The sequence below is a fragment of the Dendrobates tinctorius genome, unplaced genomic scaffold, assembly GCF_039654945.1.
Source record: "Dendrobates tinctorius isolate UK_male_01 unplaced genomic scaffold, ASM3965494v1 ptg000063l, whole genome shotgun sequence".
In the NCBI taxonomy this organism is placed as follows: Eukaryota; Metazoa; Chordata; class Amphibia; order Anura; family Dendrobatidae; genus Dendrobates; species Dendrobates tinctorius.
The window spans coordinates 28,640,419-28,928,776 of NW_027361731.1; the positions used below are offsets into that span (position 1 = coordinate 28,640,419).

The 288,358-nt window shown below is 48.7% G+C and overlaps 3 protein-coding genes and 1 long non-coding RNA gene across 4 annotated transcripts; 3 read left to right on the forward strand and 1 right to left on the reverse strand.

Moving 5' to 3' along the window:
* Window positions 1-27,165: 27,165 nt before the first annotated feature.
* LOC141094054 (uncharacterized) lies at window positions 27,166-159,261 on the reverse strand. The gene is made up of 2 exons (XR_012233014.1): window positions 159,059-159,261; window positions 27,166-27,374 (listed from the first exon to the last, which is right to left on the reverse strand). It is a non-coding gene; the product is annotated as an uncharacterized lncRNA (long non-coding RNA).
* On the forward strand, window positions 29,791-33,730 carry RCVRN (recoverin). The gene is made up of 3 exons (XM_073580196.1): window positions 29,791-30,186; window positions 31,388-31,499; window positions 33,421-33,730. Exons 1-3 carry the CDS (start codon window positions 29,806-29,808, stop codon window positions 33,522-33,524), a joined length of 597 nt encoding a protein of 198 aa, XP_073436297.1. The 5' UTR covers window positions 29,791-29,805; the 3' UTR covers window positions 33,525-33,730.
* Window positions 153,905-156,646, forward strand: LOC141094053 (E3 ubiquitin/ISG15 ligase TRIM25-like). The gene has a single exon (XM_073579762.1). It carries the CDS (start codon window positions 154,187-154,189, stop codon window positions 155,789-155,791), a length of 1,605 nt encoding a protein of 534 aa, XP_073435863.1. The 5' UTR covers window positions 153,905-154,186; the 3' UTR covers window positions 155,792-156,646.
* A 33,146-nt stretch (window positions 159,262-192,407) lies between the features above and the next one.
* Window positions 192,408-194,929, forward strand: LOC141094055 (E3 ubiquitin/ISG15 ligase TRIM25-like). Its single transcript, XM_073579763.1, has one exon. The coding sequence runs from the start codon at window positions 192,423-192,425 to the stop codon at window positions 193,887-193,889; it is 1,467 nt and encodes a 488-aa protein (XP_073435864.1). The 5' UTR covers window positions 192,408-192,422; the 3' UTR covers window positions 193,890-194,929.
* The last annotated feature ends 93,429 nt before the right edge of the window (window positions 194,930-288,358 follow it).

The following is a 288,358-nucleotide window of genomic DNA, read 5'->3' on the forward strand; positions in this document are numbered from 1 at the left end:
ATAGTAGTTATATTCTTTTACATGGGGAGCAGTATTATAGTAGTTATATTCTTGTACATAGGGGGCAGTATTATAGTAGTTATATTCTTGTACATAGGAGCAGTATTACAGTAGGTATATTCTTGTACATAGGGGGCAGTATTATAGTAGTTATATTCTTGTACATAGGAGCAGTATTATAGTAGTTATATTCTTGTACATAGGAAGATGCAGTATTATAGTAGTTATATTCTTGTACATAGGAGCAGTATTATAGTAGTTATATTCTTGTACATAGGGGCAGTATTATAGTAGTTATATTCTTGTACATAGGGGGCAGTATTATAGTAGTTATATTCTTGTACATAGGAGCAGTTTTATAGTAGTTATATTCTTGTACATAGGAGGCAGTATTATAGTAGTTATATTCTTGTACATAGGAGCAGTAATATAGTAGTTATATTCTTGTACATAGGGGGCAGTATTATAGTAGTTATATTCTTGTACATAGGAGCAGTATTATAGTAGTTATATTCTTGAACATAGGAGCAGCATTATAGTAGTTATATTCTTGTACATAGGAGCAGTATTATAGTAGTTATATTCTTGTACATAAGGGCAGTATTATAGTAGTTATATTCTTTTACATGGGGAGCAGTATTATAGTAGTTATATTCTTGTACATAGGGGGCAGTATTATAGTAGTTATATTCTTGTACATAGGAGCAGTATTACAGTAGGTATATTCTTGTACATAGGGGGCAGTATTATAGTAGTTATATTCTTGTACATAGGAGCAGTATTATAGTAGTTATATTCTTGTACATAGGAAGATGCAGTATTATAGTAGTTATATTCTTGTACATAGGAGCAGTATTATAGTAGTTATATTCTTGTACATAGGGGCAGTATTATAGTAGTTATATTCTTGTACATAGGGGGCAGTATTATAGTAGTTATATTCTTGTATATAGGGGCAGTATTATAGTAGTTATATTCTTGTACATAGGAGCAGTATTATAGTAGTTGTATTCTTGTACATAGGAGCAGTATTATAGTAGTTGTATTCTTGTACATAGGAGCAGTATTATAGTAGTTGTATTCTTGTATATAGGGGCAGTATTATAGTAGTTATATTCTTGTACATAGGAGCAGTATTATAGTAGTTATATTCTTGTACATAGGAGCAGTATTATAGTAGTTATATTCTTGTACATAGGAGCAGTATTATAGTAGTTATATTCTTGTACATAGGGGCAGTATTATAGTAGTTATATTCTTGTACATAGGAGCAGTATTATAGTAGTTATATTCTTGTACATAGGAGCAGTATTATAGTAGTTATATTCTTGTACATAGGGAGCAGTATTATAGTAGTTATATTCTTGTACATAGGGGCAGTATTATAGTAGCTATATTCTTGTACATAGGAGCAGTATTATAGTAGTTATATTCTTGTACATAGGAGCAGTATTATAGTAGTTATATTCTTGTACATAGGGGCAGTATTATAGTAGTTATATTCTTGTACATAGGAGCAGTATTATAGTAGTTATATTCTTGTACATAGGAGCAGTATTATAGTAGTTATATTCTTGTACATAGGAGCAGTATTATAGTAGTTATATTCTTGTACATAGGAGCAGTATTATAGTAGTTATATTCTTGTACATAGGAGCAGTATTATAGTAGTTATATTCTTGTACATAGGGGGCAGTATTATAGTAGTTATATTCTTGTACATAGGGGTAGTATTATAGTAGTTATATTCTTGTACATAGGAGCAGTATTATAGTAGTTATATTCTTGTACATAGGGGCAGTATTATAGTAGTTGTATTCTTGTACATAGGAGCAGTATTATAGTAGTTATATTCTTGTACATAGGGGTAGTATTATAGTAGTTATATTCTTGTACATAGGAGCAGTATTATAGTAGTTATATTCTTGTACATAGGAGCAGTATTATAGTAGTTATATTCTTGTACATAGGAGCAGTATTATAGTAGTTGTATTCTTGTACATAGGAGCAGTATTATAGTAGTTGTATTCTTGTACATAGGAGCAGTATTATAGTAGTTGTATTCTTGTATATAGGGGCAGTATTATAGTAGTTATATTCTTGTACATAGGAGCAGTATTATAGTAGTTATATTCTTGTACATAGGGGCAGTATTATAGTAGTTATATTCTTGTACATAGGAGCAGTATTATAGTAGTTATATTCTTGTACATAGGGGCAGTATTATAGTAGTTATATTCTTGTACATAGGAGCAGTATTTTAGTAGTTATATTCTTGTACATAGGAGCAGTATTATAGTAGTTATATTCTTGTACATAGGGAGCAGTATTATAGTAGTTATATTCTTGTACATAGGGGCAGTATTATAGTAGCTATATTCTTGTACATAGGAGCAGTATTATAGTAGTTATATTCTTGTACATAGGAGCAGTATTATAGTAGTTATATTCTTGTACATAGGGGCAGTATTATAGTAGTTATATTCCTGTACATAGGGGCAGTATTATAGTAGTTATATTCTTGTACATAGGGAGCAGTATTATAGTAGTTATATTCTTGTACATAGGGGCAGTATTATAGTAGTTATATTCTTGTACATAGGGGCAGTATTATAGTAGTTATATTCTTGTACATAGGGGTAGTATTATAGTAGTTATATTCTTGTACATAGGAGCAGTATTATAGTAGTTATATTCTTGTACATGGGGGCAGTATTATAGTAGTTATATTCTTGTACATAGGGAGCAGTATTATAGTAGTTATATTCTTGTACATAGGGGCAGTATTATAGTAGTTATATTCTTGTACATAGGGGCAGTATTATAGTAGTTATATTCTTGTACATAGGGAGCAGTATTATAGTAGTTATATTCTTGTACATAGGGAGCAGTATTATAGTAGTTATATTCTTGTACATAGGGGCAGTATTATAGTAGTTATATTCTTGTACATAGGGGCAGTATTATAGTAGTTATATTCTTGTACATAGGGGCAGTATTATAGTAGTTATATTCTTGTACATAGGGGCAGTATTATAGTAGTTATATTCTTGTACATAGGGGCAGTATTATAGTAGTTATATTCTTGTACATAGGGGGCAGTATTATAGTAGTTATATTCTTGTACATAGGAGCAGTATTATAGTAGTTATATTCTTGTACATAGGAGCAGTATTATAGTAGTTATATTCTTGTACATAGGGGCAATTTTTATTGTAAAAACAAAACAAATACAAATAACATTCCTCCAATAATACAAAACTGAATTCACTAGGATTGTACATACATTCATTACATATCCAGTTTATACATATCAAATAAGGCTACTTTCACACATCAGGTTTTCGGCGTCAGGCGCGATCCGGCGTCGTGCCGGAATGCCGGATCCGGCAAATGTTTTGTAAAACCTGATGTGCCGGATCCGGTTTTCTGCCGGATCCGTCTTGTTCTTGACAGACAAAACCGGATCCGTCTCATCCGGTTCATCCGTTTTTCTATCCGTTTTTCAACGGATTACGCCGGATCTGGTTTTTAAAATTGACCCTTGTGGCCTTCCGAACGGGATTGGCTACTGGAAAACTATATATAGCATGTACCTACAGCCCTTCTTTGACAGGTTGTAGAGGAGAAAGTGCAGGTTGGAGAGAAGAGCAAGTTACTGGCGAAGATGGATGTTGTGATTGGAAATATTACCACTAGAAGTTCTGTGACGGTTTCAGTAATGAGGGACAATTTTGCACTATACTTTATGTCACCTCAAGGCAGAGTACACTGGCAGGATGACAGAGTGTGAAAGATTTGTGCCCTAAACTTGTGTACCTTCTGGACCAACAGTATATACCTTTGCCAACCAAAGTTGGCTATCTTGTCATGGTCTTACTATTTTTACCTTTAGGCCACAGGTGTGTACCTGGTTGTGTTTTATGCAAAGTATTTCACCTTTTAACAAAAGTTGTGTACATTGTTAGGAAATCACCAACAATAAACACAACTTTTCAGGTGAAATACTTTGCTTCAAACACAACCAGGAACACAACTGTGCCAAAAAGCTAAAATTTACCTACAGTTATATACCTGGTTTTGAATACCTTTTTACCTTTTAAATACCCTTTATTTAACCTTTTTTTTAAACATATTTCGCCGCAGAAAGAAATGACAGACAACCAGTGTAAACAATAATTTAACTTTTATTTAAAATATTTTTTTTTGTGTAAACTGTTTTTAAAGTTAAAAAAACTTTTTTAATAAAGGTTTGAAACCAACCAAATGGGCATTTTTATTACAAAAAAACATTATAACTCGGTGTAGTGTGGGGTGGAAATACTGCTGGAGGGGCTGCGGGACACTTCGACAATGGGAGTGTGGAGAGAGGACTGGGATCGTGGTGGGGAAGGAACAGTTAGAGGTGAAGGTGTGGAAAAAGCTACAGAATGGGTGGACATGTGGGAGGCAGAAGAGGTGGTGGGCGGTGGAGTGGAGGGTTGGGCAGGGACTGTAGGAGCAGATGATGTTGATGGAAAGTTGTATGGGGAAGGAGTTTGGTACGGGGAAGGAGTTTGGTACGGGGCAGGTTGCTGGAAGTGGGGAGATGTCTGGTACTGGGGAGGTTGCTGGTACTGGTGAGGTTGCTGGTACTGGGAAGGTTGCTGGTACTGGTGAGGTTGCTGGTATGTAATAGGAGGGGGAGGATGGAAAGTGGCTGGAGGGGGTGCAGATGTAATAGGAGGGGGAGGATGGAAAGTGGCTGGAGGGGGTGCAGATGTAATAGGAGGGGGAGGATGGAAAGTGGCTGGAGGGGGTGCAGGTGGAGGAACTACAGTGGTGGGAGGTGGAGGTTGGGAGGTAACCTGCTGTAGAGCACCGTGGCACGAATGCATTACATGCATCTGCTGGGTAGGAGATAGTGTTGCCATGCGCTCCACAACAGACCTGAAAAAGGTGTGGTTTGGCGAAGATCTTGCTTCTGAATGCATGGTTTGCAGAAGTGTCTTCACCTCCAGAATGCTGGAGTTGATCTGCTGAAAGCCTGCGGAGATTTGCTCTGACAAGACTTTTAGACAGTTCTGGAAAGATGCATTCAGATTCAAGAACTCTTGCGCATAACTCTTTTCCCGACCCCTCTGCCGCTGCCGCCCAGTACCCGCAGGTGTACTAGAGGTGGCAGGGGCAGAAGGGTGGGGTAAAGGGAAAGCGATCTCCTCACCAGCAGCTTCATGTAATGTAGGCGGCCACGATGCTCCTGTGCTGGTGGATGGGACAGATGGGTCGAATGTGTGGGAAGGCTGGGAAGGTGCAGATGTACCGGGGCGGTCGAAGTGTCCCTCGGTGCCGGTCTCCTCAGGGATCGCCTCAGAAGGGTCCAATCGTGCAGGCTCCCGAGTGCTGCTCACCGTGCTGTGGAATAAAGAGAAAAAAAAACAATTAAAATACTGACATGGTATGGCCCTGGCTGAAAAAAAAAAGTTACATCTAACATTTTTTTTCACATGTGGTGAGTAATATTTACCTTCTGGTGAGCATTGTATCCCGGAGGAACGACAGGGCTCGTGCGTACTTGTACTTGCTCCTGCGTCCTCCAGATCCACTCGGGGCCCGCATCTCTTTATTGAACTCCTTCTTGAAACGATCCCTCACAGACCGCCACCGATTCACAATTCTGTCCCCTGAAACGAGAAAGGACAAAGTGGTTAGTATACAACATCAGTGTTTCACAAACTCCAGTCCTCATGGTCCCCAGGGGTCATGTTTTCAGGATTTCCATAGTAAATAGAAATCCTGAACACATGATCCGTGGGGACCACGAGGACTGGAGTTCGGGAAACACTGGTTTACATCAAGCAACCGGTACTGTATATACTTACGCTCTTTAATCTGGGCCCGAGCTTCGAGGTCCTCCCAGCGGCCCACAAGGAGCGAACAGATTTCCTCCCAGAGTCGTCGGGTAACGATCAGGTCAGCGTGGCGGCGGTCAGCCATATTCCAGAGCGGCTCCCTTTCTCTGACGAGATCGATGAGGCGGTCCACATCAATCCCTCCATCCTCACCGTCAGAGTCGGGAGCACGCTGTGAAGGCTGTTAAAGAAAAAGACAAAAATAACATAATTAGCCTCCACAAAAGAAATGAAATAAAAAGTGCAAAAAAACAAAGCAAAAATATTTATACTTACACGCTGGTGACCGCCGCGTTGCTGTCGCCGACGACCCTGGGAGGCACTGTGAGGACCTCTTGGCCGAGCACCAGATTGGGAAGACTAGAGAAGAAAACAAAAAATGTTATGTCTTTGGATGTAGGCATTTGTTTGCTGTGTGTGGTCTGCAGAACATTGTTTTCTATGTGTTGTGTGTAGTGTGATGTTGTGTTTCTGCGTTTGATGCCAAAAACTTACCAATTGTGAGCCCACTCCAAGTGTCTGTCCACCCCTTCCTTCTTCTTCTGGGAGCTCCTCTTCATCTTGTGATTCCTGTTTTGAAATAAAAGTCAATGAATACACATATATTACAGAGATGATGGATTTTGGAAATAAAAACTTACCGTCAAACGCTGATGATGCGAGGGAGGGCTCCCAGAAGAAGATGTGCTGTCCTGTTGATGGCCAGACTCCATGGCTGTGGGTATTGCTGCTGCCAGTGATGCCATTTCTGCTGCTGCTGCTGCATCTCTTTGGCGGCTGTTGAATAAAGAGAAACAAAGGGCCAATGAATATCTTGATATTCCATGGCCCTAGTTTGGAGGAATGGGGGATTTGATAATTACCATCTCTCATCTGCTTCTGGACTCCCCTCCTCAGCATGTTCCCTTTGCTGCTCCATTTGGGGTGGTGGTGGTGGTGCTGATGGTGCTGCAGATGTCTGCTGCCTTCTCCTGGTTCTTGGCTTGGGTGGCATGTTGGGTGTGGCTGTGGGTCCCACTGTCTTGCTTTTATATATGTCTTGTGGGCAGAGCTACTGAGCATGCTCAGACCAAAAAAACCGGATCCGGCGCCTTGCGGCGCTCATAGGCTTTCATTGTGTGAAAAAGCCGGACGCGCCGGATCCGGGGTGTCCGGCTTTTTCGCCGGAGACAAAAAACGTTACAGTAGACGTTTTTTCCAGACGCCGGATCGCGACACATTGCCGGATCCGGCGAAAACCGGATGAAACGCATGGCCATCCGGCGCGATCCGGCGCAAATGCAAGTCAATGGGGGGGAAACCGGATCTGGCATTGCATTTCGCCGGATCCGGTTTCTGTCAAAAGCGCCGGATCGCGCCTGACGGCGAAAACCTGATGTGTGAAAGAGGCCTTAACTTAGAGTCCGTACTCCTAGTTTGAGGAGAGAAAAAAAAAAAAAAAAACACACTTTGCAAACAGAGCTCATCATGTTCCTACCCAGTGACTCATCCTTCACTATCTTAACATTTCCTAATTTCTCCTAATGATTTTCCCTTTGTGAGTTTGGACATTATCTGGTTGACAGCGTCACAGATCTGAGTCGGAGTTATTCTGTTCACCTCCGGTCTCCATCTCAGACTCTTCCCGAGTGCCCTCAGGTAAGGGCTTCCGCTTTGGCGGAGGACAGTCCTCTACGTCCCTATCACACTCTGCATCAATTCTTTTAAGATCATCTTCAAAATCGCCGTCAGACTCAGACAGAACATCAAACCTGTTAGATACGACCATTACACCTGCAGAACTCTGGAATTTCTTCCCGGCTCCTTGGCCAGTGTCATACCCCTCAGGTTTACGGGAGGCCTTGTCCTTTTTCTTCCTTTTCTGATTATTGCTATACTCCTCAGACACAGATGGTAGCACTGAAGTAATGCCTTCCTGTGACTGCTGCCCCTGAGGTACAACCTCCATACTCCCCTGTTCTCTCTCTGAACCCTGCTGCTCTGGTGTTAGCTGAGTAGACCCCTGGTGGACCTCTGGTCTGGTCAGTATTTCCCCTGACAGTAAAGCTGCCTCCTCCAGAATCTCTGCACCTGCCACCAAGTCCTCGTCAGGAAAGTCCTTACAGATATTGTGCCAGGCGTCTGGACAGTCCCTGTGAGGGTGACCGATCTTCCCACAGAGGTTGCACCTGATGTTCTGGCAGTCTGCAGCTAGATGGCCGACCTCCCCACACAGGCTGCACTTCACCACAGTACAGGTATTTGCCAGGTGACCTGCCTTGCCACATTTAAAGCACTTACGAGGCTGCCCAGGATAGAAACACACACCCCTCTCCCTCCCAATAAAGAAGGAGTTGGGTAAGTGGGCAGTGATGTTATTGCATTGGCGCAGTTTCACCAAAACCCGCCACCCTCCCGTCCAGATACCATCACTGTCTCTGCTTTTGGTGAGGTCCGAGACCAGGTCACAATGCCTCCGGAGCCACACCACAATGTCCTGCGGGGGAACAGACTCATTCCAGAAGATGACATTTACAGTGACAGTATCTGGCTTAGAGATAGGAATAAAGCTGAACTTACTCCAGCCCTCCGTGTCTCTAAACTTGGGGAAACTAGACCAGAATCTGTCCAGGTCAGACATGAGCTTAAAGCTGACATCATAGCCCTGCCTGTCTGGAAGATTAATCACTGCCAGGATGCTGACTGGCACAAACCCCATCTGGTGGCACAAGAGCTCCCTGACGACAAACCTCCTGTCCGGCAGATCCTCCTTGGCACCTCTGTGCCGGAAACGCACAACGTTTCTCCGTTTAAACGCCTGGCCTTTATAATTGGTACCAGAGGTAAAGGACGGAGCACCACGACTCCAGGCATTACTGGGGGGACCGTGCGGGGTCACATTGGGTTGACTGACGGGGTGAAGGTCTGCAGCAGGAGGGGCAGCCACACCTTGTGTGCTTGAAATTAAAGGGGGGAAATCACAGACATTATCATGCACATTGTTATCATCAGCATCAATGTCATTATCAGACTGTGCAGCGTCCACCAAAGATACTGTGCTCCCCCAAGCCCCCGACCCCCCAGATATAGTGCGGTTATCCCCAGCATCAGAGCCCTGCTGGCCACCATCAGTAATGACCGGCACATGTCCACCGCCCAACTGTTGTGCTTGGCATTCTGAGACTTGTAGTCCCTCTGCTGGAAAGTGCAGTCCATGCTGCTGCTTGGAATCTGCTGCAGGCTGCTGTGCTGGGCATTCTGAGACTTGTGGTACACCTGCTGGAATCTGCATAACATGCTGCTGCTTGGGGTCTGCCGCAGGCTGCTGCGGCTGCAGTATTTGACCCTTTTGGAAGCAGAAACTTGCAGGCTGCAGCACTGGCCGCACCGGCTTCTGGGGCCCACCTGGGACAATGTCTGAGCTGGAACCTGCAGAGTCCTGCTTGTGTGACATCAACAGTTCCTGGTTCCTATAAGTCTCTGCCAGGGGCCCCATCTTCTCTAGGACACAGTCCATGTCCGTCACCACTTTTGCCAGCTGTATGCCAAGCATGTTCAGAGTCTGATCACAAAAGGTGTGATCCCCACCAGGATTAGCAGCCTTTACATTATAGCCCATTTCTATTTGCTTCTGCAGCAAGTCTTTGTGCTGCTGTAACTCACCGAGCCTCTTGACCAGTCCTGGGATCTCCTCTGCGACCTGAAGCTCAGGTGCACATGGCGTCTCCTCCTGGGATCCTGCTTTCAGCAATGTCCCTGGATGCTTGAAACCAGACGTCTCCTTAACTTTCACCACCGCTGGTTTCGTGGTTCCAGGCTCCACAGCACTTTTACTGCTGCCACCTGACTGCGACCTTGTGCGCCCAGAGCTCGCCATGCTGGCCACCACATGCTTCTGCTGCAGGTTCTCCTGGAGCGTCTGTCTCTCCAGTGAGGTTCTCCTCTGTCTGCTGGGAGTCAGCTGCACACCTGAAGATGGTGATGGCACCTCCTGAGCTGCAGGCTGCTTTCCTCCATTCAGCTTCTCACCAGTAGATTTCTTTTGGATTTCTCCTAGTTGTCCTTCACTCTGTTTGCCTTGGCTGGCCGACTGCTTAATTGGAACTTTCTTACCCACAGCCATGGCTTTTCCTTGTTCCGTTACTTTTTGCACTTTCACAGCTTCATCTTTCTTGCTGCTGCTGCTACTTCCATTCTGAGCTTTCTTTCCCCAAGAAACAACTTTGGGACTTGCATCCGCCTTAGACACAACTTGAGCGTTACTTCCAAGTGTAGGCCTGGAAGCCTGGGCCTTGCTTGGGGAGTTACCCCCCCCAGGGTGGCCTCCCCCTGGGCTTGCTCCAGACATCAGGAGAGCTACAAACACACAACCTCACAGCTAGGAGGCAGTATTATAGTAGTTATATTCTTGTACATAGGAGCAGTATTATAGTAGTTATATTCTTGTACATAGGGGCAGTATTATAGTAGTTATATTCCTGTACATAGGGGGCAGTATTATAGTAGTTATATTCCTGTACATAGGGGCAGTATTATAGTAGTTATATTCCTGTACATAGGGAGCAGCATTATAGTAGTTATATTCTTGTACATAGGAGCAGTATTATAGTAGTTATATTCCTGTACATAGGGGGCAGTATTATAGTAGTTATATTCCTGTACATAGGGGCAGGATTATAGTAGTTATATTCCTGTACATAGGGAGCAGCATTATAGTAGTTATATTCTTGTACATAGGAGCAGTATTATAGTAGTTATATTCTTGTACATAGGAGCAGTATTATAGTAGTTATATTCTTGTACATAGGAGCAGTATTATAGTAGTTATATTCTTGTACATAGGGGCAGTATTATAGTAGTTATATTCCTGTACATAGGGGCAGTATTATAGTAGTTATATTCCTGTACATAGGGGCAGTATTATAGTAGTTATATTCTTGTACATAGGGGGCAGTATTATAGTAGCTATATTCTTGTACATAGGAGCAGTATTATAGTAGTTATATTCATGTACATAGGGGGCAGTATTATAGTAGTTATATTCTTGTACATAGGGGCAGTATTATAGTAGTTATATTCCTGTACATAGGGGCAGTATTATAGTAGTTATATTCTTGTACATAGGAGCAGTATTATAGTAGTTATATTCCTGTACATAGGGGCAGTATTATAGTAGTTATATTCCTGTACATAGGGGCAGTATTATAGTAGTTATATTCATGTACATAGGGGGCAGTATTATAGTAGTTATATTCTTGTACATAGGAGCAGTATTATAGTAGTTATATTCCTGTACATAGGGGCAGTATTATAGTAGTTATATTCTTGTACATAGGGGGCAGTATTATAGTAGTTATATTCTTGTACATAGGAGCAGTATTATAGTAGTTATATTCCTGTACATAGGGGCAGTATTATAGTAGTTATATTCCTGTACATAGGGGCAGTATTATAGTAGTTATATTCATGTACATAGGGGGCAGTATTATAGTAGTTATATTCTTGTACATAGGGGCAGTATTATAGTAGTTATATTCCTGTACATAGGGGCAGTATTATAGTAGTTATATTCCTGTACATAGGGAGCAGCATTATAGTAGTTATATTCTTGTACATAGGGGCAGTATTATAGTAGTTATATTCTTGTACATAGGGGGCAATTTTTATTGTATAAAACCCACAAATACAATTAAAATAAACAGAATTCTTCCTTAATACAAAACACAAATTCTCATGAATGCATCAGACAATAATTACAGAACTAAATTAATACATTAGGAATAAAGGTAACTTAGAGTTCACTCCTGTGGAAGGAAGAATATGAAATAAACACTTTTAGTAACACGATCATGTTATTATCCCACAGACACATTCCTCCATAGTTTCTCATTACTCTGACTTTTCTTTATCTCTATCGCTCTTATCCATCTGAGCTCGGACAGTATCTTTGTGGCTGCGGTGACGGGATGGAAGGGCTCGCTGTGGAGGGACACTCGGGTTCTCATGTGCCAGTGGTAAGACTTAATGGTGGTAATGATCAGGTACATTGTCCCCCTGTCGATGTTACCGTCAGTGGATGGGACTCCATAGATAATGTCAGGGTAATTCAGGGACAGCAGTCTGGGGATTTTCAGCTTGGTCGATACTTCCGTCCATATTTCCCTACCTCCCCAGCAATCACAAATAAAATGCTCCATGGTTTCCTCCTGCTGACAACCAAGGGGACAGTTCCGATCCAAAACACTTAAATATTTTAAGTTCCTCCTCACAAAGAGCTTCCCATGTAGCGACAGCCAAGCAATGTCAAAAAACTTTGCTGGAAGTCGCCTCCCGTTGAGGAATCGGAGACTGTCCTGAAGAGTCTTGGTGGCACAATCCCTTAGGGCCAGTGGAGAGTAGAAGAAAGTCCTACATATATGAGCACACAGATCTCTTCTCGTACTGCTCTCAATGTAGGACTTCTCCAGTCCCCACTTCCTGACACACTTCAGACCATATTCCAGATACTGGGGGAGGTGGTCACCTGTCCATCTCCTCCTCTTGAGACTGCCGCCTCGCACCCAAGATTCCGCAAAAGGCAATATCCAATACCTGATACTATTCGCCCACAGGGAGCTACTGTTTGAATCCATGCTCCCAAAATTTACTTTCAGAAACAAGGAGTCAAAGAAAACCCTTGGATTCAACATATCCAGCCCGCCCTCACTCCGCCGTAGGTACGTTATTCCCCCCTTTATCAGGTTCATCCTGTTCCCCCACAAGAGCTGGAAGAACAGGCTGAGGAGCCTCGCCGAGAAGGATTCTGGCAAAGGAAAAACGACAGAGACATACAAGAAGACGGGGACCAGGTAAGTCTTCAACATAGCAACCCTTTCTCTGTAAGTCAGCCTCCAGTTCTTCCATCGCTGAACCTTTGCATTTCCGGTCTCCAATTTTTCCTCCCAATTTAGGCTGGCATTATCTTCCCTCCCAAATTTAACCCCTAAGATCTTAATATGGGTGGAGGTCTTAACAAACTGCGGCAGATCAAAGTCTGGGTCAGATTGCAATGTCCACAGAGCTTGACTCTTCTCAAGGTTGACCAGAGACCCGGAGGCCCCTGAGTAACTTCTGATGGCCGCAGACAACATCTGCACCTCATGAGGATTAGATATCACCAGCGTCACATCATCCGCGTAGGCAACCACCTTCAGAGGCAAGCAGTGGGGGACCGGCACCCCAAGTTACACTCCTGCAGTGACCTCAAAAACGGGTCTATGGCAAAAACATACAGGAGTGGACTCAGCGGGCAGCCCTGTCTCACCCCCGCCTCAACTCCAAAAGTGCCACCCTGCCAACCATTAATCAGAGGAAAGCTCACCGCCTCTCTGTACAAAATCTTCAGCCAATCCTCAAATTGTCCTGGAATACCGTACTTTGACAAAATGGCCCACAGATAGTCATGATCAACTCTGTCAAAGGCTTTAGCCTGGTCCAGACTGACAACATATCTCCCACACCGCAGAGCTTTACATCTCTCAAACATCTCCCGTATCGAGATGACTGCTCCAGAGATGTTCCGCCCTTTTACCGTGCCAAACTGAGAGCCTACCAACAGTGCTGGGGACAAACAGACTAACCTAGAAAACAGGATCTTTGCCAGAATCTTCCTGTCAACATTCAAGAGGGCAATTGGCCTCCAGTTCTTGATGTCGCTCGGCTCCTTACCTTTAGACAGCAGAATTAATGAGGACACTCTCATGGATGGGGGCATCAGGTGATTTTCTAGACAATTTTTGTAAACATCCACAAGAATTGGAGCCAGGAGGTCTCTGAATTTCTTATAAAATTCTGCTGTTATACCATCCGGACCTGGTGCCTTCTTCAGATGTAACTTATCAATGGCCTCCTTAACCTCCTCCACCGTTAATTCTGCTGTCAAAGGAGAAAAGTCCAGATCATTAGTATCAGGCGCTGGAGTTGCCTCCAAGAACTGAGTCATTTTATGTTTATCCAAAGCCTTCCTCTGAAACAAGTCAGTATAATAAGATTTCACAACCCCCAGGATACCCTCCCGAGATTCCTGCAATACACCCTGGGAGTCAATGAGACCTGTGACCAATTTATTGGCCACCCGCTCCCGGCAATTCTCAAAGGGATCAGGTGCCCCTAAGACCCCATAATCCCGTTCAAGAACCAAGGAGGTATACCTGCTGTACTGATACTGCCTTATCTCAGATTTCAACCGGTCGATCTTCTCTTTGTTACCCCCGCCCTCCGAATAGAGTGACTCCAATTCTTTGCGCAGCCTTAGGTACTGGCTATACTTACTCCTGCCCTTCTTAACTGACAGTCTCTTCAAGAGGTATCTGATATCATCCTTGACGTCCTCCCACCAGTCGGCCATGTTGTCATAGAAGTCCACTCTCTGTAGATGACCCTGCAAAAGGGAGTGGACACAACTCTGGACAGAGACATCATGGAGGAGGCTAGAATTGAGTCTCCATAACCCCCTACCAACATCAGCTCGCTTAGTGGCCCCCAGGCAGAAATATAGGGCAAGATGGTCTGAGTATGGGACGACTCTCTCACTCATGGCACCAATCACTTCCATGGGACTTACAAAAGCCAGATCTATTCTACTGCTTCTATTGGAGCAGGAATAGGTTAATTTTGGCTTTCGTCCTCCCCGTTTAAAGACGTCACCTAATCCGGCCTGCAGGACTATGTTATTCAAGATCCTACCATCCCTCGTCACGGTTCTACCTGAGGAGCTGTCACCAGATGTCAGTATGGCATTAAAGTCCCCCGCCATTATCACTGGAAGAGAGGTGAACAGATAAGGCTTGACATCATTAAATAACTGTATCCTGTCAGTCACCGTCTGTGGCCCATAGATGTTAATAAGCCGGAGTCGCCTCCCATGGACAGTGACTTCCAGGACCAGACACCTTCCCATAACCACCTCCGTCATCCTGTGTACTGTCACATCCCTGGTGTTAAACAGAATGGCGACCCCGGCGTACGGCTCCACAGCCAGTGACCAAAAAGAGGGACCAGACCGCCATTCCCTCTCAGCCTCCCTCATGAGCCCCTGAGTCGTCAGCCGCGTCTCCTGCAGAAAGAGGACATCTGCGTCCAGGTATCGGAGATGGTCATAGACAGCGTGCCTCGTCCTCCTCACCTTAATGCTGTTCACATTACTGGATGTTATTTTTAATGAGAAATCTGCCATCACAATGCCACAACAGAGGAGCAGAGATGTTAAAGCCGCCATCATAAGTCTGGGTTACAGATGTTCTGACTACCACCGGTCTCCATGTCAGACTGTATCTCATTGTCAGCAGGTACGGGCTTCCGTTTTGTAGGGGGATGGTCCGCTACGTCCCTGTCATACTCAGTCTCTATTCTTTTTATCTCTTCCTCCAAATCCCCATCAGACTCAGACAAAACATCAAACTTATTGGACACGACCATCACACCTGCTGAACTCTGGACTTTTTTCCTGCCACCCTGGCTAGTGACATACTCCTCCTCAGGTTTACGGGAGGCCTTGTCCTTTTTTTTCCTTTTAACCTGATTACAGCCACTTTCTTCAGCTAGAGATGGTGATACTGAAGTGGTGGCTACATGTGGCTGCTGGACCTGAGGGACGACCTCCATGCTCCCCTCTGTGCAAAGCTGCTCTGATGTTACCTGAGCGGACCCCTGGTGGACCTCTGACCTGGTCAGTACTGTCCCTGACATTAAAGCCTCCTCCTCCTGAGCCTCTGTCCCTGTCACTAACTCCTCATCAGGAAGGAGCTTGCATATATTGTGCCAGGCATCTGGACAGTCCCTGTGAGGGTGGCCGATCTCCCCACAGAGGTTGCACTTGATGTTCTGGCAATCTGCCGCTAAGTGGCCGACTTCCCCGCACAGGCTGCACTTTACCACGGTACAGGTGTTTGCCAGGTGACCCACTTTACCACACTTAAAACACTTTCGTGGCTGCCCAGGGTAGAAGCAAACCCCCTTCTCCCTCCCGATAAAGAAGGAGTTGGGTAAGTGAGCCGTGATGTTGTTGTGCTGGCGCAGTTTCACCAGCACCTTCCATCCACCGGTCCATATACCGTCCTCATCCCTGTTTTTGGTGAGGTCGGAGACAAGGTCACAATGCCTCCGGAGCCACACCACAATGTCCTGCGGGGGAACAGCCTCATTCCAAAAGATGATATTAACCGTGGCGGTATCTGGCTTAGATATTGGAATGAAGCTGAACTTGTTCCAGCCATCAGCGTCCCTGAACTTGGGGAAATTGGCCCAGAATCTGTCCAGATCAGACATAAGCTTAAAGCTGATATCATAGCCCTGTCTGTCTGGCAGATTGATGACCGCCAAGATATTAACCGGCGCAAACCCCATCTGGCGGCACAGAAGCTCCCTGACCACCAGCCTCCTCTCCGGCAGATCCTCCTTGGCACCTCTGTGCCTGAACCGCACCACATTCCTCCTTTTGAAAGCCTGCCCAGTGTAATTGGCGCTGGAGGTAAAGGACGGAGCGCCGCGGCTCCAAACATTACTGGGAGGGACCTGTGGGGCCACACTGGGCTGACTGACAGGGCGAGGGTCTGCAGCGGAGGGGCCTGTTGCACCTTGTGTGCTGGAAACCAAAGGGGGGAAATCACAGACATTTTTCACATTTATATCAACATCATCATCAATCTCAATAGCGTCATCAGGATGCGCAATGTCCACCACAGTCTCTGTACCCCCTTCAGCCCCCAACCCCACATGAACAGTATCAATATCCCCAGAATTAGTGCTCTCCTGGACACCAACAGCAGATGCAGTCTCATGTCCACTGTCTTGCTGTTGTGCTGGGCATGCTGGGACTTGTGGTACCGCTGGGATCTGAGCCTCTTGCTCCTGCTTGGGGTCTGCCGCAGGTACTTGCTGCTGCTGGTGTAGTATCTGACCTCCTTAAAACAGAAGCTAGCGGGCTGCAACACCGGCCGTACCTGCTGCCGGGTCCCCCCTGGGACAATGTCTGTGCGGGAACCAGCAGAGTCCTGCGTGTAGGACCTAAACCGCTCCTGGTTCCTATATGTCTCTGCCAGGGGCCCCATCCTCGCCAGCACACAGTCTATGTCCCGCACCACAGTCGCCAGCTCTACCCCCAGTGCGTTCAGTCTCTGGTCATATACAGAGTGATCCGCAGGATTTGCAGCCTTCACCTTGTAAATGCAGTCAATTTCTATTTGCAGAAGATTCCTCTGCTGCTGCAACTCACCCATCCTCCTGACCAGTCCTGGTATCTCCTCTGCCAGCTGTAGCTCCGGGGCACGCGGCGGCTCCTTCTGGGGTCTTGCTTTAGGGGTTGACATGTTAGTTTTTAATGTCGCTGGTTTTGTGACTCCAGCCTCCGCAACACTTTTACCGCTGCCACCAGCCTGCAACCTCGTGCGTCCAGAGCTCGCCATGCTGGTCACCACATGTCCCAGCTGAAGGTTCTCCTGGAGTGTTTGCTTCTCCAGAGATGTCCGTCTCTGTCTGCCTGGAGTGAGCTGCACACCTGAAGCTGGTGATGGACTCTGCCTCACCTTCTGTGCAGCCACCTGCCCTCCAGCACTCAGGGTCTCAGCAGAAGATGCCTTCTGGGATTTCCTTCCAGGCTCTGGACACTGTTTGCCTTGACCGGCCGACTGTTTAACTGCACCATCCTTGCACACAGACAAAGCTTTCTCCTGTTTCTTTCCTGTGCTGAACTTCAACACAGGATCTTTCTCCATGCTGCTGGGACTTCCATTCTGAGGTTTATTTCCAGCAGAGGCTACTCTGGGATTTCCATCCACATGAGAAGGTTGGGAGTTTCCTCCCAGTGTAGGCCTGGAAGCCAGGGCCTTGCTTGGGGAGCTTCCCCGCCCAGGGTGGCCCCTCCCTGGGCTTGCTCCAGACATCAGGAGAACCACAGACACACAACCTCACAGCTAGGAGGCAGTATTATAGTAGTTATATTCTTGTACATAGGGGCAGTATTATAGTAGTTATATTCTTGTACATATGGAGCAGTATTATAATAGTTATATTCTTGTACATAGGAGCAGTATTATAGTAGTTATATACTTGTACATAGGGGGCAGTATTATAGTAGTTATATTCTTGTACATAGGGAGCAGTATTATAGTAGTTATAATCTTGTACATAGGGGCAGTATTATAGTAGTTATATTCTTGTACATAGGGTAAGTATTATAGTAGTTATATTCTTGTACGTAGGAGGCAGTATTATAGTAGTTATATTCTTGTGCATAGGGGGCAGTATTATAGTAGTTATATTCTTGTACATAGGGGCAGTATTATAGTAGTTATATTCTTGTACATAGGGGGCAGTATTATAGTAGTTATATTCTTGTACATAGGGGGCAGTATTATAGTAGTTATATTCTTGTACATGGGGGCAGTATTATAGTAGTTATATTCTTGTACATAGGGGCAGTATTATAGTAGTTATATTCTTGTACATAGGAGCAGTATTATAGTAGTTATGTTCTTGTACATAGGGGCAGTATTATAGTAGTTATATTCTTGCACATAGGGGGCAGTATTATAGTAGTTATATTCTTGTATATAGGAGAAGTATTATAGTAGCTATATTGTTGTACATAGGGGCAGTATTATAGTAGTTATATTCTGGTACATAGGGGGCAGTATTATAGTAGTTATAATCTTGTACATAGGGGCAGTATTATAGTAGTTATATTCTTGTACATAGGGTAAGTATTATAGTAGTTATATTCTTGTACATAGAGGGCAATATTATAGTAGTTATATTCTTGTACATAGGAGGCAGTATTATAGTAGTTATATTCTTGTACATAGGGGCAGTATTATAGTAGTTATGTTCTTGCACATAGGAGCAATATTATAGTAGTTATGTTCTTAGTATTATAGTAGTTATATTCTTGCACATAGGGGGCAGTATTATAGTAGTTATATTCTTGCACATAGGGGGCAGTATTATAGTAGTTATATTCTTGTACATAGGAGCAGTATTATAGTTGTTATGTTCTTGTACATAGGGGCAGTATTATAGTAGTTATATTCTTGTACATGGGAGCAGTATTATAGTAGTTATATTCCTGTACATAGGGGCAGTATTATAGTAGTTATATTCTTGTACATAGGGGGCAGTATTATAGTAGTTATATTCTTGTACATAGAGGGCAATATTATAGTAGTTATATTCTTGTACATAGGAGGCAGTATTATAGTAGTTATATTCTTGTACATAGGGGGCAGTATTGTAGTTATATTCTTGTACATGGGAGCAGTATTATAGTAGTTATATTCTTGTACATGGGAGCAGTATTATAGTAGTTATATTCTTGTACATAGGAGGCAGTATTATAGTAGTTATATACTTGTACATAGGAGGCAGTATTATAGTAGTTATATTCTTGTACATAGGGGGCAGTATTATAGTAGTTATATTCTTGTACATAGAGGGCAGTATTATTGTGGTTATATTCTTGAACATAGGGGGCAGTATTATAGTGGTTATATTCTTGTACATAGGAGCAGTATTATAGTAGTTATATTCTTGTACATAGGGGCAGTATTATAGTAGTTATGTTCTTGTACATAGGAGCAGTATTATAGTAGTTATGTTCTTAGTATTATAGTAGTTATATTCTTGCACATAGGGGGCAGTATTATAGTAGTTATAATCTTGTACATAGGGGCAGTATTATAGTAGTTATATTCTTGTACATAGGGTAAGTATTATAGTAGTTATATTCTTGTACGTAGGAGGCAGTATTATAGTAGTTATATTCTTGTACATAGGGGGCAGTATTATAGTAGTTATATTCTTTTACATAGGGGGCAGTATTATAGTAGCTATATTCTTTTACATAGGGGGCAGTATTATAGTAGCTATATTCTTGTACATACGGGCAGTATTATAGTAGTTATATTCTTGTACATGGGAGCAGTATTATAGTAGTTATATTCTTGTACAAAGGAGCAGTATTATAGTAGTTATATTCTTGTACATAGGGGCAGTATTATAGTAGTTATGTTCTTGTACATAGGAGCAGTATTATAGTAGTTATGTTCTTAGTATTATAGTAGTTATATTCTTGCACATAGGGGGCAGAATTATAGTAGTTATATTCTTGTACATAGGGGGCAGTATTATAGTAGTTATATTCTTGTACATAGGAGCAGTATTATAGTTGTTATGTTCTTGTACATAGGGGCAGTATTATAGTAGTTATATTCTTGTACATGGGAGCAGTATTATAGTAGTTATATTCTTATACATAGGGGCAGTATTATAGTAGTTATATTCTTGTACATAGGGGGCAGTATTATAGTAGTTATATTCTTGTACATAGAGGGCAATATTATAGTAGTTATATTCTTGTACATAGGAGGCAGTATTATAGTAGTTATATTCTTGTACATAGGGGGCAGTATTGTAGTTATATTCTTGTACATGGGAGCAGTATTATAGTAGTTATATTCTTGTACATGGGAGCAGTATTATAGTAGTTATATTCTTGTACATAGGGGCAGTATTATAGCAGTTATATTCTTGTACATAGGAGGCAGTATTATAGTAGTTACCGTATATTCGTGTACATAGGGGGCAGTATTATAGTTGTTATGTTCTTTTACATAGGGGGCAGTATTATAGTAGCTATATTCTTTTACATAGGGGCAGTATTATAGTAGCTATATTCTTGTACATACGGGCAGTATTATAGTAGTTATATTCTTGTACATGGGAGCAGTATTATAGTAGTTATATTCTTGTACATAGGAGCAGTATTATAGTAGTTATATTCTTGTACATAGGGGCAGTATTATAGTAGTTATGTTCTTGCACATAGGAGCAGTATTATAGTAGTTATGTCCTTAGTATTATAGTAGTTATATTCTTGTACATAGGGGGCAGTATTATAGTAGTTATATTCTTGTACATAGGAGCAGTATTATAGTTGTTATGTTCTTGTACATATGGGCAGTATTATAGTAGTTATATTCTTGTACATGGGAGCAGTATTATAGTAGTTATATTCCTGTACATAGGGGCAGTATTATAGTAGTTATATTCTTGTACATAGGGGGCAGTATTATAGTAGTTATATTCTTGTACATAGAGGGCAATATTATAGTAGTTATATTCTTGTACATAGGAGGCAGTATTATAGTAGTTATATTCTTGTACATAGGGGGCAGTATTATAGTAGGTATATTCTTGGACATAGGGGGCAGTATTATAGTAGTTACATTTTTGTACATAGGGGCAGTATTATAGTAGGTATATTCTTGTACATAGGGGGCAGTATTATAGTAGTTATACTCTTGTACATAGGGGCAGTTGTTGTGAGTTCATTTTTCCCTTCACTATTGAGGTCTGATGAACTCCCTCCTCTGGAGAAGGAAGGTAGTGAGGCTGATTATCAGACACCTGGGCAGCTAGATGATGACTGGGTGGCTGGAATTGATGACTGGATATAAGGCTGCCGACGCCCTTCTTCCTGGCTGGTGATTTTCCTGCTGGATTCTTGGAGACTAGTCTGATTCCTGCATCTCAAAGCTAAGTTTTTCTGCTCTGCTTTGTACTCTTATGTTTTGTTTTTTGTTTTGCCTTTTTTTTTTGGAGTTCTGCCATCCTCGGCCGGGGGTGAGCTGAATTCCATTTTTGTCTCTGATCTGTTGATCTTTTGCTCTGTCTTCAGAATATACCTGAGTGCTGATATAGTCTTTTGAAGCCTAGCTACTTCAGGGCCTGTTTTTCCTATCAGGCGGTTGGCTCATTTTGATAGGGTTTTTGCGGATGGCAGACAGCAGCTTTCCTATCCTGTCCTATGTAGTTAGCTTGGGCCCCATCATTTGCTCAACCTATCTTTCTATCTGTGTTAGTGTTTTCATCTTGCTTCACCGTCATTATATGTTGGTGGCTGCCTATTGCTTTGGGGTCTGCTCTGGGGCAGTTTAGTTTTTCCCCTTTCTGTCTTTAGGCTATCTAGTTCTCCGGCTGTGATCGAGGGGTCTAGGGCACCGTAGGAACCCCCCACGGCTACTGCTAGTTGTTGTGGATAGGTCCAGGGGTCTGCAATCCGATAGCTGCCAACCTCTCTGGTTTTTCTGGACTTAGCTGGTATTTTGTTTTTTCCTCCTTCGGTGACTCATCATAACAGGCAGTATTATAGTAGTTATATTCTTCTTACATAGGAGCAGTATTATAGTAGGTATATTCTTGTACATATGATCAGTATTATAGTAGGTATATTCTTGGACATAGGGGGCAGTATTATAGTAGTTACACTCTTGTACATAGGGGCAGTATTATAGTAGTTATATTCTTGTACATAGGAGCAGTATTATAGTAGTTATATTCTTGTACATAGGAGCAGTATTATAGTAGTTATATTCTTGTACATAGGGGCAGTATTATAGTAGTTATATTCTTGTACATAGGAGCAGTATTATAGTAGTTATATTCTTGTACATAGGGGGTAGTATTATAGTAGTTATATTCTTGTACATAGGGGGTAGTATTATAGTAGTTATATTCTTGTACATAGGGAATAGTATTATAGTAGTTATATTCTTGTACATAGGGGGCAGTATTATAGTAGTTATATTCTTGTACATAGAGGCAGTATTATAGTTATATTCTTGTACATAGGAGCAGTATTATAGTAGTTATATTCTTGTACATAGGGGGTAGTATTATAGTAGTTATATTCTTGTACATAGGGAATAGTATTATAGTAGTTATATTCTTGTACATAGGGGGCAGTATTATAGTAGTTATATTCTTGTACATAGAGGCAGTATTATAGTTATATTCTTGTACATAGGAGCAGTATTATAGTAGTTATATTCTTGTACATAGGGGGTAGTATTATAGTAGTTATATTCTTGTACATAGGGGGCAGTATTATAGTAGTTATATTCTTGTACATAGGGGGTAGTATTATAGTAGTTATATTCTTGTACATAGGGGGCAGTATTATAGTAGTTATATTCTTTTACATAGAGGCAGTATTATAGTTATATTCTTGTACATTGGAGCAGTATTATAGTAGTTATATTCTTGTACATAGGGGGCAGTATTATAGTAGTTATATTCTTGTACATAGGAGCAGTATTATAGAAGTTATATTCTTGTACATGGGGGTAGTATTATAGTAGTTATATTCTTGTACATGGGGGCAGTATTATAGTTGTTATATTCTTGTACATAGGGGCAGTATTATAGTAGTTATATTCTTGTACATAGGGGCAGTATTATAGTAGTTATATTTTTGTACATAGGAGCAGTGTTATAGTATTTATATTCTTGTGCATAGGGGCAGTATTATAGTAGTTATATTCTTGTACATGGGGGCAGTATTATAGTAGTTATATTCTTGGACATAGGGGGCAGTATTATAGTAGTTATAGTCTTGTACATAGTGGGCAGTATTATAGTAGTTATATTCTTATACATAGGGGCAGTATTATAGCAGTTATATTTTTGTACATGGGGGCAGTCTAATACTAGTTATATTCTTGTACATAGGAGCAGTATTATAGAAGTTATATTCTTGTACATAGGGGCAGTATTATAGTAGTTATACTCTTGTACATAGGGAGCAGTATTATAGTAGTTATATTCCTGTAGATAGGGGCAGTATTATAGTAGTTATATTCTTGTACATAGGAGCAGTGTTATAGTAGTTATATTCTTGTACATAGGAGCAATATTATATTAGTTATACTCTTGTACATAGGGGCAGTATTATAGTAGTTATATTCTTGTATGTAGGGGGCAGTATTATAGTAGTTATATTCTTGTACCTAGGGGGCAGTAATATAGTAGTTATATTCTTGTACATAGGGGGCAGTATTATAGTAGTTATATTCTTGTACATAGGGGCAGTATTATAGTAGTTATATTCTTGTACGTAGGGGGCAGTATTATAATAGTTATATTCTTGTACATAGGAGCAGTGTTATAGTAGTTATATTCTTGTACATAGGAGCAATATTATATTAGTTATACTCTTGTACATAGGGGCAGTATTATAGTAGTTATATTCTTCTTACATAGGAGCAGTATTATAGTAGGTATATTCTTGTACATAGGAGCAGTAATAAAGTAGGTATATTCTTGGACATAGGGGGCAGTATTATAGTAGTTACACTCTTGTACATAGGGGCAGTATTATCGTAGTTATATTCTTGTACATAGGAGCAGTATTATAGTAGTTATATTCTTGTACATAGGAGCAGTATTATAGTATTTATATTCTTGTGCATAGGGGCAGTATTATAGTAGTTATATTCTTGGACATAGGGGGCAGTATTATAGTAGTTATAGTCTTGTACATAGTGGGCAGTATTATAGTAGTTATATTCTTATACATAGGGGCAGTATTATAGCAGTTATAATCTTGTACATAGGGGGCAGTCTAATAGTAGTTATATTCTTGTACATAGGGGCAGTATTATAGTATTTATACTCTTGTACATAGGGAGAAGTATTATAGTAGTTATATTCTTGTAGATAGGGGCAGTATTATAGTAGTTATATTCTTGTATGTAGGGGGCAGTATTATAGTAGTTATATTCTTGTACACAGGGGGCAGTATTATAGTAGTTATATTCTTGTACATAGGGGGCAGTATTATAGTAGTTATATTCTTGTACATAGGGGCAGTATTATAGTAGTTATATTCTTGTACGTAGGGAGCAGTATTATAGTAGTTATATTCTTGTACGTAGGGGGCTGTATTATAATAGTTATATTCTTGTACATAGGAGCAGTATTATAGTAGTTATATTCTTGTATGTAGGGAGCAGTATTATAGTAGTTATATTCTTGTACATAGGGGGCAGTATTATAGTAGTTATATTCTTGTACATAGGAGGCAGTATTACAGTAGTTATATTCTTGTACATAGGAGGCAGTATTACAGTAGTTATATTCTTGTACATAGGGGCAGTATTATAGTAGTTATATTCTTGTACATAGGGAGCAGTATTATACTAGTTATATTCTTGTACATAGGGGCAGTACTATAGTGGTTATATTTTTTGACACGCACCATGTCACCGTTTTCGGCTTTCTGAATTGTGTTCCTTTCGATCGTCGCTCCCTATTACATATTCCTCCCATCCTCGTACAGGTATAGCGGTGATATCTGGCAGAATTAATTCGTAAATGGGTCATTTGACAGCTCAGCTTTGTCTGAGCGAATAGCCACGGTGTGCAGATGGCAGGTTAATCCCCCTAGCCTGCGGCTTATCACTTGTGCGCTGGAAGATGTTGTAATCTGATTATGCTCTAGGTTCTTGTGTGTGGATTTGATGGTCACTTTGCTTTTTGGGATGATGAGCGCCATCATTGTAATTACACCCAGTCTGCAGGTTACATATGGCGGAGGATCGCTGTGTAATATCCTCATCAGCATCATCCATAGACACAAAAACTATAATGCACACATACAGTCATGGCCAAAAGTTTTGAGAATGACACAAATATTAATTTTTACAAAGTCAACTGCTTCATTTTTTCTAATGGCAATTTGCATATACTCCAGAATGTTATAAAGAGTGATCAGCTTAACAGCAATTACTTGCAAAGTCAATATTTGCCTAGAAAATGAACTTTATCCCCCAAAACACATTTCAACATCATTGCAGCCCTGCCTTAAAAGGACCAGCTAACATCGTTTCAGTGATTGCTCCATTAACACAGGTGTGGGTGTTGATGAGGACAGGGCTGGAGATCAATCTGTCATGATTAAGTAAGAATGACACCACTGGACACTTTAAAAGGAGGCTGGTGCTTGGCATCATTGTTTCTCTTCTGTTAACCATGGTTATCTCTAAAGAAACACGTGCAGTCACTATTGCACTGCACAAAAATGGCCTAACAGGGAAGAGTATCGCAGCTAGAAAGATTGCACCTCAGTCAACAATCTATCGCATCATCAAGAACTTCAAGGAGAGAGGTTCCCTTGTTGCCAAAAAGGCTCCAGGGCGCCCAAGAAAGACCAGCAAGTGCCAGGACCGTCTCTTAAAAGTGTTTCAGCTGCGGGATCGGGCTACCAGCAGTGCAGAGCTTGCTCAGGAATGGCAGCAGGCAGGTGTGAGTGCATCTGCACGCACTGTGAGGCGGAGACTCTTGGAGCAAGGTCTGGTCTCAAGGAGGGCAGCAAAGAAGCCACTTCTCTCCAGGAAAAACATCATGGACAGATGAACTGATATTCTGCAAAAGGTACAGGGAGTGGACTGCTGAGGACAGGGGTCAAGTCATTTTCTCTGATAAATCCCCTTTTCGATTGTTTGGGACATCTGGAAAATGGCTTATTCGGAGAAGACCAGGTGAGCGCTACCACCAGTCTTGTCTCATGCCAACTGTCAAGCATCCTGAAACCATTCATGTGTGGGGTTGCTTCTCAGCCAAGGGAATGGGCTCTCTCTCAGTCTTGCCTAAAAACACAGCCATGAATAAAGAATGGTACCAGAATGTCCTCCAAGAGCAACTTCTCCCAACCGTCCAAGAGCAGTTTGGCGATCAACAATGCCTTTTTCAACATGATGGAGCACCTTGTCATGAAGCAAAGGTGATAACTAAATGGCTCAGGGAACAAAACATAGAGATTTTGGGACCATGGCCTGGAAACTCCCCAGATCTTAATCCCATTGAGAACTTGTGGTCAATCATCAAGAGACGGGTGGACAAACAAAAACCTTCAAATTCAGACAAAATAAAAGCATTAATTTTGCAAGAATGGACTGCTATCAGTCAGGATTTGATCCAGAAGTTGATTGAGAGCATGCCAGGGAGAATTGCTGAGGTCCTGAAGAAGAAGGGTCAACACTGCAAATACTGACTTGCTGCATTAACTCATTCTGTCAATATAACCTTTTGCTACTCATAATATGATTGCAATTATATTTCTGTATGTGATAAAAACATCTGACAAACACACATAAAAACCAGAGGGCAGCAGATCATGTGAAAATATAATATTTGTGTCATTCTCAAAACTTTTGGCCATGACTGTACACTAGTGAATAAATAATGGCGCCCTGCCCTGTAGGTCATATTCACATTGCATTGGCCATGTAGAAGTCAATTATTTTTTGTCCTTATCTCTTGCTGGGCTTGTGCTTCTACTCCGCATCCAATCTGAAGATGCTGATCTCCAAAGAGAGGGACAGAAAGCCGAGCATCAGATGGATGGTGGTCCATGTGAGACTTATTAGTTTCATGCTTGAGCTCTGCACCCAGCGAGGCTGTCAAGGTATAGACACGTAGTGGATTAATTATTCACACAGATTTATTTTTAGGCTGGAAGCTGAGTGGTGAGGAGTGCAGCTGTGGTGAGGAGCGCAGCTGTGGCTCACAGTATTTTAAATTGGGCAAGCTCTTGAATCCAGGCCAGGAATCTCCTCTTCGGCTGAAATCTTATGGGAGCAATGATGAGTTGGGCAGGCTTTTCATTACTTATTCTGGTACATTCTCTTCCTCCTACAATGTAAAACAAAAATTAGTTAGTAAAACATAGTTACGACAGATCACCAAATTAATTAGGTGTGAATCAAATGTGCCCCAAATACCAGTAAAAATAACATTTATTGTGCTATGAAGGCTCTATAGACACCTGATCCCGTAATTGGAGGGGTTAAAAATAAGAAATAGTATACTCATCCAGGCCCTTCACTTGTTCAGCCACCACAGCTACCAGTCCGATACTCTGCTGCCTTTGGCTCTGATTCCGGTCTTTCTGTCTTCAGTCGTTGACACCTTTGGTGTTGACCAGATCTCACACGACATCATGACATGTGACACCCCTCAACAACATGAATGTGGGGGGACACATAATTAATGATGGATGAGCAGTAAAATGCTTGGGCGCTCATTACTCGAATTGAGCAAATCATAATGCTCGTTTCGAGTAGCGAGAATAATGAAAGTCAATGGGAAACCTAAGTATTGACTCCAAAATAAAAAAAGAAGAAAAAAAAAATCTCTCACCGTATTTCCCTGTTGGTTTTAGCAATAAATTAATAAATAATAAAGAAATGACATGGTGACCCCCTTATTTTTACTAAGCAGCTAAGGCAAAGCAGACAGCTATGGGCTGATATTATCAGGCTGGTAAGGTCCATGGTTATTGGCCCCTCCCCAGCTTAAAAACACCAGCTGCCACAGGACATCGCAATAGAGGAGCCAATTCTGGGGCCCTATCTCAGCTCTTCCTCATTGCCCTGGTGCGGTGGCCATAAGGGTAATGAAATTTGTGCTGCTGATGTCACGAGTGTGTCATGTCCTCCTGGGAGATCTGGGATTAGAAGATCACTATGTATTATAAATTGAAGATCTTCCAGTTAGCCTGTGTGTTTGTGTCGCATATTAAATGGATTTGGTTTCCTTTGGTGCTGAAGAGGTTAACGAACATTTCTATTCTGGTCAGAAACTTGCAGCTCCATTTTCAGCTGCTTCTGATCTGGTCATTACCTCTCCCTATAAAACCTTTCTCTGTATTGCTAGTGAAAGCTTTGCTTCCATGATCCTTTCAGACGCTGTGCTGAATAGGAGTTTGTTGTTGCTACTGGAGACTGTTGCGTGTTGTTTTTGGGTGTATGCTTTCCCCATTGTCCTATTCCCATTTGGTTGGTATATTCCTATCCTTCCATGTATACCTTTTTACCTTTGGTGGGTGTTTGTATGTTTGTTACTTTCTGTTATCCATTTTTTTTGTCTTTTGTCTTGTTTATCTTACATTTCTTTCCCAGGCCTCATGGGGTCAGGGTCGGGGACAGATCAGGGTTTAACAGGAGCATAGTATGGTCAGAGACTCGGGCCTCTCTACCTTCAAGAGTACCCCCGAAACAGGGATAGTTGGGTTCTCAGTTTCAGGGACAGTTTGATGCCCTCCTTCATTACCAAAGACCGTCACAGCGTGACAGATGACAGCTGTGATTTGTCAAAAATCATAGCTGGTAACAACCTCTGGGGTTTGTAAAGGAGAGGTGTCTGTCAGCCACCCCCATTACTGACCCAGTAAGAAAAAGGGAATATACCACACAAAAAATTGTTTATTCACAAAAACACTCCCCGACAAATGCCCTTGCCCTCCCATTTATAAAAAAAAATGTCATGAAGTAGTCCAACGATCCCACAATGTCCCATGCCGTCTGAAGAGTTGTAACAATGCTCCATTGAATTCCGCAGCCGCCACTGCCGGGTACTCTGCTCTGTGACACCGGCCGGTTATGAACTGATGTGACATCAGTGATGTTAGTGAGGTTACATCTGTTCACAACCACTTGGGTCTCATGGAGCACCATGACCGGCAGTCTGCGTGACCTGGCGGAATCACTGTAGTATGTCGGGCTGCCACAGAGCGTAGACTGGCAGTCCGACGTACTACAACGACTGTGTCATGAATTCATGGACTTCACGAGATGCTGATACCACCTAACTGTGACCAGCTTCCCTACAGTACACCTATACAATTAATGTTGAGGTTGGTTGCGTTCACTTCACCATTGCTGGTGGCACCTAATCCATCCTCTTTAATTACATATATGGCAATAGACAGGTTGTTTATAGCAGTTAATATGGCATTACTCACTCTCCCAGGGAAGAAAAGCCTGTCGTAAAGTCAGATTCCCTCAATGGCTTCAGACTCAATAAACCATTATAGCCAAGGCATCTCACTTATTGACTTCATAGTATCATTAGTGGGTAAGACGCGTACCATGAGGTTAGACTGCTTTTTCAATTAAATTAATTGTAGTTCTGAAGCCACACCATTGTCTGCATGACGCTTAAACCGCAGTAATCCTATCAAGTCTTATCTGGATTTACAGGGAGGCAAATCTTCTACTCATTACCTCCTTGAGTTTTAGCGTTGTAGGACAATAGTAAAGTTCAAGATCCTTCTTCCTTCATTATGGGCAATAGCAAAAGTGGTGCCCTATCAAAGGAGATTCTGGAAGAACTTCAGTTGAACACCAAATTTACCCAGGAGGAGTTGAGTACATGGTATCAGTCCTTCCTGAAGGAGTGTCCAAGTGGAAGGATCTCCAAAACTCAGTTTGAAACTATCTACTCAAAGTTCTTTCCCGACGCTGATCCAAAAGCGTATGCCCAACACGTCTTCAGAAGCTTCGATGCCAACAACGACGGCACCTTGGACTTTAAGGAATATATGATCGCTCTTCATATGACCTCTTCTGGGAAGACTGACCAAAAATTAGAGTGGGCTTTCTCCTTATATGACGTGGACGGAAATGGGACCATCAATAAGCAAGAAGTTCTTGAAATCATAACGGTACGGTATTAATTAATCTCTTAGTACCATAAGAACACCTCCAGTTCGGTAGACCCCGAAGACCCAAAAATGTCAAATTAAGAAAATAAAGGGCCTGGAATGAGAATTGCTCAATATTTGGGGCTCATAGTATTGTAAGATCTTATGTGTTTAGAGTTAAATTAGCCAAAACGCATATCTGTCTAATTTGGTAAAATTTAATATTTTGGTAAAAAAAAAATTTAGAATTTTACATAGACTTTTGAAAAATGAAGATCTTCAAAATCGTGAAATAAAATGTTGAAGACAAATTTATAACAAATGTAAATTTTATAAATGTTAAGAAATAATTAAGGGTCCAAGTTACATAATCCTCTATTACAGTTAAGCAGAAATTTCGGGAACTCTTTGAGTTTTCTTTCTGACAGCTCTACGTCATTCTTTAACTTAGAGTTGTTTTATGAAAAACTCTTAAAATACTCAATATTAATTTATATAAAACAGTTCATTTGATTATTTTTTTAAAGGTTAATAGAAAATAAAAAAAATACTCAAAATTAATTTTTATTTATATGAAACAGTAAATTTGGCAAATTTTATTTTTCTTTTTTTACAATGTTATTTTTTCATAAAATGATTGGATGGCAGAGATTTATCGCTCATTAATTGTTCCTTAAGTTCATTGCTCATTTTGACAGACTTAATTAAAAAGGATAAAATATTAATGAATATTTATAGAAATAAAAAAAAATCAAATTTCTATAAATTAAAATAATAAAGAAATTACAAAATTCTTCCATTATTAATCAACTCTGATGTTTTAGTAAATGTTCATTACTTTGTTCTGAAGTACAAATGTATCTGTTAGATTGACGATCAATGCTAACGTTAGTTAACTTAACTGAGTTTATTTTTCGGCTTTGTGACATTTTTTATATTATTGATGTTGATCATATTATTTTATATTTTGTTTCTTTTTCATTTTATTTTTCTTTAGTTTCAAGTAAAACATAACTTCTATTCCGTATCCTATTTTTTATTTTAGTTTTTTAAATAAAAAAATACATTTTCATTTTTTCTTCACATAATTATCTTCTAAAAATAATCAAACAAGTTCTTGATTTTTAAGAGATCTTAAGAGTTTAACACAAACTTTTCAAAAACACTTTGGAATTTCCATGTTTAGAGAAAATTTTAAAAAATGTTTTGCTTTTTTTCTCAGGCAATATTCAAAATGATTACTGCTGAAGACCAAAAATGTCTACCGGATGATGAAAACACTCCGGACAGGAGAACCAATAAAATATGGGACTACTTTGGCAAAAAAGATGCTGGTAATTTTCACTTATATGTAGTCACATCCCATAGAAGCTCGTCACTTTTGAGGTCACGTGACACAATATTTTTTCAAGCTTTTATTCACTTGACTTATCTATGTTACAATCCATAAAGTCTATAGAAGTCTTAATTGTCCACAAACTGTTCAGAACATCCCAACCTACATTAAGGAGGTCAGTCATGAATGAACAAGGCTGCCTGGTGGGTTTCCCGATGGTAGACACAACCACAACATCCCATAACAGTGGGCATCTTCAATGTATGAGCCATCAAAGCTTCCTGGGCTTTGGCCATCAACAGTAGAGGTCAAAGGTCCATCGACAAGTAGACTTCCATTAGGTCACACCTCACTTTTCCATAATTGGCTGATTAGCTGGATCTTCCCGGAGTAGAGTTGACCACAAAAATCATCAATAGTTGTGGCAAGAAAATGGGATGTCCACCATTGGTATCCCACAGTGGATATTTCTCTAAAATGGTACCTTTTGTGTATCATCCAAAGAATTTCAATCTTGAACATTGGGCCTGTGGTTGACATTGCGTTTTAGTCTATGGTCAATGGCTCTGTTGAGACTTATATATGAAACTCTAGGATTTGGACATTTGTGCTATTGGGGTGGGCTCCAATATGTAGATGATTGAGTCTTAGAGTCTACCCCAAGTAGGTGGATGTGGCCAAAAAGGATTTCCGACAGAGCAGATGGTGACTGTTGGCATCATACAGTCAATGGACCGATTGGCTCAAACATTCGAATACCGTTTTCCAGGGTTTCACATGTAAGCTTCGATGGAACCACTGACAGTAGGCAATGTGAACCCAGCCTAAGGTTAACAGACCCATGAGGCAGGAGCATAGTGTGGGTGAGAAAGCCACTGGTCAGTTGCCCCGGGTGCCAAATTTTATGGTAGTGCAAAATGTCCACCTTCTTATCTGCCCCCATTGTCAAGTGAGCTTGGACTCTACTGCACTCGGCCAATTCTTATTGGAGTAGCGCAGTGAGTGTTTGGCAAGATGACAAATCTTTTAGTATAATTAAGTTCCCTTTATCATTTCTGTTGCTGCCTATGCAGAGCGCAGAAGTTGTTGACATCATCTCACCGATAATATTACAATTAATGGTCACCATCCAGTAAGAAAAATTGTTGGAAGAACTCATCCTATCTCTGGGATTTGGAAGCCTTCTGACCCGTATATTTCTGCTATGGGAGGGCATACATGTGGTTGCCACCCCTGTTGAAGTCTACTGGAGTTATGAAGAGCCAGTGACTCCATTGAATGTTAAGAGACAGTGATATATATGTTTCTTCACGTCTTGTCAGAAGCATAGGATCATCGAATAGACACCAATAACATGGCTGAACGTACCAAAGATGGTGGAGGGTACAAGGACATGTCTCACGTGTCCTCCCTATAGTCTGACCTCATCGTTCCATATCTTCTCTATAGGAAATCTCAAGATCCACCAATTGGATCTTCATATGTGAGGAATTGTCCCTTCTAGTGGTCTACAATGATGTTTGTAAATTAGGGATGAGATAATAAATTCGAGCCATCAGTATTCTATGGCCACCAGACAGGAGCCCAACAAATCACCTCCTACCTGCTGGAGTCCCAACGCCTCTTCTGATTTGTAGGCCTGATGAGACTTCATCGTTATGGAATGATCCAACATAACATTGTTCCAGGCCTACAAATCAGAAGCGGCACCTAGAATGTTAGCAGTTTGGAGCGCTGCCGTCCAGTGACCACAGAATACTGAGGTGGCTGCTGGAGCTACGAATGACTTCGCTCATGTCTATTCTTCACACTTTGTAGTAAGTTTGCAGTTTAATCTACTAGACCAGTTTGTTTGACCATTGGCTCTATCGGCCTTGTAGATGACCCATTCAGATCACCTGTGGATTTTCTATTTCCAGATAGAATCACGGAAGGAGAATTTATTCAGGGAATCATGAATAATAAAGAAATCCTGCGCCTGATCCAATATGAACCTCAAAAAGTCAAGGAAAAAATAAAATAACATAAATAGCGACCACTGAGCCCGAGTCCATCTCCGCATATCAAAGACTGTCTGCACCATCATGACCATGTCATCATGACCACCACTGAAAACAAGAAGACAGACTCATCTGACACACTTGTCCTTCTTAAACTTCTTGTACAACTTGTGTCCCGTGACGTTGAGTTCACTGGAACGTAATTAGGTCAATAAATAATCCATGGATTGTATCGGTAGTCTTCTTATGTTCTGAAGGTCACGCCATTAGCTTATTCTATGTGGACCATGGAACAGGACAGAAGGAAGATACTGGAGACATGAGCAAAAATGCAAACTCAAAACAATTCAAACATTTCCAAAAGTTAATTTTTTTAATTTACTTTTTTGTTTTGTTGAAGTCTTTTTCTTTTCTGTGTAGAAGTGAAAACACATGGGCTGTAGATTATTATTTTATTATTATTACTTTTATGATGCAAAATTAATAAAAACAATTCGAAAAAAGGAAAATCTAAATCTTAACATGGTGGATTCTTTTCCTCAAGTGCAAATTACTAAAAATGCACTGACATCCAAAGGAAAAGGAAAAACATGGCGGATTATTTTTAAGTACTAAAAATAAAGGAAAATAATCCTTAAAAAGGTTATGGAACAAAATTAGTATTTAATGGGGGAAAGGAAAAGAGAACCCTATAACATTATCTATTTCATGTTCATTTCTAATATAAAAACTTATATTATCCAAGTCATAATTAATTTCAGCCTTTTCTTAGCTCTAATAATTTTTGCTTCACAAATGTAAGAAGTACGATATTTTACTGCTCTTAACTCCCTTAGAGCCTGTGGGTGTAAGCCTTTAAAATGTGTTTAGAAAATCACCAACCATGATCTGTCTGTCCATTTCTAACAAAACTGTGGAATCCCAGCCTTTACTTAGCACTAATTTGTGCTTGATCTAGAGCAGCGGTTCCCAAATTCCAGTCCTCGTGGACTCCAACAGGTCATGTTTTCAGGATTTCCATAGTGTTACACATGTGAGAGAATTCCTGAAGCCTTGATGATGCTTCCATCACCTGTGAAATACTAAGGAAATCCTGAAAACATGACATGTTGGGGGCTGTGAGGACTGGAGTTTGGGAAACACTGATCTAGAGGAATCTTTAAAGTTACTGCAATAACCTCCCTTAGAACCTGTGGGTGTAAACTTTTAAAATGTGTAAAAAAAAAAAAGCACCACCCATAATCTGAGGTCTTTATTTCAGGTGTCTTATTACTGTGTCTGTTTCCTGTCCCTTTCTAACAAAACTGTGGAATTCAAGCCTTACCTTAGCACCAATTTGCTAAGTAACTAAGCTTCCTTAGAACCTGTAGGTGTATGCCAATATAACATGTAGCTTTCCCTACCTTTTTTTCTTAAAATATCTATACAATCTCCTAACTTAGGCAAGTTATTTTTCATACCCCACTTGACAGATTTCCTCATTAATGAATACAGATAAAATGGAAACATTCGGGAACTCGAAAACATCTTCAACCCCTTGAATCATTTAGTGTTTTTTTGTCTCTCTTTGACTTATGACTTTTTAGAACTCATATATTAACTCCGAATTGAATTTGCCTGGTTTGGACGCCTCTTCTGGCTTTCCCCAACAATGGACACCCATGATGGCAATTTTTTCAAATCAAGTTGGATCACGTGATCCATGATCATCATTTTTTAAGGAGGGGGTGAAAAAGTCGCCTGCAACTCGCTGAGCTCAGAGCCTGGAGCTCCACCAGAACCAGAGCAGAAGATAGAAGAAAGCTGAACCCTGAGGACACATTGTATCACTACATGAAATGCTGACTATATGGTATCTGAAGTGCACCACGACCTCGTCCCCCACCCTAATTATACTCTGTGCGATCCCCACTCCCTATTTAAGTCTTCACCCCTTTCTCTAGAATCTCTATAGGCCTGGTAGCTTTTCTGTATTGAATCTTACAGAAGAAGATCCGATGTGACGTCCCGGGATCACGGTGTGATGTTTCCCGACAGATTGGGGACAGTGGAAAAAGAACATTAATCATCTCCTCCCCCGATGTGAGACGCCGATCAATATCTCATGCACGGGAGAATGTTCTAGAACACTGCAAATATATATAAAAAGCTACAAGAGCATGATATAATGTGTCACCTGTAAGATCAATGCTCCCGTACCCTGAGTTTCAGTGCCAGTATCCTGTACCCCCAATGTCAGTGTAATTACCTTTACCCCCAGTGTCAGTGCCGGTATCCTGCACCCTGAGTGTCACTGCCAGTATCCTGTACCCTGAGAGTCATTGCCATTAACCTGTACCCCCAGTGTCAGTGCCAGTATCCTGTACCCCTAATGTCAGTGTCATTATCCTGTACCCCCAGTGTCAGTGTCATTATCCTGTACCCCCAGTGTCAGTGTCATTATCCTGTACCCCCAGTGTCAGTGTCATTATCCTGTACCCCCAGCATCAGTGTCATTATCTTGTACCCCCAGTGTCAGTGTCATTATCCTGTACCCCCAGTGTCAGTGTCATTATCCTGTACCCCGAGTGTCAGTGTCATTATCCTTATCCTGTACTACGAATGTCAGTGTCATTATCCTGTACCCCGAGTGTCATTACCCTGTACCTCGAGTGTCAGTGTCATTATCCTGTCCCCCTTTGTCATTATCCTGTACCCCGAGTGTCAGTGTCTTTATCCTGTACCCCGAGTGTCAGTGTCATTATCCTGTACCCCCAGTGTCAGTGTCATTACTGTGTACCCATAGTGTCAGTTTCATTATCCTGTACCCCGAGTGTCAGTGTCATTATCCTGTACCCCGAGTGTCAGTCATTATCCTGTACCCCGAGTGTCAGTGTCATTATCCTGTACCCCGAGTGTCATTGTCATTATCCTGTACCCCGAGTGTCAGTGTCATTATCCTGTACCCCGAGTGTCAGTGTCATTATCCTGTACCCCGAGTGTCAATGTCATTATCCTGTACCCCGAGTGTCAGTGTCATTATTCTGTACCCCGAGTGTCAGTTTCATTATCCTGTACCCCGAGTGTCAGTGTCATTATCCTGTACCCCGAGTGTCAGTGTCATTATTCTGTACCCCGAGTGTCATTACCCTGTACCTCGAGTGTCAGTGTCATTATCCTGTCCCCCTTTGTCATTATCCTGTACCCCGAGTGTCAGTGTCTTTATCCTGTACCCCGAGTGTCAGTGTCATTATCCTGTACCCCCAGTGTCAGTGTCATTACTGTGTACCCATAGTGTCAGTTTCATTATCCTGTACCCCGAGTGTCAGTGTCATTATCCTGTACCCCGAGTGTCAGTCATTATCCTGTACCCCGAGTGTCAGTGTCATTATCCTGTACCCCGAGTGTCATTGTCATTATCCTGTACCCCGAGTGTCAGTGTCATTATCCTGTACCCCGAGTGTCAGTGTCATTATCCTGTACCCCGAGTGTCAATGTCATTATCCTGTACCCCGAGTGTCAGTGTCATTATTCTGTACCCCGAGTGTCAGTTTCATTATCCTGTACCCCGAGTGTCAGTGTCATTATCCTGTACCCCGAGTGTCAGTGTCATTATCCTGTACCCCGAGTGTCAGTGTCATTATCCTGTACCCCGAGTGTCATTACCCTGTACCTCGAGTGTCAGTGTCATTATCCTGTCCCCCTTTGTCATTATCCTGTACCCCGAGTGTCAGTGTCTTTATCCTGTACCCCGAGTGTCAGTGTCATTATCCTGTACCCCCAGTGTCAGTGTCATTACTGTGTACCCATAGTGTCAGTTTCATTATCCTGTACCCCGAGTGTCAGTGTCATTATCCTGTACCCCGAGTGTCAGTCATTATCCTGTACCCCGAGTGTCAGTGTCATTATCCTGTACCCCGAGTGTCATTGTCATTATCCTGTACCCCGAGTGTCAGTGTCATTATCCTGTACCCCGAGTGTCAGTGTCATTATCCTGTACCCCGAGTGTCAATGTCATTATCCTGTACCCCGAGTGTCAGTGTCATTATTCTGTACCCCGAGTGTCAGTTTCATTATCCTGTACCCCGAGTGTCAGTGTCATTATCCTGTACCCCGAGTGTCAGTGTCATTATCCTGTACCCCGAGTGTCAGTGTCATTATTCTGTACCCCGAGTGTCAGTGTCATTATCCTGTACCCCGAGTGTCAGTGTCTTTAACCTGTACCCCGAGTGTCAGTGTCATTATTCTGTACCCCGAGTGTCAGTGTCATTATCCTGTACCCCGAGTGTCAGTTTCATTATCCTGTACCCCGAGTGTCATTGTCATTATCCTGTACCCCGAGTGTCAGTGTCATTATCCTGTACCCCGAGTGTCAGTGTCATTATTCTGTACCCTGAGTGTCAGTGTCATTATCCTGTACCCCGAGTGTCAGTGTCTTTAACCTGTACCCCGAGTGTCAGTGTCATTATCCTGTACCCCGAGTGTCAGTGTCATTATCCTGTACCCCGAGTGTCATTACCCTGTACCCCGAGTGTCAGTGTGATTATCCTGTACCGCGAGTGTCAGTGTCATTATCCTGCACCCCGAGTGTCAGTGTCATTATCCTGTACCCCCAGTGTCAGTGTCATTATCCTGTACCCCGAGTGTCAGTGTCATTATCCTTATCCTGTACTACGAATGTCAGTGTCATTATCCTGTACCCCGAGTGTCATTACCCTGTACCTCGAGTGTCAGTGTCATTATCCTGTCCCCCTTTGTCATTATCCTGTACCCCGAGTGTCAGTGTCTTTATCCTGTACCCCGAGTGTCAGTGTCATTATCCTGTACCCCCAGTGTCAGTGTCATTACTGTGTACCCATAGTGTCAGTTTCATTATCCTGTACCCCGAGTGTCAGTGTCATTATCCTGTACCCCGAGTGTCAGTCATTATCCTGTACCCCGAGTGTCAGTGTCATTATCCTGTACCCCGAGTGTCATTGTCATTATCCTGTACCCCGAGTGTCAGTGTCATTATCCTGTACCCCGAGTGTCAGTGTCATTATCCTGTACCCCGAGTGTCAATGTCATTATCCTGTACCCCGAGTGTCAGTGTCATTATTCTGTACCCCGAGTGTCAGTTTCATTATCCTGTACCCCGAGTGTCATTGTCATTATCCTGTACCCCGAGTGTCAGTGTCATTATCCTGTACCCCGAGTGTCAGTGTCATTATTCTGTACCCCGAGTGTCAGTGTCATTATCCTGTACCCCGAGTGTCAGTGTCTTTAACCTGTACCCCGAGTGTCAGTGTCATTATTCTGTACCCCGAGTGTCAGTGTCATTATCCTGTACCCCGAGTGTCAGTTTCATTATCCTGTACCCCGAGTGTCATTGTCATTATCCTGTACCCCGAGTGTCAGTGTCATTATCCTGTACCCCGAGTGTCAGTGTCATTATTCTGTACCCTGAGTGTCAGTGTCATTATCCTGTACCCCGAGTGTCAGTGTCTTTAACCTGTACCCCGAGTGTCAGTGTCATTATCCTGTACCCCGAGTGTCAGTGTCATTAACCTGTACCCCGATTGTCAGTGTCATTATCCTGTACCCCGAGTGTCAGTGACATTATCCTGTACCCCGAGTGTCAGTGTCATTATCCTGTACCCCGAGTGTCAGTGTCATTATCCTGTACCCCGAGGATCAGTGTCATTATCCTGTACCCCGAGTGTAACTATCATTATCCTGTACCCGGAGTGTCGGTGTCATTATCCTGTACCCCTAGTGTCAGTGTCATTACCCTGTACCCCGAGTATCAGTGTCATTATCCTGTATCCCGAGTGTCAGTGTCATTAACCTGTACCCCGATTGTCAGTGTCATTATCCTGTACCCCGAGTGTCAGTGTCATTTTCCTATACCCCGAGTGTCAGTGTCATCCTGTACCCCGAGTGTCAGTGTCATTATCCTGTACCCCGAGTGTCAGTGTCATTAACCTGTACCCCGATTGTCAGTGTCATTATCCTGTACCTCGAGTGTCAGTGTCCTTACCCTGTACCTCGAGTGTCAGTGCCATTACCCTGTACCTCGAGTGTCATAGTCTTTAACCTGTACCCCGAGTGTCAGTATCATTATTCTGTACCCCGAGTGTCATTGTCATTATCCTGTACCCCGAGTGTCAGTGTCATTATCCTGTACCCCGAGTGTCAGTGTCATTATCCTGTACCCCGAGTGTCAGTGTCATTCTCCTGTACCCCGAGTGTCACTGTCCTTACCCTGTACCCCGAGTGTCAGTGTCCTTACCCTGTATCCCGAGTGTCAGTGTCCTTACCCTGTACCCCGAGTGTCAGTGTCCTTACCCTGTACCCCGAGTGTCAGTGTCATTATCCTGTATCCCGAGTGTCAGTGTCATTATCCTGTACCCCGAGTGTCAGTGTCCTTACCCTGTACCCCGAGTGTCAGTGTCCTTACCCTGTACCCCGAGTATCAGTGTCCTTACCCTGTACCCCGAGTGTCAGTGTCCTAACCCTGTACCCCGAGTGTCAGTGTCATTATCCTGTACCCCGAGTGTCACTGTCATTCTCCTGTACACCGAGTGTCAGTGTCATTATCCTGTACTCCGAGTGTCAGTGTCCTTACCCTGTATCCCGAGTGTCAGTGTCATTATCCTGTACCCCGAGTGTCATTATCCTGTACCCCGAGTGTCAGTGTCATTATCCTGTACCTCGAGTGTCAGTGTCATTATCCTGTTCCCCCAGTGTCAGTGTCCTTACCCTGTACCCCGAGTGTCAGTGTCCTTACCCTGTACCCCGAGTGTCAGTGTCCTTATCCTGTACCCCGAGTGTCAGTGTCATTATCCTGTACCCCGAGTGTCAGTGTCATTATCCTGAACCCCGAGTGTCAGCGTCATTATCCTGTAACCTGATTGTCAGTGTCAGTATCCTGTACCCCGAGTGTCATTGTCATTACCCTGTACCCCGAGTGTCAGTGTCATTATCCGGTACCCCGAGTGTCAGTATCATTATACTGTACCCCCAGTGTCAGCATCATTACCCTGTACCCCGAGTGTCAGTGTCATTATCCTGTACCCCGAGTGTCAGCGTCATTATCCTGTACCCCGAGTGTCAGCGTCATTACCCTGTACCCCGAGTGTCAGTGTCATTATCCTGTACCCCAAGTGTCAGAGTCATTATCCTGTACCCCGAGTGTCAGCGTCATTACCCTGTACCCCGAGTGTCAGTGTCATTATCCTGTAACCCGATTGTCAGTGTCAGTATCCTGTACCCCGAGTGTCATTACCCTGTACCCCGAGTGTCAGTGTCATTACCCTGTACCGCGAGTGTCAGTGTCATTATCCTGTACCCTGAGTGTCAGTGTCATTACCCAGTACCCCGAGTGTCAGTGTCATTCTCCTGTACCCCGAGTGTCAGTGTCATTATCCTGTACCCCGAGTGTCAGTGTCCTTACCCTGTATCCCGAGTGTCAGTGTCCTTACCCTGTACCCCGAATGTCAGTGTCCTTACCCTGTACCCCGAGTGTCAGTGTCATTATCCTGTATCCCGAGTGTCAGTGTCCTTACCCTGTACCGCGAGTGTCAGTGTCATTACCCTGTACCCCGAGTGTCAGTGTCCTTACCCTGTACCCCGAGTGTAAGTGTCCTTACCCTGTACCCCGAGTGTCAGTGTCCTTACCCTGTACCCCGAGTGTCAGTGTCCTTACCCTGTACCCCGAGCGTCAGTGTCATTAACCTGTACCACGATTGTCAGTGTCATTATCCTGTACCCCTAGTGTCAGTGTCATTATCCTGTACCCCGAGTGTCAGTGTCATTATCCTGTACCCCGAGTGTCAGTGTCCTTACCCTGTACCTCGAGTGTCAGTGTCCTTACCCTGTACCTCGAGTGTCAGTGCCATTACCCTGTACCTCGAGTGTCATTGTCTTTAACCTGTACCCCGAGTGTCAGTATCATTATTCTGTACCCCGAGTGTCATTGTCATTATCCTGTAACCCGAGTGTCAGTGTCATTATCCTGTACCCCGAGTGTCAGTGTCATTATCCTGTACCCCGAGTGTCAGTGTCATTCTCCTGTACCCCTAGTGTCAGTGTCCTTACCCTGTACCCCGAATGTCAGTGTCCTTACCCTGTATCCCGAGTGTCAGTGTCCTTACCCTGTACCCCGAGTGTCAGTGTCATTATCCTGTACCCCGAGTGTCAGTGTCATTATCCTGTACCCCGAGTGTCAGTGTCATTATCCTGTACCCCGAGTGTCAGCGTCATTATCCTGTACCCCGAGTGTCAGTGTCATTATCCTGTACCCCGAGTGTCAGTGTCATTATCCTGTACCCTCAGTGTCAGTGTCATTATCCTGTACCCCGAGTGTCAGTGTCATTATCCTGTACCCCCAGCGTCAGTGTCATTATCTTGTACCCCGAGTGTCAGTGTCATTATCATGTATCCCGAGTGTCAGTGTCATTATCTTGGAACCCCGAGTGTCAGTGTCATTATCCTGTACCCCGAGTGTCAGTGTCATTATCCTGTACCTCGAAAGTCAGTGTCATTATCCTGTACCGCCAGTGTCAGTGTCATTATCCTGTACCCCCAGTGTCAGTGTCATTATCCTGTACCTCGAGTGTCAGTGTCATTATCCTGTACCCCCAGTGTCAATGTCATTATCCTGTACCCCGAATGTCAGTGTCATTACCCTGTACCCCGAGTGTCAGTGTCATTATCCTGTACCCCGAATGTCAGTATCATTATCCTGTACCCCGAGTGTCATTACCCTGTACCCCGAGTGTCAGTGTCATTACCCTGTACCCCGAGTGTCAGTGTCATTATCCTGCCCCCTTTGTCATTATCCTGTACCCCGAGTGTCAGTGTCATTATCCTCTACCCCCAGTGTCAGTGTCATTACTGTGTACCCATAGTGTAAGTTTCATTATCCTGTACTCCGAGTGTCAGTGTCATTATCCTGTACCCCGAGTGTCAGTCATTATCCTGTACCCCGAGTGTCAGTGTCATTATCCTGTACCCCGAGTGTCAGTGTCATTATCCTGTACCCCGAGTGTCAGTGTCATTATCCTGTACCCCGAGTGTCAGTGTCATTATACTGTACCCCCAGTGTCAGCATTATTACCCTGTACCCCGAGTGTCAGTGTCATTATCCTGTACCCCGAGTGTCAGTGTCATTATCCTGTACCCCGAGTGTCAGGGTCATTACCCTGTAGCCCGAGTGTCAGTGTCATTATCCTGTACCCTGAGTGTCAGTGTCATTACCCTGTACCCCGAGTGTCAGTGTCCTTATCCTGTAACCCGATTGTCAGTGTCATTATCCTGTACCCCGAGTGTCATTACCCTGTAACCCGAGTGTCAGTGTCATTATCCTGTACCCCGAGTGTCACTGTCATTATCCTGTACCCTGAGTGTCAGTGTCATTATCCTGTACCCCGAGTGTCAGTGTCATTATCCTGTACCCCGAGTGTCATTACCCTGTACCCCGAGTGTCAGTGTGATTATCCTGTACCCCGAATGTCAGTGTCATTATCCTGCACCCCGAGTGTCAGTGTCATTATCCTGTACCCCCAGTGTCAGTGTCATTATCCTGTACCCCGAGTGTCAGTGTCATTATCCTGTACCCCGAGTGTCAGTGTCATTATCCTTATCCTGTACCCCGAATGTCAGTGTCATTATCCTGTACCCCGAGTGTCATTACCCTGTACCCCGAGTGTCAGTGTCATTACCCTGTACCCCGAGTGTCAGTGTCATTATCCTGTCCCCCTTTGTCATTATCCTGTACCCCGAGTGTCAGTGTCTTTATCCTGTACACCGAGTGTCAGTGTCATTATCCTGTTCCCCCAGTGTCAGTGTCATTACCCTGTACCCCGAGTGTCAGTGTCATTATCCTGTCCCCCTTTGTCATTATCCTGTACCCCGAGTGTCAGTGTCTTTATCCTGTACACCGAGTGTCAGTGTCATTATCCTGTTCCCCCAGTGTCAGTTTCATTATCCTGTACCCCGAGTGTCAGTGTCATTATCCTGTACCCCGAGTGTCAGTGTCATTATCCTGTACCCCGAGTGTCAGTGTCATTATCCTGTACCCCGAGTGTCAGTGTCATTATCCTGTACCCTCAGTGTCAGTGTCATTATCCTGTACCCCGAGTGTCAGTGTCATTATCCTGTACCCCCAGCGTCAGTGTCATTATCTTGTACCCCGAGTGTCAGTGTCATTATCCTGTATCCCGAGTGTCAGTGTCATTATCTTGGAACCCCGAGTGTCAGTGTCATTATCCTGTACCCCGAGTGTCAGTGTCATTATCCTGTACCTCGAAAGTCAGTGTCATTATCCTGTACCTCGACTGTCAGTGTCATTATCCTGTACCCCCAGTGTCAGTGTCATTATCCTGTACCCCGAATGTCAGTGTCATTATCCTGTACCCCGAGTGTCAGTGTCATTATCCTGTACCCCGAATGTCAGTGTCATTATCCTGTACCCCGAGTGTCATTACCCTGTACCCCGAGTGTCAGTGTCATTACCCTGTACCCCGAGTGTCAGTGTCATTATCCTGTCCCCCTTTGTCATTATCCAGTACCCCGAGTGTCAGTGTCATTATCCTGTACCCCCAGTGTCAGTGTCATTACTGTGTACCCATAGTGTCAGTTTCATTATCCTGTACTCCGAGTGTCAGTGTCATTATCCTGTACCCCGAGTGTCAGTCATTATCCTGTACCCCGAGTGTCAGTGTCATTATCCTGTACCCCGAGTGTCAGTGTCATTATCCTGTACCCCGAGTGTCAGTGTCATTATCCTGTACCCCGAGTGTCAGTGTCATTATACTGTACCCCCAGTGTCAGCATTATTACCCTGTACCCCGAGTGTCAGTGTCATTATCCTGTACCCCGAGTGTCAGGGTCATTACCCTGTAGCCCGAGTGTCAGTGTCATTATCCTGTACCCTGAGTGTCAGTGTCATTACCCTGTACCCCGAGTGTCAGTGTCCTTATCCTGTAACCCGATTGTCAGTGTCATTATCCTGTACCCCGAGTGTCATTACCCTGTACCCCGAGTGTCAGTGTCATTATCCTGTACCCCGAGTGTCACTGTCATTATCCTGTACCCTGAGCGTCAGTGTCATTATCCTGTACCCCGAGTGTCAGTGTCATTATCCTGTACCCCGAGTGTCAGTGTCATTATCATGTACCCCGAGTGTCATTACCCTGTACCCCGAGTGTCAGTGTGATTATCCTGTACCCCGAATGTCAGTGTCATTATCCTGCACCCCGAGTGTCAGTGTCATTATCCTGTACCCCCAGTGTCAGTGTCATTATCCTGTACCCCGAGTGTCAGTGTCATTATCCTGTACCCCGAGTGTCAGTGTCATTATCCTTATCCTGTACCCCGAATGTCAGTGTCATTATCCTGTACCCCGAGTGTCATTACCCTGTACCCCGAGTGTCAGTGTCATTACCCTGTACCCCGAGTGTCAGTGTCATTATCCTGTCCCCCTTTGTCATTATCATATACCCCGAGTGTCAGTGTCTTTATCCTGTACACCGAGTGTCAGTGTCAATATCCTGTACCCCCAGTGTCAGTGTCATTACTGTGTACCCATAGTGTCAGTTTCATTATCCTGTACCCCGAGTGTCAGTGTCATTATCCTGTACCCCGAGTGTCAGTCATTATCCTGTACCCCGAGTGTCAGTGTCATTATCCTGTACCCCGAGTGTCATTGTCATTATCCTGTACCCCGAGTGTCAGTGTCATTATCCTGTACCCCGAGTGTCAGTGTCATTATCCTGTACCCCGAGTGTCAGTGTCATTATTCTGTACCCCGAGTGTCAGTGTCATTATCCTGTACCCCGAGTGTCAGTTTCATTATCCTGTACCCCGAGTGTCATTGTCATTATCCTGTACCCCGAGTGTCAGTGTCATTATCCTGTACCCTGAGTGTCAGTGTCATTATTCTGTACCCCGAGTGTCAGTGTCATTATCCTGTACCCCGAGTGTCAGTTTCATTATCCTGTACCCCGAGTGTCATTGTCATTATCCTGTACCCCGAATGTCAGTGTCATTATCCTGTACCCCGAGTGTCAGTGTCATTATTCTGTACCCCGAGTGTCAGTGTCATTATCCTGTACCCCGAGTGTCAGTGTCTTTAACCTGTACCACGAGTGTCAGTGTCATTATTCTGTACCCCGAGTGTCAGTGTCATCCTGTACCCCGAGTGTCAGTGTCATTATCCTGTACCCCGAGTGTCAGTGTCATTAACCTGTACCCCGATTGTCAGTGTCATTATCCTGTACCCCGAGTGTCAGTGTCATTATCCTGTACCCCGAGTGTCAGTGTCATTTTCCTATACCCGTGTGTCAGTGTCATTATCCTGTACCCCGAGTGTCAGTGTCATTATCTTGTACCCCGAGTGTCAGTGTCATTATCCTGTACCCCGAGTGTCAGTGTCATTATCCTGTACCCCGAGTGTCAGTGTCATTATCCTGTACCCCGAGGATCAGTGTCATTATCCTGTACCCCGAGTGTCAGTGTCATTATCCTGTACCCCAAGTGTCAGTGTCATTATCCTGTACCCCGAGTGTCAGTGTCCTTACCATATACCTCGAGTGTCAGTGTCCTTACCCTGTACATCGAGTGTCAGTGCCATTACCCTGTACCTCGAGTGTCATAGTCTTTAACCTGTACCCCGAGTGTCAGTATCATTATTCTGTACCCCGAGTGTCATTGTCATTATCCTGTACCCCGAGTGTCAGTGTCATTATCCTGTACCCCGAGTGTCAGTGTCATTATCCTGTACCCCGAGTGTCAGTGTCATTATCCTGTACCCCGAGTGTCAGTGTCATTCTCCTGTACCCCGAGTGTCAGTGTCCTTACCCTGTACCCCGAGTGTCAGTGTCCTTACCCTGTATCCCGAGTGTCAGTGTCCTTACCCTGTACCCCGAGTGTCAGTGTCCTTACCCTGTACCCCGAGTGTCAGTGTCATTATCCTGTATCCCGAGTGTCAGTGTCATTATCCTGTACCCCGAGTGTCAGTGTCCTTACCCTGTACCCCGAGTATCAGTGTCCTTACCCTGTACCCCGAGTGTCAGTGTCCTAACCCTATACCCCGAGTGTCAGTGCCATTACCCTGTACCTCGAGTGTCATAGTCTTTAACCTGTACCCCGAGTGTCAGTATCATTATTCTGTACCCCGAGTGTCATTGTCATTATCCTGTACCCCGAGTGTCAGTGTCATTATCCTGTACCCCGAGTGTCAGTGTCATTATCCTGTACCCCGAGTGTCAGTGTCATTATCCTGTACCCCGAGTGTCAGTGTCATTCTCCTGTACCCCGAGTGTCAGTGTCCTTACCCTGTACCCCGAGTGTCAGTGTCCTTACCCTGTATCCCGAGTGTCAGTGTCCTTACCCTGTACCCCGAGTGTCAGTGTCCTTACCCTGTACCCCGAGTGTCAGTGTCATTATCCTGTATCCCGAGTGTCAGTGTCATTATCCTGTACCCCGAGTGTCAGTGTCCTTACCCTGTACCCCGAGTATCAGTGTCCTTACCCTGTACCCCGAGTGTCAGTGTCCTAACCCTATACCCCGAGCGTCAGTGTCATTATCCTGTACCCCGAGTGTCAGTGTCATTATCCTGTACCCCGAGTGTCAGTGTCCTTACCCTGTATCCCGAGTGTCAGTGTCATTATCCTGTACCCCGAGTGTCATTATCCTGTACCCCGAGTGTCAGTGTCATTATCCTGTACCTCGAGTGTCAGTGTCATTATCCTGTTCCCCCAGTGTCAGTGTCCTTACCCTGTACCCCGAGTGTCAGTGTCCTTACCCTGTACCCCGAGTGTCAGCGCCATTATCCTGTACCCCGTGTGTCAGTGTCATTATCCTGTATCCCGAGTGTCAGTGTCATTATCCTGTACCCCGAGTGTCAGTGTCATTATCCTGTACCCCGAGTGTCAGTGTCATTACCCTGTACCCCGAGTGTCAGTGTCATTTTCCTATACTCCGAGTGTCAGTGTCATTATCCTGTACCCTAGTTTCATTATCCTGTACCCCAAGTGTCATTGTCATTATCCTGTACCCCGAGTGTCAGTGTCATTATCCTGTACCCCGAGTGTCAGTGTCATTATCCTGTACCCCGAGTGTCAGTGTCATTTTCCTATACTCCGAGTGTCAGTGTCATTATCCTGTACCCCGAGTGTCAGTGTCATTATCCTGTACCCCGAGTGTCAGTGTCATTACCCTGTACCCCGAGTGTCAGTGTCATTATCCTGTATCCCGAGTGTCAGTGTCATTATCCTGTACCCTAGTGTCAGTGTCATTATCCTGTACCCTAGTTTCATTATCCTGTACCCCGGGTGTCAGTGTCATTATCCTGTACCCCGAGTATCAGTGTCATTATCCTGTACCCCGAGTATCAGTGTCATTATCCTGTACCCCGAGTATCAGTGTCATTATCCTGTACCCCGAGTGTCAGTGTCCTTACCCTGTACCTCGAGTGTCAGTGTCCTTACCCTGTACCTCGAGTGTCAGTGCCATTACCCTGTATACCGAGTGTCAGTATCATTATTCTGTATCCCGAGAGTCAGTGTCATTATCCTGTACCCAGAGTGTCAGTGTCATTATCCTGTACCCTAGTTTCATTATCCTGTACCCCAAGTGTCATTGTCATTATCCTGTACCCCGAGTGTCAGTGTCATTATCCTGTACCCCGAGTGTCAGTGTCATTATCCTGTACCCCGAGTGTCAGTGTCATTTTCCTATACTCCGAGTGTCAGTGTCATTATCCTGTACCCCGAGTGTCAGTGTCATTATCCTGTACCCCGAGTGTCAGTGTCATTACCCTGTACCCCGAGTGTCAGTGTCATTATCCTGTATCCCGAGTGTCAGTGTCATTATCCTGTACCCTAGTGTCAGTGTCATTATCCTGTACCCTAGTTTCATTATCCTGTACCCCGGGTGTCAGTGTCATTATCCTGTACCCCGAGTATCAGTGTCATTATCCTGTACCCCGAGTATCAGTGTCATTATCCTGTACCCCGAGTATCAGTGTCATTATCCTGTACCCCGAGTGTCAGTGTCCTTACCCTGTACCTCGAGTGTCAGTGTCCTTACCCTGTACCCCGAGTGTCAGTGTCATTATCCTGTACCCCGAGTGTCAGTATCATTATTCTGTATCCCGAGAGTCAGTGTCATTATCCTGTACCCAGAGTGTCATTGTCATTATCCTGTACCCCGAGTGTCAGTGTCATTATCCTGTACCCCGAGTGTCAGTGTCATTCTCCTGTACCCCGAGTGTCAGTGTCCTTACCCTGTACCCCGAGTGTCAGTGTCCTTACCCTGTATCCCGAGTGTCAGTGTCCTTACCCTGTACCCCGAGTGTCAGTGTCCTTACCCTGTACCCCGAGTGTCAGTGTCCTTATCCTGTACCCCGAGTGTCAGTGTCCTTACCCTGTACCCCGAGTGTCAGTGTCATTCTCCTGTACCCCGAGTGTCAGTGTCATTATCCTGTACCCCGAGTGTCAGTGTCCTTACCCTGTATCCCGAGTGTCAGTGTCATTATCCTGTACCCCGAGTGTCATTATCCTGTACCCCGAGTGTCAATGTCATTATCCTGTACCTCGAGTGTCAGTGTCATTATCCTTTTCCCCCAGTGTCAGTGTCCTTACCCTGTACCCCGAGTGTCAGTGTCCTTACCCTGTACCCCGAGTGTCAGTGTCCTTACCCTGTACCACGAGTGTCAGTGTCCTTACCCTGTACCCCGAGTGTCAGTGTCTTATCCTGTACCCCGAGTGTCAGTGTCATTATCCTGTACCCCGAGTGTCAGTGTCATTATCCTGTACCCCGAGTGTCAGTGTCCTTACCCTGTACCCCGAGTGTCAGTGTCCTTACCCTGTACCCCGAGTGTCAGTGTCATTATCCAGTACCCCGAGTGTCAGTGTCATTATCCTGTACCCCGAGTGTCAGTGTCATTATCCTGTACCCCGAGTGTCAGTGTCATTATCCTGATCGCCGAGTGTCATTGTCATTAACCTGTACCCCGAGCGTCAGTGGCATTATCCTGTACCCCGAGTGTCAGTGTCATTATCCTGTACCCCGAGTGTCAGTGTCATTATCCTATACACCGAGTGTCAGTGTAATTACCCTGTACCCCGAGTGTCATTACCCTGTACCCCGAGTGTCAGTGTCATTACCGTGTACCCTGAGTGTAAGTGTCATTACCCTGTACCCCGAGTGTCATTACCCTGTACCCCGAGTGTCAGTATCATTAGCCTGTACCCCGAGTGTCAGTGTCATTGCCCTGTACCCCGAGTGTCATTACCCTGTACCCCGAGTGTCATTACCCTGTACCCCGAGTGTCAGTGTCATTATCCTGTACCCCGTGTGTCAGTGTCATTATCCTGTACCCCGAGTGTCAGTGTCATTATCCTGTACCCCGGGTTTCAGTGTCATTATCCTGTACCGCGGGGTTTCAGTGTCATTATCCTGTACCCCGAGTGTCAGTGTCATTATCCTGTACCCCGAGTGTCATTACCCTGTACCCCAAGTGTCAGTGTCATTATACTGTACCCCGAGTGTCAGTGTCATTATCCTGTACCCCGAGTGTCAGTTTCATTAGCCTGTACCCCGGGTTTCAGTGTCATTATCCTGTACCCCGGGTTTCAGTGTCATTATCCTGTACCCCGAGTGTCAGTGTCATTATCCTGTACCCCGAGTGTCAGTGTCATTATCCTATACGCCGAGTGTCAGTGTCATTATCCTGTTCCCCCAGTGTCATTATCCTGCACCCCGAGTGTCAGTGTCCTTACCCTGTACCCCGAGTGTCAGTGTCCTTACCCTGTACCCCGAGTGTCAGTGTCCTTACCCTGTACCCCGAGTGTCAGTGTCATTATCCTGTACCCCGAGTGTCAGTGTCATTATCCTGTACCCCGAGTGTCAGTGTCATTATCCTGAACGCCGAGTGTCAGTGTCATTATCCTGTACCCCGAGTGTCAGTGTCATTATCCTGTACCCCGAGTGTTAGTGTCATTATCCTGTACGCCGAGTGTCAGCGCCATTATCCTGTACCCCGAGTGTCAGCGTCATTATCCTGTACCCCCAGTGTCATTGTCATTATCCTGTACCCCGAGTGTCAGTGTCATTATCCTGTACCCCGGTGTCATTATCCTGTACCCTAGTTTCATTATCCTGTACCCCAAGTGTCATTGTCATTATCCTGTACCCCGGTGTCATTATCCTGTCCCCTGAGTGTCATTACTCTGTACCCCGAGTGTCATTATCCTGTACCCCGAGTGTCAGTGTCATTATCCTGTACCCCGAGTGTCAGTGTTATTACCCTGTACCCCTAGTGTCAGTGTCATTATCCTGTACCCCGAGTGTCAGTGTCATTACCCTGTACCCCGTGTGTCATTGTCATTATCCTGTACCCCGAGTGTCAGTGTCATTATCCTGTACCCCGAGTGTCAGTGTCATTATCCTGTACCCCGGGTTTCAGTGTCATTATCCTGTACCCCGGGTTTCAGTGTCATTATCCTGTACCCCGGGTTTCAATGTCATTATCCTGTACCCCGAGTGTCAGTGTCATAATCCTGTACCCCGAATGTCATTACCCTGTACCCCGAGTGTCATTACCCTGTACCCCGAGTGTCAGTGTCATTATCCTGTACCCCGTGTGTCAGTGTCATTATCCTGTACCCCGAGTGTCAGTGTCATTATCCTGTACCCCGGGTTTCAGTGTCATTATCCTGTACCCCGGGTTTCAGTGTCATTATCCTGTACCCCGAGAGTCATTACCCTGTACCCCGAGTGTCATTACCCTGTACCCCGAGTGTCAGTGTCATTATCCTGTACCCCCAGTGTCAGTGTCATTATCCTGTACCCCGAGTGTCAGTGTCATTATCCTGTACCCCGAGTGTCAGTGTCATTATCCTGTACCCCGAGTGTCAGTGTCATTACCCTGTACCCCGGGTTTCAGTGTCATTATCCTGTACCCCAGGTTTCAGTGTCATTATCCTGTACCCCGAGTGTCAGTGTCATTATCCTGTACCCCGAGTGTCAGTGTCATTATCCTGTACGCCGAGTGTCAGTGTCATTATCCTGTACCCCCAGTGTCATTATCCTGCACCCCGAGTGTCAGTGTCCTTACCCTGTACCCCGAGTGTCATTACCCTGTACCCCGAGTGTCATTACCCTGTACCCCGAGTGTCAGTGTCATTATCCTGTACCCCGAGTGTCAGTGTCATTATACTATTCACCGAGTGTCAGTGTCATTACCCTGTACCCCGAGTGTCATTACCTTGTACCCCGAGTGTCATTACCCTGTACCCCGAGTGTCATTATCCTGTACCCCGAGTGTCAGTGTCATTATCCTGTACCCCGAGTGTCAGTGTCATTATCCTATACACCGAGTGTTAGTGTCATTACCCTGTACCCCGAGTGTCATTACACTGTACCCCGAGTGTCAGTGTCATTACCCTGTACCCCGAGTGTCATTACCCTGTACCCCGAGTGTCAGTATCATTACCCTGTACCCCGAGTGTCAGTGTCATTACCCTGTACCCCGAGTGTCATTACCCTGTACCCCGAGTGTCATTACCCTGTACCCCGAGTGTCAGTGTCATTATCCTGTACCCCGAGTGTCAGTGTCATTATCCTTTACACCGAGTGTCAGTGTCATTACCCTGTACCCCGAGTGTCATTACACTGTACCCCGAGTGTCAGTGTCATTACCCTGTACCCCGAGTGTCATTAACCTGTACCCCAAATGTCAGTATCATTACCCTGTACCCCGAGTGTCAGTGTCATTACCCTGTACCCCGAGTGTCATTACCCTGTACCCCGAGTGTCATTACCCTGTACCCCGAGTGTCAGTGTCATTATCCTGTACCCCGTGTGTCAGTGTCATTATCCTGTACCCCGAGTGTCAGTGTCATTATCCTGTACCACGGGTTTCAGTGTCATTATCCTGTACCCCAGGTTTCAGTGTCATTATCCTGTACCCCGAGTGTCAGTGTCATTATCCTGTACCCCGAGTGTCATTACCCTGTACCCCAAGTGTTAGTGTCATTATCCTGTACCCCCAGTGTCATTATCCTGTACCCCGAGTGTCAGTGTCATTATCCTGTACCCCGAGTGTCAGTGTCATTATCCTGTACCCCGAGTGTCAGTGTCATTACCCTGTAACCCGGGTTTCAGTGTCATTATCCTGTACCCCGGGTTTCAGTGTCATTATCCTGTACCCCGAGTGTCAGTGTCATTATCCTGTACCCCGAGTGTCAGTGTCATTATCCTGTACGCCGAGTGTCAGTGTCATTATCCTGTACCCCCAGTGTCATTATCCTGCACCCCGAGTGTCAGTGTCCTTACCATGTACCCCGAGTGTCAGTGTCCTTACCCTGTACCCCGAGTGTCAGTGTCCTTACCCTGTACCCCGAGTGTCAGTGTCATTATCCTGTACCCCGAGTGTCAGTGTCATTATCCTGTACCCCGAGTGTCAGTGTCATTATCCTGTACGCCGAGTGTCAGTGTCATTATCCTGTACCCCGAGTGTCAGTGTCATTATCCTGTACCCCGAGTGTCAGTGTCATTATCCTGTACGCCGAGTGTCAGCGCCATTATCCTGTACCCCGAGTGTCAGCGTCATTATCCTGTACCCCCAGTGTCATTGTCATTATCCTGTACCCCGAGTGTCAGTGTCATTATCCTATACCCCGAGTGTCATTGTCATTATCCTGTACCCCGAGTGGCAGTGTCATTATCCTGTACCCCGAGTGTCAGTGTCATTTTCCTATACCCCGAGTGTCAGTGTCATTATCCTGTACCCCGAGGATCAGTGTCATTACCCTGTACCCTGAGTGTCAGTGTCATTATCCTGTACCCCGAGTGTCATTATCATTATCCTGTACCCCGAGCGTCAGTGTCATTATCCTGTACCCCGAGTGTCAGTGTCATTATCCTATACACCGAGTGTCAGTGTCATTACCCTGTACCCCGAGTGTCAGTGTCATTATCCTGTACCCCGAGTGTCAGTGTCATTATCCTATACACCGAGTGTCAGTGTCATTACCCTGTACCCCGAGTGTCAGTGTCATTACCGTGTACCCTGAGTGTCAGTGTCATTACCCTGTACCCCGAGTGTCATTACCCTGTACCCCGAGTGTCAGTGTCATTACCCTGTACCCCGAGTGTCATTACCCTGTACGCCGAGTGTCATTACCCTGTACCCCGAGTGTCAGTGTCATTATCCTGTACCCCGAGTGTCATTATCCTGTACCCCGAGTGTCAGTGTCATTATCCTGTACCCCGAGTGTCAGTGTCATTATCCTATACACCGAGTGTCAGTGTCATTACCCTGTACCCCGAGTGTCAGTGTCATTATCCTGTACCCCGAGTGTCAGTGTCATAATCCTATACACCGAGTGTCAGTGTCATTACCCTGTACCCCGAATGTCAGTGTCATTACCGTGTACCCTGAGTGTCAGTGTCATTACCCTGTACCCCGAGTGTCATTACCCTGTACCCCGAGTGTCAGTGTCATTACCCTGTACCCCGAGTGTCATTACCCTGTACCCCGAGTGTCATTACCCTGTACCCCGAGTGTCAGTGTCATTATCCTGTACCCCGAGTGTCATTATCCTGTACCCCGAGTGTCAGTATTATTACCCTGTACCCCGAGTGTCAGTGTCATTATCCTGTACCACGAGTGTCATTACCCTGTACCCCGAGTGTCAGTGTCATTATCCTGTACCCTGAGTGTCAGTGTCATTTTCCTATACCCCGAGTGTCAGTGTCATTATCCTATACCCCGAGTGTCAGTGTCATTATCCTGTACCCCGAGTGTCAGTGTCATTTTCCTATACCCCGAGTGTCAGTGTCATTTTCCTATACCCCGAGTGTCAGTGTCATTATCCTGTACCCCGAGGATCAGTGTCATTATCCTTTACCCCGAGTGTCATTATCATTATCCTGTACCCCGAGTGTCAGTGTCATTATCCTGTAACCCGAGTGTCAGTGTCATTACCCTGTACCCCGAGTGTCAATATCCTGTACCCCCAGTGTCAGTGTCATTATCCTGCACCCCGAGTGTCAGTGTCATTACCCTGTACCCCAAGTGTCAGTGTCATTATCCTGTACCCCGAGCGTCAGTGGCATTATCCTGTACCCCGAGTGTCATTATCCTGTTCCCTGAGTGTCATTATCCTGTAACCCGAGTGTCATTACCCTGTACCCCGAGTGTCAGTGTCATTATTCTGTAACCCGAGTGTCATTACCCTGTACTCCGAGTGTCAGTGTCTTTATCCTGTACCCCGAGTGTCAGTGTCATTACCCTGTACCCCGAGTGTCAGTGTCATTATCCTGTACCCCGAGTGTCAGAGTCATTATCCTGTACCCCGAGTGTCAGTGTCATTATCCTGTACCCCGAGTATCAGTGTCATTATCCTGTACCCTAGTGTCAGTGTCATTATCCTGTACCCTAGTTTCATTATCCTGTACCCCGGGTGTCAGTGTCATTATCCTGTACCCCGAGTATCAGTGTCATTATCCTGTAGCCCGAGTATCAGTGTCATTATCCTGTACCCCGAGTGTCAGTGTCATTATCCTGTACCCCGAGTGTCAGTGTCCTTACCCTGTACCTCGAGTGTCAGTGTCCTTACCCTGTACCTCGAGTGTCAGTGCCATTACCCTGTATCCCGAGTGTTAGTGTCATTACACTGTACCCCGAGTGTCAGTGTCATTATCCTGTACCCCGTGTGTCAGTGTCATTATCCTGTAACCCGAGTGTCAGTGTTATTATCCTGTACCCCGAGTGTCAGTGTCATTATCCTGTACCCCGAGTGTCAGTGTTATTACCCTGTACCCCTAGTGTCAGTGTCATTATCCTGTACCCCGAGTGTCAGTGTCATTACCCTGTACCCCGTGTGTCATTGTCATTATCCTGTACCCCGAGTGTCAGTGTCATTATCCTGTACCCCGAGTGTCAGTGTCATTATCCTGTACCCCGGGTTTCAGTGTCATTATCCTGTACCCCGGGTTTCAATGTCATTATCCTGTACCCCGAGTGTCAGTGTCATAATCCTGTACCCCGAATGTCATTACCCTGTACCCCGAGTGTCATTACCCTGTACCCCGAGTGTCAGTGTCATTATCCTGTACCCCGTGTGTCAGTGTCATTATCCTGTACCCCGAGTGTCAGTGTCATTATCCTGTACCCCGGGTTTCAGTGTCATTATCCTGTACCCCGGGTTTCAGTGTCATTATCCTGTACCCCGAGTGTCAGTGTCATTATCCTGTACCCCGAGTGTCATTACCCTGTACCCCGAGTGTCATTACCCTGTACCCCGAGTGTCAGTGTCATTATCCTGTACCCCCAGTGTCAGTGTCATTATCCTGTACCCCGAGTGTCAGTGTCATTATCCTGTACCCCGAGTGTCAGTGTCATTACCCTGTACCCCGGGTTTCAGTGTCATTATCCTGTACCCCGGGTTTCAGTGTCATTATCCTGTACCCCGAGTGTCAGTGTCATTATCCTGTACCCCGAGTGTCAGTGTCATTATCCTGTACGCCGAGTGTCAGTGTCATTATCCTGTACCCCGAGTGTCAGTGTCCTTACCCTGTACCCCGAGTGTCAGTGTCCTTACCCTGTACCCCGAGTGTCAGTGTCCTTACCCTGCACCCCGAGTGTCAGTGTCATTATCCTGTACCCCGAGTGTCAGTGTCATTATCCTGTACCCCGAGTGTCAGTGTCATTATCCTGTACGTCGAGTGTCAGTGTCATTATCCTGTACCCCGAGTGTCAGTGTCATTATCCTGTACCCCGAGTGTCAGTGTGATTATCAAGTACGCCGAGTGTCAGCGCCATTATCCTGTACCCCGAGTGTCAGCGTCATTATCCTGTATCCCCAGTGTCATTGTCATTATCCTGTACCCCGAGTGTCAGTGTCATTATCCTGTACCCCGAGTGTCATTGTCATTATCCTGTACCCCGAGTGTCAGTGTCATTATCCTGTACCCCGAGTGTCAGTGTCATTTTCCTATACCCCGAGTGTCAGTGTCATTATCCTGTACCCCGAGGATCAGTGTCATTACCCTGTACCCTGAGTGTCAGTGTCATTATCCTGTACCCCGAGTGTCATTATCATTATCCTGTACCCCGAGCATCAGTGGCATTATCCTGTACCCCGAGTGTCAGTGTCATTATCCTATACACCGAGTGTCAGTGTCATTACCCTGTACCCCGAGTGTCATTACACTGTACCCCGAGTGTCAGTGTCATTACCGTGTACCCTGAGTGTCAGTGTCTTTACCCTGTACCCCGAGTGTCATTACCCTGTACCCCGAGTGTCAGTATCATTACCCTGTACCCCGAGTGTCAGTGTCATTACCCTGTACCCCGAGTGTCATTACCCTGTACCCCGAGTGTCAGTGTCATTATCCTGTACCCTGAGTGTCAGTGTCATTATCCTATACACCGAGTGTCAGTGTCATTACCCTGTACCCCGAGTGTCATTATCCTGTACCCCGAGTGTCATTACCCTGTACCCCAAGTGTCATTATCCTGTACCCCATGTGTCAGTATCATTACCCTGTACCCCGAGTGTCAGTGTCATTACCCTGTACCCCGAGTGTCATTACCATGTACCCCGAGTGTCATTACCCTGTACCCCGAGTGTCATTACCCTGTACCCCGAGTGTCAGTGTCATTATCCTGTACCCCGAGTGTCAGTGTCATTATCCTATACACCGAGTGTCAGTGTCATTACCCTGTACCCCGAGTGTCATTACCCTGTACCCCGAGTGTCATTACCCTGTACCCCGAGTGTCAGTGTCATTATCCTGTACCCCGAGTGTCAGTGTCATTATCCTATACACCGAGTGTCAGTGTCATTACCCTGTACCCCGAGTGTCATTACACTGTACCCCGAGTGTCAGTGTCATTACCCTGTACCCCGAGTGTCATTTCCCTGTACCCCGAGTGTCAGTATCATTACCCTGTACCCCGAGTGTCAGTGTCATTACCCTGTACCCCGAGTGTCATTACCCTGTACCCCGAGTGTCATTACCCTGTACCCCGAGTGTCAGTATCATTACCCTGTACGCCGAGTGTCAGTGTCATTACCCTGTACCCCGAGTGTCATTACCCTGTACCCCGAGTGTCATTACCCTGTACCCCGAGTGTCAGTGTCATTATCCTGTACCCCGTGTGTCAGTGTCATTATCCTGTACCCCGAGTGGCAGTGTCATTATCCTGTACCCCGGGTTTCAGTGTCATTATCCTGTACCCCAGGTATCAGTGTCATTATCCTGTACCCCGAGTGTCAGTGTCATTATCCTGTACCCCGAGTGTCATTACCCTGTACCCCGAGTGTTAGTGTCATTATCCTGTACCCCCAGTGTCATTATCCTGTACCCCGAGTGTCAGTGTCATTATCCTGTACCCCGAGTGTCAGTGTCATTATCCTGTACCCCGAGTGTCAGTGTCATTACCCTGTACCCCGGGTTTCAGTGTCATTATCCTGTACCCCGGGTTTCAGTGTCATTATCCTGTACCCCGAGTGTCAGTGTCATTATCCTGTACCCCGAGTGTCAGTGTCATTATCCTGTACGCCGAGTGTCAGTGTCATTATCCTGTACCCCCAGTGTCATTATCCTGCACCCTGAGTGTCAGTGTCCTTACCCTGTACCCCGAGTGTCAGTGTCCTTACCCTGTACCCCGAGTGTCAGTGTCCTTACCCTGTACACCGAGTGTCAGTGTCATTATCCTGTACCCCGAGTGTCAGTGTCATTATCCTGAACCCCGAGTGTCAGTGTCATTATCCTGTACGTCGAGTGTCAGTGTCATTATCCTGTACCCCGAGTGTCAGTGTCATTATCCTGTACCCCGAGTGTCAGTGTCATTATCCTGTACCCCGAGTGTCAGTGTCATTATCCTGTACCCCGAGTGTCAGTGTCATTATCCTGTACGTCGAGTGTCAGTGTCATTATCCTGTACCCCGAGTGTCAGTGTCATTATCCTGTACCCCAAGTGTCAGTGTGATTATCCTGTACGGCGAGTGTCAGCGCCATTATCCTGTACCCCGAGTGTCAGCGTCATTATCCTGTACCCCCAGTGTCATTGTCATTATCCTGTACCCTGAGTGTCAGTGTCATTATCCTGTACCCCGAGTGTCATTGTCATTATCCTGTACCCCGAGTGTCAGTGTCATTATCCTGTACCCCGAGTGTCAGTGTCATTTTCCTATACCCCGAGTGTCAGTGTCATTATCCTGTACCCCGAGGATCAGTGTCATTACCCTGTACCCTGAGTGTCAGTGTCATTATCCTGTACCCCGAGTGTCATTATCATTATCCTGTACCCCGAGCGTCAGTGGCATTATCCTGTACCCCGAGTGTCAGTGTCATTATCCTATACACCGAGTGTCAGTGTCATTACCCTGTACCCCGAGTGTCATTACACTGTACCCCGAGTGTCAGTGTCATTACCGTGTACCCTGAGTGTCAGTGTCTTTACCCTGTACCCCGAGTGTCATTACCCTGTACCCCGAGTGTCAGTATCATTACCCTGTACCCCGAGTGTCAGTGTCATTACCCTGTACCCCGAGTGTCATTACCCTGTACCCCGAGTGTCATTACCCTGTACCCCGAGTGTCAGTGTCATTATCCTGTACCCCGAGTGTCAGTGTCATTATCCTATACACCGAGTGTCAGTGTCATTACCCTGTACCCCGAGTGTCATTATCCTGTACCCCGAGTGTCATTACCCTGTACTCCGAGTGTCATTATCCTGTACCCCATGTGTCAGTATCATTACCCTGTACCCCGAGTGTCAGTGTCATTACCCTGTACCCCGAGTGTCATTACCCTGTACCCCGAGTGTCATTACCCTGTACCCCGAGTGTCATTACCCTGTACCCCGAGTGTCAGTGTCATTATCCTGTACCCCGAGTGTCAGTGTCATTATCCTATACACCGAGTGTCAGTGTCATTACCCTGTACCCCTAGTGTCATTACCCTGTACCCCGAGTGTCATTACCCTGTACCCCGAGTGTCATTATCCTGTACCCCGAGTGTCAGTGTCATTATCCTGTACCCCGAGTGTCAGTGTCATTATCCTATACACCGAGTGTCAGTGTCATTACCCTGTACCCCGAGTGTCATTACACTGCACCCCGAGTGTCAGTGTCATTACCCTGTACCCCGAGTGTCATTACCCTGTACCCCGAGTGTCAGTATCATTACCCTGTACCCCGAGTGTCAGTGTCATTACCCTGTACCCCGAGTGTCATTACCCTGTACCCCGAGTGTCATTACCCTGTACCCCGAGTGTCAGTGTCATTATCCTGTACCCCGAGTGTCAGTGTCATTATCCTATACACCGAGTGTCAGTGTCATTACCCTGTACCCCGAGTGTCATTACACTGTACCCCGAGTGTCAGTGTCATTACCCTGTACCCCGAGTGTCATTAACCTGTACCCCAAGTGTCAGTATCATTACCCTGTACCCCGAGTGTCATTACCCTGTACCCCGAGTGTCATTACCCTGTACCCCGAGTGTCAGTGTCATTATCCTGTACCCCGTGTGTCAGTGTCATTATCCTGTACCCCGAGTGTCAGTGTCATTATCCTGTACCACGGGTTTCAGTGTCATTATCCTGTACCCCAGGTTTCAGTGTCATTATCCTGTACCCCGAGTGTCAGTGTCATTATCCTGTACCCCGAGTGTCATTACCCTGTACCCCGAGTGTTAGTGTCATTATCCTGTACCCCCAGTGTCATTATCCTGTACCCCGAGTGTCAGTGTCATTATCCTGTACCCCGAGTGTCAGTGTCATTATCCTGTACCCCGAGTGTCAGTGTCATTACCCTGTAACCCGGGTTTCAGTGTCATTATCCTGTACCCCGGGTTTCAGTGTCATTATCCTGTACCCCGAGTGTCAGTGTCATTATCCTGTACCCCGAGTGTCAGTGTCATTATCCTGTACGCCGAGTGTCAGTGTCATTATCCTGTACCCCCAGTGTCATTATCCTGCACCCCGAGTGTCAGTGTCCTTACCATGTACCCCGAGTGTCAGTGTCCTTACCCTGTACCCCGAGTGTCAGTGTCCTTACCCTGTACCCCGAGTGTCAGTGTCATTATCCTGTACCCCGAGTGTCAGTGTCATTATCCTGTACCCCGAGTGTCAGTGTCATTATCCTGTACGCCGAGTGTCAGTGTCATTATCCTGTACCCCGAGTGTCAGTGTCATTATCCTGTACCCCGAGTGTCAGTGTCATTATCCTGTACCCCAAGTGTCAGTGTGATTATCCTGTACGGCGAGTGTCAGCGCCATTATCCTGTACCCCGAGTGTCAGCGTGATTATCCTGTACCCCCAGTGTCATTGTCATTATCCTGTACCCTGAGTGTCAGTGTCATTATCCTGTACCCCGAGTGTCATTGTCATTATCCTGTACCCCGAGTGTCAGTGTCATTATCCTGTACCCCGAGTGTCAGTGTCATTTTCCTATACCCCGAGTGTCAGTGTCATTATCCTGTACCCCGAGGATCAGTGTCATTACCCTGTACCCTGAGTGTCAGTGTCATTATCCTGTACCCCGAGTGTCATTATCATTATCCTGTACCCCGAGCGTCAGTGGCATTATCCTGTACCCCGAGTGTCAGTGTCATTATCCTATACACCGAGTGTCAGTGTCATTACCCTGTACCCCGAGTGTCATTACACTGTACCCCGAGTGTCAGTGTCATTACCGTGTACCCTGAGTGTCAGTGTCTTTACCCTGTACCCCGAGTGTCATTACCCTGTACCCCGAGTGTCAGTATCATTACCCTGTACCCCGAGTGTCAGTGTCATTACCCTGTACCCCGAGTGTCATTACCCTGTACCCCGAGTGTCATTACCCTGTACCCCGAGTGTCAGTGTCATTATCCTGTACCCCGAGTGTCAGTGTCATTATCCTATACACCGAGTGTCAGTGTCATTACCCTGTACCCCGAGTGTCATTATCCTGTACCCCGAGTGTCATTACCCTGTACCCCGAGTGTCATTATCCTGTACCCCATGTGTCAGTATCATTACCCTGTACCCCGAGTGTCAGTGTCATTACCCTGTACCCCGAGTGTCATTACCCTGTACCCCGAGTGTCATTACCCTGTACCCCGAGTGTCATTACCCTGTACCCCGAGTGTCAGTGTCATTATCCTATACACCGAGTGTCAGTGTCATTACCCTGTACCCCTAGTGTCATTACCCTGTACCCCGAGTGTCATTACCCTGTACCCCGAGTGTCATTATCCTGTACCCCGAGTGTCAGTGTCATTATCCTGTACCCCGAGTGTCAGTGTCATTATCCTATACACCGAGTGTCAGTGTCATTACCCTGTACCCCGAGTGTCATTACACTGTACCCCGAGTGTCAGTGTCATTACCCTGTACCCCGAGTGTCATTACCCTGTACCCCGAGTGTCAGTATCATTACCCTGTACCCCGAGTGTCAGTGTCATTACCCTGTACCCCGAGTGTCATTACCCTGTACCCCGAGTGTCATTACCCTGTACCCCGAGTGTCAGTGTCATTATCCTGTACCCCGAGTGTCAGTGTCATTATCCTATACACCGAGTGTCAGTGTCATTACCCTGTACCCCGAGTGTCATTACACTGTACCCCGAGTGTCAGTGTCATTACCCTGTACCCCGAGTGTCATTAACCTGTACCCCAAGTGTCAGTATCATTACCCTGTACCCCGAGTGTCAGTGTCATTACCCTGTACCCCGAGTGTCATTACCCTGTACCCCGAGTGTCATTACCCTGTACCCCGAGTGTCAGTGTCATTATCCTGTACCACGGGTTTCAGTGTCATTATCCTGTACCCCAGGTTTCAGTGTCATTATCCTGTACCCCGAGTGTCAGTGTCATTATCCTGTACCCCGAGTGTCATTACCCTGTACCCCGAGTGTTAGTGTCATTATCCTGTACCCCCAGTGTCATTATCCTGTACCCCGAGTGTCAGTGTCATTATCCTGTACCCCGAGTGTCAGTGTCATTATCCTGTACCCCGAGTGTCAGTGTCATTACCCTGTAACCCGGGTTTCAGTGTCATTATCCTGTACCCCGGGTTTCAGTGTCATTATCCTGTACCCCGAGTGTCAGTGTCATTATCCTGTACCCCGAGTGTCAGTGTCATTATCCTGTACGCCGAGTGTCAGTGTCATTATCCTGTACCCCCAGTGTCATTATCCTGCACCCCGAGTGTCAGTGTCCTTACCATGTACCCAGAGTGTCAGTGTCCTTACCCTGTACCCCGAGTGTCAGTGTCCTTACCCTGTACCCCGAGTGTCAGTGTCATTATCCTGTACCCCGAGTGTCAGTGTCATTATCCTGTACCCCGAGTGTCAGTGTCATTATCCTGTACGCCGAGTGTCAGTGTCATTATCCTGTACCCCGAGTGTCAGTGTCATTATCCTGTACCCCGAGTGTCAGTGTCATTATCCTGTACGCCGAGTGTCAGCGCCATTATCCTGTACCCCGAGTGTCAGCGTCATTATCCTGTACCCCCAGTGTCATTGTCATTATCCTGTACCCCGAGTGTCAGTGTCATTATCCTGTACCCCGAGTGTCATTGTCATTATCCTGTACCCCGAGTGGCAGTGTCATTATCCTGTACCCCGAGTGTCAGTGTCATTTTCCTATACCCCGAGTGTCAGTGTCATTATCCTGTACCCCGAGGATCAGTGTCATTACCCTGTACCCTGAGTGTCAGTGTCATTATCCTGTACCCCGAGTGTCATTATCATTATCCTGTACCCCGAGCGTCAGTGTCATTATCCTGTACCCCGAGTGTCAGTGTCATTATCCTATACACCGAGTGTCAGTGTCATTACCCTGTACCCCGAGTGTCAGTGTCATTATCCTGTACCCCGAGTGTCAGTGTCATTATCCTATACACCGAGTGTCAGTGTCATTACCCTGTACCCCGAGTGTCAGTGTCATTACCGTGTACCCTGAGTGTCAGTGTCATTACCCTGTACCCCGAGTGTCATTACCCTGTACCCCGAGTGTCAGTGTCATTACCCTGTACCCCGAGTGTCATTACCCTGTACGCCGATTGTCATTACCCTGTACCCCGAGTGTCAGTGTCATTATCCTGTACCCCGAGTGTCATTATCCTGTACCCCGAGTGTCAGTGTCATTATCCTGTACCCCGAGTGTCAGTGTCATTATCCTATACACCGAGTGTCAGTGTCATTACCCTGTACCCCGAGTGTCAGTGTCATTATCCTGTACCCCGAGTGTCAGTGTCATTATCCTATACACCGAGTGTCAGTGTCATTACCCTGTACCCCGAATGTCAGTGTCATTACCGTGTACCCTGAGTGTCAGTGTCATTACCCTGTACCCCGAGTGTCATTACCCTGTACCCCGAGTGTCAGTGTCATTACCCTGTACCCCGAGTGTCATTACCCTGTACCCCGAGTGTCATTACCCTGTACCACGAGTGTCAGTGTCATTATCCTGTACCCCGAGTGTCATTATCCTGTACCCCGAGTGTCAGTATTATTACCCTGTACCCCGAGTGTCAGTGTCATTATCCTGTACCACGAGTGTCATTACCCTGTTCCCCGAGTGTCAGTGTCATTATCCTGTACCCTGAGTGTCAGTGTCATTTTCCTATACCCCGAGTGTCAGTGTCATTATCCTATACCCCGAGTGTCAGTGTCATTATCCTGTACCCCGAGTGTCAGTGTCATTTTCCTATACCCCGAGTGTCAGTGTCATTTTCCTATACCCCGAGTGTCAGTGTCATTATCCTGTACCCCGAGGATCAGTGTCATTATCCTGTACCCCGAGTGTCATTATCATTATCCTGTACCCCGAGTGTCAGTGTCATTATCCTGTAACCCGAGTGTCAGTGTCATTACCCTGTACCCCGAGTGTCATTATCCTGTACCCCCAGTGTCAGTGTCATTATCCTGCACCCCGAGTGTCAGTGTCATTACCCTGTACCCCAAGTGTCAGTGTCATTATCCTGTACCCCGAGCGTCAGTGGCATTATCCTGTACCCCGAGTGTCATTATCCTGTTCCCTGCGTGTCATTATCCTGTAACCCGAGTGTCATTACCCTGTACCCCGAGTGTCAGTGTCATTATTCTGTAACCCGAGTGTCATTACCCTGTACCCCGAGTGTCAGTGTCTTTATCCTGTACCCCGAGTGTCAGTGTCATTACCCTGTACCCCGAGTGTCAGTGTCATTATCCTGTACCCCGAGTGTCAGAGTCATTATCCTGTACCCCGAGTGTCAGTGTCATTATCCTGTACCCCGAGTATCAGTGTCATTATCCTGTACCCTAGTGTCAGTGTCATTATCCTGTACCCTAGTTTCATTATCCTGTACCCCGGGTGTCAGTGTCATTATCCTGTACCCCGAGTATCAGTGTCATTATCCTGTACCCCGAGTATCAGTGTCATTATCCTGTACCCCGAGTGTCAGTGTCATTATCCTGTACCCCGAGTGTCAGTGTCCTTACCCTGTACCTCGAGTGTCAGTGTCCTTACCCTGTACCTCGAGTGTCAGTGCCATTACCCTGTATCCCGAGTGTCAGTGTCATTATCCTGTACCCCGAGTGTCATTATCCTGTACCCCGAGTGTCAGTGTCATTATCCTGTACCCCGAGTGTCAGTATCATTATTCTGTACCCCGAGAGTCAGTGTCATTATCCTGTACCCCGAGTGTCATTGTCATTATCCTGTACCCCGAGTGTCAGTGTCATTATCCTGTACCCCGAGTGTCAGTGTCATTCTCCTGTACCCCGAGTGTCAGTGTCCTTACCCTGTACCCCGAGTGTCAGTGTCCTTACCCTGTATCCCGAGTGTCAGTGTACTTACCCTGTACCCAGAGTGTCAGTGTCCTTACCCTGTACCCCGAGTGTCAGTGTCATTATCCTGTACCCCGAGTGTCAGTGTCCTTACCCTGTACCCCGAGTGTCAGTGTCCTTACCCTGTACCCCGAGTGTCAGTGTCCTTACCCTGTACCCCGAGTGTCAGTGTCATTCTCCTGTACCCCGAGTGTCAGTGTCATTATCCTGTACCCCGAGTGTCAGTGTCCTTACCCTGTATCCCGAGTGTCAGTGTCATTATCCTGTACCCCGAGTGTCATTATCCTGTACCCCGAGTGTCAGTGTCATTATCCTGTACCTCGAGTGTCAGTGTCATTATCCTTTTCCCCCAGTGTCAGTGTCCTTACCCTGTACCCCGAGTGTCAGTGTCCTTACCCTGTGCCCCGAGTGTCAGTGTCCTTACCCTGTACCACGAGTGTCAGTGTCCTTACCCTGTACCCCGAGTGTCAGTGTCTTATCCTGTACCCCGAGTGTCAGTGTCATTATCCTGTACCCCGAATGACAGTGTCATTATCCTGTACCCCGAGTGTCAGTGTCCTTACCCTGTACCCCGAGTGTCAGTGTCATTACCCTGTACCCCGAGTGTCAGTGTCATTATCCTGTACCCCGAGTGTCAGTGTCATTATCCTGTACCCCGAGTGTCAGTGTCATTATCCTGTACCCCGAGTGTCAGTGTCATTATCCTGAACGCCGAGTGTCATTGTCATTATCCTGTACCCCGAGCGTCAGTGGCATAATCCTGTACCCCGAGTGTCAGTGTCATTATCCTGTACCCCGAGTGTCAGTGTCATTATCCTATACACCGAGTGTCAGTGTCATTACCCTGTACCCCGAGTGTCATTACCCTGTACCCCGAGTGTCAGTGTCATTACCGTGTACCCTGAGTGTAAGTGTCATTACCCTGTACCCCGAGTGTCATTACCCTGTACCCCGAGTGTCAGTATCATTACCCTGTACCCCGAGTGTCAGTGTCATTGCCCTGTACCCCGAGTGTCATTACCCTGTACCCCGAGTGTCATTACCCTGTACCCCGAGTGTCAGTGTCATTATCCTGTACCCTGTGTGTCAGTGTCATTATCCTGTACCCCGAGTGTCAGTGTCATTATCCTGTACCCCGGGTTTCAGTGTCATTATCCTGTACCCCGGGGTTTCAGTGTCATTATCCTGTACCCCGAGTGTCATTACCCTGTACCCCGAGTGTCAGTGTCATTATACTGTACCCCGAGTGTCAGTGTCATTATCCTGTACCCCGAGTGTCAGTTTCATTAGCCTGTACCCCGGGTTTCAGTGTCATTATCCTGTACCCCGGGTTTCAGTGTCATTATCCTGTACCCCGAGTGTCAGTGTCATTATCCTGTACCCCGAGTGTCAGTGTCATTATCCTATACGCCGAGTGTCAGTGTCATTATCCTGTTCCCCCAGTGTCATTATCCTGCACCCCGAGTGTCAGTGTCCTTACCCTGTACCCCGAGTGTCAGTGTCCTTACCCTGTACCCCGAGTGTCAGTGTCCTTACCCTGTACCCCGAGTGTCAGTGTCATTATCCTGTACCCCGAGTGTCAGTGTCATTATCCTGTACCCCGAGTGTCAGTGTCATTATCCTGTACCCCGAGTGTTAGTGTCATTATCCTGTACGCCGAGTGTCAGCGCCATTATTCTGTACCCCGAGTGTCAGCGTCATTATCCTGTACCCCCAGTGTCATTGTCATTATCCTGTACCCCGAGTGTCAGTGTCATTATCCTGTACCCCGGTGTCATTATCCTGTACCCTAGTTTCATTATCCTGTACCCCAAGTGTCATTGTCATTATCCTGTACCCCGGTGTCATTATCCTGTCCCCTGAGTGTCATTACTCTGTACCCCGAGTGTCATTATCCTGTACCCCAAGTGTCAGTGTCATTATCCTGTACCCCGAGTGTCAGTGTTATTACCCTGTACCCCGAGTGTCAGTGTCATTATCCTGTACCCCGAGTGTCAGTGTCATTACCCTGTAACCCGTGTGTCATTGTCATTATCCTGTACCCCGAGTGTCAGTGTCATTATCCTTTACCCCGAGTGTCAGTGTCATTATCCTGTACCCCGGGTTTCAGTGTCATTATCCTGTACCCCGGGTTTCAGTGTCATTATCCTGTACCCCGGGTTTCAATGTCATTATCCTGTACCCCGAGTGTCAGTGTCATAATCCTGTACCCCGAATGTCATTACCCTGTACCCCGAGTGTCATTACCCTGTACCCCGAGTGTCAGTGTCATTATCCTGTACCCCGTGTTTCAGTGTCATTATCCTGTACCCCGAGTGTCAGTGTCATTATCCTGTACCCCGGGTTTCAGTGTCATTATCCTGTACCCCGGGTTTCAGTGTCATTATCCTGTACCCCGAGTGTCAGTGTCATTATCCTGTACCCTGACTGTCATTACCCTGTACCCCGAGTGTCATTACCCTGTACCCCGAGTGTCAGTGTCATTACCGTGTACCCTGAGTGTCAGTGTCATTACCCTGTACCCCGAGTGTCATTACCCTGTACCCCGAGTGTCAGTATCATTATCCTGTACCCCGAGTGTCAGTGTCATTACCCTGTACCCCGGGTTTCAGTGTCATTATCCTGTACCCCGGGTTTCAGTGTCATTATCCTGTACCCCGAGTGTCAGTGTCATTATCCTGTACCCCGAGTGTCAGTGTCATTATCCTGTACGCCGAGTGTCAGTGTCATTATCCTGTACCCCCAGTGTCATTATCCTGCACCCCGAGTGTCAGTGTCCTTACCCTGTACCCCGAGTGTCAGTGTCCTTACCCTGTACCCCGAGTGTCAGTGTCCTTACCCTGCACCCCGAGTGTCAGTGTCATTATCCTGTACCCCGAGTGTCAGTGTCATTATCCTGTACCCCGAGTGTCAGTGTCATTATCCTGTACGTCGAGTGTCAGTGTCATTATCCTGTACCCCGAGTGTCAGTGTCATTATCCTGTACCCCGAGTGTCAGTGTGATTATCCTGTACGCCGAGTGTCAGCGCCATTATCCTGTACCCCGAGTGTCAGCGTCATTATCCTGTACCCCCAGTGTCATTGTCATTATCCTGTACCCCGAGTGTCAGTGTCATTATCCTGTACCCCGAGTGTCATTGTCATTATCCTGTACCCCGAGTGTCAGTGTCATTATCGTGTACCCCGAGTGTCAGTGTCATTTTCCTATACCCCGAGTGTCAGTGTCATTATCCTGTACCCCGAGGATCAGTGTCATTACCCTGTACCCTGAGTGTCAGTGTCATTATCCTGTACCCCGAGTGTCATTATCATTATCCTGTACCCCGAGCGTCAGTGGCATTATTCTGTACCCCGAGTGTCAGTGTCATTATCCTATACACCGAGTGTCAGTGTCATTACCCTGTACCCCGAGTGTCATTACACTGTACCCCGAGAGTCAGTGTCATTACCGTGTACCCTGAGTGTCAGTGTCTTTACCCTGTACCCCGAGTGTCATTACCTTGTACCCCGAGTGTCAGTATCATTACCCTGTACCCCGAGTGTCAGTGTCATTACCCTGTACCCCGAGTGTCATTACCCTGTACCCCGAGTGTAATTACCCTGTACCCCGAGTGTCAGTGTCATTATCCTGTACCCCGAGTGTCAGTGTCATTATCCTATACACCAAGTGTCAGTGTCATTACCCTGTACCCCGAGTGTCATTATCCTGTACCCCGAGTGTCATTACCCTGTACCCCGAGTGTCATTATCCTGTACCCCATGTGTCAGTATCATTACCCTGTACCCCGAGTGTCAGTGTCATTACCCTGTACCCCGAGTGTCATTACCTTGTACCCCGAGAGTCATTACCCTGTACCCCGAGTGTCATTACCCTGTACCCCGAGTGTCAGTGTCATTATCCTGTACCCCGAGTGTCAGTGTCATTATCCTATACACCGAGTGTCAGTGTCATTACCCTGTACCCCGAGTGTCATTACCCTGTACCCCGAGTGTCATTACACTGTACCCCGAGTGTCATTATCCTGTACCCCGAGTGTCAGTGTCATTATCCTGTACCCCGAGTGTCAGTGTCATTATCCTATACACCGAGTGTCAGTGTCATTACCCTGTACCCCGAGTGTCATTAAACTGTACCCCGAGTGTCAGTGTCATTACCCTGTACCCCGAGTGTCATTACCCTGTACCCCGAGTGTCAGTATCATTACCCTGTACCCCGAGTGTCAGTGTCATTACTCTGTACCCCGAGTGTCATTACCCTGTACCCCGAGTGTCATTACCCTGTACCCCGAGTGTCATTACCCTGTACCCCGAGTGTCAGTGTCATTATCCTGTACCCCGAGTGTCAGTATCATTATCCTATACACCGAGTGTCAGTGTCATTACCCTGTACCCCGAGTGTCATTACACTGTACCGCGAGTGTCAGTGTCATTACCCTGTACCCCGAGTGTCATTACCCTGTACCCCGAGTGTCAGTATCATTACCCTGTACCCCGAGTGTCAGTGTCATTATCCTGTACCCCGAGTGTCATTACCCTGTACCCCGAGTGTCATTACCCTGTACCCCGAGTGTCAGTGTCATTATCCTGTACCCCGTGTGTCAGTGTCATTATCCTGTACCCCGAGTGTCAGTGTCATTATCCTGTACCCCGGGTTTCAGTGTCATTATCCTGTACCCCAGGTTTCAGTGTCATTATCCTGTACCCCGAGTGTCAGTGTCATTATCCTGTACCCCGAGTGTCATTACCCTGTACCCCGAGTGTTAGTGTCATTATCCTGTACCCCCAGTGTCATTATCCTGTACCCCGAGTGTCAGTGTCATTATCCTGTACCCCGAGTGTCAGTGTCATTATCCTGTATCCCGAGTGTCAGTGTCATTACCCTGTACCCCGGGTTTCAGTGTCATTATCCTGTACCCCGGGTTTCAGTGTCATTATCCTGTACCCCGAGTGTCAGTGTCATTATCCTGTACCCCGAGTGTCAGTGTCATTATCCTGTACGCCGAGTGTCAGTGTCATTATCCTGTACCCCAGTGTCATTATCCTGCACCCCGAGTGTCAGTGTCCTTACCCTGTACCCCAAGTGTCAGTGTCCTTACCCTGTACCCCGAGTGTCAGTGTCCTTACCCTGTACCCCGAGTGTAAGTGTCATTATCCTGTACCCCGAGTGTCAGTGTCATTATCCTGTACCCCGAGTGTCAGTATCATTACCCTGTACCCCGAGTGTCAGTGTCATTACCCTGTACCCCGAGTGTCATTACCCTGTACCCCGAGTGTCATTACCCTGTACCCCGAGTGTCATTACCCTGTACCCCGAGTGTCAGTGTCATTATCCTGTACCCCGAGTGTCAGTATCATTATCCTATACACCGAGTGTCAGTGTCATTACCCTGTACCCCGAGTGTCATTACACTGTACCGCGAGTGTCAGTGTCATTACCCTGTACCCCGAGTGTCATTACCCTGTACCCCGAGTGTCAGTATCATTACCCTGTACCCCGAGTGTCAGTGTCATTACCCTGTACCCCGAGTGTCATTACCCTGTACCCCGAGTGTCATTACCCTGTACCCCGAGTGTCAGTGTCATTATCCTGTACCCCGTGTGTCAGTGTCATTATCCTGTACCCCGAGTGTCAGTGTCATTATCCTGTACCCCGGGTTTCAGTGTCATTATCCTGTACCCCAGGTTTCAGTGTCATTATCCTGTACCCCGAGTGTCAGTGTCATTATCCTGTACCCCGAGTGTCATTACCCTGTACCCCGAGTGTTAGTGTCATTATCCTGTACCCCCAGTGTCATTATCCTGTACCCCGAGTGTCAGTGTCATTATCCTGTACCCCGAGTGTCAGTGTCATTATCCTGTACCCCGAGTGTCAGTGTCATTACCCTGTACCCCGGGTTTCAGTGTCATTATCCTGTACCCCGGGTTTCAGTGTCATTATCCTGTACCCCGAGTGTCAGTGTCATTATCCTGTACCCCGAGTGTCAGTGTCATTATCCTGTACGCCGAGTGTCAGTGTCATTATCCTGTACCCCCAGTGTCATTATCCTGCACCCCGAGTGTCAGTGTCCTTACCCTGTACCCCGAGTGTCAGTGTCCTTACCCTGTACCCCGAGTGTCAGTGTCCTTACCCTGTACCCCGAGTGTCAGTGTCATTATCCTGTACCCCGAGTGTCAGTGTCATTATCCTGTACCCCGAGTGTCAGTGTCATTATCCTGTACGCCGAGTGTCAGTGTCATTATCCTGTACCCCGAGTGTCAGTGTCATTATCCTGTACCCCGAGTGTCAGTGTCATTATCCTGTACCCCGAGTGTCAGTGTCATTATCCTGTACCCCGAGTGTCAGTGTCATTATCCTGTACGTCGAGTGTCTGTGTCATTATCCTGTACCCCGAGTGTCAGTGTCATTATCCTGTACCCCGAGTGTCAGTGTGATTATCCTGTACGCCGAGTGTCAGCGCCATTATCCTGTACCCCGAGTGTCAGCGTCATTATCCTGTACCCCCAGTGTCATTGTCATTATCCTGTACCCCGAGTGTCAGTGTCATTATCCTGTACCCCGAGTGTCATTGTCATTATCCTGTACCCCGAGTGTCAGTGTCATTATCCTGTACCCCGAGTGTCAGTGTCATTTTCCTATACCCCGAGTGTCAGTGTCATTATCCTGTACCCCGAGGATCAGTGTCATTACCCTGTACCCTGAGTGTCAGTGTCATTATCCTGTACACCGAGTGTCATTATCATTATCCTGTACCCCGAGCGTCAGTGGCATTATCCTGTACCCCGAGTGTCAGTGTCATTATCCTATACACCGAGTGTCAGTGTCATTACCCTGTACCCCGAGTGTCATTACACTGTACCCCGAGTGTCAGTGTCATTACCGTGTACCCTGAGTGTCAGTGTCTTTACCCTGTACCCCGAGTGTCATTACCCTGTACCCCGAGTGTCAGTATCATTACCCTGTACCCCGAGTGTCAGTGTCATTACACTGTACCCCGAGTGTCATTACCCTGTACCCCGAGTGTCATTATCCTGTACCCCGAGTGTCAGTGTCATTACCCTGTACCCCGAGTGTCATTACCCTGTACCCCGAGTGTCAGTGTCATTATCCTGTACCCCGAGTGTCATTATCCTGTACCCCGAGTGTCAGTGTCATTATCCTGTACCCCGAGTGTCAGTGTCATTATCCTATACACCGAGTGTCAGTGTCATTACCCTGTACCCCGAGTGTCAGTGTCATTATCCTGTACCCCGAGTGTCAGTGTCATTATCCTATACACCGAGTGTCAGTGTCATTACCCTGTACCCCGAATGTCAGTGTCATTACCGTGTACCCTGAGTGTCAGTGTCATTACCCTGTACCCCGAGTGTCATTACCCTGTACCCCGAGTGTCAGTGTCATTACCCGGTACCCCGAGTGTCATTACCCTGTACCCCGAGTGTCATTACCCTGTACCCCGAGTGTCAGTGTCATTATCCTGTACCCCGAGTGTCATTATCCTGTACCCCGAGTGTCAGTATTATTACCCTGTACCCCGAGTGTCAGTGTCATTATCCTGTACCACGAGTGTCATTACCCTGTACCCCGAGTGTCAGTGTCATTATCCTGTACCCTGAGTGTCAGTGTCATTTTCCTATACCCCGAGTGTCAGTGTCATTATCCTATACCCCGAGTGTCAGTGTCATTATCCTGTACCCCGAGTGTCAGTGTCATTTTCCTATACCCCGAGTGTCAGTGTCATTTTCCTATACCCCGAGTGTCAGTGTCATTATCCTGTACCCCGAGGATCAGTGTCATTATCCTGTACCCCGAGTGTCATTATCATTATCCTGTACCCCGAGTGTCAGTGTCATTATCCTGTAACCCGAGTGTCAGTGTCATTACCCTGTACCCCGAGTGTCATTATCCTGTACCCCCAGTGTCAGTGTCATTATCCTGTACCCCGAGTGTCAGTGTCATTACCCTGTACCCCAAGTGTCAGTGTCATTATCCTGTACCCCGAGTGTCAGTCATTATCTTGTACCCCGAGTGTCATTATCATTATCCTGTACCCCGAGCGTCAGTGGCATTATCCTGTACCCCGAGTGTCATTATCCTGTTCCCTGAGTGTCATTATCCTGTAACCCGAGTGTCATTACCCTGTACCCCGAGTGTCAGTGTCATTATTCTGTAACCCGAGTGTCATTACCCTGTACCCCGAGTGTCAGTGTCTTTATCCTGTACCCCGAGTGTCAGTGTCATTACCCTGTACCCCGAGTGTCAGTGTCATTATCCTGTACCCCGAGTGTCAGAGTCATTATCCTGTACCCCGAGTATCAGTGTCATTATCCTGTACCCTAGTGTCAGTGTCATTATCCTGTACCCTAGTTTCATTATCCTGTACCCCGGGTGTCAGTGTCATTATCCTGTACCCCGAGTATCAGTGTCATTATCCTGTACCCCGAGTATCAGTGTCATTATCCTGTACCCCGAGTGTCAGTGTCATTATCCTGTACCCCGAGTGTCAGTGTCCTTACCCTGTACCTCGACTGTCAGTGTCCTTACCCTGTACCTCGAGTGTCAGTGCCATTACCCTGTATCCCGAGTGTTAGTGTCATTACACTGTACCCCGAGTGTCAGTTTCATTATCCTGTACCCCGAGTGTCAGTATCATTATTCTGTACCCCGAGAGCCAGTGTCATTATCCTGTACCCCGAGTGTCATTGTCATTATCCTGTACCCCGAGTGTCAGTGTCATTATCCTGTACGCCGAGTGTCAGTGTCATTATCCTGTACCCCCAGTGTCATTATCCTGCACCCCGAGTGTCAGTGTCCTTACCCTGTACCCCGAGTGTCAGTGTCCTTACCCTGTACCCCGAGTGTCAGTGTCCTTACCCTGTACCCAGAGTGTCAGTGTCATTATCCTGTACCCCGAGTGTCAGTGTCATTATCCTGTACCCCGAGTGTCAGTGTCATTATCCTGTACGCCGAGTGTCAGTGTCATTATCCTGTACCCCGAGTGTCAGTGTCATTATCCTGTACCCCGAGTGTCAGTGTCATTATCCTGTACGTCGAGTGTCTGTGTCATTATCCTGTACCCCGAGTGTCAGTGTCATTATCCTGTACCCCGAGTGTCAGTGTGATTATCCTGTACGCCGAGTGTCAGCGCCATTATCCTGTACCCCGAGTGTCAGCGTCATTATCCTGTACCCCCAGTGTCATTGTCATTATCCTGTACCCCGAGTGTCAGTGTCATTATCCTGTACCCCGAGTGTCATTGTCATCCTGTACCCCGAGTGTCAGTGTCATTATCCTGTACCCCGAGTGTCAGTGTCATTTTCCTATACCCCGAGTGTCAGTGTCATTATCCTGTACCCCGAGGATCAGTGTCATTACCCTGTACCCTGAGTGTCAGTGTCATTATCCTGTACACCGAGTGTCATTATCATTATCCTGTACCCCGAGCGTCAGTGGCATTATCCTGTACCCCGAGTGTCAGTGTCATTATCCTATACACCGAGTGTCAGTGTCATTACCCTGTACCCCGAGTGTCATTACACTGTACCCCGAGTGTCAGTGTCATTACCGTGTACCCTGAGTGTCAGTGTCTTTACCCTGTACCCCGAGTGTCATTACCCTGTACCCCGAGTGTCAGTATCATTACCCTGTACCCCGAGTGTCAGTGTCATTACACTGTACCCCGAGTGTCATTACCCTGTACCCCGAGTGTCATTATCCTGTATCCCGAGTGTCAGTGTCATTACCCTGTACCCCGAGTGTCATTACCCTGTACCCCGAGTGTCAGTGTCATTATCCTGTACCCCGAGTGTCATTATCCTGTACCCCGAGTGTCAGTGTCATTATCCTGTACCCCGAGTGTCAGTGTCATTATCCTATACACCGAGTGTCAGTGTCATTACCCTGTACCCCGAGTGTCAGTGTCATTATCCTGTACCCCGAGTGTCAGTGTCATTATCCTATACACCGAGTGTCAGTGTCATTACCCTGTACCCCGAATGTCAGTGTCATTACCGTGTACCCTGAGTGTCAGTGTCATTACCCTGTACCCCGAGTGTCATTACCCTGTACCCCGAGTGTCAGTGTCATTACCCTGTACCCCGAGTGTCATTACCCTGTACCCCGAGTGTCATTACCCTGTACCCCGAGTGTCAGTGTCATTATCCTGTACCCCGAGTGTCATTATCCTGTACCCCGAGTGTCAGTATTATTACCCTGTACCCCGAGTGTCAGTGTCATTATCCTGTACCACGAGTGTCATTACCCTGTACCCCGAGTGTCAGTGTGATTATCCTGTACCCTGAGTGTCAGTGTCATTTTCCTATACCCCGAGTGTCAGTGTCATTATCCTATACCCCGAGTGTCAGTGTCATTATCCTGTACCCCGAGTGTCAGTGTCATTTTCCTATACCCCGAGTGTCAGTGTCATTTTCCTATACCCCGAGTGTCAGTGTCATTATCCTGTACCCCGAGGATCAGTGTCATTATCCTGTACCCCGAGTGTCATTATCATTATCCTGTACCCCGAGTGTCAGTGTCATTATCCTGTAACCCGAGTGTCAGTGTCATTACCCTTTACCCCGAGTGTCATTACCCTGTACCCCGAGTGTCAGTGTCATTACCCTGTACCCCGAGTGTCATTACCCTGTACCCCGAGTGTCATTACCCTGTACCCCGAGTGTCAGTGTCATTATCCTGTACCCCGAGTGTCATTATCCTGTACCCCGAGTGTCAGTATTATTACCCTGTACCCCGAGTGTCAGTGTCATTATCCTGTACCACGAGTGTCATTACCCTGTACCCCGAGTGTCAGTGTGATTATCCTGTACCCTGAGTGTCAGTGTCATTTTCCTATACCCCGAGTGTCAGTGTCATTATCCTATACCCCGAGTGTCAGTGTCATTATCCTGTACCCCGAGTGTCAGTGTCATTTTCCTATACCCCGAGTGTCAGTGTCATTTTCCTATACCCCGAGTGTCAGTGTCATTATCCTGTACCCCGAGGATCAGTGTCATTATCCTGTACCCCGAGTGTCATTATCATTATCCTGTACCCCGAGTGTCAGTGTCATTATCCTGTAACCCGAGTGTCAGTGTCATTACCCTGTACCCCGAGTGTCATTATCCTGTACCCCCAGTGTCAGTGTCATTATCCTGTACCCCGAGTGTCAGTGTCATTACCCTGTACCCCAAGTGTCAGTGTCATTATCCTGTACCCCGAGTGTCAGTCATTATCTTGTACCCCGAGTGTCATTATCATTATCCTGTACCCCGAGCGTCAGTGGCATTATCCTGTACCCCGAGTGTCATTATCCTGTTCCCTGAGTGTCATTATCCTGTAACCCGAGTGTCATTACCCTGTACCCCGAGTGTCAGTGTCATTATTCTGTAACCCGAGTGTCATTACCCTGTACCCCGAGTGTCAGTGTCTTTATCCTGTACCCCGAGTGTCAGTGTCATTACCCTGTACCCCGAGTGTCAGTGTCATTATCCTGTACCCCGAGTGTCAGAGTCATTATCCTGTACCCCGAGTGTCAGTGTCATTATCCTGTACCCCGAGTATCAGTGTCATTATCCTGTACCCTAGTGTCAGTGTCATTATCCTGTACCCTAGTTTCATTATCCTGTACCCCGGGTGTCAGTGTCATTATCCTGTACCCCGAGTATCAGTGTCATTATCCTGTACCCCGAGTATCAGTGTCATTATCCTGTACCCCGAGTGTCAGTGTCATTATCCTGTACCCCGAGTGTCAGTGTCCTTACCCTGTACCTCGAGTGTCAGTGTCCTTACCCTGTACCTCGAGTGTCAGTGCCATTACCCTGTATCCCGAGTGTTAGTGTCATTACACTGTACCCCGAGTGTCAGTGTCATTATCCTGTACCCCGAGTGTCAGTATCATTATTCTGTACCCCGAGAGTCAGTGTCATTATCCTGTACCCCGAGTGTCATTGTCATTATCCTGTACTCCGAGTGTCAGTGTCATTATCCTGTACCCCGAGTGTCAGTGTCATTCTCCTGTACCCCGAGTGTCAGTGCCCTTACCCTGTACCCCGAGTGTCAGTGTCCTTACCCTGTATCCCGAGTGTCAGTGTCCTTACCCTGTACCCCGAGTGTCAGTGTCCTTACCCTGTACCCCGAGTGTCAGTGTCATTATCCTGTACCCCGAGTGTCAGTGTCCTTACCCTGTACCCCGAGTGTCAGTGTCCTTACCCTGTACCCCGAGTGTCAGTGTCCTTACCCTGTACCCCGAGTGTCAGTGTCATTCTCCTGTACCCCGAGTGTCAGTGTCATTATCCTGTACCCCGAGTGTCAGTATCCTTACCCTGTATCCCGAGTGTCAGTGTCATTATCCTGTACCCCGAGTGTCATTATCCTGTACCGCGAGTGTCAGTGTCATTATCCTGTACCTCGAGTGTCAGTGTCATTATCCTTTTCCCCCAGTGTCAGTGTCCTTACCCTGTACCCCGAGTGTCAGTGTCCTTACCCTGTACCCCGAGTGTCAGTGTCCTTACCCTGTACCACGAGTGTCAGTGTCCTTACCCTGTACCCCGAGTGTCAGTGTCTTATCCTGTACCCCGAGTGTCAGTGTCATTATCCTGTACCCCGAATGTCAGTGTCATTATCCTGTACCCCGAGTGTCAGTGTCCTTACCCTGTACCCCGAGTGTCAGTGTCCTTACCCTGTACCCCGAGTGTCAGTGTCATTATCCTGTACCCCGAGTGTCAGTGTCATTATCCTGTACCCCGAGTGTCAGTGTCATTATCCTGAACGCCGAGTGTCATTGTCATTATCCTGTACCCCGAGCATCAGTGGCATTATCCTGTACCCCGAGTGTCAGTGTCATTATCCTGTACCCCGAGTGTCAGTGTCATTATCCTATACACCGAGTGTCAGTGTCATTACCCTGTACCCCGAGTGTCATTACCCTGTACCCCGAGTGTCAGTGTCATTACCGTGTACCCTGAGTGTAAGTGTCATTACCCTGTACCCCGAGTGTCATTACCCTGTACCCCGAGTGTCAGTATCATTACCCTGTACCCCGAGTGTCAGTGTCATTGCCCTGTACCCCGAGTGTCATTACCCTGTACCCCGAGTGTCAGTGTCATTATCCTGTACCCCGTGTGTCAGTGTCATTATCCTGTACCCCGAGTGTCAGTGTCATTATCCTGTACCCCGGGTTTCAGTGTCATTATCCTGTACCCCGGGGTTTCAGTGTCATTATCCTGTACCCCGAGTGTCATTACCCTGTACCCCGAGTGTCAGTGTCATTATACTGTACCCCGAGTGTCAGTGTCATTATCCTGTACCCCGAGTGTCAGTTTCATTAGCCTGTACCCCGGGTTTCAGTGTCATTATCCTGTACCCCGTGTTTCAGTGTCATTATCCTGTACCCCGAGTGTCAGTGTCATTATCCTGTACCCCGAGTGTCAGTGTCATTATCCTATACGCCGAGTGTCAGTGTCATTATCCTGTTCCCCCAGTGTCATTATCCTGCACCCCGAGTGTTAGTGTCCTTACCCTGTACCCCGAGTGTCAGTGTCCTTACCCTGTACCCCGAGTGTCAGTGTCCTTACCCTGTACCCCGAGTGTCAGTGTCATTATCCTGTACCCCGAGTGTCAGTGTCATTATCCTGTACCCCGAGTGTCAGTGTCATTATCCTGTACCCCGAGTGTCAGTGTCATTATCCTGTACCCCGAGTGTTAGTGTCATTATCCTGTACGCCGAGTGTCAGCGCCATTATTCTGTACCCCGTGTGTCAGCGTCATTATCCTGTACCCCCAGTGTCATTGTCATTATCCTGTACCCCGAGTGTCAGTGTCATTATCCTGTACCCCGGTGTCATTATCCTGTACCCTAGTTTCATTATCCTGTACCCCAAGTGTCATTGTCATTATCCTGTACCCCGGTGTCATTATCCTGTCCCCTGAGTGTCATTACTCTGTACCCCGAGTGTCATTATCCTGTACCCCAAGTGTCAGTGTCATTATCCTGTACCCCGAGTGTCAGTGTTATTACCCTGTACCCCGAGTGTCAGTGTCATTATCCTGTACCCCGAGTGTCAGTGTCATTACCCTGTACCCCGTGTGTCATTGTCATTATCCTGTACCCCGAGTGTCAGTGTCATTATCCTGTACCCCGAGTGTCAGTGTCATTATCCTGTACCCCGGGTTTCAGTGTCATTATCCTGCACCCCGGGTTTCAGTGTCATTATCCTGTACCCCGGGTTTCAATGTCATTATCCTGTACCCCGAGTGTCAGTGTCATAATCCTGTACCCCGAATGTCATTACCCTGTACCCCGAGTGTCATTACCCTGTACCCCGAGTGTCAGTGTCATTATCCTGTACCCCGTGTGTCAGTGTCATTATCCTGTACCCCGAGTGTCAGTGTCATTATCCTGTACCCCGGGTTTCAGTGTCATTATCCTGTACCCCGGGTTTCAGTGTCATTATCCTGTACCCCGAGTGTCAGTGTCATTATCCTGTACCCTGAGTGTCATTACCCTGTACCCCGAGTGTCATTACCCTGTACCCCGAGTGTCATTGTCATTATCCTGTACCCCCAGTGTCAGTGTCATTATCCTGTACCCCGAGTGTCGGTGTCATTATCCTGTACCCCGAGTGTCAGTGTCATTATCCTGTACCCCGAGTGTCAGTGTCATTACCCTGTACCCCGGGTTTCAGTGTCATTATCCTGTACCCCGGGTTTCAGTGTCATTATCCTGTACCCCGAGTGTCAGTGTCATTATCCTGTACCCCGAGTGTCAGTGTCATTATCCTGTACGCCGAGTGTCAGTGTCATTATCCTGTACCCCCAGTGTCATTATCCTGCACCCCGAGTGTCAGTGTCCTTACCCTGTACCCCGAGTGTCAGTGTCCTTACCCTGTACCCCGAGTGTCAGTGTCCTTACCCTGCACCCCGAGTGTCAGTGTCATTATCCTGTACCTCGAGTGTCAGTGTCATTATCCTGTACCCCGAGTGTCAGTGTCATTATCCTGTATGTCGAGTGTCAGTGTCATTATCCTGTACCCCGAGTGTCAGTGTCATTATCCTGTACCCCGAGTGTCAGTGTGATTATCCTGTACCCCGAGTGTCAGCGTCATTATCCTGTACCCCCAGTGTCATTGTCATTATCCTGTACCCCGAGTGTCAGTGTCATTATCCTGTACGTCGAGTGTCAGTGTCATTATCCTGTACCCCGAGTGTCAGTGTCATTATCCTGTACCACGAGTGTCAGCGCCATTATCCTGTACCCCGAGTGTCAGCGTCATTATCCTGTACCCCCAGTGTCATTGTCATTATCCTGTACCCCGAGTGTCAGTGTCATTATCCTGTACCCCGAGTGTCATTGTCATTATCCTGTACCCCGAGTGTCAGTGTCATTATCCTGTACCCCGAGTGTCAGTGTCATTTTCCTATACCCCGAGTGTCAGTGTCATTATCCTGTACCCCGAGGATCAGTGTCATTACCCCGTACCCTGAGTGTCAGTGTCATTATCCTGTACCCCGAGTGTCATTATCATTATCCTGTACCCCGAGCGTCAGTGGCATTATCCTGTACCCCGAGTGTCAGTGTCATTATCCTATACACCGAGTGTCAGTGTCATTACCCTGTACCCCGAGTGTCATTACCCTGTACCCCGAGTGTCAGTGTCATTACCGTGTACCCTGAGTGTCAGTGTCTTTACCCTGTACCCCGAGTGTCATTACCCTGTACCCCGAGTGTCAGTATCATTACCCTGTACCCCGAGTGTCAGTGTCATTACCCTGTACCCCGAGTGTCATTACCCTGTACCCCGAGTGTAATTACCCTGTACCCCGAGTGTCAGTGTCATTATCCTGTACCCCGAGTGTCAGTGTCATTATCCTATACACCAAGTGTCAGTGTCATTACCCTGTACCCCGAGTGTCATTATCCTGTACCCCGAGTGTCATTACCCTGTACCCCGAGTGTCATTATCCTGTACCCCATGTGTCAGTATCATTACCCTGTACCCCGAGTTTCAGTGTCATTACCCTGTACCCCGAGAGTCATTACCCTGTACCCCGAGTGTCATTACCCTGTACCCCGAGTGTCAGTGTCATTATCCTGTACCCCGAGTGTCAGTGTCATTATCCTATACACCGAGTGTCAGTGTCATTACCCTGTACCCCGAGTGTCATTACCCTGTACCCCGAGTGTCATTACCCTGTACCCCGAGTGTCATTATCCTGTACCCCGAGTGTCAGTGTCATTATCCTGTACCCCGAGTGTCAGTGTCATTATCCTATACACCGAGTGTCAGTGTCATTTCCCTGTACCCCGAGTGTCATTACACTGTACCCCGAGTGTCAGTGTCATTACCCTGTACCCCGAGTGTCATTACCCTGTACCCCGAGTGTCAGTATCATTACCCTGCACCCCGAGTGTCAGTGTCATTACCCTGTACCCCGAGTGTCATTACCCTGTACCCCGAGTGTCATTACCCTGTACCCCGAGTGTCATTACCCTGTTCCCCGAGTGTCAGTGTCATTATCCTGTACCCCGAGTGTCAGTATCATTATCCTATACACCGAGTGTCAGTGTCATTACCCTGTACCCCGAGTGTCATTACACTGTACTGCGAGTGTCAGTGTCATTACCCTGTACCCCGAGTGTCATTACCCTGTACCCCGAGTGTCAGTATCATTGCCCTGTATCCCGAGTGTCAGTGTCATTACCCTGTACCCCGAGTGTCATTACCCTGTACCCCGAGTGTCATTACCCTGCACCCCGAGTGTCATTACCCTGTACCCCGAGTGTCAGTGTCATTATCCTGTACCCCGTGTGTCAGTGTCATTATCCTGTACCCCGAGTGTCAGTGTCATTATCCTGTACCCCGGGTTTCAGTGTCATTATCCTGTACCCCAGGTTTCAGTGTCATTATCCTGTACCCCGAGTGTCAGTGTCATTATCCTGTACCCCGAGTGTCATTACCCTGTACCACGAGTGTTAGTGTCATTATCCTGTACCCCCAGTGTCATTATCCTGTACCCCGAGTGTCAGTGTCATTATCCTGTACCCCGAGTGTCAGTGTCATTATCCTGTACCACGAGTGTCAGTGTCATTACCCTGTACCCCGGGTTTCAGTGTCATTATCCTGTACCCCGGGTTTCAGTGTCATTATCCTGTACCCCGAGTGTCAGTGTCATTATCCTGTACCCCGAGTGTCAGTGTCATTATCCTGTACGCCGAGTGTCAGTGTCATTATCCTGTACCCCCAGTGTCATTATCATGCACCCCGAGTGTCAGTGTCCTTACCCTGTACCCCGAGTGTCAGTGTCCTTACCCTGTACCCCGAGTGTCAGTGTCCTTACCCTGTACCCCGAGTGTCAGTGTCATTATCCTGTACCCCGAGTGTCAGTGTCATTATCCTGTACCCCGAGTGTCAGTGTCATTATCCTGTACGCCGAGTGTCAGTGTCATTATCCTGTACCCCGAGTGTCAGTGTCATTATCCTGTACCCCGAGTGTCAGTGTCATTATCCTGTACCCCGAGTGTCAGTGTCATTATCCTGTACCCCGAGTGTCAGTGTCATTATCCTGTACGTCGAGTGTCAGTGTCATTATCCTGTACCCCGAGTGTCAGTGTCATTATCCTGTACCCCGAGTGTCAGTGTGATTATTCTGTACCCCGAGTGTCAGCGCCATTATCCTGTACCCCGAGTGTCAGCGTCATTATCCTGTACCCCCAGTGTCATTGTCATTATCCTGTACCCCGAGTGTCACTGTCATTATCCTGTACCCCGAGTGTCATTGTCATTATCCTGTACCCCGAGTGTCAGTGTCATTATCCTGTACCCCGAGTGTCAGTGTCATTTTCCTATACCCCGAGTGTCAGTGTCATTATCCTGTACCCCGAGGATCAGTGTCATTACCCTGTACCCTGAGTGTCAGTGTCATTATCCTGTACACCGAGTGTCATTATCATTATCCTGTACCCCGAGCGTCAGTGGCATTATCCTGTACCCCTAGTGTCAGTGTCATTATCCTATACACCGAGTGTCAGTGTCATTACCCTGTACCCCGAGTGTCATTACACTGTACCCCGAGTGTCAGTGTCATTACCGTGTACCCTGAGTGTCAGTGTCTTTACCCTGTACCCCGAGTGTCATTACCCTGTACCCCGAGTGTCAGTATCATTACCCTGTACCCCGAGTGTCAGTGTCATTACCCTGAACCCCGAGTGTCATTACCCTGTACCCCGAGTGTCATTACCCTGTACCCCGAGTGTCAGTGTCATTATCCTGTACCCCGAGTGTCAGTGTCATTATCCTATACACCGAGTGTCAGTGTCATTACCCTGTACCCCGAGTGTCATTATCCTGTACCCCGAGTGTCATTACCCTGTACCCCGAGTGTCATTATCCTGTAACCCATGTGTCAGTATCATTGCCCTGTACCCCGAGTGTCAGTGTCATTACCCTGTACCCCGAGTGTCATTACCCTGTATCCCGAGTGTCATTACCCTGTACCCCGAGTGTCATTACCCTGTACCCCGAGTGTCAGTGTCATTATCCTGTACCCCGAGTGTCAGTGTCATTATCCTATACACCGAGTGTCAGTGTCATTACCCTGTACCCCGAGTGTCATTACCCTGTACCCCGAGTGTCATTACCCTGTACCCAGAGTGTCATTACCCTGTAACCCGAGTGTCATTATCCTGTACCCCGAGTGTCAGTGTCATTATCCTGTACCCCGAGTGTCAGTGTCATTATCCTATACACCGAGTGTCAGTGTCATTACCCTGTACCCCGAGTGTCATTACACTGTACCCCGAGTGTCAGTGTCATTACCCTGTACCCCGAGTGTCATTACCCTGTACCCCGAGTGTCAGCATCATTACCCTGTACCCCGAGTGTCAGTGTCATTACCCTGTACCCCGAGTGTCATTACCCTGTACCCCGAGTGTCATTACCCTGTACCCCGAGTGTCATTACCCTGTACCCCGATTGTCAGTGTCATTATCCTGTACCCCGAGTGTCAGTGTCATTATCCTATACACCGAGTGTCAGTGTCATTACCCTGTACCCCGAGTGTCATTACACTGTACCCCGAGTGTCAGTGTCATTACCCTGTACCCCGAGTGTCATTACCCTGTACCCCGAGTGTCAGTGTCATTACCCTGTACCCCGAGTGTCATTACCCTGTACCCCGAGTGTCATTACCCTGTACCCCGAGTGTCATTACCCTGTACCCCGAGTGTCAGTGTCATTATCCTGTACCCCGTGTGTCAGTGTCATTATCCTGTACCCCGAGTGTCAGTGTCATTATCCTGTACCCCGGGTTTCAGTGTCATTATCCTGTACCCCAGGTTTCAGTGTCATTATCCTGTACCCCGAGTGTCAGTGTCATTATCCTGTACCCCGAGTGTCATTACCCTGTACCCCGAGTGTTAGTGTCATTATCCTGTACCCTCAGTGTCATTATCCTGTACCCCGAGTGTCAGTGTCATTATCCTGTACCCCGAGTGTCAGTGTCATTATCCTGTACCCCGAGTGTCAGTGTCATTACCCTGTACCCCGGGTTTCAGTGTCATTATCCTGTACCCCGGGTTTCAGTGTCATTATCCTGTACCCCGAGTGTCAGTGTCATTATCCTGTACCCCGAGTGTCAGTGTCATTATCCTGTACGCCGAGTGTCAGTGTCATTATCCTGTACCCCCAGTGTCATTATCCTGCACCCCGAGTGTCAGTGTCCTTACCCAGTACCCCGAGTGTCAGTGTCCTTACCCTGTACCCCGAGTGTCAGTGTCCTTACCCTGTACCCCGAGTGTCAGTGTCATTATCCTGTACCCCGAGTGTCAGTGTCATTATCCTGTACCCCGAGTGACAGTGTCATTATCCTGTACGCCGAGTGTCAGTGTCATTATCCTGTACCCCGAGTGTCAGTGTCATTATCCTGTACCCCGAGTGTCAGTGTCATTATCCTGTACGCCGAGTGTCAGCGCCCTTATCCTGTACCCCGAGTGTCAGCGTCATTATCCTGTACCCCCAGTGTCATTGTCATTATCCTGTACCCCGAGTGTCAGTGTCATTATCCTGTACCCCGAGTGTCATTGTCATTATCCTGTACCCCGAGTGGCAGTGTCATTATCCTGTACCCCGAGTGTCAGTGTCATTTTCCTATACCCCGAGTGTCAGTGTCATTATCCTGTACCCCGAGGATCAGTGTCATTACCCTGTACCCTGAGTGTCAGTGTCATTATCCTGTACCCCGAGTGTCATTATCATTATCCTGTACCCCGAGCGTCAGTGTCATTATCCTGTACCCCGAGTGTCAGTGTCATTATCCTATACACCGAGTGTCAGTGTCATTACCCTGTACCCTGAGTGTCAGTGTCATTATCCTGTACCCCGAGTGTCAGTGTCATTATCCTATACACCGAGTGTCAGTGTCATTACCCTGTACCCCGAGTGTCAGTGTCATTACCGTGTACCCTGAGTGTCAGTGTCATTACCCTGTACCCCGAGTGTCATTACCCTGTACCCCGAGTGTCAGTGTCATTACCCTGTACCCCGAGTGTCATTACCCTGTACCCCGAGTGTCATTACCCTGTACCCCGAGTGTCAGTGTCATTATCCTGTACCCCGAGTGTCATTATCCTGTACCCCGAGTGTCAGTGTCATTATCCTGTACCCCGAGTGTCAGCGTCATTATCCTATACACCGAGTGTCAGTGTCATTACCCTGTACCCCGAGTGTCAGTGTCATTATCCTGTACCCCGAGTGTCAGTGTCATTATCCTATACACCGAGTGTCAGTGTCATTACCCTGTACCCCGAGTGTCAGTGTCATTACCGTGTACCCTGAGTGTCAGTGTCATTACCCTGTACCCCGAGTGTCATTACCCTGTACCCCGAGTGTCAGTGTCATTACCCTGTACCCCGAGTGTCATTACCCTGTACCCCGAGTGTCATTACCCTGTACCCCGAGTGTCAGTGTCATTATCCTGTACCCCGAGTGTCATTATCCTGTACCCCGAGTGTCAGTATTATTACCCTGTACCCCGAGTGTCAGTGTCATTATCCTGTACCACGAGTGTCATTACCCTGTACCCCGAGTGTCAGTGTCATTATCCTGTACCCTGAGTGTCAGTGTCATTTTCCTATACCCCGAGTGTCAGTGTCATTATCCTATACCCCGAGTGTCAGTGTCATTATCCTGTACCCCGAGTGTCAGTGTCATTTTCCTATACCCCGAGTGTCAGTGTCATTTTCCTATACCCCGAGTGTCAGTGTCATTATCCTGTACCCCGAGTGTCAGTGTCATTATCCTGTACCCCGAGTGTCAGTGTCATTATTCTGTACGCCGAGTGTCAGTGTCATTATCCTGTACCCCGAGTGTCAGTGTCATTATCCTGTACCCCGAGTGTCAGTGTCATTATCCTGTACGCCGAGTGTCAGCGCCATTATCCTGTACCCCGAGTGTCAGCGTCATTATCCTGTACCCCCAGTGTCATTGTCATTATCCTGTACCCCGAGTGTCAGTGTCATTATCCTGTACCCCGAGTGTCATTGTCATTATCCTGTACCCCGAGTGGCAGTGTCATTATCCTGTACCCCGAGTGTCAGTGTCATTTTCCTATACCCCGAGTGTCAGTGTCATTATCCTGTACCCCGAGGATCAGTGTCATTACCCTGTACCCTGAGTGTCAGTGTCATTATCCTGTACCCCGAGTGTCATTATCATTATCCTGTACACCGAGCGTCAGTGTCATTATCCTGTACCCCGAGTGTCAGTGTCTTTATCCTATACACCGAGTGTCAGTGTCATTACCCTGTACCCCGAGTGTCAGTGTCATTATCCTGTACCCCGAGTGTCAGTGTCATTATCCTATACACCGAGTGTCAGTGTCATTACCCTGTACCCCGAGTGTCAGTGTCATTACCGTGTACCCTGAGTGTCAGTGTCATTACCATGTACCCCGAGTGTCATTACCCTGTACCCCGAGTGTCAGTGTCATTACCCTGTACCCCGAGTGTCATTACCCTGTACCCCGAGTGTCATTACCCTGTACCCCGAGTGTCAGTGTCATTATCCTGTACCCCGAGTGTCATTATCCTGTACCCCGAGTGTCAGTGTCATTATCCTGTACCCCGAGTGTCAGCGTCATTATCCTATACACCGAGTGTCAGTGTCATTACCCTGTACCCCGAGTGTCAGTGTCATTATCCTGTACCCCGAGTGTCAGTGTCATTATCCTATACACCGAGTGTCAGTGTCATTACCCTGTACCCCGAGTGTCAGTGTCATTACCGTGTACCCTGAGTGTCAGTGTCATTACCCTGTACCCCGAGAGTCATTACCCTGTACCCCGAGTGTCAGTGTCATTACCCTGTACCCCGAGTGTCATTACCCTGTACCCCGAGTGTCATTACCCTGTACCCCGAGTGTCAGTGTCATTATCCTGTACCCCGAGTGTCATTATCCTGTACCCCGAGTGTCAGTATTATTACCCTGTACCCCGAGTGTCAGTGTCATTATCCTGTACCACGAGTGTCATTACCCTGTACCCCGAGTGTCAGTGTCATTATCCTGTACCCTGAGTGTCAGTGTCATTTTCCTATACCCCGAGTGTCAGTGTCATTATCCTATACCCCGAGTGTCAGTGTCATTATCCTGTACCCCGAGTGTCAGTGTCATTTTCCTATACCCCGAGTGTCAGTGTCATTTTCCTATACCCCGAGTGTCAGTGTCATTATCCTGTACCCCGAGGATCAGTGTCATTATCCTGTACCCCGAGTGTCATTATCATTATCCTGTACCCCGAGTGTCAGTGTCATTATCCTGTAACCCGAGTGTCAGTGTCATTACCCTGTACCCCGAGTGTCATTATCCTGTACCCCCAGTGTCAGTGTCATTATCCTGTACCCCGAGTGTCAGTGTCATTACCCTGTACCCCAAGTGTCAGTGTCATTATCCTGTACCCCGAGTGTCAGTCATTATCCTGTACCCCGAGTGTCATTATCATTATCCTGTACCCCGAGCGTCAGTGGCATTATCCTGTACCCCGAGTGTCATTATCCTGTTCCCTGAGTGTCAATATCCTGTAACCCGAGTGTCATTACCCTGTACCCCGAGTGTCAGTGTCATTATTCTGTAACCCGAGTGTCATTACCCTGTACCCCGAGTGTCAGTGTCTTTATCCTGTACCCCGAGTGTCAGTGTCATTACCCTGTACCCCGAGTGTCAGTGTCATTATCCTGTACCCCGAGTGTCAGAGTCATTATCCTGTACCCCGATTGTCAGTGTTATTATCCTGTACCCCGAGTGTCATTGTCATTATCCTGTACCCCGAGTGTCAGTGTCATTATCCTGTACCCCGAGTGTTAGTGTCATTATCCTGTACCCCAAGTATCAGTGTCATTATCCTGTACCCCGAGTGTCAGTGTCATTATCCTGTACCCCGAGTGTCAGTGTCATTATCCTGTACCCCAAGTATCAGTGTCATTATCCCGTACCCCAAGTGTCAGTGTCATTTTCCTGTACCCCGAGTGTCAGTGTCATTATCCTGTACCCCGAGTGTCTGTGTCATTAACCTGTACCCTGAGTGTCAGTGTCATTATCCTGTACCCCGAGTGTCAGTGTCATTATCCTGTACCCCGAGTGTCACTGTCATTATCCTGTACCCCGAGTGTCACTGTCATTATCCTATACCCCGAGTGTCATTATCCTGTACCCCGAGTGTCATTATCCTGTACCCCGAGTGTCAGTGTCATTATCCTGTACCCCGAGGATCAGTGTCATTATCCTGTACCCCGAGTGTCAGTGTCATTATCCTGTACCCCGAGTGTCAGTGTCATTATCCTGTACCCCGAGTGTCAGTGTCATTATCCTGTACCCCGAGTGTCAGCGTCATTATCCTGTACCCCTAGTGTCATTACTCTGTACCCTGAGTGTCATTATCCTGTACCCCGAGTGTCAGTGTCATTACCCTGTACCCCCGAGTGTCAGTGTCATTACCCTGTACCCCGAGTGTCACTGTCATTACCCTGTACCCCTAGTGTCATTACTCTGTGCCCTGAGTGTCATTACCCTGTACCCCGAGTGTCAGTGTCATTACCCTGTACCCCGAGTGTCAGTGTCATTATCCTGTACCCCGAGTGTCAGCGTCATTATCCTGTACCCCTAGTGTCATTACTCTGTACCCTGAGTGTCATTACCCTGTACCCCGAGTGTCAGTGTCATTACCCTGTACCCCGAGTGTCAGTGTCATTATCCTGTACCCCGAGTGTCAGTGTCATTTCCCTGTACCCCGAGTGTCATTACCCTGTACCCCGAGTGTCAGTGTCATTACCCTGTACCCCGAGTGTCAGTGTCATTACCCTGTACCCCGAGTGTCACTGTCATTACCCTGTACCCCGAGTGTCATTACCCTGTACCCCGAGTGTCAGTGTCATTACCCTGTACCCCGAGTGTCAGTGTCATTATCCTGTACCCCGAGTGTCAGTGTCATTACCCTGTACCCCGAGTGTCAGTGTCATTATCCTGTACTCCGAGTGTCAGTGTCATTATCCTGTACCCCGAGTGTCAGTGTCATTACCCTGTACCCCGGGTTTCAGTGTCATTATCCTGTACCCCGGGTTACAGTGTCATTATCCTGTACCCCGAGTGTCAGTGTCATTATCCTGTACCCCGAGTGTCAGTGTCATTATCCTGTACGCCGAGTGTCAGTGTCATTATCCTGCACCCCGAGTGTCAGTGTCCTTACCCTGTACCCCGAGTGTCAGTGTCCTTACCCTGTACCCCGAGTGTCAGTGTCATTATCCTGTACCCCGAGTGTCAGTTTCATTATCCTGTACCCCGAGAGTCAGTGTCATTATCCTGTACGCCGAGTGTCAGTGTCATTATCCTGTACCCCCAGTGTCATTATCCTGCACCCCGAGTGTCAGTGTCCTTACCCTGTACCCCGAGTGTCAGTGTCCTTACCCTGTACCCCGAGTGTCAGTGTCATTATCCTGTACCCCGAGTGTCAGTGTCATTATCCTGTACCCCGAGTGTCAGTGTCATTATCCTGTACGCCGAGTGTCAGTGTCATTATCCTGTACCCCGAGTGTCAGTGTCATTATCCTGTACCCCGAGTGTCAGTGTCATTATCCTGTACGCAGAGTGTCAGCGCCATTATCCTGTACCCCGAGTGTCAGCGTCATTATCCTGTACCCCCAGTGTCATTGTCATTATCCTGTACCCCGAGTGTCAGTGTCATTATCCTGTACCCCGAGTGTCATTGTCATTATCCTGTACCCCGAGTGTCAGTGTCATTATCCTGTACCCCGAGTGTCAGTGTCATTATCCTGTACCCCGAGGATCAGTGTCATTACCCTGTACCCTGAGTGTCAGTGTCATTATCCTGTACCCCGAGTGTCATTATCATTATCCTGTACCCCGAGCGTCAGTGGCATTATCCTGTACCCCGAGTGTCAGTGTCATTATCCTGTACCCCGAGTGTCAGTGTCATTATCCTATACACCGAGTGTCAGTGTCATTACCCTGTACCCCGAGTGTCATTACCCTGTACCCCGAGTGTCAGTGTCATTACCGTGTACCCTGAGTGTCAGTGTCATTACCCTGTACCCCGAGTGTCATTAACCTGTACCCCGAGTGTCAGTATCATTACCCTGTACCCCGAGTGTCAATGTCATTACCCTGTACCCCGAGTGTCATTACCCTGTACCCCGAGTGTCATTACCCTGTACCCCGAGTGTCAGTGTCATTATCCTGTTCCCCGAGTGTCATTATCCTGTACCCCGAGTGTCAGTATTATTACCCTGTACCCCGAGTGTCAGTGTCATTATCCTGTACCACGAGTGTCATTACCCTGTACCCCGAGTGTCGGTGTCATTATCCTGTACCCTGAGTGTCAGTGTCATTTTCCTATACCCCGAGTGTCAGTGTCATTATCCTATACCCCGAGTGTCAGTGTCATTATCCTGTACCCCGAGTGTCAGTGTCATTTTCCTATACCCCGAGTGTCAGTGTCATTTTCCTATACCCCGAGTGTCAGTGTCATTATCCTGTACCCCGAGGATCAGTGTCATTATCCTGTACCCCGAGTGTCATTATCATTATCCTGTACCCCGAGTGTCAGTGTCATTATCCTGTAACCCGAGTGTCAGTGTCATTACCCTGTACCCCGAGTGTCATTATCCTGTACCCCCAGTGTCAGTGTCATTATCCTGTACCCCGAGTGTCAGTGTCATTACCCTGTACCCCAAGTGTCAGAGTCATTATCCTGTACCCCGAGTGTCAGTCATTATCCTGTACCCCGAGTGTCATTATCATTATCCTGTACCCCGAGCGTCAGTGGCATTATCCTGTACCCCGAGTGTCATTATCCTGTTCCCTGAGTGTCATTATCCTGTAACCCGAGTGTCATTACCCTGTACCCCGAGTGTCAGTGTCATTATTCTGTAACCCGAGTGTCATTACCCTGTACCCCGAGTGTCAGTGTCTTTATCCTGTACCCCGAGTGTCAGTGTCATTACCCTGTACCCCGAGTGTCAGTGTCATTATCCTGTACCCCGAGTGTCAGAGTCATTATCCTGTACCCCGAGTGTCATTGTCATTATCCTGTACCCCGAGTGTCAGTGTCATTATCCTGTACCCCGAGTGTCAGTGTCATTATCCCGTAGCCCAAGTGTCAGTGTCATTTTCCTATACCCCGAGTGTCAGTGTCATTATCCTGTACCCCGAGTGTCAGTGTCATTATCCTGTACCCCGAGTGTCACTGTCATTATCCTGTACCCCGAGTGTCACTGTCATTATCCTATACCCCGAGTGTCATTATCCTGTACCCCGAGTGTCATTATCCTGTACCCCGAGTGTCAGTGTCATTATCCTATACCCCGAGTGTCAGTGTCATTATCCTGTACCCCGAGGATCAGTGTCATAATCCTGTACCCCGAGTGTCAGTGTCATTATCCTGTACCCCGAGTGTCAGTGTCATTATCCTGTACCCCGAGTGTCAGTGTCATTATCCTGTACCCCGAGTGTCAGCGTCATTATCCTGTACCTCTAGTGTCATTACTCTCTACCCTGAGTGTCATTACCCTGTACCCCGGGTTTCAGTGTCATTATCATGTACCCCGGGTTTCAGTGTCATTATCCTGTACCCCGAGTGTCAGTGTCATTATCCTGTACCCCGAGTGTCAGTGTCATTATCCTATACGCCGAGTGTCAGTGTCATTATCCTGTTCCCCCAGGGTCATTATCCTGCACCCCGAGTGTCAGTGTCCTTACCCTGTACCCCGAGTGTCAGTGTCCTTACCCTGTACCCCGAGTGTCAGTGTCCTTACCCTGTACCCCGAGTGTCAGTGTCATTATCCTGTACCCCGAGTGTCAGTGTCATTATCCTGTACCCCGAGTGTCAGTGTCATTATCCTGTACCCCGAGTGTCAGTGTCATTATCCTGTACCCCGAGTGTCATTGTCATTATCCTGTACCCCGAGTGTCAGTGTCATTATCCTGTACCCCGAGTGTCAGTGTCATTATCCTGTACCCCGAGGATCAGTGTCATTACCCTGTACCCTGAGTGTCAGTGTCATTATCCTGTACCCCGAGTGTCATTATCATTATCCTGTACCCCGAGCGTCAGTGGCATTATCCTGTACCCCGAGTGTCAGTGTCATTATCCTGTACCCCGAGTGTCAGTGTCATTATCCTATACACCGAGTGTCAGTGTCATTACCCTGTACCCCGAGTGTCATTACCCTGTACCCCGAGTGTCAGTGTCATTACCGTGTACCCTGAGTGTCAGTGTCATTACCCTGTACCCCGAGTGTCATTACCCTGTACCCCGAGTGTCAGTATCATTACCCTGTACCCCGAGTGTCAGTGTCATTACCCTGTACCCCGAGTGTCATTACCCTGTACCCCGAGTGTCATTACCCTGTACCCCGAGTGTCAGTGTCATTACCCTGTACCCCGAGTGTCAGTGTCATTATCCTGTTCCCCGAGTGTCATTATCCTGTACCCCGAGTGTCAGTATTATTACCCTGTACCCCGAGTGTCAGTGTCATTATCCTGTACCACGAGTGTCATTACCCTGTACCCCGAGTGTCGGTGTCATTATCCTGTACCCTGAGTGTCAGTGTCATTTTCCTATACCCCGAGTGTCAGTGTCATTATCCTATACCCCGAGTGTCAGTGTCATTATCCTGTACCCCGAGTGTCAGTGTCATTTTCCTATACCCCGAGTGTCAGTGTCATTTTCCTATACCCCGAGTGTCAGTGTCATTATCCTGTACCCCGAGGATCAGTGTCATTATCCTGTACCCCGAGTGTCATTATCATTATCCTGTACCCCGAGTGTCAGTGTCATTATCCTGTAACCCGAGTGTCAGTGTCATTACCCTGTACCCCGAGTGTCATTATCCTGTACCCCCAGTGTCAGTGTCATTATCCTGTACCCCGAGTGTCAGTGTCATTACCCTGTACCCCAAGTGTCAGAGTCATTATCCTGTACCCCGAGTGTCAGTCATTATCCTGTACCCCGAGTGTCATTATCATTATCCTGTACCCCGAGCGTCAGTGGCATTATCCTGTACCCCGAGTGTCAGTGTCATTATCCTGTACCCCGAGTGTCAGCGTCATTATCCTGTACCCCTAGTGTCATTACTCTGTACCCTGAGTGTCATTACCCTGTACCCCGAGTGTCAGTGTCATTACCCTGTACCCCGAGTGTCAGTGTCATTATCCTGTACCCCGAGTGTCAGTGTCATTTCCCTGTACCCCGAGTGTCATTACCCTGTACCCCGAGTGTCAGTGTCATTACCCTGTACCCCGAGTGTCAGTGTCATTACCCTGTACCCCGAGTGTCACTGTCATTACCCTGTACCCCGAGTGTCATTACCCTGTACCCCGAGTGTCAGTGTCATTACCCTGTACCCCGAGTGTCAGTGTCATTATCCTGTACCCCGAGTGTCAGTGTCATTACCCTGTACCCCGAGTGTCAGTGTCATTATCCTGTACTCCGAGTGTCAGTGTCATTATCCTGTACCCCGAGTGTCAGTGTCATTACCCTGTACCCCGGGTTTCAGTGTCATTATCCTGTACCCCGGGTTACAGTGTCATTATCCTGTACCCCGAGTGTCAGTGTCATTATCCTGTACCCCGAGTGTCAGTGTCATTATCCTGTACGCCGAGTGTCAGTGTCATTATCCTGCACCCCGAGTGTCAGTGTCCTTACCCTGTACCCCGAGTGTCAGTGTCCTTACCCTGTACCCCGAGTGTCAGTGTCATTATCCTGTACCCCGAGTGTCAGTTTCATTATCCTGTACCCCGAGAGTCAGTGTCATTATCCTGTACGCCGAGTGTCAGTGTCATTATCCTGTACCCCCAGTGTCATTATCCTGCACCCCGAGTGTCAGTGTCCTTACCCTGTACCCCGAGTGTCAGTGTCCTTACCCTGTACCCCGAGTGTCAGTGTCATTATCCTGTACCCCGAGTGTCAGTGTCATTATCCTGTACCCCGAGTGTCAGTGTCATTATCCTGTACGCCGAGTGTCAGTGTCATTATCCTGTACCCCGAGTGTCAGTGTCATTATCCTGTACCCCGAGTGTCAGTGTCATTATCCTGTACGCAGAGTGTCAGCGCCATTATCCTGTACCCCGAGTGTCAGCGTCATTATCCTGTACCCCCAGTGTCATTGTCATTATCCTGTACCCCGAGTGTCAGTGTCATTATCCTGTACCCCGAGTGTCATTGTCATTATCCTGTACCCCGAGTGTCAGTGTCATTATCCTGTACCCCGAGTGTCAGTGTCATTATCCTGTACCCCGAGGATCAGTGTCATTACCCTGTACCCTGAGTGTCAGTGTCATTATCCTGTACCCCGAGTGTCATTATCATTATCCTGTACCCCGAGCGTCAGTGGCATTATCCTGTACCCCGAGTGTCAGTGTCATTATCCTGTACCCCGAGTGTCAGTGTCATTATCCTATACACCGAGTGTCAGTGTCATTACCCTGTACCCCGAGTGTCATTACCCTGTACCCCGAGTGTCAGTGTCATTACCGTGTACCCTGAGTGTCAGTGTCATTACCCTGTACCCCGAGTGTCATTACCCTGTACCCCGAGTGTCAGTATCATTACCCTGTACCCCGAGTGTCAGTGTCATTACCCTGTACCCCGAGTGTCATTACCCTGTACCCCGAGTGTCATTACCCTGTACCCCGAGTGTCAGTGTCATTATCCTGTTCCCCGAGTGTCATTATCCTGTACCCCGAGTGTCAGTATTATTACCCTGTACCCCGAGTGTCAGTGTCATTATCCTGTACCACGAGTGTCATTACCCTGTACCCCGAGTGTCGGTGTCATTATCCTGTACCCTGAGTGTCAGTGTCATTTTCCTATACCCCGAGTGTCAGTGTCATTATCCTATACCCCGAGTGTCAGTGTCATTATCCTGTACCCCGAGTGTCAGTGTCATTTTCCTATACCCCGAGTGTCAGTGTCATTTTCCTATACCCCGAGTGTCAGTGTCATTATCCTGTACCCCGAGGATCAGTGTCATTATCCTGTACCCCGAGTGTCATTATCATTATCCTGTACCCCGAGTGTCAGTGTCATTATCCTGTAACCCGAGTGTCAGTGTCATTACCCTGTACCCCGAGTGTCATTATCCTGTACCCCCAGTGTCAGTGTCATTATCCTGTACCCCGAGTGTCAGTGTCATTACCCTGTACCCCAAGTGTCAGAGTCATTATCCTGTACCCCGAGTGTCAGTCATTATCCTGTACCCCGAGTGTCATTATCATTATCCTGTACCCCGAGCGTCAGTGGCATTATCCTGTACCCCGAGTGTCATTATCCTGTTCCCTGAGTGTCATTATCCTGTAACCCGAGTGTCATTACCCTGTACCCCGAGTGTCAGTGTCATTATTCTGTAACCCGAGTGTCATTACCCTGTACCCCGAGTGTCAGTGTCTTTATCCTGTACCCCGAGTGTCAGTGTCATTACCCTGTACCCCGAGTGTCAGTGTCATTATCCTGTACCCCGAGTGTCAGAGTCATTATCCTGTACCCCGAGTGTCATTGTCATTATCCTGTACCCCGAGTGTCAGTGTCATTATCCTGTACCCCGAGTGTCAGTGTCATTATCCCGTAGCCCAAGTGTCAGTGTCATTTTCCTATACCCCGAGTGTCAGTGTCATTATCCTGTACCCCGAGTGTCAGTGTCATTATCCTGTACCCCGAGTGTCACTGTCATTATCCTGTACCCCGAGTGTCACTGTCATTATCCTATACCCCGAGTGTCATTATCCTGTACCCCGAGTGTCATTATCCTGTACCCCGAGTGTCAGTGTCATTATCCTATACCCCGAGTGTCAGTGTCATTATCCTGTACCCCGAGGATCAGTGTCATAATCCTGTACCCCGAGTGTCAGTGTCATTATCCTGTACCCCGAGTGTCAGTGTCATTATCCTGTACCCCGAGTGTCAGTGTCATTATCCTGTACCCCGAGTGTCAGCGTCATTATCCTGTACCTCTAGTGTCATTACTCTGTACCCTGAGTGTCATTACCCTGTACCCCGGGTTTCAGTGTCATTATCATGTACCCCGGGTTTCAGTGTCATTATCCTGTACCCCGAGTGTCAGTGTCATTATCCTGTACCCCGAGTGTCAGTGTCATTATCCTATACGCCGAGTGTCAGTGTCATTATCCTGTTCCCCCAGGGTCATTATCCTGCACCCCGAGTGTCAGTGTCCTTACCCTGTACCCCGAGTGTCAGTGTCCTTACCCTGTACCCCGAGTGTCAGTGTCCTTACCCTGTACCCCGAGTGTCAGTGTCATTATCCTGTACCCCGAGTGTCAGTGTCATTATCCTGTACCCCGAGTGTCAGTGTCATTATCCTGTACCCCGAGTGTCAGTGTCATTATCCTGTACCCCGAGTGTCATTGTCATTATCCTGTACCCCGAGTGTCAGTGTCATTATCCTGTACCCCGAGTGTCAGTGTCATTATCCTGTACCCCGAGGATCAGTGTCATTACCCTGTACCCTGAGTGTCAGTGTCATTATCCTGTACCCCGAGTGTCATTATCATTATCCTGTACCCCGAGCGTCAGTGGCATTATCCTGTACCCCGAGTGTCAGTGTCATTATCCTGTACCCCGAGTGTCAGTGTCATTATCCTATACACCGAGTGTCAGTGTCATTACCCTGTACCCCGAGTGTCATTACCCTGTACCCCGAGTGTCAGTGTCATTACCGTGTACCCTGAGTGTCAGTGTCATTACCCTGTACCCCGAGTGTCATTACCCTGTACCCCGAGTGTCAGTATCATTACCCTGTACCCCGAGTGTCAGTGTCATTACCCTGTACCCCGAGTGTCATTACCCTGTACCCCGAGTGTCATTACCCTGTACCCCGAGTGTCAGTGTCATTATCCTGTTCCCCGAGTGTCATTATCCTGTACCCCGAGTGTCAGTATTATTACCCTGTACCCCGAGTGTCAGTGTCATTATCCTGTACCACGAGTGTCATTACCCTGTACCCCGAGTGTCGGTGTCATTATCCTGTACCCTGAGTGTCAGTGTCATTTTCCTATACCCCGAGTGTCAGTGTCATTATCCTATACCCCGAGTGTCAGTGTCATTATCCTGTACCCCGAGTGTCAGTGTCATTTTCCTATACCCCGAGTGTCAGTGTCATTTTCCTATACCCCGAGTGTCAGTGTCATTATCCTGTACCCCGAGGATCAGTGTCATTATCCTGTACCCCGAGTGTCATTATCATTATCCTGTACCCCGAGTGTCAGTGTCATTATCCTGTAACCCGAGTGTCAGTGTCATTACCCTGTACCCCGAGTGTCATTATCCTGTACCCCCAGTGTCAGTGTCATTATCCTGTACCCCGAGTGTCAGTGTCATTACCCTGTACCCCAAGTGTCAGAGTCATTATCCTGTACCCCGAGTGTCAGTCATTATCCTGTACCCCGAGTGTCATTATCATTATCCTGTACCCCGAGCGTCAGTGGCATTATCCTGTACCCCGAGTGTCATTATCCTGTTCCCTGAGTGTCATTATCCTGTAACTCGAGTGTCATTACCCTGTACCCCGAGTGTCAGTGTCATTATTCTGTAACCCGAGTGTCATTACCCTGTACCCCGAGTGTCAGTGTCTTTATCCTGTACCCCGAGTGTCAGTGTCATTACCCTGTACCCCGAGTGTCAGTGTCATTATCCTGTACCCCGAGTGTCAGAGTCATTATCCTGTACCCCGAGTGTCATTGTCATTATCCTGTACCCCGAGTGTCAGTGTCATTATCCTGTACCCCGAGTGTCAGTGTCATTATCCCGTAGCCCAAGTGTCAGTGTCATTTTCCTATACCCCGAGTGTCAGTGTCATTATCCTGTACCCCGAGTGTCAGTGTCATTATCCTGTACCCCGAGTGTCACTGTCATTATCCTGTACCCCGAGTGTCACTGTCATTATCCTATACCCCGAGTGTCATTATCCTGTACCCCGAGTGTCATTATCCTGTACCCCGAGTGTCAGTGTCATTATCCTATACCCCGAGTGTCAGTGTCATTATCCTGTACCCCGAGGATCAGTGTCATAATCCTGTACCCCGAGTGTCAGTGTCATTATCCTGTACCCCGAGTGTCAGTGTCATTATCCTGTACCCCGAGTGTCAGTGTCATTATCCTGTACCCCGAGTGTCAGCGTCATTATCCTGTACCTCTAGTGTCATTACTCTGTACCCTGAGTGTCATTACCCTGTACCCCGGGTTTCAGTGTCATTATCATGTACCCCGGGTTTCAGTGTCATTATCCTGTACCCCGAGTGTCAGTGTCATTATCCTGTACCCCGAGTGTCAGTGTCATTATCCTATACGCCGAGTGTCAGTGTCATTATCCTGTTCCCCCAGGGTCATTATCCTGCACCCCGAGTGTCAGTGTCCTTACCCTGTACCCCGAGTGTCAGTGTCCTTACCCTGTACCCCGAGTGTCAGTGTCCTTACCCTGTACCCCGAGTGTCAGTGTCATTATCCTGTACCCCGAGTGTCAGTGTCATTATCCTGTACCCCGAGTGTCAGTGTCATTATCCTGTACCCCGAGTGTTAGTGTCATTATCCTGTACGCCGAGTGTCAGCGCCATTATCCTGTACCCCGAGTGTCAGCGTCATTATCCTGTACCCCCAGTGTCATTGTCATTATCCTGTACCCCGAGTGTCAGTGTCATTATCCTGTACCCCGGTGTCATTATCCTGTCCCCTGAGTGTCATTACTCTGTACCCCGAGTGTCATTATCCTGTACCCCGAGTGTCAGTGTCATTATCCTGTACCCCGAGTGTCAGTGTTATTACCCTGTACCCCGAGTGTCAGTGTCATTATCCTGTACCCCGAGTGTCAGTGTCATTACCCTGTACCCCGTGTGTCATTGTCATTATCCTGTACCCCGAGTGTCAGTGTCATTATCCTGTACCCCGAGTGTCAGTGTCATTATCCTGTACCCCGGGTTTCAGTGTCATTATCCTGTACCCCTGGTTTCAGTGTCATTATCCTGTACCCCGGGTTTCAATGTCATTATCCTGTACCCCGAGTGTCAGTGTCATAATCCTGTACCCCGAATGTCATTACCCTGTACCCCGAGTGTCATTACCCTGTACCCCGAGTGTCAGTGTCATTATCCTGTACCCCGTGTGTCAGTGTCATTATCCTGTACCCCGAGTGTCAGTGTCATTATCCTGTACCCCGGGTTTCAGTGTCATTATCCTGTACCCCGGGTTTCAGTGTCATTATCCTGTACCCCGAGTGTCAGTGTCATTATCCTGTACCCCGAGTGTCATTACCCTGTACCCCGAGTGTCATTACCCTGTACCCCGAGTGTCAGTGTCATTATCCTGTACCCCCAGTGTCAGTGTCATTATCCTGTACCCCGAGTGTCAGTGTCATTATCCTGTACCCCGAGTGTCAGTGTCATTATCCTGTACCCCGAGTGTCAGTGTCATTACCCTGTACCCCGGGTTTCAGTGTCATTATCCTGTACCCCGGATTTCAGTGTCATTATCCTGTACCCCGAGTGTCAGTGTCATTATCCTGTACCCCGAGTGTCAGTGTCATTATCCTGTACGCCGAGTGTCAGTGTCATTATCCTGTACCCCCAGTGTCATTATCCTGCACCCCGAGTGTCAGTGTCCTTACCATGTACCCCGAGTGTCAGTGTCCTTACCCTGTACCCCGAGTTTCAGTGTCCTTACCCTGCACCCCGAGTGTCAGTGTCATTATCCTGTACCCCGAGTGTCAGTGTCATTATCCTGTACCCCGAGTGTCAGTGTCATTATCCTGTACGTCGAGTGTCAGTGTCATTATCCTGTACCCCGAGTGTCAGTGTCATTATCCTGTACCCCGAGTGTCAGTGTGATTATCCTGTACGCCGAGTGTCAGCGCCATTATCCTGTACCCCGAGTGTCAGCGTCATTATCCTGTACCCCCAGTGTCATTGTCATTATCCTGTACCCCGAGTGTCAGTGTCATTATCCTGTACCCCGAGTGTCATTGTCATTATCCTGTACCCCGAGTGTCAGTGTCATTATCCTGTACCCCGAGTGTCAGTGTCATTTTCCTATACCCCGAGTGTCAGTGTCATTATCCTGTACCCCGAGGATCAGTGTCATTACCCTGTACCCTGAGTGTCAGTGTCATTATCCTGTACCCAGAGTGTCATTATCATTATCCTGTACCCCGAGCGTCAGTGGCAATTTCCTGTACCCCGAGTGTCAGTGTCATTATCCTATACACCGAGTGTCAGTGTCATTACCCTGTACCCCGAGTGTCATTACACTGTACCCCGAGTGTCAGTGTCATTACCGTGTACCCTGAGTGTCAGTGTCTTTACCCTGTACCCCGAGTGTCATTACCCTGTACCCCGAGTGTCAGTATCATTACCCTGTACCCCGAGTGTCAGTGTCATTACCCTGTACCCCGAGTGTCATTACCCTGTACCCCGAGTGTAATTACCCTGTACCCCGAGTGTCAGTGTCATTATCCTGTACCCCGAGTGTCAGTGTCATTATCCTATACACCGAGTGTCAGTGTCATTACCCTGTACCCCGAGTGTCATTATCCTGTACCCCGAGTGTCATTACCCTTTACCCCGAGTGTCATTATCCTGTACCCCATGTGTCAGTATCATTACCCTGTACCCCGAGTGTCAGTGTCATTACCCTGTACCCCGAGTGTCATTACCCTGTACCCCGAGAGTCATTACCCTGTACCCCGAGTGTCATTACCCTGTACCCCGAGTGTCAGTGTCATTATCCTGTACCCCGAGTGTCAGTGTCATTATCCTATACACCGAGTGTCAGTGTCATTACCCTGTACCCCGAGTGTCATTACCCTGTACCCCGAGTGTCATTACCCTGTACCCCGAGTGTCATTATCCTGTACCCCGAGTGTCAGTGTCATAATCCTGTACCCCGAATGTCATTACCCTGTACCCCGAGTGTCATTACCCTGTACCCCGAGTGTCAGTGTCATTATCCTGTACCCCGTGTGTCAGTGTCATTATCCTGTACCCCGAGTGTCAGTGTCATTATCCTGTACCCCGGGTTTCAGTGTCATTATCCTGTACCCCGGGTTTCAGTGTCATTATCCTGTACCCCGAGTGTCAGTGTCATTATCCTGTACCCCGAGTGTCATTACCCTGTACCCCGAGTGTCATTACCCTGTACCCCGAGTGTCAGTGTCATTATCCTGTACCCCCAGTGTCAGTGTCATTATCCTGTACCCCGAGTGTCAGTGTCATTATCCTGTACCCCGAGTGTCAGTGTCATTATCCTGTACCCCGAGTGTCAGTGTCATTACCCTGTACCCCGGATTTCAGTGTCATTATCCTGTACCCCGGATTTCAGTGTCATTATCCTGTACCCCGAGTGTCAGTGTCATTATCCTGTACCCCGAGTGTCAGTGTCATTATCCTGTACGCCGAGTGTCAGTGTCATTATCCTGTACCCCCAGTGTCATTATCCTGCACCCCGAGTGTCAGTGTCCTTACCCTGTACCCCGAGTGTCAGTGTCCTTACCCTGTACCCCGAGTGTCAGTGTCCTTACCCTGCACCCCGAGTGTCAGTGTCATTATCCTGTACCCCGAGTGTCAGTGTCATTATCCTGTACCCCGAGTGTCAGTGTCATTATCCTGTACGTCGAGTGTCAGTGTCATTATCCTGTACCCCGAGTGTCAGTGTCATTATCCTGTACCCCGAGTGTCAGTGTGATTATCCTGTACGCCGAGTGTCAGCGCCATTATCCTGTACCCCGAGTGTCAGCGTCATTATCCTGTACCCCCAGTGTCATTGTCATTATCCTGTACCCCGAGTGTCAGTGTCATTATCCTGTACCCCGAGTGTCATTGTCATTATCCTGTACCCCGAGTGTCAGTGTCATTATCCTGTACCCCGAGTGTCAGTGTCATTTTCCTATACCCCGAGTGTCAGTGTCATTATCCTGTACCCCGAGGATCAGTGTCATTACCCTGTACCCTGAGTGTCAGTGTCATTATCCTGTACCCCGAGTGTCATTATCATTATCCTGTACCCCGAGCGTCAGTGGCATTATCCTGTACCCCGAGTGTCAGTGTCATTATCCTATACACCGAGTGTCAGTGTCATTACCCTGTACCCCGAGTGTCATTACACTGTACCCCGAGTGTCAGTGTCATTACCGTGTACCCTGAGTGTCAGTGTCTTTACCCTGTACCCCGAGTGTCATTACCCTGTACCCCGAGTGTCAGTATCATTACCCTGTACCTCGAGTGTCAGTGTCATTACCCTGTACCCCGAGTGTCATTACCCTGTACCCCGAGTGTAATTACCCTGTACCCCGAGTGTCAGTGTCATTATCCTGTACCCCGAGTGTCAGTGTCATTATCCTATACACCGAGTGTCAGTGTCATTACCCTGTACCCCGAGTGTCATTATCCTGTACCCCGAGTGTCATTACCCTGTACCCCGAGTGTCATTATCCTGTACCCCATGTGTCAGTATCATTACCCTGTACCCCGAGTGTCAGTGTCATTACCCTGTACCCCGAGTGTCATTACCCTGTACCCCGAGAGTCATTACCCTGTACCCCGAGTGGTATTACCCTGTACCCCGAGTGTCAGTGTCATTATCCTGTACCCCGAGTGTCAGTGTCATTATCCTATACACCGAGTGTCAGTGTCATTACCCTGTACCCCGAGTGTCATTACCCTGTACCCCGAGTGTCATTACCCTGTACCCCGAGTGTCATTATCCTGTACCCCGAGTGTCAGTGTCATTATCCTGTACCCCGAGTGTCAGTGTCATTATCCTATACACCGAGTGTCAGTGTCATTACCCTGTACCCCGAGTGTCATTACACTGTACCCCGAGTGTCAGTGTCATTACCCTGTACCCCGAGTGTCATTACCCTGTACCCCGAGTGTCAGTATCATTACCCTGTACCCCGAGTGTCAGTGTCATTACCCTGTACCCCGAGTGTCATTACCCTGTACCCCGAGTGTCATTACCCTGTACCCCGAGTATCATTACCCTGTACCCCGAGTGTCAGTGTCATTATCCTGTACCCCGAGTGTCAGTGTCATCATCCTATACACCGAGTGTCAGTGTCATTACCCTGTACCCCGAGTGTCATTACACTGTACCGCGAGTGTCAGTGTCAGTACCCTGTACCCCGAGTGTCATTACCCTGTACCACGAGTGTCATTACCCTGTACCCCGAGTGTCATTACCCTGTACCCCGAGTGTCAGTGTCATTATCCTGTACCCCGTGTGTCAGTGTCATTATCCTGTACCCCGAGTGTCAGTGTCATTATCCTGTACCCCGGGTTTCAGTGTCATTATCCTGTACCCCAGGTTTCAGTGTCATTATCCTGTACCCCGAGTGTCAGTGTCATTATCCTGTACCCCGAGTGTCATTACCCTGTACCCCGAGTGTTAGTGTCATTATCCTGTACCCCCAGTGTCATTATCCTGTACCCCGAGTGTCAGTGTCATTATCCTGTACCCCGAGTGTCAGTGTCATTATCCTGTACCCCGAGTGTCAGTGTCATTACCCTGTACCCCGGGTTTCAGTGTCATTATCCTGTACCCCGGGTTTCAGTGTCATTATCCTGTACCCCGAGTGTCAGTGTCATTATCCTGTACCCCGAATGTCAGTGTCATTATCCTGTACGCCGAGTGTCAGTGTCATTATCCTGTACCCCCAGTGTCATTATCCTGCACCCCGAGTGTCAGTGTCCTTACCCTGTACCCCGAGTGTCAGTGTCCTTACCCTGTACCCCGAGTGTCAGTGTCCTTACCCTGTACATCGAGTGTCAGTGTCATTATCCTGTACCCCGAGTGTCAGTGTCATTATCCTGTACCCCGAGTGTCAGTGTCATTATCCTGTACGCCGAGTGTCAGTGTCATTATCCTGTAAACCGAGTGTCAGTGTCATTATCCTGTACCCCGAGTGTCAGTGTCATTATCCTGTACGTCGAGTGTCAGTGTCATTATCCTGTACCCCGAGTGTCAGTGTCATTATCCTGTACCCCGAGTGTCAGTGTGATTATCCTGTACGCCGAGTGTCAGCGCCATTATCCTGTACCCCGAGTGTCAGCGTCATTATCCTGTACCCCCAGTGTCATTGTCATTATCCTGTACCCCGAGTGTCAGTGTCATTATCCTGTACCCCGAGTGTCATTGTCATTATCCTGTACCCCGAGTGTCAGTGTCATTATCCTGTACCCCGAGTGTCAGTGTCATTTTCCTATACCCCGAGTGTCAGTGTCATTATCCTGTACCCCGAGGATCAGTGTCATTACCCTGTACCCTGAGTGTCAGTGTCATTATCCTGTACCCCGAGTGTCATTATCATTATCCTGTACCCCGAGCGTCAGTGGCATTATCCTGTACCCCGAGTGTCAGTGTCATTATCCTATACACCGAGTGTCAGTGTCATTACCCTGTAGCCCGAGTGTCATTACACTGTACCCCGAGTGTCAGTGTCATTACCGTGTACCCTGAGTGTCAGTGTCTTTACCCTGTACCCCGAGTGTCATTACCCTGTACCCCGAGTGTCAGTATCATTACCCTGTACCCCGAGTGTCAGTGTCATTATCCTGTACCCCGAGTGTCAGAGTCATTATCCTGTACCCCGAGTGTCATTGTCATTATCCTGTACCCCGAGTGTCAGTGTCATTATCCTGTACCCCGAGTGTCAGTGTCATTATCCCGTAGCCCAAGTGTCAGTGTCATTTTCCTATACCCCGAGTGTCAGTGTCATTATCCTGTACCCCGAGTGTCAGTGTCATTATCCTGTACCCCGAGTGTCACTGTCATTATCCTGTACCCCGAGTGTCACTGTCATTATCCTATACCCCGAGTGTCATTATCCTGTACCCCGAGTGTCATTATCCTGTACCCCGAGTGTCAGTGTCATTATCCTATACCCCGAGTGTCAGTGTCATTATCCTGTACCCCGAGGATCAGTGTCATAATCCTGTACCCCGAGTGTCAGTGTCATTATCCTGTACCCCGAGTGTCAGTGTCATTATCCTGTACCCCGAGTGTCAGTGTCATTATCCTGTACCCCGAGTGTCAGCGTCATTATCCTGTACCTCTAGTGTCATTACTCTGTACCCTGAGTGTCATTACCCTGTACCCCGGGTTTCAGTGTCATTATCATGTACCCCGGGTTTCAGTGTCATTATCCTGTACCCCGAGTGTCAGTGTCATTATCCTGTACCCCGAGTGTCAGTGTCATTATCCTATACGCCGAGTGTCAGTGTCATTATCCTGTTCCCCCAGTGTCATTATCCTGCACCCCGAGTGTCAGTGTCCTTACCCTGTACCCCGAGTGTCAGTGTCCTTACCCTGTACCCCGAGTGTCAGTGTCATTATCCTGTACCCCGAGTGTCAGTGTCATTATCCTGTACCCCGAGTGTCAGTGTCATTATCCTGTACCCCGAGTGTTAGTGTCATTATCCTGTACGCCGAGTGTCAGCGCCATTATCCTGTACCCCGAGTGTCAGCGTCATTATCCTGTACCCCCAGTGTCATTGTCATTATCCTGTACCCCGAGTGTCAGTGTCATTATCCTGTACCCCGGTGTCATTATCCTGTCCCCTGAGTGTCATTACTCTGTACCCCGAGTGTCATTATCCTGTACCCCGAGTGTCAGTGTCATTATCCTGTACCCCGAGTGTCAGTGTTATTACCCTGTACCCCGAGTGTCAGTGTCATTATCCTGTACCCCGAGTGTCAGTGTCATTACCCTGTACCCCGTGTGTCATTGTCATTATCCTGTACCCCGAGTGTCAGTGTCATTATCCTGTACCCCGAGTGTCAGTGTCATTATCCTGTACCCCGGGTTTCAGTGTCATTATCCTGTACCCCTGGTTTCAGTGTCATTATCCTGTACCCCGGGTTTCAATGTCATTATCCTGTACCCCGAGTGTCAGTGTCATAATCCTGTACCCCGAATGTCATTACCCTGTACCCCGAGTGTCATTACCCTGTACCCCGAGTGTCAGTGTCATTATCCTGTACCCCGTGTGTCAGTGTCATTATCCTGTACCCCGAGTGTCAGTGTCATTATCCTGTACCCCGGGTTTCAGTGTCATTATCCTGTACCCCGGGTTTCAGTGTCATTATCCTGTACCCCGAGTGTCAGTGTCATTATCCTGTACCCCGAGTGTCATTACCCTGTACCCCGAGTGTCATTACCCTGTACCCCGAGTGTCAGTGTCATTATCCTGTACCCCCAGTGTCAGTGTCATTATCCTGTACCCCGAGTGTCAGTGTCATTATCCTGTACCCCGAGTGTCAGTGTCATTATCCTGTACCCCGAGTGTCAGTGTCATTACCCTGTACCCCGGGTTTCAGTGTCATTATCCTGTACCCCGGATTTCAGTGTCATTATCCTGTACCCCGAGTGTCAGTGTCATTATCCTGTACGCCGAGTGTCAGTGTCATTATCCTGTACCCCCAGTGTCATTATCCTGCACCCCGAGTGTCAGTGTCCTTACCATGTACCCCGAGTGTCAGTGTCCTTACCCTGTACCCCGAGTTTCAGTGTCCTTACCCTGCACCCCGAGTGTCAGTGTCATTATCCTGTACCCCGAGTGTCAGTGTCATTATCCTGTACCCCGAGTGTCAGTGTCATTATCCTGTACGTCGAGTGTCAGTGTCATTATCCTGTACCCCGAGTGTCAGTGTCATTATCCTGTACCCCGAGTGTAAGTGTGATTATCCTATACGCCGAGTGTCAGCGCCATTATCCTGTACCCCGAGTGTCAGCGTCATTATCCTGTACCCCCAGTGTCATTGTCATTATCCTGTACCCCGAGTGTCAGTGTCATTATCCTGTACCCCGAGTGTCATTGTCATTATCCTGTACCCCGAGTGTCAGTGTCATTATCCTGTACCCCGAGTGTCAGTGTCATTTTCCTATACCCCGAGTGTCAGTGTCATTATCCTGTACCCCGAGGATCAGTGTCATTACCCTGTACCCTGAGTGTCAGTGTCATTATCCTGTACCCCGAGTGTCATTATCATTATCCTGTACCCCGAGCGTCAGTGGCATTATCCTGTACCCCGAGTGTCAGTGTCATTATCCTATACACCGAGTGTCAGTGTCATTACCCTGTACCCCGAGTGTCATTACACTGTACCCCGAGTGTCAGTGTCATTACCGTGTACCCTGAGTGTCAGTGTCTTTACCCTGTACCCCGAGTGTCATTACCCTGTACCCCGAGTGTCAGTATCATTACCCTGTACCCCGAGTGTCAGTGTCATTACCCTGTACCCCGAGTGTCATTACCCTGTACCCCGAGTGTAATTACCCTGTACCCCGAGTGTCAGTGTCATTATCCTGTACCCCGAGTGTCAGTGTCATTATCCTATACACCGAGTGTCAGTGTCATTACCCTATACCCCGAGTCTCATTATCCTGTACCCCGAGTGTCATTACCCTTTACCCCGAGTGTCATTATCCTGTACCCCATGTGTCAGTATCATTACCCTGTACCCCGAGTGTCAGTGTCATTACCCTGTACCCCGAGTGTCATTACCCTGTACCCCGAGAGTCATTACCCTGTACCCCGAGTGTCATTACCCTGTACCCCGAGTGTCAGTGTCATTATCCTGTACCCCGAGTGTCAGTGTCATTATCCTATACACCGAGTGTCAGTGTCATTACCCTGTACCCCGAGTGTCATTACCCTGTACCCCGAGTGTCATTACCCTGTACCCCGAGTGTCATTATCCTGTACCCCGAGTGTCAGTGTCATAATCCTGTACCCCGAATGTCATTACCCTGTACCCCGAGTGTCATTACCCTGTACCCCGAGTGTCAGTGTCATTATCCTGTACCCCGTGTGTCAGTGTCATTATCCTGTACCCCGAGTGTCAGTGTCATTATCCTGTACCCCGGGTTTCAGTGTCATTATCCTGTACCCCGGGTTTCAGTGTCATTATCCTGTACCCCGAGTGTCAGTGTCATTATCCTGTACCCCGAGTGTCATTACCCTGTACCCCGAGTGTCATTACCCTGTACCCCGAGTGTCAGTGTCATTATCCTGTACCCCCAGTGTCAGTGTCATTATCCTGTACCCCGAGTGTCAGTGTCATTATCCTGTACCCCGAGTGTCAGTGTCATTATCCTGTACCCCGAGTGTCAGTGTTATTACCCTGTACCCCGGATTTCAGTGTCATTATCCTGTACCCCGGATTTCAGTGTCATTATCCTGTACCCCGAGTGTCAGTGTCATTATCCTGTACCCCGAGTGTCAGTGTCATTATCCTGTACGCCGAGTGTCAGTGTCATTATCCTGTACCCCCAGTGTCATTATCCTGCACCCCGAGTGTCAGTGTCCTTACCCTGTACCCCGAGTGTAAGTGTCCTTACCCTGTACCCCGAGTGTCAGTGTCCTTACCCTGCACCCCGAGTGTCAGTGTCATTATCCTGTACCCCGAGTGTCAGTGTCATTATCCTGTACCCCGAGTGTCAGTGTCATTATCCCGTACGTCGAGTGTCAGTGTCATTATCCTGTACCCCGAGTGTCAGTGTCATTATCCTGTACCCCGAGTGTCAGTGTGATTATCCTGTACGCCGAGTGTCAGCGCCATTATCCTGTACCCCGAGTGTCAGCGTCATTATCCTGTACCCCCAGTGTCATTGTCATTATCCTGTACCCCGAGTGTCAGTGTCATTATCCTGTACCCCGAGTGTCATTGTCATTATCCTGTACCCCGAGTGTCAGTGTCATTATCCTGTACCCCGAGTGTCAGTGTCATTTTCCTATACCCCGAGTGTCAGTGTCATTATCCTGTACCCCGAGGATCAGTGTCATTACCCTGTACCCTGAGTGTCAGTGTCATTATCCTGTACCCCGAGTGTCATTATCATTATCCTGTACCCCGAGCGTCAGTGGCATTATCCTGTACCCCGAGTGTCAGTGTCATTATCCTATACACCGAGTGTCAGTGTCATTACCCTGTACCCCGAGTGTCATTACACTGTACCCCGAGTGTCAGTGTCATTACCGTGTACCCTGAGTGTCAGTGTCTTTACCCTGTACCCCGAGTGTCATTACCCTGTACCCCGAGTGTCAGTATCATTACCCTGTACCTCGAGTGTCAGTGTCATTACCCTGTACCCCGAGTGTCATTACCCTGTACCCCGAGTGTAATTACCCTGTACCCCGAGTGTCAGTGTCATTATCCTGTACCCCGAGTGTCAGTGTCATTATCCTATACACCGAATGTCAGTGTCATTACCCTGTACCCCGAGTGTCATTATCCTGTACCCCGAGTGTCATTACCCTGTACCCCGAGTGTCATTATCCTGTACCCCATGTGTCAGTATCATTACCCTGTACCCCGAGTGTCAGTGTCATTACCCTGTACCCCGAGTGTCATTACCCTGTACCCCGAGAGTCATTACCCTGTACCCCGAGTGGTATTACCCTGTACCCCGAGTGTCAGTGTCATTATCCTGTACCCCGAGTGTCAGTGTCATTATCCTATACACCGAGTGTCAGTGTCATTACCCTGTACCCCGAGTGTCATTACCCTGTACCCCGAGTGTCATTACCCTGTACCCCGAGTGTCATTATCCTGTACCCCGAGTGTCAGTGTCATTATCCTGTACCCCGAGTGTCAGTGTCATTATCCTATACACCGAGTGTCAGTGTCATTACCCTGTACCCCGAGTGTCATTACACTGTATCCCGAGTGTCAGTGTCATTACCCTGTACCCCGAGTGTCATTACCCTGTACCCCAAGTGTCAGTATCATTACCCTGTACCCCGAGTGTCAGTGTCATTACCCTGTACCCCGAGTGTCATTACCCTGTACCCCGAGTGTCATTACCCTGTACCCCGAGTGTCATTACCCTGTACCCCGAGTGTCAGTGTCATTATCCTGTACCCCGAGTGTCAGTGTCATCATCCTATACACCGAGTGTCAGTGTCATTACCCTGTACCCCGAGTGTCATTACACTGTACCGCGAGTGTCAGTGTCAGTACCCTGTACCCCGAGTGTCATTACCCTGTACCACGAGTGTCAGTATCATTACCCTGTACCCCGGGTGTCAGTGACATTACCCTGTACCCCGAGTGTCATTACCCTGTACCCCGAGTGTCATTACCCTGTACCCCGAGTGTCAGTGTCATTATCCTGTACCCCGTGTGTCAGTGTCATTATCCTGTACCCCGAGTGTCAGTGTCATTATCCTGTACCCCGGGTTTCAGTGTCATTATCCTGTACCCCAGGTTTCAGTGTCATTATCCTGTACCCCGAGTGTCAGTGTCATTATCCTGTACCCCGAGTGTCATTACCCTGTACCCCGAGTGTTAGTGTCATTATCCTGTACCCCCAGTGTCATTATCCTGTACCCCGAGTGTCAGTGTCATTATCCTGTACCCCGAGTGTCAGTGTCATTATCCTGTACCCCGAGTGTCAGTGTCATTACCCTGTACCCCGGGTTTCAGTGTCCTTATCCTGTACCCAGGGTTTCAGTGTCATTATCCTGTACCCCGAGTGTCAGTGTCATTATCCTGTACCCCGAATGTCAGTGTCATTATCCTGTACGCCGAGTGTAAGTGTCATTATCCTGTACCCCCAGTGTCATTATCCTGCACCCCGAGTGTCAGTGTCCTTACCCTGTACCCCGAGTGTCAGTGTCCTTACCCTGTACCCCGAGTGTCAGTGTCCTTACCCTGTACATCGAGTGTCAGTGTCATTATCCTGTACCCCGAGTGTCAGTGTCATTATCCTGTACCCCGAGTGTCAGTGTCATTATCCTGTACGCCGAGTGTCAGTGTCATTATCCTGTACCCCGAGTGTCAGTGTCATTATCCTGTACCCCGAGTGTCAGTGTCATTATCCTGTACCCCGAGTGTCAGTGTCATTATCCTGTACCCCGAGTGTCATTGTCATTATCCTGTACCCCGAGTGTCAGTGTCATTATCCTGTACCCCGAGTGTCAGTGTCATTTTCCTATACCCCGAGTGTCAGTGTCATTATCCTGTACCCCGAGGATCAGTGTCATTACCCTGTACCCTGAGTGTCAGTGTCATTATCCTGTACCCCGAGTGTCATTATCATTATCCTGTACCCCGAGCGTCAGTGGCATTATCCTGTACCCCGAGTGTCAGTGTCATTATCCTATACACCGAGTGTCAGTGTCATTACCCTGTAGCCCGAGTGTCATTACACTGTACCCCGAGTGTCAGTGTCATTACCGTGTACCCTGAGTGTCAGTGTCTTTACCCTGTACCCCGAGTGTCATTACCCTGTACCCCGAGTGTCAGTATCATTACCCTGTACCCCGAGTGTCAGTGTCATTACCCTGTACCCCGAGTGTCATTACCCTGTACCCCGAGTGTCATTACCCTGTACCCCGAGTGTCAGTGTCATTATCCTGTACCCCAAGTGTCAGTGTCATTATCCTATACACAGAGTGTCAGTGTCATTACCCTGTACCCCGAGTGTCATTACCCTGTACCCCGAGTGTCATTACCCTGTACCCCGAGTGTCATTACCCTGTACCCCGAATGTCATTATCCTGTACCCCGAGTGTCAGTGTCATTATCCTGTACCCCGAGTGTCAGTGTCATTATCCTATACACCGAGTGTCAGTGTCATTACCCTGTACCCCGAGTGTCATTACACTGTACCCCGAGTGTCAGTGTCATTACCCTGTACCCCGAGTGTCATTACCATGTACCCCGAGTGTCATTATCATTACCCTGTACCCCGAGTGTCAGTGTCATTACCCTGTACCCCGAGTGTCATTACCCTGTACCCCGAGTGTCATTACCCTGTACCCCGAGTGTCAGTGTCATTATCCTGTACCCTGAGTGTCAGTGTCATTATCCTATACACCGATTGTCAGTGTCATTACCCTGTACCCCGAGTGTCATTACACTGTACCCCGAGTGTCAGTGTCATTACCCTGTACCCCGAGTGTCATTACCCTGTACCCCGAGTGTCAGTATCATTACCCTGTACCCCGAGTGTCAGTGTCATTACCCTGTACCCCGAGTGTCATTACCCTGTACCCTGAGTGTCATTACCCTGTACCCCGAGTGTCAGTGTCATTATCCTGTACCCCGTGTGTCAGTGTCATTATCCTGTACCCCGAGTGTCAGTGTCATTATCCTGTACCCCGGGTTTCAGTGTCATTATCCTGTACCCCAGGTTTCAGTGTCATTATCCTGTACCCCGAGTGTCAGTGTCATTATCCTGTACCCCGAGTGTCATTACCCTGTACCCCGAGTGTTAGTGTCATTATCCTGTAACCCCAGTGTCATTATCCTGTACCCCGAGTGTCAGTGTCATTATCCTGTACCCCGAGTGTCAGTGTCATTACCCTGTACCCCGGGTTTCAGTGTCATTATCCTGTACCCCGGGTTTCAGTGTCATTATCCTGTACCCCGAGTGTCAGTGTCATTATCCTGTACCCCGAGTGTCAGTGTCATTATCCTGTACGCCGAGTGTCAGTGTCATTATCCTGTACCCCCAGTGTCATTATCCTGCACCCCGAGTGTCAGTGTCCTTACCCTGTACCCCGAGTGTCAGTGTCCTTACCCTGTACCCCGAGTGTCAGTGTCCTTACCCTGTACCCCGAGTGTCAGTGTCATTATCCTGTACCCCGAGTGTCAGTGTCATTATCCTGTACCCCGAGTGTCAGTGTCATTATCCTGTACGCCGAGTGTCAGTGTCATTATCCTGTACCCCGAGTGTCAGTGTCATTATCCTGTACCCCGAGTGTCAGTGTCATTATCCTGTACGCCGAGTGTCAGCGCCATTATCCTGTACCCCGAGTGTCAGCGTCATTATCCTGTACCCCCAGTGTCATTGTCATTATCCTGTACCCCGAGTGTCAGTGTCATTATCCTGTACCCCGAGTGTCATTGTCATTATCCTGTACCCCGAGTGGCAGTGTCATTATCCTGTACCCCGAGTGTCAGTGTCATTTTCCTATACCCCGAGTGTCAGTGTCAGTATCCTGTACCCCGAGGATCAGTGTCATTACCCTGTACCCTGAGTGTCAGTGTCATTATCCTGTACCCCGAGAATCATTATCATTATCCTGTACCCCGAGCGTCAGTGTCATTATCCTGTACCCCGAGTGTCAGTGTCATTATCCTATACACCGAGTGTCAGTGTCATTACCCTGTACCCCGAGTGTCAGTGTCATTATCCTGTACCCCGAGTGTCAGTGTCATTATCCTATACACCGAGTGTCAGTGTCATTACCCTGTACCCCGAGTGTCAGTGTCATTACCCTGTACCCCGAGTGTCAGTGTCATTACCGTGTACCCTGAATGTCAGTGTCATTACCCTGTACCCCGAGTGTCATTACCCTGTACCCCGAGTGTCAGTGTCATTACCCTGTACCCCGAGTGTCATTACCCTGTACCCCGAGTGTCATTACCCTGTACCCCGAGTGTCAGTGTCATTATCCTGTACCCCGAGTGTCATTATCCTGTACCCCGAGTGTCAGTGTCATTATCCTGTACCCCGAGTGTCAGTGTCATTATCCTATACACCGAGTGTCAGTGTCATTACCCTGTACCCCGAGTGTCAGTGTCATTATCCTGTACCCCGAGTGTCAGTGTCATTATCCTATACACCGAGTGTCAGTGTGATTACCCTGTACCCCGAGTGTCAGTGTCATTACCGTGTACCCTGAGTGTCAGTGTCATTACCCTGTACCCCGAGAGTCATTACCCTGTACCCCGAGTGTCAGTGTCATTACCCTGTACCCCGAGTGCCATTACCCTGTACCCCGAGTGTCATTACCCTGTACCCCGAGTGTCAGTGTCATTATCCTGTACCCCGAGTGTCATTATCCTGTACCCCGAGTGTCAGTATTATTACCCTGTACCCCGAGTGTCAGTGTCATTATACTGTACCACGAGTGTCATTACCCTGTACCCCGAGTGTCAGTGTCATTATCCTGTACCCTGAGTGTCAGTGTCATTTTCCTATACCCCGCGTGTCAGTGTCATTATCCTATACCCCGATGTCAGTGTCATTATCCTGTACCCCGAGTGTCAGTGTCATTTTCCTATACCCCGAGTGTCAGTGTCATTTTCCTATACCCCGAGTGTCAGTGTCATTATCCTGTACCCCGAGGATCAGTGTCATTATCCTGTACCCCGAGTGTCATTATCATTATCCTGTACCCCGAGTGTCAGTGTCATTATCCTGTAACCCGAGTGTCAGTGTCATTACCCTGTACCCCGAGTGTCATTATCCTGTACCCCCAGTGTCAGTGTCATTATCCTGTACCCCGAGTGTCAGTGTCATTACCCTGTACCCCAAGTGTCAGTGTCATTATCCTGTACCCCGAGTGTCAGTCATTATCCTGTACCCCGAGTGTCATTATCATTATCCTGTACCCCGAGCGTCAGTGGCATTATCCTGTACCCCGAGTGTCATTATCCTGTTCCCTGAGTGTCATTATCCTGTAACCCGAGTGTCATTACCCTGTACCCCGAGTGTCAGTGTCAATATTCTGTAACCCGAGTGTCATTACCCTGTACCCCGAGTGTCAGTGTCTTTATCCTGTACCTCGAGTGTCAGTGTCATTACCCTGTACCCCGAGTGTCAGTGTCATTATCCTGTACCCCGAGTGTCAGAGTCATTATCCTGTACCCCGAGTGTCAGTGTCATTATCCTGTACCCCGAGTGTCATTGTCATTATCCTGTACCCCGAGTGTCAGTGTCATTATCCTGTACCCCGAGTGTTAGTGTCATTATCCTGTACCCCAAGTATCAGTGTCATTATCCTGTACCCCGAGTGTCAGTGTCATTATCCTGTACCCCGAGTGTCAGTGTCATTATCCCGTACCCCAAGTGTCAGTGTCATTTTCCTGTACCCCGAGTGTCAGTGTCATTATCCTGTACCCCGAGTGTCTGTGTCATTACCCTGTACCCCGAGTGTCACTGTCATTATCCTGTACCCCGAGTGTCAGTGTCATTATCCTGTACCCCGAGTGTCACTGTCATTATCCTATACCCCGAGTGTCATTATCCTGTACCCCGAGTGTCATTATCCTGTACCCCGAGTGTCAGTGTCATTATCCTGTACCCCGAGGATCAGTGTCATTATCCTGTACCCCGAGTGTCAGTGTCATTATCCTGTACCCCGAGTGTCAGTGTCATTATCCTGTACCCCGAGTGTCAGTGTCATTACCCTGTACCCCGAGTGTCAGTGTCATTACCCTGTACCCCGAGTGTCACTGTCATTACCCTGTACCCCTAGTGTCATTACTCTGTACCCTGAGTGTCATTACCCTGTACCCCGAGTGTCAGTGTCATTACCCTGTACCCCGAGTGTCAGTGTCATTATCCTGTACCCCGAGTGTCAGCGTCATTATCCTGTACCCCTAGTGTCATTACTCTGTACCCTGAGTGTCATTACCCTGTACCCCGAGTGTCAGTGTCATTACCCTGTACCCCGAGTGTCAGTGTCATTATCCTGCACCCCGAGTGTCAGTGTCATTACCCTGTACCCCGAGTGTCAGTGTCATTACCCTGTACCCCGAGTGTCACTGTCATTACCCTGTACCCCGAGTGTCATTACCCTGTACCCCGAGTGTCAGTGTCATTACCCTGTACCCCGAGTGTCAGTGTCATTATCCTGTACCCCGAGTGTCAGTGTCATTATCCTGTACCCCGAGTGTCAGTGTCATTATCCTGTACTCCGAGTGTCAGTGTCATTATCCTGTACCCCGAGTGTCAGTGTCATTACCCTGTACCCCGGGTTTCAGTGTCATTATCCTGTACCCCGGGTTTCAGTGTCATTATCCTGTACCCCGAGTGTCAGTGTCATTATCCTGTACCCCGAGTGTCAGTGTCATTATCCTGTACGCCGAGTGTCAGTGTCATTATCCTGTACCCCAGTGTCATTATCCTGCACCCCGAGTGTCAGTGTCCTTACCCTGTACCCCGAGTGTCAGTGTCCTTACCCTGTACCCCGAGTGTCAGTGTCATTATCCTGTACCCCGAGTGTCAGTGTCATTATCCTGTACCCCGAGAGTCAGTGTCATTATCCTGTACGCCGAGTGTCAGTGTCATTATCCTGTACCCCCAGTGTCATTATCCTGCACCCCGAGTGTCAGTGTCCTTACCCTGTACCCCGAGTGTCAGTGTCCTTACCCTGTACCCCGAGTGTCAGTGTCATTATCCTGTACCCCGAGTGTCAGTGTCATTATCCTGTACCCCGAGTGTCAGTGTCATTATCCTGTACGCCGAGTGTCAGTGTCATTATCCTGTACCCCGAGTGTCAGTGTCATTATCCTGTACCCCGAGTGTCAGTGTCATTATCCTGTACGCCGAGTGTCAGCGCCATTATCCTGTACCCCGAGTGTCAGCGTCATTATCCTGTACCCCCAGTGTCATTGTCATTATCCTGTACCCCGAGTGTCAGTGTCATTATCCTGTACCCCGAGTGTCATTGTCATTATCCTGTACCCCGAGTGTCAGTGTCATTATCCTGTACCCCGAGTGTCAGTGTCATTTTCCTATACCCCGAGTGTCAGTGTCATTATCCTGTACCCCGAGGATCAGTGTCATTACCCTGTACCCTGAGTGTCAGTGTCATTATCCTGTACCCCGAGTGTCATTATCATTATCCTGTACCCCGAGCGTCAGTGGCATTATCCTGTACCCCGAGTGTCAGTGTCATTATCCTGTACCCCGAGTGTCAGTGTCATTATCCTATACACCGAGTGTCAGTGTCATTACCCTGTACCCCGAGTGTCATTACCCTGTACCCCGAGTGTCAGTGTCATTACCGTGTACCCTGAGTGTCAGTGTCATTACCCTGTACCCCGAGTGTCATTACCCTGTACCCCGAGTGTCAGTATCATTACCCTGTACCCCGAGTGTCAGTGTCATTACCCTGTACCCCGAGTGTCATTACCCTGTACCCCGAGTGTCATTACCCTGTACCCCGAGTGTCAGTGTCATTATCCTGTTCCCCGAGTGTCATTATCCTGTACCCCGAGTGTCAGTATTATTACCCTGTACCCCGAGTGTCAGTGTCATTATCCTGTACCACGAGTGTCATTACCCTGTACCCCGAGTGTCGGTGTCATTATCCTGTACCCTGAGTGTCAGTGTCATTTTCCTATACCCCGAGTGTCAGTGTCATTATCCTATACCCCGAGTGTCAGTGTCATTATCCTGTACCCCGAGTGTCAGTGTCATTTTCCTATACCCCGAGTGTCAGTGTCATTTTCCTATACCCCGAGTGTCAGTGTCATTATCCTGTACCCCGAGGATCAGTGTCATTATCCTGTACCCCGAGTGTCATTATCATTATCCTGTACCCCGAGTGTCAGTGTCATTATCCTGTAACCCGAGTGTCAGTGTCATTACCCTGTACCCCGAGTGTCATTATCCTGTACCCCCAGTGTCAGTGTCATTATCCTGTACCCCGAGTGTCAGTGTCATTACCCTGTACCCCAAGTGTCAGTGTCATTATCCTGTACCCCGAGTGTCAGTCATTATCCTGTACCCCGAGTGTCATTATCATTATCCTGTACCCCGAGCGTCAATGGCATTATCCTGTACCCCGAGTGTCATTATCCTGTTCCCTGAGTGTCATTATCCTGTAACCCGAGTGTCATTACCCTGTACCCCGAGTGTCAGTGTCATTATTCTGTAACCCGAGTGTCATTACCCTGTACCCCGAGTGTCAGTGTCTTTATCCTGTACCCCGAGTGTCAGTGTCATTACCCTGTACCCCGAGTGTCAGTGTCATTATCCTGTACCCCGAGTGTCAGAGTCATTATCCTGTACCCCGAGTGTCATTGTCATTATCCTGTACCCCGAGTGTCAGTGTCATTATCCTGTACCCCGAGTGTCATTGTCATTATCCTGTACCCCGAGTGGCAGTGTCATTATCCTGTACCCCGAGTGTCAGTGTCATTATCCTGTACCCCGAGTGGCAGTGTCATTATCCTGTACCCAGAGTGTCAGTGTCATTTTCCTATACCCCGAGTGTCAGTGTCATTATCCTGTACCCCGAGGATCAGTGTCATTACCCTGTACCCTGAGTGTCAGTGTCATTATCCTGTACCCCGAGCGTCATTATCATTATCCTGTACCCCGAGCGTCAGTGTCATTATCCTGTACCCCGAGTGTCAGTGTCATTATCCTATACACCGAGTGTCAGTGTCATTACCCTGTACCCCGAGTGTCAGTGTCATTATCCTGTACCCCGAGTGTCAGTGTCATTATCCTATACACCGAGTGTCAGTGTCATTACCCTGTACCCCGAGTGTCAGTGTCATTACCCTGTACCCCGAGTGTCAGTGTCATTACCGTGTACCCTGAGTGTCAGCGTCATTACCCTGTACCCCGAGTGTCATTACCCTGTACCCCGAGTGTCAGTGTCATTACCCTGTACCCCGAGTGTCATTACCCTGTACCCCGAGTGTCATTACCCTGTACCCCGAGTGTCAGTGTCATTATCCTGTACCCCGAGTGCCATTATCCTGTACCCCGAGTGTCAGTGTCATTATCCTGTACCCCGAGTGTCAGTGTCATTATCCTATACACCGAGTGTCAGTGTCATTACCCTGTACCCCGAGTGTCAGTGTCATTATCCTGTACCCCGAGTGTCAGTGTCATTATCCTATACACCGAGTGTCAGTGTCATTACCCTGTACCCCGAGTGTCAGTGTCATTACCGTGTACCCTGAGTGTCAGTGTCATTACCCTGTACCCCGAGAGTCATTACCCTGTACCCCGAGTGTCAGTGTCAATACCCTGTACCCCGAGTGTCATTACCCTGTACCCCGAGTGTCATTACCCTGTACCCCGAGTGTCAGTGTCATTATCCTGTACCCCGAGTGTCATTATCCTGTACCCCGAGTGTCAGTATTATTACCCTGTACCCCGAGTGTCAGTGTCATTATACTGTACCACGAGTGTCATTACCCTGTACCCCGAGTGTCAGTGTCATTATCCTGTACCCTGAGTGTCAGTGTCATTTTCCTATACCCCGCGTGTCAGTGTCATTATCATATACCCCGATGTCAGTGTCATTATCCTGTACCCCGAGTGTCAGTGTCATTTTCCTATACCCCGAGTGTCAGTGTCATTTTCCTATACCCCGAGTGTCAGTGTCATTATCCTGTACCCCGAGGATCAGTGTCATTATCCTGTACCCCGAGTGTCATTATCATTATCCTGTACCCCGAGTGTCAGTGTCATTATCCTGTAACCCGAGTGTCAGTGTCATTACCCTGTACCCCGAGTGTCATTATCCTGTACCCCCAGTGTCAGTGTCATTATCCTGTACCCCGAGTGTCAGTGTCATTACCCTGTACCCCAAGTGTCAGTGTCATTATCCTGTACCCCGAGTGTCAGTCATTATCCTGTACCCCGAGTGTCATTATCATTATCCTGTACCCCGAGCGTCAGTGGCATTATCCCGCACCCCGAGTGTCATTATCCTGTTCCCTGAGTGGCATTATCCTGTAACCCGAGTGTCATTACCCTGTACCCCGAGTGTCAGTGTCAATATTCTGTAACCCGAGTGTCATTACCCTGTACCCCGAGTGTCAGTGTCTTTATCCTGTACCTCGAGTGTCAGTGTCATTACCCTGTACCCCGAGTGTCAGTGTCATTATCCTGTACCCCGAGTGTCAGAGTCATTATCCTGTACCCCGAGTGTCAGTGTCATTATCCTGTACCCCGAGTGTCATTGTCATTATCCTGTACCCCGAGTGTCAGTGTCATTATCCTGTACCCCGAGTGTTAGTGTCATTATCCTGTACCCCAAGTATCAGTGTCATTATCCTGTACCCCGAGTGTCAGTGTCATTATCCTGTACCCCGAGTGTCAGTGTCATTATCCCGTACCCCAAGTGTCAGTGTCATTTTCCTGTACCCCGAGTGTCAGTGTCATTATCCTGTACCCCGAGTGTCTGTCATTACCCTGTACCCCGAGTGTCAGTGTCATTATTCTGTAACCCGAGTGTCATTACCCTGTAAACCGAGTGTCAGTGTCTTTATCCTGTACCCCGAGTGTCAGTGTCATTACCCTGTACCCCGAGTGTCAGTGTCATTATCCTGTACCCCGAGTGTCAGAGTCATTATCCTGTACCCCGAGTGTCATTGTCATTATCCTGTACCCCGAGTGTCAGTGTCATTATCCTGTACCCCGAGTGTCAGTGTCATTATCCCGTACCCCAAGTGTCAGTGTCATTTTCCTATACCCCGAGTGTCAGTGTCATTATCCTGTACCCCGAGTGTCAGTGTCATTATCCTGTACCCCGAGTGTCACTGTCATTATCCTGTACCCCGAGTGTCACTGTCATTATCCTATACCCCGAGTGTCATTATCCTGTACCCCGAGTGTCATTATCCTGTACCCCGAGTGTCAGTGTCATTATCCTATACCCCGAGTGTCAGTGTCATTATCCTGTACCCCGAGGATCAGTGTCATTATCCTGTACCCCGAGTGTCAGTGTCATTATCCTGTACCCCGAGTGTCAGTGTCATTATCCTGTACCCCGAGTGTCAGCGTCATTATCCTGTACCTCTAGTGTCATTACTCTGTACCCTGAGTGTCATTACCCTGTACCCCGAGTGTCAGTGTCATTACCCTGTACCCCGAGTGTCAGTGTCATTACCCTGTACCCCGAGTGTCACTGTCATTACCCTGTACCCCTAGTGTCATTACTCTGTACCCTGAGTGTCATTACCCTGTACCCCGAGTGTCAGTGTCATTACCCTGTACCCCGAGTGTCAGTGTCATTATCCTGTACCCCGAGTGTCAGCGTCATTATCCTGTACCCCTAGTGTCATTACTCTGTACCCTGAGTGTCATTACCCTGTACCCCGAGTGTCAGTGTCATTATCCTGTACCCCGAGTGTCAGTGTCATTACCCTGTACCCCGAGTGTCATTACCCTGTACCCCGAGTGTCAGTGTCATTACCCTGTACCCCGAGTGTCAGTGTCATTACCCTGTACCCCGAGTGTCACTGTCATTACCCTGTACCCCGAGTGTCAGTGTCATTATCCTGTACCCCGAGTGTCTGTGTCATTATCCTGTACTCCGGTGTCTTTATCCTGTACCCTAATTTCATTATCCTGTACCCCGAGTGTCATTATCCTGTACCCTGAGTGTCAGTGTCATTATCCTGTACCCCGAGTGTCAATGTCATCCTGTACCCCGAGTGTCAGTGTCATTATCCTGTACCCCTAGTGTCAGTGTCATTATCCTGTACCCCAAGTGTCAGTGTCATTATCCTGTACCCTGAGTGTCAGTGTCATTATCCTGTACCCCCAGTGTCATTATCCTGCACCCCGAGTGTAAGTGTCCTTACCCTGTACCCCGAGTGTCAGTGTCCTTACAATGTACCCCGAGTGTCAGTGTCCTTACCCTGTACCCCGAGTGTCAGTGTCATTATCCTGTACCCCGAGTGTCAGTGTCATTATCCTGTACCCCGAGTGTCAGTGTCATTATCCTGTACCCCGAGTGTCACTGTCATTATCCTGTACGCCGAATGTCAGTGTCATTATCCTGTACCCCGAGTGTCAGTGTCATTATCCTGTACCCCGAGTGTCAGTGTCATTATCCTGTACGCCGAGTGTCAGTGCCATTATCCTGTACCCCGAGTGTCAGCGTCATTATCCTGTACCCCCAGTGTCATTGTCATTATCCTGTACCCAGAGTGTCAGTGTCATTATCCTGTACCCCGAGTGTCAGTGTCATTATCCTGTACCCCGAGTGTCATTGTCATTATCCTGTACCCCGAGTGTCAGTGTCATTATCCTGTACCCCGAGTGTCAGTGTCATTATCCTGTACCCCGAGTGTCAGTGTCATTATCCTGTACCCCCAGTGTCAGTGTCATTACCCTGTACCCCGAGTGTCAGTGTCATTATCCTGTACCCCGACTGTCAGCGTCATTATCCTGTACCCCGAGTGTCAGCGTCATTATCCTGTACCCCGAGTGTCAGCGTCATTATCCTGTACCCCGAGTGTCAGTGTCATTATCCTGTACCCCGAGTGTCAGTGTCTTTACTCTGTACCCTGAGTGTCATTACCCTGTACCCCGAGTGTCAGTGTCATTACCCTGTACCCCGAGTGTCAGTGTCATTATCCTGTACCCCCAGTGTCATTGTCATTATCCTGTACCCAGAGTGTCAGTGTCATTATCCTGTACCCCGAGTGTCAGTGTCATTATCCTGTACCCCGAGTGTCATTGTCATTATCCTGTACCCCGAGTGTCAGTGTCATTATCCTGTACCCCGAGTGTCAGTGTCATTATCCTGTACCCCGAGTGTCAGTGTCATTATCCTGTACCCCCAGTGTCAGTGTCATTACCCTGTACCCCGAGTGTCAGTGTCATTATCCTGTACCCCGACTGTCAGCGTCATTATCCTGTACCCCGAGTGTCAGCGTCATTATCCTGTACCCCGAGTGTCAGCGTCATTATCCTGTACCCCGAGTGTCAGCGTCATTATCCTGTACCCCGAGTGTCAGTGTCTTTACTCTGTACCCTGAGTGTCATTACCCTGTACCCCGAGTGTCAGTGTCATTACCCTGTACCCCGAGTGTCAGTGTCATTATCCTGTACCCCGAGTGTCAGCGTCATTATCCTGTACCCCTAGTGTCATTACTCTGTACCCTGAGTGTCATTACCCTGTACCCCGAGTGTCAGTGTCATTATCCTGTACCCCGAGTGTCAGTGTCATTACCCTGTACCCCGAGTGTCATTACCCTGTACCCCGAGTGTCAGTGTCATTACCCTGTACCCCGAGTGTCAGTGTCATTACCCTGTACCCCGAGTATCACTGTCATTACCCTGTACCCCGAGTGTCATTACCCTGTACCCCGAGTGTCAGTGTCATTACCCTGTACCCCGAGTGTCAGTGTCATTATCCTGTACCCCGAGTGTCAGTGTCATTATCCTGTACCCCGAGTGTCAGTGTCATTATCCTGTGCCCCGAGTGTCATTATCCTGTACCCCGAGTGTCAGTGTCATTATCCTGTACTCCGGTGTCTTTATCCTGTACCCTAATTTCATTATCCTGTACCCCGAGTGTCATTATCCTGTACCCTGAGTGTCAGTGTCATTATCCTGTACCCCGAGTGTCAATGTCATCCTGTACCCCGAGTGTCAGTGTCATTATCCTGTACCCCTAGTGTCAGTGTCATTATCCTGTACCCCAAGTGTCAGTGTCATTATCCTGTACCCTGAGTGTCAGTGTCATTATCCTGTACCCCCAGTGTCATTATCCTGCACCCCGAGTGTCAGTGTCCTTACCCTGTACCCCGAGTGTCAGTGTCCTTACAATGTACCCCGAGTGTCAGTGTCCTTACCCTTTACCCCGAGTGTCAGTGTCATTATCCTGTACCCCGAGTGTCAGTGTCATTATCCTGTACCCCAAGTGTCAGTGTCATTATCCTGTACCCCGAGTGTCAGTGTCATTATCCTGTACGCCGAATGTCAGTGTCATTATCCTGTACCCCGAGTGTCAGTGTCATTATCCTGTACCCCGAGTGTCAGTGTCATTATCCTGTACGCCGAGTGTCAGTGCCATTATCCTGTACCCCGAGTGTCAGCGTCATTATCCTGTACCCCCAGTGTCATTGTCATTATCCTGTACCCTGAGTGTCAGTGTCATTATCCTGTACCCCGAGTGTCAGCGTCATTATCCTGTACCCCCAGTGTCAATGTCATTATCCTGTACCCCAAGTGTCAGTGTCATTATCCTGTACCCCGAGTGTCAGTGTCATTATCCTTAACCCCCGAGTGTCATTGTCATTATCCTGTACCCCGAGTGTCAGTGTCATTATCCTGTACCCCGAGTGTCATTACCCTGTACCCCGAGTGTCATTACCCTGTACCCCGAGTGTCAGTGTCATTATCCTGTACCCCGAGTGTCATTATCCTGTACCCCGAGTGTCAGTATTATTACCCTGTACCCCGAGTGTCAGTGTCATTATACTGTACCACGAGTGTCATTACCCTGTACCCCGAGTGTCAGTGTCATTATCCTGTACCCTGAGTGTCAGTGTCATTTTCCTATACCCCGAGTGTCAGTGTCATTATCCTGTACCCCGAGTGTCAGTGTCATTATCCTGTACCCCGAGTGTCAGTGTCATTTTCCTATACCCCGAGTGTCAGTGTCATTTTCCTATACCACGAGTGTCAGTGTCATTATCCTGTACCCCGAGGATCAGTGTCATTATCCTGTACCCCGAGTGTCATTATCATTATCCTGTACCCCGAGTGTCAGTGTCATTATCCTGTAACCCGAGTGTCAGTGTCATTACCCTGTACCCCGAGTGTCATTATCCTGTACCCCCAGTGTCAGTGTCATTATCCTGTACCCCGAGTGTCAGTGTCATTACCCTGTACCCCAAGTGTCAGTGTCATTATCCTGTACCCCGAGTGTCAGTCATTATCCTGTACCCCGAGTGTCATTATCATTATCCTGTACCCCGAGCGTCAGTGGCATTATCCTGTACCCCGAGTATCATTATCCTGTTCCCTGAGTGTCATTATCCTGTAACCCGAGTGTCATTACCCTGTACCCCGAGTGTCAGTGTCAATATTCTGTAACCCGAGTGTCATTACCCTGTACCCCGAGTGTCAGTGTCTTTATCCTGTACCCCGAGTGTCAGTGTCATTACCCTGTACCCCGAGTGTCAGTGTCATTATCCTGTACCCCGAGTGTCAGAGTCATTATCCTGTACCCCGAGTGTCAGTGTCATTATCCTGTACCCCGAGTGTCATTGTCATTATCCTGTACCCAGAGTGTCAGTGTCATTATCCTGTACCCCGAGTGTTAGTGTCATTATCCTGTACCCCAAGTATCAGTGTCATTATCCTGTACCCCGAGTGTCAGTGTCATTATCCTGTACCCCGAGTGTCAGTGTCATTATCCCGTACCCCAAGTGTCAGTGTCATTTTCCTGTACCCCGAGTGTCAGTGTCATTATCCTGTACCCCGAGTGTCTGTGTCATTACCCTGTACCCCGAGTGTCAGTGTCATTATCCTGTACCCCGAGTGTCAGTGTCATTATCCTGTACCCCGAGTGTCACTGTCATTATCCTGTACCCCGAGTGTCACTGTCATTATCCTATACCCCGAGTGTCATTATCCTATACCCCGAGTGTCATTATCCTGTACCCCGAGTGTCAGTGTCATTATCCTGTACCCCGAGGATCAGTGTCATTATCCTGTACCCCGAGTGTCAGTGTCATTATCCTGTACCCCGAGTGTCAGTGTCATTATCCTGTACCCCGAGTGTCAGTGTCATTATCCTGTACCCCGAGTGTCAGCGTCATTATCCTGTACCCCTAGTGTCATTACTCTGTACCCTGAGTGTCATTATCCTGTACCCCAAGTGTCAGTGTCATTACCCTGTACCCCGAGTGTCAGTGTCATTACCCTGTACCCCGAGTGTCACTGTCATTACCCTGTACCTCTAGTGTCATTACTCTGTACCCTGAGTGTCATTACCCTGTACCCCGAGTGTCAGTGTCATTACCCTGTACCCCGAGTGTCAGTGTCATTATCCTGTACCCCGAGTGTCAGCGTCATTATCCTGTACCCCTAGTGTCATTACTCTGTACCCTGAGTGTCATTACCCTGTACCCCGAGTGTCAGTGTCATTACCCTGTACCCCGAGTGTCAGTGTCATTATCCTGTACCCCGAGTGTCAGTGTCATTACCCTGTACCCCGAGTGTCAGTGTCATTACCCTGTACCCCGAGTGTCACTGTCATTACCCTGTACCCCGAGTGTCATTCCCCTGTACCCCGAGTGTCAGTGTCATTACCCTGTACCCCGAGTGTCAGTGTCATTATCCTGTACCCCGAGTGTCAGTGTCATTATCCTGTACCCCGAGTGTCAGTGTCATTATCCTGTACTCCGAGTGTCAGTGTCATTATCCTGTACCCCGAGTGTCAGTGTCATTACCCTGTACCCCGGGTTTCAGTGTCATTATCCTGTACCCCGGGTTTCAGTGTCATTATCCTGTACCCCGAGTGTCAGTGTCATTATCCTGTACCCCGAGTGTCATTGTCATTATCCTGTACGCCGAGTGTCAGTGTCATTATCCTGTACCCCCAGTGTCATTATCCTGCACCCCGAGTGTCAGTGTCCTTACCCTGTACCCCGAGTGTCAGTGTCCTTACCCTGTACCCCGAGTGTCAGTGTCATTATCCTGTACCCCGAGTGTCAGTGTCATTATCCTGTACCCCGAGAGTCAGTGTCATTATCCTGTACGCCGAGTGTCAGTGTCATTATCCTGTACCCCCAGTGTCATTATCCTGCACCCCGAGTGTCAGTGTCCTTACCCTGTACCCCGAGTGTCAGTGTCCTTACCCTGTACCCCGAGTGTCAGTGTCATTATCCTGTACCCCGAGTGTCAGTGTCATTATCCTGTACCCCGAGTGTCAGTGTCATTATCCTGTACGCCGAGTGTCAGTGTCATTATCCTGTACCCCGAGTGTCAGTGTCATTATCCTGTACCCCGAGTGTCAGTGTCATTATCCTGTACGCCGAGTGTCAGCGCCATTATCCTGTACCCCGAGTGTCAGCGTCATTATCCTGTACCCCCAGTGTCATTGTCATTATCCTGTACCCCGAGTGTCAGTGTCATTATCCTGTACCCCGAGTGTCATTGTCTTTATCCTGTACCCCGAGTGTCAGTGTCATTATCCTGTACCCCGAGTGTCAGTGTCATTTTCCTATACCCCGAGTGTCAGTGTCATTATCCTGTACCCCGAGGATCAGTGTCATTACCCTGTACCCTGAGTGTCAGTGTCATTATCCTGTACCCCGAGTGTCATTATCATTATCCTGTACCCCGAGCATCAGTGGCATTATCCTGTACCCCGAGTGTCAGTGTCATTATCCTGTACCCCGAGTGTCAGTGTCATTATCCTATACACCGAGTGTCAGTGTCATTACCCTGTACCCCGAGTGTCATTACCCTGTACCCCGAGTGTCAGTGTCATTACCGTGTACCCTGAGTGTCAGTGTCATTACCCTGTACCCCGAGTGTCATTACCCTGTACCCCGAGTGTCAGTATCATTACCCTGTACCCCGAGTGTCAGTGTCATTACCCTGTACCCCGAGTGTCATTACCCAGTACCCCGAGTGTCATTACCCTGTACCCCGAGTGTCAGTGTCATTATCCTGTTCCCCGAGTGTCATTATCCTGTACCCCGAGTGTCAGTATTATTACCCTGTACCCCGAGTGTCAGTGTCATTATCCTGTACCACGAGTGTCATTACCCTGTACCCCGAGTGTCGGTGTCATTATCCTGTACCCTGTGTGTCAGTGTCATTTTCCTATACCCCGAGTGTCAGTGTCATTATCCTATACCCCGAGTGTCAGTGTCATTATCCTGTACCCCGAGTGTCAGTGTCATTTCCCTATACCCCGAGTGTCAGTGTCATTTTCCTATACCCCGAGTGTCAGTGTCATTATCCTGTACCCCGAGGATCAGTGTCATTATCCTGTACCCCGAGTGTCATTATCATTATCCTGTACCCCGAGTGTCAGTGTCATTATCCTGTAACCCGAGTGTCAGTGTCATTACCCTGTACCCCGAGTGTCATTATCCTGTACCCCCAGTGTCAGTGTCATTATCCTGTACCCCGAGTGTCAGTGTCATTACCCTGTACCCCAAGTGTCAGTGTCATTATCCTGTACCCCGAGTGTCAGTCATTATCATGTACCCCGAGTGTCATTATCCTGTACCCCGAGTGTCAGTCATTATCATGTACCCCGAGTGTCATTATCCTGTACCCCGAGTGTCAGTGGCATTATCCTGTACCCCGAGTGTCATTATCCTGTTCCCTGAGTGTCATTATCCTGTAACCCGAGTGTCATTACCCTGTACCCCGAGTGTCAGTGTCATTATTCTGTAACCCGAGTGTCATTACCCTGTACCCCGAGTGTCAGTGTCTTTATCCTGTACCCCGAGTGTCAGTGTCATTACCCTGTACCCCGAGTGTCAGTGTCATTATCCTGTACCCCGAGTGTCAGAGTCATTATCCTGTACCCCGAGTGTCATTGTCATTATCCCGTACCCCAAGTGTCAGTGTCATTTTCCTATACCCCGAGTGTCAGTGTCATTATCCTGTACCCCGAGTGTCAGTGTCATTATCCTGTACCCCGAGTGTCACTGTCATTATCCTGTACCCCGAGTGTCACTGTCATTATCCTATACCCCGAGTGTCATTATCCTGTACCCCGAGTGTCATTATCCTGTACCCCGAGTGTCAGTGTCATTATCCTATACCCCGAGTGTCAGTGTCATTATCCTGTACCCCGAGGATCAGTGTCATTATCCTGTACCCCGAGTGTCAGTGTCATTATCCTGTACCCCGAGTGTCAGTGTCATTACCCTGTACCCCGAGTGTCAGTGTCATTACCCTGTACCCCGAGTGTCACTGTCATTACCCTGTACCCCTAGTGTCATTACTCTGTACCCTGAGTGTCATTACCCTGTACCCCGAGTGTCAGTGTCATTACCCTGTACCCCGAGTGTCAGTGTCATTATCCTGTACCCCGAGTGTCAGCGTCATTATCCTGTACCCCTAGTGTCATTACTCTGTACCCTGAGTGTCATTACCCTGTACCCCGAGTGTCAGTGTCATTATCCTGTACCCCGAGTGTCAGTGTCATTACCCTGTACCCCGAGTGTCATTACCCTGTACCCCGAGTGTCAGTGTCATTACCCTGTACCCCGAGTGTCAGTGTCATTACCCTGTACCCCGAGTGTCACTGTCATTACCCTGTACCCCGAGTGTCAGTGTCATTATCCTGTACCCCGAGTGTCTGTGTCATTATCCTGTACTCCGGTGTCTTTATCCTGTACCCTAATTTCATTATCCTGTACCCCGAGTGTCATTATCCTGTACCCTGAGTGTCAGTGTCATTATCCTGTACCCCGAGTGTCAATGTCATCCTGTACCCCGAGTGTCAGTGTCATTATCCTGTACCCCTAGTGTCAGTGTCATTATCCTGTACCCCAAGTGTCAGTGTCATTATCCTGTACCCTGAGTGTCAGTGTCATTATCCTGTACCCCCAGTGTCATTATCCTGCACCCCGAGTGTAAGTGTCCTTACCCTGTACCCCGAGTGTCAGTGTCCTTACCCTGTACCCCGAGTGTCAGTGTCATTATCCTGTACCCCGAGTGTCAGTGTCATTATCCTGTACCCCGAGTGTCAGTGTCATTATCCTGTACGCCGAATGTCAGTGTCATTATCCTGTACCCCGAGTGTCAGTGTCATTATCCTGTACCCCGAGTGTCAGTGTCATTATCCTGTACGCCGAGTGTCAGTGCCATTATCCTGTACCCCGAGTGTCAGCGTCATTATCCTGTACCCCCAGTGTCATTGTCATTATCCTGTACCCTGAGTGTCAGTGTCATTATCCTGTACCCCGAGTGTCAGCGTCATTATCCTGTACCCCCAGTGTCATTGTCATTATCCTGTACCCCGAGTGTCAGTGTCATTATCCTGTACCCCGAGTGTCAGTGTCATTATCCTGTACCCCGAGTGTCATTGTCATTATCCTGTACCCCGAGTGTCAGTGTCATTATCCTGTACCCCGAGTGTCAGTGTCATTATCCTGTACCCCGAGTGTCAGTGTCATTATCCTGTACCCCCAGTGTCAGTGTCATTACCCTGTACCCCGAGTGTCAGTGTCATTATCCTGTACCCCGACTGTCAGCGTCATTATCCTGTACCCCGAGTGTCAGCGTCATTATCCTGTACCCCGAGTGTCAGCGTCATTATCCTGTACCCCTAGTGTCATTACTCTGTACCCTGAGTGTCATTACCCTGTACCCCGAGTGTCAGTGTCATTATCCTGTACCCCGAGTGTCAGCGTCATTATCCTGTACCCCGAGTGTCAGCATCATTATCCTGTACCCCTAGTGTCATTACTCTGTACCCTGAGTGTCATTACCCTGTACCCCGAGTGTCAGTGTCATTATCCTGTACCCCGAGTGTCAGTGTCATTACCCTGTACCCCGAGTGTCATTACCCTGTACCCCGAGTGTCAGTGTCATTACCCTGTACCCCGAGTGTCAGTGTCATTACCCTGTACCCCAAGTATCACTGTCATTACCCTGTACCCCGAGTGTCATTACCCTGTACCCCGAGTGTCAGTGTCATTACCCTGTACCCCGAGTGTCAGTGTCATTATCCTGTACCCCGAGTGTCAGTGTCATTATCCTGTGCCCCGAGTGTCATTATCCTGTACCCCGAGTGTCAGTGTCATTATCCTGTACTCCGGTGTCTTTATCCTGTACCCTAATTTCATTATCCTGTACCCCGAGTGTCATTATCCTGTACCCTGAGTGTCAGTGTCATTATCCTGTACCCCGAGTGTCAATGTCATCCTGTACCCCGAGTGTCAGTGTCATTATCCTGTACCCCTAGTGTCAGTGTCATTATCCTGTACCCCAAGTGTCAGTGTCATTATCCTGTACCCTGAGTGTCAGTGTCATTATCCTGTACCCCCAGTGTCATTATCCTGCACCCCGAGTGTCAGTGTCCTTACCTTGTACCCCGAGTGTCAGTGTCCTTACAATGTACCCCGAGTGTCAGTGTCCTTACCCTTTACCCCGAGTGTCAGTGTCATTATCCTGTACCCCGAGTGTCAGTGTCATTATCCTGTACCCCAAGTGTCAGTGTCATTATCCTGTACCCCGAGTGTCAGTGTCATTATCCTGTACGCCGAATGTCAGTGTCATTATCCTGTACCCCGAGTGTCAGTGTCATTATCCTGTACCCCGAGTGTCAGTGTCATTATCCTGTACGCCGAGTGTCAGTGCCATTATCCTGTACCCCGAGTGTCAGCGTCATTATCCTGTACCCCCAGTGTCATTGTCATTATCCTGTACCCTGAGTGTCAGTGTCATTATCCTGTACCCCGAGTGTCAGCGTCATTATCCTGTACCCCCAGTGTCAATGTCATTATCCTGTACCCCAAGTGTCAGTGTCATTATCCTGTACCCCGAGTGCCAGTGTCATTATCCTTAACCCCGAGTGTCATTGTCATTATCCTGTACCCCGAGTGTCAGTGTCATTATCCTGTACCCCGAGTGTCAGTGTCATTATCCTGTACCCCGAGTGTCAGTGTCATTATCCTGTACCCCGAGTGTCAGTGTCATTATCCTGTACCCCCAGTGTCAGTGTCATTACCCTGTACCCCGACTGTCAGCGTCATTATCCTGTACCCCGTGTGTCAGCGTCATTATCCTGTACCCCGGGTGTCATTGTCATAATCCTGTACCCCGGTGTCATTATCCTGTCCCCCGAGTGTCAGTGTCATTATCCTGTACCCCGAGTGTCGGTGTTATTACCCTGTACCCCGAGTGTCAGTGTCATTATCCTGTACCCCGAGTGTCAGTGTCATTACCCTGTACCCCGTGTGTCAGTGTCATTATCCTGTACCCCGAGTGTCAGTGTCATTATCCTGTACCCCAGGTTTCAGTGTCATTATCCTGTACCCCGGGTTTCAGTGTCATTATCCTGTACCCCGAGTGTCAGTGTCATTATCCTGTACCCCGAGTGTCATTACCCTGTACCCCGTGTGTCATTACCCTGTACCCCGAGTGTCAGTGTCATTATCCTATACCCCGAGTGTCAGTGTCATTATCCTGTACCCCGAGTGTCAGTGTCATTACCCTGTACCCCGAGTGTCATTATCCTGTACGCCGAGTGTCAGTGTCATTATCCTGTACCCCGAGTGTCATTGTCATTATCCTGTACCCCTAGTGTCATTGTCATTATCCTGTACCCCGAGTGTCATTATCCTGTACCCCGAGTGTCAGTGTCATTATCCTGTACCCCGAGTGTCATTATCCTGTACCCCGAGTGTCAGCATCATTATTCTGTACCCCCTGTGTCATTGTCATTATCCTGTACCCCGAGTGTCATTATCCTGTACCCCGAGTGTCAGTGTCATTATCCTGTATCCCGAGTGTCATTATCCTGTACCCCGGTTTCATTATCCTGTACCCTAGTTTCATTATCCTGTACCCCAAGTGTCATTGTCATTATCCTGTACCCCGGTGTCATTACCCTGTACCCCAAGTGTCATTATCCTGTACGCCGAGTGTCAGTGTCATTATCCTGTACCCCGAGTGTCATTGTCATTATCCTGTACCCCTAGTGTCAGTGTCATTATACTGTACCCCGAGTGTCAGCGTCATTATTCTGTACCCCTTGTGTCATTGTCATTATCCTGTACCCCAAGTGTCATTATCCTGTACCCCGAGTGTCAGTGTCATTATCCTGAACCCCGAGTGTCATTATCCTGTACCCCGTGTGTCAGCGTCATTATCCTGTACCCCAAGTGTCATTGTCATAATCCTGTACCCCGGTGTCATTATCCTGTCCCCCGAGTGTCAGTGTCATTATCCTGTACCCCGAGTGTCGGTGTTATTACCCTGTACCCCGAGTGTCAGTGTCATTATCCTGTACCCCGAGTGTCAGTGTCATTACCCTGTACCCCGTGTGTCAGTGTCATTATCCTGTACCCCGAGTGTCAGTGTCATTATCCTGTACCCCAGGTTTCAGTGTCATTATCCTGTACCCCGGGTTTCAGTGTCATTATCCTGTACCCCGAGTGTCAGTGTCATTATCCTGTACCCCGAGTGTCATTACCCTGTACCCCGTGTGTCATTACCCTGTACCCCGAGTGTCAGTGTCATTATCCTATACCCCGAGTGTCAGTGTCATTATCCTGTACCCCGAGTGTCAGTGTCATTACCCTGTACCCCGAGTGTCATTATCCTGTACGCCGAGTGTCAGTGTCATTATCCTGTACCCCGAGTGTCATTGTCATTATCCTGTACCCCTAGTGTCAGTGTCATTATTCTGTACCCCCTGTGTCATTGTCATTATCCTGTACCCCGAGTGTCATTATCCTGTACCCCGAGTGTCAGTGTCATTATCCTGTACCCCGAGTGTCATTATCCTGTACCCCGAGTGTCAGCATCATTATTCTGTACCCCCTGTGTCATTGTCATTATCCTGTACCCCGAGTGTCATTATCCTGTACCCCGAGTGTCAGTGTCATTATCCTGTATCCCGAGTGTCATTATCCTGTACCCCGGTTTCATTATCCTGTACCCTAGTTTCATTATCCTGTACCCCAAGTGTCATTGTCATTATCCTGTACCCCGGTGTCATTACCCTGTACCCCAAGTGTCATTATCCTGTACGCCGAGTGTCAGTGTCATTATCCTGTACCCCGAGTGTCATTGTCATTATCCTGTACCCCTAGTGTCAGTGTCATTATACTGTACCCCGAGTGTCAGCGTCATTATTCTGTACCCCTTGTGTCATTGTCATTATCCTGTACCCCGAGTGTCATTATCCTGTACCCCGAGTGTCAGTGTCATTATCCTGAACCCCGAGTGTCATTATCCTGTACCCCGGTGTCATTATCCTGTACCCCAAGTGTCATTGTCATAATCCTGTACCCCGGTGTCATTATCCTGTCCCCCGAGTGTCAGTGTCATTATCCTGTACCCCGAGTGTCGGTGTTATTACCCTGTACCCCGAGTGTCAGTGTCATTATCCTGTACCCCGAGTGTCAGTGTCATTACCCTGTACCCCGTGTGTCAGTGTCATTATCCTGTACCCCGAGTGTCAGTGTCATTATCCTGTACCTCAGGTTTCAGTGTCATTATCCTGTACCCCGGGTTTCAGTGTCATTATCCTGTACCCCGAGTGTCAGTGTCATTATCCTGTACCCCGAGTGTCATTACCCTGTACCCCGAGTGTCATTACCCTGTACCCCGAGTGTCAGTGTCATTATCCTATACCCCGAGTGTCAGTGTCATTATCCTGTACCCCGAGTGTCAGTGTCATTACCCTGTACCCCGAGTGTCATTATCCTGTACGCCGAGTGTCAGTGTCATTATCCTGTACCCCGAGTGTCATTGTCATTATCCTGTACCCCTAGTGTCAGTGTCATTATTCTGTACCCCCTGTGTCATTGTCATTATCCTGTACCCCGAGTGTCATTATCCTGTACCCCGAGTGTCAGTGTCATTATCCTGTACCCCGAGTGTCATTATCCTGTACCCCGAGTGTCAGCATCATTATTCTGTACCCCCTGTGTCATTGTCATTATCCTGTACCCCGAGTGTCATTATCCTGTACCCCGAGTGTCAGTGCCATTATCCTGTACCCCGAGTGTCATTATCCTGGACCCCGGTGTCATTATCCTGTACCCTAGTTTCATTATCCTGTACCCCAAGTGTCATTGTCATTATCCTGTACCCCGGTGTCATTATCCTGTCCCCCGAGTGTCATTACTCTGTACCCCGAGTGTCATTATCCTGTACCCCGAGTGTCAGTGTCATTATCTTGTACCCCGAGTGTCAGTGTTATTACCCTGTACCCCGAGTGTCAGTGTCATTATCCTGTACCCCGAGTGTCAGTGTCATTACCCTGTACCCCGTGTGTCAGTGTCATTACCCTGTACCCCGTGTGTCAGTGTCATTATCCTGTACCACGAGTGTCATTATCCTGTACCCCGAGTGTCAGTGTCATTATCCTGTACCCCGAGTGTCAGTGTCATTATCCTGTACCCCGTGTGTCAGTGTCATTATCCTGTACCCCGAGTGTCAGTGTCATTACCCTGTACCCCGTGTGTCAGTGTCATTATCCTGTACCCCGAGTGTCAGTGTCATTATCCTGTACCCCGGGTTTCAGTGTCATTATCCTGTACCCCGGGTTTCAGTGTCATTATCCTGTACCCCGAGTGTCAGCGTCATTATACTGTACCCTGAGTGTCAGTGTCATTATCCTGTACCCTAATTTCATTATCCTGTACCCCAAGTGTCCGTGTCATCCTGTACCCTGAGTTGAAATTGGAGTTGGAGTTGAAGTTAAGGTACTGTCACGCTTAGCGATGTACCAGCGATCCCGGCCAGTGATATGACGCGGTCAGGATCGCTGGTACATCGCTAAGTGGTCGCTAGTGAGCTGCCACATAGGCAGATCTCACCAGCGTCATCGCTGGGGACGGGGGTCGCTACTTACCTGTCACACCCGGCGATCCTGCGTCCTCCCGCTCGGCTCCACGCGTCGCTCGTCTCCACAGCAGGAAGCGCCACAGGAAGCTGACGACGAGAAACAGTCCTGAACGTTCTCGCGCGATCAGCGATAACCAGCGGGGGAGCCGGTCGGAGGTAAGTATCAGACACAGCGATATCGCTTAGTGTGACAGGCCCTTTAGAGTTAAAGGTGGAGTTGTAGTAGTGATCTGTGGATTGCTGTAGTACCTGCATGTTTTTCTCTTTTTTCTTAATCCTATTTAGTTGATTCCTTGCTGTCCTACTACCGGTCCCTATTATACTTTCTACCCCTATCCTCCTCCCTGTCCCTATCTTGATCCATGTCCTTATCATCCTCTCTCTCCATATCTTCCTCCCAGTCATTATCCTCCTCCCTGCCCCTATTATCCCTCCTGCCACATCATCTGGCCTGTCCCTATCCTCCTCCCTTTCCCTGTCCTCTATCCTGTCCTCCTCCCTGCCCCTATCATCCTTCTTGACTCTATCCTCCTTCCACTCCGTATTCTCCTCCCTGTCATTATCCTCCTCCCTGTACCCTTCCTTGTCCCTATCCTACTCTCTGTCTCTGTCAACCTCCCAGTCACTATAATCCTCCCTTGTCCCTATCCTCCACCCTGCTCCTATCCTACTCCTTGTCCTTCTCCCTGTCCCTATCCTGCTTCTTGTCCCTAACCTCCTCCCTGTCACTATCCTCCCTGTCCCTATCCTCCTCACTTTCCCTTCCAGTCCTATGCTCCTCCCTGTCCTATTCTCCTTCCAGTCCCTCTCTTCCTCCCTGTCCATATCATCTGCCCTGTCCTTATCCTCCTCCAATTCCCTATCCTCCTTCCTCCTTGTCCGTATTATCCCCCTGTTGCTATCCTCCTCCCTGTCCCTATTCTCTATCCTGTCCTTCTCCCTGTCCCTATCCTCCTCCAAGTCTGTATTCTCCTCCCAGTCCATATCTTTCTCCCTTTCCCTTTCCTCCTCCCTGTCCCTATCATCCTACCTGTCCTTATCCTCCTCCCAGTCCCTATATTCCTCCGTCCCTATAATCCTCCCTGCTCCTATAATCAGGGCCGGTTTTAGGCAAAGTGGGGCCCTAGGCAAAAGTTTAAAAGGGAGCCCCAAATGCTGACATATGGCACATCACAGAGAAGCATTTCGGTTGTAGTTACATGCGCTGAGTTCAGGCCGCTAAACGAGTGTGATCGACAATATTGAAGTCGTTCAACACTTGTTTCCCGGTCTCTTTCTACCGGCTGAGGAATAATGATGGGAACAGAACAATCACTATTAGAGTTGAGCGACTTTTGTTTTTTTAGGGTCGAGTTTCGTTTCGTGAAACCCGACTTTTCCAAAAGTCGGGTCGAGCAAGATCGGCTGATTATAGGGAAAAGTCGGGGTCGTCCCGAAACACGAAACCCAATGTAAGTCAATGGGGAATAAAAGTCGGCAGTGAGAGGAGGACAGGAAACACACCTACAGTGCCCATTTGAATGCCAAAAGCATCAATTCTTCTTACTTAAGCTTGTCAACCTTAATTAACTTCATAATACAAGTTACGCACTGAAAAATGGGGGTTATTTGGCTAAAGTTGTGGGGGGGGAGGGCTGGCTGCAGGTTTTCATGTGCCCTGGGCGAAAGAGCGCCCCTTTAACACATACCACAACTCATCATGCTCCGATACGGCAGAGAAATAGCGGTATAGTACAATGAAAAATACCTCACTTTTTACATCTCATGAAGAGGCCCATCTATTTCTCCATACAGAATCATTGGTCCCATATAATGTTTGAAACAGTATATGATGAGCTCCACATAATGCTACAGTATATGTTGGTCCCCATGGATGAAGCTCCACTGTCTTATGGGCCCAAATAATGCTCCAAACATAATGGGCCCCATTTCTAATGCTCTAGTGTATAATGGGCCCTGTAAATGCTGCTCCAGTGTCGGATGTCCACCTTTGGAATGTTCCAGTGTATGGTGGGCCCCATCTATCATTCTCCAGAGTATAGTGCTCCCCAAAAATTGCTGTCCCAACATTGAAAACAATCAAATAAGTCTCCTCGCTAGGGAATCCCTGTACTTGTCTGGACTCCTCGTCGTCCCCATCTTCCATCTCACTGCACAGTATTTCAACCTTGCAAGTGCTGTGATCCTGAGCAAGCAGGGGGGGCCCACTCGTTGGCGACGGCACTGGCACAGGGCCCCTGATAGTACGGTGATGTGTCTGATGGCGGGTGGGCCGAACCTGCACTTTCATCTGCAGCTTCCTCTTTGTCACCGTGTAAGATGGAACTGTATATGGGAAGGGTAACCTGAGTTTCATCAGGGTCAGATTCAGGCCGTGTAGCGTGCGAGGGGAATGTAGTGGTCTGGGTCAATGTACCAGCAGATTCATCGAGCAGTGGCTGGGCATCAGTGCACTTGTGTCGCCCCCAGGAGTACGGTCGCCACAGTGGCATTACCTTCCTCCTAGGGAGTGTGATGTCATGCTTGGGAGCAACGAAGGATCTCTCTAGCAGGTTAACTGATTGGGCGGCGTTATTCCCACGAGTCATGACCCTCCAAACAGCGTTCATGAAGGCAAAGTGTTTGTTTTACGTGGGCAGTATGGTTGCAAAGCTGAACCTTAAAGGAATGTCCAGAAGGGCACCACCAAGAGTGGAGCCTACGGATAAATTCGACTCCACCTGGGAAACCTCAACCATGCCAGCTACAGAACAGATGCACACATTGCAAGCTTAATTCCGTTAACGAATGAGACTCCGTCATGCCCCGCGGTCCGAGTCCGGCTTACTAGAGGGACACGTGAGGCTCTGGCACATGAGATTGGCCAATAACTGGTGTGTCATGCCCTTACATGTCCGTGGCTGCATGTGCGCTACACTGAAAAGGCCAACATTTGTCGCTTACAGGTGCAGATAACCCGCTGAACAACGTTAGTGATGGGGATCACTGATTACAATTATTACCCGCGAACGATGATTTCCCAGTAAGTGCAGGTCAACCACAGGAATTAGGCCTAACCGTCATTCCTGAAAAAATGAAAAACTTACGTGTGCAAACCACAGGTGCTGTAGCTTGCTTAACAGCTCGCCAGCCGTTCTCACGCCCAGTATGGATTACACGTGATTGCACAAAGGTGAGAAAGGGTACCGTATCCCCAGATAACATGTATGGATAGCATAGTGTACACATTCAAAATATATGTCTATACATCAGGAGGCAGGCTCAGACGGTGTTAGGCCCAGTATGGATTGCACGTGATTGCACAAAGGTTAGAAAGGGTACCGTATCCCCGGATAACGTATGGATAGCGTACACATTCAAAATATATGTCTATAGATCAGGAGGCAGGCTCAGACGGTGTTAGGCCCAGTATGGATTGCACGTGATTGCACAAAGGTGAGAAAGGGTACCGTATCCCCGGATAACATGTATGGATAGCGTACACATTCAAAATATATGTCTATACATCAGGAGGCAGGCTCAGACGGTGTCAGGCACAGTATGGATTTGACGGCCCAGACTACACAGCGGAGGAGCAGGGAGAGGTAAAGATTGCAAATGCTGGGGCCCTGCCCAAGCAAGGGGGGCCCACTCGTGGGTGTCGGCACTGGCACTGGGCCCCTCATAGTACAGCGGTGTGTCTGACGGCGGGTGTGCACCACCACCGTCAGAGACACTTGATTGCACTATGAGGGACCCTGTGCCAGTGCCCGCGCCCAAGAGTCGGCCTACCCACCTGTCCAGGGCAACAGCACTCGCACGGTGTCGTGCGCTAGGTGGTGACCCCGGCCATGGGGGGGGAGGCAGCACAGTTAGGGAGTTTTAGAAAGTGGCATATGTTGATGTTGGACATTCAGCTGATGCAAAAGGCGAAATAGGTGAAGTACCAGGAAGAGGTGGACCAAAGCAAGCCATTTTTCTGTCACCCTATGTGTCATCAGGGGAAGGTGGGACAAAATCCTTGGAAACCCATGCATGGTTCATTTTAATGAAGGTTAGATCATCCACATTTTGGGTTGACAGACGGGTCCTTTTTTCTGTCAGGATTGATCCAGCTGCACTGAAGACTCTTTCCGATAGCACACTTGCAGCTGGGCAAGCGAGCTCCTGTAAGGCATATTGGGCCAATTCAGGCCAGGTGTCCAGTTTAGCGGCCCAATAGTCAAAGGGGAATGACCTGTGTGGGAGAACATCGATATGGGAGGAAAAGTATCTTGTAACCATAGTTGACAAGTGCTGTCTCCTGTCACTTTCCATCGATGCTGTATTACCAGTTGTGTGAGCGGGACTTGAAAAATCAGTCCACAACATTGTCATAAAACCCCTGTCTCCAACGCCACTTCTGCTGTGTGCACCATGAACACCTCTGCCAAGCTGCCCCCGGCCCGTACGGCTCGTGTGAGAACCATCACTGCTGCTGTGTGCTGGGAATGCCTCAACCAATCGGTTAACCAGAGTTGCTTGTTTATTAGCCAATATTAGGTCAAGGTTCTCCTGTGGCATGATGCTTTGTAATTTGCCTTTATAGCGTGGATCCAGGATGCTGGCCAACCAGTAGTCGTCATCGTTCATCATTTTGGCAATGCGGGGGTCCCTTTTTAGGATCTGCAAGGCATAATCTGACATGTGGGCCAATGTTCCCGGTGTCAATGATGCACTGCGAGTGCTGGTTGGAGGAGCACTTTCTGGCAAATCCACATCCCTCCAGTCACGCACAAACCCTATACCAGACCTTGCCACGCCAACATTTTCACTTGCCCCACGAGATGCATCCTCCTCCCCTAAGTAATCATCCCCATCATCATCCTCCTCCTCTTCTTCCTCCACCTCATCCAGGAGAGGTCCCTGAGCAGACAATGGCTGAATGTCATCAAGGATTCCCTCCTCCTCTTCCTCCTCATCAACATTGGCTGCAGACGCCTGCTCCTTAAGGTGCGTCAAAGTTTGCATGAGCAGACGCATAAGTGGGATGCTCATGCTTAGGATGGCGTCGTCTGCGCTTACCAGCCGTGTGCATTCCTCAAAACACTGAAGGACTTTACAGAAGTCTTTCAGCTTCGACCATTGCACACCTGTCAACTCAAGGTCTGCTCTCAAAGTGCCTGGCCGTGTATCCTCCCACAACTGCATTATGGCCTGCCTCTGCTCGCACAGCCGCTCCACCATGTGCAGGGTGGAGTTCCACCTTGTTGCAATGTCGATAAGGAGGCGGTGGTTGGGAAGGTGGAGCAATCGCTGCAGCTTCTGCATACGAACGGAGTGTACAGGTGACCGGCGGATGTGCGCGCACAGTCTTCGCACCTTCTGGAGCAGGGCTGTTACCTCCGGATAATTTTTGAGGAAGCAATGCACCACCAGGTTCAAGGTGTGAGCCAAGCAAGGTATGTGGCTGAGTTTTGAAAGGGCTATGGCTGCCACAAAATTACGGCCGTTATCACTAACTACCTTGCCTGCCTCAAGATGTTTGTTGCTTCAAGGACTCGGCCAGCACCTCGGCGGTGTGTCTGTCGCCCAAACACATCATCTGCAACACAGCCTGCTGACGCTTTCCACTAGCTGCTCGATAGGGGGACACCTCGTGTGCAACAGTGGCAGCTGCAGATGGAGTGCTCGTACGACTGCGCTCTGTGGACGAGCTTTCGCTTCTGGAGGAGGAGGAGGAGGAGGGTCGAACGCCTACAGCCAACTGTTTCCTATACCGTGGGCTAGGCAGCACTGTCCCACCACCGCTGTCCCCTGTGGACCCTGCATCCACCACATTAACCCAGTGCGCAGTGATGGACACGTAACAGCCCTGGCCATGCCGACTGGACCATGCATCAGTTGTGAGGTGCACCTTTCCACTCACTGCTTGAGTGCATGGACAATGCGGTCTTTTACATGATGGTGGAGGGCTGGGATGGCTTTGCGAGAGAAGAAGTGGCGACTGGGTAGGTCATAGCGTGGTACTGCATAGGCCATGAGTTCGCGGAAAGCTGCGCTTTCCACCAACCGATAGGGCATCATCTCAAACGAGATTAGTTTGGCAATGTGGGCGTTCAAACCCAGTGTACGCGGATGAGAGACTGAGTACTTTCTTGGCCTACTCATAGTGTCTGGGAGGGTGAGCTGGACTTGAGAGCTGCATATGGTGGAAGTAGCAGTGGACAGGGCGCACTGAGAGAGGGTTGATGATGGTGATGGAGTTGGTGTTCTTTCTGATGGCCTAGAATCAGTCTTTCGTTGATATAACAGTGGGATTCCCTGACTGCTGTGGCCTTGCAACGACACCTCAACATTTGCTGCTGTGCTAACCGGTGGGCTTACAGTGGGGGAAACAATGTAGCGTTGCTGACTACCTTCTTTGTGATCAGTTGCACATGTGGCACTTGAGGTTTGGAGTTGTGTCCACGCTTGCAAGTGCATGCTGGTTAAATGTCTAAGCATGCAACTGGTATTCAAATTTTTCAGATTTTTCCCTCGGCTAAAGGTCTTTGCGCACTTCTTACAGATAACCTTGGCCTGATCATGAGGATTTTGTTCAAAAAAGTGCCACACTGCACTCTTCCTACTTTGGCAGACATTTTGCGGCCTAGCACGCTGTGATCTTTTGACCCTCTGGACAAGCTGTCCAGCAACTCTTTTGATTTTTGGAACCTGTCTTTGGAGTGCTCCGGGCCTGCCAGATAACAGCTGTTGCGATGTCGATGTCTGCTGTGGATGCTCCTCATCTGAGCTATTGGAAGCAGCACCCTCTTCCCCCAATGGATGCCAATCTGGGTCAACAACTGGGTCATCCATCACCTCCTCTTCAATGTCATATGCATTTTCCTCTGTCACCGTGTATGGTGGTATAGTGTGCGGGAAGGGGCACCTGAGTCTCATCAGGGTCAGAATCTGGCTCTGTACACTGCGAGGACAATGTAGTGCTCTGAGTGAATGTACCAGGAGAATCATCTATCAGCGGCTGTGCATCAGTGCACTCCATGTCAGATTCATCTTAGCCTGGGTAATTCACCATTTCACTTGATAATCCAGGCATGGTATGTGAAAACAGCTCCATGGAGTAATCAGTAGTATGGCCTGCGTCATCCTTCAATCTTGGTTGGGGTGAAGGACACAAGGAAAGGTGTGGTTCATGAACATGAGCCTCCAATGACGACTCAGTGCTTTTACTTTTTACAACTTCAGAAGAGGAGGTGATAGAGCTGGAGGCTGAGTCAGCAATGTAAGACAAAACTTTTTCCTGATGCTCTGGCTTTAAAAGCGGTTTGCCAACTCCTAGAAAACAGCCTTCGAAGCCTTATGGAGCCAGACGATGACGCAGGCTCAACACCTCCTGCATTCGGTCCTATTTTGCTCTTGCCACTACCATCAGATCCACCACCAACACCATCATTACCAGCTGCCAACCCCCGCCCAATTCCACGGCCTCTTCCACCAGCCTTCCTCATTTTTTGTAGAAATGTAGACAAAATCCAACAAACTATATAGTAATGTAAAACAAGGTACAAGGTGTCTATAGGACAGGGGAGATTTCGAATTTCTGCACACACTTGTGGACACTGGACACTTATGGATTGTGTGAGGCCCACTGAATATCAGAGCGCTATGTCACAGGCTCGATGGCACAGGTGTGAAAAAAGTGACTACAGGATAAGGGAGATTTTGAATTTCTGCACACACTAGTGGACACTGGACACTTTTGGATTGTGTGAGGCCCACTGAATATCAGAGCGCTATGTCACAGGTTCGATGGCACAGGTGTGAAAAAAGTGACTACAGGATAAGGGAGATTTTGAATTTCTGCACACACTAGTGGACACTGGACACTTTTGGATTGTGTGAGGCCCACTGAATATCAGAGCGCTATGTCACAGGCTCGATGGCACAGGTGTGAAAAAAGTGACTACAGGATCACAGAGATTTTGAATTTCTGCACACACTAGTGGACACTGGACACTTTTGGATTGTGTGAGGTCCACTGAATATCAGAGCGCTATGTCACAGGCTCGATGGCACAGGTGTGAAAAAAGTGACTACAGGATCACAGAGATTTTGAATTTCTGCACACACTAGTGGACACTGGACACTTGGATTGTGTGAGGCCCACTGAATATCAGAGCGCTATGTCACAGGCTCGATGGCACAGGTGTGAAAAAAGTGACTACAGGATAAGGGAGATTTTGAATTTCTGCACACACTAGTGGACACTGGACACTTTTGGATTGTGTGAGGCCCACTGAATATCAGAGCGCTATGTCACAGGCAGAAATTGGCTAGTGTATCACAAACTCCAATGTGTGTGTAGAATTGGGCAGAATAGGAATCTCCCTAGAGTGTAGGTCTGTAAGAACGGAACAAGTCCTCCACTTATCCTTCCACAGTGACACACAGATAGCTTCACTGTAGCCGTGATAACAGCTGTTACACGGTATTGAGAGGAGCGTGCACGTACACGGCTGTCCGGTGTACGTAAAATTGTCAAGTTCCGTGTTTTTTAAGTATACGGACTGACACACGCTGTCTCTCTATAGTTTTGAATGTGATCAAACAGCAAATATATTTAACTGTTTGAAAGCTAGACAAAACTAGTAGGTGCAGGTCTGTAAGAACGGAACATGTCCTCGACTTATTCTCACAGAGTGACACACAGATAGCTTCACTGTGGCTGTGATAACAGCCGTTACACGGTACTGTGTGAGGAGCGTACACCGCTGTATGGTGTGAAAAAATGCACGCTCAGTACCTCAGCAGGACAAAAAAAAAAATTGGGATTGCTTTTAAAAAAGCAGTTTGCAGAGCAGTGGGTAAACAGCAATGCAGCTGTCAGGAAGCCTTAGAAGGCAGCCTAACAACCAACACCGCTGATCCACCACAATATAGCCTCCCCTTGCACTGCACACACAGTGACTGGTGTGTTGTACAGGCAAAATCGCTAGCAGCAGAAGCAGTTTTTTTTTCTTCTTCCCTGCCTAACGCTCTCCCTACAGAATCAGCAGCAGCAACCTCTCCCTATGCTAAGATCGGCAGAAGTAAGATGGCGGTCGGCGTGCATGCCCTTTTATAACCCCTGTGACGCCCACCAAAGCAAGCCAATCACTTGCATGCCCTTCTGAAAGATGGTGGTGACCCCTGCCTATGTCATCACGTTGCCCACAGTGTCCGTGGATCCTGATTGGCTGAAAAAGAGCGCAAAACAAACTTTTGAAACGCGACTTTGGCGCGTAAGTCACCGACCTCGTGGCCGACCTCATCCTAGGGTCGGGTTTCGTTTCATGAAACCCGACTTTGCCAAAAGTCGGCGACTTTTGAAATTTTTCGACCCGTTTCGCTCAACTCTAATCACTATTAGATCAATCTGTCCCCATACAGGATCATGTTATCAGCAGCACATCTACAATTTACATCGGCGATGTGATTTTTCTTCCGGCATGAACAATCCAATCACTCGATGAATAAGCAGCATTTTGCTTCTTTAGTATAATACACCCCATAGTCCGCCATATATTATAATGCACACCACAGTCCTCCATATTGTAAAATGCACACTTCATAGTCCTCCATACAGTATAATACTATATAGTGGACTATAGGGAGTGTATTATACACTCCCCACAGTCCTCCATACAGTATAATACACTCCCTATAGTCCACTATATAGTATTATAAACTCCCCATAGTCCTCCATATAGTATGATACACTTCCCATAGTCCTCCATATAGTATGATACACTCCCCATAGTCCTCCATATAGTATAATACACTCCCTATAGTCCACTATATAGTATTATAAACTCCCCATAGTCCTCCATATAGTATAATACACTCCCTATAGTCCACTATATAGTATTATAAACTCCCCATAGTCCTCCATATAGTATGATACACTCCCCATAGTCCTCCATATAGTATGATACACTCCCCATAGTCCTCCATATAGTATTATACACTCCCTATAGTCCTCCATATAGTATTTTACACTCCCCATAGTCCTCCATATAGTATTATACAGTCCCCATAGTCCTCCATATAGTATTATACACTCCCCATAGTCCTCCATATAGTATGATACACTCCCTATAGTCCTCCATATAGTATGATACACTCCCTATAGTCCTCCATATAGTATGATACACTCCCCATAGTCCTCCATATAGTGTGATACACTACCTATAGTCCACTATATAGTATTATACACTCCCCATAGTCCTCCATATAGTATGATACACTCCCCATAGTCCTCCATATAGTATGATACACTCCCCATAGTCCTCCATATAGTATGATACACTCCCTATAGTCCTCCATATAGTATGATACACTCCCCATAGTCCTCCATATAGTATGATACACTCCCTATAGTCCTCCATATAGTATTATACACTCCCCATAGTCCTCCATATAGTATGATACACTCCCTATAGTCCTCCATATAGTATTATACACTCCCCATAGTCCTCCATATAGTATGATACACTCCCTATAGTCCTCCGTATAGTATGATACACTCCCTATAGTCCTCCATATAGTATGATGCACTCCCTATAGTCCTCCATATAGTATTATACACTCCCCATAGTCCTCCATATAGCATGATACACTCCCCATAGTCCTACATATAGTATGATGCACTCCCTATAGTCCTCCATATAGTATGATGCACTCCCTATAGTCCTCCATATAGTATTATACACTCCCCATAGTCCTCCATATAGCATGATACACTCCCCATAGTCCTACATATAGTATGATACACTCCCCATAGTCCTCCATATAGTATGATACACTCCCCATAGTCCTCCATATAGTATGATACACTCCCTATAGTCCACTATATAGTATTATACACTCCCCATAGTCCTCCATATAGTATTATACACTCCCCATAGTCCTCCATATAGTATGATACACTCCTCTAGTCCTCCATATAGTATTATACACTCCCCATAGTCCTCCATATAGTATGATACACTCCCTATAGTCCTCCATATAGTATGATACACGCCCTATAGTCCTCCATATAGTATAATACACTCCCTATAGTTCTCCATATAGTATTATACACTCCCCATAGTCCTCCATATAGTATGATACACTCCCTACAGTACTCCATATAGTATAATACACTCCCCACAGTCCTCCATATAGTATGATACACTCCCTACAGTACTCCATATAGTATAATACACTCCCCATAGTCCTCCATATAGTATTATACACTCCCCATAGTCCTCCATATAGAATGATACACTCCCTATAGTCCTCCATATAGTATTATACACTCCCCATAGTCCTCCATATAGTATGATACACTCCCTATAGTCCTCCATATAGTATTATACACTCCCCATAGTCCTCCATATAGTATTATACACTCCCCATAGTCCTCCATATAGTATGATACACCCCCTATAGTCCTCCATATAGTATTATACACTCCCCATAGTGCTCCATATAGTATGATACACCCCCTATAGCCCTCCATATAGTATTATACACTCCCCATAGTCCTCCATATAGTATGATACACTCACTACAGTACTCCATATAGTATAATACACTCCCCATAGTCCTCCATATAGTATAATACACTCGACATTATCCTTCATATAGTATAATACACTCCCCATAGTCCTCCATGTAGTAAGTATAATACACTCCCCATAGTCCTCCAAAGTTTAATACACTCCCTATAGTTCACCATATATTAAAATACACTCCTCAGTCCTCCATATAGTATTATACACTTCCCATAGTCGTCCATATAGAATTATACACTCCTCATAGTCCTCCATATAGTATAATACACTCCTCAGTCCTCCATATAGTATAATACACTCCTCAGTCCTCCATATAGTAAAACACACTCATCAGTCCTCCATATAGTATAATACACTCATCAGTCCTCCATATATTAAAATACACTCCTCAGTCCTCCATATAGTATTGTACACTTCCCATAGTCGTCCATATAGAATTATACACTCCTCATAGTCCTCCATATAGTATAATACACTCATCAGTCCTCCATATATTAAAATATACTCCTCAGTCCTCCATATAGTATTGTACACTTCCCATAGTCATCCATATAGAATTATACACTCCTCATAGTCCTCCATATAGTATAATACACTCCTCAGTCCTCCATATAGTATAATACACTCATCAGTCCTCCATATAGTATAATACACTCATCAGTCCTCCATATAGTAAAATACACTCCTCATAGCCCTCCATATATTAAAATGCACTCATCAGTCCTCCATATAGTATAATACACTCCTCATAGTCCTCCATATATTAAAATACACTGCGCAGTCCTCCATATAGTATAATACACTCCTCATAGTGCTTCATTTAGTATAATGCACCGCCATAGTCATCCATGTAGTACAATTCACTTCCCATCGTATAATTCACCCCATAGCTCTTCATATAGTATAATGTATTCCCAATAGTCCTCAATACAGTATAATGCAGCCCACATATAGTATAATGCAGCCACCCTGTCACAGGGTCCTTCTCCGGTATCACACAATCAGCAGAGCGAGGGAAGTGTGAACAATCCTGACCTTTATTATAGGCAAAATTAGAAGGTCCACAAACAATCCACCACACTGAGGATACAATAGTCCAGAACACGAATAAAGTTCAGTAACAGGATGAATGTCCAAGGAGAGGAGAGTCCAATAATCCAGCAGACAGAGGATAAAATGGGTCCATAAGCTTGTCTTTCTCTCTGACATGCTGTGTGATGAGATGAGATGTGGTCTCTCCGTCTCAGGATGTTTTATATCCCAACAAGGTAAGCTATTTTTAGAATTACCCAGGGTTCTTCAGTCCACCCTCACATTCTGTTGCTTCTTTAGAAGTCAACCAACTAGTTTCATAATACAATGCACAATTAGCATATCAGTACACATCAATAGACAAAGATAAACACACTATGTACAGTCAGGCTGCAGACAGGCTGTGTTCACACACATCATTTTTTTCGCGTTTTTTCCCACGGATTTGCCAAAAAATCAGCGGGAAAAACGCGAAAAAGAAGCTTCCCATTCATTTCTATGCATTTAGCACTTTTTGTACACATTGATGCGTTTTTTGCCATGAAAAAAACGCATTGCGGTAAAAAACGCAGCATGCTCATTAATTTTGTGGATTTTTCCGCGTTTCTGGCTATTTCAATGCGTTTTGAAAACGCGCGGAAAAAAAACGCGCAAAAAACTCATGTAAAACGCGCAGAAAAAAACGCGCTGTTTCTGGGAAGGTAGTCAGGTTTTCTAGCAGAAATTTTCTGCTACGTGTGCACTTAGCCTAAAGGTCCCTTTCCACTTAGCGATGCACCAGCGATCCCGACCACGATACGACCCGGTCAGGATCGCTGGTGCATCGCTAAATGGTCGCTAGTGAGCTGCCACACAGGCAGATCTCACAGCGATGCAGCAGCGATGAAGCGGACGATACTTACCTGTCAGACGCGGCGATCCTGACGTCCTCCCGTCCACACATCGCTCGTCGGCGCCAGCAGGATGCGCCCGACGAGAAATGGATGTGGATGATCTCGCGCGATCAGCGATAACCAGCGGGGGAGCCGGTCGGAGGTAAGTATCACACATAGCGATATCGCTAGCAATATCGCTGCTGCGTCACCAAATCGGTGATGCTTTAGCGATATTGCTAGCGATATCACTATGTGTAAAACCCCCTTAAGTGAGTTAATTCAATTATCAGCCTTTTGGAAGGTAATTGAGACTCCAAACATTATGGGGAATACACGAAATGATACAAGGGAACAAGAAAACATTATGCAAATCAGTGAAATAGAAATATACACAAAATGATATCCACATAGCCTATCGCACCATCACACACCCCATAGGGCATAATACAGCCACCCCACAGAGTATAATGCAGCCACCCCACAGAATATAATGTAGCCCCCTGAGAGTATAATGCAGCCACCCCACAGAATATAATAAAGCCCCACATACAACATAATCTAGCACTCATAGAATAAAATGCAGCCCCCCATAGAATACAATGTAGTCTCCTCACTGAGGCTGCGGGGAGTCCCCGGCTGATCTGTGAATGAACTAATGACCGTGGGAAAAAAGTCAGAAACTTTCCCACGGTAATTAGATCATCTACAGGCAGCCATTGAGGCTTAATTAATTCATTCTGAAGTAGTTTACAGTGGGGCTGGTCGCATTTGCACCGGTCCTCATTGTAAACTATTTAACCCCTTCTGATGGATTGCAGCGTGGGACATGACTGAATGTCGGAGAGGTTAGGATATTGGTGATTTTTTATGTTATTTTTGTTGCAGGTCATGGTTTTTTTTGGGATTACCATACTGATAAAAATTTGTCAAAAACTTGGTGTGTTTATTTCATTAAAAGACTTTTAATTAATGTCTGTGTGTGGTTTTTAACCCTTTCTTAGTATAGGGTTAATAATGGACCGGTGTCTTATTGACACCTCTCCATTATTAATCGGCTTAATGTTACCTTCCAATCGAATGGTGACATTAACCCTTTGTTATATTAACCCATTCGCCACCACTACAGGGCAATGAGAATAGAGAGGATAAGTGCCAGAATTGGCACATCTTATAGATGCGCCATTTCTGGGGTGTCTGGGGGCAGATTTTTGTAGTCGGGGGAGGGCCAAAAACAATGGTCCCTCTCATGGCTATTAAAATCTGCCCTCACTCACCTGCTTAATCTCTCTGGTTGTCAAATTACAGCGGAAGCCCACGTATTTTTTTACAACGAATTAACCCCTTAAATTAACACCTACACCTCCCAAATTTTACCCACAAACCCTCATCTAATTATTAGTCAGGGACATATAAAAAAAAAAAAACATGAACTGAAATGCTTTACTGAATGTAAACCATGTGTCATTTCATGTCGGGTTGGGGAATGATTTGACAGAAGCCGGCAATTGAATTAGCGGCTATTCTGCTATGAAGAACTCTGTGAAATATATATATATATATATATATATGTGTCTCAATGACATGTGTTTATATATATGTATTCTATGTGTCTAGATCTATTCTTTCGTTTGTGTTTGAAAACCTGTCATTGGGCTCCATTATATGTCCATTTTGCAAGCCTGCGAGAAAAAAAACGGTACACAGATTACATACGGATGCTTACATGAGAAAAATACGCGGCCACACCCTGACAACGGATGACACATGGAGCACTATTTAGGGACTATTTATGCGTATTACGGACGTAAAATACGGTCCGTATTTTTCTACCGTGTGTGACTCCAGCCGTACTCTGTATCTCCCCCACCTCATTGTAGATTGTAAGCTCTCATGAGCAGGGGTGGCTTATTTTGGTTTAATTATTGTATTGTTAACTTTGTTACTTATGACTTGTGTTTTGAAACTGTTAAACTGCAAAGCGCTGCGGAATATGTTGGCGCTATACAAAGATTATTATTATGGTGGTCAAGAGAGGTACAGCATCCCTGGTGGTCTAGAGGCGTATATCTCTTACTATCCAGCATGTCTGGTGCTCTAGAGAGGTTGATCGCTTACTATTCAGCATCCCTGGAGATCTAGAGAGGTACATCTCTTACTATCCAGCATCCCTGGTGATCTAGAGAGGTAGATCACTTACTATCCAGCATACCTGGTGATCTAGAGAGATAGATCACTTACTATCCAGCATACCTGGTGGTCTCTAGAGGTAGATCTCTTACTATCCAGCATCCATAGTAGTCTAGAGAGGTACATATCTTACTACAGAGTATCAATGTTGGTTGAAAGAGGTACATCTCTTACTATCCAGCATCCCTGGTGGTCTAGAGAGATAGACCTCTTACTATCCAGCATCCCTGGTGGTCTAGAGAGGTAGACCTCTTACTATCCAGCATCCCTGGTGGTCTAGAGAGGTAGACCTCTTACTATCCAGCATCCCTGGTGGTCTAGAGAGGTAGACCTCTTACTATCCAGCATCCCTGGTGGTCTAGAGAGGTAGACCTCTTACTATCCAGCATCCCTGGTGGTCTAGAGAGGTAGACCTCTTACTATCCAGCATCCCTGGTGGTCTAGAGTGGTAGATCTCCTACTATCCAGCAAGTGACCAATGCTCAGGAAGAGACGACGACTTGGCTGAGTCCAGGATGGAAATCAGACGGAGTTCCCTTCTAAGCTAGCGGTTGTGCATGGGTTAACACTCGCAGGCCATTTCCTCTCACTTGTTGCTTGTAAGTAATTTCTTTTTCATGCAGATGTTTCCAGTTATTTCTCTTCATAGCCGAGAGTCAAAAGGAGAAAAAAATCCACCATCTCGTGATTGTAATAAGTGAGTGATGGACGAGGCGGCGGTGGCAGATTGGCGGATCCGTGACATTTCCATGCAGAGAACAGATGACAATTGGGAGCGGGGTCTCGGGGAGGCGAGGAGCGGCGCGGGTAGCAGCGGGGGCGACAGGTGCGGGTAATGCAGGAAGAAATAAGGATTCAGAGGACGCAGGATTATATATTAATGCTGTCTACATTACTGATAAACACCCACAAGAGCCCTGTTCACACTCAGACTGCAGAAGCAGAAATCTGATGTGAGAGCTGTTCAGAAAATTAATAATAAAAATAATATTTTAATACATTTTACAAACAGTACTTTTTGTAACCCTCACTAAGGGTAAGATTAGGGCTAAGGTAGCGATTTAGAGCTAAGCTTAGTGCCAGGGGTAGGCAAAGGGTTACGAAAAGGTTAGAGTCAAGGTTAAAGGTAAGGATAGGGATAAGGTTATAGCACTAAGGTTAGGGTAAGGAAAAGGGTTAGGACTACGGTTAGGTATAGTGAGAGTGCTAAGTTTTGCAATAGGGCTAGGGTTAAAGTCAGGGAAAGGGTTACGCTAAGGTTACGATTAACGCGAAAGTGAGAGCTGACGATTGGTTAAGAGATAACATTAGGATTAAGGTTAGGGATAGAGTTAGAACTAAGGGTAGGGTCATAATTAGGGCTAGGGTTAAGGCTAACGTACGGTTTAGGGATAGAGTTAGAACTAAGGGTAGGGTCATAATTAGGGCTAGGGTTAAGGCTAACGTAAGGTTTAGGGATAGAGTTAGAACTAAGGGTAGGGTCATAATTAGGGCTAGGGTTAAGGTTAACGTAAGGTTTAGGGATAGAGTTAGAACTAAGGGTAGGGTCATAATTAGGGCTAGGGTTAAAGCTAACGAAAGGTTTAGGGATAGAGTTAGAACTAAGGGTAGGGTCATAATTAGGGCTAGGGTTAAGGCTAGCGAAAGGTTTAGGGATAGAGATAGAAGTAAGGGTAGGTTCATAATTAGGGCTAGGGTTAAGGCTAACGTAAGGTTTAGGGATAGAGTTAGAACTAAGGGTAGGGTCATAATTAGGGCTAGGGTTAAGGCTAACGTAAGGTTTAGGGATAGAGTTAGGGCTAAGGTTAAAGATAGGTTTAAGTATAGGCATAAAGTTAAAGCTAAGGTTAAGGATAAAGACAGACTGTATGTGGACAGATTGATCTATTAGTGATTGTTCTGTCCCATAATTGTTCATTAGCTGGTGTACAGAAACTCAGGAACAAGTGCTGAATGACGTTTTATGGCCTGAACTCAGCGCATGTAACTACAACCAAAATGTTTCTGTGATGTGGAATATGTCAGCATTGGTGGACCCACTTTAAACCTTTGCCCAGGGCCCCACTTTGTGTAAAACCAGCCCTGCTGACAGCAAATGCAGCTCCTGTCACTGTGTAGATAAGATTTCCCTTGTAATGTCCCTCCCCAGACAAAGTCCAGGCCTGCCTACATGTTTGTGATGTGACTCTGCGCCAGGTGGAGAACAACTGATAAGGTTCTCACCTGCTGGCACTGATTATGGGGTGGACTGTTTATGGGCTGACTGTGCTGGCCCTTTTTATGGGGTAACTGTGCTTGCCCTGTTTATGGGGTGACTCACTAGCTATGAGGTCACTATCACTAGTTATGGGGTCACGTTTCCAGCACTTTTATGGTATCATTGTTTCGGTACTAGTCATGGGTTCACTTTATCACTAGTTATGGGGTCACATTTCCTGCACAATTTATGGGGTCAGTATTTGGCACTGGTTACGAGGTCAGATTTTTTGGGACAGATTCTGGCACTGATTATACGGGGACTGTTTTTGGGATCCCTCTCACACCATCATTCTATAACTATGACACATCCAAGTTGATACGTTAAAGTGGGCAATTATAGGTTAACAAGGCAGGGCCACACCTTTAGTATCTACGTACTTCCAGAGCGATGGTACTATCGAGCGATGGCGTCCGCTGAGCTGAGGGACGAGCTGCTCTGCTCCATCTGTCTGAACGTCTACACCGATCCTGTGAACCTGAGATGTGGCCACAACTTCTGCCGGGACTGCATCACCCAGGTGCTGGATAAGCAACGAGGATCTGGAGCTTACAGCTGCCCCGACTGTAGAGCAACGTCCAAGAAGCGTCCTCCACTGCAGAAGAACATAGCCCTGAGCAACATCACAAGACGTCTCCACTCTAACCAGGCAAGGTGGGATTTGTTTGAGGTCACATGCACTTACTGTGTTAACACTACAGTACCTGCTGTTAAGTCCTGTGTGTTATGTGAAGCTTCTCTGTGTCATGACCACCTGAAAGTTCACAGTAAGGCGGCAGAACATGTCTTGTCCGAGCCCGCCGCTAATCTGGAGAGCAGAAAATGTTCCATCCACAAGAAGATCCTGGAATATTACTGCTCCGAGGACTCTACTTGCATCTGTGTGTCCTGCTGTCTGGTTGGAGAACACAAGGGACACCAGGTGGTGACATTGGGTGACATGTCCAAAAAGAAGAAGGAGAAACTCAAAGATATCAAAGAGAAACTTAGCTCCAAATCTATGGAGACTGAGAAAGAAATAAAGAATCTCCAGGAACACTTGAGACGAGTCACGGACAAATCAACAGATGCAACAGAGATGCTCAACCTTCTGTTCACAGATGTTAAGAAACAGGTTGAGGTCCTACAGAAGAGCGCCCTACGTAACATGTCCTGGAAGCTACAATTGGTATCCTCCTCGGTCTTTCAATTGACCAATCAGTTGGAAGTAAGGAGAGCTCAGCTGGCGTTTAAGATAAATTACTTAGAGGAGATGTGTAACATGTCTGATCCTTTACCTGTCCTACAAGTGCCAGACGGTGAGGATATTTTTCATACTGGTGTTGGAGATCAAGAAGACGTTGAAATCCATGATGTTGAGGATCTCAATATCCAATCGATCTTGGAAAGTGTACAATCCAGGATACATGATACGATCAAGAACGTCAATGTGTGGCTCTTCATGTTAGATCCAATAGACCTTCTGCTTGACGTGAACACAAATGCTACCAACGTACAAGTATCACAAGATCAGAGAACTCTGTCATTGTCAGAAATGGTCCAGAACCTACCAGAAACACCTCAGAGATTTGAGGAATATCAAGTATTGAGTAGCAAGAGTTTCACCTCAGGGCGACATTACTGGGAAATGGAGACAAGCAAATCAGGAGAGTGGAGAATTGGAGTGTGTTACCCCAGCATGGACAGAAAAGGGACTGAGTCCTACATTGGAAACAACAATAAGTCCTGGTCTTTGTCCAAATTAATTCATCACGCTGTAGTCCACGACCATCAAGTAGATAAGTTACGAATAAATATTCAAAGCCAGAAGTATGGAATCTATCTGGATTATGATGGAGGCCAGTTGTCCTTTTATGAGCTTGGTGACCAAATCAAACATCTTCACACCTTCACAACCACCTTCACTGAGCCCCTACAACCGGCTTTCTATGTCTCAAATTTTTTTGATTGCCTTGTCTATGACTCAAAATCTGAGGTTTGGATCCGGATTGGAAATAACAAGGTAAAATAAGGAGTGTGGAACATTTCCAAGGAATATGGCAAAGGAACGTCCACCACCTAAGTACCAAGCCACAAGTGCAGTATTGAACAGCATGGATGTTCGGGACAAGAATTTCCCAAGGCCACACAACTGTTCCACAAAAAGGACAAATCGGTCCTATGGATGTGTTTCGATGGTCATGCCCTTTTTGTGCAATACCCGCTTTCCTCTTGTACATAAGGGTTTACAATTTAGGGGTTAGTGACAGTTCATAATAGGATGGGGGGGTAACGGATACAATCCTGATGGTCTTTGCTAGTGGACAGAATAAGGGCATATCCATGGCGGGATGATGTGGGATATTAGGGGTAGTAGTCCGGTGGCTCTGGCTGATGGGATGATGTGGGATATTAGGGGTAGTAGTCCGGTGGCTCTGGCTGATGGGATGATGTGGTATATTAGGGGTAGTAGTCCGGTGGCTCTGGCTGATGGGATGATGTGGGATATTAAGGGTAGTAGTCCGGTGGCTCTGGCTGACATGATGATGTGGGATATTAGGGGTAGTAATCCAGCGGCTGTGACGGGATGATGTGGGATACTAGGGGTAGTAGTCTGGTGTCTCTGGCTGACGGGATGATGTTGGATATTAGGGGTAGTAGTCCGGTGGCTCTGGCTGACGGGATGATGTGGTATATTAGGGGTAGTAGTCCGGTGGCTCTGGCTGATGGGATGATGTGGGATATTAAGGGTAGTAGTCCGGTGGCTCTGGCTGACATGATGATGTGGGATATTAGGGGTAGTAATCCAGCGGCTGTGACGGGATGATGTGGGATACTAGGGGTAGTAGTCTGGTGTCTCTGGCTGACGGGATGATGTGGGATATTAGGGGTAGTAGTCCGGTGGCTCTGGCTGACGGGATGATGTGGGATATTAGGGGTAGTAGTCTGGTGGCTCTGGCTGACGGGATGATGTGGGATATTAGGGGTAGTAGTCCGGTGGCTCTGGCTGACGGGATGATGTGGGATATTAGGGGTAGTAGTCCAGTGGCTCTGGCTGACGGGATGATGTGGGATATTACGGGTAGTAGTCCGGTGGCTCTGGCTGACGGGATGATGTGGGATATTAGGGGTAGCAGTCTGGTGGCTCTGGCTGACGGGATGATGTGGAATATTAGGGGTAGCAGTCCGGTGGTTCTGGCTGACGGGATGATGTGGGATATTAGGGGTAGTAGTCCGGTGGCTCTGGCTGACGGGATGATGTGGGATATTAGGGGTAGTAGTCCGGTGGTTCTGGCTGACGGGATGATTTTGGATATTAGGGGTAGTAGTCCGGTGGTTCTGGCTGACGGGATGATGTGGGATATTAGGGGTAGCAGTCCGGTGGCTCTGGCTGATGGGATGATGTGGGATATTAGGGGTAGTAGTCCGGTGGCTCTGGCTGACGGGATGATGTGGGATATTAGTGGTAGTAGTCCGGTAGCTCTCGCTGACGGGATGATGTGGGATATTAGGGGTAGTAGTCCGGTGGCTCTGGCTGACGGGATGATGTGGGATATTAGGGGTAGTAGTCAGGTGGCTCTGGCTGACGGGATGATGTGGGATATTAGGGGTAATAGTCCGTTGGTTCTGGCTGACGGGATGATGTGGGATATTAGGGGTAGTAGTCCGGTGGCTCTGGCTGACGGGATGATGTGGGATATTAGGGGTAGTAGTCTGGTAGCTCTGGCTGATGGGATGATGTGGGATATTAGGGGTAGTAGTCTGGTAGCTCTGGCTGACGGGATGATGTGGGATATTAGGGGTAGTAGTCCGGTGGCTCTGGCTGACGGGATGATGTGGGATATTAGGGGTAGTAGTCAGGTTGCTCTGGCTGATGGGATGATGTGGGATATTAGGGGTAGTAGTCTGGTAGCTCTGGCTGACGGGATGATGTGGGATATTAGGGGTAGTAGTCCGGTGGCTCTGGCTGACGGGATGATGTGGGATATTAGGGGTAGTAGTCTGGTAGCTCTGGCTGATGGGATGATGTGGGATATTAGGGGTAGTAGTCTGGTAGCTCTGGCTGACGGGATGATGTGGGATATTAGGGGTAGTAGTCCGGTGGCTCTGGCTGACGGGATGATGTGGGATATTAGGGGTAGTAGTCAGGTTGCTCTGGCTGATGGGATGATGTGGGATATTAGGGGTAGTAGTCTGGTAGCTCTGGCTGACGGGATGATGTGGGATATTAGGGGTAGTAGTCCGGTGGCTCTGGCTGACGGGATGATGTGGGATATTAGGGGTAGTAGTCCGGTGGCTCTGGCTGACGGGATGATGTGGGATATTAGGGGTAGTAGTCCGGTGGCTCTGGCTGACAGGATGATGTGGGATATTAGGGGTAGTAGTCCGATGGCTCTGGCTGACGGGATGATGTGAGATATTAGGGGTAGTAGTCCAGTGGCTCTGGCTGACGGAATGATGTGGGATATTAGGGGGAGTAGTAGTCCGGTGGCTCTGGCTGACAGGATGATGTGGGATATTAGGGGTAGTAGTCCAGTGGCTCTGGCTGACGGGATGATGTGGGATATGGGGGGTAGTAGTCCAGTGGCTCTGGCTGACGGAATGATGTGGGATATTAGGGGGAGTAGTAGTCCGGTGGCTCTGGCTGACAGGATGATGTGGGATATTAGGGGTAGTAGTCCAGTGGCTCTGGCTGACGGAATGATGTGGGATATTAGAGGTAGTAGTCTGGTGGCTCTGGCTGACAGGATGATGTGGGATATTAGGGGTAGTAGTCCAGTGGCTCTGGCTGACGGAATGATGTGGGATATTAGGGGGAGTAGTAGTCCGGTGGCTCTGGCTGACAGGATGATGTGGGATATTAGGGGTAGTAGTCCAGTGGCACTGGCTGACGGAATGATGTGGGATATTAGTGGTAGTAGTCCAGTGGCTCTGACGGGATGATGTGGGATATTATAGTGAATGTGGCTATGCGGAGAGGGTGGGGCTCTACACTCAGCTTTTTATATATAGATATAATCATTATAATTTGTTATGACTAACCGTGGTTAGTTATTATGCCCGGGCAGCGCCGGGCTCTTCGGCTAATAATTGCTAAGAATGAATCATTAAGGATTAAATGCAGTCCAGAAAACGGAGCTATTAGCTGGAATTGTCAAGGTTAAAACAATTAAACTAACAAAATATATGTATAAAAAACCCTGTAATACACCTGTCCTACACTCCCCATTCGCCAATAACACAAAGTAAACCGCAAATGCAAATTTAAGTAATAGTCTTTTTAGGAGTTGTAGCTTACCCCTTTGTAGGCACGGATTAAACACTGCGGTGCTGGAAAAGACTTGAGAAGCTTGTGCTTGGCTGCACTGCAAGATGTAGGTACACCCCAGGAGGCAGGGCAGGTGCGGGCGGCTAGGCATAGCCAGGAGCGCTCCAGCGGGTAGCGTCCCTGGTACCCAGTATGAAAAGGGAGGAAGGAGGTGATAGCGTGTGCAAGGCTCGTGATGTCACTGCTGCAACGGAAGGCGTGAAGAGTCAAAAGACAACTAACGCATTTCGAGAGACGCAGTCTCTCTTCATCAGGGAAATGGTGCATCGTTGCAGCCACAGTGTCGTGGTCCTTTCAACTTCTGCCACTACCCAAGAGATCTTCAGACCAAAGACGGAGAGACCAACCACGGAAAATGAGGCTTTATGAAAAACCAAGCAGAATCTATGGATTTACTGGGCTCAGCTGATGAACACTAGCCATTTTTGTATGACAAAGACTACTACGGCTACCAATATATTAGAAACTTGTCTGATGGCGGTACCAACCCCTTTACAGTTATGGACAAAGCTGATAGGCGTATCTACCCAAGATAAAGACATGCAAGAAGATGTGACCCACAACTTCACATACAGTAGTAATTTTTGCTATAATTTGTGCTTGCATTGCTTTGTGTTGTTGTATACAGTGTACACTTCCACTCTTATCCTTAAGCCATCTTGTATGGCTCAAAATAGCCAAGGGGGGATTGTAGTGTGAATATAAAAATGGCTATTTTGAGTCCATATTGAAATATACAGAATGCATTCAGACCAGGACAGAGCTGCATTACTGGTCAAACACTTACAGAAAGACAATGCGCATAGTGACACAATCTTGAGAACTGTTTATTACCTGAAATCCTTTCACTTCACAAACAGGTCTAAGTTTCTATATGTTAGTTGTTTGTTATTGTAAAACATTAAGGTTTACTTAACCTCTTTATGTGGTGGTTTAATCTAAGTCCATCCAAGTGGGTTTTTGTCATCGTTTGATGTTCGCCTGGTATCTGGGTTCATCCTACCTTGGAAGCTGGCCACTGGAAGGGCAGGGTGAAACTAGAGTTAGGCCCCTTTCACACATCAATTTTTTGCCATCAGTCACAATCCATCGAATTTTGAAAAAAACGGATCCAGCGACTTATGCCGCCGGATCCGTTTTCTTCTCGTAAAATTGTATTAGCGTGGTATGCGGGTCTGTGCGGGGGTCTGTGCTGGGGTATGCGGGGCTGTGTGGGGGTCTGTACAGGTCTCTGCGTGTGTGTATGCAGGCATCGTCCGATGAGACTACAAGTCCCATCGGGCAATGCCTGCTACAGTGACAGTGATTGATTGACACATTAGCCAATGATGGGACAGTAGTAGTCCCATCATCCGGCTAATGTGTTGAATGTAAAAAAAACAAAAACCACATACACACACATATAATCCATACTCACCATCTACACCTAATCCTGAAACCTTCAATCACCTGTAAAAAAATTAAAATAATAAACCAACATTATACTCCGTTTCCAACGTAATCCAATTAATAACGATTGTCCCACGATGATCTCCCTAGGAGAGCTGTCACATTAGCAGATGCAACCGCTCTCCAGGGGCTCCAGTGATACAATGACGGAGATAATCCTCCACATTGTATCACCCAGCCGCCGACAGGTCACCAGAGTTCACCTGTCACTTTACGGCACTACAGTGTGAGAATTTTCTCACGTAGTGCAGTACAGTGAGAGGCTTATCTCCAATGACACACTGCCGGAGGGTAATCTCTGGTCAGTGTTTCATAGGAGGCCTATAGAGCTGTCACATCTACCGATGTGACAGCTCTATAGGGGAGATCGTCGTGGGACAATCGTTATTAATGGGATTACGTCGGACAGGGAGTATATTTTTGGTTTGTTTTTTAATTTTTTTTGCAGGTGATCGATGGCTTCGACTGCATAGGCGTACAACAAAAATTTTGAAAAAATGCTTTATTCTTATGTGTGTGTTTTTTTTAACCTTTTATTAATATAAGATTAATAATGGACAGGTGTCTTATTGACGCCTCTCCATTATTAACCGGGCTTAATGTCACCTTACAATAGCAAGGTGACATTAACCCCTTATTACCCCATATGCCACTGCTACACGGCAGTGGGAAAAGAGGGGCTAAGTGCTAAAACTGGCGCATCTTAGAGATACGCCATTTCTGGGGCGGCTGTGGGCTGGTATTTGTAGCCAGGAGGGGGGGCAATATCAATGGCCCCTTCCTAGGCTATGAATATCAGTCCACAGCTGTCTGCGTAGCCTTTCTGGCTATAAAATATAGGGGGACCCCACGTCTTGTTTTGGGGGGGTCCCCCAATATTAATAGCCAGTAAAAGCGATGCAGACAGCTGCGGGCTGATATTCATAGCCTGGGAAAAGGCCAGGGGTATTACCCCCTTCCCAGGCTACAAATATTGGCCCCCGGCCATCTGCTTTACCCCTCTGGCGCTGAAAATTGCGCGGGAGCCCACGCCATCATTTTCCTCTTTTTTAAAAAAAATAAAACATATTGTTCATTAATAAACATCGGCCTTGCTATTATTAATCTATCAATATCTATCCATAGACATATCAAAAGATAGATATATTTATGAATGCTATCTATCCCATAGCTATCTATTATCTATCTATCTGTGGGCGTTTTTAAAAACGGATCCATCAAAAAACGGAAGAAACGGATGAAAAAAGGATGCGTTTTTTCAACGGATCCATCGCCTCAGTCACAATCTGCAACGGATCCATCGAGCCGACGGAATGTGACCGACGTCAAAAAACTGATGTGTGAAAGGGGCCTCACACATAGTGTAAATCACTATGTAAGGCCAGAGAAACATGGCTAAGACAGAAGCAAAAACTTGGATACCTGTACATGTACAGTGTTGATACCTGCATAATAGGGGACGCCCATGCAGTGTTGTGAATCTCCCAGAGGTTCTCTGTCTTGGTGTTGCTTCTCAGATATTCCAAATGGATGATGTTTAAAAGCCTCTTGGTGATGGCTGATGTGAGTATACTGTATATAGTTAATCTTTACATATATACCTAATCATGATATGTATTTAACCTTTGTATGTTAAAATATAAAAAAGTGTATGCAATCATACTATTCCTTCAATTTTGCACTTTGAAATAAAATTGCGTTGTATCGCAAGCAGTAGCCTTCTTTAAAGCCGTATCTGAACCTTAGTGTTAAAAACTTGGCAGTACACCAGCACACTGCTCACCTGAAATACTCTGTGCTTCTGTCACCCTGCTCCTCCACCATATATCTCCCTCTGTGACCCCCCATAGACCAGCACACTGCTCTCCTGAAATACTCTGTGCTGCTGTCACCCTGCTCCTCCACCATATATCTCCCTCTGTGACCCCCATAGACCAGCACACTGCTCTCCTGAAGTTGTCTGTGCTGCTGTCACCATGCTCCTCCACCATATATCTCCCTCTGTGACCCCCATAGATCAGCACACTGCTCTCCTGAAGTACTCTGTGCTGCTGTCACCCTGCTCCTCCACCATATATCTCCCTCTGTGACCCCCCATAGACCAGCACACTGCTCTTCTGAAATACTCTGTGCTGCTGTCACCTTGCTCCTCCACCATATATCTCCCTCTGTGACCCCCCATAGACCAGCACACTGCTCTTCTGAAATACTCTGTGCTGCTGTCACCTTGCTCCTCCACCATATATCTCCCTCTGTGACCCCCCCATAGACAAGCACACTGCTCTCCTGAAATACTCTGTGCTGCTGTTACCCTGCTCCTCCACCATATATCTCCCTCTGTGACCCCCATAGACCAGCACACTGCTCTCCTGAAATACTCTGTGCTGCTGTCACCCTGCTCCTCCACAATATATCTCCCTCTGTGACCCCCATAGACCAGCACACTGCTCTCCTGAAATACTCTGTGCTGCTGTCACCCTGCTCCTCCACCATATATCTCCCTCTGTGACCTCCCACAGACCAGCACACTGCTCTTCTGAAATACTCTGTGCTGCTGTCACCCTGCTCCTCCACCATATATCTCCCTCTGTGACCCCCATAGACCAGCACACTGCTCACCTGAAATACTCTGTGCTTCTGTCACCCTGCTCCTCCACCATATATCTCCCTCTGTGACCCCCCATAGACCAGCACACTGCTCTCCTGAAATACTCTGTGCTGCTGTCACCCTGCTCCTCCACCATATATCTCCCTCTGTGACCCCCATAGACCAGCACACTGCTCTCCTGAAGTTGTCTGTGCTGCTGTCACCATGCTCCTCCACCATATATCTCCCTCTGTGACCCCCATAGATCAGCACACTGCTCTCCTGAAGTACTCTGTGCTGCTGTCACCCTGCTCCTCCACCATATATCTCCCTCTGTGACCCCCCATAGACCAGCACACTGCTCTTCTGAAATACTCTGTGCTGCTGTCACCTTGCTCCTCCACCATATATCTCCCTCTGTGACCCCCCATAGACAAGCACACTGCTCTCCTGAAATACTCTGTGCTGCTGTCACCCTGCTCCTCCACCATATATCTCCCTCTGTGACCCCCATAGACCAGCACACTGCTCTCCTGAAATACTCTGTGCTGCTGTCACCCTGCTCCTCCACCATATATCTCCCTCTGTGACTTGGTGTTGCTTCTCAGATATTCCAAATGGATGATGTTTAAAAGCCTCTTGGTGATGGCTGATGTGAGTATACTGTATATAGTTAATCTTTACATATATACCTAATCATGATATGTATTTAACCTTTGTATGTTAAAATATAAAAAAGTGTATGCAATCATACTATTCCTTCAATTTTGCACTTTGAAATAAAATTGCGTTGTATCGCAAGCAGTAGCCTTCTTTAAAGCCGTATCTGAACCTTAGTGTTAAAAACTTGGCAGTACACCAGCACACTGCTCACCTGAAATACTCTGTGCTTCTGTCACCCTGCTCCTCCACCATATATCTCCCTCTGTGACCCCCCATAGACCAGCACACTGCTCTCCTGAAATACTCTGTGCTGCTGTCACCCTGCTCCTCCACCATATATCTCCCTCTGTGACCCCCATAGACCAGCACACTGCTCTCCTGAAATACTCTGAGCTGCTGTCACCCTGCTCCTCCACCATATATCTCCCTCTGTGGCCCGCCATAGACCAGCACACTGCTCTCCTGAAATAATCTGTGCTGCTGTCACCCTGCTCCTCCACCATATATCTCCCTCTGTGACCTCCCACAGACCAGCACACTGCTCTTCTGAAATACTCTGTGCTGCTGTCACCCTTCTCCTCCACCATATATCTCCCTCTGTGACCCCCCATAGACCAGCACACTGCTCTCCTGAAATACTCTGTGCAGCTGTCACCCTGCTCCTCCACCATATATCTCCCTCTGTGACCCCCATAGACCAGCACACTGCTCTCCTGAAATACTCTGTGCTGCTGTCACCCTGCTCCCTCCACCATATATCTCCCTCTGTGACCCCCATAGACCAGCACACTGCTCTCCTGAAATACTCTGTAAAGCTGTCACCCTGCTCCTTCCACCATATACGCGGAGTAATAGATTGAAGTCTCCTGTCCTACAGTCTCCTCCGCCAGTAATGGCCGATAACAGGGAGTAATAGATTGTAGTCTCCTGTTCTACAGTCTCCTCCCCCAGTAATGGCAGATAACGGGGAGTAAGACAGTAGTCTCCTGTACTACAGTCTCCTCCCCCAGTAATGGCCGATAACGGGGAGTAATAGATTGTAGTCTCCTGTTCTACAGTCTCCTCCCCCAGTAATGGCCGACAACGGGGAGTAATAGATTGTAGTCTCCTGTCCTACAGTCTCCTCCCCCAGTAATGGACGATAATGGGGAGTAATAGATTGTAGTCTCCTGTCCTACAGTCTCCTCCCCCAGTAATGGCTGATAACAGGGAGTAATAGATTGTAGTCTCCTGTCCTACAGTCTCCTCCCCCAGTAATGGCTGATAACGGTGAGTAATAGATTGTAGTCTCCTGTCCTACAGTCTCCTCCCCCAGTAATGGCTGATAACAGGGAGTAATAGATTGTAGTCTCCTGTCCTACAGTCTCCTCCCCCAGTAATGGCTGATAACGGGGAGTAATAGATTGTAGTCTCCTGTCCTACAGTCTCCTCCCCCAGTAACGGCTGATAACGGGGAGTATTAGATTGTAGTCTCCTGTTTTACAGTCTCCTCCCCCAGTAATGGCTGATAACGGGGAGTAATAGATTGTAGTCTCCTGTCCTACAGTCTCCTCCCCCAGTAACGGCTGATAACGGGGAGTAATAGATTGTAGTCTCCTGTCCTACAGTCTCCTCCCCCAGTAATGGCTGATAACGGGGAGTAATAGATTGTAGTCTCCTGTCCTACAGTCTCCTCCCCCAGTAATGGCTGATAACGGGGAGTAATAGATTGTAGTCTCCTGTCCTACAGTCTCCTCCCCCAGTAACGGCTGATAACGGGGAGTATTAGATTGTAGTCTCCTGTTTTACAGTCTCCTCCCCCAGTAATGGCTGATAACGGGGAGTAATAGATTGTAGTCTCCTGTCCTACAGTCTCCTCCCCCAGTAACGGCTGATAACAGGGAGTAATAGATTGTAGTCTCCTGTCCTACAGTCTCCTCCCCCAGTAACGGCTGATAACGGGGAGTATTAGATTGTAGTCTCCTGTTTTACAGTCTCCTCCCCCAGCAATGGCTGATAACGGGGAGTAAAAGATTGTAGTCTCCTGTCCTACAGTCTCCTCCCCCAGTAATGGCTGATAACGGGGAGTAATAGATTGTAGTCTCCTGTCCTACAGTCTCCTCCCCCAGTAACGGCTGATAACGGGGAGTATTAGATTGTAGTCTCCTGTTTTACAGTCTCCTCCCCCAGTAATGGCTGATAACGGGGAGTAATAGATTGTAGTCTCCTGTCCTACAGTCTCCTCCCCCAGTAACGGCTGATAACGGGGAGTAATAGATTGTAGTCTCCTGTCCTACAGTCTCCTCCCCCAGTAATGGCTGATAACAGGGAGTAATAGATTGTAGTCTCCTGTCCTACAGTCTCCTCCCCCAGTAATAGCTGATAACGGGGAGTATTAGATTGTAGTCTCCTGTTTTACAGTCTCCTCCCCCAGTAATGGCTGATAACGGGGAGTAATAGATTGTAGTCTCCTGTTCTACAGTCTCCTCCCCCAGTAATGACTGATAACGGGGAGTAATAGATTGTAGGTCTTTTTTATTATTATAAAATCCTTCACGACGTTACAAAATAGAACACAACAGAACAAACATAGAACAAAAACTCCAATCAGAAACAATATGACAAAATCAGACACAAACACAAAGAAATAAACAAGAAATGGAAACAATAAGGGAAATTCTCGACCTACAAAACGGGAAAAGAAAATTAAATTAAAGAAACAAGAAATTAAAAAACTAAAAAAAAACAAAAAAGGAACAAAATTACAATAATTACACCAGCACCCCCTTAAAATAATAAATAAATAAAATCATGTAAAACCCCCGACCCAGCTCCATTCACACTATTATATACAACCCTGAACTACATTTACACCGTCCTATATACAATACTATATACAATATAAACATATGACACCAGTCCGAATATTGTACAAGACACCAGAACACACCTAATACCCTCTGGTCCCACTGCCTTACCTCACAGCCTCCCCCTTACACCGCCACATTCAGACTTACGACAAACCTAATTACAAACATAGTATACAAAATTAACAAAATTTATATATTTTTCCTTTTATTTTTCTTTTTTTTTTTTTTTTTTTTTTTTTAAACACTATATATAAAACACACATCTACTCTATCTATCCCACCACCCCTGATCCAGCTCTGGCCACAAAGTTCAGGATTTCTCCGAGCTAGGATCAGGCCCCAAAGTTTTTCCCCAGGCGGGGCCTGGACCAGGCCAGATCAGTCTCTTATCACCGCTGTTGAAAACCCCCCATCCCCCCAATCCCCCCACCCAACCTAACTAAGACCCTCTATTATACACAATATATACAATACATACATTACGCTATATACAATATATACATAAACCAACGTTACAGAACATAACCTACGTACTCACCACTTAAGGCTCAAGTTCGATGCTTGCAAACCTTCTATTCAGGAGACTGAAATTCAAAACAAAACTCTAGAGTGAAAAGGCATCAGCCCACCACCAGGATATAGGAGTACTAACGGACTAAGGCACCCCGAAGGAGAAACCCCTCCAGAGATGGGCCGCCCTCCGGGCACCCAGTCTTTCATACTCCAGAGAACGGACCTTCACTAGGGCACCTAGGATGCTGCTATAAACTTCGTCTACACGGAGGATTTTACTCTGCGTCGAAACTAAAACTCGTGCGTTCCACGTGAAGTACCTGACCACTGCGCTGACTATAAATAAAGTGACTCTGTCCCTTCTCCCGAGGTCTCCGAACGCTCCATAGGCCCACTCGGCATAGGACAGAGTAGCCAGCCGCGGCCAACCAATGGAAGCTCCCACCCTGTTGTACACCTCTGTATTAAAGGGACAATGAAGCAGGAAGTGCTCCATGCTTTCCAGCATATTAGCACAAGCCTCACGGGGGCAATTCCTGTCCTCGGAGCTCCTGTACTTCAGATTGTCCCTCACATACAACTTACCTTGGAAGCAGCGCCAAGTCAAGTCCCAGTACTTCTTGGGGATCCTATTAGAATTTAACAAACTCAACCCAACCTCTAGATCCCGACTTGGGCAGTCCTTGAGGACCAATGGACTCTGAAAATGCGAAAGCAAGACCCGCATGTCGAGGAGTTTCCTCAGGAGGGACCTCACCTCCCACATTCCCAGACCCCACCGGCGCATCATCTTCAGAACCGGGGTAACATAAGCCGGGAGATGCCCATGCGGTGTGCGAAGATCCTTCAATCTTCCCCCTGTCTCCCATTCCTGGAAGAAAGGCTGAAACCATCCCTTGCAGGAGAATACCCACGGAGGAGCCCTCTCTTTCCAGAGGTTTGCCACGTTGACCTTCAAAAAGGTGTTCACTAGGAACACCACGGGATTCACCATATTCAACCCCCCTAGTCTCCTCGTGCGGTAAGTGACCTCCCGCTTGACTAGGTTCAGTCTATTCCCCCATAACATCTGAAAGAACAGACTGTAGACCCGAGTCCAGAGAGGCTCTGGCAAGACACAGACGCTGCCCAGGTAGATTAGTAAGGGGAGCAGGAAAGCTTTGCACAGGCCAACCCTTTCCCTCAGGGTCAAAGACCAACCCTTCCATTGGTCCACTTTTTGAGCGACACCTTTGATTCTGCCTTCCCAGTTTTTCGTGGGGTAATCACCCTGACCAAATTCGATGCCTAGGACTTTGGCGTGTTCTTGGGGTTCGGGGAGGGTGTCCGGAAGATCAAACCCGGGATCCCCGCCTCCCAGCCAGAGACTCTCACACTTGTCCTGGTTGACCTTGGACCCGGAAGCCTCCGAGTAGCTCTCCACTTCTGACATCACCACCATCGCCTCCTCTTGCGAAGAAACAAAAATGGTGACATCGTCCGCGTAGGCCACTACCCTCAGGATAGCCTCTGGCGCCACCCCGCCCATCCCCACCCCCGCCAACGGTCCACACTCGATCCTTCTGAGGAAGGGATCGATCGCAAACGCGTACAGCAATGGGCTAAGAGGGCAGCCCTGACGGACACCAGATCCTACCCCGAAAGGTTGTCCAATCCACCCATTTACCAGAGGGAAAGTCTCAGCCCCAGCATATAAGGTCTTAAGCCAGTCCACAGACCCCACAGGCAGACCGTACCTCAAAAGAGTGGACCAGAGGTACTCGTGGTCAACCCGGTCAAAAGCCTTTGCCTGATCCAGGGTCAGCAGGAACCCCTTCCAAAGGCCCGCCCTGCCTTGCTCCACGGCCTCTCGGACACCCAGAACAGCACTGAAAGTGCTACGGCCAGGAACGCAACAGTTCTGAGCCTCTGAAAGCAGCCGCGGCGCAAACTTCACCAGCCTGTTGAAAAGTATCTTAGCCAAAACCTTCCTGTCCACATTGAGAAGTGCTATGGGACGCCAATTCTCAATGCGTGACGGATCCTTACCCTTTGACAAAATGATCAAAGCTGACCTCCTTAATGATCTCGGCAGGGTGCCCGAGGAGAGACACTCATTAAACACCTGAGTCAAGAGGGGAACCAAGGAGTCCCTAAAGGTCCTAAAGAACTCGGATGTTAAGCCATCCGGACCTGGTGATTTTTTGGGCCTGAGCCCATCGATCGCCAGTCTCACTTCCTCTTCTTTGATCGCTTCTGCCAAAACGTCCAGCGAGAGGTCAGCCCCTGGCTCCGGAACAGCTTCAGCCAGGAAAGCCGACATCCTGTCACGATCCAGTTCCCTCCTTCCCAAGAGGTGTGAGTAGTATGAACTGACGACCTCCAAGATCTCTGATCTGGACCTCTTCAAGGATCCCGTACTGTCCATCAGCCCCGTCACTATCTTACTATTCACTGACATCTTGCAGCTTCTGTAAGGGTCGGGCGAGTAGTACTTCCCGTAGTCCCTCTCAAAAACCAAAGATGCGTGCCTATCGTACTGACACCTCTTCAGCAAGGACTTCACACCGGAGATCTCCTCGCGGCTACCTCCAGTCGAGACAAGATGCTCGAGTCTCCTCCTCAGGCTCTGATACAGGCGATCCCTGTTCAGGCTTCTGAGGTTCGAGAGTTGCCGGAAGAATTTCGCCACCCGATGTTTGAACATCTCCCACCACTCTGACTTAGTGTTACTTAGGCCCAGCAGTGGTACCTGGCTCTGAAGAAAATCCTCAAAAGACCGTCTTACAGCTTCTTCCTCAAGGAGTGATGAATTCAGCTTCCAATAACCTCTTCCCATCCTAGGAGTCTCTGTAACGTTCAGAGAAAACATAATCAAACAGTGGTCGGAGAACTCCACCTCCACAACCGACAACGGCGAGGAGACGGCTTCCTCCTTCAAATAAAACCTATCTATCCTAGACCTGCACTGACTACCTCTAAAAAAGGTGAATCCCGTGCTGCCTGTGTTGTGCCGGATGTGGACATCCACTAGGCGTGCCTCACTTACTATCCTGTTTAGCGCGACGCAATCATAAGTCAGCCGGTCCCCAGAACCTCCTCTATCACAGGGTCTCGTGACGTTGTTGAAATCCCCTCCAAAGACCACCTGCCGACTTGAAAATAAGAAAGGTTTGATCTTCAAGAAGAGACATTTGCGGTCCCACTTGGATTGGGGACCGTAGATGTTAATGAGCCGAAGCTCCTGTCCCCCCATGGAGACATCTAGGATCAAGCATCTCCCCATTTCTAATTCAATTAATCGTCTGCATTCAACCGCTGCGGTCTTAAAAAGGACCGCCACACCGCTATACGGCTCGGCCGCAAGAGACCAGTAGGAGGGCCCATGCCTCCACTCCCTCCTTGCTTTATGCATGGTTGATAGGTCAGTCAACCTGGTCTCCTGCAAAAACAAAATGTCGGCATCAAGTTGGCCGAGAAAATGAAAGGCCGTGTACCTTGCCGCTTCTGACTTTATGCTGGCAACATTAATGGTTGCCAGCGTCAACGGTGTGGGTGCCGCCATCATGATTGATTGGATTAGATAGCCTTTTTCTTCCCACCCCCAACAGCTTCACCCTCTTCCTCAGACAATGATGAGCTTTTAGTGCGCTTAAGACACACAGACTCATCCATTCTCTCCTTACATACACTCTGGCCCTTGTCTGGTGGTCCCGAGGTAGTCCCCCCCCGAGGGCCCTTTAATTGCTCCCTGAGAAGAAGACTCAGTGACCCCCTGAGCCCCAACATCCCCGTCCGCTACCTCCGGCTCCGGGCCCCTGTCCTCCCCCTCTGCAGGGGAGTCCTGGAGGGCCCCGAACCGGTTGGAGAGATCCACCAGAGGGGGGGCGGCTGGACCTTCCAATGGCACCTGGATCAGGGCCAGAGAATCAGAGGGGTCGCACTCCAGAGCGGAGGCTCGAGACCCGGACCCACTCCTACCCTTGGTTGTTTTCCGGTTACCCTTTTTCCTTTGTTGTGACCATTCCCCCTCATCCAGACTGTCACTGGATGAGGGTTCCTGGGAGGACATGGCGTCTGCCTGCTCCTCCCTTTCAAGTCTCCTGACTTCCTCACTCAATTCGCTGTCTTTAGGATCCTCAGCTGCAAGTGAAGTACCTGGGTCAGGGTTTAGGGTCATTACTCCCTGCCCCCTGTTCCCATGGCGTTGCTCCTGCCGCCTGATGTTGGATGGCGGCAGCTTGCTCCTCACCGGTTCCCTGCCTCCTCCGCCCCTACTGGTCCCTTCACCGGCAAGATTAGTCCCGGCTTTCGCCTGTCCCGCACTCGCCGCTTTCAGGACTGCATTGGCAAAGGAACGCGGACAGCGACTGAATGGATGACCGAGGTCACCACACAAGTTACACCTAATCCTGCCACAGGTAGCAGCGAGATGGCCAAGGTCCCCACACAGTGCGCACTTCTGGGTGGTACACTGCGCACTGAAGTGTGTGGGGCTGCCGCACCTGTGACAGACCTTAGGCTGCCCCGGGTAGAAAATCAGGATCCTGTCCCTCCCCAAAAATGTAGAGGAAGGTATATGGGTAACAGTGTTTCCTGAAACCTTCAATTTCACCATGAAGGTCCAGGCCCCTGACCAGATACCATGGTCGTCGCGGGTCTTCTCAGGAATGCCGATGATGTCGCCATATCGACCAATCCAGGTGGAGATGTCCATGCAGGAAAGTGACTCGTTACTGGTCAAAACGGTCACCTTCCTGACCGAGTTCTGGCGGGATATTGCGACAGGGACGAAACCTTGCCATTCGGGGCGACCCCGAGCCAGCTCATGGCGAGACCGAAAAAGCTCAAGGCCCTCCGGTCTCACGAAGCTGACATCGAAGTAGGAGGTCCCATAGGGATGGATCAAGGCAAAGATGTCGTATGCCGCGAAGCCCATCCCCAGCAGGAGCTCAGCAACCTTTGACCGATCAGGACAGGCATCCTTGCTTACCCACTGGAGACGGGCCACGTTCCTACGGTTACTCCTCTGCCCCGGTGTCGGCAGAGACCAGACAGTCTCTGCCCCTCTATCTCGGAAGGCGGAAAGACCGTGTCTCTCTATCCAGAAAGACAGATCAACCTCCCTCCCCTCTATATTGATGGAACTCTCCCCTTTCTTCAGGGCGTCCAGGAAGCGCTGCTGCAAGTCACCGTCCTCGGGGCCACCAGACAAGGGCGCACTACTACCCCCAGCAGTGACAGCCCCCGAATAGCTAGGGGCTGAAGCCCTCGCCACCGCTGGGGGGGCAGTGGGACCACTACCTACTTCCCCTCCACCAACACCAGTGCTGCTCTCCTCATTCACTCCACCAATACTCCCATCATTTGCGGCACCACAACTCCAACTCCCATCATTCACTCCAGCAGTACTCTCATCATTTGCGGCACCACAACTCCTATCATTCACTCCACCACTTGTCCCATCATTCACTCCACCACTAATCCCATCATTCACTCCACCAATACTCCCAACGTTTGTGGCACCACAACTCCCATTATTCACTCTACTACTCCCATCATTCACCTCATTACCACTGTTCTCTGCACCTTCCACAGTCACGTCCATTCCCTCCTCCCTTGTGTCTGCAGTCTCTGCACTCACACCTGCTGGGTCGGGGGAGGGGTGCAGCACCACACCCGTTTTAATTAGCTCAGTGCTGACATTGTGCAGTTCTTTTGGAGCACTGTGCCCCTTATTGTCCTGGGCTGCCTGCCCTGTAGCCACAGACTTCGGGGTGCTGGTATCACATTTAGGGGCATGCTGCCCCCCCCCCCCCCCCGTCACGGCAGAGCGCACAGTGTTCCTTGCTGATGATGTTCCCTGCTTTTGCTGAGTAATTTTTTTTTTTCCCATGGCTCTGTCTCAGCTGCGTGCCTCCTCTCCTCTGTTGAGGCGCACTGCGCCCCTGTCACAACAGTGCGCCCCCCTTTTGCCGCACCATGCTCCTCGGCCCTGCCCCCCACAGCCCCAGCGTCGGCCGGCTCAGTTGCAGTGAGCAGGGATGGAGTCTGCCCACACCGTCCCCCTTTCGCAACGGCGTGGACATCCCCCCCGTTCTCCTCGGCCCCGGTGATAACCGGCTTAGCCGCAGCAGGCAGGGAGGGAAACTCCACGGTGTCCCATATGTCCGGCGCCGTGAGTACCTCCACAGCCTCACCCCCTGCACTGCTCCCCGCACAGACGGCAGCATTGCCGGACGTCCTCCTCCTCTCCCCACCTTGCCTATGCCCCAGACCCACTGCAGAGCCCATGCTTTTAGGTTTGGTGGGGTTTACACAGGAGGTGGTAGGTGTAACATCAGACATTGATACATATTTGTAACTCACCACCTCCTGTGTCGCCTTCTTGGTCTTCCTCCTCTTTTTGGTCTCCTCCGCTGGCTCGTCCTCCCCGAAGGAGAATCTCGTCAGGTCCACAGGAGACTCCAGCTCTCTGATCTCCCTCAACAGACCACACTCCTCCTCCGCTGACACTCCAGCATGGGTTGTCGGAGTCCTCTGCCATGCCGGGAGGCCGCTTCCTTGCTGGCTCTGCGACTCTTTCTCCCGGCTTGTTCCAGCACGAGAGACTCCAGCCACAACTTCATCGTCCTCCTCCTCCTCGCTTAGGACGCCGGCTGGCAGTTCTCCCGAGGTATTTAACCCCTTCATTTCAGAGAACCGCCGCTGGTTCTTAAACCTCTCCAGGAAGGGACCTGCGCTTTTCTCAATCGCCTACCGGAGGAGCACTAACCGGACCACCTCATCTCTGAGGGCTTTAAACCTCTGGGAGGTCGCGGGTCTTTCCTTGTTAGAGGCACGGGTGTTCAGGATCCGTGCCTCCCGCAGCTGCTCCTTCAGCCCGGTCAGTACTTTGCCGGCGTCCTCGTACTCTCTCAACATGGCGACCACTCTGGAGGAGAAGGAGCTCGTGGACTCGCTGGAGGTCATCTCGCCCCATGATGTTGCTGGGCTCTTCTTCCTGGGGCCTGGGGTGCCCCTGTCTCCCTCTCTGGGCGGACGATGAGCCGTCTCGGGGTTGGAGTAGGTGGGTACGGTCTTTCTCATCCGACCAGATCTCCTCACGCCCTCCTGGGCCGGTTGCTGCTGCTCTCTGTCCCCCGCCGGCACAGACCGGGGAACAGAAGCCTGGGAAGCCATGCCTGGCTCCCAGGAAGCCTGCCTCTCCCTGGGGAGAAGAGAGGCAGACTCTGGGCCTCCTCCTGGAAGTCCTGGAGCTCACAAGACAGGTGCTGCTCTCAGCAGGGTGTGACTGATTGTAGTCTCCTGTCCTACAGTCTCCTCCCCAGTAATGGTTGATAACAGGGAGTAATAGATTGTAGTCTCCTGTTCTACAGTCTCCTCCCCCAGTAATGGCTGATGACGGGGAGTAATAGATTGTAGTCTCCTGTTCTACAGTCTCCTCCCCCAGTAATGGCTCATAACAGGGAATAATAGATTGTAGTCTCCTGTCATACAGTCTCCTCCTCCAGTAATGGCTGATAACGGGGAGTAATAGATTGTAGTCTCCTGTCCTACAGTCTCCTCCCCCAGTAATGGCTGATAACGGGGAGTAATAGATTGTAGTCTCCTGTCATACAGTCTCCTCCCCAGTAATGGCTCATAACAGGGAGTAATAGATTGTAGTCTCCTGTCCTACAGTCTCCTCCCCCAGTAATGGCTGATAACGGGGAGTAATAGATTGTAGTCTCCTGTCCTACAGTCTCCTCCCCCAGTAATGGCTGATAACGGGGAGTAATAGATTGTAGTCTCCTGTCCTACAGTCTCCTCCCCCAGTAATGGCTGATAACGGGGAGTAATAGATTGTAGGTCTTTTTTATTATTATAAAATCCTTCACGACGTTACAAATAAAACACAATAGAACAAACATAGAACAAAAACTCCAATCAGAAACAATATGACAAAATCAGACACAAACACAAAGAAATAAACAAGAAATGGAAACAATAAGGGAAATTCTCGACCTACAAAACGGGAAAAGAAAATTAAATTAAAGAAACAAGAAATTAAAAACTAAAAAAAAAACAAAAAAGGAACAAAATTACAATAATTACACCAGCACCCCCTTAAAATAATAAATAAATAAAATCATGTAAAACCCCCGACCCAGCTCCATTCACACTATTATATACAACCCTGAACTACATTAACACCGTCCTATATACAATACTATATACACTATATACAATATAAACATATGACACCAGTCCGAATATTGTACAAGACACACCTAATACCCTCTGGTCCCACTGCCTTACCTCACAGCCTCCCCCTTACACCGCCACATTCACACTTACGACAAACCTAATTACAAACATAGTATAGAAAATTAACAATATTTATATATTTTTTCCTTTTTTTTCCTTTTATTTATTTTTTTTTTTTTTATTTTTTCCTTTTTTTGGGATTTTTTTTTTTTTTTTTTTTTTTAACACTATATATAAAACACACATCTACTCTAACTATCCCACCACCCCTGATCCAGCTCTGGCCACAAAGTTCAGGATTTCTCCGAGCTAGGATCAGGCCCCAAAGTTTTTCCCCAGGCGGGGCCTGGACCAGGCCAGATCAGTCTCTTATCACCGCTGTTGAAAACCCCCCATCCCCCCAATCCCCCCACCCAACCTAACTAAGACCCTCTATTATACACAATATATACAATACACTATATACAATATATACATAAACCAACGTTACAGAACATAACCTACGTACTCACCACTTAAGGCTCAAGTTCGATGCTTGCAAACCTTCTATCCAGGAGACTGATATTCAAAACAAAACTCTAGAGTGAAAAGGCATCAGCCCACCACCAGGATATAGGAGTACTAACGGACTAAGGCACCCCGAAGGAGAAACCCCTCCAGAGATGGGCCGCCCTCCGGGCACCCAGTCTTTCATACTCCAGAGAACGGACCTTCACCAGGGCACCTAGGATGCTGCTATAAACTTCGTCTACACGGAGGATTTTACTCTGCGTCGAAACTAAAACTCGTGCGTTCCACGTGAAGTACCTGACCACTGCGCTGACTATAAATAAAGTGACTCTGTCCCTTCTCCCGAGGTCTCCGAACGCTCCATAGGCCCACTCGGCATAGGACAGAGTAGCCAGCCGCGGCCAACCAATGGAAGCTCCCACCCTGTTGTACACCTCTGTATTAAAGGGACAATGAAGCAGGAAGTGCTCCATGCTTTCCAGCATGTTAATACAAGCCTCACGGGGGCAATTCCTGTCCTCGGAGCTCCTGTACTTCAGATTGTCCCTCACATACAACTTACCTTGGAAGCAGCGCCAAGTCAAGTCCCAGTACTTCTTGGGGATCCTATTAGAATTTAACAAACTCAACCCAACCTCTAGATCCCGACTTGGGCAGTCCTTGAGGACCAATGGACTCTGAAAATGCGAAAGCAAGACCCGCATGTCGAGGAGTTTCCTCGGGAGGGACCTCACTTCCCACATTCCCAGACCCCACCGGCGCATCATCTTCAGAACCGGGGTAACATAAGCCGGGAGATGCCCATGCGGTGTGCGAAGATCCTTCAATCTTCCCCCTGTCTCCCATTCCTGGAAGAAAGGCTGAAACCATCCCTTGCAGGAGAATACCCACGGAGGAGCCCTCTCTTTCCAGAGGTTTGCCACGTTGACCTTCAAAAAGGTGTTCACTAGGAACACCACGGGGTTCACCATATTCAACCCCCCTAGTCTCCTCGTGCGGTAAGTGACCTCCCTCTTGACTAGGTTCAGTCTATTCCCCCATAACATCTGAAAGAACAGACTGTAGACCCGAGTCCAGAGAGGCTCTGGCAAGACACAGACGCTGCCCAGGTAGATTAGTAAGGGGAGCAGGAAAGCTTTGCACAGGCCAACCCTTTCCCTCAGGGTCAAAGACCAACCCTTCCATTGGTCCACTTTTTGAGCGACACCTTTGATTCTGCCTTCCCAGTTTTTCGTGGGGTAATCACCCTGGCCAAATTCGATGCCTAGGACTTTGGCGTGTTCTTGGGGTTCGGGGAGGGTGTCCGGAAGATCAAACCCGGGATCCCCGCCTCCCAGCCAGAGACTCTCACACTTGTCCTGGTTGACCTTGGACCCGGAAGCCTCCGAGTAGCTCTCCACTTCTGACATCACCACCATCGCCTCCTCTCGCGAAGAAACAAAAACGGTGACATCGTCCGCGTAGGCCACTACCCTCAGGATAGCCTCTGGCACCACCCCGCCCATCCCCACCCCCGCCAACGGTCCACACTCGATCCTTCTGAGGAAGGGATCGATCGCAAACGCGTACAGCAATGGGCTAAGAGGGCAGCCCTGACGGACACCAGATCCTACCCCGAAAGGTTGTCCAATCCACCCATTTACCAGAGGGAAAGTCTCAGCCCCAGCGTATAAGGTCTTAAGCCAGTCCACAAACCCCCCAGGCAGACCGTACCTCAAAAGAGTGGACCAGAGGTACTCGTGGTCAACCCGGTCAAAAGCCTTTGCCTGATCCAGGGTCAGCAGGAACCCCTTCCAAAGGCCCGCCCTGCCTTGCTCCACGGCCTCTCGGACACCCAGAACAGCACTGAAAGTGCTACGGCCAGGAACGCAACAGTTCTGAGCCTCTGAAAGGAGCCGCGGCGCAAACTTCACCAGCCTGTTGAAAAGTATCTTAGCCAAAACCTTCCTGTCCACATTGAGAAGTGCTATGGGACGCCAATTCTCAATGCGTGACGGATCCTTACCCTTTGACAAAATGATCAAAGCTGACCTCCTTAATGATCTCGGCAGGGTGCCCGAGGAGAGACACTCATTAAACACCTGAGTCAAGAGGGGGACCAAGGAGTCCCTAAAGGTCCTAAAGAACTCGGATGTTAAGCCATCCGGACCTGGTGATTTTTTGGGCCTGAGCCCATCGATCGCCAGTCTCACTTCCTCTTCTTTGATCTCTTCTGCCAAAACGTCCAGCGAGAGGTCAGCCCCTGGCTCCGGAACAGCTTCAGCCAGGAAAGCCGACATCCTGTCACGATCCAGTTCCCTCCTTCCCAAAAGGTGTGAGTAGTATGAACTGACGACCTCCAAGATCCCTGATCTGGACCTCTTCAGGGATCCCGTACTGTCCATCAGCCCCGTCACTATCTTACTATTCACTGACATCTTGCAGCTTCTGTAAGGGTCGGGCGAGTAGTACTTCCCGTAGTCCCTCTCAAAAACCAAAGATGCGTGCCTATCGTACTGACACCTCTTCAGCAAGGACTTCACACCGGAGATCTCCTCGCGGCTACCTCCAGTCGAGACAAGATGCTCGAGTCTCCTCCTCAGGCTCTGATACAGGCGATCCCTGTTCAGGCTTCTGAGGTTCGAGAGTTGCCGGAAGAATTTCGCCACCCGATGTTTGAACATCTCCCACCACTCTGACTTAGTGTTACTTAGGCCCAGCAGCGGTACCTGGCTCTGAAGAAAATCCTCAAAAGACTGTCTTACAGCTTCTTCCTCAAGGAGTGATGAATTCAGCTTCCAATAACCTCTTCCCATCCTAGGAGTCTCTGTAACGTTCAGAGAAAACATAATCAAACAGTGGTCGGAGAACTCCACCTCCACAACCGACAACGGCGAGGAGACGGCTTCCTCCTTCAAATAAAACCTATCTATCCTAGACCTGCACTGACTACCTCTAAAAAAGGTGAATCCCGTGCTGCCTGTGTTGTGCCGGATGTGGACATCCACTAGGCGTGCCTCACTTACTATCCTGTTTAGCGCGACGCAATCATAAGTCAGCCGGTCCCCAGAACCTCCTCTATCACAGGGTCTCGTGACGTTGTTGAAATCCCCTCCAAAGACCACCTGCCGACTTGAAAATAAGAAAGGTTTGATCTTCAAGAAGAGACATTTGCGGTCCCACTTGGATTGGGGACCGTAGATGTTAATGAGCCGAAGCTCCTGTCCCCCCATGGAGACATCTAGGATCAAGCATCTCCCCATTTCTAATTCAATTAATCGTCTGCATTCAACCGCTGCGGTCTTAAAAAGGACCGCCACCCCGCTATACGGCTCGGCCGCAAGAGACCAGTAGGAGGGCCCATGCCTCCACTCCCTCCTTGCTTTATGCATGGTTGATAGGTCAGTCAACCTGGTCTCCTGCAAAAACAAAATGTCGGCATCAAGTTGGCCGAGAAAATGAAAGGCCGTGAACCTTGCCGCTTCTGACTTTATGCTGGCAACATTAATGGTTGCCAGCGTCAACGGTGTGGGTGCCGCCATCATGATTGATTGGATTAGATAGCCTTTTTCTTCCCACCCCCAACAGCTTCACCCTCTTCCTCAGACAATGATGAGCTTTTAGTGCGCTTAAGACACACAGACTCATCCATTCTCTCCTTACATACACTCTGGCCCTTGTCTGGTGGTCCCGAGGTAGTTCCCCCCCCCAGAGGGCCCTTTAATTGCTCCCTGAGAAGAAGACTCAGCGACCCCCTGAGCCCCAACATCCTTGTCCGTAACCTCCGGCTCCGGGCTCCCGTCCTCCCCCTCTGCAGGGGAGTCCTGGAGGGCCCCGAACCGGTTGGAGAGATCCACCAGAGGGGGGGCGGCTGGACCTTCCAATGGCACCTGGATCAGGGCTAGAGAATCAGAGGGGTCGCACTCCAGAGCGGAGGCTCGAGACCCGGACCCACTCCTACCCTTGGTTGTTTTCCGGTTACCCTTTTTCCTTTGTTGTGACCATTCCCCCTCTCCCTCATCCAGACTGTCACCGGATGAGGGTTCCTGGGAGGACATGGCGTCCGCCTGCTCCTCCCTTTCAAGTCTCCTGACTTCCTCACTCAATTCACTGTCTTTAGGATCCTCAGCTGCAAGTGAAGTACCTGGGTCAGGGTTTAGGGTCATTACTCCCTGCCCCCTGTTCCCATGGCGTTGCTCCTGCCGCCTGATGTTGGATGGCGGCAGCTTGCTCCTCACCGGTTCCCTGCCTCCTCCGCCCCTACTGGTCCCTTCACCGGCAAGATTAGTCCCGGCTTTCGCCTGTCCCGCACTCGCCGCTTTCAGGACCGCATTGGCAAAGGAACGCGGACAGCGACTGAATGGATGACCGAGGTCACCACACAAGTTACACCTAATCCTGCCACAGGTAGCAGCGAGATGGCCAAGGTCCCCACACAGTGCGCATTTTTGGGTGGTACACTGCGCACTGAAGTGTGTGGGGCTGCCGCACCTGTGACAGACCTTAGGCTGCCCCTGGTAGAAAATCAGGATCCTGTCCCTCCCCAAAAATGTAGAGGAAGGTATATGGGTAACAGTGTTTCCTGAAACCTTCAATTTCACCATGAAGGTCCAGGCCCCTGACCAGATACCATGGTCGTCGCGGGTCTTCTCAGGAATGCCGACGATGTCGCCATATCGACCAATCCAGGTGGAGATGTCCATGCAGGAAAGTGACTCGTTACTGGTCAAAACGGTCACCTTCCTGACCGAGTTCTGGCGGGATATTGCGACAGGGACAAAACCTTGCCATTCGGGGCGACCACGAGCCAGCTCATGGCGAGACCAAAAAAGCTCAAGGCCCTCCGGTCTCACGAAGCTGACATCGAAGTAGGAGGTCCCATAGGGATGGATCAAGGCAAAGATGTCGTATGCCGCGAAGCCCATCCCCAGCAGGAGCTCAGCAACCTTTGACCGATCAGGACAGGCATCCTTGCTTACCCACTGGAGACGGGCCACGTTCCTACGGTTACTCCTCTGCCCCGGTGTCGGCAGAGACCAGACAGTCTCTGCCCCTCTATCTCGGAAGGCGGAAAGACCGTGTCTCTCTATCCAGAAAGACAGATCAACCTCCCTCCCCTCTACATTGATGGAACTCTCCCCTTTCTTCAGGGCGTCCAGGAAGCGCTGCTGCAAGTCACCATCCTCGGGGCCACCAGACAAGGGCGCACTACTACCCCCAGCAGTGACAGCTCCCGAATAGCTAGGGGCTGAAGCCCTCGCCACCACTGGGGGGGCAGTGGGACCACTACCTACTTCCCCTCCACCAACACCAGTGCTGCTCTCCTCATTCACTCCACCAATACTCCCATCATTTGCGGCACCACAACTCCCATCATTCACTCCACCACTATTCCCACCATTCACTCCACCAATACTCCCAACGTTTGCGGCACCACATCTCCTATCATTCACTCCACCACCTGTCCCATCATTCACTCCACCAATACTCCCAACGTTTGCGGCACCACAACTCCCATTATTCACTCCACTACTACTCCCATCATTCACCCCATTACCACTGTTCTCTGCACCTTCCACAGTCACCTCTATTCCCTCCTCCCTTGTGTCTGCAATCTCTGCACTCACACCTGCTGGGTCGGGGGAGCGGTGCAGCACCACACCCGTTTTAATTAGCTCAGTGCTGACATTGTGCAGTTCTTTTGGAGCACTGTGCCCCTTATTGTCCTGGGCTGCCTGCCCTGTAGCCACAGACTTCGGGGTGCTGGTATCATTTTTTGGGGCATGCTGTCCCCCCGTCACAGCAGAGCGCACAGTGTTCCTTGCTGATGATGTTCCCTGCTTTTGCTGTGTATTTTTTTTTTTTTCCCGTGGCTCTGTCTCAGCTGCGCGCCTCCTTTCCTCTGTTGAGGCGCACTGCGCCCCTCTCACAACAGTGCGCCCCCCTTTCGCCGCACCATGCTCCTCGGCCCTGCCCCCCACAGCCCCGGCGTCGGCCGGCTCAGCTGCAGTGAGCAGGGATGGAGTCTGCCCACACCGTCCCCCTTTCGCAACGGCGTGGACATCCCCCCCGCTCTCCTCGGCCCCGGTGATAACTGGCTTAGCCGCAGCAGGCAGGGAGGGAAACTCCACGGGGTCCCCTATGTCCGGCGCCGTGAGTACCTCCACAGCCTCACCCCCTGCACTGTTCCCCGCACAGACGGCAGCATTGCCGGACGTCCTCCTCCTCTCCCCACCTTGCCTATGCCCCGGACCCACTGCAGAGCCCGTGCTTTTAGGTTTGGTGGGGTTTACACAGGAGGTGGTAGGTGTAACATCAGACATTGGTACATATTTGTAACTCACCACCTCCTGTGTCATCTTTTTTTTCTTCCTCCTCTTTTTGGTCTCCTCCGCTGGCTCGTCCTCCCCGAAGGAGAATGTGGTCAGGTCCACAGGAGACTCCAGCTCTCTGATCTCCCTCAACAGACCGCACTCCTCCTCTTCCTCCACTGACACTCCAGCATGGGTTGTCGGAGTCCTCTGCCGTGCCGGGAGGCCGCTTCCTTGCTGGCTCTGTGACTCTTTCTCCCGGCTTGTTCCAGCACGAGAGACTCCAGCCACGACTTCATCGTCCTCCTCCTCCTCCTCGCTTAGGACGCCGGCTGGCAGTTCTCCCGAGGTATTTAACCCCTTCATTTCAGAGAACCGCCGCTGGTTCTTAAACCTCTCCAGGAAGGGACCTGCGCTTTTCTCAATCCCCTCCCGGAGGAGCACTAACCGGACCACCTCATCTCTGAGGGCTTTAAACCTCTGGGAGGTCGCGGGTCTTTCCTTGTTAGAGGCACGGGTGTTCAGGATCCGTGCCTCCCGCAGCTGCTCCTTCAGCCCGGTCAGTGCTTTGCCGGCGTCCTCGTACTCTCGCAACATGGCGACCACTCGGGAGGAGAAGGAGCTCGTGGACTCGCTGGATGTCATCTCGCCCCATGATGTTGCTGGGCTCTTCTTCCTGGGGCCTGGGGTGCCTCTGTCTCCCTCTCTGGGCGGACGATGAGCCGTCTCGGGGTTGGAGTAGGTGGGTACGGTCTTTCTCATCCGACCAGATCTCCTCACGCCCTCCTGGGCCGGTTGCTGCTGCTCTCTGTCCCCCGCCGGCACAGACCGGGGAACAGAAGCCTGGGAAGCCATGCCTGGCTCCCAGGAAGCCTGCCTCTCCCTGGGGAGAAGAGAGGCAGACTCTGGGCCTCCTCCTGGAAGTCCTGGAGCTCACAAGACAGGTGCTGCTCTCAGCAGGGTGTGACTGATTGTGGGCACCTGTCCTACAGTCTCCTCCCCCAGTAATGGCTGATAACGGGGAGTAATAGATTGTAGTCTCCTGTCCTACAGTCTCCTCCCCCAGTAATGGCTGATAACGGGGAGTAATAGATTGTAGTCTCCTGTCCTACAGTCTCCTCCCCCAGTAATGGCTGATAACGGGGAGTAATAGATTGCAGTCTCCTGTCCTACAGTCTCCTCCCCCAGTAATGGCTGATAACGGGGAGTAATAGATTGCAGTCTCCTGTCCTACAGTCTCCTCCCCCAGTAATGACTGATAACGGGGAGTAATAGATTGTAGTCTCCTGTCCCACAGTCTCCTCCCCCAGTAATGACTGATAACGGGGAGTAATAGATTGTAGTCTCCTGTCCTACAGTCTCCTCCCCCAGTAATGGCTGATAACGGGGAGTAATAGATTGTAGTCTCCTGTCCTACAGTCTCCTTCCCCAGTAATGGTTGATAACGGGGAGTAATAGATTGTAGTCTCCTGTCCTACAGTCTCCTCCCCAGTAATGGCTGATAACGGGGAGTAATAGATTGTAGGTCTTTTTTATTATTATAAAATCCTTCACGACGTTACAAAATAAAACACAACAGAACAAACATAGAACAAAAACTCCAATCAGAAACAATATGACAAAATCAGACAGAAACACAAAGAAATAAACCAGAAATGGAAACAATAAGGGAAATTCTCGACCTACAAAACGGGAAAAGAAAATTAAATTAAAGAAACAAGAAATTAAAAACTAAAAAAAAACGAAAAAGGAACAAAATTACAATAATTACACCAGCACCCCCTTAAAATAATAAATAAATAAAATCATGTAAAACCCCCGACCCAGCTCCATTCACACTATTATATACAACCCTGAACTACATTTACACCGTCCTATATACAATACTATATACAATATAAACATATGACACCAGTCCGAATATTGTACAAGACACCAGAACACACCTAATACCCTCTGGTCCCACTGCCTTACCTCACAGCCTCCCCCTTACACCGCCACATTCACACTTACGACAAACCTAATTACAAACATAGTATACAAAATTAACAATATTTATATTTTTTTTCCTTTTTTCCCTTTTATTTATTTTTTATTTATTTTTTCCTTTTTTGGGATTTTTTTTTTTTTTTTTTTTTAAACACTATATATAAAACACACATCTACTCTATCTATCCCACCACCCCTGATCCAGCTCTGGCCACAAAGTTCAGGATTTCTCCGAGCTAGGATCAGGCCCCAAAGTTTTTCCCCAGGCGGGGCCTGGACCAGGCCAGATCAGTCTCTTATCACCACTGCTGAAAACCCCCCATCCCCCACCCAACCTAACTAAGATCCTCTATTATACACAATATATACAACACATACATTACGCTATATACAATATATACATAAACCAACGTTACAGAACATAACCTACGTACTCACCACTTAAGGCTCAAGTTCGATGCTTGCAAACCTTCTATTCAGGAGACTGAAATTCAAAACAAAACTCTAGAGTGAAAAGGCATCAGCCCACCACCAGGATATAGGAGTACTAACGGACTAAGGCACCCCGAAAGAGAAACCCCTCCAGAGATGGGCCGCCCTCCGGGCACCCAGTCTTTCATACTCCAGAGAACGGACCTTCACCAGGGCACCTAGGATGCTGCTATAAACTTCGTCTACACGGAGGATTTTACTCTGCGTCGAAACTAAAACTCGTGCGTTCCACGTGAAGTACCTGACCACTGCGCTGACTATAAATAAAGTGACTCTGTCCCTTCTCCCGAGGTCTCCGAACGCTCCATAGGCCCACTCGGCATAGGACAGAGTAGCCAGCCGCGGCCAACCAATGGAAGCTCCCACCCTGTTGTACACCTCTGTATTAAAGGGACAATGAAGCAGGAAGTGCTCCATGCTTTCCAGCATGTTAGCACAAGCCTCACGGGGGCAATTCCTGTCCTCGGAGCTCCTGTACTTCAGATTGTCCCTCACATACAACTTACCTTGGAAGCAGCGCCAAGTCAAGTCCCAGTACCTCTTGGGGATCCTATTAGAATTTAACAAACTCAACCCAACCTCTAGATCCCGACTTGGGCAGTCCTTGAGGACCAATGGGCTCTGAAAATGCGAAAGCAAGACCCGCATGTCGAGGAGTTTCCTCGGGAGGGACCTCACCTCCCACATTCCCAGTCCCCACCGGCGCATCATCTTCAGAACCGGGGTAACATAAGCCGGGAGATGCCCATGCGGTGTGCGAAGATCCTTCAATCTTCCCCCTGTCTCCCATTCCTGGAAGAAAGGCTGAAACCATCCCTTGCAGGAGAATACCCACGGAGGAGCCCTCTCTTTCCAGAGGTTTGCCACGTTGACCTTCAAAAAGGTGTTCACTAGGAACACCACGGGGTTCACCATATTCAACCCCCCTAGTCTCCTCGTGCGGTAAGTGACCTCCCTCTTGACTAGGTTCAGTCTATTCCCCCATAACATCTGAAAGAACAGACTGTAGACCCGAGTCCAGAGAGGCTCTGGCAAGACACAGACGCTGCCCAGGTAGATTAGTAAGGGGAGCAGGAAAGCTTTGCACAGGCCAACCCTTTCCCTCAGGGTCAAAGACCAACCCTTCCATTGGTCCACTTTTTGAGCGACACCTTTGATTCTGCCTTCCCAGTTTTTCGTGGGGTAATCACCCTGACCAAATTCGATGCCTAGGACTTTGGCGTGTTCTTGGGGTTCGGGGAGGGTGTCCGGAAGATCAAACCCGGGATCCCCGCCTCCCAGCCAGAGACTCTCACACTTGTCCTGGTTGACCTTGGACCCGGAAGCCTCCGAGTAGCTCTCCACTTCTGACATCACCACCATCGCCTCCTCTTGCGAAGAAACAAAAACGGTGACATCGTCCGCGTAGGCCACTACCCTCAGGATAGCCTCTGGCGCCACCCCGCCCATCCCCACCCCCGCCAACGGTCCACACTCGATCCTTCTGAGGAAGGGATCGATCGCAAACGCGTACAGCAATGGGCTAAGAGGGCAGCCCTGACGGACACCAGATCCTACCCCGAAAGGTTGTCCAATCCACCCATTTACCAGAGGGAAAGTCTCAGCCCCAGCGTATAAGGTCTTAAGCCAGTCCACAAACCCCCCAGGCAGACCGTACCTCAAAAGAGTGGACCAGAGGTACTCGTGGTCAACCCGGTCAAAAGCCTTTGCCTGATCCAGGGTCAGCAGGAACCCCTTCCAAAGGCCCGCCCTGCCTTGCTCCACGGCCTCTCGGACACCCAGAACAGCACTGAAAGTGCTACGGCCAGGAACGCAACAGTTCTGAGCCTCTGAAAGCAGCCGCGGCGCAAACTTCACCAGCCTGTTGAAAAGTATCTTAGCCAAAACCTTCCTGTCCACATTGAGAAGTGCTATGGGACGCCAATTCTCAATGCGTGACGGATCCTTACCCTTTGACAAAATGATCAAAGCTGACCTCCTTAATGATCTCGGCAGGGTGCCCGAGGAGAGACACTCATTAAACACCTGAGTCAAGAGGGGAACCAAGGAGTCCCTAAAGGTCCTAAAGAACTCGGATGTTAAGCCATCCGGACCTGGTGATTTTTTGGGCCTGAGCCCATCGATCGCCAGTCTCACTTCCTCTTCTTTGATCGCTTCTGCCAAAACGTCCAGTGAGAGGTCAGCCCCTGGCTCCGGAACAGCTTCAGCCAGGAAAGCCGACATCCTGTCACGATCCAGTTCCCTCCTTCCCAAGAGGTGTGAGTAGTATGAACTGACGACCTCCAAGATCCCTGATCTGGACCTCTTCAAGGATCCCGTACTGTCCATCAGCCCCGTCACTATCTTACTATTCACTGACATCTTGCAGCTTCTGTAAGGGTCGGGCGAGTAGTACTTCCCGTAGTCCCTCTCAAAAACCAAAGATGCGTGCCTATCGTACTGACACCTCTTCAGCAAGGACTTCACACCGGAGATCTCCTCGCGGCTACCTCCAGTCGAGACAAGATGCTCGAGTCTCCTCCTCAGGCTCTGATACAGGCGATCCCTGTTCAGGCTTCTGAGGTTCGAGAGTTGCCGGAAGAATTTCGCCACCCGATGTTTGAACATCTCCCACCACTCTGACTTAGTGTTACTTAGGCCCAGCAGTGGTACCTGGCTCTGAAGAAAATCCTCAAAAGACCGTCTTACAGCTTCTTCCTCAAGGAGTGATGAATTCAGCTTTCAATAACCTCTTCCCATCCTAGGAGTCTCTGTAACGTTCAGAGAAAACATAATCAAACAGTGGTCGGAGAACTCCACCTCCACAACCGACAACGGCGAGGAGACGGCTTCTTCCTTCAAATAAAACCTATCTATCCTAGACCTGCACTGACTACCTCTAAAAAAGGTGAATCCCGTGCTGCCTGTGTTGTGCCGGATGTGGACATCCACTAGGCGTGCCTCACTTACTATCCTGTTTAGCGCGACGCAATCATAAGTCAGCCGGTCCCCAGAACCTCCTCTATCACAGGGTCTCGTGACGTTGTTGAAATCCCCTCCAAAGACCACCTGCCGACTTGAAAATAAGAAAGGTTTGATCTTCAAGAAGAGACATTTGCGGTCCCACTTGGATTGGGGACCGTAGATGTTAATGAGCCGAAGCTCCTGTCCCCCCATGGAGACATCTAGGCTCAAGCATCTCCCCATTTCTAATTCAATTAATCGTCTGCATTCAACCGCTGCGGTCTTAAAAAGGACCGCCACACCGCTAGACGGCTCGGCCGCAAGAGACCAGTAGGAGGGCCCATGCCTCCACTCCCTCCTTGCTTTATGCATGGTTGATAGGTCAGTCAACCTGGTCTCCTGCAAAAACAAAATGTCGGCATCAAGTTGGCCGAGAAAATGAAAGGCCGTGTACCTTGCCGCTTCTGACTTTATGCTGGCAACATTAATGGTTGCCAGCGTCAACGGTGTGGGTGCCGCCATCATGATTGATTGGATTAGATAGCCTTTTTCTTCCCACCCCCAACAGCTTCACCCTCTTCCTCAGACAATGATGAGCTTTTAGTGCGCTTAAGACACACAGACTCATCCATTCTCTCCTTACATACACTCTGGCCCTTGTCTGGTGGTCCCGAGGTAGTCCCCCCCCCAGAGGGCCCTTTAATTGCTCCCTGAGAAGAAGACTCAGCGACCCCCTGAGCCCCAACATCCCCGTCCGCTACCTCCGGCTCCGGGCCCCTGTCCTCCCCCTCTGCAGGGGAGTCCTGGAAGGCCCCGAACCGGTTGGAGAGATCCAACAGAGGGGGGGCGGCTGGACCTTCCAATGGCACCTGGATCAGGGCCAGAGAATCAGAGGGGTCGCACTCCAGAGCGGAGGCTCGAGACCCGGACCCACTCCTACCCTTGGTTGTTTTCCGGTTACCCTTTTTCCTTTGTTGTGACCATTCCCCCTCTCCCTCATCCAGACTGTCACCGGATGAGGGTTCCTGGGAGGACATGGCGTCTGCCTGCTCCTCCCTTTCAAGTCTCCTGACTTCCTCACTCAATTCGCTGTCTTTAGGATCCTCAGCTGCAAGTGAAGTACCTGGGTCAGGGTTTAGGGTCATTACTCCCTGCCCCCTGTTCCCATGGCGTTGCTCCTGCCGCCTGATGTTGGATGGCGGCAGCTTGCTCCTCACCGGTTCCCTGCCTCCTCCGCCCCTACTGGTCCCTTCACCGGCAAGATTAGTCCCGGCTTTCGCCTGTCCCGCACTCGCCGCTTTCAGGACTGCATTGGCAAAGGAACGCGGACAGCGACTGAATGGATGACCGAGGTCACCACACAAGTTACACCTAATCCTGCCACAGGTAGCAGCGAGATGGCCAAGGTCCCCACACAGTGCGCACTTCTGGGTGGTACACTGTGCACTGAAGTGTGTGGGGCTGCCACACCTGTGACAGACCTTAGGCTGCCCCTGGTAGAAAATCAGGATCCTGTCCCTCCCCAAAAATGTAGAGGAAGGTATATGGGTAACAGTGTTTCCTGAAACCTTCAATTTCACCATGAAGGTCCAGGCCCCTGACCAGATACCATGGTCGTCGCGGGTCTTCTCAGGAATGCCGATGATGTCGCCATATCGACCAATCCAGGTGGAGATGTCCATGCAGGAAAGTGACTCGTTACTGGTCAAAACGGTCACCTTCCTGACCGAGTTCTGGCGGGATATTGCGACAGGGACGAAACCTTGCCATTCGGGGCGACCCCGAGCCAGCTCATGGCGAGACCAAAAAAGCTCAAGGCCCTCCGGTCTCACGAAGCTGACATCGAAGTAGGAGGTCCCATAGGGATGGATCAAGGCAAAGATGTCATATGCCGCGAAGCCCATCCCCAGCAGGAGCTCAGCAACCTTTGACCGATCAGGACAGGCATCCTTGCTTACCCACTGGAGACGGGCCACGTTCCTACGGTTACTCCTCTGCCCCGGTGTCGGCAGAGACCAGACAGTCTCTGCCCCTCTATCTCGGAAGGCGGAAAGACCGTGTCTCTCTATCCAGAAAGACAGATCAACCTCCCTCCCCTCTACATTGATGGAACTCTCCCCTTTCTTCAGGGCGTCCAGGAAGCGCTGCTGCAAGTCACCGTCCTCGGGGCCACCAGACAAGGGCGCACTACTACCCCCAGCAGTGACAGCCCCCGAATAGCTAGGGGCTGAAGCCCTCGCCACCACTGGGGGGGCAGTGGGACCACTACCTACTTCCCCTCCACCAACACCAGTGCTGCTCTCCTCATTCACTCCACCAATACTCCCATCATTTGCGGCACCACAACTCCCATCATTCACTCCACCACCTGTCCCATCATTCACTCCAGCAGTACTCCCATCATTTGCGGCACCACATCTCCTATCATTCACTCCACCACCTGTCCCATCATTCACTCCACCAATACTCCCAACGTTTGCGGCACCACAACTCCCATTATTCACTCCACTACTTCTCCCATCATTCACCCCATTACCACTGTTCTCTGCACCTTCCACAGTCACCTCCATTCCCTCCTCCCTTGTGTCTGCAGTCTCTGCACTCACACCTGCTGGGTCGGGGGAGGGGTGCAGCACCACACCCGTTTTAATTAGCTCAGTGCTGACATTGTGCAGTTCTTTTGGAGCACTGTGCCCCTTATTGTCCTGGGCTGCCTGTCCTGTAGCCACAGACTTCGGGGTGCTGGTATCACATTTTGGGGCATGCTGTCCCCCTGTCACAGCAGAGCGCACAGTGTTCCTTGCTGATGATGTTCCCTGCTTTTGCTGTGCATTTTTTTTTTCCTGTGGCTCTGTCTCAGCTGCACGCCTCCTCTCCTCTGTTGAGGCGCACTGCGCCCCTGTCACAACAGTGCGCCCCCCTTTCGCCGCACCATGCTCCTCGGCCCTGCCCCCCACAGCCCCGGCGTCGGCCGGCTCAGCTGCAGTGAGCAGGGATGTAGTCTGCCCACACCGTCCCCCTTTCGCAACGGCGTGGACATCCCCCCCGCTCTCCTCGGCCCCGGTGATAACTGGCTTAGCCGCAGCAGGCAGGGAGGGAAACTCCACGGGGTCCCCTATGTCCGGCGCCGTGAGTACCTCCACAGCCTCACCCCCTGCACTGTTCCCCGCACAGACAGCAGCATTGCCGGACGTCCTCCTCCTCTCCCCACCTTGCCTATGCCCCGGACCCACTGCAGAGCCCGTGCTTTTAGGTTTGGTGGGGTTTACACAGGAGGTGGTAGGTGTAACATCAGACATTGGTACATATTTGTAACTCACCACCTCCTGTGTCGCCTTCTTGGTCTTCCTCCTCTTTTTGGTCTCCTCCGCTGGCTCATCCTCCCCGAAGGAGAATCTCGTCAGGTCCACAGGAGACTCCAGCTCTCTGATCTCCCTCAACAGACCACACTCCTCCTCCGCTGACACTCCAGCATGGGTTGTCGGAGTCCTCTGCCGTGCTGGGAGGCCGCTTCCTTGCTGGCTCTGCGACTCTTTCTCCCGGCTTGTTCCAGCACGTGAGACTCCAGCCATGACTTCGTCCTCCTCCTCCTCCTCACTTAGGACGCAGGCTGGCAGTTCTCCCGAGGTATTTAACCCCTTCATTTCAGAGAACCGCCGCTGGTTCTTAAACCTCTCCAGGAAGGGACCTGCGCTTTTCTCAATCCCCTCCCGGAGGAGCACTTACCGGACCACCTCATCTCTGAGGGCTTTAAACCTCTGGGAGGTCGCGGGTCTTTCCTTGTTAGAGGCACGGGTGTTCAGGATCCGTGCCTCCCGCAGCTGCTCCTTCAGCCCAGTCAGTGCTTTGCCGGCGTCCTCGTACTCTCGTAACATGGCGACCACTCGGGAGGAGAAGGAGCTCGTGGACTCGCTGGAGGTCATCTCGCCCCATGATGTTGCTGGGCTCTTCTTCCTGGGGCCTGGGGTACCCCTGTCTCCCTCTCTGGGCGGACGATGAGCCGTCTCGGGGTTGGAGTAGGTGGGTACGGTCTTTCTCATCCGACCAGATCTCCTCACGCCCTCCTGGGCCGGTTGCTGTTGCTCTCTGTCCCCCGCCGGCACAGAACGGGGAACAGAAGCCTGGGAGGCCATGCCTGGCTCCCAGGAAGCCTGCCTCTCCCTGGGGAGAAGAGAGGCAGACTCTGGGCCTCCTCCTGGAAGTCCTGGAGCTCACAAGACAGGTGCTGCTCTCAGCAGGGTGTGACTGATTGTGGGCACCTGTCCTACAGTCTCCTCCCCCAGTAATGGCTGATAACAGGGAGTAATAGATTGTAGGTCTTTTTTATTATTATAAAATCCTTCACGACGTTACAAAATAAAACACAACAGAACAAACATAGAACAAAAACTCCAATCAGAAACAATATGACAAAATCAGACACAAACACAAAGAAATAAACCAGAAATGGAAACAAAAAGGGAAATTCTCGACCTACAAAACGGGAAAAGAAAATTAATTTAAAGAAACAAGAAATTAAAAACTAAAAAAAAAAAAAACTAAAAAAAAACAAAAAAAAAAAAACGAAAAAGGGAACAAAATTGCAGGGAGTAATAGATTGTAGTCTTCTGTCATACAGTCTCCTCCAGTAATGGCTGACAACAGGGAGTAATAGATTGTAGTCTCCTGTCCTGCGGCCTCTCCCTTGAGTACTTGGCAGACGGACCTACGCATGGTGTGCCCGTCCTCTGGGCTGTAATGTGACCTGCCCGTCCGCCTGTGACACACTTCCTCGGCAGCTGGCCAGACTTTCAGTTTCACTCCCCGCCTCCTCTGCAGTGATGGCGTCTGCTGATCTCCGGGAGGAGCTGAAATGTCCCATCTGCCTGGAGATCTTCAGGGATCCGGTGAACCTGACGTGTGGACACAACTACTGCCGAGCTTGTATTGACCGCATGCTGGATACCCAGGTGGGCGCTGGACCCTACAACTGCCCTGAGTGCAGGACCATGTTTCCGGCACGGCCTGGGCTACAAAGGAACATTGCCCTGTGTAACATCGTCACAATCTTCTCCTCTGCAAACCCCGAGCAGAGCGGAAGCGACATCCACTGTTCCTACTGTCTGTACTCTGCCGTTCCTGCCGTTCAGTCCTGTCTAAACTGTGAAGCCTCTCTGTGCAGCAACCACCTGAGGGTTCACAGAAGATCAGCAGAACACATCCTGACTAAAGCCACCCAAACCCCTGAGAAGACGAAGTGCTCTGTCCACAAGGAGATCCTGAAGTATCACTGCATGGTAGATGACTCTTGTATCTGCGTCACCTGTTGTTTGGCTGGAGAACATCATGGACATCAGGTGGAGCTCCTGGAGGAAGCCTCTGAGAAGAAGAAGGAGACATTTAGAGCTTTCGTGAGAAAACTCTCCTCCAAACGAGACATGATTGAGAAGAAGATCCAAGATCTAGAAAATCATAGACCAAAAAAACCCGGGAACGAAGAGGACACCATCCTATTTCCAGACCTAAGAGGTGAGAAGGTTTTATACACAGTCTCTAGCCTGATCCAACTCTTTCAGATCAAAAAGGAGAAAGTGTCCAAGATAATTTGTCGTCTTGAAGAACTCTTCAACTCTCCTGACCCAGTTACCGTCTTACATGAGAAGGATGTGGAGCTTAAGGGTTTTTTAGATGGAGAAGAAGACCAGGAATGGGACGTATGTGGCCAAACACTTCACAACAATGTTGGTGACCAAATCTCAAGATCTCAAGACCTTCTGGAGCTAGTTCTAGATATAAGTACGGCTGCCAATAACATACTGGTGTCAGGTGACCTAAGGACCATGTACTGGTCTGCTGTTTACCAAAACCGTCCCGAAACACCAAAGAGGTTCCAGTATAATCAGATCTTAAGCAGCCAAGTCTTCTCCTCAGGTCAACACTATTGGGAGGTGGAGACCAGTGAGACGGGAGACTGGAGACTGGGGGTGGCCTACGGCAGAATAGAGAGAACAGGGGATCAGTCTTACTTTGGGGACAATGACAAGTCTTGGTGTCTTCGTAGGTTATACAAAAACCAATATTCGGTCATGCATAACAACATTGTGACCACCTGCCCTCATGCCTTCTCCTGCAATAGATTCCGTATATTTCTGGACTTTGACGCCGGACAGTTGTCCTTTTTTGAATTGAGCAACCCAGTTAGACACTTGCACACGGTCACGGCCACCTTCACCGAGCCCCTCCATGCTGCTTTTGGGATTGGGTACTGGTTGTGTGGAGAACACTGCTGCCTGAAGATCCTATTCTAGGACTCCCTTTTATAATATTTCGCACTTGGGTGGAGGGTAATTGATGGACGTTGTATAAAAGACCATATTTTATGGAGATAGAACTTCTCAGTGGAGAACCCAAAGGGCCAATTTACTTAGACTAGGCCATCATTAGTAGATCGGTGGAGGTCCAACTTTCAGGACTGCACCTATCAACACAATGAAGAGGCAGTGGACCTCCTCCTACTGATCACCCCACCCCTCACACACACTCCCACCAATCAAATATTGATGACCTATCTTTCAATATTAAAGTTATGGAAAATTTCTCCAAGGAGCCAACAGACCTAACATGACAAGTCCTCAATTACCTCCATTAGTGTTGGTGGCAAAGGGACAATTAAGGAGGACCTATACCCATATTTGATTCCTCCTGCTCCTCTGTGTTTTCCTGTTTCTTTTGTAATGGTTCCAGATAAATGGGCATTCTTTTTGTTTAGTACAAATTTTTATGGGCTTTACAAATAGAGCATGGTCAACTGTTCCTCAGGGGTGGGTCTTTAGACATTTCTGCATAATTATCCTGTGAGCCACGCCCCCTTGTAAAGACCATTGAACTTTGCACTAAACAAAAAGTCCCATAACTCTGGAATCATAGGGCGGATTAATGAAAAACAAAAAACGGTCTTGGCAAACGTAGAATAGTAGTCAGACACTTCACACCCTCCACTCACAACGACTTCCGAGATAAGCGGGGGTGGGAACTGTTTGGCTGGACCTCCCACTTAAAGGAATATTGCACCAAAATTTAAAATTTGCGTTATACCTTGATGTAAAATAGTGACAGATTGCACAAAAATGAAACTGACATCAAAGACAGAATCTGTGCGCCCCTCACCCCACCCCCTCAGGTCCCCTATTTGGCATTTTGCCTGGCCTGATGTATAACTGCCATGTTTTCTCTGCTATGTGTGTATATGTAATAGAACATCGCCACCTGGTGTTCGGCCATTGTAACAGCATTACATTTAGTTTGGAGTGATGGTGGCGCATAATAAAAGATGAATAAGTAATGTGGACACACTGTGCTGTTATACCACTACTACAGCGCGGCGTTATATCGCCAGGATCTTCCACGGGGTCACACAACCTCCTGATTGACAGCTGGGGACATAAAGCTGAATCCAGGGTATCAATCTTCATTTCACATCGTTACTGTGTGACACCTCATTCACAGAAGGCGGCAGCTCCGACCGCTCCTGGAGGAAGACGCCGCCAATCTCCAGGAGGACGATAGTTAATGACTCCATCTACCAGAGCAGAAATCCTGTATTCCTAAAAATAACCCCCGTAATAAGTTCACAACGCCACAGGAGAAATGGAGGCTTTTATTACAGTGACTGCACCAGCAGAATAGTGAGTGCAGCTCTGGAGTATAATACAGGAGGTAACTCAGGATCAGTAATGTAAGGTATGTACACAGTGACTGCACCAGCAGAATAGCGAGTGCAGCTCTGGAGCATAATACAGGATGTAACTCAGGATCAGTAATGTATGTACACAGTGACTGCACCAGCAGAATAGTGAGTGCAGCTCTGGGGTATAATACAGGATGTAACTCAGGATCAGTAATGTAATGTATGTACACAGTGACTGCACCAGCAGAATAGTGAGTGCAGCTCTGGAGTATAATACAGGATGTAACTCAGAATCAGTAATGTAATGTATGTACACAGTGACTGCACCAGCAGAATAGTGAGAGCAGCTCTGGAGTATAATACAGGATGTAACTCAGGATCAGTAATGTATGTACACAGTGACTGCACCAGCAGAATAGTGAGTGCAGCTCTGGAGTATAATACAGGATGTAACTCAGGATCAGTAATGTAATGTATGTACACAGTGACTGCACCAGCAGTATAGTGAGTGCAGCTCTGGGGTATAATACAGGATGTAACTCAGGATCAGTAATGTAATGTATGTACACAGTGACTGCACCAGCAGAATAGTGAGTGCAGTTCTGGGGTACAGTATAATACAGGATGTAACTCAGGATCAGTAATGTAATGTATGTACACAGTGACTGCACCAGCAGAATAGTGAGTGCAGCTCTGGAGTATAATACAGGAGGTAACTCAGGATCAGTAATGTAATGTATGTACACAGTGACTGCACCAGCAGCATACTGAGTGCAGCTCTGGACACACCCCAGAAGAGGAGGAGCGTCGCAGCTGAGCCTCTGCAGGCTGGGGTTTTGCTAAGCTCCTGGGAAGGGAGGTTTTTTTTTCCTGCAAGGACTTTCCATCTGCCCCCTTCCCAGGAAAGAGGACTCTCCCTGGGACTGAGCGTCGGGGCTGTGCCCCTGGCTCCCACCCTCTGGCAAGCCAGCTGGGGGTGGGGGGCCTCATCCACCACCAGGAGGCCCAAGGCACAGCCAGACAGTCCCAGGGATGGGGAAAAAGCGGACCCCAGGGGGCCGCAAGGCTCCAGGGTCCGGGACCCCTGAAGTGAAGGCTGTGGCGGGCCCTTCCCCCGGAGGTGCAGCAGCTGGCAGAGGTGAGGCGGGGCCCCCCCTTAACATCTGGGGCTCCAGGGTTGCGGGAAAGCCAGCTACCACCTACGCCTCCCGCATTCATGCCCACCTCTCCGAGTACGAGGAGGCCGGCAAGCAGCTCAGGAGACTCCGGGGGGAGTTGGAGGGAGCCCGGGTCATCAGTAAAAACAGGCTCCCTGCCTCAAAGAGAGCGGAGGTCACCGCCACAGTCAAGCGGCTGAAAGGGGAGATTCGGGCCCTGGAGGACAGGCGAAGTTCCATCATGGCCGGCAGCGGCCCCTTCCAGGAGAAGCTGCAGAACGAGGCCCCTTTTCAGGGCCATGGCCGGTGGGTCTCCTGGGGGGTCAGGAGTCCCCATCCAGGTGGAGGAAAGCGAGGAGGAGGAAGAGCAAGATGGCGCCCACACCACATCCGGGCCACCTCCACCTGAAGACCTGGCGGACACCAGCGTGAGTCAGGTAACATGCAGCGGGATAGCCCCCGAGCAGGCGGCCCTCCCGCTGGACTCCAGTAACGCGGAGGAAAGCGGGAGCGAGGGGGAGGATGGAGGGAGCGGGAGTAGTTCTGAGGGGGGCTGCCTCATCCTTAAACAAGTATGGCAGACTGAATCCCCAGCACGGTTTGGCATGCTGTTGTTTGGGTATGAAGTCTGCCAGGAGGATGAGGCAACCGGGAGGAGGAGAAACAGGAGGCGCAGGCGTAAGGCCTCTGAAGGCGTGGAGGAACAAGTGGTTTTTGCTCCTCTTCCCGGGGCCCCTCTGTCCCGCTGTGTGGAACCCGCTACCCACCCCGGCTCGGGCCCTGTGGTGGGTCCGCAGCGAGGGAGCGGGGAGAGAGATGACTGTTGTGACCTGACTGTCGCATCTGGTGACAGTTCAGACCAGGGCAGCGACATGGAGGTCGGTGCTGGTTGTGATGGTGGTGTCCAGGCTCATCCCTCAGTGGCAGGGGGGGCTGGCCTGGCACCAGGTAAAGTTGGTACAGCCAGGGCCGCACCTCCGGCGGCGAGTGCTGGGGCTTCTGGACCCCCCACGTATGGATCCGCTAAGTCTGGATCGCTAGTGGGGGTCCAGAAGCCTAGGAAGGGCGAACAGAACATCAAGCAGCAGCTGAGGCGGTGCAAAGTGCTGGTCGCTCCCATGTCGGCGCCTGTGGTGAGAGCGGGGTCTCCGGCACGTCGACCCAAAAAGGGGTCCATGCAGGGGGCTCCGCCGCCGCTGGGCGACGAGGGGGAGTGGCCGGCCTTGCCTGTCTCAAGTGGTGGGCATAGGGTGGCGGCGGTGGTCCGTGAGGGGGGCGTGGCCTCCCCGAGTGTTGCCCGGCCTGCAAAGGCTGTGGGGGGCATGTCCTCCTCGGCCGTCGTCCCACCCGCTGCGTCTGCGTCGCCCGGGGGGGCGTGGCCTCGCAAGGGGTCGCTGCTCTGCCCGTGGTGGCTGTGACTGGCGGGGGGGCGTGGCCTCAGCGGTCGCGGCTCCGCCCGCTGTGCTCGCGTCGCCCGGGGGGGCCGTGGCCTCGCAGGGGGCCGCGGCTCTGCCTGGGGTGGCTGCGACTGGCGGGGGGGCGTGGCCGCTGCGGGCCCGCTGCCCTCTGTCCCACCCACCCTTCCAAGTAATGCTGTGCTGCCCCCAAAAGCTGGCGGGGAGTTGTCGGGGTCCCCGGCCCACCTACCTTCATCTGAGGGTGCGGGGACTCTGGTGCTCCCTGGCAAGCCGGCGGCGGGGGTGAAGAAAAGTGCAGGGCAGGGAGCGGTGCCAGTGGCCGTCCCTGCCCAGAGTAATGAAAACTCAGGAAAAGGAAAAAAAATGGAGCTGAAACCAGGAGCTGCTGTTGCTCCTAGGCCCAGCCAGGGCAGAGTGCATGATGTCATCAGCACTGAGGCATCTAAAGGGGCAGCGGCACTCCTGGACAGGAGCTGGAGTAGCTCCCAGCAAGAGAGCTCAGGGCCCCCAGCAGGCAAAGAGAGGAACTACACACTGGTTCGGGAAATGTAAAAAATGTAAATAATGTTGCTATGTTCACCAATTGTGCGAGTGAGAGTGAGTACGAAAGTGGAGTGGACATATTTGAGGAGATGTTTGCTGAAGTGAATGGTGATATGAGTGACATGGATGAGGGAGTGAGTGCTACTGTGAATGTGGGTGAGTGTGCTGGAGTGAATGCAAATAATAAAAGAGTGAATGGGAGAGTGAGTGGGAGGACGAATGAGGGTGCTGGCACAAGTGGTGGTAGTGGTGGGAGGGCTGGCCCGTCTGCCCCCCTGGCCGCAAGACCCCAACATAGTTATGCGGGGGCCGCGGCTGGGGGTCGGGGTGGTCAACGGGGTGGTCCTGGGGGGGTCTCCTCGCCTCCGGGCTCCAGGGACGGCGCTTTGCACCACCGTTTCCTGGAGGCCCTCAAAAAAGGAGAAAGGTCGATAGTGGTAGAGGGGAGGACAGTGGACTTGACTTTCTGGATAGAGAGACACGGCCTTGCTGCCTTCCAAAATCAAAGGGAGGGAGGGACTGTTTGGTCTCTCCCCACAGCCGGGCAGGGGCCGCAAAGGAGGAATGTGGTCCGTCTTAGGTGGGGGGCAGTGAAGCTTGTCCACCTAGGAGCAAGGTGGTGGAGCTCCTCCTTAAGATGGGCTTCGGGGCGAATGACGTCTTTGCCCTGATACATCCTTCGGCGTCCCGCTTCTTCGACGTCAGCTTTGTGCGGCCAGAGGGGCTTGAGCTCTTCTGGTTTAACTATGAGCTGGTGCGGGAAGAGCCCAGATGGCGAGACTTCGTTGCGCAAGCGGTGTCTCGCCAAAATTCCGTCAAGCGAGTGACCGTGGTCACTTGTAACGAGTCACTTGCCGGCGTGGACATTATGACGTGGCTTTCCCGTTACGGGGAAGTCACCGAGGTCCCCAAAAAGAACAGGGACGAATTCGGCATCTGGTCGGGGGGCTGGACCTTCATGGTTAAACTGAAGGTTTCCGGCGGCACGGTCACCCACATCCCTTCCTCGGCGTTCCTGGGAAGGGACAGGATCCTGGTCTTCTACCAGGGGCAACCGAAGGTCTGCCACAAGTGCGGCGACCCCACTCACTTCAGCGCTAGCTGCAAGGTACAGAAATGTGCCTTGTGTGGTGGGGTAGGTCATCTGGCCACCTCGTGTAAAGACATTCGGTGTCTCTCAGCCGCTGCCCTCGCTCCTTTTCTAATGCCGCTGCAGGCCCGGTGGGAGGAGTCCGTGAGGGAGAAACCTCTGGCGGCGCTCCTGCAGCTGTGGCAGGTGGTGGCGGAGGGGAAGGGGCTGAGGGACCGGTGAGGAAGGGCAATGCCAAGGTGAGGGGCCCCGCGTATGTGCGGAGGCAAGAAAAACGCCATGGGGATGGGGGGCAGGTGAAGTCTCGGGCAACCGGGTCGATGCCTGCTCCTCCCTCCAGGCCCGTGGCAAAAGCCTCTGAAACTGGCAAAAGACTGAACTCCTTGTGTTTCCTCACGCTACTAATGTACCTACACCCGACATTGCCATTTCCGTCTGTGGTTCCACTATTACTCCCCAGCAACATGCCCGCTGTCTTGGGGTCATACTTGATTCCGAGCTTTCCTTTGCCCCCCACATTCGATCACTGGCTCGCTCTTGTCATCTGCACCTCAAAAACATTTCTAGAATTCGACCTTTTCTTACTTTTGACTCTGCAAAAACTCTTACTGTTTCTCTTATTCATTCTCGTCTCGACTATTGTAACTCTCTTCTAATCGGTCTCCCTCTTACCAAACTCTCCCCTCTCCAATCTGTCTTGAATGCTGCAGCCAGGATCATATTCCTCACCAATCGTTACACCGATGCCTCTACCTTGTGCCAGTCATTACACTGGCTACCCATCCACTCCAGAATTCAGTATAAACTTATTACCCTCACCCACAAAGCCCTCCATGGCTCAGCACCACCCTACATCTCCTCCCTTGTTTCAGTATACCACCCTACCCGCGCCCTCCCTTCTGCTGATGACCTGAGGTTAGTATCCTCAATAGTCAGAACCTCCCACTCCCGTCTCCAAGACTTTACACGTGCCGCGCCAATTCTTTGGAATGCACTTCCCAGGTCAATACGATTAGTCCCCAATCCCCACAATTTTAAGCGTGTCCTGAAAACGCATTTATTCAGACTGGCCTACCGCCTCAACACATTAACCTAACCTATCCCTGTGTGGCAGAGCCAAAAGTTTTACCATAACCAGGTTCCCAGCATCATGTTCCCACATGCTTTATGCATCCATTAGCCCTCTGTGTCTGTACTGTTACACACTTAACATTATGGCTGGTCCATACAATCAGGGCAACTGTTACCACCCACCTTTCGTGTCTACCTCTTTCCTCATAGACTGTAAGCTTGCGAGCAGGGCCCTCACTCCTCTTGGTATTTGTTATAATCTACTGTATGTGATTATTGTTATGCTGTAATGTCTATTGTCTGTACAAATCCCCTCTGAAATGTAAAGTGCTGCGGAATATGTCGGCGCTATAAAAATAAAATTTATTATTATTATTATTAAGCCTCTGAGGTCCTGAGGGAGAGTGTGGTGAGAGAGGAGATCAGGAGGATGGAGAGGGAGGATAAAGCGGCTGACTCGGACGGGTCCTCACAGTATGAAAGTGTTGATGAGGAGGTCCAGGAGCAGCCAACAGCAGCGGGTGGCAAAAGTAAACGTGCCAATCGTAACAAATCGGGGGGGAAGAAGGCTGGCAAGCCTTCAAAATCTCCCCCGCCCCCGACCACCAGGGTGCGCACGGAAGGGCCCGCTGACCCCCCTCTGATTGATCTCTCCAACCGGTTCAGCGTCCTCGGAGGCTCGGATGATGGGCCGCAAGACGAGGATGCTGGGCCGGGGGTACCACCGGAGGGTCCTTCGGGGGATGGTGGGGTCCGTCCCTCAGGGGGCAGTGTTCCTCCTGGGGGGGCAGACCTGGAACCCGGGGGCGAGGACACCGGGGGGGGTGGGATGGACACAACGGGAGCTTCCCTGAAAAGGAAGGTGTCCGACCCCTCCCCAGGTGGAGGTGATAGCAGTGGTAAGAAGTTGGCCATCCAACTTGATCACCCATGATGGTGGAACTCGCCCCGTTGACGCTGGCATCTATTAATGTTGCCAGCATAAAGTCAGATGCGGCTCGCTTCACGGCCTTTGATTTTTTCTCCCGGATTGAGGCAGAAATTTTATTCTTGCAAGAGACCAGACTAACAGACTTGGGGGCCATCTATAAAGCACGGAGGGAGTGGAGGTGCAGGCCCTCATACTGGTCTCTTGCGGCCGAGCCGTACAGCGGGGTGGCAGTCCTTTTTAAGACTGCAGCTGTTGAATGCCGACGGGTTACTGAGTTGGAAATGGGGAGGTGCCTGATCCTAGATGTCTTCATGAGGGGACAAGAGCTCCGACTCATCAACATCTACGGCCCGCAGTCCAAGTGGGACCGCAAATGTCTCTTCCTGAGGATCAAGCCCTTTCTTTTTACGAGCCGGCAGGTGGTCTTCGGTGGGGACTTCAACACCATTACGAGGTCCCGTGACCGGGAGGGTCCCGGAGATCGCCTGGCTTATGATAGCGTCGCGTTGAATAGCATAGCCAGCGAAGCTCGCCTGGTGGATGTCCACATCTGGCACACCCCAGGTCAAGGTGGTTTCACCTACCATAGGGGTAGCTGTAGGTCTAGAATAGACAGGTTTTTTTTGAAGGAGGACGCCATCTTTTCTGCTGTGTCCGCCGTTGAGGTGAGTTCTCCGATCACTGTCTAATTTTCTTTTCTCTGAATGTTGCAGAGACTCATCGGATGGGAAGAGGGCTGTGGAAGCTCAATTCATCCCTGCTGGAAGAAGCGGAGGTGAGACAATCCTTCGAGGATTTTCTTCAGAGCCAGGTACCGCTGTTGGATCTCTGTAGTAGTAAGTCAGAGTGGTGGGAGATCTTCAAAAAGCAGGTGGCAGGGTTCTTCCGTCAGCTCTCGAGCCTCAGGAGTCTGAACAGGCACCGCTTGTACCAGGCCCTGGGTTGGAAACGCGAGCAGCTTGTCTCGACTGGAGGTGACCGTGAGGAAATCTCCAGAGTGAAATTTTTGCTCAAGAGGTGTCAGTATGATAGACACACATCTTTAGTTTTTGAGAGGGACTTCGGGAAGTACCGCTCACCCGACCCTTACAGAAACTGTAAGATGTCAGTGAATTGTAAGATGGTGACAGGACTGATCGACAGTACGGGGTCCCTGAACAGATCCAAATCAGGGATCCTGGAGGTGGTCAGATCCTTCTACTCACACCTCTTGGAAAAGAAGGATCTGGATCAGGACAGGATGTCGGCTTTCCTGGCTGAAACCGTCCCTGAGCCAGGGGGTGATCCCTCTCTTGGTGTTTTGGCAGAGGAAATCAGGGAAGAGGAAGTGAGACTGGCCATTGATGGGCTTTGGCCCAAGAAATCGCCAGGTCCGGATGGCTTAACATCCGAGTTCTATAAGACTTTTAGGGACTCCTTGGTCCCCCTCTTGACAGGGGTATTTAATGAGTGTCTCTCCTCGGGCACTCTTCCCGACTCAATGAGGAAGTCAGCCCTCATTATTCTGTCAAAGGGTAAGGATCCGTCCCGTATCGAGAATTGGCGTCCCATAGCGCTTCTCGATACGGACCGGAAGGTTCTGGCCAAGGTGCTGTTTAATCGGCTGGTGAAGTTTGCACCCCGGCTCCTTTCAGGGGCCCAGCATTGCTCTGTTCCGGGCCGCAGTACTTTTAGTGCTGTGCTCGGTGTCCGAGAGGCAGTGGAGCAGGGTAGGGCAGGTCACTCGAGGGGGTACTTGCTGTCATTAGATCAAGCGAAAGCCTTTGACCGGGTCAACCACGAGTACCTCTGGTCCGTCCTTTTGAGGTATGGTCTGCCTGGGAGGTTTGTAAAATGGTTAGAGATCTTGTACCAAGGGGCTGAGACTTTTCCGCTGGTGAACGGTTGGTCAGGTCGCCCTTTTGAGGTGGGTTCTGGGGTCCGTCAGGGCTGTCCGCTGAGCCCGCTTTTATACGTGTTTGCGATCGATCCCTTCCTAAGGAGGGTAGATCGTGGACCGTTGGCGGGAGTCGGGATGGACCAGGCGGGCTCTGGGTCCTCTCTGAGGGTGGTGGCGTATGCCGATGATGTTTCCCTTTTCGTGTCCTCGAGAAGGGAGGCGGATTGGGTCATGTCGGAGGTAGTGCGCTACTCGGAGGCATCCGGGTCCATGATCAACCGGGATAAGTGTGAAAGTCTCTGGCTGGGAGGGGGAGATCCCAGGTTTGATCTCCCGGACACCCTTCCAGGGCCCCAGGCCACCGCCAAAATTCTAGGCATCGAATTTGGCCCCGGGGATTACCCCCAGCAAAATTGGGAGGGCAGACTTAAGATCGCCGCCCAAAAGGTGGACCAATGGAAGGGTTGGTCTTTAACCCTGAGGGAAAGGGTTGCCCTGGCTAAAGGCTTTCTGCTACCTTTATTAATATACCTGGGCAGTGTGTGCATCTTGCCGGAACCTCTCTGGACACGGGTGTATAGCCTGTTCTTCCAATTGTTATGGGGGAATAGGCTTAACCTAATCAAGAGGGAGGTTACATACCGTACGAGGAGACTAGGCGGGTTGGGTATGGTCAACCCGGTGGTGTTTCTAGTAATCACCTTTCTTAAGACTAACATCTCCAACCTCTGGCTAGAGAGGGCTCCTCCGTGGGTAGTCTCCTGCAAGGGTTGGCTTTGGCCTTTCTTCCAGGAATGGGAGACAGGAGGGCAGGTGAAGGACCTACGCACACCTCATGGGCATCTCCCAGGTTACGCTACCCCGGTTCTGAAGGTGATCCGCCGGTGGGGCCTGGGAATGTGGGAAATCAGGACCATGTCGAGGCAATGCCTTGACAGGAGGGTCCTGTTGACCCATTTCCAGAAGCCCCTGGCCCTTAAGGATTGCCCAGGCCGGGATCTGGAGGTCGGGCTGGGGCTTTTAAATTCTAAGCGGATCCCCATGAAGTTTTGGGACTTGACCTGGCGTTGCTTCCACGGGAGGCTGTATGTAAAGGATAACTTGAAGTGCAGGAAATCCGATGATCGGGGTTGTCCCCGTGAGGAGTGTGGCGACGTGCTGGAAAGCATGGAGCACTTCCTGCTTCATTGTCCCTTTAATGCAGAGGTTTACAACAGGGTGGGTGCTTCCATACGTTGGCCGCGGCTGGCGTCCCTCTCCTACGCTGAGTGGGCCTATGGAGCGTTCAGATCCCTGGGTGCCGGGACCCGTGCACTTTATTCCTAGTCAGTGTAGTGGTTAGGTTCTACACTTGGAATGCACGGTGCCTAGTTTCGACGCGGAAAAAACCCTCCCGAGGGATGAGGTGGTAGGAAACATCTTGGGTGACCTGGTGAAGGTCCGTTCTTTGGAGTTCGAAAGGTTGGGTGTGAGGAAGGCCTCTTGGCTTTGGAGGGGCCTCTCCTTTTAGAAACGCACTCAAGGGAGAGCTAGCTCCGTGTGAATGAGGGTAGGGATAGCATAAGTTTCACTGGGTGTTAGGGACAGAATTAGGGGCAGATAGGGACAGGGAGGGACAGGCACTGAGGGACAGATAGAGAGTTAGTTATGATAAGTTAGGTATAGTAGGGGCAGGTAGGGACAGATAGGGACAGTTTCTTTAGGGACAGAAGTAGGGACAGTCTTAGTTGTTGAGGGACAGGGTGAATGTGTTAGTGAGGGATGGGGCCTCCAGAACTCCTTTCCTGGTGTTGGGCTGGTGCATGTCACGTTAGCTTTTTGTTTTGGAAGCATGAAATTTAATGGATATTGGGCTTGCAGGCACCAAACTTGGGCCTGTGGCAAGGTTTTTGGAAATGTGGTTAATACTTATTGTTTGGGTAATATTATCGCTGGTTATAGCAGGTCGTATCTTAGGTGTATAACAAGTGTAGTATGTGCTTTTTGTGTATCTGTACATGTATGCAGTATTGTATGTATGTCGCTAGGATGGTGCTTTTAAAAAAATGTATATATTATAGTTAGGAAAGGGGGAAGGGGTACAGTCAGGTTGGGTGGGGGTTTCTTGCGGGAGGGAGGGGGGAAGTTTGGACCCTGGAATGGACCCTGAGAAATCAAGGGCCGAAGATCAGAAGGAAGATGGCCTGGGAACTACACCAAGGACCATGTGAAATATATAAGGAAATGTAGAGACGGGCCATAAACTTTCCTGGACCCTGAGGTGCTGTTTTTTTTTCTGAGGCCATAAACTTTCATGGACCTAGGTGTGGAAAAGGCTACGAACTTGTGGATCTGTGGTGTGGGTGGTGGGAAAAAATAAATAAATAAAAAAAAAATAAAAAAAAATAAAAAAAAAATATATATATAAAAAAAAAAAAAAGGGAAAAAGGGGGGTGGTTTCTTGCTGTGTTGAGGGGAAGTAGTTGAGGGTCTGCCAAGATGGCTGTTTTTTCTGTTTAAGGCAGTGGGCCAGAAAAAGTGTTTACTTTCCTGTTTTAAATCCAGTATATAGGAATGAATGGGAGCATGAGTGAAGGTGTGAATGGGGTTGAATGTGAAGGAATGGATTTTTGTTTGTTTTCTTTGGTTTTTTTTGGAGGTTCCTGCTGGGGGTCCCTCAGGCTGCAAAGCCTGGAGACACTGCACTATGTCCTTCAGAGATGGACTGTCGTAAGCTAGCATATTTGCACAAGTTTTTTTTTTGTATGTCGGTGTGGTTTATTTTAGTTCATGTATCGTGGTTTTTGATTTCTGGAATGTTGTCTTATGTATTGTGTTTTTGATATTTTTATAATAAAAGAGATACAGGATGTAACTCAGGATCTGTAATGTAATGTATGTACACAGTGACTGCACCAGCAGAATAGTGAGTGCAGCTCTGGAGTATAATACAGGATGTAACTCAGGATCAGTAATGTAATGTATGTACACAGTGACTGCACCAGCAGAATAGTGAGTGCAGCTCTGGAGTATAATACAGGATGTAACTCAGGTTCAGTAATGCATGTACACAGTGACTGCACCAGCAGAATAGTGAGCGCAGCTCTGGGGTATAATACAGGATGTAACTCAGGATCAGTAATGTAATGTATGTACACAGTGACTGCACCAGCAGAATATTGAGTGCAGCTCTGGTGTATAATACAGGATGTAACTCAGGATCAGTAATGTAATGTATGTACACAGTGACTGCACCAGCAGAATAGTGAGTGCAGCTCTGGGGTATAATACAGGATGTAACTCAGGATCAGTAATGTAATGTATGTACACAGTGACTGCACCAGCAGAATAGTGAGTGCAGCTCTTGGGTATAATACAGGAGGTAACTCAGGATCAGTAATGTAATGAATGTACACAGTGACTGCACCAGCAGAATAGTGAGTGCAGCTCTGGGGTATAATACAGAAGGTAACTCAGGATCAGTAATGTATATACACAGTGACTGCACCAGCAGAATAGTGAGTGCAACTCTAGGGTATAATACAGGATGTAACTCAGGATCAGTAATGTAATGTATGTACAGAGTGACTGCACCAGCAGAATAGTGAGTGCAGCTCTGGAGTATAATACAGCATGTAACTCAGGATCAGTAATGTAATGTATGTACACAGTGACTGCACCAGCAGAATAGTGAGTGCAGCTCTGGGGTATAATACAGGATGTAACTCAGGATCAGTAATGTAATGTATGTACAGAGTGACTGCACCAGCAGAATAGTGAGTGCAGCTCTGGAGTATAATACAGCATGTAACTCAGGATCAGTAATGTAATGTATGTACACAGTGACTGCACCAGCAGAATAGTGAGTGCAGCTCTGGGGTATAATACAGAAGGTAACTCAGGATCAGTAATGTATATACACAGTGACTGCACCAGCAGAATAGTGAGTGCAGCTCTGGGGTATAATACAGGAGGTAACTCAGGATCAGTAATGTAATGCATGTACACAGTGACTGCACCAGCAGAATAGTGAGTGCAGCTCTTGGGTATAATACAGGAGGTAACTCAGGATCAGTAATGTAAGGTATGTACACAGTGACTGCACCAGCAGAATAGTGAGTGCAGCTCTTGGGTATAATACAGGAGGTAACTCAGGATCAGTAATGTATGTACACAGCGATTGCACCAGCAGAATAGTGAGTGCAGATCTGGAGGTGACTGGAGGATAAGACATGATGTAACAGCAGAACAGTGACTACAGCTCTGTAGGTGACTGGAAAATAACACACAAGGTAACAGAAAAGTGAGTGCTGCTCTGGAGGTGACTGGAGGATAAGACATGTAACAGCAGAATAGCGAGTGCAGCTCTGGAGGTGACTGGAGGATGAGACACAATGTAACAGCAGAATAGTGACTGCAACTATGGAGGTGACTGGAGGATAAGACACAATGTAACAGCAGTATAGTGAGTGCAGCTCTGGAGGTGACTGGAGGATAAGACATGATATAACAGCAGAATAGTGAGTGCAGTTGTGGAGGTGACTAGATGATAATAAACAATGTAACAGCAGAATAGTGATTGCAGCTTTTTAGGCAGTGACCCCTGTTACAACTAGGGGCGCTGTATGTTCTCCCCAGGATACGCACAGAAGCGTATTGAGGCTATGAGAATGCTTTGCGGTCACAGGCGTAGCTGGGATTGCAATGGTGAAGCAGTGACCGATGTCACAGGTTGGTGTCGCTGTGTATAACATATACACAGGATATGATCGGAGGTGTATGAAGGCCATAGGTGTGCATGGCAGTCACGGGCGTAGCTGTGACGGCAATGCAGACTGATAATAAAAGTGTTAGTTTTGGACATGTTAGTGTCCAAGGCAGAGGTACGGAAAACCTGCCCTGGATGTTATGTTTGAAACAGATTGCAGTATGATAGTGTTGCAGTCTGTTCCATTCCGTACCCAGGTTTTCCATGTGGTTGAAAGCCACAGGTTTCTGTGATAAAAGCCTTGCAGTAAAGGGTTAGTGAGGTCTTAGTGAGGTCGGAGTGAGTCTAAGGAGTCTCAGGTGTGTCAGGGCCAGAGTGAGTTGGTGCTTGTTGGTGTGCAGAGCACAGGACAGAGCGGAGCCAATAGGCCTGGCACCCACAGCGTACACAGTGGTGTTGCCGCAGTGAGTGGTCTCAAAGGTGGATGTCCTGTGCCCAGAGGTGAACCGGAGGTGGATATTCTGTGCCCTAATAAAGGACTAGTGTGTTTAACGGCTGCAAACAGGTGGATATGGTGCCTGGCTGCGACCCGGAGGATATTGAGGACTGTGTACATCTGTGAGTAGAGACTGCGATACAGTGGTGCAGGACACCCATGAGAACTAGTCAGAGGAGGACTAGCGTGTGTAGTGACTGCAATCTAAAGGATGCCGTATACTATGAAATGCTATGAACTGGTGTGAACTGAATACTAAAATTAGTTGCACATGTGTGAATGTGGACTCTTATGTGTGAAGATAACACATTAAATAGACTTTTATGTTTGAACTTTGTGGGTCACTGCTTCATCTCTGCGTACAGTGCTACCGCTGCCTTACATATGGTGTAGAATGCGGGCAGTGTGAACTGAGGCATACCCCGAGAGGGCTGCAGATCAATGTGCAAGTCTGCTGGAGTAATGGAGGAACTTTTGGAGCAGTTGATGCTCAGGCAGCAAAAGCTTCTGCAGCAGCAGCAAGAGGCGCTGCAGTTCCGGCTAACGCATCAAGAGGTTCTGCAGCAGCAAGTGCTGCAGCTGCAGCAGGAGCAGCAAGATGTGTTGTAGTAAAAGCTACCAGAGCTTCAGCGGGGTAAAGAGGAGACCCCTAAGGTGAGGAGCGATCAGCAAAGTCATGAAGACCCCAAAGGTAAGGGGTGATCATTGGGTGTACCATTGGCCTATGTAGAGTCTCGGCCCACCAGGTCTCAGGCAAATGACTTGTTGTAGTTGGTGGAGGAGTGACTCCAGCCTGAGTTTTCTTTTTTCCCCGATCGAGATGATGGAGAGAGTTGTGGTTGATCGGATGGTGCAAGCTCTGCCGGCCACCCTGCATAGTTGAGTCGAGCTAAGGGACCTTGGCACCCTGGACCTGCTGATAGTATGGATTGAATGATATAAACCCACTCAGGATTTTGTACCAGAGCCTGGACATGGGGCGGGCAACTGTTCTGTGACATCTGAGCCCATGGACTGCGGGTATACTCGCCCTGTATCTATGTATGCCCATCCAGTCAGTACCACTACTACAGGCACTACCGACAGTGTGCAGGGACTGTGCCAGGTGCTTGTGAACCGATGCCGCAAAGAGGCTCTCCTGGACTCTGGGAGCAGAGTGACTTTGGTTCATGGTTCCCTTGTTGCCAGAGACAACCCCAAAAGACAGAAAGTGGAGGTGATGGGTGTCCATGGGGAAATCCGGGAGTATCCGACCTCTGAGGTTAATTTTTCTACACCATGTGGGGACTTTAAACATGTGGTGGGAGTGGCGAAGACCCTTCCATATAGGACTGGGTTGGGGAGAAACTTGCTCCTGTTTTGGCCCCTGTGGGAGACCAGGGTCAACCCTCTCACTGTAAAGGTTGTGCAGGACTTAGAACCCGAAGATGTTGAGATACCTGTCATAGGGGTCACCAACCTAGTGACAGAGTGTAATCCCGATAGCCTCTCCCTAGACGTGGTGGCAGAAGGGGATGAAAATGTTGTTGGGTGCAGAAACCGAAGATGTCAAGTCAGAGATATCTGCCACAGGGGACACCAACTTAGGGTCAGAGCGTAACCCTGATAGGCTTCCCCTAGAGGTTGTGGTAGTAGAGGACCCGTAGATTCCACTGAACCCCGAGCTGGAAATGTCCCCTGGTAAGTTCAGGACAGCTCAGTTCCAGGGTCCCATGCAGAGAAACTGGTGTAAAAACCGCAGGTTTAAAAAGAACGCCGGGAAGAACCGGGAGTGTGTGGTCGCGGAGGCAACTGGGGACATACGCATGAGGAACCCTCTGGTACCTGCCAAGGATGTAGCCGGGGGTCAGGGTAAAATAGAGCGCTTGCTAGACCACGGCGTTTCATCGTGATATAGTCACCAAGGCATGGGAAAGGGTACGGAGGAATCGATACCAGGGGCCGGAAGGTGAGTACTTAGGTGACAGGATGAGATGCGGGGTTACTGAACCCAAAATAAACAAGGTCGAGACCACCCAAAATCAGCTCAAATCTGCGGCTAAACGTGAAAGTGAGCGTGGCGTCTGCAACGGAGACTGGCGAGGTGGGTGGTCCCGTAATGAAGTATGGAGGAGAAACGCAAAGGGGAGGGAGGCATGTGCAGATCGATGGTTCCAGACCCTACTTTGGTGTCTTAGTTCAAGACAACAGGTCCTTGCATATAACAATAGCCCATCAAATCAGGGCGGCACTCCTATAGACTACTAAACCACTGTCAGGAACACCGCACTGAACTTGCTGACTGAGCCAGTGCACGTGTCCTGAGTAAAGCGAACTGTGCTCAGAGATACCTGTGGAGCGGGCAGCAGCCGAGAAGGTGCATACTTCAGAACAGCAGGACCTGAAGCACGTGACGGCTGGGGGCGTGGCCTAAACCTCAGAGAGCTAGGAGCTGCAGGAATACTACTAGCAGGGTAACTGCGGGACAAAGTTACCAAGGGGCACAGACAGGGAAGATAGTCAGGACGTAGCCAATGAGTCATACACGGAGATAGCTGCAAAGTACAAGAGAGGCGAGCAGAGAGTAGTCAGATCACAGGCAATGAGTCATACACAGAGAGGGTAGCGCAGTACAGAATCAACAGGCAAACTGACTACGGGGAACAGAACTGGGTCAGAACCATATAAGCAAGTTATAGGACAACAAACAGGCACAGGCACACAGGGGTCAACACACTCGGCCAAAGGCAAAAGTATAACTGACAGGGGTTGGAGTTTCTCAGGGGTTTAAGAAGCTCTCCCTGAACCAAAGAGAGGCCACAATAATTAACCCCAGGCGTGCAGGTCAAAGCCAGTACTGGGCTGCAGACATTAACTCCTGATGTGCAGATTAAAACCTGCACTGGGATCATGACAGTACTCCCCTCTCAACGGGGGGCCTCTGGACCCCCAGGCTTCCCCGGGTATTTGGCATGGAAAGCCCGAACCAGGCGATTTGCATGTACAGAGTGAGCAGGGACCCATGAGCGATCCTCTGGTCCATATCCCTTCCAGTGGACCAGGTACTGCAAGGAGCGGCGCACCCGCCGAGAGTCCACAATATGTCCAACCTCATACTCCAATTGACCCTCCACCAACTGGAGGAACAACAGACTCGGAGTCCTCCTTAACAGACCCTACGGGTTTCAATATATTGGATATTTTTAAGGAGGCGGGGAGACGCAACCTATATGCCACTGGGTTGACTATCTCCACAATCTCATATGGACCAATGAACTTTGGTCCCAATTTAGCTGATGGTACCTTTAAGTTGATGTTACCTGTGGAAAGCCAAAGCTCTCTTTTTGTCAGCAAAATATTTGTACCTCCCCTGGGCCAGAGAGATATTACGCTGGACTTCAGCCCAGAGATTTTTTATCCGTTGAAAGGACTCCTCTACTCCTGGACAACCGGAATCCACCCGTGAAAACGCCCAAAATGCGGATTAAACCCATAATTAATCAGGAATGGGGACATGTTGGTGGACTGACTCACCCGGTTGCTAAAAGTGAATTCCGCCAACGGTAATGGATCACACCAATCCTCCTGTCTGGCAGAGATCAGACACCTGAGAATTTGTTCCAGGGATTGACTGGTGCGTTCCGTCTGACCATTACTCTCCGGGTGATATGCCGATGAGAAGGAGAGTGAGATGCCCAATTTCATACTGAATGCCCTCCAAAATTTGGCCACAAACTGCACACCTCTGTCAGACACAACATTCAGGGGTACCCCATGCAGTCGGACAACATGCTGCACAAACAACCTTGACAATGTTTCTGCTGAGGGTAATGCTGCCAAGGGAATGAAATGGGCCTGTTTTGAAAACCTATCCACCACCACCCAGATCACGGTATTGCCCCTGGAAGGTGGAAGGCCGGTAATAAAGCCCATGGAGAGATGAGTCAATGGCCTATCAGGAACCGGTAATGGTATGAGTTCCCCAGCCGGCCGGGAACAAATTCCTTGACATCGGACCTTAATGAAGGCCACCAAAAACCCCTGGCTACTGCCTCTCTAGTGGCCGTGATACCAGGATGAGCACTCAGCCTAGACTCATGAAACTCCTGCAGAAGTCTAGGCCACAATGAATCTGGAACAAACAATTTATCCCCTGACCTGGCTGCCGGAGCTAGGGCCTGAGCCCTTAAAATTTCTTATTCCAACTAAGATGAGACCCCCGCCACTACCACCCCTGGGGGAAGAATGGAGGATGGCTGCTCGGGGGGAGACACCGGGTCAAAACTTCTGGACAGGGCATCTGCTTTAACATTTTTGGACCCTGATCAAAAAGTAATGGAGAACTGAAATCGTGAAAAAAAAGTGACCAACGGGCTTGTCTAGGAATAAGCCTCTTAGCAGAATCAAGGTATGCCAAATTTTTGTGATCCGTGATAACAGTGATAGGGTGAGCCGCCCCTTCCAAAACGTGCCTCCATTCCTGAAATGCCAGCTTGACCGCAAGAAGTTCTCTATTGCATACATCATAGTTTCTCTTGGCTGAAGAGAACTTCTTGGAGAAGAAGGCACAAGGTTTGAGATTGGTAAGGGTGGCCGGACCCTGGGACAGCACAGCCCCCACCCCCACTTCAGAAACATCCACCTCCACAATGAATGGTTTGGACGGGTCTGGTTGTACCAACACCGGGGCGGACATGAAACATTTCTTAATAGCTGAGAAGGACTCCTTAGCGAGTACAGACCAATTTTTTACATCAGCGCCCTTCTGGGTAAGATCCATGAGTGGTTTATCCACTTGTGAGAAACCTTTAATGAATCTCCGGTAATAGTTCACAAATCCTAAGAAGCGCTGGAACCCCTTGAGATCTCGAGGCTGAACCCAGTCAGCGATCGCCAGCACCTTCTTAGGATCCATACGAAACCCCTCACAGGACACAATCAACCCCAAAAAGACAGTTCCTGTACAAAAAACAAACATTTTTCCAATTTAGCGAACAATTGGTTCTCCATGTGTCTCTGGAGAACTGTCTGTAGATGTTGCAAGTGAGATTGACAGTCCGGGGAATACACCAAAATGTCATCCAAATAAATAACAAAATGGCCTATCAGATCAGAAAACACAACATTGATGAAATTCTGGAAAATAGCGGGTGCATTAGTTAACCCAAACGGCATTACCAGGTTTTCAAAGAGTCCTTCTGATATGAGGAACGCAGTTTTCCACTCGTTCCCTTCCCGAACCCTTATCAGATGGTAGGCCCCCCGGAGATCTAACTTGGAGAACCACTGGGCCCCAGCTAACTGGTTAAATAAGTCTGGGATGAGGGGAAGTGGGTAAGTGTTCCTAACCGTTATCTTGTTACGTTCCCGAAAGTCGAGGCACGGCCGCAAACCATCATCTTTCTTCTTCACAAAGAAGAATCCTGCTGCCACAGGTGACACAGAAGGCCTGATATGCCCTTTGCGGAGGCTCTCGGCTATCTACTCCTACTCTTGAGGGGAAGAGTCTTGAGGAGATCATTTGCATATTCCCAGTGCCTTCTGGGATAAGTGAAGAGTCTCCGCGAGCTCAACGATCACTGGGTTTTGGCCGTTGCAGCTGAAAAGAGGAAATCGGAAAACCAGGGGAAGAGTCTTGAGGAGATCATTTGCATATTCCCAGTGCCTTCTGGGATAAGTGAAGAGTCTCCGCGAGCTCAACGATCACTGGGTTTTGGCCGTTGCAGCTGAAAAGAGGAAATCGGAAAACCAGGGGAAGAGTCTTGAGGAGATCATTTGCATATTCCCAGTGCCTTCTGGGATAAGTGAAGAGTCTCCGCGAGCTCAACGATCACTGGGTTTTGGCCGTTGCAGCTGAAAAGAGGAAATCGGAAAAACCGCGCGCCTACCGGCGCGCAAAATTTGCCTCATCTTTCATCGTTTTTAAGAAATCTCAAGATGGAAGAGGCAAGGAGCCATTTGGTGAGCTGCATTTCTTGCTACATGTTCACAGATTTACCAGTGGAAAAGCCAAACTTCACGTGCCACAAATGCAAGCTTGTGTCCCTGTTGGAGGAAAAGTTGCAAAATCTCGAAGAGAGGTTAGCTACGTTGAAGATCATTAAGGAAGGTGAAGAGTTCTTGGACAGAGCAGAATTATCTCTTCATGTTACAGAAAGAGAAGAAATTCGAAGTGCACCTGAAGAAACAGAGGAATGGAGACATGTGACCCAGAGAAGCAGGAGGATCAGGAGGCAGTCAGCACCCATACTGCTCAGAAACCAGTACCAGGCTCTCACGCAGGAAAACGATGAAGAAATACATCAGGATAAGACTCTGCCAACAAACAGCAACCTTGTACGCCTTCAGAGTCCTCCTGGATGGAGAAAGAAAAATGTTGTGAAGAAGAAACGGAGAGTGGTGGTCATGGGGGATTCCCTGCTGAGAGGAACAGAGGCCGCTATCTGCAGACCGGATATAACTACAAGAGAAATGTGCTGTCTTCCAGGTGCAAAAATTAAAGATGTGTCTGACAGGATATCAGGACTCTTCAGACCTACAGATGACTACCCATTCCTGCTACTACATGTGGGGACAAATGACACCGCAAGAAACGACCTGGAAACCATCTGCAGAGACTTTGAAGACTTAGGCAAGAAAGTGAAAGAACTGGGAGCGCAGGTGGTCTTCTCTTCCATCCTCCCAGTGGATGGCCATGGAACAAGGAGGTGGAATAAGATTCTGCAGGTGAACAACTGGCTACGTCGATGGTGCCGTCAGCAACGATTTGGATTTCTGGATCACGGAGTGAACTACTTATACGATGGACTACTTGCTAGAGATGGGGTGCACCTTACGAAGACTGGAAAGCAGGTATTTGGAAGTCGCCTTGCTACACTTGTAAGGAGAGCTTTAAACTAGAACAACATGGGAAGGGAAGCAAAAGACCAGAAAAAGCCATACACCTGACAAATGCTATTGAGAACTCTGCTATTAGAAGTGGAAAGGAAGAACAAAGACGAAAGAATCTAATTAATAAAAATATTGGAGAAAGAGAAACCAATCACAAACTAAAATGTTTCTATACTAATGCACAAAGCATGGGCAACAAACAAGGAGAATTGGAACTACTAACACAGGAAAAGAAATATGATGTCATTGGAATCACTGAAACTTGGTGGGACAATACACATGATTGGAATACAAGACTAGAAGGATACAACTTATTTGCAAGAAACAGACTTGATAAACGAGGAGGGGGTGTCGCATTGTATGTTCGAAACGCGTATATCTGCACAGAGATTGAAGCTTCAGAGACTGGGAGTTCTGTGGAAACTGTTTGGGTAAGAATACAAGGACAGAACAATGGAAAGGACATCATTGTAGGCATTTACTACAGGCCGCCTGTGCAAGCCGAAGATATAGATGAACTCTTTATGCATCAGATGGCCAAGTTCTCCAAAAAATATGACATGGTTGTCATGGGAGATTTCAACTATCCAGACATTTGTTGGGAATCTCTCTCAGGCAAAACTAACAGGTCAAGGAAATTCTTATCCTCTCTTGCTGACAACTTTATCTTCCAAAAGGTAAGGGAGAAAACAAGGGGAACTGCTACCTTGGATCTAATCCTTATAAACAGGGAGGAAATGGTTGAGGAGGTAAAAGTGGCTGGGACCCTAGGAGGTAGCGACCATGCTATTTTAGAATTTTGGATAACTAGAGGTGGAAGACCTGTAAAGACTCAGACGTCAAGGTTAGATTTCAGAAAGGCAGATTTTAAGGGATTCAGAAAGAGAATTGGAGGGATCCAATGGCTGGATATCCTTAAAGACAAAAATGTCCAGGAAGGATGGGAAATCTTGAAAAATGAAATTCTCAATGCACAGTTGTTAACAATTCCGAAAAGAGGGAAGAATAGGAAGCATTTAAGGAAACCAGGATAGATGAACACAGAACTTAAGCACATGCTAAAAAGGAAGAAAAAAATGTTTATAAAATGGAAAGAGGGAGGCATATCTAAAGAAGAATATAATGCTGTCTGCAGAACCTGCAGGGCACAAATCAGATTATCTAAAGCTGAAAATGAACTGAGGCTTGCAAGAGATGTCAAAAGCAATAATAAAGGATTTTGGGGATATGTCAAAAGTAAAAGAAAAGTCAAAGATGCTATAGTATTTTTACAGGATGAAAATGATGAAATGGTAAGACAGGATGTTGAGAAGGCTGAACTTTTAAATTCCTATTTTGCATCTGTTTTCTCTCAGAAAGGAAATGCAACATCAACTGTTATTCACTGTCCTATTAAGGGAATAGAAGAATCCAGGATATCTATAAACAGAAAGATAGTGAGGAAACACTTAGCTAACCTAAATGAATTCAAGTCTCCAGGTCCAGATGAATTACACCCCAGAGTACTGAAGGAGATAGCAGAAGAAATTTTTGAACCCCTCTCCATAATCTTTGAAAATTCTTGGAGAACAGGAGAAGTGCCAGAAGACTGGAGAAGAGCAAATGTTGTTCCTATCTTCAAAAAGGGGAAGAAGGTGGACCCAGGCAACTATAGGCCGGTGAGTCTGACTTCTATACCAGGAAAGATCTTTGAACAAATTATTAAACAACATGTATGTCAATACCTGGATAAGAATGAAGTGATTAAACAGAGTCAGCATGGGTTTGTAACTGATAAGTCATGTCAGACTAACTTAATTTCCTTCTATGACGGTATCACTGATTGGGTGGATCAAGGAAATGCTGTAGATATAGTATATCTTGACTTCAGCAAAGCATTTGACAAAGTCTCTCATACAATCCTTATTGAAAAAATGACTAAGTATGGAATGGACAAGGCAACTGTTAGGTGGATTCATAACTGGCTTAGTGATCGGTCCCAAAGAGTGGTCGTAAATGGCTGCACATCCAGTTGGAAGAATGTCTCAAGTGGGGTACCACAGGGCTCTGTCCTGGGCCCTGTATTGTTCAACATCTTTATCAACGATTTAGATGAAGGAATTGAGGGTAAACTGATTAAATTTGCTGATGACACAAAGCTAGGAGGGATAGCTAATACTAGAGAGGAGAGAGAGAGGATTCAAAAAGATTTAAATAAACTGGAGAAGTGGGCAGCAACTAACAGAATGGTTTTTAACAGGGAGAAATGCAAAGTACTACATCTGGGCAATAAAAATGAAAAAAGCATATATAGAATGGGAGGAATAGGGCTAAGTGACAGCACATGTGAAAAAGACTTGGGTATACTAATAGATCACAGACTGAATATGAGTCAACAGTGTGATGCAGCAGCAAAAAAGGCAAATGCAATTCTAGGATGTATTAACAGAAGCATACAGTCTAGATCACGTGAAGTCATTATTTCCCTCTACTCCTCTTTGGTCAGACCTCATCTGGAATATTGTGTCCAGTTTTGGGCACCACATTTTAAAAAAGACATCAACAAACTGGAGCAAGTTCAGAAAAGAGCGACCAGAATGGTGACCGGTCTGCAAACCCTGTCTTATGAGGAAAGGTTGCAGGATTTGGGAATGTTTAGTTTGCAAAAGAGAAGACTGAGAGGAGACTTAATAGCTGTCTACAAATATCTAAAGGGCTGTCACATTGTAGAAGGATCAACTTTATTCTCATTTGCACAAGGAAAGACTAGAAGCAATGGGATGAAACTGAATGGGAAGAGACACAGACTAGATATTAGAAAAAACTTTTTGACAGTTAGAGTGATCAATGAGTGGAACAGGCTGCCATGAGAAGTGGTGAGTTCTCCTTCAATGGATGTCTTCAAACAGAGGCTGGACAGATATCTGACTGGGATGATTTAGCGAATCCTGCTTTGAGCAGGGGGTTGGACCAGATGGCCCAGGAGGTCCCTTCCAACTCTACGATTCTATGATTCTATGATTCTATGGCTTGGCGCTCAGGCCCAGACAAATTGAACAACCGAGCCTTAGGTAACTTGGCTCCGGGTACTAACTCAATGGCACAATCTATGTGGTGGCAGCGTCTCAGCCTTGCTTTCGGAAAACACATCTTCGATATCCTTCAGGTACTCCAGAATACCCTCCAGACCGACAGACGACACAGATACGGAATTAACAGAGTTAACAAGAGGTCTCAGATTACAACATTTATCCTTGCATCCCCATTGAGTGATCTCCCCTGTCACCCAATCAATGGTAGGATTATGGCATTGAAGCCAAGGCATCCCCAGTACCAGTCCTGCAGGCAAGTTATCTAACACAAGACAGCTTAATTTTTCCACATGAGTGGAACCCACTTTTAGAGAAAAAAAGTTCAGACCTGAAACAGATACCGTCCTGGGTAAGAGGGGACGAGTCAATTGCCACAAGTTTAACAGGATCGTGTCCCTATCTTATTAGGAGTCATAACTTTGGTATCAATCAGGTTCACAGCAGAACCACAGTCAACAAAAGCAGTAGTCTGAACCGGACCATTACCAAGTTCCTGTTCCACCTGCAGCACCATTTTTGCACGTGAGGAAAATTGTACCTGTAGGTCTGGGTAGCCTACTCAACAACTACCCAGACCTAGTCGTTTCCCGCCATCTTGGAGGATGACGGACAGGAGGGGCAGTCCTTCTTCCAATGTCCAGATTCCCCACAATAGAAGCACAACTGCTTCTCACGGCGGCGTCTTCTTTCCTTTCCCTCACAGGTGACAGCGCTCACCTCCATAGCCACAGGAAGAGTCCCCGGGTCTCATCTCCACTGAAGAATAATGGTGCTTCCCGTTGCATAATGCCTCTAGCCCGCAGTCTGCGATCCATGCGAACCGCTTGGGTCATGGCATCCTCCAGGGAGTCAGGTGGGGGATGGAGTGTCAAGGCATCCTTCAGACATTCACACAGGCCTCTGTGGAACAGCCCCCGAAGGGCGGCATCACTCCATGAAATCTCGGCTGCCCAACGTCTGAATTCAGTACACAACCACTCAACCGAGTGCTCCCCCTGACAGACACTCATCACCTTGTCCTCAGCCAAATGCACTCTATCAGGCTCATCATAAATAAGCTCTAAGGCTTCAAAAAATGCATCCACAGACATTCTCTCAGGGGCAGAAGAGGAAAGAGAAAATGCCCAGGCTTGTGGGGACCCCCTAAGCAGGGACATAACCACCCCCACCCTCTGTTTCTCATCCCCAGAGGAGTGGGGTCTCAAGGAGAAAAAGAGCTTACAGCCCTCCATAAATGCCCTGAAATCATCCTTGTTACCAGCAAACTTATCTGGCAATTTAACCGGGGATTCGGGTGGGACTAAAATGACATCTCTATTCCCCACCTGCTGAAAGCCTGCAGAAAGCACCCCCTGAACCGAGTCCGCAACCTGCCGCTGGGACTGGGCCAGAGCTTGTTGTTCCAAACTTAGCTTCTGCAGCGACTGAGTCAAGCATTTCACCTGCTCAGATAAAGCACACATTTGGTCCATGCTGCAGAAGTGAGGAGAGAAAAAAAAAGTTCACGGTCAGTTATAATGTCAGGAACACCGCACTGCACTTGCTCACTGAGCCAGTGCTGGTGTCCAGAGTAAAGCAAATAGTGCTCAAAGATACCTGTGGAGCGGGCACCAGCCGAGTAGGTGCGTACTTCAGAACAGCAGGTCCTGAAGCACCTGACTGCTGGGGGCGTGGCCTAAACTCCAGAGAGCTAGGAGCTGCACGAGAACTCCTAGCAGAGTAACTGCGAGACCAAGTTACTAAGGGGCATAGACAGGGATGAAAACAGATCAAGCCGGGATCAAAGCATGAGATAGCACGGCAAAACCAGAGGATTATACAGGGAGGATAGTCAGGACGTAGCCAATGAGTCATACACGGAGATAGCTGCAAGGTACAAGAGGGGCGAGCAGAGAGTAGTCAGATCACAGGCAATGAGTCACACACAGAGATAGCTACAAGGTAGAAGAGGGGCGAGCAGAGAGTAGTCAGATCACAGGCAATGCGTCATACACAGGGAGGGTAGCGCAGTACAGAATCAACAGGCAAACTCACAACGGGGACAGAACCGGGTCAGAACCATATAAGCAAGCTATAAGACAACGAACAGGCACACAGAGGTCAACACACTCGGCCAAAGGCAAAAGTATAACTGATGGGGATTGGAGTTTCTCAGGGGTTTAAGAAGCTCTCCCTGAACCAAAGAGAGGCCACAATAATTAACCCCAGGCGTGCAGGTCAAAGCCTGCTCTGGGCTCCAGGTATTAACCCCTGATGGGCAGGTCAAAACCTGCACTGGGATCATGACAACCACATTATTTTTTGTACATCCTATTAACTGTATAAAGGTACAAAAAAATAATTGAAGCAACAAAAAAAAGGTTTATATTAAAACACTGACATTTTAATTCATTAAAAATAAAATTTGAGGAACAGAGGTAACTGGAAAAATGGAGGTTACTCTATAAGGTCCTCATCATATTATTTATATGGCAAAAAAAAAAAAAAAGCAATACGTCATAATACATCTTGATTTGACTGCCATTAGGCTCTTTCCGTAGAAGTATATTAAAAATGATGTAAGCAAAAACCAGATAAAGTGCTTAGTGCCAAAAATTAATATGTGCAAAGAAAAGCCTCAACATATAGTGCCACTATAATTCATCAATTAACCACAAGGTGGTGCTATTGCATAACATCAAGCTAGTAGAGAAAAGTCAAATTGTTTTTTTTATATTGCCAGAAAAAAGAAGCGAACACCCCTGCAAATGACATTTATACGGTAATCACCTTCTCAATCCATCAATAACAATGAATAATGGAGCTAGGCATAAACTGTGCCAATAAGGCATGTATGTGACAGCATATGAAACAACCCAAATGAAAAAAGATAACCTCAGGATAAATAAGACAAATAATCTGTCGATATATAATTTAAGTCAAAAATGATCTTTACCTAGATGTCCCAAAAAAATATTCAGAATTGAGAGTCTTCAGTGGTTGATACCTTTTAATGGCTAACTGAAAAGGTGGTAGCACATTGCAAGCTTTCCAAACTACTCAGGTCTCTTCCTCAGGCATAAACTAATTTTTCTATCTACTGGCTAACACGGTACAAAGATATACATCTTTCCTGTATCAAAATAGATGTCACAAGTGATCTATAAAGTGCAGCTGATAGGAGCTAGGAGACCTCCTGCCCCGACGCGCGCATTACGCCCTGCTTCTTCCGGGGGCGTGTCCTGGATGGAGGGGGAGTGCGCGTAAATATTGGACTTGACCAATAGAAAAATTCCCCTAAGGTGACATCACTCCTTGCCGTGCATACCGCGCATGCGCTAGTGAGACAATCTACCAATTGAAAATTTCCTAACCCGAAGATGCGGTTGTTGCTATGTGTCATTGCACATGCATTAATAACGCAACTCTCTACATCACACGTACGCAATGAATTAGATGAATTCTCAGGAAATAAAGCATTTACAATGACCATATACATAGCGCATGCACTTGTAACAATAAGCCACATTATACAAAGACGCCTGCATTGAAATTCCAATGTCTCTCTGCGCATGCGTGAATGTCATAGTATATCTGTGAGCAAAAAATGTGAGGAAGCAAATAGATTAAATAAAAGAATTATGAAGCAGTGACCCATGCAAGTTCAAAACAAAACGTGTTTTTAATGTCCAAAACTCACACAGTGCACAGCACGCTGTATCCTCCGGATCACAGCCGGGAAAACAATAGTCCGGGCAAGTTGCCGTGAGCGACTGCACTGCCGCATATGCAGGGGGTGAAGACCCTTTGGCTCCGCTTGGCCCTGTTGGCTCACACAGGGAGTGCTCTGCAGACCAACTACTTGGTCTCCTTGCACGAAGCAAAACTGACGCACCCAAAACTCTTCCTGCAGGTTTTTTTTTCCTTCCTCCAATCTGTGGCCATAGGCCACTTATAAGATCTGGGCTGGAAGAAACGGACCGGACCCACTACCTTCCTGCAGTCCATTTAAAAAATAAAAGCCCATACAGGGTTATCCTGAACAAGCGCCTTGGTCAAAATAACCTGACCAGGTTCAAACTTACTTGTATTCTGCTTGTGAGTCACAGGCACACTGCTGTGATCACAAGGCACTCCAGCGGATCTAATACACTTCTGAGCACATCCTGGGGGACACATAGTGACCCTCACATATGACACCGGTCACTGCCTCACAATCTTTTAATAAATAACAGTGATGAAATATTAAAGTGATAACTTACAGTATATCACATTGAAAGGCGAAAAAGTGCAAGTGAAGAAAGCGAATGCAGCAGGATTTAAGAATAAATACATGTTAATAATAAATAAATGTAACATCAGACATGTGAACTGATGATATATAAAGTGCTAAGTAGGAAAAAAAAATACATTATTTCAGAGGAAATTCATAATTTTATCATAACTTATTTTATACAAGTTATAAGTTCTGCAAAAAGTCCATAAATATATTATGTTGTAATTCTTTTGGTTGTTCCATTTATTTCCATGTTCTTTGTGTGTTCTAGGTACATGATGCATCAGAGTCCATTGGATCTATTCAAAACTCTCCCAGAATGAAACACCTCCCACCACATCAATAGCAACGTCAAGGAACCAGTAAGTATGCGAGCACTGAAATTAATAGAATTAATAAAAGAATAATGTTAAAATCAGAAATCAAACACAACAAGCTGAAACAAATAAAAACACCCAAAGAAAATGAAGAAACACTATAAATTACCCTATTCTATAAAAAAGCCCCCAAACCAAAAGTCTCATTAAGGCCCTGTGGTGTCAGTGACCCCAGTTGGAAGATCCACCAGATTTCTCTTTTTGCCAATTGTTTACCCAAATCACCCCCTCTAAAACACATCGTGACCAAATCTATCTCCCAAATTTTTAAAAGGTTCGGATTACACTGATGGAATTTTTTGTCTAGGGATCGTTTTTAAATCAGACACACTCATTATACTTTTGGCTTTTTCTATGTCAAGACAATGCTCCATTGTCCTCACTTTGAAAACACACAGCGGCTTCAAGGACAGTACTCCCACAGGTGGGATTGCAGGGTACACACAGTGGCTTTTGGTACAGTACCAGCACAGATCTGGTTACAGAGTACACACAGCGACATTTAGCACAGTACCAGCACAGATCTGGTTACAGAGTACACACAGCGGCTTTTAGCACAGTACCAGCACAGATCTGGTTAAAGTACACACAGCGGCTTTTAGCACAGGACCAGCACAGATCTGGTTAGAGTACACACAGCGGCTTTTAGCACAGTACCAGCACAGATCTGGTTAGAGTACACACAGCGGCTTTTAGCACAGTACCAGCACAGATCTGGTTACAGAGTACACATAGCGGCTTTTAGCACAGTACCAGCACAGATCTGGTTACAGAGTACACACAGCGGCTTTTATCACAGTACTAGCACACAGATATGGCTTACAGTACACACAGCTTTGCGTTTGTAGTTAATTTGTCCCTCATTCCAGATGCGTCTTATCCCTACACTAACGAGAACATAATGCTGGTTATCAAAAACAGTGTCTTTTTTATATGGTGCTGTAATGGGGCTGGAAGTGCTCAGACAGGAAAAGCTTGTTGACTGGCTGCGCTCCCAGACCCGAACAGTAACATGGACTACCTTGAGAAGTCCTTGTTCGGGATCCGTGCCCACACTCTAGATGTCTGGTATGGATCCCGAACTTTAGCATTCGGATTCAGCCATCTCTATGTACAACCCCTTCTATGCTGCTTTCTCTACCAATGAGAGAAAGGAGGCTGACAGCAGAGAAAGCCATCAGAACTGAGCAGGATTTCTGACGGACTATAATTATTGCAGATCAGTCAGCCAGATGAAGGGCTTACAGACAGCAGCAAAAGGGTAGAATATTTCTAATCAAAAAACGGTTTAAAAAGTTGCTTCACTTTGCATTTATCAAGAAAATAAACAGTAAAACAACAAATCTTACAAAGATGTCTAGAACCTTTAAGTTTCGTATCCACTAAAGGGGGTTTTACACATAGCGATATCGCTAGCAATATCGCTAAAGCGTCACCGATTTTGTGACGCAACAGCGATATTGCTAGCGATATCGCTACATGTGATACTTACCTCCGACGATTACAGTCCTTCATAGGTGTTACAGAACCCCCCAGCACACCGAATAGGGGATGTATGCCCTTAATGCAGCAACCGACCGGCTGCGACCCCCTGGGCAGAGGTAAACAAGATATCCCACTTCTGACCTCCCCCCACCTTTGTAAATCCCATGGCTATTGTAATGTAGTCTGGCGTCTTAATTGGAGCCTGTTATCTACTGGCCTGACACACATTGATTGTCCTGCCCTCTGTATGTATATATATATATTCTGAGACCGATGAGTAAAATGTTGTCACACTGGAACTACATGGAGTAGCAGTGATCTTTTATATGTTCCCATGTTACAAAGCCTTTCGAACCAGCGTCCTTCATTCAGAAGTGAGGAAAAGCAGAGTGGACCTCCTGAGAAACGGGGTGGTAATGTAAGGGGTATTACAGCACAGAAGACCCCGATACACTGGTGGTAGATATGATATCCCGTCTATAGGAGTAAAGGACTGAATGGAAAACAACTAACAGATATTAAAGAAGAATACATTAAAAGACCTGGTGGAAGCTCGAGGATTAATCGCCAGCAACAAAACAAAAGCGGATTTGATAGCAGCCATCATGGAACACGACAGTGCAGAGCCCCCAATGTGAACGTGGAAAAGACTGAATTCCAGAGGGAGGTAAAGAGCAGACTGGCGTTCTATGGCCCAAACCCTGCAGTAGAGATCGTACGAGAGTTGATGGCTGATGTGCGTACTGATCTGAAGGAAAAGATGGCAGAGCGGACCAGGATAGAGCTAGCCAAGATGGAGATGGCAGAGCCGACCAAAGTAGAGCTAGCCAAGATGGAGATGGCAGAGCGGAGAGAGGAGAGTCAGTGAGCAGGGGGAGCTCTGGCCTCCGCCCTGGTACCATCAGCAGTAAGCCACAAAAAAATCCAGTATAACGCCTTCCGACAGTTGGGGGAAGGCAGAGGAAGACATTGATGGCTTTTTGCAGGACTTTGAGCGGCAGTGTGCCCTTCATCAAGTGAAGCCGGAGGATTGGGTTCAGGTTCTGGCCAGTAAGCGGACAGGCCGGACGCCTATCGCACTGTACCTGATGAGAACTGTATAGACTATGAGAGGGTCAAAGAAGTGATCTTGGCCCAGTATGCGCTGACACCAGAGGCATACTGCCAAAAGTTCAGTGGACTTATAAAACAGGTAACAGATACCCACGCTGAATGGGCCTGTAAATTACGGCGGTCACTGCTACAGTGGGTACAAGGGAGCCAAGCAACCACTAAGGAGGACGTCCTCCAGCTTTTCTTGTTAGAGCGATTCTTTACTGGACTAAAACCCAAGAAACACGAATGGCTTCAGGACAGAAGGCCAGACTCTTGAGGAGGCCGCTCGTCTGGCCGATGAACATCATGATGCCAGGAGGTCTCAGTTGTCAGGATCAAAGACTGTCACTAGGGGCCCTCCCATGGGTTTGGATGCCCCTAAACCACAGAAGATTGTCAGGGGACCAGCTAAAACCCCGGCTTACCAGAGTCCCCCAGGGGTGCGATGCCACACCTGCCATCAGCTGGGCCACCTGCAAAGACAATGTCCCAACCGGACTCAGTGTACCCAGTGGCCAAAGGCAGGAATGGCTCCGTCAACTGGGCCGCAGTACACTACTACCAGGGCGAAGCTGACCCGGCATTGGGGGCTATGACTAATCTGGGGATGAAAGAGATGGAGGAAGTGCTGCATGAAGTAGACCCCGTGCAGGCAGCCCGGGCAGATAATTCGACAACAGCATCGACAGGCGGTGTGGGTTAATGGTAAATGTATGCAGGGACTTAGAGATTGTGGAGCAACTTTGACCCTTGTGAAGCCTTATCTTGTCCGGGACCAAGAGAAGACGGACCGGACAGTGGCCGTCCGCGTAGCAGGGGGAGCCATACATCAACTGCCCGCTGCCAGAATTCACCTGAACTGGGGAGTTGGGGATGGCCTTGTTGAGGTCGGCCTGATGGATTTGCCTGCATACGTCTTGCTGGGAAATGACTTGGGGCCCATGTTGTCTGCATTCTCGGTCGCCCCTCTGGCTGAGACTTATCCTGCTACCACCCGAAGACATGCTCGAGCTGCGGAGGCGGAATCACACTCAGAGGAGGCCCAGGTAAGACACCCCAGCCCTACACGTATCCCCATAGCCAGACACATTTCTTGGGCCACCCCAACTGAGTTTAAAAGGGAGGTACTTGAGGATCCCTCATTACTGGGGTATCGTGGGAAGGCACAGGAGGGGAAATGAGTACTGGAAGGGGAACAGTTTGTATGGCATCAGGGACTCCTCTACCGGGTTACAGAGCAGCGCCACACAGGGACGAGCCCCACTATAAAACAACAGCTGGTATAGGCAGGAAGGAATAGGATGTATAGGCAGGAGCTACTGCAAATATCTCATGACATACCCTTGGCCAGGCACCTTGGCGTCAGTCGCACCAGGCATCGTCTGACACAAAACTTCTTTTGGCCGGGGGTAACCTATGATGTTCGTCATTACTGCCAGACCTGTGACAGTTGCCAGCGCATTGGCAAGAGGGGAGATCACTGCAAGGCCAAACTACACCCCCTCCCCATTGTGGAGGAGCCATTTAGCCAAGTAGCGGTCGATCTGATAGGGCCGCTAGCCAAACCCAGTCCGTCAGGGAAAAAGTAAATATTGACAGAGGTAGATTATGCCACACGGTATCCAGAGGCGGTTGCATTACTTAACATACTGGCAGAGACAGTGGTGGCTGCCCTGCTTCAGGTTTTCTCACGGGTTGGATTTCCCCGGGAGGTTATCTCGGACCAGGGTACCCAGTTTACAGCAGAGGTGACCAACCAACTGTGGAAGCTGTGCGGCTTAAAGTCCATTAGAAGCGCCCCGTACCACCCGCAAACTAATGGGTTGTGTGAACGTTTTAACGGAACATTAAAACAACTCATTGGGACTTTTACCAGGACCTACAGGGACTGGGAGAAATTCTTGCCACACCTCCTGTTTGCGCCTATTGGGAGGTGCCCCAGGAATCTACGGGGTTCTCCCTGTTCCAACTGTTATACCGGAGGCGGGTAAGGGGACCCCTAGACTTAGTGCGAGAACACTGGGAAGGGGAAGGAACCATAGAAGGGATACCTATTGTGCCCTATGTGCGGGAATTCCGGGACCGCCTACAGGAGCTGACTCAGGCTGAACATGGGAACATGCAGGCAGCCCAACGGCGCCAGCGCGTATGGTACGATCGGCGGGCCAGAGAACGCACCTTTGAGATAGGACAGAAGGTCCTGGTGTTAGAACCAACTAGGCAGAACAAGTTCAAAGCTGCATGGCAGGGGCCCTACCAGGTAGTGGGGAAAATAGCCGTCACCACCTACAATGTCGCCGATTGTGACGACCCCAGGGTTATCCGCATGTTCCACCTGAATATGCTGAAGCCCTACTGGGAGCGCCCTGAAGAAGTAGTGGCCATCTGTGCACCCGAAGCAGAGGATTTAGCAGGACTCCCCTTGCCTGATGTCTTAGGGGAGAAGACTCAGTCTAAAACATGGGACCAGGTACACTTGGGAGAAAACCTAGGGCCCTGGGAGAGACAGCAGGCAGAGGCATTGTTGAGGCAGCGACAGAGGATGTTTTCAGAGAGACAGGGGTAAACCCGCCTGGCACAACACAAGGTTGAGACCCAGGATCAGACCCCCCTGAGACAACCCCCCTTCCGCATCCATGAGTTTGTACAAAAGGCATGCGACAAGAGATACAAGAGATGTTGCGTTTAGGGGTCATTGAAGAGTCAGATAGTCCCTGGGCATCCCTCGTAGTGTTAGTGCCCAAGAAGGATGGGACTACCCGGTTTTGTGTAGACTATCGCAAGCTAAATGAGAAAACGGTGACGGATGCGTATCCCATGCCACGTGTGGATGAGTTGTTAGACCGGCTGGCGGGGGCAAAGTATTTGACCACCATCGATCTATGCAAAGGCTATTGGCAGATCCCCCTAAGTCCTGATGCTATTCCCAAGTCTGCATTTGTCACCCCGTTCGGCTTATTCCAGTTTCGAGTTATGCCATTCGGGATGAAGAATGCCCCTGCGACCTTCCAGAGGCTGGCTGACTGGCTTTTGGATGGTCTCCGGGACTATGCTTGTGCCTACCTGGATCACATTGCCATCTACAGCGCGACATGGGATGAGCATCTAAATCACCTAGAGACAGTATAGGACAGGATCCTCAAGGCCGGAATCACCTTGAACCCCAACAAGTGTCACGTGGGCAAAGCAGAGGTTCAGTATTTAGGACATTGGGTGGGAAGTGGGAAACAGCGACCAGAACCGGCCAAGATTGAGGCCATAGCCAAATCACCCACCCCAAGCACTAAAACCCAGGTCATGGCGTTTCTAGGGACAGCAGGGTATTATAGGAAATTTGTCCCCAATTACAGCAGCGTAGCCAAGCCCCTCACTGATCTGACCCGTAAGAACCTCCCCCGCCAGGTAACCTGGAACCCCGAGTGTGAGGAAGCCTTCCGCCAGCTAAAGGACGCCCTCACAAATACCCCGATATTGGCCGCACCCGATCCAACTAAACATTTCCTTGATCACACAGACGCTTCTATGTTTGGATTGGGGCAGTGCTGAGCCAAGTCAGACCGGACGGTCAAGACCACCCGGTAGCTTACCTGAGTCGGAAACTACTTCCCCGCGAAGTAAGCTATGCGGCCATCAAGAAGGAGTGCCTGGCAGTAGTATAGGCACTCAAGAAATTCCAACCATATTTGTATGGATAACAGTTTTCCCTCCTAATGAACCATAATCCCCTAGTGTGGCTTAATCGGGTCTCTGGAGACAATGCCAGATTATTGCGGTGGAGTTTAGCCCTATAACCTCTAGACTTCACCATCCACCACAGACCCGGCAAACAAAATGGTAATCCCGATGGACTAAGTCGACAAACGGAACTTGTACCAACCCCATAGACTTCGGTCATCGACAAGCCGATCCGTTAAGGATCAGACTGTGTATGCCGATCGCATCGCTGAAAAGGGGGAGCCGTGTTACAGAACTCCCCAGCACACCAAATAGGAGATGTATGCCCTTAATGCAGCAACCGACCGGCTGCGACCCCGAGGCCAGAGGTAAACAAGATATCCCACTTCTGACCTTCCCCCACCTTTGTAAATCCCACGGCTATTGTAATGTACGTCTGGCGTCTTAATTGGAGCCTGTTATCTACTGGCACGACACACATTGATTGTCCTGCCCTCTGTATGTATATATATTCTGAGACCGATGAGTAAAATGTTGTCACACTGGAACTACATGGAGTAGCAGTGATCTTTTATATGTTCCCATGTTACAAAGCCTTTCGAACCAGCGTCCTTCATTCAGAAGTGAGGAAAAGCAGAATGAACCTCCTGAGAAACGGGGTGGTAATGTAAGGGGTATTACAGCACAGAAGACCCCGTTAGATTAGGGAATATAGGTTGATTACAGTCCTTCATAGGGAATGTAGGTGGATTACAGTCCTTCATTGGGAATTTAGGTGGATTACAGTCCTTGATACCATGACACCGTCAGGTTTAAATGAACATTTGAGTTTTGTTCCATATTTCTAAATATGTTGTCTCTTATTTAGATTTTGTGTGTGTTTATTTCCATTAAATGTTAGTTGTTTCTAACCCCTGATGATTCCTGAATCCCTTTTTGATATATTACATCATATATGGCATCATTATATCAATGATCGTATCAGAAAATGATCCTTTTGGTGGATAGGATCCTCCATCCACAACCTTGTGCTACCGAGATGACAATCTATAGTTGGTATTTGCAATACAATTTTCTTCTTGGACTTATTTTTCAAATGTGGGAATGAACTATGAAGCATCTGCTTGTTGTGGGGTAGCGTTCCCTTTACCCGCACATTATGATCTTATTAGTCACTATATTTGATTATAATAATAAAAAATGTTTTCCACTTGTACACTCAGTGCATTAGGATTGAAACGGAACACTGTCACTACTGATTAGCACTTTTATTTGGTCTACTAATTCACATTTACTTATTATATCTAGACATTATCGGGTTTATCTCTCGCCTAGTTCCTTTTTCATGTTTTTATTGAATTGATAAATAGGTACACTGTCACTTTAACTTGCACATAGCACTTTATACAGGTTCCGCTTCAGAATTCATATTTAATCATTCTTATTTATGCAATATAGGTCTTATTGGCTGCTATGTATAGCAGTATTTGGCGACTGTATTCCTGCCCTTTCTTTAGCCCACAATAAACATGGTAACAGGTTAGTGCGCATGCCTGATGTGCGGTGAGACTAGAAACATTGCTGACGGCATCATTCATATGATACGGTGAGGTTATGTGACATCACAGGGGATTTCCTCTTACATGTTGAAGCCTCAAAGATGCACCATGACAGCACCCATCATGAAAGCCTATGAGCTTGATCAAGACAAATCCTGGGCTCCTCACATCTGTTCATCTTACAGGTTGGATGAGAGGTTCTCATAAGTCAATGCCAGGAACAGAAGGATCACGTGACTGTTACATCTGTCTAACCAATGTCCCAGGTTTTCCTACAAAAGAACAAGAAGTCCATGGAATATTGTGGTAATAGCAGGTATGCAGGATGCAGTGATGAGACGCGAGACAGAAATGACTTTAAATGGTAACTTTTATAGATAAATGCCGTTAGGGCTATTATTACGCAACCAACAGAATAACAGTAGTTGTCCTCGCAGGGAGCCAATACACATAAACAAGGATTGAGAGAATACGACTAATCTGGCAAAGACCGGTCACTATATGGCCACGGAATGGCCGACTATGGGTCCTTAGTCACTATGTATCACTTATCCGTCCTGACGGCCCTCGGCATTCTGTTCCACGGTGTGTCTGCGCTGCAGCCACTGGACCCAGCCGCTGCAGATCTGGCGTAGTCTTCAGGCGTTCCGACGCCCAGGAGGAGTAGGGGCACAACAGGCCCGCGGAGAGTTCTTTGGCGGGATGTCCCCCAGTGGAGGCAGCGTGATACCGCCTGGGAGTGGGAGAGTGGAGGCCACAACTCCCTGACAGGGACTGGCAGCGGCGGTGATAAGTGCGGTTGATAGGCCACATGCGCACTGGAGGATCCGCAGCGGGCACAGGCCCAGTCTCTACCACGGACTGGAGTGGGGCGGTGGCAGCTGCGGTCAGCAAAGGAGGAGTCACTGGCGTGGTCAGGAGTGAAGCGGCGGTGGCTGCGGGCAGCAGTGAGGAGGCCGCAGCCGAGAGCTGGAGTGAGGCAGCAGTATTCTTTTGTCGGTAAGCTCGGCGCCGTCTCCCTGCGGTCCACCGTCTCTCCCTCCTGTCGCTGTCCTCCTCTCTGGAAGCTGCTCGTTGCTCTCGCTCTCTGGCCCTCCCCAAGTCTCCACCTCCTTCTCCCTCATTCTGCTGACTCACGCAGTCTGGCCCTCTCCTGCCCCTCTTCTCTGGACTCCTCCCCCAACTGCCCTGTCAGTCTCAGCAGTCCATCCACTAGCTCTGCTCCCTGGAAACAGATACCCCAGGAACCTGGAAGATGGTCCCCTCGGTTTAGGCCCGGGTACTCGGCGGAGGCCTCTCCTCCTACAATATCCCAATTGCCTTTAGCTATGAGACCAGTGCCACATGATGACCCTCGTCCAGTATCAAAGACACTAGAGACAAGGAGCCTAGAGGAGGCATCCAATGAAGATGTTGCTGTCCATGGGTCAGAGATGGGGAACAATGCTGATTCAGACATTGAGCCATGTATGTCTGGTGAGCCTCATCTTATATCACAGCCAGAACTTAATGACTTGTTCCAGGACTTATGTTTGCCAAACCAAATGCAGTTACTGGCTTCAAGACTTCAAGGATGGCATTTGCTGTCACCCGCTACAAAAGTTTCTGTCTTTCGAAGCCGCTAAGATGACATAACACAGTTTTTAGAACTGGTTGACAACCATGAGTCGAGACAGTGGTGTCTCCTAATTGACTCATCAGTGTTAAGACTCCAGGGATCTTGTTACACAATGGTAATGTTCACCGTCCAATACCAATACTAATCAATAATTCAATATTCAAATGTTCCCAAGAATAACCGACGCTGAGATTAAGGAAGGCATTTTTGTTGGTCCACAAACCTGACACATCATGAATGACAAGCAATTCGAAGAGCATCTGGCGGGAAATGAGAAAATTGCTTGGAAATCAGTCAAGGATGTTTCCCAGAATGTTTTTGGCAACAACCCAACCCCAAATTACATCAAACTGGTCAACAACATTCTGGAAGCTTACAAAGCGATGAAGTGCAACATGTCATTGAACATTCATTTTTTGCATTCACATTTGGAATTCTTCCCTGTAAATCTTGGTGCCATTAGTAATGACCATGGCGAATGGTTTCCCAAAGATATTGCTACTATGAAAAAGCGTTATCAAGCGTCCTGGACTCCATCAATGCTGGCTGACTATTGCCGGACACTAATACGGGACGCACCAGACGGTGACTACAAATGACCTAATGCTTCATAATCCGTAAAACGTCATCTCATGTTTCACAACATTTCTAAGTGATGCAGACGATCTGAAATTATATTTCTGCCGGGCTCTAATGGGTTTATTATAATCACGTCACATTTTCAAGGAAGCAAAACTTTCGAAAAAATGTGTTGCCCAGTGTAACATGGAGATTTGACATTTCCTAATGATATCACTGCATTACATATTTAGGATTGGTACAATCTATTATATTTATTCATATTATTTTACTCAGATTTTAGGAACAAATGTGCTGGCAAATACTGATAATGGAAAATCGTAGCCCCCTGTACAGGAGAGATCGGAGCGAGGAGCAGGGGCCTGATCACAAGAGCTGACAATCTGAGGAAACAGCAATGCTGAATAACAGTCTACACTGCGTCACTAGATCCTTATACAGGGGTATAATGAAGCCTCACTGTACAGGAGAGACCGGAGCGAGGAGCAGAGGCCTGATCACAAGAGCTGACAATCTGAGGACACAGCAATGCTGAATAACAGTCTACACTGCATCACTAGATCCTTATACAGGGGTATAACGAGGCCTCACTGTACAGGAGAGACCGGAGCGAGGAGCAGGGGCCTGATCACAAGAGCTGACAATCTGAGGAAACAGCAATGCTGAATAACAGTCTACACTGCGTCACTAGATCCTTATACAGGGGTATAATGAGGCCTCACTGTACAGGAGAGACCGGAGCGAGGAGCAAGGGGCCTGATCACAAGAGCTGACAATCTGAGGAAACAGCAATGCTGAATAACAGTCTACACTGCGTCACTAGATCCTTATACAGGGGTATAATGAGGCCTCACTGTACAGGAGAGACCGGAGCGAGGAGCAGGGGCCTGATCACAAGAGCTGACAATCTGAGGACACAGCAATGCTGAATAACAGTCTACACTGCGTCACTAGATCCTTATACAGGGGTATAATGAGGCCTCACTGTACAGGAGAGACCGGAGCGAGGAGCAGGGGACTGATCACAAGAGGTGACAATCTGAGGAGACAGCAATGCTGAATAACAGTCTACACTGGGTCACTAGCTCCTTATACAGGGGTATAATGAGGCCTCACTGTACAGGAGAGACCGGAGCGAGGAGCAGGGGACTGATCACAAGAGGTGACAATCTGAGGAAACAGCAATGCTGAATAACAGTCTACACTGCGTCACTAGATCCTTATACAGGGGTATAATGAGGCCTCACTGTACAGGAGAGACCGCAGCGAGGAGCAGGGGCCTGATCACAAGAGCTGACAATCTGAGGAGAGAGCAATGCTGAATAACAGTCTACACAGCGTCACTAGATCCTTATACAGGGGTATAATGAGGCCTCACTGTACAGGAGAGACCGGAGCGAAGAGCAGGGGCCTGATCACAAGAGCTGACAATCTGAGGACACAGCAATGCTGAATAACAGTCAACACTGCGTCACTAGATCCTTATACTGGTGGAGAATGAGGCCCTCACTTTACAGGAGAGACCGGAGCGAGGAGCAGAGGCCTGATCACAAGAGCTGACAATCTGAGGAAACAGCAATGCTGAATAACAGTCTACACTGCGTCACTAGATCCTTATACAGGGGTATAATGAAGCCTCACTGTACAGGAGAGACCGGAGCGAGGAGCAGAGGCCTGATCACAAGAGCTGACAATCTGAGGACACAGCAATGCTGAATAACAGTCTACACTGCATCACTAGATCCTTATACAGGGGTATAACGAGGCCTCACTGTACAGGAGAGACCGGAGCGAGGAGCAGGGGCCTGATCACAAGAGCTGACAATCTGAGGAAACAGCAATGCTGAATAACAGTCTACACTGCGTCACTAGATCCTTATACAGGGGTATAATGAGGCCTCACTGTACAGGAGAGACCGGAGCGAGGAGCAAGGGGCCTGATCACAAGAGCTGACAATCTGAGGAAACAGCAATGCTGAATAACAGTCTACACTGCGTCACTAGATCCTTATACAGGGGTATAATGAGGCCTCACTGTACAGGAGAGACCGGAGCGAGGAGCAGGGGCCTGATCACAAGAGCTGACAATCTGAGGACACAGCAATGCTGAATAACAGTCTACACTGCGTCACTAGATCCTTATACAGGGGTATAATGAGGCCTCACTGTACAGGAGAGATTGGAGCGAGGAGCAGGGGCCTGATCACAAGAGCTGACAATCTGAGGAAACAGCAATGCTGAATTAAAGTCTACACTGCGTCACTAGATCCTTATACAGGGGTATAATGAGGCCTCACTGTACTGGAGAAACCGGAGCAAGGAGCAGGAGCCTGATCACAAGAGCTGACAATCTGAGGAGACAGCAATGCTGAATAACAGTCTACACTGCGTCACTAGATCCTTATACAGGGGTATAATGAGGCCTCACTGTACAGGAGAGACCGGAGCGAGGAGCAGGGGCCTGATCACAAGAGCTGACAATCTGAGGAAACAGCAATGCTGAATAACAGTCTACACTGCGTGACTAGATCCTTATACAGGGATATAATGAGGCCTCACTGTACAGGAGAGACCGGAGCGAGGAGCAGAGGCCTGATCACAAGAGCTGACAATCTGAGGAATCAGCAATGCTGAATAACAGTCTACACTGCGTCACTAGATCTTTATACAGGGGTATAATGAGGCCTCACTGTACAGGAGAGACCGGAGCGAGGAGCGGGGGCCTGATCACAAGAGCTGACAATCTGAGGAAACAGCAATGCTGAATAACAGTCTACACTGCGTCACTAGATCTTTATACAGGGGTATAATGAGGCCTCACTGTACAGGAGAGACCGGAGCGAGGAGCGGGGGCCTGATCACAAGAGCTGACAATCTGAGGAAACAGCAATGCTGAATAACAGTCTACACTGCGTCACTAGATCCTTATACAGGGGTATAATGAGGCCTCACTGTACAGGAGAGACCGGAGCGAGGAGCAGGGGCCTGATCACAAGAGCTGACAATCTGAGGACACAGCAATGCTGAATAGCAGTCTACACTGCGTCTCTAGATCCTTATACAGGGGTATAATGAGGCCTCACTGTACAGGAGAGACCGGAGCGAGGAGCAGGGGCCTGATCACAAGAGCTGACAATCTGAGGAAACAGCAATGCTGAATAACAGTCTACACTGCGTCACTAGATCCTTATACAGGGGTATAATGAGGCCTCACTGTACAGGAGAGACCGCAGCGAGGAGCAGGGGCCTGATCACAAGAGCTGACAATCTGAGGAGAGAGCAATGCTGAATAACAGTCTACACAGCGTCACTAGATCCTTATACAGGGGTATAATGAGGCCTCACTGTACAGGAGAGACCGGAGCGAAGAGCAGGGGCCTGATCACAAGAGCTGACAATCTGAGGACACAGCAATGCTGAATAACAGTCTACACTGCGTCACTAGATCCTTATACAGGGGTATAATGAGGCCCTCACTTTACAGGAGAGACCGGAGCGAGGAGCAGAGGCCTGATCACAAGAGCTGACAATCTGAGGAAACAGCAATGCTGAATAACAGTCTACACTGCGTCACTAGATCCTTATACAGGGGTATAATGAAGCCTCACTGTACAGGAGAGACCGGAGCGAGGAGCAGAGGCCTGATCACAAGAGCTGACAATCTGAGGACACAGCAATGCTGAATAACAGTCTACACTGCATCACTAGATCCTTATACAGGGGTATAACGAGGCCTCACTGTACAGGAGAGACCGGAGCGAGGAGCAGGGGCCTGATCACAAGAGCTGACAATCTGAGGAAACAGCAATGCTGAATAACAGTCTACACTGCGTCACTAGATCCTTATACAGGGGTATAATGAGGCCTCACTGTACAGGAGAGACCGGAGCGAGGAGCAAGGGGCCTGATCACAAGAGCTGACAATCTGAGGAAACAGCAATGCTGAATAACAGTCTACACTGCGTCACTAGATCCTTATACAGGGGTATAATGAGGCCTCACTGTACAGGAGAGACCGGAGCGAGGAGCAGGGGCCTGATCACAAGAGCTGACAATCTGAGGACACAGCAATGCTGAATAACAGTCTACACTGCGTCACTAGATCCTTATACAGGGGTATAATGAGGCCTCACTGTACAGGAGAGATCGGAGCGAGGAGCAGGGGCCTGATCACAAGAGCTGAAAATCTGAGGAGACAGCAATGCTGAATAACAGTCTACACTGCGTCACTAGATCCTTATACAGGGGTATAATGAGGCCTCACTGTACAGGAGAGATTGGAGCGAGGAGCAGGGGCCTGATCACAAGAGCTGACAATCTGAGGAAACAGCAATGCTGAATTAAAGTCTACACTGCGTCACTAGATCCTTATACAGGGGTATAATGAGGCCTCACTGTACTGGAGAAACCGGAGCGAGGAGCAGGAGCCTGATCACAAGAGCTGACAATCTGAGGAGACAGCAATGCTGAATAACAGTCTACACTGCGTCACTAGATCCTTATACAGGGGTATAATGAGGCCTCACTGTACAGGAGAGACCGGAGCGAGGAGCAGGGGCCTGATCACAAGAGCTGACAATCTGAGGAAACAGCAATGCTGAATAACAGTCTACACTGCGTGACTAGATCCTTATACAGGGATATAATGAGGCCTCACTGTACAGGAGAGACCGGAGCGAGGAGCAGAGGCCTGATCACAAGAGCTGACAATCTGAGGAATCAGCAATGCTGAATTACAGTCTACACTGCGTCACTAGATCTTTATACAGGGGTATAATGAGGCCTCACTGTACAGGAGAGACCGGAGCAAGGAGCGGGGGCCTGATCACAAGAGCTGACAATCTGAGGACACAGCAATGCTGAATAGCAGTCTACACTGCGTCTCTAGATCCTTATACAGGGGTATAATGAGGCCTCACTGTACAGGAGAGACCGGAGCGAGGAGCAAGGGCCTGATCACAAGAGCTGACAATCTGAGGACACAGCAATGCTGAATAACAGTCTACACTGCGTCACTAGATCCTTATACAGGGGTATAATGAGGCCTCACTGTACAGGAGAGACCGGAGCGAGGAGCAGGGGCCTGATCACAAGAGCTGACAATCTGAGGAGACAGCAATGCTGAATAACAGTCTACACTGCGTCACTAGATCCTTATACAGGGGTATAATGAGGCCTCACTGTACAGGAGAGACCGGAGCGAGGAGCAGAGGCCTGATCACAAGAGCTGACAATCTGAGGAAACAGCAATGCTGAATAACAGTCTACACTGCGTCACTAGATCCTTTTACGGGGGTATAATGAGGCCTCACTGTACAGGATAGACCGGAGCGAGGAGCAGGGGCCTGATCACAAGAGCTGACAATCTGAGGAGACAGCAATGCTGAATAACAGTCTACGCTGCATCACTAGATCCTTTTTACTGCAGAGTATTTTTACAAATTTTTGTTTTCTTGTTGTGTTTCAGCCAGTGGGTGGCGTGAACAATGTCTGACCAACTTGTCCACACTTTTGCATGTCACATATGTTTTTAATCCGTTTTTTCCTTGTTTAGCCTGGTTTGGGAGACCCCACCCCTCTATCGTGTGACATGCACATAAATGAGCTGCCTTGCACCACTAGCCCATACTGGGAGGCGCCTGTCTGTATCCTGTTCATTTAGACACTGTTCACATGTTCGGGTTTTAAATACATTAGATAGGGACTGCTCCGTGAAGGGTTACCGTGACGTGGTGGAGCAGCTTGCTATACAGTTTTTGTAAAAAATGTATCGACTAAATACCCTGTGTTTGTTATCCAGCACTTGCTGATTACTGTCATATTTTTTACTGCAGAGTATTTTTACAAATTTGTCATTTTTTGTTTTCATGTTGTGTTTCATCCTTATACAGGGTGTAGGGATTCGCTCTGGTAGGCAATAGCTGGGCGGCAGTAACGAGACAACACACAGGCATAAAGTTCAATTTCAGTGGTTTTAATGTCACTCAGTAACCAGCAGCTTTAACAAAACATAAAGGAAATCAAACACATACTCCAGCTTGGAGAACCACTGGTCCCAGACTCACCCCTTGCACGGGACGGGACGGGCGTAACTAAGCGGCTGCCAGGTCCTGCGGCATCCGCCAGGTGCCTTTCCCAGGGTTCTTCCAAGTCTTGCTGCTATAGTCCTGCAGCACGGGAATCCTATATACAAGTTTCAGGCTGAGTCCACACCAGTTCCTGTAGCTTCCAGAAACACAATCACACTGTGGCAATCACCAATCTCCATTACATAGGGCCTAACCCCTCCCACCAGTGAGGTAGACATCACATGGGCTGATCACGTGACCCTGACATCATCGCAGGTCCCGTCTTTAAGGAAAAACCAGGCCAAACATTAATCTGCTAGGAGAAACATATCTTCCATCCAGTAAAACACCCTTTATTGTACCACATACCTCCCCCCTATGTTCAACCCTAGAGGGGTGGACACATGACATACAGTGAACTCTGGACAGGACATCTGCATTCCCCTGTAGTCTGCCTGCATGATGTTCTACTGAAAATTTTAAATTTTGCAGGGACAGGAACCACCTGGTGACTCGGGCATTCCTCTCCTTAGCTTGACTCAACCACGTAAAAGGGGAATGATCTGTCACCAACCAAAAATGTTCTCCCCAGCAAATAGTAGCGCAATGATTCCAGTGCCCACTTGATCGCCAGGCACTCTCTCTCCACAATACTGAATCGGGTTTCAGCTGGGGTAGGTTTCCGGCTTAAGAAGCTAACGGGATGCTCTTCCCCGTTAACTTCCTGAGACAGCACGGCACCGAGGCCTATCTCTGAGACATCAGTCTGCACCACAAACTCTTTTTTGAAATTTGGAGTGATCAGGACTGGTGTACCTCTAACTGATCATTCCAGTGGACCATCACAGATTTTTTCCCTTTTAAACAATCTGTTAAAGGCGCGGACAGGGTTGCAAAGTTCGGAATGAATCGCCTGTAATATCCCACCAAACCCAAAAAGGCCTTTACCTGCTTTGCTGTGAGGGGACGGGGCCAGTTCTGAATTGCCTCGACCTTGTTTACTTGGGGCTTGAGAACTCCCCTCCCAATGACGTAACCCAAGTACCGGGCTTCCTCCAACCCTATGAAGCACTTCTTTGGGTTGGCAGGTAGCCCTGCTTGTCGCAGGGAGTCTACCACTGCCTGTACTTTTGCTAAGTGGCTTTCCCAATCGGTGCTGAACACAATAATATCATCTAGATAGGCTGAGGCATAGCGGCGATGGGGACGGAGAACAATATCCATTAACCGCTGGAACGTTGCTGGAGCGCCATGCAACCCAAAGGGTAACACCTTATACTGGAACAGCCCCTCAGGTGTTATAAACGCCGTCTTTCCCTTCGCTGCCTCTGTTAGGGGTACCTGCCAATAACCTTTTGTGAGGTCCAGAGTTGTAAAATACCGTGCTTGCCCAAAGCGCTCTATCAACTCGTCAACCCGGGGCATGGGGTAGGCGTCAAACTTTGAAATGTCATTGAGTTTTCTAATATCATTACAGAATCTTAGAGACCCATCAGGCTTGGGTATTAGAACTATTGGGCTGGCCCACTCACTCTGAGACTCTTCTATGACCCCTAACTGTAGCATCATTTATACCTCTTCCGACATGGCTTGTCGCTGGGCCTCAGGCACTCGATATGGCTTTAGTCGGACCTTGGCCTGTGGCTCTGTGGCAATGTCATGTTGGATTAGGGAGGTGCGTCCAGGGAGCTTCGAAAAAACATATGTATTTCGGCTGATGAACTCCCGGACCTCCTGAACCTGTTTAGGAGACAAAGTATCTGCAATGTTGACCGCGGGTTGGGCTTCTCCTGCCCCGCCTCGAGGTAACGGAGCCTTTTCCATCTGAAACGCTGGCAGAGGACTATCCCCACCAAGGTGCTCTCTATCTTTCCAGGGTTTAAGCAAATTAATATGGTAAACCTGTTCTGGCTTTCTTCGTCCTGGTTGGTGTACCTTGTAGTCTACTGGTCCCACCTTCTCCATGATATTGTAGGGTCCCTGCCACCTTGCGAGAAATTTGCTATCTACGGTAGGCACAAGCACCAAAACCCGATCCCCAGAGCTAAAGGTTCTTACCCGAGCCTCCCGGTTATAGACCCGACTCTGTGACTGTTGTGCTGCCTCCATATGTTCCCGGACCAAGGGTAAGACTGTCTCCATTCTCTCTTGCATTTTTGCAACATGTTCTATCACACTTTTGAGTAGGTTGGTTCTCCCAGGCCTCTTTGGCTATATCTAGTAAGCTCCGTGGATGTCTGCCGAACAATAGTTCAAAGGGCGAGAACCCCGTAGATGCCTGAGGTACCTCCCGAACTGCAAATAACATATATAACAATAACAGATCGCAGTCCTTCCCATCTTTGGAAACTGCCTTTTTTAACATGCTCTTCAGTGTCTTATTGAACCTTTCTACCAGACCATCTGTTTGGGGATGATAGACCGAGGTACGCAACTGTTTAACATTTAACAACCGGCAGAGTTCCTTCATAATTTTTGACATAAAGGGGGTTCCCTGGTCTGTTAAAATCTCTTGCAGAATTCCCACCTGTGAAAACATACCCATGAGTTCATTTGCTATAAGCTTAGCTGATGTGTGGCGCAGAGGAATGGCCTCAGGATATTGGGTAGCATAATCTAGAACTACCAGAATGTTTTGGTGTCCCCTTGCCGACTTATTGAGAGGCCCCACCAGGTCCATGGCCACTCTCTCGAAGGGCACCTCTATAATTGGCAAAGGCAGCAAAGGGCTCCGAAAGTGAGGCTGGGGACTGGTTACCTGGCATACTGGACAGGAGCTACAGTACCGTTTAACTTCTTCATGAACCCCTGGCCAGTAAAATCGTTGCATAATTCGGTCGAGGGTCTTCTTTTGGCCCAAATGCCCCCCAAGTACATGCGCATGCGCTAAAACCATTACCAGCCTGCGATACGTCTGAGGTACCAGTAATTGTTCTACCATTTCCCCACGTATTTTCTCCACTCGGTACAACAAACCCTGGTTCAAATCAAAGCGTGGCAACACCGTATCTACCCCAGGTTGTTGGGGTTCCCCATTGACAAACAGTACATTTTTTCCGGCCCGGGCTAAAGTAAGGTCTCGGAGTTGCGCTGTACCAAAATTGTCACCTGATACATTCAAGTCTAACAACTCAGGTGGCGGCGGCAAGTCTTCCACCTCTCCAGCCAATCCTTCTAGGGGAGAATTCTCCCCTTCCGCCACCGAAGGGAAGGTTATTCCTACTGCCAGCACATCTTCCTCCGGGCCACCAGGTTCATGCCCCCCTTCTGGAGAACGTAACCTGGTTGCCTCTGGTACCGGCAGTTGCTCAGTGGGTGGTACCACAGACAGCCACAGCACAGAAAACAACGGAGTCTCTTCCAATTATCACTTCATAATGTAAGTTAGTCACCACCCCCACCTCGTGGCACCGCCTCCCTGCTGGCGTGCTGACTACGACTAGTGCGGTGGGATAGTCTTTTAAGTCTCCATGTATACACAACACCCCAATTTTCCGACCCGTATAATCACTGGTGTGTATCCAGCTGGCTCGTACCAGGGTTACAAGACTCCCTGAGTCCAATAGGGCCACACCCGGGGTGCCCTCCATTTCTACCCGGCACAAATGTTCCATATTAGGGCCTTTCGGGGTGCCCATTGCACACATTGGTTCGGCATAGTGGGACTGGCGGTAACCAAAATTGGTGTCCATGGGCTCAGTCAGGTGGGAGCAATCAGCTCTCATATGACCTGGTTCCTGGCACTGCCAGCAGATTATGGGGCTCCTTACTTCCCCAGATAAGTCCGGAGCGGCCTTCCTGGGCTCTGCTTGCTGAACCAGGGGCGGGGACTTAGGGAACCTTCCTGTTACCTTTCGGGGGGTCCCTCCCTGTAGCTTCTTGGTAGCCCCATACCTTTCTATGAGGTCTATCATCTGAATGGCATCAGTAGGGGATGCCTGTCTGACCCAGATCTGGAGGGAGTGGGGCAAAGCCCTCCAAAATCTATCAGTCACTATGCGGTCCAGTATGGCCGTGGGGGACAACACTTCAGGCTGCAACCACTTTTGTAACAGGTGCAAAAGATCGTAATACTGGGACCGGGCTGGCTTGGAGGGGGTCAATTCCCACTGGGCCCGCACTAACACATTTACCCCAAGGCGTGCCAGTATCTCACCCTTGACGACCATGTAACCCGCTCTTTGCTCTGGGGGTAGGTCGAGATACGCATTCAACGGTCCTGGAGTCAGAAACGGAGCGAGGACACCTGCCCAATGGTCCCGGGGGAGCTTCTCTCTCTCAGCAACTCCTTCGAACATCTCCAGATACGCCTCCACATCGTCCGATTTCTCCATTTTAGGAATCGCTGTACAAACCGAATATCCTTGATTCCCCGGTCAGCTCCTTTTGCTTGAGCTGTTGTGATATGCTGTATCAACAGCTGATTGGTCTCTTGCTGCTGCTGCATAGCCTGCTGCTGCATAGCCTGCTGTCGCATGGCCTCCTGTTGCTGCTGCCGCATGACCTCCTGTTGCTGCTGCATAGCCTGCTGCTGCTGTGTAACCTGCTACTGCTGCATAGCCTGCTGCTGCTGCGTAACCTGCTGTTGCTGTGTAGCCTGCTGCTGTCGCATGGCCTCTATGAGCGTTTTTACCGTGGCCTCCATTTCTGGAAAGTTCCCCGCCTGGATCTCTGCCACTCGTTTCACCCAGGACATAGGCTTGGGTACTGATCAAAAATCAAAAAAGCCTGGCCTCACTGCATCTCCCGCATTGAGTCCACCAATTGTAGGGATTCGCTCTGGTAGGCAATACGTGGGCGGCAGTAACGAGACAACACACAGGCATAAAGTCCAATTTCAGTGGTTTTAATGTCACTCAGTAACCAGCAGCTTTAACAAAACATAAGGGAAATCAAACACATACTCCAGCTTGGAGAACCACTGGTCCCAGACTCACCCCTTGCACGGGACGGGACGGGCGTAACTAAGCGGCTGCCAGGTCCTGCGGCATCCGCCAGGTGCCATTCCCGTGGTTCTTCCGAGTCTTGCTGCGATAGTCCTGCAGCACGGGAATCCTATATACAAGTTTCAGGCTGAGTCCACACCAGTTCCTGTAGCTTCCAGAAACACACACTAACACTGTGGCAATCACCAACCTCCATTACATAGGGCCAAACCCCTCCCACCAGTGAGGTAGACATCACATGGGCTGGCCAAACATTAATCTGCTAGGAGAAACATATCTTCCATCCAGTAAAACACCCTTTACTGTACCACAAGGGGTATAATGAGTCCTCACTGTACAGGAGAGACCGGAGCGAGGAGCTGGGGCCTGATCACAAGAGCTGACAATCTGAGGAGACAGAAATGCTGAATAACAGTCTACACTGCGTCACTAGATCCTTATACAGGGGTTTAATGAGGCCTCACTGTACTGGAGAAACCGGAGCGAGGAGCAGGGGCCTGATCACAAGAGCTGACAATCTGAGGAGACAGCAATGCTGAATAACAGTCTACACTGCGTCACTAGATCCTTATACAGGGGTATAATGAGGCCTCACTGTACAGGAGAGACTGGAGCGAGGAGCAGGAGCCTGATCACAAGAGCTGACAATCTGAGGAGACAGCAATGCTGAATAACAGTCTACACTGCGTCACTAGATCCTTATACAGGGGTATAATGAGGCCTCATGGTACAGGAGAGACCGGAGCGAGGAACAGGGGCCTGATCACAAGAGCTGACAATCTGAGGACACAGCAATGCTGAATAACAGTCTACACTGCGTCACTAGATCCTTATACAGGGGTATAATGAGGCCTCACTGTACAGGAGAGACCGGAGCGAGGAGCAGGGGCCTGATCACAAGAGCTGACAATCTGAGGACACAGCAATGCTGAATAACAGTCTACACTGCGTCACTAGATCCTTATACAGGGGTATAATGAGGCCTCATGGTACAGGAGAGACCGGAGCGAGGAACAGGGGCCTGATCACAAGAGCTGACAATCTGAGGACACAGCAATGCTGAATAACAGTCTACACTGCGTCAATAGATCATTATACAGGGGTATAATGAGTCCTCACTGTACAGGAGAGACCGAAGCGAGGAGCCGGGGCCTGATCACAAGAGCTGACAATCTGAGGACACAGCAATGCTGAATAACAGTCTACACTGCGTCACTAGATCCTTATACAGGAGTATAATGAGGCCTCACTGTACAGGAGAGACCGGAGCGAGGAGCAGGGGCCTGATCACAAGAGCTGACAATCTGAGGAGACAGCAATGCTGAATAACAGTCTACACTGCGTCACTAGATCCTTATACAGGGGTTTAATGAGGCCTCACTGTACTGGAGAAACCGGAGCGAGGAGCAGGGGACTGATCACAAGAGCTGACAATCTGAGGAGACAGCAATGCTGAATAACAGTCTACACTGCGTCACTAGATCCTTATACAGGGGTATAATGAGGCCTCACTGTACAGGAGAGACTGGAGCGAGGAGCAGGAGCCTGATCACAAGAGCTGACAATCTGAGGAGACAGCAATGCTGAATAACAGTCTACACTGCGTCACTAGATCCTTATACAGGGGTATAATGAGGCCTCATGGTACAGGAGAGACCGGAGCGAGGAACAGGGGACTGATCACAAGAGCTGACAATCTGAGGACACAGCAATGCTGAATAACAGTCTACACTGCGTCACTAGATCCTTATACAGGGGTATAATGAGGCCTCACTGTACAGGAGAGACCGGAGCGAGGAGCAGGGGCCTGATCACAAGAGCTGACAATCTGAGGACACAGCAATGCTGAATAACAGTCTACACTGCGTCACTAGATCCTTACACAGGGGTATAATGAGGCCTCATGGTACAGGAGAGACCGGAGCGAGGAACAGGGGCCTGATCACAAGAGCTGACAATCTGAGGACACAGCAATGCTGAATAACAGTCTACACTGCATCACTAGATCCTTATACAGGGGTATAATGAGTCCTCACTGTACAGGAGAGACCGAAGCGAGGAGCCGGGGCCTGATCACAAGAGCTGACAATCTGAGGACACAGCAATGCTGAATAACAGTCTACACTGCGTCACTAGATCCTTATACAGGAGTATAATGAGGCCTCACTGTACAGGAGAGACCGGAGCGAGGAGCGGGGGCCTGATCACAAGAGCTGACAATCTGAGGACACAGCAATGCTGAATAACAGTCTACACTGCGTCACTAGATCCTTATACAGGGGTATAATGAGGCCTCACTGTACAGGAGAGACCGAAGCGAGGAGCTGGGGCCTGATCACAAGAGCTGACAATCTGAGGAAACAGCAATGCTGAATAACAGTCTACACTGCGTCACTAGATCCTTATACAGGAGTATAATGAGGCCTCACTGTACAGGAGAGACCGGAGCGAGGAGCGGGGGCCTGATCACAAGAGCTGACAATCTGAGGACACAGCAATGCTGAATAACAGTCTACACTGCGTCACTAGATCCTTATACAAGGGTATAATGAGGCCTCATGGTACAGGAGAGACCGGAGCGAGGAACAGGGGCCTGATCACGAGAGCTGACAATCTGAGGAAACAGCAATGCTGAATAACAGTCTACACTGCGTCACTAGATCCTTATACAGGGATATAATGAGGCCTCACTGTACAGGAGAGACCGGAGCGAGGAGCAGGAGCCTGATCACAAGAGCTGACAATCTGAGGAAACAGCAATGCTGAATAACAGTCTACACTGCGTCACTAGATCCTTATACAGGGGTATAATGAGGCCTCACTGTACAGGAGAGAGCGGAGCGAGGAGCAGGGGCCTGATCACAAGAGCTGACAATCTGAGGAATCAGCAATGCTGAATAACAGTCTACACTGCGTCACTAGATCCTTATACAGGGGTATAATGAGGCCTCACTGTACAGGAGAGAGTGGAGCGAGGAGCAGGGGCCTGATCACAAGAGCTGACAATCTGAGGAAGCAGCAATGCTAAATAACAGTCTACACTGCGTCACTAGATCCTTATACAGGGGTATAATGAGTCCTCACTGTACAGGAGAGACCGGAGCGAGGAACAGGGGCCTGATCACGAGAGCTGACAATCTGAGGAGACAGCAATGCTGAAAAACAGTCTACACTGCGTCACTAGATCCTTATACAGGAGTATAATGAGGCCTCACTGTACAGGAGAGACCGGAGCGAGGAACAGGGGCCTGATCACAAGAGCTGACAATCTGAGGAAACAGCAATGCTGAATAACAGTCTACACTGCGTCACTAGATCCTTATACAGGGGTATAATGAGGCCTCACTGTACAGGAGAGACCGGAGCGAGGAACAGGGGCCTGATCACAAGAGCTGACAATCTGAGGAGACAGCAATGCTGAATAACAGTCTACCCTGCGTCACTAGATCCTTATACAGGAGTATAATGAGGCCTCACTGTACAGGAGAGACCGGAGCGAGGAACAGGGGCCTGATCACAAGAGCTGACAATCTGAGGAGACAGCAATGCTGAATAACAGTCTACACTGCATCACTAGATCCTTATACAGGGGTATAATGAGGCCTCACTGTACAGGAGAGAGCGGAGCGAGGAGCAGGGGCCTGATCACAAGAGCTGAAAATCTGAGGAGACAGCAATGCTGAATAACAGTCTACACTGCTTCACTAGATCCTTATACAGGGGTATAATGAGGCCTCACTGTACAGGAGAGACCGGAGCAAGGAGCAGGGGCCTGATCACAAGAGCTGACAATGTGAGGAAACAGCAATGCTGAACAACAGTCTACACTGCATCACTAGATCCTTATACAGGGGTATAATGAGGCCTCACTGTACAGGAGAGAGCGGAGCGAGGAACAGGGGCCTGATCACGAGAGCTGACAATCTGAGGAAACAGCAATGCTGAATAACAGTCTACACTGCATCACTAGATCCTTATACAGGGGTATAATGAGGCCTCACTGTACAGGAGAGACCGGAGCGAGGAACAGGGGCCTGATCACAAGAGCTGACAATCTGAGGAAACAGCAATGCTGAATAACAGTCTACACTGCGTCACTAGATCCTTATACAGGGGTATAATGAGGCCTCACTGTACAGGAGAGACCGGAGCGAGGAACAGGGGCCTGATCACAAGAGCTGACAATCTGAGGAAACAGCAATGCTGAATAACAGTCTACACTGCATCACTAGATCCTTATACAGGGGTATAATGAGGCCTCACTGTACAGGAGAGAGCGGAGCGAGGAGCAGGGGCCTGATCACAAGAGCTGAAAATCTGAGGAGACAGCAATGCTGAATAACAGTCTACACTGCTTCACTAGATCCTTATACAGGGGTATAATGAGGCCTCACTGTACAGGAGAGACCGGAGCAAGGATCAGGGGCCTGATCACAAGAGCTGACAATGTGAGGAGACAGCAATGCTGAATAACAGTCTACACTGCGTCACTAGTTCCTTATACAGGGGTATAACGAGGCCTCACTGTACAGGAGAGACCGGAGCGAGGAAAAGGGGCCTGATCACGAGAGCTGACAATCTGAGGAAACAGCATTGCTGAATAACAGTCTACACTGCGTCACTAGATCCTTACACAGGGGTATAATGAGGCCTCATGGTACAGGAGAGACCGGGGCGAGGAACAGGGGCCTGATCACAAGAGCTGAAAATCTGAGGAGACAGCAATGCTGAATAACAGTCTACACTGCGTCACTAGATCCTTATACAGGGGTATAATGAGGCCTCACTGTACAGGAGAGACCGGAGCGAGGAGCAGGGGCCTGATCACAAGAGCTGAAAATCTGAGGAGACAGCAATGCTGAATAACAGTCTACACTGCGTCACTAGATCCTTATACAGGGGTATAATGAGGCCTCACTGTACAGGAGAAACCGGAGCGAGGAGCATGGGCCTGATCACAAGAGCTGACAATCTGAGGAAACAGCAATGCTGAATAACAGTCTACACTGCGTCACTAGAGCCTTATACAGGGGTATAATGAGGCCTCACTGTACAGGAGAGACCGGAGCGAGGAGCAGGGGCCTGATCACGAGAGCTGACAATCTGAGGAGACAGCAATGCTGAATAACAGTCTACAATGTGTCACTAGATCCTTACACAGGGGTATAATGAGGCCTCACTGTACAGGAGAGACCGGAGCGAGGAACAGGGGCCTGATCACGAGAGCTGACAATCTGAGGAAACAGCATTGCTGAATAACAGTCTACACTGCGTCACTAGAGCCTTATACAGGGGTATAATGAGGCCTCACTGTACAGGAGAGACCGGAGCAAGGAGCAGGGGCCTGATCACGAGAGCTGACAATCTGAGGAGACAGCAATGCTGAATAACAGTCTACACTGCATCACTAGATCCTTATACAGGGGTATAATGAGGCCTCACTGTACAGGAGAGAGCGGAGCGAGGAGCAGGGGCCTGATCACAAGAGCTGAAAATCTGAGGAGACAGCAATGCTGAATAACAGTCTACACTGCTTCACTAGATCCTTATACAGGGGTATAATGAGCCCTCACTGTACAGGAGAGACCGGAGCAAGGAGCAGGGGCCTGATCACAAGAGCTGACAATGTGAGGAAACAGCAATGCTGAATAACAGTCTACACTGCATCACTAGATCCTTATACAGGGGTATAATGAGGCCTCACTGTACAGGAGAGAGCGGAGCGAGGAACAGGGGCCTGATCACGAGAGCTGACAATCTGAGGAAACAGCAATGCTGAATAACAGTCTACACTGCTTCACTAGATCCTTATACAGGGGTATAATGAGGCCTCACTGTACAGGAGAGACCGGAGCAAGGAGCAGGGGCCTGATCACAAGAGCTGACAATCTGAGGAAACAGCAATGCTGAATAACAGTCTACACTGCATCACTAGATCCTTATACAGGGGTATAATGAGGCCTCACTGTACAGGAGAGAGCGGAGCGAGGAGCAGGGGCCTGATCACAAGAGCTGAAAATCTGAGGAGACAGCAATGCTGAATAACAGTCTACACTGCTTCACTAGATCCTTATACAGGGGTATAATGAGGCCTCACTGTACAGGAGAGACCGGAGCAAGGAGCAGGGGCCTGATCACAAGAGCTGACAATGTGAGGAGACAGCAATGCTGAATAACAGTCTACACTGCGTCACTAGTTCCTTATACAGGGGTATAACGAGGCCTCACTGTACAGGAGAGACCGGAGCGAGGAACAGGGGCCTGATCACGAGAGCTGACAATCTGAGGAAACAGCATTGCTGAATAACAGTCTACACTGCGTCACTAGATCCTTATACAGGGGTATAATGAGGCCTCATGGTACAGGAGAGACTGGAGCGAGGAACAGGGGCCTGATCACAAGAGCTGAAAATCTGAGGAGACAGCAATGCTGAATAACAGTCTACACTGCGTCACTAGATCCTTATACAGGGGTATAATGAGGCCTCACTGTACAGGAGAGACCGAAGCGAGGAGCCGGGGCCTGATCACAAGAGCTGACAATCTGAGGACACAGCAATGCTGAATAACAGTCTACACTGCGTCACTAGATCCTTATACAGGAGTATAATGAGGCCTCACTGTACAGGAGAGACCGGAGCGAGGAGCGGGGGCCTGATCACAAGAGCTGACAATCTGAGGACACAGCAATGCTGAATAACAGTCTACACTGCGTCACTAGATCCTTATACAGGGGTATAATGAGGCCTCACTGTACAGGAGAGACCGAAGCGAGGAGCTGGGGCCTGATCACAAGAGCTGACAATCTGAGGAGACAGCAATGCTGAATAACAGTCTACACTGCGTCACTAGATCCTTATACAGGGGTATAATGAGGCCTCACTGTACAGGAGAGACCGGAGCGAGGAGCAGGGGCCTGATCACAAGAGCTGACAATCTGAGGAAACAGCAATGCTGAATAACAGTCTACACTGCGTCACTAGATCCTTATACAGGAGTATAATGAGGCCTCACTGTACAGGAGAGACCGGAGCGAGGAGCGGGGGCCTGATCACAAGAGCTGACAATCTGAGGACACAGCAATGCTGAATAACAGTCTACACTGCGTCACTAGATCCTTATACAGGGGTATAATGAGGCCTCACTGTACAGGAGAGACCGAAGCGAGGAGCTGGGGCCTGATCACAAGAGCTGACAATCTGAGGAAACAGCAATGCTGAATAACAGTCTACACTGCGTCACTAGATCCTTATACAGGAGTATAATGAGGCCTCACTGTACAGGAGAGACCGGAGCGAGGAGCGGGGGCCTGATCACAAGAGCTGACAATCTGAGGACACAGCAATGCTGAATAACAGTCTACACTGCGTCACTAGATCCTTATACAAGGGTATAATGAGGCCTCATGGTACAGGAGAGACCGGAGCGAGGAACAGGGGCCTGATCACGAGAGCTGACAATCTGAGGAAACAGCAATGCTGAATAACAGTCTACACTGCGTCACTAGATCCTTATACAGGGATATAATGAGGCCTCACTGTACAGGAGAGACCGGAGTGAGGAGCAGGAGCCTGATCACAAGAGCTGACAATCTGAGGAAACAGCAATGCTGAATAACAGTCTACACTGCGTCACTAGATCCTTATACAGGGGTATAATGAGGCCTCACTGTACAGGAGAGAGCGGAGCGAGGAGCAGGGGCCTGATCACAAGAGCTGACAATCTGAGGAATCAGCAATGCTGAATAACAGTCTACACTGCGTCACTAGATCCTTATACAGGGGTATAATGAGGCCTCACTGTACAGGAGAGAGTGGAGCGAGGAGCAGGGGCCTGATCACAAGAGCTGACAATCTGAGGAAGCAGCAATGCTAAATAACAGTCTACACTGCGTCACTAGATCCTTATACAGGGGTATAATGAGTCCTCACTGTACAGGAGAGACCGGAGCGAGGAACAGGGGCCTGATCACGAGAGCTGACAATCTGAGGAGACAGCAATGCTGAAAAACAGTCTACACTGCGTCACTAGATCCTTATACAGGAGTATAATGAGGCCTCACTGTACAGGAGAGACCGGAGCGAGGAACAGGGGCCTGATCACAAGAGCTGACAATCTGAGGAAACAGCAATGCTGAATAACAGTCTACACTGCGTCACTAGATCCTTATACAGGGGTATAATGAGGCCTCACTGTACAGGAGAGACCGGAGCGAGGAACAGGGGCCTGATCACAAGAGCTGACAATCTGAGGAGACAGCAATGCTGAATAACAGTCTACCCTGCGTCACTAGATCCTTATACAGGAGTATAATGAGGCCTCACTGTACAGGAAAGACCGGAGCGAGGAACAGGGGCCTGATCACAAGAGCTGACAATCTGAGGAGACAGCAATGCTGAATAACAGTCTACACTGCATCACTAGATCCTTATACAGGGGTATAATGAGGCCTCACTGTACAGGAGAGAGCGGAGCGAGGAGCAGGGGCCTGATCACAAGAGCTGAAAATCTGAGGAGACAGCAATGCTGAATAACAGTCTACACTGCTTCACTAGATCCTTATACAGGGGTATAATGAGGCCTCACTGTACAGGAGAGACCGGAGCAAGGAGCAGGGGCCTGATCACAAGAGCTGACAATGTGAGGAAACAGCAATGCTGAACAACAGTCTACACTGCATCACTAGATCCTTATACAGGGGTATAATGAGGCCTCACTGTACAGGAGAGAGCGGAGCGAGGAACAGGGGCCTGATCACGAGAGCTGACAATCTGAGGAAACAGCAATGCTGAATAACAGTCTACACTGCATCACTAGATCCTTATACAGGGGTATAATGAGGCCTCACTGTACAGGAGAGACCGGAGCGAGGAACAGGGGCCTGATCACAAGAGCTGACAATCTGAGGAAACAGCAATGCTGAATAACAGTCTACACTGCGTCACTAGATCCTTATACAGGGGTATAATGAGGCCTCACTGTACAGGAGAGACCGGAGCGAGGAACAGGGGCCTGATCACAAGAGCTGACAATCTGAGGAAACAGCAATGCTGAATAACAGTCTACACTGCATCACTAGATCCTTATACAGGGGTATAATGAGGCCTCACTGTACAGGAGAGAGCGGAGCGAGGAGCAGGGGCCTGATCACAAGAGCTGAAAATCTGAGGAGACAGCAATGCTGAATAACAGTCTACACTGCTTCACTAGATCCTTATACAGGGGTATAATGAGGCCTCACTGTACAGGAGAGACCGGAGCAAGGAGCAGGGGCCTGATCACAAGAGCTGACAATGTGAGGAGACAGCAATGCTGAATAACAGTCTACACTGCGTCACTAGTTCCTTATACAGGGGTATAACGAGGCCTCACTGTACAGGAGAGACCGGAGCGAGGAACAGGGGCCTGATCACGAGAGCTGACAATCTGAGGAAACAGCATTGCTGAATAACAGTCTACACTGCGTCACTAGATCCTTATACAGGGGTATAATGAGGCCTCATGGTACAGGAGAGACCGGGGCGAGGAACAGGGGCCTGATCACAAGAGCTGAAAATCTGAGGAGACAGCAATGCTGAATAACAGTCTACACTGCGTCACTAGATCCTTATACAGGGGTATAATGAGGCCTCACTGTACAGGAGAGACCGGAGCGAGGAGCAGGGGCCTGATCACAAGAGCTGAAAATCTGAGGAGACAGCAATGCTGAATAACAGTCTACACTGCGTCACTAGATCCTTATACAGGGGTATAATGAGGCCTCACTGTACAGGAGAAACCGGAGCGAGGAGCATGGGCCTGATCACAAGAGCTGACAATCTGAGGAAACAGCAATGCTGAATAACAGTCTACACTGCGTCACTAGAGCCTTATACAGGGGTATAATGAGGCCTCACTGTACAGGAGAGACCGGAGCGAGGAGCAGGGGCCTGATCACGAGAGCTGACAATCTGAGGAGACAGCAATGCTGAATAACAGTCTACAATGTGTCACTAGATCCTTATACAGGGGTATAATGAGGCCTCACTGTACAGGAGAGACCGGAGCGAGGAACAGGGGCCTGATCACGAGAGCTGACAATCTGAGGAAACAGCATTGCTGAATAACAGTCTACACTGCGTCACTAGAGCCTTATATAGGGGTATAATGAGGCCTCACTGTACAGGAGAGACCGGAGCAAGGAGCAGGGGCCTGATCACGAGAGCTGACAATCTGAGGAGACAGCAATGCTGAATAACAGTCTACACTGCATCACTAGATCCTTATACAGGGGTATAATGAGGCCTCACTGTACAGGAGAGAGCGGAGCGAGGAGCAGGGGCCTGATCACAAGAGCTGAAAATCTGAGGAGACAGCAATGCTGAATAACAGTCTACAATGCTTCACTAGATCCTTATACAGGGGTATAATGAGCCCTCACTGTACAGGAGAGACCGGAGCAAGGAGCAGGGGCCTGATCACAAGAGCTGACAATGTGAGGAAACAGCAATGCTGAATAACAGTCTACACTGCATCACTAGATCCTTATACAGGGGTATAATGAGGCCTCACTGTACAGGAGAGAGCGGAGCGAGGAACAGGGGCCTGATCACGAGAGCTGACAATCTGAGGAAACAGCAATGCTGAATAACAGTCTACACTGCTTCACTAGATCCTTATACAGGGGTATAATGAGGCCTCACTGTACAGGAGAGACCGGAGCAAGGAGCAGGGGCCTGATCACAAGAGCTGACAATCTGAGGAAACAGCAATGCTGAATAACAGTCTACACTGCATCACTAGATCCTTATACAGGGGTATAATGAGGCCTCACTGTACAGGAGAGAGCGGAGCGAGGAGCAGGGGCCTGATCACAAGAGCTGAAAATCTGAGGAGACAGCAATGCTGAATAACAGTCTACACTGCTTCACTAGATCCTTATACAGGGGTATAATGAGGCCTCACTGTACAGGAGAGACCGGAGCAAGGAGCAGGGGCCTGATCACAAGAGCTGACAATGTGAGGAGACAGCAATGCTGAATAACAGTCTACACTGCGTCACTAGTTCCTTATACAGGGGTATAACGAGGCCTCACTGTACAGGAGAGACCGGAGCGAGGAACAGGGGCCTGATCACGAGAGCTGACAATCTGAGGAAACAGCATTGCTGAATAACAGTCTACACTGCGTCACTAGATCCTTATACAGGGGTATAATGAGGCCTCATGGTACAGGAGAGACTGGAGCGAGGAACAGGGGCCTGATCACAAGAGCTGAAAATCTGAGGAGACAGCAATGCTGAATAACAGTCTACACTGCGTCACTAGATCCTTATACAGGGGTATAATGAGGCCTCACTGTACAGGAGAGACCGAAGCGAGGAGCCGGGGCCTGATCACAAGAGCTGACAATCTGAGGACACAGCAATGCTGAATAACAGTCTACACTGCGTCACTAGATCCTTATACAGGAGTATAATGAGGCCTCACTGTACAGGAGAGACCGGAGCGAGGAGCGGGGGCCTGATCACAAGAGCTGACAATCTGAGGACACAGCAATGCTGAATAACAGTCTACACTGCGTCACTAGATCCTTATACAGGGGTATAATGAGGCCTCACTGTACAGGAGAGACCGAAGCGAGGAGCTGGGGCCTGATCACAAGAGCTGACAATCTGAGGAGACAGCAATGCTGAATAACAGTCTACACTGCGTCACTAGATCCTTATACAGGGGTATAATGAGGCCTCACTGTACAGGAGAGACCGGAGCGAGGAGCAGGGGCCTGATCACAAGAGCTGACAATCTGAGGAAACAGCAATGCTGAATAACAGTCTACACTGCGTCACTAGATCCTTATACAGGAGTATAATGAGGCCTCACTGTACAGGAGAGACCGGAGCGAGGAGCGGGGGCCTGATCACAAGAGCTGACAATCTGAGGACACAGCAATGCTGAATAACAGTCTACACTGTGTCACTAGATCCTTATACAAGGGTATAATGAGGCCTCACTGTACAGGAGAGACCGGAGCGAGGAGCAGGAGCCTGATCACAAGAGCTGACAATCTGAGGAAACAGCAATGCTGAATAACAGTCTACACTGCGTCACTAGATCCTTATACAGGGGTATAATGAGGCCTCACTGTACAGGAGAGAGCGGAGCGAGGAGCAGGGGCCTGATCACAAGAGCTGACAATCTGAGGAATCAGCAATGCTGAATAACAGTCTACACTGCGTCACTAGATCCTTATACAGGGGTATAATGAGGCCTCACTGTACAGGAGAGAGTGGAGCGAGGAGCAGGGGCCTGATCACAAGAGCTGACAATCTGAGGAAGCAGCAATGCTAAATAACAGTCTACACTGCGTCACTAGATCCTTATACAGGGGTATAATGAGGCCTCACTGTACAGGAGAGACCGGAGCGAGGAACAGGGGCCTGATCACAAGAGCTGACAATCTGAGGAAACAGCAATGCTGAATAACAGTCTACACTGCGTCACTAGATCCTTATACAGGGGTATAATGAGGCCTCACTGTACAGGAGAGACCGGAGCGAGGAACAGGGGCCTGATCACAAGAGCTGACAATCTGAGGAGACAGCAATGCTGAATAACAGTCTACACTGCGTCACTAGATCCTTATACAGGAGTATAATGAGGCCTCACTGTACAGGAGAGACCGGAGCGAGGAGCGGGGGCCTGATCACAAGAGCTGACAATCTGAGGACACAGCAATGCTGAATAACAGTCTACACTGCGTCACTAGATCCTTATACAGGGGTATAATGAGGCCTCACTGTACAGGAGAGACCGAAGCGAGGAGCTGGGGCCTGATCACAAGAGCTGACAATCTGAGGAAACAGCAATGCTGAATAACAGTCTACACTGCGTCACTAGATCCTTATACAGGAGTATAATGAGGCCTCACTGTACAGGAGAGACCGGAGCGAGGAGCGGGGGCCTGATCACAAGAGCTGACAATCTGAGGACACAGCAATGCTGAATAACAGTCTACACTGCGTCACTAGATCCTTATACAAGGGTATAATGAGGCCTCACTGTACAGGAGAGACCGGAGCGAGGAGCAGGAGCCTGATCACAAGAGCTGACAATCTGAGGAAACAGCAATGCTGAATAACAGTCTACACTGCGTCACTAGATCCTTATACAGGGGTATAATGAGGCCTCACTGTACAGGAGAGAGTGGAGCGAGGAGCAGGGGCCTGATCACAAGAGCTGACAATCTGAGGAAGCAGCAATGCTAAATAACAGTCTACACTGCGTCACTAGATCCTTATACAGGAGTATAATGAGGCCTCACTGTACAGGAGAGACCGGAGCGAGGAACAGGGGCCTGATCACAAGAGCTGACAATCTGAGGAAACAGCAATGCTGAATAACAGTCTACACTGCGTCACTAGATCCTTATACAGGGGTATAATGAGGCCTCACTGTACAGGAGAGACCGGAGCGAGGAACAGGGGCCTGATCACAAGAGCTGACAATCTGAGGAGACAGCAATGCTGAATAACAGTCTACACTGCGTCACTAGATCCTTATACAGGAGTATAATGAGGCCTCACTGTACAGGAGAGACCGGAGCGAGGAACAGGGGCCTGATCACAAGAGCTGACAATCTGAGGAAACAGCAATGCTGAATAACAGTCTACACTGCGTCACTAGATCCTTATACAGGGGTATAATGAGGCCTCACTGTACAGGAGAGACCGGAGCGAGGAACAGGGACCTGATCACAAGAGCTGACAATCTGAGTAGACAGCAATGCTGAATAACAGTCTACACTGCGTCACTAGATCCTTATACAGGGGTATAATGAGGCCTCACTGTACAGGAGAGACCGGAGCGAGGAACAGGGGCCTGATCACAAGAGCTGACAATCTGAGGAAACAGCAATGCTGAATAACAGTCTACACTGCGTCACTAGATCCTTATACAGGGGTATAATGAGGCCTCACTGTACAGGAGAGACCGGAGCGAGGAACAGGGGCCTGATCACGAGAGCTGACAATTTGAGGAGACAGCAATGCTGAAAAACAGTCTACACTGCGTCACTAGATCCTTATACAGGAGTATAATGAGGCCTCACTGTACAGGAGAGACCGGAGCGAGGAACAGGGGCCTGATCACAAGAGCTGACAATCTGAGGAGACAGCAATGCTGAATAACAGTCTACACTGCATCACTAGATCCTTATACAGGGGTATAATGAGGCCTCACTGTAGAGGAGAGAGCGGAGCGAGGAGCAGGGGCCTGATCACAAGAGCTGAAAATCTGAGGAGACAGCAATGCTGAATAACAGTCTACACTGCTTCAATAGATCCTTATACAGGGGTATAATGAGGCCTCACTGTACAGGAGAGACCGGAGCAAGGAGCAGGGGCCTGATCACAAGAGCTGACAATGTGAGGAAACAGCAATGCTGAATAACAGTCTACACTGCATCACTAGATCCTTATACAGGGGTATAATGAGGCCTCACTGTACAGGAGAGAGCGGAGCGAGGAACAGGGGCCTGATCACGAGAGCTGACAATCTGAGGAAACAGCAATGCTGAATAACAGTCTACACTGCGTCACTAGATCCTTATACAGGGGTATAATGAGGCCTCACTGTACAGGAGAGACCGGAGCGAGGAACAGGGGCCTGATCACAAGAGCTGACAATCTGAGGAAACAGCAATGCTGAATAACAGTCTACACTGCGTCACTAGATCCTTATACAGGGGTATAATGAGGCCTCACTGTACAGGAGAGACCGGAGCGAGGAACAGGGGCCTGATCACAAGAGCTGACAATCTGAGGAAACAGCAATGCTGAATAACAGTCTACACTGCATCACTAGATCCTTATACAGGGGTATAATGAGGCCTCACTGTACAGGAGAGAGCGGAGCGAGGAGCAGGGGCCTGATCACAAGAGCTGAAAATCTGAGGAGACAGCAATGCTGAATAACAGTCTACACTGCTTCACTAGATCCTTATACAGGGGTATAATGAGGCCTCACTGTACAGGAGAGACCGGAGCAAGGAGCAGGGGCCTGATCACAAGAGCTGACAATGTGAGGAGACAGCAATGCTGAATAACAGTCTACACTGCGTCACTAGTTCCTTATACAGGGGTATAACGAGGCCTCACTGTACAGGAGAGACCGGAGCGAGGAACAGGGGCCTGATCACGAGAGCTGACAATCTGAGGAAACAGCATTGCTGAATAACAGTCTACACTGCGTCACTAGATCCTTATACAGGGGTATAATGAGGCCTCATGGTACAGGAGAGACCGGGGCGAGGAACAGGGGCCTGATCACAAGAGCTGAAAATCTGAGGAGACAGCAATGCTGAATAACAGTCTACACTGCGTCACTAGATCCTTATACAGGGGTATAATGATGCCTCACTGTACAGGAGAAACCGGAGCGAGGAGCAGGGGCCTGATCACAAGAGCTGAAAATCTGAGGAGACAGCAATGCTGAATAACAGTCTACACTGCGTCACTAGATCCTTATACAGGGGTATAATGATGCCTCACTGTACAGGAGAAACTGGAGCGAGGAGCAGGGGCCTGATCACAAGAGCTCACAATCTGAGGAAACAGCAATGCTGAATAACAGTCTACACTGCGTCACTAGAGCCTTATACAGGGGTATAATGAGGCCTCACTGTACAGGAGAGACCGGAGCGAGGAGCAGGGGCCTGATCACGAGAGCTGACAATCTGAGGAGACAGCAATGCTGAATAACAGTCTACACTGCGTCACTAGATCCTTATACAGGGGTATAATGAGGCCTCACTGTACAGGAGAGACCGGAGCGAGGAACAGGGGCCTGATCACGAGAGCTGACAATCTGAGGAAACAGCATTGCTGAATAACAGTCTACACTGCGTCACTAGAGCCTTATACAGGGGTATAATGAGGCCTCACTGTACAGGAGAGACCGGAGCAAGGAGCAGGGGCCTGATCACGAGAGCTGACAATCTGAGGAGACAGCAATGCTGAATAACAGTCTACACAGCATCACTAGATCCTTATACAGGGGTATAATGAGGCCTCACTGTACAGGAGAGAGCGGAGCGAGGAGCAGGGGCCTGATCACAAGAGCTGAAAATCTGAGGAGACAGCAATGCTGAATAACAGTCTACACTGCTTCACTAGATCCTTATACAGGGGTATAATGAGGCCTCACTGTACAGGAGAGACCGGAGCAAGGAGCAGGGGCCTGATCACAAGAGCTGACAATGTGAGGAAACAGCAATGCTGAATAACAGTCTACACTGCATCACTAGATCCTTATACAGGGGTATAATGAGGCCTCACTGTACAGGAGAGAGCGGAGCGAGGAACAGGGGCCTGATCACGAGAGCTGACAATCTGAGGAAACAGCAATGCTGAATAACAGTCTACACTGCTTCACTAGATCCTTATACAGGGGTATAATGAGGCCTCACTGTACAGGAGAGACCGGAGCAAGGAGCAGGGGCCTGATCACAAGAGCTGACAATCTGAGGAAACAGCAATGCTGAATAACAGTCTACACTGCATCACTAGATCCTTATACAGGGGTATAATGAGGCCTCACTGTACAGGAGAGAGCGGAGCGAGGAGCAGGGGCCTGATCACAAGAGCTGATAATCTGAGGAAACAGCAATGCTGAATAACAGTCTACACTGCTTCACTAGATCCTTATACAGGGGTATAATGAGGCCTCACTGTACAGGAGAGAGCGGAGCGAGGAGCAGGGGCCTGATCACAAGAGCTGAAAATCTGAGGAGACAGCAATGCTGAATAACAGTCTACACTGCTTCACTAGATCCTTATACAGGGGTATAATGAGGCCTCACTGTACAGGAGAGACTGGAGCAAGGAGCAGGGGCCTGATCACAAGAGCTGACAATGTGAGGAGACAGCAATGCTGAATAACAGTCTACACTGCGTCACTAGTTCCTTATACAGGGGTATAACGAGGCCTCACTGTACAGGAGAGACCGGAGCGAGGAACAGGGGCCTGATCACAAGAGCTGAAAATCTGAGGAGACAGCAATGCTGAATAACAGTCTACACTGCGTCACTAGATCCTTATACAGGGGTATAATGAGGCCTCACTGTACAGGAGAGACCGGAGCGAGGAGCAGGGGCCTGATCACAAGAGCTGAAAATCTGAGGAGACAGCAATGCTGAATAACAGTCTAATCTGCGTCACTAGATCCTTATACAGGGGTATAATGAGGCCTCACTGTACAGGAGAGACCGGAGCGAGGAGCAGGGGCCTGATCACAAGAGCTCACAATCTGAGGAAACAGCAATGCTGAATAACAGTCTACACTGCGTCACTAGAGCCTTATACAGGGGTATAATGAGGCCTCACTGTACAGGAGAGACCGGAGCGAGGAGCAGGGGCCTGATCACGAGAGCTGACAATCTGAGGAGACAGCAATGCTGAATAACAGTCTACAATGTGTCACTAGATCCTTATACAGGGGTATAATGAGGCCTCACTGTACAGGAGAGACCGGAGCGAGGAACAGGGGCCTGATCACGAGAGCTGACAATCTGAGGAAACAGCATTGCTGAATAACAGTCTACACTGCGTCACTAGAGCCTTATACAGGGGTATAATGAGGCCTCACTGTACAGGAGAGACCGGAGCAAGGAGCAGGGGCCTGATCACGAGAGCTGACAATCTGAGGAGACAGCAATGCTGAATAACAGTCTACACTGCATCACTAGATCCTTATACAGGAGTACAATGAGGCCTCACTGTACAGGAGAGACCGGAGCGAGGAGCGGGGGCCTGATCACAAGAGCTGACAATCTGAGGACACAGCAATGCTGAATAACAGTCTACACTGCGTCACTAGATCCTTATACAGGGGTATAATGAGGCCTCACTGTACAGGAGAGACCGGAGCGAGGAGCAGGGGCCTGATCACAAGAGCTGACAATCTGAGGAAACAGCAATGCTGAATAACAGTCTACACTGCGTCACTAGATCCTTATACAGGAGTATAATGAGGCCTCACTGTACAGGAGAGACCGGAGCGAGGAGCGGGGGCCTGATCACAAGAGCTGACAATCTGAGGACACAGCAATGCTGAATAACAGTCTACACTGTGTCACTAGATCCTTATACAAGGGTATAATGAGGCCTCACTGTACAGGAGAGACCGGAGCGAGGAGCAGGAGCCTGATCACAAGAGCTGACAATCTGAGGAAACAGCAATGCTGAATAACAGTCTACACTGCGTCACTAGATCCTTATACAGGGGTATAATGAGGCCTCACTGTACAGGAGAGAGCGGAGCGAGGAGCAGGGGCCTGATCACAAGAGCTGACAATCTGAGGAATCAGCAATGCTGAATAACAGTCTACACTGCGTCACTAGATCCTTATACAGGGGTATAATGAGGCCTCACTGTACAGGAGAGAGTGGAGCGAGGAGCAGGGGCCTGATCACAAGAGCTGACAATCTGAGGAAGCAGCAATGCTAAATAACAGTCTACACTGCGTCACTAGATCCTTATACAGGGGTATAATGAGGCCTCACTGTACAGGAGAGACCGGAGCGAGGAACAGGGGCCTGATCACAAGAGCTGACAATCTGAGGAAACAGCAATGCTGAATAACAGTCTACACTGCGTCACTAGATCCTTATACAGGGGTATAATGAGGCCTCACTGTACAGGAGAGACCGGAGCGAGGAACAGGGGCCTGATCACAAGAGCTGACAATCTGAGGAGACAGCAATGCTGAATAACAGTCTACACTGCGTCACTAGATCCTTATACAGGAGTATAATGAGGCCTCACTGTACAGGAGAGACCGGAGCGAGGAGCGGGGGCCTGATCACAAGAGCTGACAATCTGAGGACACAGCAATGCTGAATAACAGTCTACACTGCGTCACTAGATCCTTATACAGGGGTATAATGAGGCCTCACTGTACAGGAGAGACCGAAGCGAGGAGCTGGGGCCTGATCACAAGAGCTGACAATCTGAGGAAACAGCAATGCTGAATAACAGTCTACACTGCGTCACTAGATCCTTATACAGGAGTATAATGAGGCCTCACTGTACAGGAGAGACCGGAGCGAGGAGCGGGGGCCTGATCACAAGAGCTGACAATCTGAGGACACAGCAATGCTGAATAACAGTCTACACTGCGTCACTAGATCCTTATACAAGGGTATAATGAGGCCTCACTGTACAGGAGAGACCGGAGCGAGGAGCAGGAGCCTGATCACAAGAGCTGACAATCTGAGGAAACAGCAATGCTGAATAACAGTCTACACTGCGTCACTAGATCCTTATACAGGGGTATAATGAGGCCTCACTGTACAGGAGAGAGTGGAGCGAGGAGCAGGGGCCTGATCACAAGAGCTGACAATCTGAGGAAGCAGCAATGCTAAATAACAGTCTACACTGCGTCACTAGATCCTTATACAGGAGTATAATGAGGCCTCACTGTACAGGAGAGACCGGAGCGAGGAACAGGGGCCTGATCACAAGAGCTGACAATCTGAGGAAACAGCAATGCTGAATAACAGTCTACACTGCGTCACTAGATCCTTATACAGGGGTATAATGAGGCCTCACTGTACAGGAGAGACCGGAGCGAGGAACAGGGGCCTGATCACAAGAGCTGACAATCTGAGGAGACAGCAATGCTGAATAACAGTCTACACTGCGTCACTAGATCCTTATACAGGAGTATAATGAGGCCTCACTGTACAGGAGAGACCGGAGCGAGGAACAGGGGCCTGATCACAAGAGCTGACAATCTGAGGAAACAGCAATGCTGAATAACAGTCTACACTGCGTCACTAGATCCTTATACAGGGGTATAATGAGGCCTCACTGTACAGGAGAGACCGGAGCGAGGAACAGGGACCTGATCACAAGAGCTGACAATCTGAGTAGACAGCAATGCTGAATAACAGTCTACACTGCGTCACTAGATCCTTATACAGGGGTATAATGAGGCCTCACTGTACAGGAGAGACCGGAGCGAGGAACAGGGGCCTGATCACAAGAGCTGACAATCTGAGGAAACAGCAATGCTGAATAACAGTCTACACTGCGTCACTAGATCCTTATACAGGGGTATAATGAGGCCTCACTGTACAGGAGAGACCGGAGCGAGGAACAGGGGCCTGATCACGAGAGCTGACAATTTGAGGAGACAGCAATGCTGAAAAACAGTCTACACTGCGTCACTAGATCCTTATACAGGAGTATAATGAGGCCTCACTGTACAGGAGAGACCGGAGCGAGGAACAGGGGCCTGATCACAAGAGCTGACAATCTGAGGAAACAGCAATGCTGAATAACAGTCTACACTGCGTCACTAGATCCTTATACAGGGGTATAATGAGGCCTCACTGTACAGGAGAGACCGGAGCGAGGAACAGGGGCCTGATCACAAGAGCTGACAATCTGAGGAGACAGCAATGCTGAATAACAGTCTACACTGCATCACTAGATCCTTATACAGGGGTATAATGAGGCCTCACTGTAGAGGAGAGAGCGGAGCGAGGAGCAGGGGCCTGATCACAAGAGCTGAAAATCTGAGGAGACAGCAATGCTGAATAACAGTCTACACTGCTTCAATAGATCCTTATACAGGGGTATAATGAGGCCTCACTGTACAGGAGAGACCGGAGCAAGGAGCAGGGGCCTGATCACAAGAGCTGACAATGTGAGGAAACAGCAATGCTGAATAACAGTCTACACTGCATCACTAGATCCTTATACAGGGGTATAATGAGGCCTCACTGTACAGGAGAGAGCGGAGCGAGGAACAGGGGCCTGATCACGAGAGCTGACAATCTGAGGAAACAGCAATGCTGAATAACAGTCTACACTGCGTCACTAGATCCTTATACAGGGGTATAATGAGGCCTCACTGTACAGGAGAGACCGGAGCGAGGAACAGGGGCCTGATCACAAGAGCTGACAATCTGAGGAAACAGCAATGCTGAATAACAGTCTACACTGCGTCACTAGATCCTTATACAGGGGTATAATGAGGCCTCACTGTACAGGAGAGACCGGAGCGAGGAACAGGGGCCTGATCACAAGAGCTGACAATCTGAGGAAACAGCAATGCTGAATAACAGTCTACACTGCATCACTAGATCCTTATACAGGGGTATAATGAGGCCTCACTGTACAGGAGAGAGCGGAGCGAGGAGCAGGGGCCTGATCACAAGAGCTGAAAATCTGAGGAGACAGCAATGCTGAATAACAGTCTACACTGCTTCACTAGATCCTTATACAGGGGTATAATGAGGCCTCACTGTACAGGAGAGACCGGAGCAAGGAGCAGGGGCCTGATCACAAGAGCTGACAATGTGAGGAGACAGCAATGCTGAATAACAGTCTACACTGCGTCACTAGTTCCTTATACAGGGGTATAACGAGGCCTCACTGTACAGGAGAGACCGGAGCGAGGAACAGGGGCCTGATCACGAGAGCTGACAATCTGAGGAAACAGCATTGCTGAATAACAGTCTACACTGCGTCACTAGATCCTTATACAGGGGTATAATGAGGCCTCATGGTACAGGAGAGACCGGGGCGAGGAACAGGGGCCTGATCACAAGAGCTGAAAATCTGAGGAGACAGCAATGCTGAATAACAGTCTACACTGCGTCACTAGATCCTTATACAGGGGTATAATGATGCCTCACTGTACAGGAGAAACCGGAGCGAGGAGCAGGGGCCTGATCACAAGAGCTGAAAATCTGAGGAGACAGCAATGCTGAATAACAGTCTACACTGCGTCACTAGATCCTTATACAGGGGTATAATGATGCCTCACTGTACAGGAGAAACTGGAGCGAGGAGCAGGGGCCTGATCACAAGAGCTCACAATCTGAGGAAACAGCAATGCTGAATAACAGTCTACACTGCGTCACTAGAGCCTTATACAGGGGTATAATGAGGCCTCACTGTACAGGAGAGACCGGAGCGAGGAGCAGGGGCCTGATCACGAGAGCTGACAATCTGAGGAGACAGCAATGCTGAATAACAGTCTACACTGCGTCACTAGATCCTTATACAGGGGTATAATGAGGCCTCACTGTACAGGAGAGACCGGAGCGAGGAACAGGGGCCTGATCACGAGAGCTGACAATCTGAGGAAACAGCATTGCTGAATAACAGTCTACACTGCGTCACTAGAGCCTTATACAGGGGTATAATGAGGCCTCACTGTACAGGAGAGACCGGAGCAAGGAGCAGGGGCCTGATCACGAGAGCTGACAATCTGAGGAGACAGCAATGCTGAATAACAGTCTACACAGCATCACTAGATCCTTATACAGGGGTATAATGAGGCCTCACTGTACAGGAGAGAGCGGAGCGAGGAGCAGGGGCCTGATCACAAGAGCTGAAAATCTGAGGAGACAGCAATGCTGAATAACAGTCTACACTGCTTCACTAGATCCTTATACAGGGGTATAATGAGGCCTCACTGTACAGGAGAGACCGGAGCAAGGAGCAGGGGCCTGATCACAAGAGCTGACAATGTGAGGAAACAGCAATGCTGAATAACAGTCTACACTGCATCACTAGATCCTTATACAGGGGTATAATGAGGCCTCACTGTACAGGAGAGAGCGGAGCGAGGAACAGGGGCCTGATCACGAGAGCTGACAATCTGAGGAAACAGCAATGCTGAATAACAGTCTACACTGCTTCACTAGATCCTTATACAGGGGTATAATGAGGCCTCACTGTACAGGAGAGACCGGAGCAAGGAGCAGGGGCCTGATCACAAGAGCTGACAATCTGAGGAAACAGCAATGCTGAATAACAGTCTACACTGCATCACTAGATCCTTATACAGGGGTATAATGAGGCCTCACTGTACAGGAGAGAGCGGAGCGAGGAGCAGGGGCCTGATCACAAGAGCTGATAATCTGAGGAAACAGCAATGCTGAATAACAGTCTACACTGCTTCACTAGATCCTTATACAGGGGTATAATGAGGCCTCACTGTACAGGAGAGAGCGGAGCGAGGAGCAGGGGCCTGATCACAAGAGCTGAAAATCTGAGGAGACAGCAATGCTGAATAACAGTCTACACTGCTTCACTAGATCCTTATACAGGGGTATAATGAGGCCTCACTGTACAGGAGAGACTGGAGCAAGGAGCAGGGGCCTGATCACAAGAGCTGACAATGTGAGGAGACAGCAATGCTGAATAACAGTCTACACTGCGTCACTAGTTCCTTATACAGGGGTATAACGAGGCCTCACTGTACAGGAGAGACCGGAGCGAGGAACAGGGGCCTGATCACAAGAGCTGAAAATCTGAGGAGACAGCAATGCTGAATAACAGTCTACACTGCGTCACTAGATCCTTATACAGGGGTATAATGAGGCCTCACTGTACAGGAGAGACCGGAGCGAGGAGCAGGGGCCTGATCACAAGAGCTGAAAATCTGAGGAGACAGCAATGCTGAATAACAGTCTAATCTGCGTCACTAGATCCTTATACAGGGGTATAATGAGGCCTCACTGTACAGGAGAGACCGGAGCGAGGAGCAGGGGCCTGATCACAAGAGCTCACAATCTGAGGAAACAGCAATGCTGAATAACAGTCTACACTGCGTCACTAGAGCCTTATACAGGGGTATAATGAGGCCTCACTGTACAGGAGAGACCGGAGCGAGGAGCAGGGGCCTGATCACGAGAGCTGACAATCTGAGGAGACAGCAATGCTGAATAACAGTCTACAATGTGTCACTAGATCCTTATACAGGGGTATAATGAGGCCTCACTGTACAGGAGAGACCGGAGCGAGGAACAGGGGCCTGATCACGAGAGCTGACAATCTGAGGAAACAGCATTGCTGAATAACAGTCTACACTGCGTCACTAGAGCCTTATACAGGGGTATAATGAGGCCTCACTGTACAGGAGAGACCGGAGCAAGGAGCAGGGGCCTGATCACGAGAGCTGACAATCTGAGGAGACAGCAATGCTGAATAACAGTCTACACTGCATCACTAGATCCTTATACAGGAGTACAATGAGGCCTCACTGTACAGGAGAGACCGGAGCGAGGAGCGGGGGCCTGATCACAAGAGCTGACAATCTGAGGACACAGCAATGCTGAATAACAGTCTACACTGCGTCACTAGATCCTTATATAGGGGTATAATGAGGCCTCACTGTACAGGAGAGACAGGAGCGAGGAGCAGGGGCCTGATCACAAGAGCTGACAATCTGAGGAAGCAGCAATGCTAAATAACAGTCTACACTGCGTCACTAGATCCTTATACAGGGGTATAATGAGGCCTCACTGTACAGGAGAGACCGGAGCGAGGAGCAGGGGCCTGATCACAAGAGCTGACAATCTAAGGAGACAGCAATGCTGAATAACAGTCTACACTGCGTCACTAGAGCCTTATACAGGGGTATAATGAGGCCTCACTGTACAGGAGAGACCGGAGCGAGGAACAGGGGCCTGATCACGAGAGCTGACAATCTGAGGAAACAGCATTGCTGAATAACAGTCTACACTGCGTCACTAGATCCTTATACAGGGGTATAATGAGGCCTCATGGTACAGGAGAGACTGGAGCGAGGAACAGGGGCCTGATCACAAGAGCTGAAAATCTGAGGAGACAGCAATGCTGAATAACAGTCTACACTGCGTCACTAGAGCCTTATACAGGGGTATAATGAGGCCTCACTGTACAGGAGAGACCGGAGCGAGGAGCAGGGGCCTGATCACGAGAGCTGACAATCTGAGGAGACAGCAATGCTGAATAACTGTCTACACTGCGTCACTAGAGCCTTATACAGGGGTATAATGAGGCCTCACTGTACAGGAGAGACCGGAGCGAGGAGCAGGGGCCTGATCACAAGAGCTGAAAATCTGAGAAGACAGCAATGCTGAATAACAGTCTACACTGCGTCACTAGATCCTTATACAGGGGTATAATGAGGCCTCACTGTACAGGAGAGACTGGAGCAAGGAGCAGGGGCCTGATCACGAGAGCTGACAATCTGAGGAGACAGCAATGCTGAATAACAGTCTACACTGCGTCACTAGACCCTTATGCAGGGATATAATGAGGCCTCACTGTACAGGAGAGAGCGGAGCGAGGAGTAGGAGCCTGATCACAAGAGCTGACAATCTGAGGAAACAGCAATGCTGAATAACAGTCTACACTGCGTCACTAGATCCTAATACAGGTGTATAATGAGGCCTCACTGTACAGGAGAGACCGGAGCGAGGAGCAGGGGCCTGATCACAAGAGCTGACAATCTGAGGAAGCAGCAATGCTAAATAACAGTCTACACTGCGTCACTAGATCCTTATACAGGGGTATAATGAGTCCTCACTGTACAGGAGAGACCGGAGCGAGGAGCTGGGGCCTGATCACAAGAGCTGACAATCTGAGGAAACAGCAATGCTGAATAACAGTCTACACTGCGTCACTAGATCCTTATACAGGGGTATAATGAGGCCTCACTGTACAGGAGAGACCGGAGCGAGGAGCAGGGGCCTGATCACGAGAGCTGACAATCTGAGGAGACAGCAATGCTGAATAACAGTCTACACTGCGTCACTAGATCCTTATACAAGTGTATAATGAGGCCTCATGGTACAGGAGAGACCGGAGCGAGGAACAGGGGCCTGATCACAAGAGCTGACAATCTGAGGAGATAGCAATGCTGAATAACAGTCTACACTGCGTCACTAGATCCTTATACAAGGGTATAATGAGGCCTCACTGTACAGGAGAGACCGGAGCGAGGAACAGGGGCCTGATCACAAGAGCTGACAATCTGAGGACACAGCAATGCTGAATAACAGTCTACACTGCGTCACTAGATCCTTATACAGGGGTATAATGAGGCCTCACTGTATAGGAGAGACCGGAGCGAGGAGCAGGGGCCTGATCACGAGAGCTGACAATCTGAGGAGACAGCAATGCTGAATAACAGTCTACACTGCGTCACTAGATCCTTATACAGGGGTATAATGAGGCCTCACTGTACAGGAGAGACCGGAGCGAGGAACAGGGGCCTGATAACGAGAGCTGACAATCTGAGGAAACAGCAATGCTGAATAACAGTCTACACTGCGTCACTAGATCCTTATACAAGGGTATAATGAGGCCTCACTGTACAGGAGAGACCGGAGCGAGGAACAGGGGCCTGATCACAAGAGCTGAAAATCTGAGAAGACAGCAATGCTGAATAACAGTCTACACTGCGTCACTAGAGCCTTATACAGGGGTATAATGAGGCCTCACTGTACAGGAGAGAGCGGAGCGAGGAGCAGGGGCCTGATCACAAGAGCTGACAATCTGAGGAGACAGCAATGCTGAATAACAGTCTACACTGCGTCACTAGAGCCTTATACAGGGGTATAATGAGGCCTCACTGTACAGGAGAGACCGGAGCAAGGAGCAGGGGCCTGATCACAAGAGCTGACAATCTGAGGAAACAGCAATGCTGAATAACAGTCTACACTGTGTCACTAGATCCTTATACAGGGATATAATGAGGCCTCACTGTACAGGAGAGAGCGGAGCGAGGAGCAGAGGCCTGATCACAAGAGCTTACAATCTGAGGAAACAGCAATGCTGAATAACAGTCTACACTGCGTCACTAGATCCTTAAACAGGGGTATAATGAGGCCTCACTGTACAAGAGAGACCGGAGCGAGGAGCAGGGGCCTGATCACAATAGCTGACAATCTGAGGAATCAGCAATGCTGAATAACAGTCTACGCTGCGTCACTAGATCCTTATACAGGGGTATAATGAGGCCTCACTGTACAGGAGAGAGTGGAGCGAGGAGCAGGGGCCTGATCACAAGAGCTGACAATCTGAGGAATCAGCAATGCTGAATAACAGTCTACACTGCGTCACTAGATCCTTATACAGGGGTATAATGAGGCCTCACTGTACAGGAGAGACCGGAGCGAGGAGCAGGGGCCTGATCACAAGAGCTGACAATCTGAGGAAACAGCAATGCTGAATAACAGTCTACGCTGCGTCACTAGATCCTTATACAGGGGTATAATGAGGCCTCACTGTACAGGAGAGAGTGGAGCGAGGAGCAGGGGCCTGATCACAAGAGCTGACAATCTGAGGAATCAGCAATGCTGAATAACAGTCTACACTGCGTCACTAGATCCTTATACAGGGGTATAATGAGGCCTCACTGTACAGGAAAGACCGGAGCGCGGAGCAGGGGACTGATCACAAGAGCTGACAATCAGAGGAAACAGCAGTGCTGAATAACAGTGTACACTGCGTCACTAGATCCTTATACAGGAGTATAGTGAGGCCTCACTGTACAGGAGAGACCGGAGCGAGGAGCAGGGGCCTGATCACAAGAGCTGACAATCTGAGGAAACAGCAATGCTGAATAACAGTCTACACTGCGTCACTAGATCCTTATACAGGTGGAGAATGAGGCCTCACTGTACAGGAGAGACCGGAGCGAGGAGCAGGGGCCTGATCACAAGAGCTGACAATCTGAGGAGACAGCAATGCTGAATAACAGTCTACACTGCGTCACTAGATCCTTATACAGGCGTATAATGAGGCCTCACTGTACAGGAGAGACCGGAGCGAGGAGCAGATGCCTGATCACAAGAGCTGACAATCTGAGGAAACAGCAATGCTGAATAACAGTCTACACTGCCTCACTAGATCCTTATACAGGGGTATAATGATGCCTCACTGTACAGGAGAGACCGGAGCGAGGAGCAAAGGCCTGGCCACAAGAGCTGACAATCTGAGGAAACATCAATGCTGAATAACAGTCTACACTGCGTCACTAGATCCTGATACAGGGGTATAATGAGGCCTCACTGTACAGGAGAGACCGGAGCGAGGAGAAGGGGTCTGATCACAAGAGCTGACAATCTGAGGAAACAGCAATGCTGAATAACAGTCTACACTGCGTCACTAGATGCTGATACAGGGGTATAATGAGGCCTCACTGTACAGGAGAGACCGGAGCGAGGAGAAGGGGTCTGGTCACAAGAGCTGACAATCTGAGGAAACATCAATGCTGAATAACAGTCTACACTGCGTCACTAGATCCTGATACAGGGGTATAATGAGGCCTCACTGTACAGGAGAGACCGGAGCGAGGAGAAGGGGTCTGATCACAAGAGCTGACAATCTGAGGAAGCAGCAATGCTGAATAACAGTCTACACTGCGTCACTAGATCCCTATACAGGGGTATCATGAGGCCTCACTGTACAGGAGAGACCGGAGCGAGAAGCAGAGGCCTGATCACAAGAGCTGACAATCTGAGGAGACAGCAATGCTGAATAACAGTCTACACTGCGTCACTAGATCCTTATACAGGGGTATAATGAGTCCTCACTGTACAGGAGAGACCGGAGCGAGGAGCAGGGGCCTGGTCACAAGAGCTGACAATCTGAGGAAACAGCAATGCTGAATAACAGTCTACACTGCGTCACTAGATCCTTATACAGGCGTATAATGAGGCCTCACTGTACAGGAGAGACCGGAGCGAGGAGCAGGGGCCTGATCACAAGAGCTGACAATCTGAGGAAACAGCAATGCTGAATAACAGTCTACACTGTGTCACTAGATCCTTATACAGGGGTATCATGAGGCCTCACTGTACAGGAGAGACCAGAGCGAGGAGCAGAGGCCTGATCACAAGAGCTGACAATCTGAGGACACAGCAATGCTGAATAACAGTCCACACTGCGTCACTAGATCCTTATACAGGCGTATAATGAGGCCTCACTGTACAGGAGAGACCGGAGCGAGGATCAGAGGCCTGATCACAAGAGCTGACAATCTGAGGAAACAGCAATGCTGAATAACAGTCTACACTGCCTCACTAGATCCTTATACAGGGGTATAATGAGGCCTCACTGTACAGGAGAGACCGGAGCGAGGAGCAGGAGCCTGATGACAAGAGCTGACAATCTGAGGAGACAGCAATGCTGAATAACAGTCTACAATGCGTCACTAGATCCTTATACAGGGGTATAATGAGTCCTCACTGTACAGGAGAGACCGGAGAGAGGAGCAGGGGCCTGGTCACAAGAGCTGACAATCTGAGGAAACAGCAATGCTGAATAACAGTCTACACTGCGTCACTAGATCCTTATACAGGGGTATGATGAGGCCTCACTGTACAGGAGAGACCGGAGCGAGGAGCAAAGGCCTGGTCATAAGAGCTGACAATCTGAGGAAACATCAATGCTGAATAACAGTCTACACTGCCTCACTAGATCCTTATACAGGGGTATAATGAGGCCTCACTGTACAGGAGAGACCGGAGAGAGGAGCAGGGGCCTGGTCACAAGAGCTGACAATCTGAGGAAACAGCAATGCTGAATAACAGTCTACACTGCGTCACTAGATCCTTATACAGGGGTATGATGAGGCCTCACTGTACAGGAGAGACCGGAGCGAGGAGCAAAGGCCTGGTCATAAGAGCTGACAATCTGAGGAAACATCAATGCTGAATAATAGTCTACACTGCGTCACTAGATCCTTTACAGGGGTATAATGAGGCCTCACTGTACAGGAGAGACCGGAGCGAGGAGCCGGGAACTGATCACAAGAGCTGAAAATCTGAGGAGACAGCAATACTGAATAACAGTCTACACTGCGTCACTAGATCCTTATACAGGGGTATGATGAGGCCTCACTGTACAGGAGAGACCGGAGCGAGGAGCAGAGGCCTGATCACAAGAGCTGACAATCTAAGGAAACAGCAATGCTGAATAACAGTTTACACTGCGTCACTAGATCCTTATACAGGTGGAGAATGAGGCCTCACTGTACAGGAGAGACCGGAGCGAGGAGCAGAGGCCTGATCACAAGAGCTGACAATCTGAGGAGACAGCAATGCTGAATAACAGTCCATACTGCGTCACTAGATCCTTATACAGGGGTATAATGAGGCCTCACTGTACAGGAGAGACCGGAGCGAGGAGCAGAGGCCTGATCACAAGAGCTGACAATCTGAAGAAACAGCAATGCTGAATAACAGTCTACACTGCCTCACTAAATCCTTATACAGGGGTATAATGAGGCCTCACTGTATAGGAGAGATCGGAGCGAGGAGCAAAGGCCTGGTCACAAGAGCTGACAATCTGAGGAAACATCAATGCTGAATAACAATCTACACTGCGTCAATAGATCCTTTACAGGGGTATAATGAGGCCTCACTGTACAGGAGAGACCGGAGCGAGGAGCCGGGGCCTGATCACAAGAGCTGACAATCTGAGGAGACAGCAATGCTGAATAACAGTCTACACTGCATCACTAGATCATTATACAGGAGTATAACGAGGCCTCACTGTACAGGAGAGACCAGAGCGAGGAGCAGAGGCCTGATCACAAGAGCTGACAATCTGAGGAGGCAGCAATGCTGAATAACAGTCTACACTGCGTCACTAGATCCTTATACTGGAGTATAATGAGGCCTCACTGTACAGGAGAGACCTGAGTGAGGAGCAGAGGCCTGATCACAAGAGCTGACAATCTGAGGAAACAGCAATGCTGAATAACAGTCTACACTGCCTCACTAAATCCTTATACAGGGGTATAATGAGGCCTCACTGTACAGGAGAGACCGGAGCGAGGAGCAAAGGACTGGTCACAAGAGCTGACAATCTGAGGAAACATCAATGCTGAATAACAGTCTACACTGCATCAATAGATCCTTTACAGGGGTATAATGAGGCCTCACTGTACAGGAGAGACCAGAGCGAGGAGCCGGGGCCTGATCACAAGAGCTGACAATCTGAGGAGACAGCAATGCTGAATAACAGTCTACACTGCATCACTAGATCCTTATACAGGAGTATAACGAGGCCTCACTGTACAGGAGAGACCAGAGCGAGGAGCAGAGGCCTGATTACAAGACCTGACAATCTGAGGACACAGCATTGCTGAATAACAGTCTACACTGCGTCACTAGATCCTTATACAGGGGTATAACGAGGCCTCACTGTACAGGAGAGACCGGAGCGAGGAGCAGAGGCCTGATCACAAGAGCTGACAATCTGAGGACACAGCAATGCTGAATAACAGTCTACACTGCGTCACTAGATCCTTATACAGGGGTATAATGAGGCCTCACTGTACAGGAGAGACCGGAGCGAGGAGCAGAGGCCTGATCACAAGAGCTGACAATCTGAGGAATCAGCAATGCTGAATAACAGTCTACACTGCGTCACTAGATCCTTATACAGGTGTATAATGAGGCCTCACTGTACAGGAGAGACCGGAGCGAGGAGCCGGGGCCTGATCACAAGAGCTGACAATCTGAGGACACAGCAATACTGAATAACAGTCTACACTGCGTCACTAGATCCTTATACAGGTGTATAATGAGGCCTCACTGTACAAGAGAGACCGGAGCGAGGAGCAGGGGCCTGATCACAAGAGCTGACAATCTGAGGAATCAGCAATGCTGAATAACAGTCTACACTGCGTCACTAGATCCTTATACAGGGGTATAATGAGTCCTCACTGTACAGGAGAGACCGGAGCGAGGAGCTGGGGCCTGATCACAAGAGCTGACAATCTGAGGAAACAGCAATGCTGAATAACAGTCTACACTGCGTCACTAGATCCTTATACAGGGGTATAATGAGGCCTCACTGTACAGGAGAGACCGGAGCGAGGAACAGGGGCCTGATCACGAGAGCTGACAATCTGAGGAAACAGCATTGCTGAATAACAGTCTACACTGCGTCACTAGATCCTTATACAAGGGTATAATGAGGCCTCATGGTACAGGAGAGACCGGAGCGAGGAACAGGGGCCTGATCACAAGAGCTGACAATCTGGGGAGACAGCAATGCTGAATAACAGTCTACACTGCGTCACTAGATCCTTATACTGGAGTATAATGAGGCCTCACTGTACAGGAGAGACCGGAGTGAGGAGCAGAGGCCTGATCACAAGAGCTGACAATCTGAGGAAACAGCAATGCTGAATAACAGTTTACACTGCCTCACTAAATCCTTATACAGGGGTATAATGAGGCCTCACTGTACAGGAGAGACCGGAGCGAGGAGCAAAGGCCTGGTCACAAGAGCTGACAATCTGAGGAAACATCAATGCTGAATAACAGTCTACACTGCGTCAATAGATCCTTTACAGGGGTATAATGAGGCCTCACTGTACAGGAGAGACCGGAGCGAGGAGCAGGGGCCTGATCACAAGAGCTGACAATCTGAGGAAACAGCAATGCTGAATAACAGTCTACACTGCGTCACTAGATCCTTATACAGGTGGAGAATGAGGCCTCACTGTACAGGAGAGACCGGAGCGAGGAGCAGGGGCCTGATCACAAGAGCTGACAATCTGAGGAGACAGCAATGCTGAATAACAGTCTACACTGCGTCACTAGATCCTTATACAGGCGTATAATGAGGCCTCACTGTACAGGAGAGACCGGAGCGAGGAGCAGAGGCCTGATCACAAGAGCTGACAATCTGAGGAAACAGCAATGCTGAATAACAGTCTACACTGCCTCACTAGATCCTTATACAGGGGTATAATGATGCCTCACTGTACAGGAGAGACCGGAGCGAGGAGCAAAGGCCTGGCCACAAGAGCTGACAATCTGAGGAAACATCAATGCTGAATAACAGTCTACACTGCGTCACTAGATCCTTATACAGGGGTATAATGAGGCCTCACTGTACAGGAGAGACCGGAGCGAGGAGAAGGGGTCTGATCACAAGAGCTGACAATCTGAGGAAACAGCAATGCTGAATAACAGTCTACACTGCGTCACTAGATCCTGATACAGGGGTATAATGAGGCCTCACTGTACAGGAGAGACCGGAGCGAGGAGAAGGGGTCTGGTCACAAGAGCTGACAATCTGAGGAAACATCAATGCTGAATAACAGTCTACACTGCGTCACTAGATCCTGATACAGGGGTATAATGAGGCCTCACTGTACAGGAGAGACCGGAGCGAGGAGAAGGGGTCTGATCACAAGAGCTGACAATCTGAGGAAGCAGCAATGCTGAATAACAGTCTACACTGCGTCACTAGATCCCTATACAGGGGTATCATGAGGCCTCACTGTACAGGAGAGACCGGAGCGAGAAGCAGAGGCCTGATCACAAGAGCTGACAATCTGAGGAGACAGCAATGCTGAATAACAGTCTACACTGCGTCACTAGATCCTTATACAGGGGTATAATGAGTCCTCACTGTACAGGAGAGACCGGAGCGAGGAGCAGGGGCCTGGTCACAAGAGCTGACAATCTGAGGAAACAGCAATGCTGAATAACAGTCTACACTGCGTCACTAGATCCTTATACAGGCGTATAATGAGGCCTCACTGTACAGGAGAGACCGGAGCGAGGAGCAGGGGCCTGATCACAAGAGCTGACAATCTGAGGAAACAGCAATGCTGAATAACAGTCTACACTGTGTCACTAGATCCTTATACAGGGGTATCATGAGGCCTCACTGTACAGGAGAGACCAGAGCGAGGAGCAGAGGCCTGATCACAAGAGCTGACAATCTGAGGACACAGCAATGCTGAATAACAGTCCACACTGCGTCACTAGATCCTTATACAGGCGTATAATGAGGCCTCACTGTACAGGAGAGACCGGAGCGAGGATCAGAGGCCTGATCACAAGAGCTGACAATCTGAGGAAACAGCAATGCTGAATAACAGTCTACACTGCCTCACTAGATCCTTATACAGGGGTATAATGAGGCCTCACTGTACAGGAGAGACCGGAGCGAGGAGCAGGAGCCTGATGACAAGAGCTGACAATCTGAGGAGACAGCAATGCTGAATAACAGTCTACACTGCGTCACTAGATCCTTATACAGGGGTATAATGAGTCCTCACTGTACAGGAGAGACCGGAGAGAGGAGCAGGGGCCTGGTCACAAGAGCTGACAATCTGAGGAAACAGCAATGCTGAATAACAGTCTACACTGCGTCACTAGATCCTTATACAGGGGTATGATGAGGCCTCACTGTACAGGAGAGACCGGAGCGAGGAGCAAAGGCCTGGTCATAAGAGCTGACAATCTGAGGAAACATCAATGCTGAATAACAGTCTACACTGCCTCACTAGATCCTTATACAGGGGTATAATGAGGCCTCACTGTACAGGAGAGACCGGAGAGAGGAGCAGGGGCCTGGTCACAAGAGCTGACAATCTGAGGAAACAGCAATGCTGAATAACAGTCTACACTGCGTCACTAGATCCTTATACAGGGGTATGATGAGGCCTCACTGTACAGGAGAGACCGGAGCGAGGAGCAAAGGCCTGGTCATAAGAGCTGACAATCTGAGGAAACATCAATGCTGAATAATAGTCTACACTGCGTCACTAGATCCTTTACAGGGGTATAATGAGGCCTCACTGTACAGGAGAGACCGGAGCGAGGAGCCGGGAACTGATCACAAGAGCTGAAAATCTGAGGAGACAGCAATACTGAATAACAGTCTACACTGCGTCACTAGATCCTTATACAGGGGTATGATGAGGCCTCACTGTACAGGAGAGACCGGAGCGAGGAGCAGAGGCCTGATCACAAGAGCTGACAATCTAAGGAAACAGCAATGCTGAATAACAGTTTACACTGCGTCACTAGATCCTTATACAGGTGGAGAATGAGGCCTCACTGTACAGGAGAGACCGGAGCGAGGAGCAGAGGCCTGATCACAAGAGCTGACAATCTGAGGAGACAGCAATGCTGAATAACAGTCCATACTGCGTCACTAGATCCTTATACAGGGGTATAATGAGGCCTCACTGTACAGGAGAGACCGGAGCGAGGAGCAGAGGCCTGATCACAAGAGCTGACAATCTGAAGAAACAGCAATGCTGAATAACAGTCTACACTGCCTCACTAAATCCTTATACAGGGGTATAATGAGGCCTCACTGTATAGGAGAGATCGGAGCGAGGAGCAAAGGCCTGGTCACAAGAGCTGACAATCTGAGGAAACATCAATGCTGAATAACAATCTACACTGCGTCAATAGATCCTTTACAGGGGTATAATGAGGCCTCACTGTACAGGAGAGACCGGAGCGAGGAGCCGGGGCCTGATCACAAGAGCTGACAATCTGAGGAGACAGCAATGCTGAATAACAGTCTACACTGCATCACTAGATCATTATACAGGAGTATAACGAGGCCTCACTGTACAGGAGAGACCAGAGCGAGGAGCAGAGGCCTGATTACAAGACCTGACAATCTGAGGACACAGCAATGCTGAATAACAGTCTACACTGCGTCACTAGATCCTTATACAGGGGTATAATGAGGCCTCACTGCACAGGAGAGCGAGGAGCAGAGGCCTGATCACAAGAGCTGACAATCTGAGGAGGCAGCAATGCTGAATAACAGTCTACACTGCGTCACTAGATCCTTATACTGGAGTATAATGAGGCCTCACTGTACAGGAGAGACCTGAGTGAGGAGCAGAGGCCTGATCACAAGAGCTGACAATCTGAGGAAACAGCAATGCTGAATAACAGTCTACACTGCCTCACTAAATCCTTATACAGGGGTATAATGAGGCCTCACTGTACAGGAGAGACCGGAGCGAGGAGCAAAGGACTGGTCACAAGAGCTGACAATCTGAGGAAACATCAATGCTGAATAACAGTCTACACTGCATCAATAGATCCTTTACAGGGGTATAATGAGGCCTCACTGTACAGGAGAGACCAGAGCGAGGAGCCGGGGCCTGATCACAAGAGCTGACAATCTGAGGAGACAGCAATGCTGAATAACAGTCTACACTGCATCACTAGATCCTTATACAGGAGTATAACGAGGCCTCACTGTACAGGAGAGACCAGAGCGAGGAGCAGAGGCCTGATTACAAGACCTGACAATCTGAGGACACAGCATTGCTGAATAACAGTCTACACTGCGTCACTAGATCCTTATACAGGGGTATAACGAGGCCTCACTGTACAGGAGAGACCGGAGCGAGGAGCAGAGGCCTGATCACAAGAGCTGACAATCTGAGGACACAGCAATGCTGAATAACAGTCTACACTGCGTCACTAGATCCTTATACAGGGGTATAATGAGGCCTCACTGTACAGGAGAGACCGGAGCGAGGAGCAGAGGCCTGATCACAAGAGCTGACAATCTGAGGAATCAGCAATGCTGAATAACAGTCTACACTGCATCACTAGATCCTTATACAGGTGTATAATGAGGCCTCACTGTACAGGAGAGACCGGAGCGAGGAGCCGGGGCCTGATCACAAGAGCTGACAATCTGAGGACACAGCAATACTGAATAACAGTCTACACTGCGTCACTAGATCCTTATACAGGTGTATAATGAGGCCTCACTGTACAAGAGAGACCGGAGCGAGGAGCAGGGGCCTGATCACAAGAGCTGACAATCTGAGGAATCAGCAATGCTGAATAACAGTCTACACTGCGTCACTAGATCCTTATACAGGGGTATAATGAGTCCTCACTGTACAGGAGAGACCGGAGCGAGGAGCTGGGGCCTGATCACAAGAGCTGACAATCTGAGGAAACAGCAATGCTGAATAACAGTCTACACTGCGTCACTAGATCCTTATACAGGGGTATAATGAGGCCTCACTGTACAGGAGAGACCGGAGCGAGGAACAGGGGCCTGATCACGAGAGCTGACAATCTGAGGAAACAGCATTGCTGAATAACAGTCTACACTGCGTCACTAGATCCTTATACAAGGGTATAATGAGGCCTCATGGTACAGGAGAGACCGGAGCGAGGAACAGGGGCCTGATCACAAGAGCTGACAATCTGGGGAGACAGCAATGCTGAATAACAGTCTACACTGCGTCACTAGATCCTTATACTGGAGTATAATGAGGCCTCACTGTACAGGAGAGACCGGAGTGAGGAGCAGAGGCCTGATCACAAGAGCTGACAATCTGAGGAAACAGCAATGCTGAATAACAGTTTACACTGCCTCACTAAATCCTTATACAGGGGTATAATGAGGCCTCACTGTACAGGAGAGACCGGAGCGAGGAGCAAAGGCCTGGTCACAAGAGCTGACAATCTGAGGAAACATCAATGCTGAATAACAGTCTACACTGCGTCAATAGATCCTTTACAGGGGTATAATGAGGCCTCACTGTACAGGAGAGACCAGAGCGAGGAGCCGGGGCCTGATCACAAGAGCTGACAATCTGAGGAGACAGCAATGCTGAATAACAGTCTACACTGCATCACTAGATCCTTATACAGGAGTATAACGAGGCCTCACTGTACAGGAGAGACCAGAGCGAGGAGCAGAGGCCTGATTACAAGACCTGACAATCTGAGGACACAGCAATGCTGAATAACAGTCTACACTGCGTCACTAGATCCTTATACAGGGGTATAATGAGGCCTCACTGTACAGGAGAGACCGGAGCGAGGAGCAGAGGCCTGATCACAAAAGCTGACAATCTGAGGAATCAGCAATGCTGAATAACAGTCTACACTGCGTCACTAGATCCTTATACAGGTGTATAATGAGGCCTCACTGTACAGGAGAGACCGGAGCGAGGAGCCGGGGCCTGATCACAAGAGCTGACAATCTGAGGACACAGCAATACTGAATAACAGTCTACACTGCGTCACTAGATCCTTATACAGGTGTATAATGAGGCCACACTGTACAAGAGAGACCGGAGCAAGGAGCAGGGGCCTGATCACAAGAGCTGACAATCTGAGGAATCAGCAATGCTGAATAACAGTCTACACTGCGTCACTAGATCCTTATACAGGTGTATAATGAGGCCTCACTGTACAGGAGAGAGCGGAGCGAGGAGCCGGGGCCTGATCACAAGAGCTGACAATCTGAGGAAGCAGCAATGCTAAATAACAGTCTACACTGCGTCACTAGATCCTTATACAGGGGTATAATGAGGCCTCACTGTACAGGAGAGACCGGAGAGAGGAGCAGGGGCCTAGTCACAAGAGCTGACAATCTGAGGAAACAGCAATGCTGAATAACAGTCTACACTGCGTCACTAGATCCTTATACAGGGGTATGATGAGGCCTCACTGTACAGGAGAGACCGGAGCGAGGAGCAAAGGCCTGGTCACAAGAGCTGACAATCTGAGGAAACATCAATGCTGAATAACAGTCTACACTGCCTCACTAGATCCTTATACAGGGGTATAATGAGGCCTCACTGTACAGGAGAGACCGGAGCGAGGAGCCGGGGCCTGATCACAAGAGCTGACAATCTGAGGACACAGCAATGCTGAATAACAGTCTACACTGCGTCACTAGATCCTTATACAGGGGTGTAATGAGGCCTCACTGTACAGGAGAGACCGGAGCGAGGAGCAAAGGCCTGGTCATAAGAGCTGACAATCTGAGGAAACATCAATGCTGAATAATAGTCTACACTGCGTCACTAGATCCTTTACAGGGGTATAATGAGGCCTCACTGTACAGGAGAGACCGGAGCGAGGAGCCGGGGACTGATCACAAGAGCTGACAATCTGAGGAGACAGCAATGCTGAATAACAGTCTACACTGCATCACTAGATCCTTATACAGGAGTATAACGAGGCCTCACTGTACAGGAGAGACCGGAGCGAGGAGCAGAGGCCTGATCACAAGAGCTGACAATCTGAGGAGACAGCAATGCTGAATAACAGTCCATACTGCGTCACTAGATCCTTATACAGGGGTATAATGAGGCCTCACTGTACAGGAGAGACCGGAGCGAGGAGCAGAGGCCTGATCACAAGAGCTGACAATCTGAGGAAACAGCAATGCTGAATAACAGTCTACACTGCCTCACTAAATCCTTATACAGGGGTATAATGAGGCCTCACTGTATAGGAGAGATCGGAGCGAGGAGCAAAGGCCTGGTCACAAGAGCTGACAATCTGAGGAAACATCAATGCTGAATAACAGTCTACACTGCGTCAATAGATCCTTTACAGGGGTATAATGAGGCCTCACTGTACAGGAGAGACCGGAGCGAGGAGCCGGGGCCTGATCACAAGAGCTGACAATCTGAGGAGACAGCAATGCTGAATAACAGTCTACACTGCATCACTCGATCCTTATACAGGAGTATAACGAGGCCTCACTGTACAGGAGAGACCAGAGCGAGGAGCAGAGGCCTGATTACAAGACCTGACAATCTGAGGACACAGCAATGCTGAATAACAGTCTACACTGCGCCACTACATCCTTATACAGGGGTATAATGAGGCCTCACTGCACAGGAGAGACCGGAGCGAGGAGCAGAGGCCTGATCACAAGACCTGACAATCTGAGGAGACAGCAATGCTGAATAACAGTCTACACTGCGTCACTAGATCCTTATACTGGAGTATAATGAGGCCTCACTGTACAGGAGAGACCGGAGTGAGGAGCAGAGGCCTGATCACAAGAGCTGACAATCTGAGGAAACAGCAATGCTGAATAACAGTCTACACTGCCTCACTAAATCCTTATACAGGGGTATAATGAGGCCTCACTGTACAGGAGAGACCGGAGCGAGGAGCATAGGCCTGATCACAAGAGCTGACAATCTGAGGAAACAGCAATGCTGAATAACAGTCTACACTGCGTCACAAGATCCTTATACAGGGGTATAATGAGGCCTCATGGTACAGGAGAGACCGGAGCGAGGAACAGGGGCCTGATCACAAGAGCTGACAATCTGAGGAGACAGCAATGCTGAATAACAGTCTACACTGCGTCACTAGATCCTTATACAAGGGTATAATGAGGCCTCACTGTACAGGAGAGACCGGAGCGAGGAACAGGGGCCTGATCACAAGAGCTGACAATCTGAGGAATCAGCAATGCTGAATAACAGTCTACACTGGGTCACTAGATCCTTATACAGGGGTATAATGAGGCCTCACTGTACAGGAGAGACCGGAGCGAGGAGACGGGGCCTGATCACAAGAGCTGACAATCTGAGGACACATCAATACTGAATAACAGTCTACACTGCGTCACTAGATCCTTATACAGGGGTATAATGAGGCCTCACTGTACAGGAGAGACCGGAGCGAGGAGCAGGGGCCTGATCACGAGAGCTGACAATCTGAGGAGACAGCAATGCTGAATAACAGTCTACACTGCGTCACTTGATCCTTATACAGGGGTATAATGAGGCCTCACTGTACAGGAGAGACTGGAGCAAGGAGCAGGGGCCTGATCACGAGAGCTGACAATCTGAGGAGACAACAATGCTGAATAACAGTCTACACTGCGTCACTAGACCCTTATACAGGGATATAATGAGGCCTCACTGTACAGGAGAGAGCGGAGCGAGGAGCAGGAGCCTGATCACAAGAGCTGACAATCTGAGGAAACAGCAATGCTGAATAACAGTCTACACTGCGTCACTAGATCGTAATACAGGTGTATAATGAGGCCTCACTGTACAGGAGAGACCGGAGCGAGGAGCTGGGGCCTGATCACAAGAGCTGACAATCTGAGGAAGCAGCAATGCTAAATAACAGTCTACACTGCGTCACTAGATCCTTATACAGGGAAATAATGAGTCCTCACTGTACAGGAGAGACCGGAGCGAGGAGCTGGGGCCTGATCACAAGAGCTGACAATCTGAGGAAACAGCAATGCTGAATAACAGTCTACACTGCGTCACTAGATCCTTATACAGGGGTATAATGAGGCCTCACTGTACAGGAGAGACCGGAGCGAGGAACAGGGGCCTGATCACGAGAGCTGACAATCTGAGGAGACAGCAATGCTGAATATCAATCTACACTGCGTCACTAGATCCTTATACAAGGGTATAATGAGGCCTCATGGTACAGGAGAGACCGGAGCGAGGAACAGGGGCCTGATCACAAGAGCTGACAATCTGAGGAGACAGCAATGCTGAATAACAGTCTACACTGCGTCACTAGATCCTTATACAAGGGTATAATGAGGCCTCATGGTACAGGAGAGACCGGAGCGAGGAACAGGGGCCTGATCACAAGAGCTGACAATCTGAGGAAACAGCAATGCTGAATAACAGTCTACACTGCCTCACTAGATCCTTATACAGGGGTATAATGATGCCTCACTGTACAGGAGAGACCGGAGCGAGGAGCAGAGGCCTGATCACAAGAGCTGACAATCTGAGGAGACAGCAGTGCTGATTAACAGTCCACACTGCGTCACTAGATCCTTATACAGGCGTATAATGAGGCCTCACTGTACAGGAGAGACCGGAGCGAGGAGCAGAGGCCTGATCACAAGAGCTGACAATCTGAGGAAACAGCAATGCTGAATAACAGTCTACACTGCCTCACTAGATCCTTATACAGGGGTATAATGAGGCCTCACTGTACAGGAGAGACCGGAGCGAGGAGCAGGGGCCTGGTCACAAGAGCTGACAATCTGAGGAAACAGCAATGCTGAATAACAGTCTACACTGCGTCACTAGATCCTTATACAGGGGTATGATGAGGCCTCACTGTACAGAAGAGACCGGAGCGAGGAGCAAAGGCCTGGTCACAAGAGCTGACAATCTGAGGAAACATCAATGCTGAATAACAGTCTACACTGCCTCACTAGATCCTTATACAGGGGTATAATGAGGCCTCACTGTACAGGAGAGACCGGAGCGAGGAGCAAAGGCCTGGTCATAAGAGCTGACAATCTGAGGAAACATCAATGCTGAATAATAGTCTACACTGCGTCACTAGATCCTTTACAGGGGTATAATGAGGCCTCACTGTACAGGAGAGACCGGAGCGAGGAGCCGGGGACTGATCACAAGAGCTGACAATCTGAGGAGACAGCAATGCTGAATAACAGTCTACACTGCATCACTAGATCCTTATACAGGAGTATAACGAGGCCTCACTGTACAGGAGAGACCGGAGCGAGGAGCAGAGGCCTGATCACAAGAGCTGACAATCTAAGGAAACAGCAATGCTGAATAACAGTTTACACTGCGTCACTAGATCCTTATACAGGTGGAGAATGAGGCCTCACTGTACAGGAGAGACCGGAGCGAGGAGCAGAGGCCTGATCACAAGAGCTGACAATCTGAGGAGACAGCAATGCTGAATAACAGTCCATACTGCGTCACTAGATCCTTATACAGGGGTATAATGAGGCCTCACTGTACAGGAGAGACCGGAGCGAGGAGCAGAGGCCTGATCACAAGAGCTGACAATCTGAGGAAACAGCAATGCTGAATAACAGTCTACACTGCCTCACTAAATCCTTATACAGGGGTATAATGAGGCCTCACTGTACAGGAGAGACCGGAGCGAGGAGCAGGGGCCTGATCACAAGAGCTGACAATCTGAGGAGACAGCAATGCTGAATAACAGTCTACACTGCATCACTAGATCCTTATACAGGACTATAACGAGGCCTCACTGTACAGGAGAGACCAGACCGAGGAGCAGAGGCCTGATTACAAGACCTGACAATCTGAGGACACAGCAATGCTGAATAACAGTCTACACTGCGTCACTAGATCCTTATACAGGGGTATAATGAGGCCTCACTGCACAGGAGAGACCGGAGCGAGGAGCAGAGGCCTGATCACAAGAGCTGACAATCTGAGGAGAGAGCAATGCTGAATAACAGTCTACACTGCGTCACTAGATCCTTATACTGGAGTATAATGAGGCCTCACTGTACAGGAGAGACCGGAGTGAGGAGCAGAGGCCTGATCACAAGAGCTGACAATCTGAGGAAACAGCAATGCTGAATAACAGTCTACACTGCGTCACTAGATCCTTATACAGGGGTATAATGAGGCCTCACTGTACAGGAGAGACCGGAGCGAGGAGCAGGGGCCTGATCACAAGAGCTGACAATCTGAGGAGACAGCAATGCTGAATAACAGTCTACACTGCATCACTAGATCCTTATACAGGAGTATAACGAGGCCTCACTGTACAGGAGAGACCAGAGCGAGGAGCAGAGGCCTGATTACAAGACCTGACAATCTGAGGACACAGCAATGCTGAATAACAGTCTACACTGCGTCACTAGATCCTTATACAGGGGTATAATGAGGCCTCACTGCACAGGAGAGACCGGAGCGAGGAGCAGAGGCCTGATCACAAGAGCTGACAATCTGAGGAGACAGCAATGCTGAATAACAGTCTACACTGCGTCACTAGATCCTTATACTGGAGTATAATGAGGCCTCACTGTACAGGAGAGACCGGAGTGAGGAGCAGAGGCCTGATCACAAGAGCTGACAATCTGAGGAAACAGCAATGCTGAATAACAGTCTACACTGCCTCACTAAATCCTTATACAGGGGTATAATGAGGCCTCAGTGTACAGGAGAGACCGGAGCGAGGAGCAAAGGCCTGGTCACAAGAGCTGACAATCTGAGGAAACATCAATGCTGAATAACAGTCTACACTGCGTCAATAGATCCTTTACAGGGGTATAATGAGGCCTCACTGTACAGGAGAGACCGGAGCGAGGAGCCGGGGCCTGATCACAAGAGCTGACAATCTGAGGAGACAGCAATGCTGAATAACAGTCTACACTGCATCACTAGATCCTTATACAGTAGTATAACGAGGCCTCACTGTACAGGAGAGACCAGAGCGAGGAGCAGAGGCCTGATTACAAGACCTGACAATCTGAGGACACAGCAATGCTGAATAACAGTCTACACTGCTTCACTAGATCCTTATACAGGGGTATAACGAGGCCTCACTGTACAGGAGAGACCGGAGCGAGGAATAGAGGCCTGATCACAAGAGCTGACAATCTGAGGACGCAGCAATGCTGAATAACAGTCTACACTGCGTCACTAGATCCTTATACTGGAGTATAATGAGGCCTCACTGTACAGGAGAGACCGGAGCGAGGAGCAGAGGCCTGATCACAAGAGCTGACAATCTGAGGACGCAGCAATGCTGAATAACAGTCTACACTGCGTCACTAGATCCTTATACAGGGGTATAATGAGGCTTCACTGTACAGGAGAGACCGGAGCGATGAGCAGGGGCCTGATCACAAGAGCTGACAATCTGAGGAGACAGCAATGCTGAATAACAGTCTACACTGCGTCAGTAGATCCTTATACAGTGGTATAATGAGGCCTCACTGTGGAGCGTGCAGCTGTTCTGGGGGAGAAAATGGCTAGAAGGTTGGAGGAGTGTTTAAACTAGGGATGGGGGAGGGTATTCCTTTTATAGGAGGGGAAGACAGTGCAGATAGAGACCTGGGCACAAATAATGACATTGGGGGTGGGGGTGG

Coding starts and splice junctions, on each gene's coding strand:
- RCVRN (XM_073580196.1), top strand. CDS start 29,806: ATGGGCAATAGCAAAAGTGGTGCCCTATCAAAGGAGATTCTGGAAGAA. Junction 30,187..31,387: donor AAGTTCTTGAAATCATAACG/GTACGGTATTAA, acceptor TTTTTTTCTCAG/GCAATATTCAAAATGATTAC. Junction 31,500..33,420: donor CTTTGGCAAAAAAGATGCTG/GTAATTTTCACT, acceptor TTCTATTTCCAG/ATAGAATCACGGAAGGAGAA.
- LOC141094053 (XM_073579762.1), top strand. CDS start 154,187: ATGGCGTCCGCTGAGCTGAGGGACGAGCTGCTCTGCTCCATCTGTCTG.
- LOC141094055 (XM_073579763.1), top strand. CDS start 192,423: ATGGCGTCTGCTGATCTCCGGGAGGAGCTGAAATGTCCCATCTGCCTG.